Raw genomic sequence first — 288,358 nt, 5'->3', positions numbered from 1 at the left:
CTAGGTGTCCTCTACGCTACATCCAGAGGAGCGGAACGGACCGGACCACCTTACTCCGTTTGTATCTGTCCCTTGTCCATTCGAAACTAGACTGTAAGTGGGTGGTTTATGTATCTGCATGTTCGTCCATCTTATGCTGCCTCAATACATTCTGTCACCGTGGCATTTGTTTGGCCACCACCGCTGTCCAAACCACCGCTGTCCAAACCACCGCTGTGGTTTTTCTCCTCAGCAGATATGCATACTGTTTGATATTCCTAGCCACCCATCCTATGCCTCCTTCTTCGATGACTCCTTTGATTACAAGTACTGGATGCATCCCTCTTCTCTGTTACCTCCTGGTGTTTGCTTTTGGCTATTGCTCCAGGACCTTAACTCCACACTGCCTGTCACTTTCCCAGTTGGTGTGAGCCCTTCACCACCATGGCTTCATGCAGTGACCCGTGTTCACCTTGGACTTCATTTGCTTCCTAAGAACACTGCCGCAGACTCGCTTTATCGCCGTAAGTTTCTTGACCTTCGCACGGAACTTCGCAATATTGCCTTTGTTTACATTGATCGGACCGACCGTTTTGTTCAGTGTGCCTTCGTCATTGGCACTGACGATATGCGGTATCGGCTTTCGAAACACTACTCAGTATTTACAGCAGAGCTCTTTGCCCCATGTTAAGCCATGCAGTATACGTCTGGCAACACGGAGCAAATGACACAATCGAAAAGCCTAACTGTCTTAGTGGCCTTCAAAGCCGATATGTGCTGTACACCATCCATCCCATAGTGGAACGGGTCCAGGAATGCTTTCACTCAGGCACTCTCGATGGGGCCACTGCGATGCTAGCGTGGGTTCCTGGTCACATCGGTCTGACGGGAAACGAGGCCTCCGACGCTGCTGTCCTCATGCCTCAACCCGCTGGTTCTTCCGTTCCCTCCAGTGAACTCTGTGTTGCCGTCGGTCAGCAGGTGGTGTCACGTTGGCGTCACCACTGGTCTTCCCCTTCGTGGGAACAGGCTCTTGGTATATAACACTCGTCCCTTTCGAGGCGGAATCATTCTAGCTGGGTTGCGTATTGGGCACTGTCTTTTTGACCATCGCCATTTGTTGGCGGTGAACCCCCGCTACTTTGAACCATTTTTGAACATTGAGCACAAATGACTCTGAGCACTATGGGACTTAACATCCGAGGTCTTCAGTCCCCTAGAACTTGAAACTACTTAAACCTAACTAACCTAAGGACATCACTCACATCTATGCCCAAGGCAGGATTCGAACCTGCGACCGTAGCGGTCGCGAGGTTCCAGACTGAAGCACCTAGAACCTCTTGGCCACACAGGCCGGTTGTGCTCGTTGTCCTTCACCTTTGACAGTTCGCCGTTTCCTGACGGAATGCCCTTTTCTCAACCACCTACATTCCAATTTATGTCTGCCGTCAGAGCTGTCGGCACTCTTAGCGAAAGACGCGCGAGCTGTCGACCGCGCTTTACTTATTATCGGTCGTAGCAATATGGCGAAGGACGCTTAATCTTTAGTTCACGACCTCCGTTGTCTCTATGACGTCTTTGATGGTCCTCTCTCTCTCTCTCTCTCTCTCTCTCTCTCCATGACGCTGCTTTTAGCTATCTTTCATTCCGTCTATTGGGTATAACGTGTAGTTGCTTTTTACTCCGTTTTCGTCTTCGTGTTCTTTGTTTTAGGGCACACAAACAGCTAGGATCAACCGAACTCATGTCAGAACCAAACACAAAGAAACTGTAGCTGTCATGGCTGCAGTTGAATTGAGTAACAAAAGCAGACAAATAGGCCTGGAAGGCGTTTAGGCAGTTAGCTTTAGTTTACATAATGCGACCTTTTCATGGAAAGGTGGATTATGTTTTAGTGGGCTCATGGTCGTATGCAGGTGGATTTATTCACCTTTACAGGGTTAAACATTGTCGGGTGTGTTCTTTTTCATCCCACTGAATTGGGAAGGTTGCATAAAACATTACAAATGTTTTATTTCTGTTGGGTTTTCGCATTACTCAAATCTGTAAGTGTGGATTACCTGAATTACCTGTCTTAGTGATTTTATTGTGATATATTCGGTACTTTATGTTTCAATGGGACTTTTAGTCGTTATATGTTTAGTGTCTGCATGGAGGCTTGAAGCAAGCAGCGTTCTTAGTATTGGTTAAGGCCGTTGACATTTTTATATGCATTTATGACAATTGGCTTTCTGATGACAAGCTGTACTTTTCGTTAGTTCAAGGTACGGGTACACGTTTCATTGTTAGCAGCAGCTTTGGGCAGCATTATCACTTTATATTGGAATATTATTTCACACATTTTTAGGACAAAGATAAAGCGACGACCAGCAGGAAATTTAAAAGTGGTGTAGCGTAACTCTCATGACAAGACATCACAGCTTGGTTTAGTGTTTAGGATATAAAGTACTGAAATAGCAAAACGTTTTAATTATTTTGCGTAGATTCTGAGACCGAGAGGTGTCACTCTTAAAGACCAACCTCACAGAAGAAGAATAATTGCATGTTCTTGCTTCGCCTTCCTATTCAGTCTAAATGTCGCTGTTACTAGATGGACTGTTATCCAATTGGGCTAAGAAATGGAAGTCTAGCACATAAAGGTCGCCTCTTCAGGCTTGCGGGAGAGACACGACATTGTCCACAAGAACGCATTATACCTACGTCATTAAGTACACTCTATGGTGTCGTCAGCTACGATGCCACAGCGTAGGTGCGCTCTGCTAGGTTGGCACTACGACAGACACCGACGACAGCGCACTCTAGCCGGAGCGGGAGAGATCTACGAGCTCCGCTCCAGATTCTGCCCATTTGATCAAGAGGAGACGGCCGGGACACTTCGCACCTCATTGAAAATATATGTATTCTTCTTGCTGAAGTGAAGGTGATTTAAATTCATACTGCAGTACCGACGGGTATTACCTTTTCACGCTCCTACCCACGCACCGCCTTCCAGGTGGGATACAAAAGTGGCGACGAGGCTACTTTTTTCCATCTCCTAGCATTTCCTATTTTTGCTCGGTACTGCTTTCTTATCGTGCTAGCCTCAGTACAGAACTTTCATTTGTGTAAACCAAGGCTTCGTCACAGGAACAGGCTTCGCTGTCCGATCTTGTACGTTTTTAGGCTCAGCAAATGACGCTGCTGCTTGCTGCCATAAATGGACTGGCCACACTACAAACTGCAGCTACTTCGGCGCCTCCGACGCCACCGCCTGTACCGACGGCGCCGCCATTTCGTGCCTTCGGTCGTGACGTTGAACGCTGGCCAGAATACATCGCCCAGCTCGAGGCACACTTCGCACCATACAACATACCACATACCAGGTACAGAGCGGCTTGCTTTTTCTCATTGCCAACGCGGGTGTTGTGTTGTACCGTGTGCTCGTGAAGCTGTTTCCCACCACCCGCCCAGAAACTTACGATGAAGTGATTGAAGCTTTGAGCTCCCACTTCCGTGACAGTGTAAGTTTTAATGTGGTAGCTGCACACTACAAATTCCTTCGCCTCTAGGTGGCCCTACTCAGTCCAGTAAATTTTGATTAGCGGACCTTCAGGGACTAACCTCTGTGACTAATTGCTCATGTGGACGCTCATATGCTGATATAATGATTAGAGACGCTAATGCGCAGAATCTGGCTGATCACCGCATCCGCGAACAAGTCCTCAGTTTTAAAAAGCCGTCTTTGCAGGAAGCAGTGGACTTGCTGACCAGATACATTAGACATGGCTACCTCCGCTTTCGACGTGACCCCGGGTGCCGGGTGTGTGTACTGTGAGCGCCAGCACTGCCAGCCACGCCGCGCTGCTCGCGCGCACCTAAACAGGTTTCACGCCTGGCACCTGCTCAGAAACTGAAATCATGTCCGAACTGCTTTCGTGCCCACCCAGGGGACAGTTGCCCATCCTGTCAAGCACAGTGTTATTTTTGTAGTAGGAAGGCCGTGTGCAAGTTGTGTGCAGTAAGAGAAAGACGAATTCACAACTTGTCTCCCGTTCGCGTGGGCGTCACCGCAACGGAAACCGCCACGATTCATGATTCACATCAACCTATGGACGTCAATGCCTCTTATTCAAAGCCTTCTGCTTCACGGTGCGTCAACGGCTCGTCGTGATGATCAAGTTTTGCCAGACACTTCCTCTCGCATTCAGCGCGATGCGAGGAAACACTGTTACTTTGCACATTTGTGGACCTTCTGTTCGCCTGCAGCTGGACACTGGTGCGTCTGTTTCTTTACTGAACAGATCGACGTATGACTTGCTTGGTTCGCCCCCCCCCCCCCCCTTCGTCGTTCACGTTCCACACTGACTGCACGGGTTGTTGCACCATACGTGGCTTGCAAACTACACACGCCGAGCACTGAGATTTCTTGTCCAGTAAATGCAGTGTCTTTCCATGTACTCCGCTCTAGTGATGCTATGAACATATTTGGCATGGACGCATTTGAACTTTTTGGCCTCGCAATTCGGGACAATGTACTTTGTCTGCATGGTCTCTAGCGTTGATGCAGTGTTGCGCCCTATGCGATGACTTTGCTGAACTCTTTTCTGATGGCCTTGGTTGTGCCACGGACTTTGCAGCCCATGTTGTAGTTACGGGCAATGCCGTGCCTGTTTTCCGGCGCGCACGCCCGGTACCGCGCGCACTGCGCGACGCCGTAGCTGCTGAACTTACGCATTTGCAAGACAGGCGAAGCAGAAACGGGTTCGATGACTCCACTATATTGTGTGTGAAGAAACCAAAGGTCGTCTTCGTATCTGTGCTGATTAAGTCTACAGTAAATCCCCAGACAGTGGTAGCTACGTTTCCCTTACCGCGTCCTGAAGACATTTTTTATAAGCTTGGTGCGGGAAAATTCTTTTCCACGCTTGATTTGCCGGACGCATACTTTGATTCCGCTCGACGAACAGTCGCAGCGCTATTTTGTGATCAACACCCACCTTGGATTGTTCAAGTTTCGCCGCCTTCCGCTCGGTCGTGCTCCGCCTCCTGCTATTTTTCAGTCTTTTTTGCAGCTGTTGTGTGCCGCTGTCCCTGGTTGTGCCAATTATCTGGACGATATGGTTGTATCAGGTCGCATCCCTGACGAACATTTGCAGAATTTGCGTGCCTTATTTACTGTACTACAGGCAGGGTTGAAGTGCAACAGAGACAAGTCCAAATTTTTTCAAACTGAGATTCAGTATTTAGGATATATGATCAATGTACAGGGTATCCACCCCTCGCCGTCACATCTCAGTGCGATTAGAGACTTGCCAACACCCAGGAACTTGAAAGAACTTCAGTCTGAGTTGGGCAAAATTACACGTTATATTCGGTTTATACTAAATGCAGTGCAGATTACAGCGCCTTCGGCGTAAGAACGTCCCTTTTGTTTGGTCTTCGGGATGTGGCGCTGCTTTCCACAAGCTCAAATCTGCTTTTTTGAGTGATCGCTGTTTGATTCCTTTCGATCCCTCCAAACCAGTTGTTTAGGCTGTCGATGCATCTTCGCACGGCATCGGAGCGGTTCTCTTGTATCGCATTAATTCTGTCGATTGCCCGATCGCTTTTGCGTATAAGTTGCTCAATTCTGCCCAGCAAAAATTCTCAAATCGAGAAAGAAGCTTTAGCTATTGTCTATGGAGTAACTAAGTTTCATGATTTTTTTTGTATGGTCGTAAGTTCTATTTGGTCACAGACCATAAGCCTCTGACGTTTCACCCGCCAAAGCCAGTTCAGGACTACACTGCCCAAAAGTTGCAACGTTGGTCCTTGCTTTTGTCTAACTACAATTACGAAATTTTGTTTCGGCCTGCCTATAGGTCCTGACGAAGTGTTTGATTCTTCCGAATTATGCTGCATGTTTACCGGAAAACCATCAACTAATTCCTTATCTTGTGAATTGGTAGATTTTCGTCGCATTGCTACCGTGACAGCCGCCGATGCTTCTTTGCTGATTCTTTTGCAGTATATTCGTACTCAATGGCCTCACCCTGTTACGCAGATTCGAGATCCCCTTGTTCGGCGTTACTTTGCGCAACGTGACAACTTTTCTATACACCACGGTGTTATCTTGTTACGAACTGAATGATCAGTCGCGTGTGGCTGTACCTCGTTCCTTACAGCCTGAAATCCTCCGATTGCTGCACTCTGGTCATTGGGGTACAGTGCAGACGAAGCAATTAGCGCGTCGTCACTGCACTTGGGGCGGCATTAATAAACACATTGAGAATTTCCAGAATGAGATTTTCACGCTGCAGCGGAGTGTGCGCTGATATGAAACTTCCTGGCGGATTAAAACTGTGTGCCCGACCGAGACTCGAACTCGGGACCTTTGCCTTCCGCGGGCAAGTGCTCTACCATCTGAGCTACCGAAGCACGACTCACGCCCGGTCCTCACAGCTTTACTTCTGCCAGGAGGGCAGGAGAGCTTCTGTAAAGTTTGGAAGGTAGGAGACGAGATACTGGCAGAAGTAAAGCTGTGAGGACCGGGCGTGAATCGTGCTTCGGTAGCTCAGATGGTAGAGCACTTGAACTCGGGACCTTTGCCTTTCGCGGGCGAGTCTCGGTCGGGCACACAGTTTTAATCTGCCAGGAAGTTTCACATTGAGAATTTGCTTGCTAATTGTAGCTCTTGCGTGGCGTACTCCTGCTGCACCTTGGCAGCGCGTTCATATTGATTTTGCGGGTCCTTTTTATTGATGCGTACAGCACCTTTCCTTTTGCTGTACCTATGTCTGCTTCTACATCCGCCAGTACTATTGGGGCTTTGACATGTATTTTTGCATTGGGGGCCTTCTTGAAGTTATCGTCTCCGACAATGGCCCCCAACTCGTGTCCTCAGAGTTCGAAGCTTTTTGTGCTGCTAATGGTATTCGCCATCTGACCTCAGCCCCGTTCTACCCCCAGTGGAACGGCGAGGCTGAACGCTTTGTGCGTTCGTTTAAGTCGCAGATGAGCAAGTTGCGTGCAACGCACTCTCGCGAGCGCGCGCACGCTCTGGACTTTCCTTGCTTCCTATCTCTCTCAGCCGCGCGGCACCCGTTCCCCAGCGGAATCGGTACATGGCCACGGCCATCGGTCGCTACTGCACCTGCCGCCACGCGCTCCCCCTGCTCCGCCCCGTTCTGGCTTGGCATCACACGATTTGGTGTTCTATCGCGTTTTCTCTGGCAGGCAGCGCTGGCGCATTCTTCGCCAGCGTGGCCATGCCTTATTTGTCATTTCTGGTCCCTCCGGCACTGTCAAGCGACACCGGAACCAGATCCGCTTGTGCCGTTCTCGGGTTTTCTGCTGCTGGAAACCAGCAGCAACGGGAGCAAAACTCAAAAAGTAGGGGAAACCAAAAACAGAAGGAAAGCTTAAAAACCACTATAGAAGGGGGTTGTTTGTCCCCAAAAAGAGCTTCAAATGACAGACGTCATCTCACTGGCACTAATAAACTCGAGAACGCGATAGGCTGAGCGCGTGTCATCTGCTAAAATTGACGACACATCAGGCGACAGCTAACTGAGTCAAATAGGGGCACTCTAGTAAAAGGTGTCTTACCGTCCACAGCTGAGAGCAGTGGGGACAGAGTGGGGGAGAATCGCCACTTAAAAGATCTCGATGGCTAAAAAGACAGTGCCCTATCCGGAGTCTAGTTAAAATTACCTCCTCCCGACGACGCGTTCGGGAGGAAGAGGTCCAAGCACAGGGAAGAGCTTTCACGTCCCGCAATTTATTATTGGGAACAGCAACACGACGACATAAAACACTCCGTAGATCGGTGAAGGGAATCATGCGAATACCAGGCTGAAGAAGAGAGGCTGCAGCCTTTGACCTATATCCGCCGCCTCATTTCCACTGACAATGTTGAGTGTTTATGGAAAAAGTTCAAGGTAATCGTAAAATGCGTTTTAGACAGGTACGTGCCGAGTAAAACTGTGAGGAACGGGAAAAACCCACCGTGGTACAACAACAAAGTTAGGAAACTACTGCGAAAGCAAAGAGAGCTCCACTCCAAGTTTAAACGCAGACCTCTCAGACAAACAGAAGCTAAACGATGTCAAAGTTAGCGTAAGGAGGGCTATGCGTGAAGCGTTCAGTGAATTCGAAAGTAAAATTCTATGTACCGACTTGACAGAAAATCCTAGGAAGTTCTGGTCTTACGTTAAATCAGTAAGTGGCTTCAAACAGCATATCCAGACACTCCGGGATGATGATGGCATTGAAACAGAGGATGACACGCTTAAAGCTGAAATACTAAACACCTTTTTCCAAAGCTGTTTCACAGAGGAAGACCGCACTGCAGTTCCTTCTCTAAATCCTCGCACAAACGAAAAAATGGCTGACATCGAAATAAGTGTCCAAGGAATAGAAAAGCAACTGGAATCACTCAACAGAGGAAAGTCCACTGGACCTGACGGGATACCAATTCGATTCTACACAGAGTACGCGAAAGAACTTGCCCCCCTTCTAACAGCCGTGTACCGCAAGTCTCTAGAGGAACGGAGGGTTCCAAATGATTGGAAAAGAGCACAGGTAGTCCCAGTATTCAAGAAGGGTCGTCGAGCAGATGCGCAAAACTATAGACCTATATCTCTGACGTCGATCTGTTGTAGAATTTTAGAACATGTTTTTTGCTCGAGTATCATGTCGTTTTTGGAAACCCAGAATCTACTATGTAGGAATCAACATGGATTCCGGAAACAGCGATCGTGTGAGACCCAACTCGCTTTATTTGTTCATGAGACCCAGAAAATATTAGATACAGGCTCCCAGGTAGATGCTGTTTTTCTTGACTTCCGGAAGGCGTTCGATACAGTTCCGCACTGTCGCCTGATAAACAAAGTAAGAGCCTACGGAATATCAGACCAGCTGTGTGGCTGGATTGAAGAGTTTTTAGCAAACAGAACACAGCATGTTGTTATCAATGGAGAGACGTCTACAGACGTTAAAGCAACCTCTGGCGCGCCACAGGGGAGTGTTATGGGACCATTGCTTTTCACAATATATATAAATGACCTAGTAGATAGTGTCTGAAGTTCCATGCGGCTTTTCGCGGATGATGCTGTAGTATACAGAGAAGTTGCAGCATTAGAAAATTGTAGCGAAATGCAGGAAGATCTGCAGCGGATAGGCACTTGGTGCAGGGAGTGGCAACTGACCCTTAACATAGGCAAATGTAATGTATTGCGAATACATAGAAAGAAGGATCCTTTATTGTATGATTATATGATAGCGGAACAAACACTGGTAGCAGTTACTTCTGTAAAATATCTGGGAGTATGCGTGCGGAACGATTTGAAGTGGAATGATCATATAAAATTAATTGTTGGTAAGGCGGGTACCAGGTGGAGATTCATTGGGAGAGTGCTTAGAAAATGTAGTCCATCAACAAAGGAGGTGGCTTACGAAACACTCGTTTGACCTATACTTGAGTATTGCTCACCAGTGTGGGATCCGTACCAGATCGGCTTGACGGAGGAGATAGAGGAGATCCAGAGAAGAGCGGCGCGTTTCGTCACAGGGTTATTTGGTAACCGTGATAGCGTTACGGAGATGTTTAATAAACTCAAGTGGCAGACTCTGCAAGAGGCGCTCTGCATCGCGGTGTAGCTTGCTCGCCAGGTTTCGAGAGGGTGCGTTTGTGGATGAGGTATCGAATATATTGCTTCCCCCTACTTATACCTCCCGAGGAGATCACGAATGTAAAATTAGAGAGATTAGAGCGCGCATGGAGGCTTTCAGACAGTCGTTCTTCCCGCGAACCATACGCGACTGGAACAGGAAAGGGAGGTAATGACAGTGGCACGTAAAGTGTCCTCCGCCACACACCATTGGGTGGCTTGCGGAGTATAAATGTAGATGTAGATACCAACATGTCCTGGCTTCCAGAGGAATGAAGTTTTCAAGAAAGTTTTAGGAAAGAGAATGTAGCAGTTGACGCACTGATTCCAGTCTTACTCCTCACTGCATTGGCTATCTCATGCTGCAAAGTTATTTACACATAAATGGGAAGACATTGCTGCATGTGGCCAAGCACTATTCTGGTTGACGTAATTCGTGTGTAATATTTTCTGCAACGCCTCATTTTCTTTTGTTAAATGAAGCGAACTCTGTATCTAAAGCATTTGTCTTCTTTTGTTCATTTTTGTCTCTGTGTGCTGTAAAGCAGAACTTCTTTTTACAGTCTAGATAAGATCTGAATGTCTATGATAATTATTGATACATCTTTATTTATAATTTCAGGAGTGCCTGATGAGATAAAAAGGAGATTTTTTTAAGGGAGTACCTCGACGTTGGAGACATTACTGTTCGGAGTGGACAAAGAATGAAGGTACTTAATTCCATTTGTTGTTCTTGCTGAAGCTAGTTTGTTTACAGTTCACAATGAACTTACCATTGGCAAAACATTCTGGATTAGTCCCTCATTTCAATCTACCCAAGGGAAGGTAACTATGAGACAAAGATGGAATAACCAATTTATTTAAGGGACATGTTAACAGATTTTCAATCAAATGATACATATACAAACTACTAAACTACTAACTTTCAACACAGCTTTCAAATGTAATATGACACAAATGACAGTAGGTGCAATTTCAGAGGGTTACTTTTTAAATGAAAAGATTTGACATGAGATGACTTATTACTTCTTTATTTATGCTTTACAGATTACTCACACCTGTAGCTCTGTTATGTAGCTCATCACATTCATCATCACTGTCAGAAATTCTTCGAAACGACCCTTGTAGGCGCTTGTGGGACATGTTTATAACACATGAGCTACTATCTGCCATCACAGACCACAGTCCCAAGATGGTAATGAAGATTTACCTCACTTGTGGAACATGTTTACACATCTTCCATGCACCATTCAAATCCACAAATTTCTCAGGGCTTGTCAAGTCCATGTATTTTCTTGTGGGTGCAAGACAGTTTCAGACATGTCAGAGAACACTTTTGTTGCTGACAGTATTTCTGTTTATTGGTGGCATTGAATTCATTTTCAGGAAGAAACCCGGCCATGATAAGAATTCTGATTGTGTGTGTAGTAGAGCACTTTTTCACCTTATGTAATGATGTGGAATATGACCTGAGATAGGTAACCAATGTGTGGAAATATATTGTACAGACCTACTGACAGTGGATGCAGATCAGTTAAGATGTACATATATCTTTTTCACATATGTACTATTCCACTAAATGGGCACACAGTTGATGTACTGTGCTATTGACTGAAGAGTGTTTTCTGACACTGCCCGACTAGACCACAGAGCTTGTTCAGAATGTTGTATGTGCTTTTGAGCTTTCCAGGTGTTCGTGTTAAGTGCTACTTACAAGGAAGTGTCTGTCCCAAGGTATTTTGGGTGCATGTTATGATACTCTGTCTCTCTCAAAATGGGCATCAAGGGCTTTGTGTGCCAGTCTGACAGGTGAAAACGTGCAACTTAAGTTTTGCTTACATTAGGTTGTAACCTTTTTTTGAAGTATTGGTTGAATATGGCTAGATCAGAAGATGTTGACCAGTCATCTGCATAGCCAAATTATATGGGCTGTATTGGAGAAATATCACATTCATTTAAATTAAACAAGAGAGAAGCGAGGACTGATCTGTGTGGTAAGCCATTATGCAAAACTTCTGTTCAGATGCTGTCATTCCTTGTAGTCATAGCAAATATCTTTCCAACTAATATGTTGGAAAATAGTTTCAGTGTCCATTTTCATGGAATAAGTTGTAATAATTCATGGCAGAAATCTAAAGCCAAGAAGCAGAAGCCATCAGATAATTCCAAAGATTCCTTGGCTAAAATCAAATGAGTGACAGTGTTCTCTTGTGGGATTAGAACATACACAATGTGGTGACAGACACAATGAACTTTATTACACCTAGACACAGCTTGTTATAATAGATACACTAGCAATGGAGAGGTGCACAATAACAGTGAGATAACACACACATCAAGGCAAACATGACTGAGTTAGAGCTGACCAGTCCTGTCTCCTTTTAACAGACGACTCCACTATGGCTGACTTAGTTTTACGTTTTATTCGGGCAGGGGGATTTTATCATTTAATCTGAGTGTTTCTGTTTTATTTTATTGTTTTGTGTTGATTCTGGCCTTTGGCCTATGATTTTCAACTGATTTTTTTTTAATGTGTTCCTAAGTGGTTGGCTTTTCCTTTTTTATTTCTATGGTCGGCCAACCACCGTCACACTCTGTGTGGTTTTAGTTCGTTTTGTCTTGTCTTTGTCTCAGTTTCTCTTGTTCTGTATCGTCTGCGATCTCTTCTGTTCCTCGTTTTTATTCTCTGTGGGTGTTCTTTGTCTTTGGAAAAAGGGACCGATGACCATAGCAGTCTGGTCCCTTTAATCCCCCAAACCAACCAACCAACCAGTCTCCAAAAGCTGTCAGCCGACCAATAGAGTGCACAGATGAGAGGCTCTGTGAGCATCCATGAGTGTCAGCCTCTGGCTGTTGTTGAATTTCTAGCTGTATCTGCTGACTTGTGTGATGCACATTACAACTGCTTACCCAGATTTTGGGTGTGGATCTGTGCGGGTAAATACAGTGGGCAGTTCAGTAGTAAGATTATGCTCATCAGAATTGACAGGGGGAAAAAACCACTATTGGTTCAGGTATATCTGCCAATGTCACAATCTGATAAAGAGAGAGTGAAAGTATATGACAAAATGTTTACGAAAGGAGTATGGAAATCTAATAACCGTGAGTGAGTGATTGGAATGTAAGGCGATGTAATAGAAGGCAGAATTGTAGAGCAGTATGAACTTGGCAATGGGAGTGACAAAGTAAAAAACACAGATTCAATAGTTCTATAAGTTTATTATTAATTATGAATATACTATTCAAAAATTAATAGAGGAGGTGGTACATTTCGAAAAGTTGTAGAGTCGTGAGAAGATTCTAGCTGGATTACATCATTTTGAGACCTTTTTCAAAATCTGATATTGGATTGCAAGGTGTACCCAGGAGCAGATACAGAGTCCTATCACAATTTAGTAATGATGTTAGTAATGATGAAGAATAGACTGAAGCTTATGAGAATTATCCAGAACTATTGGTGGTGAAGGAAGTGGGGTACTTGGAAGAATGTGTGTGTTTGAAGTTCTCTGAAGCAGTAAATACTGTTGTAATGAATACTGGAATAGGCAGGTCAGTTGAAGAGGAAGGGATTTATCTGAAAAGGATAATCACGGAAGTTGAACAGACAAGTGTAAGTATGCAAAGGTGACTAAAGAAACATTGTGTTACAGAGGAAATACTGAAATTGATTTGTTAAGTAAGGAAATACAAAAATGTGCAGTAAGAGATAGGAAGACATCATTATAAGACATTTAAGTGTAAAATAAATAGGAAAGCAGAGGAACCAAAGTGAAATGACTGCAGAAAAAATGTGAAGAAATCAATAGTGAAATAGTCATTGGTAGGACTATTGAGCATATAAAAAAGTCAAGGCAACCTTTGGTGAAAATAAAACCAAAGGAACAAACAGTAAGAGTGCAAAAGTAGTTCCACTGTTGAAGTCAGAGTATTGAGCTGATAGATGGAAAGTGTGCATTACGGCATCTATGTGGGGTACAATTTGTCTGATGACATGATAGAAGAGGAGTTAGAAGGCATTGGTTATCCAATGAAGATTAAGAGTTAAAGTATTGGGAGACGTGCAATCCAATACTGCTGGAGGCACAGTTAACATTTCTTCATAAGTCATAAAAGACTGGGAGGCGTGGGGGTCAGGGTGGGGGAGCATTGTAAATTTGGAAGGACCACAGAATTGTATAGAAGTCGATTAAGTATTGTGGGAAAATCAGAAAAGGACAGAATCAAAGTGTTAGAGATATGGTTCTACATAGAAATGTTGAAAATTCAGTGGCCCAAATTATTAGAAACGAAGAGTTTTGCCACAGAAACAGTGACAGTGACAAGAAGGGACAAAATGACAGGCCACATGTTAAGAGAGCAATGAGTATCTTCCATCATACCTGTGGGAGCTACAGAGAAAATAACTTTAGGAGAAGGGAGAGATTAGAGTAGTCCAGAAAATAATTGAGTGTGTTACACTGCGAGGTGAAGTAGTTGGGATAGGAGAGTAGTTCAGGATGGGCCACAACAAACCAGTCAGAAGACTGATGAACTCTTCTGGATCATGTACAACAAATTTGATAAGAGAAAACTTGTACTGTAAATCTTTAGATAAAATACCTAACCCCTTAGTCAGTTTAAACCAAGGGAGAATACCACATATTTTTATGGCATCCTGTTATACAATAATGTCTTGCTTCATGTGTAATTCCACAATCTAATTCACTCACTCAGAATCACTTGATTTAATTACACTACTTTCCATTACATTTGTTTCGCTTTTGTTGTTCATCTTATAATCTCTTTAAAGAGGTTTATTTAACTGCTCTCCCAAGTGATGTTCCATCTCTCACAGAATTAAAATTCATTCAAAAACCTCAATGTTTTCCTTTCATCTTTTTTGAACTTCTTGTTCAATGTACAGACTGAATAGCATTGTGGCTCTCTCTCTCTTCTCAAACACTGTTCCCCTTCTGTTCTTTTCAGCCTGCAGCCAGGCAACTAGCGCGAGTTTTGGTGTTCTCGTAAAGATAAGTCATTTTAGATTATAAAACATATATTGGTACTGATTACATGGTAAATAGATGTATTAGTGTGCTGTTTAAGTGTACCATTAAAGGTTTCATTTTTCTTTATGTAATATAGCAGAAAACGCGAAAAGACCGTACACTCATATTTTCTGTTTACGTTCTGCTGCAGCAAATCTATTGAATTTCATTTAGTTGTTCCTTGCTCTCTCCAGCAATTTAACTTAGCGTACCTCTTCATTATTTAACTAGCATTTCCGGAAAGTAGCGTAAAGTTTAAGTTGTTGTTTCAGAAACTTTGCACTTTTGTTTTTGTTTACACAGAGTTGCATATAGGCCAAATTTGTGTAACCATATTTTCGTGTTTATCTGTAATTTCACTGACTTATTCTTAATAAACTATTACGTTTATCATGAGTGAAAAGTGCTTGACTTGCCGTAGAATTGTCAGGTCGGGGCTTTGGTGTGATGGGTGCTGTAGTTTTTTCCATGTGGGTGACTGTAGTGGCGTGGGAATAGGTGAAGTAAAAGAGACTCATCAGTGGTTTTATAGGATTTGTAGTAGAGATAGGAAGATACTAGAACAGGAGGGGAAAATTGCCGCCCTTCAGGCTGAGTTAGACAAGGCCAGGGGAGATCTTGACAGGTTAAGGAGGGAGAAGGGTAAAGAGAGGTGGGAAGTGGCAACAGGCAACAGGAGGAACAGGCCTAGAAATTTGTCTGACAGCTTTATGGTGAATGTGGAAAATAGATTTGACCTGTTGCTTCAGTTAGAAGCTGATGAGCCTCGAGCAGTTGCAGGTGTAGACAGGGCACAACAAACTTTCAGCAGCAGATTGAAAAGTAAGAATGTAGGGAAATCAGTAAAGTGAAAGAAAGTGTTGTTGTTAGGTAGTTCCCATGGAACAGGTGTTGGCCAACTTTTGCAGGATGAACTAGGATCATAATACCAGGTCACCAATTTTTTTAAACCTAGTGCTGGTCTGGAGCAGGTGACAGAGGATTTAGGATCACTTTGCAAAGATTTCACTAAGGAAGACACTGTGGTTATAGTGGGTGGGGCAGGTAACAGTATTGACAGAGATCCTGGGTACAGTATAGAGTGTGACCTGGCGAAGATTGCATCAGCATCGAAGCATACTAGTGTTGAGTTTGTATCTGTTCTTGGGCGCCATGACCGACATCATTTGAACTCTTTTGTCAAGAGAGTTAATTTGGAGCTGGAACGGCTGCTCATGTCGGGTGCAGGGTCACACATTGGTGTGGTTCATGTCGATTCTCTCAGTAGGTGGGATTATACTAGGCATGGCCTTCACCTCAACAGGAAGGGGGAAGGGTAAATTGGCTGGGGAAATAGCAGGAAAGTTAAAGGGGGGGAGGCACTGTCATGAGTGGTAAAATACCAGTGGTTCTAGGATTCAGAAAAGACCCTTTTTTAGGGTAGGGAGGACAGAAAGAAAGCAAATTTTAAGAGAGGTTAGAACTGAGACAAACCTTCAGTCTGAGAAAGAAATCAAAAAACATAATTCCAGCTTATTACATCAGCATAAACACCCATTGGTTAAGAATTTTCAACTGTCAGCAGATATTTTACTTCACCCAATTTTAACTCAGTCAATGTGAAATGTCATCTATCTTTATTGCATCAAAATATTTGAGGACTGAGAAATAAAATTAATGAATTAACTATCTGCATAGATGAATTAGTCTTCAAACCCAGCTGACAATCTGCCTCTCTGATCATGATGTTACCACTGGTATAGAACTTTTAAGTGTTACAGGGTTTAGGTTAGCATCTCACTTTTGTAGATCAGAAATGGAGAAAGGAGGAGTTGCCACATTCATCAGGAACTGTCAAATTTAAGAACATAACATTCATAAATTTTGCCTAGAACAGCATATGGAAGCATGTGCAACAGAATTAGAATTTCACAAAAATCCTCCATAATATTAAGTGTATATCGAGCACCTGCAGGTAACTTTAATCTGTTTGTAAACCACCTTGAAGCTGTACTGGCCCATTTAACAAAAAAAAAAACAAATAGTGGTTGCTGGTGATTTCAATGTAGATTTCCTTAAAGACTCTCCCAATAAGAACTTATTTGAGTTAGTAACACTATCATTCAACTTAATTCCCACTGTAAAGTTCCCCACTAGGATAGCCATTTGCTCACAAACAGCCATTGTTAATATCTTTATAGAAAAGTCCAATGAACAAAATTATATTACAAAACCAATAGTCAATGGCCTCTCAGACCATGACATGCAGTTCCTTCTGTTAAATGTTAATACTGAACAGGATATAAAATCTGTTAAATCTGAGCTTAAGAGGGTAATCAGTAAGCCAAAAATTGATTATTTTAGGACACTCCTCAGAGACATTCACTGGACTGATGTTTACAGTGCTCATGGCATGAATGAAAAATATAACATTTTTGCTAATAAAGTGCTTACCTTATTCGAACACTGCTTTGCCCCAAAACTTACCAAGGTTAGAGCAAAGTCTACAAAGAAGCCATGGATTACTCGAGGAATAGGGGTATCTTGTAAAACAAAAAGAAAATTGTATCTGTCAATCCGAAACCTTTCCAATGTTGATGCTATAGCACATTATAAGAAATACTGCAAAATATTAAAGACTGTAATACGGATGTCAAAGCAAATATATTACAAGGAAAAGATAGTCATATCAGATGACAAAATAAAGACAATATGGGATATAGTGAAGGAAGAGACCAGTAGAACCAGACATGAAGAGGAACAAATAGCATTAAGAGTAAATGATACATTGGCGACAGATGTGTGTAGTGTTGCAGAACTTTTTAACAAACATTTTATATCTGTTACTGAAAATATGGGGTTGTCAGGTTCGGTAGATGCTGCTATGGATTACCTTAGACCATACATTTCAAGTAACTTCCATAATATGAATTTGACCCTCACTACCCCAACAGAAATAATGTCCATCATAAAATCTTTAAAATCAAAAACATCTAGTGGGTATGATGAAATATCAACAAAGTTAATTAAAGAATGTGATTCTGAGCTAAGTAACATATTAAGCTATCTGTGTAACCAGTCGTTTATCAGTGGAATATTTCCTGAGTGGCTGAAATATGCTGAAGTTAAGCCACTGTTTAAGAAGGGAGATAAAGAAATAGCATCAAATTTCCATCCAATTTCACTGTTGCCAGCATTCTCAAAAATTTTCGAAAAAGTAATGTACAGTCATCTTTATAACCATCTTATCTCAAACAACATACTGTCAAAGTCACAGTTCGGATTTCTAAAGGGTTCTGATATTGAGAAGGCTATCTACACTTACAGTGAAAATGTGCTTAATTCATTAGACAAAAATTGCAGGCAACTGGTATATTTTGTGATCTGTCAAAGGCATTTGACTGTGTAAATCACAATATCCTTTTAAGTAAATTAGAATATTATAGTGTAACAGGAAATGCTGCAAAATGGTTCAAATCTTATATCTCTGGCAGGAAACAAAGGGTGTTATTAGGAAAGAGACATGTATCAAGCTATCAGGCATCATCCAACTGGGAACTAATTACATGTGGGGTCCCACAAGGTTCCATTTTAGGGCCCTTACTTTTTCTTGTGTATATCAATGACCTTTCATCAGTAACATTACCAGATGCCAAGTTTGTTTTGTTTGCCGATGATACAAACATTGCAATAAATAGCAAATCAAGTGTAGTCTTAGAAAGGTCAGCTAATAAAATATTTGTGGACATTACTCACTGGCTCCTAGCCAATTCTTTGCCACTAAACTTCGAAAAAACACACTACATGCAGTTCAGAACTTGTAAGGGGTGTCCCAAGAGTACATGGCTAACATACAATGACAAGCAGATAGAAGTGGACAGTGTTAAATTCTTGGGATTACAGCTTGATAATAAATTCAACTGGGAGGAGCACACCACAGAACAGCTGAAGCGTCTTAACAAATCTCTATTTGCAATGCGAATTGTGTCAGACATAGGGAATATAAAAACGAAAAAGCTGGCATACTATGCTTACTTTCATTCCATAATGTCATATGGGATTATTTTTTGGGGTAATTCATCAAGCCAAGCTAAAGTTTTCCAGGCACAAAAACGTGCAGTAAGAGTTAAATGTGGGGTGAATTCAAGAACATCTTGCAGAAGCCTGTTTAGGGAACTAGGGATACTAACTACTGCTTCCCAATATATTTATACCTAATGAAATTTGTCATTAAAAATATATCACTTTTTCAAACCAACATCTCAAATCATGGAATCAATACTAGAAATAAAAATAATCTTCACAAGGATTTAAAGTCACTTAGTCTTGTACAAAATGGTGTGCATTATTCAGGAACACGCATCTTCAATAACTTGCCAGCAGCCATAAAAAGCTTAACAACCAATGAAATTCAATTTAAGAGAAGCCTAAAGGATTTATTAGTGGCCAACTCTTCCTACTCCATTGATGAATTTCTTAGTAAAATCAACTGATTTGTATATAAGTATAACATAACTTCTGCACAATTTCAGTGCAGTAATGTGTTCATTGTAAGTAAGTATTACAGTAGTTGTATTACATGTTTATTACCTTATAAATAAAAAACTATTTTAAATTCAGTGCATTAGTATTTGTAAAATGACTTAGTGTTCATTAAAAAAAAGACGATCATTCCACTTGGGACCTGTGGAATGGTACATTAGCTTACTTGTTTTAGTTGTAAATATTTGTCATGTATTGTTGTTTTTCTGACATGTTCCACATCCTGGAGGATCTCCTCACTACGGATCAATTGGAATGGAAGTAAATCTAATCTAATCTAATCTAATCTAAACTTGTGTCTGCAGTGTGGCATCTGTACAATTTTGAAATAACATTTTTCTCCGGGTACAGAGTGTCAAATTGAACACCTGTTAGCCATCTAAATTTCCGAATTGTTATTTTACCGAGAATACTGTTCTGGTGATATATTGTGCCATCTTCAGCCACCGTGCACAATGTGTTGGAAGATTCCACGTCTGATCCAGTCAGAACAAAGGCCAATATTCAATGACTGTATCAAATATCTACAGGTGCCAGTGATCACTTGAAACATCACCTCCTGGCTGTTCAATTGTACAGATTGGAGAGTCCGTACTAAAAAGCCAATGCCCACAACCATCTTTGAGAAGATGGATGTATAGAATCTTCCACTCCATGTGTTTTGTAGAGTTCAAATGCCCCATTTGTGTGTTTGTATGTGACATTCTGTATGTGGCTAATTTTTGGGTATTAAAACTGAAGGCCTACTCGTCGTTCTTCACTGCAGTATGTCCATTTGTCCTATTCTCTGAGTAGTGGGTCATGTTTATTTGTTAGTAAATATATCCATTTAAAATTGGACCTCTCCCTCCCACCCACCTGTAGCTCTGTACAATATTTTGCATGCCTCCATTATTGTGGTCAAGGCCTTAGAGATGAGCACCTTAAACTGGATTCACTCCAGTACTCCACATGTAGTACTTTTATCATATTCTGAAGCTGATGTAAGTCTGGCCAACATTTTGCAGTATATGCTTCTGTGTGTTAAAAGTACACACATCTTTTCCTCATTTCTGTATAATTAACCTAGTGTTTAATTAGTCTGATTTGGAAAATGGAACATTCACATGAATGTCACCAATCCTTGTTACTTTCACCTACCTTCACTTTGCAAATGGAGCCGTTTTTATTTTATTTTTTTGTTTCATGCAGTTTGTCTGATGTCTTGAACTTAATGTTGACTGTATCTGCTAGACACCTGAACCATAATTCATTTTATATTGTACACAAGGAGAGAATCAAATGGACCATGAAATAAGGTCATTTTGTATGGAAGACACCTGAGGAATGTACGACTTGTCAAAGAAAATTATTTGCGATAAGAATTTCACTGCTGAGTCCGATACTTTCGGAAGGTAGACTCGTCCTGTCTATTAATGTCTGGACATCAGGAATAACTTTTTTTTACTCAATTCTTCAATTCATCTGCCAGACCCAATGTCAGTTTGTGTCCTTCAAATAGATCTGGTAGCCCGAATCTCACTCCAGCTGGCTTACAACCAATGTTTAGCTTTCTGTGGGTGCATAATTACCACTAAACTTCACATTATAATGAGAGTCTGGTGCATCTATTGTTTGATTTGAATGTGTACAACATCTAAACCACAATAGTAAAACAACTTTCTCTGCAGCATGAGATTTGTCACCTAAATCTCTTCTTGGTTTCCTCCACTTCCATGAGATTCCCACTCCGTGACATCCTTCAACCCCCCTGCATCCCCTCTGCCACTTTATCACATGTGTTTCATGTTGGGCAAAGTCTCTTCTAATTCTATGTTGGTCCCAAATGGGGAACAAATAATTATATCTTTTTTCTGATGACTCTTTGCCCTTTTCTGTATATTGACAAGACACTCTTCTGGGGTGAAATTCCTGCAGGGCACATTTTACATGGTATATACACTAATACATTCATTAGTGAGGCATAGTGGACTACTCAGCATTTTTTTCTCTCTTTAGTTTTGTTTGATTGCAGGCTGCTTAATCAGAAAATATTTGAAGCTGGTGCTTTTGGTCTCTTCTTGAGCAACTAAGGAGGGATGACAGTTTAACATTCAGTTGGCATGTCTGTTGTGACAAACCTGATAGTTGCCTTTCCACCCCCCCCCCCCCCCCCCTCACCTCCACACCATCCTCATCCCCTTCACCACCCCATTAGCCAAACACAAGCACACACTAGAACAGAATGTCCTAGTAATTATAAATACATGCAACTTTATAAAATTAAAACAGTGAATACTAGCAAATAGTGTCACATAACATGTTCTTTATCTATAGTGTACTTTTAAGGTTTTATTATTTAAAATGTAATTACATTTGAATTACATTTCAGTTACCTATTTGGTTTTTTTTTACCCATCAGCTGTGTTACAGGTGCACTACTTTTATTTTTCAGAATTGTTATACATCTGAAATTTACATTTTTTATTTTTATCATAAATAAACCCATAACTAAGTAACAGTACACCACTAAAAAGTACCATTATGCAGAATGTGCCTTTGTCTTATAGCAAATGGCAGCAGTGTTTTGGACCAGGTGACACTGCAAGCTGCTGGCATTGGAACAAGCAAATGTGGCCGTCTGCAGATCCAGTGCATGAAACACTGGCTAGGTAGTAACATTATACTAATTTACACCTCGCTGTTGATTGTAAACAACTGATAGATACTCAGAATTATGTCATAATTTTTACAAAAATTACTCCTCAGATTAAATTTTTTTTTTTACTTGTGGTAAGTGTTCAATACCTGTGGCTTCGGAAGCTGTGATAAATGTCCTCATAGTGAATGTTTCACTCGCAGTAGTGTGTGCTGTGATATGAAAATTGCTGGCAGATTACAACTGTGTGGAGGTCTCCAACTTGCACTGTGAACCTTTGCCTTTCACTTGCATGTGTTCTGCTGACTGAGCTACCCAAGTAAAAGTCATTTCTGCCAATAAATTTCTTTCAGAAACGTTTTCATCTGTTTCTGTTCACATTTTAGCTATTCTACGAGGGTTATTCCAAAAGTAAGGTCCGGTTATAAAAAAAAAAAAGAAATCAAAACTAAAATGTTTTTTCAAAACAATTGTTTTATTTACATTCCTTACATCTTTATCTATTTTTCTACATAACTTCCATACTTATTTAAACATTTGTCACATCGTTCAACAAGCTTTTGAATGCCCATGTTATAGAAATCGGCCGCCTGTGACGATAACCAGTCCTTAACTGCTTCTTTCACTTCATCATCTGTGTCGAAGCGCTTGCCGCCGAGAAACTCCTTTAAGTAACGGAACAGGTGGAAATCACTTGGCGCCAGGTCCGGACTGTAAGGAGGATGGTCCATCTGTTCCCATCCAAATTTCTTGATCAGAGCTTGCGTTTCATTTGCAGTGTGGGGTCTGGCATTGTCATGCAACAACAAGATTCCAGACGACAAAAGACCATGTCGCTTATTCTGGATTGCACGTCGAAGTTTAGTCAGGGTAGTGCAGTAGGCGGCTTTATTAATCGTTGTTCCTCTCTCCATAAAGTCGACTAACAATACTCCACGTCTATCCCAGAACACAGTCGCCATAACCTTACGTGTTGAGATTGTCTGCTTTGCCTTGACCTTGACTGGCGATGACGTGTGACGCCATTGCATTGACTGATGTTTAGACTCTAGAGTGATGTGAGAAACCCATGTCTCATCCCCTGTGACAACATTGTCTAAAAGACTGTCACCTTCCTTATGATATCGCTCCAAAAAATCAAGAGCAAAAGCCATTCTTTTCATTCGTTGGGGCTCAGTAAGCAGCCTGGGAACCCAACGGGCACACAATTTGTGAAACTTCAAATGTTCAAACACAATTCTGTACAAAGTTGTTCTACTCACATTCGGAAAATGCATGTCTATGTCTGTAATAGTGAATCGGCGATCTTCACGAATTTTTTTTGTCAACCGCATTGACCAAATCGTCTGAAATCACTGATGGTCGGCCACACCGTGGTTCATCGTGCACATTATCCCGTCCTTCATTAAAAGCTCGCACCCACTTGCGCACTTTACTGTCGCTCATTATGTTAGGACCGTACACTTCAGTAATCTGCCGATGGATTTCCGCCGCTGAATTGTTTCTTGCAGACAAAAACCATACCACTGCCCTTACTTCACAATCGGCAGGCTGATCAGTTGTCTTAAACATTGTAAAGTGACACTGTGAACTACACTCAGCAACAGTAACAAAGCGAATGGCGGCGTTTGACACGCAAGGCTTGCCGGGAGTCGGCGCGCATGCGTGTTTTGTCATTGGCGCCAAATTTCAATAGTTACGGCGAATTGGACCTTACTTTTGGAATAACCCTCGTATCTACATCTGTTCTTATACATAATGTTCTTTGTGCAGGTGAGGATAGTGCCACATACATTGAGCAGAGGGTGAAGAGGAGAAGACGAGAAGAGGAAGAGAACATACTACAGAGGTATGAAGTAGATTATTAAAATATCCTTAAAATAATGGAAAGTAATTTGGCCATAAAATTTGTTGTTTAAAGCAGAAGTTCTCATTAATCTGTCCAACTCTCCAAGCTATCTTTCTCTGGGTTTACTTTCAGGATGGTAACTTGATTTTAGGATATGTTCAATATAATAAACATGCAGGAACTTTTTACATTTTACACTAGTAAATTTTTGTGCATTATCAGAAATGATTACTTCTGGATTGCCAACATGTGGAGTGTAATTTTTAATCACCTGTCATATTGTCACTGCACCAGTGGCACTTTTCAATATATGTAAGCTGATATATTTGGAAAATAGCTTTCATATTCCAACAATGTGTATAACACCTGCACAGCCCCAGGGAAGGGGACCAGCTTAAGTGAATGGCAAGGATTTTCAGGGGTTTCTTGGTAATGATTAGGTGTAGCTCACCTTTGGAGCCATGGTTCGAAGGTTTAACATTTTGACAGACTAGGAATTTCTGGATAATTCATTACATACTGCTTTGGAGGAAAGAAAAACAGCAATAGTCATTGATTTTCTCAGCACATTTAGCCACTCCAGGATCCCCAGTGCTCTATGGGTGCACAAGATTAGCTTCTCCAGACTGTCCTGTGGAATTCAATTGCACCAGTTATCATACCTCATGAGACCGCAATAACGTAATACTGTGCGTTTCACAATAATGTATCTAACTAGTGCCTCAGGTGGGTTAAGGGTAAATTGTATTCAGATTTCTCTCCACCTGGGGTCTCGGTCACGGAGATGAGACACGTAACTAAAGATATTTAATGCAGATGATAAATGTTATCTTGCATCAGTAAGACTTTATATTTAGTACTTTATCCCTCAGATCCCAAGTTACTACATCATTCTCTCCCATTATGTAAACTATTTCAAAACCGTATTCTAGAACTGAACCAGTGTTGCGTGCAGTAATTTGCAATTGAGAAGGAAGCTTAAAGGCTGGTTATCACAGTATACTTTGGTGTGATTACCAACAAAACAGTGACGGAATTTCCTAAAAGTGCATATAATAGTGAAAACTAACTCAATGGTCGTGTAGGCTCACTAGCAAAGAGTATTGTAGAGACAGTTCATGTACTGTAAATGCCTCTGATTTGGAAGGGAGAAGCTCCCAACCTGATACATATCCAGATGGTACAACAATTGTGAATTAGCTAGTGCATTTTTTATTTTACTGAAAGCAGATTCGCATACTTCTGACCAAATGTATGATATCTGTTTGTGTAGAAATTTCAGTAATGGTTCTGCATTAAATAATTGATCTGGAATGAAGTTACTCTGGAAGTTGGATAAATCTAAAGGTACTTTTGATTGCCTCTGTCTGGGATACTGGGAAGTAATGAACTGGTTGTATTTTGTTGTCAGTTAGGACACTGAGGCATAATAATGTGCCCCAAAAAATTCATTTTCTCACCACCAAATTTCATTTTTTGAAATTGCCTATTACATCATGTTGCTGAAATTAATATAAAACACTCTACCATCTCCTCCTGCTCTTCACAAGTTAGTGTGGCAGTCAACAAATCATCCACAAATAAAGTAATTCTTTTTAGTAATTCCAGGCCTAATAAATAATCCATTGGTGCTATAATCAAACCACCACTCAGATTGAGAGTAAATGACATTCTAAACTGGTAGGTATGACCTGTAAAGATAAAAGCATGGTCTTTCTAGATGTATGCGAGTATGACACACTCAAATTAATGGAAATGAAGTACTTGATCCTTGGATCCACTGGATTGTTGATTTAAGATTTTCTGGTCAGATATACAGGATTACCATTTTATTGATTTCCCTCACGGGCAATACCAGCCTAAGACTTCTCCCAGCCTTAGCTGCAGCTAACAAGAGGTTAGAGATTGGGCTGTTTTATGGCCCAATTGCTTCCCAATATACCATCATGTGTACCTCTCACTACAGCTGTCCGTTTCAAACAAGGAATGGGCAGAAAGGTAGAATGGTTAATGTGCTAGAATATTCAGGTAACACTAGCTTTTTCTTCAAGTATCTCAGCTCATTTCCCTGAAATATTAACTAAACCTTTTCTCTGAATTTTATTTAAACAGTGAGCTTCTCATAACTTCAATTTAATTTTCTGTTCAGTACTCAGTCAAGTGAGTATTTCGGTATGCTGGTGTCAAGATTTGTTATTTTCTATGTCGACGAACTGCAATTTGATCACCTGGCAATTTTCATCCCAAAGAGATGAGACTGTGCTTTACTCCATGTAGGCGTCTACTATAGCCTTCTTCTCACAAGACAAATGAACATCTATTAGGATGTCCGTGATTAATGCTTTTACTATGAGCAACATGCCTATCATTGCTACATTCCCATCACCAGCAGAACACAGGTCTGCCATTTAATTATCTGAGATTGTGTGCTATGCTATAGCTACTAAAATCCTGCCATAAATTAGGCACGTTAATCTGATGACACTGTTTCAAACAGGCCTTGGGAAATAACACTTGCTGCGTCACCTGTGTCTACTGTCACTATCTTAAGTATGCCTCCCACCACAGCATGTATGGCAGCCTGCAACACAGTTTGGATAGTCTGACACTTTATGTTTCCATTAGATAGATAAAAAAAAAATCTACTCAGCAGGGCAAGAGGGGACGCACACAAAAACACACTTTTGGAACCACTGGTTCTGTCCTCAGAGAAGGGTTGAGAGAGAAGGAAGAGGGATGAAGGGAAAGGAACTGGAGAAGTTTAGAAAAAGGGATAGAGTTTGGAAAAGTCACCTATAGCCTTGGGTTAGGGAAGACTTACCAGACCGGATGAGAAGGGAAGACTGACTGTTTGGGACTGTACCAGACAAGATTCAAAACCCTGAGAACTTTGAGGTGGAAGACAGAGTAATCTGCAAGAAAGAGATTAGTGCTAAAACATTGTGCATGAGTTAATAAGAGCAAAAAACTGAGTCCATTGTATATAATGATAACAGATGGGACAAGGATGGGGACAGTGGAAAATATACAGGTCAGAAAGTGAAAAATGTAGAAAACTGTAGAAAACTAAAACGGAGTGAAGAAAGTAGTAATTAGTGTGAAGAAATGCTGAGATGAGATGCTAAATTTGTGATCCCTTGATGCCTCAGAACATGTCCTACCAACTGGTCCCTCCTTGTCAAGTTGTGCCACAAACTCCTCTCCTCCCAATTCTATTCAATACCTCCTCATCAGTTATGTGATATACCCATCTAATCTTCAGCATTCTTCTGTAGCACCACATTTCAAAAGCTTTTATTCTCCTCTTGTCCAAACTATCATCCATGTTTCACTTCCATAAATAGCTACACTCCATACAAATACTTTCAGAAACGACTTCCTGACACTTAAATCTATACTCGATGTTAACAAATTTCTCTTCTTCAGAAACGCTTTCCTTGCCATTGCCAGTCTACATTTTATATCCTCTCTACTTCGACCATCATCAGTTATTTTGCTCCCCAAATAGCAAAACTCCTTTACTGCTGTAAGTGTCTCATTTCCTAATCTAATTCCCTCAGCATCGCCCAATTTAATTCGACGACATTCCATTATCCTCATTTTGCTTTTTTTATGTTCATGTTGTATCCTCCTTTCAAGACACTGTCCATTCTGTTCAACTGCTCTTCCAAGTTCTTTGCTGTCTGAGGTTCACCGATGACATTGTAATTCTGTCAGAGTTTTTATTTCTTCTCCATGGATTTTAATACCTACTCCGAATTTTTCTTTTTGTTTCCTTTACTGCTTGCTCAATATACAGATTGAATAACATCATCAGGGAGAGGTTACAACCTTGTCTCAATCCCTTCCCAACCACTGCTTCCCTTTTGTGCCCCTCAGCTCTTCTAACTGCCATCTGGTTTCTGTACAAATTGTAATTAGCCTTTCACTCCCTGTGTTTTACTGCTGCCCCCTTTAGAATTTGAAAGAGAGACATCTAACTCTTCATTAAACTGTGCCTGTTCAGTCATGTCTGCCATACATGACTAAGGTTTAAATTATTGAACCTTTTGGGACTTCTACTTGTGGGGTATAAGTTTCAGGTAACTATTTATTTTTCAATATGATTATAAACATGTCATCTATTGGATTTGACAGCTTTTTTTGGATTCTGTGATTTAGGAATAATTTCTACTGGTTTGTTCTTTTGTTGGTAAGGGATTTATTATGAACCCGAGTGCAGAATTGTGAGTTGTGATGAGGTGTGGCTCCAACCACACCAGGTACCCTGTCTTATTCCCCATTCTGCTGAGACGATATCTGTTATGTAGTTAGTTTGATTATCAGCACAGGAGAAGAAACGCACAGTGGCAGAGAAGGAGAACTTTGCTTCCTATGAGCCTTCTTGGAAGGTCATTTAGTCGAAGCACTGGTCGATGGCTGGGAGTTCGGGGGTATGTAAGAAGTCTTCACGGGATGGTTCCTTCTTGAAGGCCTGTGATTCTGACTTCTGGGGCAGAGTCTTGGCAGAAGCTGATGAAAGTGCTTGTGTCTTAGGGGTGACGGGAGGCAGAGGAGACGTTGACCGGGCGACCTTAGCACTGGCCGAACGGACGACCGTAGCGCTAAAGGTCAGATCGCATGTCTGCATCAACACTTCCCTGGTAGGCCAAGGAGAGGTGAGGACGGTACTGTATTTCCCCGCTGGGAGCAGCGTGGGCTTCCTACTAGCAAATAGCTTGCGAGCAGCTGAGGTGGACACCTTCTCTGTGACTTGAATTTCCTGTATACAGCGTTCATCTTTGCAGATGGGACAGTCGCGAGAGGACACTGCATGGTAACTGACTGTCCACCTCCGTCTCCTTGTTGCTTGAACTGTCACCCTCATGGGCGTCCCTGCCACAAGTGACACATTTAGCCGCATTAGAACAAGACTGGCGGGTGTGGTTAAAATGCTGACACTGGTAGCAGCACGTAGGTGTCGGGACATAGGGGGTGAACACAAATAACCTCACAGCCCGCTTTGATGCGCGAAAGCAGCTGAACACTATCAAAGGTCAAGAAAAGTGTCCGGGTCGGTACAAGGTCAATGTTGACCTTTTTAATGACCCTATGGACAGCCGTCACGCCCTGCTCAGTGGGGAAAGACTGAATCTCCTTGTCAGTCAATCCATCAAGTAATCTAGTAGATACCACACCACGCGATGAATTCAAAGTGCAGTGAGGCTCCACCTGGGCAGGGAACGTGGACAGGAGTGTGGCCCGAAGGAGATTGTGCCTGAAAGGCACTCTCAGTTTCCAACAACAAGGTACCGTTACGCATCCTGGTACAAGACTTGACAGGTCCGGCTATGGCATCTACGCCCTTCTGAATAACGGAAGGGTTGACAGATGAAAAATCCTTTCCATCCTCAGATCGAGAAACTACGAGGAACTTTGGGGCAGGCAGTAGTACGTTTGCCACTGGTGGCTGGTCAAGTTTGTTTTTGGGCAGAAGTCGAGAGAGAAGAGAAATCCATTGCGCATGAATCTTCCATTATTGCCAGTGTCTCCGATGGCATGCCCCTTCCTAGTGAGGACCCTCTCTGAGGATGCTCCCGCCCTAGGTGAATGTTTACACCTCAGGTCACACCTCCCGAGAAACGGACGGAGGGACCAATCGGCATGGTCAGAAGGTGTCAGCTCGGGCAATCACCCCTCCCCGGGCCTGGCCTTTACCAGGGGTACGCACGGGCCCTACTTGCCTACCCAGGGCAGGGAATTACGCTTTACCCCCATCATCGACAACACGTGGGTTGGACTTCAGGCACGCATAGGGAGGAGAGAATAATAGGAAAAAAGAAGGGAGAGAGCAAGGAAAGGTAAAAAGTAAGGAAGACAGAGAGGGAGAAGGGCAAAGAAAGGAAACAAACGAAGGAAGGAAGAAGCCAGAAGAAGCGAAAACCAAAATGACCACAAATGTAAGTCGTTAAACTGTCCGTCTCCGGACAAAGGCACAAACTACCCCTTTGAGGGGGAGGGATTCCTTTTAGTCACCTCTTACGACAGGCAGGAATATCTCTGGCCTATTCTTACCCCGGACCCGCAGGGGAGTTTAATTCATTGAGCATACTACTACTACATGCTACTGTGTTTTAATTATATTGTGGAAAGGAAAGTTGCTACTCACCATATAGCCGAGATGCTGAGTGGCAGAAAGGCACAACAAAAAGACTGTCTCAAATATAGCTGGTAATAGTACACTACTAGCCATTAAAATTTCTACACAAAGAAGAAATGTAGATGATAAACGGGGATTCATTGGACAAATATATTATACTAGAACTGACATATGATTACATTTTCATGCAGTTTGGGTGCATACATCCTGAGAAATCAGTACCCAGAACAACCACCTCTGGCCGTAATAACGGCCTTGATACGCCTGAGTCACAGATTTGTGTTTGCTTGTACTTCCAGTTCGAAGAACATCTGCCAGCCAGGGCAAGTAGCTGTTTTTTATGCTGCAAAGCGATGGGAACGACAGGGGCACCCATGACTGCCCTCACCAGCACCAACAGAATCAGCCTCAGCCAGAGGCTGGCCAAAATTATATACATGTGGAATGTGGAAATTGACAGGAAAGGAATGCTCTGTTAAGCATGCTGTTCACAAATTAATGAGGTAGACCAAAAGGAAATGTGGGTAAAGCAACTGAAGAAATTAATTATACTCTGTGTACTCCCCAGGGACCCTGATTATGGTAAGCATAGCAGACACTCCACAAATGAGTCACATCTGATTTTTAGTATTTATGACAATTTTGTCTAAACAAATTATTGTGATTTCAGCACAACATGGGAAAAAGGAGGGAGGGGGCGATGGTGTGATCATTCTAGTTGAGAGTGGTTTATGGCTGTTGTGGACCACTGAACCCTGCTATTTCAGTGGACCACCTTGCTTATTTTGAAGGTCACTAAATGTAAAAGACTGAGAATCCTGTTTTATTCAGTGAGTGGAATGTTTGGCAGCACTGCTCTACGAGTATAATCTAAGCTTTCATTGTTATTCAGGGCACTTACAAATTTTTTCATGGTTCTTCCAAATCAGAAAATGTTTGGCATGAAATTCAGTGTGCTTTAGAACAACCTGTTTTAAAAATACCCAAAGCTGTTGACATCCGATGGTTTAGTACCTATCGCACAGTTCATGCTATTTTCCGAACCTACAAGTCCATTATAATGGCACGTGAACATATACACAAGGATGGCACAGATTTAACGAGTTTAGCTGGAGGAATCTTGTTAGAAATGATTAATTCCAATTTCATTGTAGGTTTAGTGATTTTAGATGATACATTAAATGCAGTCTCAAACTTATGTAAGAGTTCGCAAATCCCTTTACTTGTTCCTAGAACTCAAGCATTTAAGACACATCGACTGTCTTTGTGACTGGGATGGACGTAGTGCAGAAAATGAAACTTAATGAAATTAAAAAACTGCAGGAGGCTGCAACAGAAGTTAAAGGTGTGCTATTCATGAATGTAGAGGAGCAGATTCAAGCTACAAAAAGTGCAAGGAAATTTGTTGAAAGTATGATTGATGAAATCGAGCAACGGCTCGATGAGAAGGCAATAAAAGTGATAGAACTAAGAGCATATTATGAAAGTTTTAAAGAATTTCTGGATTTTAGTGATAATGATTGTAAAGAACTGTGCTTCATTTTGGGGCTTACAAACATCGACACTTATTAGACGATACGTCTTCTGATGTTGCTTCTTTCATTCCGAGAGCCAACATCAGCTATGAAGCACTACGGACACTCACTGAATGTGTACTGTGCATTCCAGTTTCGACTTGCAGTGTGGAAAGGCCATTTAGTACAATGAACAGGGTGATGACAAAATTAAGGAATAGGATGGGTCAGGAAACTCTCCAAGCTTGTGTGAAGATTTTAACTTCAGGGGACGACAAGCCAACAAAGTTTTATTGTTGAAATCATCTAGAGATATGCTGTAAAAAATCATCTAGAGATATGCTGTAAAAAAGCCTCTACGTATTAGTTTGATGTAAATGTGAGTTTTTTGCATGCAATAAAATTATTTTATTATTTAATATAATAAACTTAGGCTTAGCCTAACAGCTTAGTACTTAAGCTACATATTATTTAATTATATATTAGCTATTCAAGAAAAATTGAAAATATTAATTAATTTCACGACCGGATGACATATCTTCTGGTGAACCTTCCGGGATGTAAGGTCGTGGTCCATGAAACTCTTCAGCTCCTAATGTTTCATCCAGAGCTGCGCTTGACATCTTCAGAGGGGTGTTTCTCCTCCGGTGAGTTAGGAGCTGAAGAGTTTCATGGACCACGACCATACATCCCGAAAGGTTTACCAGAAGATATGTTAATAGCACTGCTTTGTCTAAATTTTAAGCATATAACTTTGTCCTGTTTTTATTAACTTATTTCTGTCTCTCAAGAATGGAGGAACATATTTCCTGAAACAAATGTTTGTGTTGTCATAACACTTTGTATAAATTTGTTAAAGTCCATGCACTTCTGCATGGTCCAATTAACGGATATTAAAAATGGAAGATATGTTTTATAACTTGATGCAATAGAAACTAAAGAAAATCGGTGTCTAGTTCAGCATGCTAAAGTTTGCTAGAATAGAGATTCAGGAGCTTGAGTGAATGTCAGGAGTAATGATTGTCAATCACAAATTGTGTGGGATAGGTCATTTCATCATATTTTGTACTGCTCAAAACTGCTGGTAATAGTAGTTACTGGTACTCCTTTTAGGGTATGCAGAATTTTAGTCCACTGTAACAAACGAATATTGAGAAATACTTAACACAGACATGTATTTGCTTTTACTTCCAGTTACAAGGATGTCACCCAAGCAAGTGCTATGTGTGCGGAGGAGCAGTTGGTACAACAGGCTCATCCCTGACTGCCCATACTGGCACCACAAAAATGCGGCTATATCAGGGGCTGGCAAAAATAATCGACATGGTGGACGTCATCATAGAGTGAGCCGGAATGGTGTGTGAAGTGTGCTGTGCCATAATTAGTAAAATAGATGAACAGGTAACCCAGCTGAAGCAGCAAAAAGAAATAATAATCCTCCACATTTCCCCAGAACCCTGATTATGGTAATCGCAGCAAACACTCCCAAAATTAGTCACATTATCTTTGGCACTCATCGCAACACACATGTTATACTGTTGTTTATTACTTCCAGTATCCCTGAAAGGGCTGTGAGTGGGTTTTCTTACAAATGTGTTGCTTTAAATGAGTGATTCCTGACTGGAAACACAATAATGAAAAGTAGCGTATGTGCAATAGACCTGATGTTTCCATCCACAACCAATCAAAATTTATTCTATGCTTCAGTGATTAAACTTGCCACAGCGAGTTAAGCATGTAACGTAAGACTGTATGTTTTAATAAGCAGATTACTACAGCATTTTATATTTTAAATTTTGGTCACTAATTATCAGAAATGTTGACAATAAAGGTTTATTTGCCCTGGAAAGGCTTTAGATAGCCACCCTGGAGCTGGAATAAAGTTCTGGCTTTCTGGAACTCTACTCAGTGATGTACGAGAATCAACATTACTAGCAGGTTTTATGCTCAGTCACACACTGATCAGTAAGCACCCTAAAATATTCAAATAATTGATTGTCCTTTCTCATTTCATGCTGAAATTATATTAGTTTCTCATTTGGTTGTTTTACTTTTGAAAATAAATTATTTGTTATATTAAATCAAAATTTTTTTTTTTTTTGTCAATCAGGCCCCATTGAGGAGGAAGGTCCAGCTCCTGTCACTGAAATGTGAGAAAGGGGTGGAAGCACACCTGGTGCTGGCACATTGAGGGCGAGTTTCACAAGCAGTAAAAAGTTTGATTTTGTAACATAATTAACACCATCCTGTTTCCTGACCTCCTTCCAGGGTGCTCACAAATTTCATCAGCTCAGGGCTCAGCCAGTACAATACTTCCTCCTCTTGTGTGCTGCCCTGCACAGTACTGACTGACTTAATAAAATAAACTCCTTTCTACATATCCCATTCATCTCCATTTCATTCTCATTACATCTACCATGCCAGTCTGTTTCCTGGCCGCACAAACTTAGCATTTCAGTTGTTAATGCAAAAGAAGTTGCAATCTCAAGTCTAAGTTATCTGCTAAATGATCCAAAATATTTCTCAAAGACCAAGTACATACTGGCTTTTAATTTACAACAAGAAACACTTTAATTATCAATGCCATGTCATGTGTCAGTGAATAGTACACAGAATCTTAATGACAGGTCAATTTCATCCTCATCCTCCAGATGTAATGGCAGTTGTCATGGTTCTCACAGAACGTAAATTGCTGAACCAGAATGGGACAGCAGGGAATAAAAAGTGGTGAGACAGGATTGTGTAAAAATTGGGACCTTGTGCAGATGCTGATAACCATGCAGTTAAGTGCCCACCTAACTAGATGTTGTCGAATAAACCTCTCAGATCATCAGGTACTGTGAAGAACAATAGAAGTTCTGCATCAATCTGCACAATATTTCATGCACAAGAGGTAAAGCTCCTAAAGTGTATAAAAGTTTAAATGCACCATTTGAACTAAAAAAATGACTTTCTGGTGGCAACCATTGTTCATTGGTACTATAGAAATTACATTGTGAGAAGTACAATTTTACCAAAGCGATAGGTTACATCATAGTCAATACTCATTAAACATGACAACTGATATTATTCCAAAATGACAGTCACTACTTACTGTTGCTTAAAATTTTTATTTATTGCATTTTTGAGCAAATATCACGAACATGAATGTATGGAGGAGAACAAGTATATCATTCTAGAAGAGTACTTTGATGCATGTTTCCAATTTAGACTACCTGTCAATCATGGCCTGACAAAATACTTTCCGGGTTGCGAAGTAAGTACGAAGTACACTTCAAGAGGTCTTCTTGTCTTAGTGGTTCTTGTGTGTGACACGTGTTGATTACTAATTCAATGAAACTACCTCAGTGTACTTCAGCACGCGTGTCTCAAATTGTGCAATGTGATGTAGAAGTAACTGTTTAGTTAACTTCATCCTTTGGGATTTGCTACTGATAATATTAAGATAGGTCTCTGGTACACAAAATGGAATCAAATGATAATTCTACCAATGGTCTTTCATATTTTGCATTGACTTCTTTGCCAGCTGTCATCACCATGACCAACAGGCCACTATCTACTAAGTGGTTTCTTTTTTATACATCTTGTCCATAGAACCAATTTGAGGAGCAAAGCTTGGAGGTCATGGAATGTGTCAGAAAATGTACAATGTTTATGAAACCAAAAGAAAGCCATGTTGTTGTTGTGGTCTTCAGTCCTGAGACTGGTTTGGTGCAGCTCTCCAAGCTACTCTATCCTGTGCAAGCTTCTTCATCTCCCAGTACTTATTGCAACCCACATCCATCTGAATCTGCTTAGTGTATTCATCTCTTGGTCTCCCTCTACGATTTGTACCCTCCACGCTGCCCTCCAATACTAAATTGGTGATCCCTTGATGCCTCAGAACATGTCCTACCAACTGATCCCTCATTCTGGTCAAGTTGTGCCACAAACTTCTCTTCTCCCCAATCCTATTCAATACTTCCTACCCATCTAATCTACAGCATTCTTCTGTAACACTACATTTTGAAAGCTTCTATTCTCTTCTTGTCCAAACTATTTATCGTCGATGTTTCACTTCCATACATGGCTACACTCCATACAAATACTTTCAGAAATGACTTCCTGACACTTAAATCTATACTCAATGTTAACAAATTTCTCTTCTTCAGAAGCGCTTTCCTTGCCACTGCCAGTCTACATTTTATATCCTCTCTACTTTGACCATCATCAGTTATTTTGCTCCCCAAATAGCAAAACTCCTTTACTACTTTAAGTGTCTCGTTTCCTAATCTAATCCCTCAGCATCACCCGATTTTATTCGACTACATTCCATTATCCTCGTTTTGCTTTGTTGATTTTCATCTTATATCCTCCTTTCAAGACACTGTCCATTCCATTCAACTGCTCTTCCAAGTCCTTTGCTGTCTCTGACAGAATTACAATGTCATCGGCGAACCACAAAGTTTTTATTTCTTCTCCATGGATTTTAATACCTACTCCGAATTTTTCCTTTTGTTTCCTTCACTGCTTGCTCAATATAAAGTTTGAATAACATCGGGGAGAGGCTACAATCCTGTCTTACTCCCTTCCCAACCACGGCTCCCCTTTCATGCCCCTCGACTCTCATAACTGCCATCTGGTTTCTGTACAAATTGTAAATAGCCTTTCGCTCCCTGTATTTTACCCCTGCCACCTTTAGAATTTGAAAGAGTATTCCAGTCAACATTGTCAAAAGCTTTCTCTAAGTCTACAAATGCTAGAAACGTAGGTTTGCCTTTCCTTAATCTTTCTTCTAAGGTAAGTTGTAAGGTCAATATTGCCTCATGTGTTCCAGTGTTTCTACAGAATCCAAACTGATCTTCCCCGAGGTCGGCTTCTACTAGTTTTTCCATTTGTCTGTAAAGAATTCGTGTTAGTATTTTGCAGCTGTGACTTATTAAACTGATAGTTCGGTAATTTTCACATCTGTCCACACCTTCTTTCTTTGGGATTGGAATTATTATATTCTTCTTGAAGTCTGAGGGTATTTTGCCTGTCTCATACATCTTGCTCACCAGATGGTAGAGTTTTGTCAGGACTGGCTCTCCCAAGGCAGTCAGTAGTTCCAATGGAATGTTGTCTACTCCCGGGTCCTTGTTTCAACTCAGGTCTTTCAGTGCTCTGTCAAACTCCTCACGCAGTATCACATCTCCCATTTCATCTTCATCTACATCCTCTTCCATTTCCATAATATTGTCCTCAAGTACATCACCCTTGAATAGACCCTCTATATACTCCTTCCACCTTTCTGCTTTCCCTTCTTTGCTTAGAACTGGGTTTCCATCTGAGCTCTTGATATTCATACAAGTCGTTCTCTTATCTCCAAAGGTCTCTTTAATTTTCCTGTAGGCAGTATCTATCTTACCCGTAGTGAGATAGGCCCCTACATCCTTACATTTGTCCTCTAGCCATCCCTGCTTAGCCTTTTTGCACTTCCTGTCGATATCATTTTTGAGACGTTTGTATTCCTTGTTGCCTGCTTCATTTACTGCATTTTTATATTTTCTCCTTTCATCAATTAAATTCAATATTTCTGTTACCCAAGGATTTCTACTAGCCCTTGTCTTTTTACCTACTTGATCCTCTGCTGCCTTCACTTCTTCATCCCTCAAAGCTACCCATTCTTCTTCTACTGTATTTCTTTCCCCCATTCCTGTCAATTGTTCCCTTATGCTCTCCCTGGAACTCTGTACATCCTCTGGTTCTTTCAGTTTATCCAGGTCCCATCTCCTTAAATTCCCACCTTTTTGCAGTTTCTTCAGTTTTAATCTACAGGTCATAACCAATAGATTGTGGTCAGAGTCCACATCCGCCCCTGGAAATGTCTTACAATTTAAAACCTGGTTCCTGAATCTCTGTCTTACCATTATATAATCTATCTGATACCTTTTAGTATCTCCAGGGTTCTTCCGTGTATACAACCTTCTTTCATGATTCTTAAACCAAGTATTTGCTATGATTATGTTGTGCTCTGTGCAAAATTCTACCAGGCGGCTTCCTCTTTCATTTCTTAGCCCCAATCCATATTCACCTACTACGTTTCCTTCTCTACCTTTTCCTACACTCTAATTCCAGTCACCCACGACTATTTAATTTTCGTCTCCCTTCACTATCTGAATAATTTCTTTTGTCTCATCATACATTTCTTCAATTTCTATGTCATCTGCAGAGCTAGTTGGCATATAAACTTGTACTACTGTAGTAGGTGTGGGCTTCGTATCTATCTAGGCCACAACAATGCGTTCGCTGTGCTGTTTGTAGTAGAAATCCATAAGTTTATGTAAACACAATCAAAAATATAACAAGGGAATCAGCTTAATTTTTCAAGCAACTACTCGACAGGACAGGAGTAGTGACCTGTGAGAAAACACTTCAATTTTGATTTGAAACCACATGGATTACTGCTAAGTTTTTTGAAGTATTGTGGCAGCTTATTGGAAATAGATGCTGCGATATACTGTGCGCCTTTCTGCACAAAAGTCAAGAAAGTGCCATCCAAATGAACACTGGATCTTGCCTAGTGTTAACTGAGTGAATGCTGCCAATTCTTGCGAATAAGCTGATACTGTTCACAAGCATCAAGGAGTGATTGAACCAGTGACAGTATCATTCTAGGCTTCACAGATGCTCATCTTGATGAAACCATCGGGTAATTTGCGACTGTGTGTATTTTAAAGCCACCGGCAATCCTCAATCTCTTTTTGCAACATTTCCTTCGCCACATCCAGAAGACTTGTTAGAAAAATATTTGCCTGGACACAATTTGTAAAAGTTAAATCTACAAATGTATCCAACTTTTAATGATATTACATCGTTTAATAACGCTTCCCTCTATAATATAGATCTAAATGCAAATTCAGGAAGATAGAAACTGCAAGGGTCTGTGGGACCAGCTGCGTGTACTGCGGTCCTGTTTCCAGGTGTGTGCACCACCACGTTAAGTATTTAAAGCAGTGGTTAAAATTTCCCAATACATTCATGATGGAATACTTTAGCAAAGTGTGAACAAATAATGTACTTGTGTACCTATATGCAGCCATTAAAGCTCTAACGAATGAGCAACATTATTCAATTAGTTATGCAACATTACTGGTTCACCTACTTGTAATAGATTATAATCGACATTCTCTGACATTTATTATGAACCACTAGAAAAAAGAATGCCAACAAAAGCTTCCAGATGCATTTAAACTCAAATGTTCACATCTTTAAGCCCATTCTACATCTACATCAGTAAATGCACTTAACTCAGTACTGAAGTTTGATATAGCTTGTTGAATACAAACCAATCATCACAAAGAATAAAAACAGTAAAACTAAGGATTCACTGTACCATCCACTTGCTAGCATAGGTAATCAAAGTATTGCAACAAAATACTTGATCGTATCTCTAACAGATCTCATCTGTCACATGTGCGAAACTTCACTTTCCATTACTGTGCTTGTGTATGATCCACTACAATGTAGACATTGTGAAGTGCAGTTTCACAAACATTTGTGGCAAAAAATGTTGAAGTTCATAAAGAAATGAAAATAAGTAAAATGGGGTTTACAATATTATTCATGTTTTCGTCACATGTGGTTTGTATTGAACGTGAGACCTAGCACACTGTTGTTAATGTGCTTGTAAATAACTGCAGGTGCATCCACATGATGTGCAGACTACATGCTCCATAAAGGAAACAATGAGAAGGGGAAAATGAAGATGGTGAGGTGAGCTGCAGTCTTGTGATAGACCATCATAGCAATGATAATTGGGGCCACACAGGAGTGGAAGATGTCACAGGGAGCCTTTGAACACCAATGAGACTCCAATTACTAGTAATAAACACAACAAATAAACATATATAAATTAATACACCTTTGGTTGTCATTACCCATGCCCTAGGTCCCACTGAAACCCTTGATGTCTCCTTAACTGTGATATTCTTATGGGGTTCGTTGTGAATGGGTGTCAGTAACTGAGGTATTGTCAAAGGTGTTTATATCTTGTATGTCAGAAATGGCATATTAGTCCAATGTTGGTTTCTCTCTTGTTATGCTGTTAATGGTGAAAGTGTTTAAGGAAATTCTTTGACTACATGGCCTCTCCTCCAGTGTAAGCTGTTCAAGATTCAGCAACATCTGCAGTATGCAGATGATTTGACATTCCATCAACACATCATGTATGTGGCATATTTGTAAATTTCTAGCTATCCTGCATTCACATGACAACTATTAAGTAACAGTAACATGTATTGTTAAAGCTATACAAATTCACCTGAAGGACGACTATGGGAATGGAAGATGCCCGAGTCTTGAACATATCCACCTGTGTGATGGATGAATCTTTGGAACGTCAGAAGTCTATCCTTAAACTTGATGTCTGGACTCAATAACTGAAAGCTATTTAGGACAAACCAACAACAGCCTGACACACACTACTTAAGTGTCTGCTGTAGCTATTTACATTCTTCCTTTTGCTTCAGAATTCAACATAGGACACACATGCATATTAAAATGGTTCATCCCTGGACCAAATTCAAACTAACAACCTCTGTCTTTGCACCTTAGTTCCATTTGTAACAGGAGGTCAACCAGACAAACTTTTTCCCTTAATCTATGTATCTTTCAAAGACATCAGATTTGGACATGTCTGCTATAGCCACTGGCATTCAGCAACTTCACAGTAGTTAAACTGTCAAATTTGAACAAATAATTGATAAGAACTAGCTAACAAATTTTTATTTAGGGACAAAAACAGGTATGCTCAGATGAGCACAACCTCAAGGTAACGTCATCCATGCCATAGGTGGGATTCGAATCTATGACTCCTGGAAAAGCATCAGTCTCACCCTACACCTTCACAGGCTGGAGCCACATAGGTTTATGTCCAGACAAAGTGAGAAGTCTGTCGCCACTGCCTCTCCTGATGGCAACACGTTTACTTCCTCCCCCAGGCATCAGCGCAAGAGCAGCAAGTGGAAATAACATCGTGAGCAGTCAGTTGCAATAGCTCACCGGGAGCATTCGACATTCTGATTGAAAAAGACAAGTTTTTGATTAGAGATGCATATAGGATGTATGGCATGCCACTCACTACTCTAAAGAGATGTTGGAACAGTTATGTTGAAAGAGGCGTATCAGCAGAATTCCTGGTTCGAGAAAGAAGAGACTGAGCACACAGGAGGATGACACAGAGGTTGCATGTAAGAGTCAGCAACTCCTCCTAGATACGAAGCAGTTTTAGTGAGCGACCAACTTCCCAGTTCTGATGAGACAGTTCACTGAAGGCTGAGGAAAGCTGTACTGCATGCACAAATATTCACTATAAACCAGGAACTCTGTGAGGAAAATGTGTTGACTGGGTGGCAGTCGCAGAGCTCAACCTGAATGTGGTGTGGGAAAACGTACTTTTCACTGATAAGGTGTCTTACGATGGCCCGAGAGTAGTTTAATGGCCCTGAGGGTCGAGACATGGTGAAGAATAAGTGGTGACAACAAGTAGTACTAGCCGATTGTCAGTTTCCTGGAGGGGTTGGGTTTCTGTGAGAGGAGCAAGAATGCTTCCTCAATAGCAGGCAGTATGCCCACATTTTGAAGAAAGTGATGCCACCTGTAGTGTGAATTCTATATTGAGGAGAAGAATTCGTGCTACAGGAAGTACGCCCACTTGCATATAAGTCTACTTCATTAAACAGCAGCTGTCCAACACGGGCATTAATGTAATGAATGAAATGGTACATTAGCTTTTTTGTTTGAGTTGTAAATATTTATCATGTATTGTTGTTTTTCTGACATGTTCTACATCCTGGAGGACCTCCTCACTATGGATCAATTGGAATGAAAGGAAATCTAATCATCTAGTACCACAGGATGCCAATAGATTACAACTTCATCCACATTGTGGGTGTTGTTATGCTTGTTTGTCTTCCAGTGTCGTTCCATGAGATGTAGTGGCTTCGTCTTATCTGTAGCAGTTGTGTTAGTGCATGACACCGAAAAACTGCTGGGATTCAATTTTTATCTGGATATCCATAAGTACCTGTATATTACCAATTTTTTTTTTACATGGTTATTGCATCTTTGGTGCTTGAAAGTGTCTTCACCATCACATTCTTGAGACTTAGGCATGGCTGCATTCTTCATTTATTTAGGTTAGTTTTGCTCAACTACATTTCTTTTGCATCCTTGAATGCTAATTAGCGCAATATTATAATCTTGTATGGTAAAACTAAACTTGAATGTACTTTCAAATACAGTTAATTAAACACCACTGCCCCGTTCAAAATTTTTCATGTAATACAAGGCACACTGTCTGAGTATACCCAAGTTGACAAACATGATTTCTGTTTGATTTTGTCAGAGTTTGTAAAAAAATACGACAATGGTGTCCTTTGTGGAGATGGTACACATGGGACAAATAGCTACAGTTTTCAGCTACATATGAGGGAAATTCAAAAAGTAACGGAAAACTATTAGTATTAAATGCAATTAACATATCAGGCAGTGAAGATGCATGCTTTGAGAAAGTTCCAGCATATGCTGACAGATGGCATGATAAGCTACTTCGGAAAGGCAGTTGAAACAACATGGCCGCATCCCTAGCTTCATGTACCATATAAGAACACTGAACAACAATATTATTTTTATGGTCATAGGGCATAAAACCTTGACAAATTCATATAAGGATGTTGAAAAGGTATGGAGATAGCAGCATTAGTGACAGACGGTTGTATGAAAGGCATTTACCCACTCGAAGTGGACATATGTCAGTCACAGATAAGCAACACTTTGGTAGCCCCAGCACAGTTATTATTGATGAGAGTGTGGGATGCACTGATGCTATGATTCATGAGAACCAGTGTATTTCTGTAAAGCTTAAGCCAGGGAACAGAAGATCAGTTCAGTTCCATTTGTACTATTATTAGTGAGGTTCTCCAGTGCCTCTTTTTGGGCGCACAATGGTTGCCTAGGATGCTCACTGGTGAAAAAAAGATGGTGGGTGTTCAGGCTGCCACATCGTTTCTGGCATGGTATAACAGTGAAGAACACGACTTTCTGACATGTGTCATCACAGGAGACGAAACCAGGGTACATCACTGTGAATCAGAAAGCAAAAAACAGTCTTCAGAATGGCAATACACATGATCTTCAGCCAAGAAGAAATTCAAGTCTCAACCCTCTACCAGAAAGGTCCATTTCATCCTCTTCTGGGATATGAAAGGGTCAAATTTGAAGCACTATCAGCAAAGGGGTAAAAAGTGAACAGTGCTCGGTACAGCGCCATGTTGGAGAATGAGCTAAAGCCAGCAATACGGAGCCATCGCAGAGGACTTCTGTCTAGAGGTGTTTTTCTGCTTCATGACAACACGTGCCCCCACACTGCCACTGCAATAATTTGGAGATTGAGATTTCAGGTCTCATTGCATCTCCCATACAGCCCTGATCTTGCTCCTTCGATTTACCATGTGTTTGGAGCCCTGAAGGATGCTCTCAAAGGATGACGATTTGAAAGTGTTGAATGAGGTTAAAGAAGCGGTGCACTATTGGTTGCGGCACATCCAAAAAGCTATTATTCGAATAGAATAGAAAAGTTGGTGCAACCGTATGAGAAGTGTATTGAAAAGGATGATAGTAAACTATTTTTTGTGAAGCATATATTTCACTTACAGATACTAACAACATGATATTTTTCAATATAACTGTTACTTTTTGAGTCACCCTCGTACATCACCAGTGCTTGATTTAAGGGAAGGCTTCTCAAAAGCTGACAAGGGAGACACAAAATGGTAGGAAAATAAATCTGCACAATTACCATGTACTTTAGGTGGCAAAACAATAGGGCCACATATCAAACACATGACTGTTTTTTTGCGTGATTTGTTGTGTATAGTACTGCAACTAACCAGTTATACTGCTTCTGGCAGGAGGCAGCATACTAATAAAATTCAAGGCCAAGAAAAGCAAACTGAAACTTACCAAAAATCAAAGTTTTCTTGTTCAAAAGAGGCATTAAGATGTTTGAGACAATGGAGTATAACCCAAGAGAGGGCTTTTGCAGGTGAGAGAGAGAGAGAGAGAGAGAGAGAGAGAGAGAGAGAGAGAGAGAGAGAGAGAGAGAGAGAGAGAGGGGGGGGCAACTTTGCTGCATATTTCTTAAGGTTTTTCCTCTGCATGACTGGTGGGCATATTGTTGCTGGCAGAATTCAGGCATCAACACAAACACAACTTTGGAAGGTCTCCACAGAAATTTAAAACACACATATTTCAAAGGAAATAAAATATAGCACTTGGATAAAGGAATTAATACCCTTATGAGATTCTTTAATAATAGGATGGCTGATTGCCTTGTTGCAAACAACAACTAAGGTAAAGTGACACAAAAGTTTTTCTGCTTTGTAGTTACATCAAAGAGTGTCACCGCTGCTGTCAGATGAACATGTACTGACTGCTGAAACAGCACTAACTGCCATGTCATGCAGAAACAGAGATTTCATTCTGTGTCAAAAAACTTGACATTTTGTGATTGTGATTTGCGGATGTTACAATTCAAGTGGACTTTTCCCTGATATGTTTTTCCTTCCCCCAAAATGTTTATTTTTTGCAAATATTATCAGTAGTGTTATTGTGTGGCGTGTCCACACACAGTACCAAAAATCTTTATTAATAACTCAGGGAGGCAACCTGAGTTTATTATTCATCGCCTTCGTTTGGTTTAATTAGAAGGCATTGGTGTGATTAGCTTTACCTATAAACTGTGCTCATTACATATACCAGTAATCACAAACTTCAAAGTTCATTCTCGTCATTCCAGTGCAAACATGTACCCAATTACTAACTTTCAGATAAAGTAGATCAAAAAGCATGTGTACATAAGTGAAGTATTGCTACAGCTCATATTGGAAATGTGTTAATTAGCATTTTTATATGAAACATTGTCAATTAATTAGAATCCCACATTTTGGCAAACTCGACAGTGTAATTCAACAACCTAAAACTCCTTAGCCAAACATATCTCTACACTATTCAATTAATCAGGAATGTAAGTGTTTAATTGTAACATGCAAAGAGATAGTGGACAATAATATCTGAGAACAGTGTTAATCATTGTAAACTCATAAAAGCAACATTTTGGGGGCCATTTTAGTCAGTCTGTGGAACAGTATGATGTGAGCACGATCTGTGTCCACAAATGTACTGCAGACAAGTTAGCACAAATTACAACTTGAACAATGCACCGAGTTTTGTTTAAATTTATCTGAGAGATCTTTCTGTAATTCAATGACACTTTATAATGATTTACTGTGAACTGGGAATTAATCTCAAGAACTGTGTTCATCTTCAATAATGCTTACTGTGACAATAAGATCAGACTGTGACATGTGTTATTTCCAAATGATAGTTACTGTGCACATCATTTTCATTTTGATATGACTATCTATCTGAAAGGGCAGTGATATGAGCACTTTAATAAGCGACTCTGTTAATCGAATGTGTACCACACAAACTTCTGTCAATTCAATGAGAGAATGGTCCTGTGTGTGTGTGTGTGTGTGTGTGTGTGTGTGTGTGTGTGTGTGTGTGTGTGTGGTATATTTTTGACAAAGGCCTTGTTGGCCAAAAGCTAACTTTCCAAAAGTCTTTTTGTTGCGCTTTGCTGCGAATCAGCATCCGTGCTATATGGTGAGTAGCAACTACCCTTTAGATTACAATGCTGAGAAAACTGTTTCGGTATTAATAGTTAGTGATCCTGTCTTTGCAGTATGGTAATTTTTGAGACTGCATTTCTCTGGATAATAAGGTTAGAACTGAAAGGATATAGTGAATCAGGGTTGTCACAAGTTTCCCCAACTGAAATTCCCTGATTTACAGACAAATTTTGGCATTTTTCCCTGAGAAATTTTAAGATACCAAGGGTTAGTTAAAACACAAGTTGACAATATATATATATATATATATATATATATATAAAATGGAAGGAAACATTCCACGTGGGAAAAATTATATATAAAAACAAAGATGAGGTGACTTACCGAACAAAAGCGCTGGCAGGTCGATAGACACACAAACAAACACAAACATACACACAAAATTCAAGCTTTCGCAACAAACTGTTGCCTCATCAGGAAAGAGGGAAGGAGAGGGGAAGACGAAAGGAAGTGGGTTTTAAGGGAGAGGGTAAGGAGTCATTCCAATCCCGGGAGCGGAAAGACTTACCTTAGGGGGAAAAAAGGACAGGTATACACTCGCACACACGCACATATCCATCCACACATACAGACACAAGCTTGTGTGGATGGATATGTGCGTGTGTGCGAGTGTATACCTGTCCTTTTTTCCCCCCTAAGGTAAGTCTTTCCGCTCCCGGGATTGGAATGACTCCTTACCCTCTCCCTTAAAACCCACTTCCTTTCGTCTTCCCCTCTTTCCTGATGAGGCAACAGTTTGTTGCGAAAGCTTGAATTTTGTGTGTATGTTTGTGTGTCTATCGACCTGCCAGCGCTTTTGTTCGGTAAGTCACCTCATCTTTGTTTTTTTTAATATATATATATATATATATATATATATTCCAGCAGATGGCGTTTCCTGATGTGAGCAAAAATCTCAAGCATCAACATCAACATATTTTGTAATGAACTGTTTTTTGATAGAGAAAGCAAGCCAAATGGTATGCGTGTTTCATTAAGGCCACTGATGTTATTTCATTTCAATAAAACATAACATGTTTGGTGACAAAAAGATGCCTTTCCTTGGAGTCGCAACATAGATTAAAAATATCTTCACCGATTTCAGAAATAACCTCAGAAAAAAGTTGGCCTCTTGAAAGAAGTGTGTAAGGCAAGGAAGAAATGTGCAAACCAACACTAGGTAACTGCCAATAAAATGTTTCTACCATGTTCGTTATTGTCAGTTGTTGTCAGTTGTTTCCACTGTGTTATATCTACTATTTTACAGGTGTTATGTGATTTTTTCCTTCAAGACATATACGAGAACATAGCGAACAAACTGCTAGTGACAAACACAATTTTCTTCTTCTTATCGTCCATACTTTCTGACACAAACTACTTTTGAAATGTACTAGAATAAATAAAATGTCTATAAAACACCACACTGTATAACGTACTTGCCATGAGACAGTCAATTCCTGAAATCTATCACCCGTGGCTTCTGGCCTGCTAAGGAGCACCAGTCCTGGGTTCATGGAAATCTGTTGCATTACACCGCACACAGACAGACACGGCCTGCGGGAAAATTGGTGAGACTAGATCCAATGGGCTGGGATTGCACATACTGGGAACTGAATGGCTTCACATCAGCAGGCCCAATCCATTACAGATACCAGCAGTAACGGCCACCGGTTTTTGTCTATTGCAGAAAGCCACTCGTGTGGTCAGCTACAGATAACTCGTTCAACTACTCTGAGAATCAATAATAATTACAGGTAGCAACTCATCATAAAGATGATTGCTCAGCCACAGACAGGAATGTAGAAATGACAATCACGCTCTCACCACTAAATAGCCATAGCTTTTGCCAGAAAACGAGAGCACATACACACAATCATTCCGATACAATCATACATACATGACCAACGCCTCCGGCTGCTGCATCTACAGTCTCTGAGAAACAGATCTAAATAAACCACTCCTCATGCCTCCCGCTGGCAGCTGCTGAGGTTAGCAGCAAGAAGTGGTGGCAGCACTGGCTGCAAGCTGAGGGGAGTGATCAGAAATGGAGCAGTAGGAATGAGGGAGTAGGGAAGCCATGCATGTACTCAGCTGCACCCAGCCAGCAATGATGCACGACCTCTCAGTAAACAAACCATTTCATCTACTGCGACAAAAAATGAGATTTTTCCAATTCCAGTTCAAATTTCTGTGATGTGTTTGAAATTCCCTGATTTCCAGAACCCGTGGCAACCTTGTGAACTAACAGACATGAATGAGTAATATAACACTAACTGCCTACAGGTAAGCATTTTCTTGTTTCAATGAAAATCTGTTTGTGCTAGGCAGCATGTGGTGCTGTTTGTACGAGTAATTCACGACACAAACTGGAAAGTTGACTGAAAGAGTAATATTTTCATGAAGTATTAGTTACATACTGCAGCACAGTTGGTTTTACATACTACTGGAAGTTGCTATTTGTGTTCAGGGTAATGATTGGCTTAATGTAATAATGATACAATAAAGGAAAACTATTTTTGCTGGTTAACAGTAACTCAGAAATAATCTGAATATTCTGGCAAGAGTGGATAATTTTGTGACGTTTTGGGAATTTCACGAGGATTTCATTTTCTGCAAAGTAGCAATCCAGTTTGACTGAAGTAACATAATGATTTGAAACAGCTTCCATCTCCTTATTTGATTTAACTAGTAATTACGTAATGGTACTGCGATCACAGTTTTGTCCTCTTTGTGGGACACATTCCATTCTGTTTATATTGTCTTTGTAAGCGAACTATTGCGACATTTTGAGGAATATGTTGTATATGTATATAATATTATGTAATAAAAGGGTTCGTACTGAATTTACAAAACAAAAATTACCGACTTTTAAGCAGCTTTTCTTTACTGACAATTTTTAAATTTAAAGCCAATTGCCAAGATAAAAATTAGGTCTTATAAGGACCATAATTTTAAAGACGGACAAAATAAGCATTTATACATACTTTTATTTACAACATAAAAATTAAGTACTTTTAAGAAATGTACGAAACCTGAATGAATATGTCTTTGAAAAATGAAACATTTTCCTGTAGGTTTCGTTGCGCTAGTTATCTGTATACTAAAGTATGATATTTTGTTTGCTTTTCAAGTATGATGACGGAGGATAACTATGTCCCAGGACATGTGAAACTGGAGGATATAGGGCAACCATTTGGATCTGTAAAAGACGTGGACTCTGCTTCAGCTAAGTGGAACAGTGACAAATGTTAACTGTGTAAGATGATATCAGTGAAATGACTGGAAGATTATGAATTCCTTTCTTTTGTAAAATGAGAAGTGTTAAATTACTCTTTGTCCCTGAAAATCGTAAGTTGCATAACATGAAGAGAAAAACTGTTGGATATTAAAATATGTTTTTCTTTGTAGTACTCTATTTTGTATTTGAGTATGGTTTGAACAGTTTGTAATTCTCTGTGTTAGAAGTTTGTGGCCAATTTAGGTAAACAAAACAACTCTGAACCTGTATACGTTAACTATTTTGCACATTAAAAAAATAAAAAATAAAAAATGTGGGTGGTTGTTTGAACATTTGATCATATAGTCAGCTATCTGGCAAATATCTCTGCTATATAATCCAATATGGGAGTGTGTAACATTGCAGGTGGATAAATTAGAAAATAAATTTTCTAATTTATTTTGACTATGCCTAGTTAGTATCTTTTGCGATAGGGCAAAATCCGTAACTGTTTTGTAACTTAAAATTCAGTTGTCGACAGATAAATATAAATTCTGTACTAATTATAAACATTTGGAAGACAAAATACTAGTAATCTTAAAGTACGTGTTTGGCTCTATTCGAAAACATGTTGGCAAAACCAGCCCTTCATTAATTCCAAAGTAATTGTTTTGTCAAAAGTGTTGTTTGCGTAACTATAGCTGTTAATTTAATTATTTAAACAAATAATTCGGCTTAACTCTTGCATTAGAAAAACTGTTTAAAAGTACCAATTTTTCAATGAATTCAGTTAATGTAATGAGTTAAGTTGTAATTGTAATTTCTGTAAATTTAACTTTAAACAATGAGTAAGTTCAGTACCTACTATTGTGATGATAATTTTTGGTCACGAGACCATCGGTCCATGGCCGAGTTTCAGACGAGGAGATTGTGTTGGTTAGAACGACAACAATGCTTGAACTGTTAACTGTGGAATAATAGTTAAACAAATAGGCCGTGTTTTAAAGCAATGACAGTGTCTGTTACATACGTACCTGATTATTTTTCAATAACTGTGAACTTTGTGATTAGGTTTTACTGACCATAGATGTTCAACAGTAAACTATTGTACAGCATGTGGAGGTTCACCTGCTAACTATTAATGAGGGTTATGGAAAGTAAAAAACAGTGCACTGCCCATACACATATACATGTGTATATGGAGGGCTGTGTAAAAGTGAAATTAAAGTACTGTGAAACACAACTCTGCATCTATCAGCTACATTATTTACAGTAGTCACTGTCCAAATGACAACCCCTTATTTCAGAAAGTACGTCAACACCATGGACAACAAACGAAGAGATAAAAAGCAGGTGGAACTGCTACATGTGGTGCCCTTGCAAGTGAGGATTATTGCATGTAGCCACAATAAAACAAGGGCTCGCAAACTTTGGAAAGTGAAATGAACAGCGGTTTACATGGAAGAGGTGATACAGCCAACCAGCCTTTGGGTTTCATAATGAAGAAGGTGCAGCAGCCAATCAGCGAGCGGGTCTCTATGGAAGCAGCCATTGAGTACAGGAGCAGCCAAGCAGCACACAGGTGAACACAGCTGACTGGAGATAAAGACTGCAGCAGCCGTGCAGACGATGGGCCAAGAGGGCAACCACAGCAGCAGCAGAGCAGTAGAAGAAGGGTGAATGAGAATACAGTAATTTATAGCAAAAGCTGTTTTGTATTTAGTGATAAATAATGAGTGACCTTAACGAACAAGACAGTGTGACTGAGGAGAAAGCTGTAGAGGTTAAGTAGTTAAATGAACAGAAGGACGCAAGTGCAACTGGTTCTGTAGATGCTAGTAGTTATAAATCCGACATGAATGTAACTTTGAAGGATGGGGACAAAAGTCCAATTGTAGATGAAATGACAGAAGCATCATCTACAGTGTATATGGTGAGGTGAGCAGAATGGATGGAAACAGTACTGAAGTGCACGAGATTGTTAAGGTTAAGAAGAAGGAATCTAGTAGCGAAAATCATCAAGGGCAAAAGTTTACGACATATGGAGAAGTGGAAGCAATGTTAAGGCAAATTTTGAGTATTACCAAAAGGATGGAAAGTAGTGTGAAGAGGTAGGAAAATAGGCTAAAGAAAGATTGTGATAATACTAATAAGAAAGTAACATTGAGTAGCAAAGGTGTAGAAGAGAGAGAGAGAGAGAGAGAGAGAGAGAGAGAGAGAGAGAGAGAGAGAGAGAGAGAGAGAAAAAATCTGTGATGACAACAGTATGAAGGTGGAGGTTTTTGAGAAACAATGTGCTGAAAATAGGGTTAAACTTGAAAACCACATTGATCAGATTAAAAATGATTCAGAAACTGAGGTAGAAACCAAGTGTACAGTAGTGGTAGAGAAAAAACTGGAAAAAGTAAATGAAATCGTAGATTGAAATTTGTCTGAAATAGAGAAAAAAGTGGAAGAGGTACCCAATCTAGAGCACAGTGTAAGTGAAAGTGTGTCCAATTCTGACTAACAAGGGAACCTCCCCATCGCACCCCCCTCAGATTTAGTTATAAGTTGGCACAGTGGATAGGCCTTGAAAAACTGAACACAGATCAATTGAGAAAACAGGAAGAAGTTGTGTGGAACTGTGAAAAAATAAGCAAAATATACAAACTGAGTAGTTCAAGGGAAGACAGGCAACATTAAGAGCAATGGGAACGCCAGAGCGCCGTGTTCTCGTGAGCAGCTGCGGAACGAAAGGTCCTTGGTTCAATTCTTCCATCGAGTGAAAAGTTTAATTTTTATTTTCAGTTTATGTGACAAACTCTTATGTTTTCATCACTTTTTTGGGAGTGATTATCACATCCACAAGAAAACCTAAATCGGGCAAGGTAGAAGAATCTTTTTACCCATTCGCCAAGTGTACAAGTTAGGTGGGTCGACAACATGTTCCTGTCATGTGACGCACATGCCGTCACCAGTGTCATATAGAATATATCAGATGTGTTTTCCTGTGGAGGAATAAGTTGACCTATGACCTTGCGATCAACTGTTTTCGGTTCCCATTGGAGAGGCACGTCCTTTCGTCTACTGATCGCACGGTTTTGCGATGCGGTCGCAAAACACAGACACAAAACTTATTACAGTGAACAGAGATGTCAATGAACAAACGGACAGATAATAACTATGCAAAAATAAAGAAAGTAAAATTTTCAGTCGAGGGAAGACTTGAAGCAAGGACCTCTCGTTCTACAGCTGCTCACGCTACCACGGCGCTCCAACACTCACATTATCCATTATGTTGCTTATGTGGCCCATCGACTACTCAGTTTGTATATTTTGCTTATTTTTTCACAGTTCCACACAACTTCTTCCTGTTTTCTCAATTGATCTGTGTTCAGTTTATCAAGGCCTATCCACTGTGCCAACTTATAACTAAATCTGAGGGGGGTGCGATGGGGAGGTTCCCTTGTAAGTGTAATGATGATAGCAATGATGAATCCAGTAGTGATAAGGATGAGGTGTTTGAATTTATAATTGATAATGATGGCCAGAGAAAGAATAGAGGAGGATAATGTTAGGTTTAATGAAGAGTTGAGAGTGGTAATAAGGAAGAGGAACATGCTACTTGTCATTTGACTGTATCTGATAATCATTTTGGTAAGCAGGATGATAAGTTTTTCCAGGGAAAAGATTAAGGAAGATTTGTTGTATGGACAAGATAACATGGTAAGCAAAAATGAAGTGTGTCTCCCTGTAATAACAGCAAGTGTACAAGGTATTCATGTTAAGTGTTTACTAGACAATGGTAGTGACTTGAATCGCACAAGCATTTTTTTCATCTATTAACCCTTTCTTTACCAGCGTAGCTTATAAGAAACATCGACTTTCCATACATGTATTTTGCATCAAACCGATTTTAACTACTCTATGCCACTGTTTACTTGAAGCTCCATGCCAGTAGTGACTGTTCCTGACAACAAATGGCAGGAACTAACGCGCGGGAAGAAGGAAACAATTGTTGAGCGTGACTAGTTGTTGCAGTCTTCATTGTGAAGAATTGATGATAAAAAATGCATAAAATACATAAGTTTTGCACTTTCGTTTACAGTGAAATAATTATCATGTGTTGTGACAATCCTTCCTGCATAAGTACATCATACATTTGACTTGCATAATGATTTCCGGATAAGATAAACTGCGAAAAACCTTATGTTGATTCAAAGCAACAGTGGAATTGACTGGAAATTCTGTAATATAATGCCTCGCTTTACAAATCTATTGATGTAAGTGTTTGAAATTTTGCTTTGCAGGTATAAAATCACGATCCAGATACTTTTTAAATATTGCATCACTATGTCTGGCTTTTTGACTGATGCTGACCTAGAATGTATTACGAATTTACCCGATAATGAGTTCAATGAATACATTGATGTCCCTGATGGGGATATATCAGATGTTGGGAACGAAGATAAAGATGAAACTGTCGAAATTGATGAAAGTTCTCAAGCTATTTCCGAAGCAGCTGTCATGAATTTCATTCATGATGGTGGAAAAGGAGGACGGAGCTGAAATTTCAGCGATTAGAGAGGAGCAAGAGACAGAATATGAATTTCCAAAGGTAGGGATCACTAACAGAGGTAACAATATTGAGAAGGTACATAAGTATAATTACGTATTTTAGACGTCAATATCTTTAAATTTCAGGCTGATGCAGTCAGGAGTGGTAAAGTTATTGATTCTCAGCCAAAATCATATGTAAGTGACAATACAAGTGAAGGAGCACCATCTACACGTGAGCAGCAGCAAGTAAAACATAGACGTAAGCGTAGTGATTATAAATCTAGAAAAACTGATTTTTTGGTACAAGACACAGAATGGAAAGGATCACTTCCATCACCACCAGTAGAGGAAATGACACCTTTGCAATATAATAAAATATTTATGAATGATGACGCATTTGAACTCATTGCTGAGCAGTCCAATATCTATGCTTTGCAGAAAGATTCAGTTTCTTTGCAGAAGAGCAAAAATGAAATTGAGCAGTTTGTTGGTTATTTTACTGCACATGGGAATAATCAAAATGCCTTCCATTCATTTATACTGGTCGAATGAGTGTAGGTATTTACCAATAGCTGATGTCATGAGCAGAACTCGCTTCTTCCAGCTACTGCGGTATTTTCATGTTGTCAATAATCAAGACTTGCCTGACGCTAATAGTAATCGTGAGAAACTCTTCAAGATTTGCCCAGTTTTATCTGCACTGCAGTCATCATTGAAGACACTCCCTCCAGAAGAATACCAAGCTGTTGATGAACAGATAATACCATTCAAGGGTAGAAGCGGTTTGAAACAGTACGTAAGAAATAAGCCTCACAACTGGGGCTACAAATCTTTTATGAGAGCTGGTGCTTCAGGCACGATGCATGATTTTCAAATTTATGTTGGCAAAAACACCTGCAGTGATAGAGGATTAGGTTTGTCTGGGGATATTGTTTTGGCATTGACAGAAACATTGCCAGAGAAACAGCATTTCAAAGTGTTTGCTGATAGTTTGTGTTCGTCTATACCATTAGCAATTGCCCTGAAATAAAGGGGCATTGAATTCTGTGGCACTATCAGGTCAGACAGGATGGGAAAATGTCCCTTGAAAACTGAAGTGGAGCTCAAGAAAAATGGACGTGGCTTCTGTGACGGAAGAGTGGAGACAACAAACAATGTAGCTTTAGTACACTGGTTTGACAGAAAATGCATAAATTTCGTGTCAACAGATGCTTGTGTTGAGCCCATGGCAACATGTAGACGCTATTCTGCATCTGAAAAGAAATTTATTGATGTACCTAGACCTTACATAGGGGAAAAGTACAACAATCATATAGGGGGTGTGGACCTAGCTGACATGTTGATAGAACTCGTATCAACTTGAGGTCACGGAAGTGGTATATGCGCACTGTGTACTGATGTTTGTCTGTAGCAGTTGTCAATGGATGGCTACTCCACCGACGTCATATGGTTCAACATGGCAAAACCTCAAAGATGTCACTCCTGCAGTTCCAAGGTACATGAAAGTAAAACAGTAAAAATTTGAAATTTTTGTACTGCAAACATTTCATTAATACAAAGAGTTGAATTTGTTAATTACTCGAAGGAAAATTAGTCATCACCACATTGTCAATAATAAAAATGCTGTGCAGACTTCTAAGCAGTAAAATGTGATGTATAAACCAATATTTTGCTTAAATGAACCCATGTTTATAGAATTTTGTTTCTATGATGTCACTACCTGTTGCCACTAGTAAGCTATCACAGAGTGTGAAACAAGAAGTAGTTAACTGTGGAATTGGCAGAGCAGCTGTTGGAGTACAATTTGTTGGTGATTCAAAATCTCAGCATTGAAGTAATATTTGAGACTAATTCCTTGTGCAATTAGCAAGAAAGGGGTTCAACATTCTATGTGGGATTCTTTATGTGGCCATAATGCTTACTCCAGCTGTCTGTCTCATTTTTCATGTTTCCTGAGGCAATCAAACTCTTTTTCTATCCTATCTGTAGTTCAAAAGTGAATCAGAGTCCAAGCAGCACATCGATGCAACTGCTCAGTCGCGAGTTGTGCTGTAATAACGTGTGTGTCTCTCGTCACGGAAATGGAACCGCACGATAATGCGCAACTGTATGCCATTTCTTTTTGAGTTAAATTGGGTGAAAACATGACGACAACTTACGGTAAGCTTCAGAAGGCTTTTGGAGAGGAGGTTATGACATGAGCTCAAGTTTTTCGTTGGCATAAAATATTTAGTGAAGGCAGAACGAATGTTGAAGACTGCAGTGGACGACCATCAACCTCACGGACAGATGTCAACTTGGCCAGGGCGTGTGAACTCATACAATCTGACTGAAGATTATCCGTGAAAATGATTGCAGAAGAACTGAACATCAATCGAGAAACGGTTCATCTAATAATAACTGAAGATTCTGCATTACGATAATGCACCATCCCATACTGCTCCGTCAGTACAGCAATTTTTAACCTCAAAACAAATTTCAGTACTACCACAGCCACCTTATTGACCAGATATCGCTCCGTGCGACTTTTTTCTATTTCCAAGAGTCAAAATGGCGGTCAAGGGACACCATTTTTAAACAACACTAGGTGTCCAAAAAGCTGTGATGAGGGTCTGGGAGGATATTACAGAAGATCAGTTCCAGAAATGTTACCATCAATGGCAGAAGCACTGGAAAAAGTGTATGCAATGAGAAGAGAACTACTTTGAAGGAGACAACACTAAGCTTGACTAAAACACCTTTCATTCTCATATGCAGAGGATAAGTACCATCTGAAATAATCAGCTCATGGTTGCAACAGCAGAGGCAATACGCAGTAAAAACCATCTTGAATACTAGATCTTAATATTAATTGTGGTATAATAGAAGTGTTTGTGCTCAATGCAATCAGTATATGGAGATAACTATCTACACATAGAAGTGTGTCCTGGTACAGACTTTTCTAACATCAAGGAATTACAACTTTAAACATAGTTGCCTGGAGTAATATGTGTGGAATGTATCAGCAAGACTTGTATGTATACCGATCTTCAGGCTAGAATACAGTGAAACAATAGTTTTTCTGAGTGATAATGTTGTGTGATTAGTAATTAGAGTTAAGCTAGCCTTAGCATAAGGATCTGTTACTGTGGAGTGTTTTTCAGTAGAATCAATTGTGCATTAGATAAGCAGAGCAGATTAGTTGACGAAGCAATAAGGAAATAATAAAATAATGAATAATGTTAGGGTCTAATGGTTGGGGAGCCTGTCTCTGCAGTAGGTATATTTTTTGAGAATGCACTCCAATAGCTAATGAAGTGAGAAAGGTAAGTAAAATAATGGTGCTGACAGACATGATTGAGTAATGAAAAGCATTACTGTACACAATCAAATGTAGTGTAACTGTATTGATGGTCTAATTGTGAGCTAAGCAACACTGGGTACTGTTTATATTGTGCAATCATGACACTGCAGCTGGAATTGAGAACTTAACAGAAAGAGCAATGTTTTAGTGAGGTACAAGTAATATAATGCTGCAACATCAGACCTATATGTTATCTGAAAAACTTCTATTTGTATTTTGAGAAATTATGAGCTTGAGGTTGTAATACTGGGATAAAGAAAAGAAAGTTTGCTGATTAACTGATAACTGTGGTGCAAGAATTCTGACAGGTCAACTGTTTGGTAACATTTAGTGATTTTGTAAGGATTTATTTTTCTAGAAGAATGAGAGTAGGCCTACTGCTTAGAGCTGAGTAGGGGAGAGTTAGGTTAACTGGACAGGTCAGGTCAACTGGTCCTTGCTTGTTAATTGTATCAGAATCTGTTTTCCGTGTCTTCCAGCAGATGGCTCAAGTAACTACTCAGGTCAAAGATCTTCAGCTACTAGTAACAATTGAAAAGCAACAAACAACTGTTTTGTGTGGCTTTCTTTGTTTCCGAGGTCCCACATTTTTTTCCTGCTCATATTGTTTGTTGTTTATTTGTGACTTCAGGAAGAGTTTTGGAGAAGTCAAATAAACCATAGCAATTGTGTTTACCCTTTACAGCAGATGGTTCCGTTTTTGACTAACCTTAGTTTAGCAGTTGTTTTAGCAACATTAAAAGAAAAATGTGTGGTTAGGTTAACTGGACACCAAGGCGGTAAGGTTATGTGGACCGCTCCAGTTAACCCCAACATAACTATTTACTTTTGTAACTTACACAGCTTTTAATTTCAAAATATTTCACATAATATTTAGTTAGAACAGTGATGAACTGTATTTAAGGCCTGTTTTAGCTGAGGTATAAGTTTTTCTTTCAGATGCCACGAGTTTGTATTCGTACAAGTAACCACCAGACGTATTCAGCTGAAGATCTTAAACTAGCAGTGACAGCTACCAAAGCAGGAACTAGTATTCATGCAGCATCTAATCGGTTTCAGATTCCTCGAACAACGCTAAAACGTTATGTCTGCAAATCTGCTGATGACCGTCAAGTAATCTTCAGGTCATCAAATGAGCACCAAAGGGTGCTTACACCATCAGAGGAGCTTGCTTTGTGTTCCCACTTCAATGAAATTGCTGGTATGCATTACGGTTTATCATTCACAGATACGAGGAAGTTAGCATATGAATTTGCTGCAGCTTACAAGAAGGAACTTCTGGCAAACTGGCAACAACAAAATATGGCTGGAAGAGGCATCAGCTCTCTCTTAGACAACCTGAAGCTACTAGTCTGAGTCGTGCTACTAGTTTCAATATAAGTCAAATGTTGGTAAATTTTATACCAATTTGAAGGAAGCTTATAGAAACTTCAAATTTGGTCCAGAAGACGTCTACAACCTTGATGAGACTGGCCTCACAACAGTACAGAATCCTGGAAAGCTAGTGTCTCCATGTGGCCAGAAGCAAGTGGGGAAGATAACTTCTGCAGAGAGAGGCATGCTCGTAACCATGTGTGGCATAATTGGGAGCACTGGAAAAGCTGTTCCTCCTTGTGTGTGTTCCCATGTGTCCACTTTCATGATCACATGCTCCACAATGCACAACCTGGAAGTGCAGGGGTGGCTGACACCCCTGGATGGATGACCGGGGACATATTTATGGGTGTACTGGCACATTTTGTCAAACATGAACGACCAACCAAGGAAAAGCCAAAACTTCTTATCATTGACAATCATGAAAGTCACATGTCCATAAGGGCAATGACATTTGTCAAAGAAAATGGCATAGTTTTGTTAGCAATACCACCACACTGCAGTCATAAGCTGCAGCCTCTGGACGTTGCCGTTTTTGGGCCTTTCAAGTCCTTTCACAACAAAGCTTGTGACAGATGGCTACTAAATCATCCTGGTCAGACACTGCGTATCTATGATGTGGCAGGACTAGTAGGAATGTAGCAGGACTAGTAGGTGAAACATTTCCATCTGCTTTCACTCCGTCTAATATCAGGAAAGGTTTCAAAGCTACAGAAATAATGCCTTTCAATGACGAAACATTCAGTGACGCAAATTTTTTGTGTTCAGACAGACTGTGACAGACTGACCATTTGAGCCAATTGAGAATGAAGTTGTTTCAGAAAGTAGTGTTCCTAATACAGTTCCAGGTTCAGTTCCTCCACCTCCTCCTGCATCTGCTTCTCATCCAGTTCCTTCAACTTCTGCTGATAATCTCATTTCTCATTGTCCTCATGAACAAGAATTCAAAGCAGAACTGTTTGTGGCTTCAGAAGCCTTGCTTCCATTTCCAAAGTGTGGTCCCCAAAAAAGAGATCATCGTGGCCAAAAGAAAGGAGAATCTCTTAATCTTACAAGTTCTCCAGTTAAGGCTTGCCTGGAAGAAGCACCCTCTGCCAGAGATGAAAAGAAGAATAAAAAAGGAAACCTACTCCACAAGAACCAGAATCATCATCAGAAGACAGCACTCACTTGGTTTTTAGAAGAATCCGATTGTTCATAGGATGAAGACATTGAAGCAGATGAGGGTATTTCAGAAATTAAAGAGACTCAGGTAGCAATTACGTAGCTGTTGTGAAAAAATCTCTTAGTTCTGGGGCTGAAGTGATTTTCTATAAGCGGCACAAACTGTCTAACAAATTTTCCATAAAAGGTGAAAATGCATTTGTTGCCACTGCAGACATTATTATGAAACCACCCCAGCCCCTTAAAGACTTCCGTCCAAGATCTGAAGACATGATTTATTTCAATGTCGATTTATATGAATACAGCCTTTGGTAAGACTGCTTTTATTTAAAATTTCAGTCAGTACATTTGACATGTAATGTAATAAAAACTAAATGTTGGGGAAATATACTTTAAAACATTGTAAAACTCAAAATTAAATGTATTTACTGTATTTCTATTGATTTTACTACCTGGACCAGTTAACCATACCACCTCGGACCAGTTAACCATACCGGTTAGGTTAAGTGGTCATTTTGCGAAGAAGTTTATACCTCTGATTTCACACAAACTGGAAGTAATAGTGTCCTTTAACACTAAATTGCAAAGAAAACATGTATCCTAGGCTTCCCATAAAATTAAACACTGTTAAGTTGTACAGAAAATGATTCAGACCAATTTTTAAAAATGTGGCCCAGTTAACCTAACTCTACCCTATAGAAGTGGGGCTATGATTTGGTACAACTTCCATCCCCTTAATAGTGGTTGAATAGTAATTGAGCTATGTAATGGTGATTTTTTTTTATCATAATGATTTGTAAATCTATGCTTATGCACATCTTGAGTTTTTACTAGAGGTAATGCACATCTTGAGTTTTTGCTATTTTGCAAATGGAAAGAGAGACCCAAATCTTTCAAGTTCAACCAGTTTCAGGCAGTTACGACTTAGAGTAAGGTTGTGTAGTGTAATGTGCACTTGATTTGAAATTTTTACTAGTCCACATCTTTCATACTATAATTAATTTTAGTGCTGATTATTGCAATGTTATGAGAACTGTGTAATGCATATATTTATGATGTAATGACTATCATTTGCCATTAGTGTTGAACATTCTTTTTTTTAGACTTATTTAAATGAGAAGTATGAGTGTACTAAAGTAGGGTATTTTGTACGATTTTTTCATGTACTATGGCAGAGGAGACCCATCTCTAAGGGACTTGATCGCAGTGCATTTCCTTACTAACTGCCACCTGTTGAAGCCGTGGACAGGTTGGTGAGAAAGTTTGTTAAAGATCATTAAAAGTATGAAAGTGCTTGTGAAACATTTTACAGCCCATGAGGATTTATTTTGTTTAGCAAGACAGGACTTGTACAAAGTGATGTATCTTTAAATGTAATCTTCGATTACTCAAAAAGGACATCACTTATGATGAAGTTGTGCTTAATTTTTGTTGAAAGTATATCTTGTAGATATTTTGTGATATTGCACAACAATACACTGTACGTAATTATTTTGTATGGGGATTTTTGTATTGACAGTTCACATAAGTATAAACTTGAAAAAACATATGTCCTGTAGCCTTTGATAAGATTTATTACGTAATATTTTTGTGTGTGTAGATTTTAAACCCAGTTTCTGGTGTCACTTGTGGTCACTGAATTGCACAGTTACCTATTTGCAATACCTATCTGATCCATCCAATGAGGGGGTGATGTGACGAAGCAAGCTGGGATATTTCTTCCTCCCCTCTTGATTGGCCATCTGCCTCCTTAAATCAGTTTTTCTTTTCTTTCAATTTTAACTAATTACCATTAATATATGTGAATATAATCTGCATTTTCATAAAAGAGAAATATTGGCCCTCAAGTTTAAAGAATATAACACCAGATCAAATTTTGTGCTTAGATTTATGTATGTAATTGATTTTCTTATCTTAAAGTATCTGTTTGGCACTATTCGAAAACATGTTAGCAAAACCAGCCCTTCATTAATTCCAAAGTAATTAACAACTATAGTTATGCAAACAATAGTTTTGAGAAAACTTAATTTCATCATTTAAACAAATAATTCGGCTTAAGTCTTGCAGTAGAAGAAACTGTTTAAAAATGCCAATTTTTCGATGTATTCTGTTGATTTGATGAGTTAAGTTTTAACTGTAATTTCTGAAAATTTAACTTCAAATAATGTGCAATTTCAGGACCTACTATTGTAATGATATATAAGAGCCCAGTTCTTGGTCACGAGGCAGTCAGTCCACAGCCGAGTTTCAGACGAGGGACCTGTGTTGGTTATAACGACAACAATGCTTCAACTTTAACTGTGGAATTGGTGTTAAACAAGTAGGCCATGTGTTAAAGCAATGACAGTGTCTGTTCCATACATACCTGATTATTTTTCAAGAACTGCAAAATTTGTGATTAGGTTTTACTGCTTACAGACGTTCAACAGTAAACTACTGTAGCAGTATGTGGAGGTTCGCCTGCTAACTATTAATGAAGCATATGGAAAGTTTAAACATGCACTGGCCATACACATATAGGCCCCGGGAGTAGACAACATTCCATTAGAACTACTGATGGCCTTGGGAGAGCCAGTCATGACAAAACTCTACCATCTGGTGAGCGAGATGTATGAGACAGGCAAAATACCCTCAGACTTCAAGAAGAATATAATAATTCCAATCCCAAAGAAAGAAGGTGTTGACAGATGTGAAAATTACCGAACTATCAGTTTAATAAGTCACAGCTGCAAAATACTAACGCAAATTCCTTAGAGACGAATGGAAAAACTGGTAGAAGCCGACCTCGGGGAAGATCAGTTTGGATTCTGTAGAAATACTGGAACACGTGAGGCAATACTAACCTTAAGACTTATCTTAGAAGAAAGATTAAGGAAAGGCAAACCTATGCTTCTAGCATTTGTAGACTTAGAGAAAGCTTTTGACAATGTTGACTGGAATACTCTCTTTCAAATTCTAAAGGTGGCAGGGGTAAAATATAGGGAGCGAAAGGCTATTTACAACTTGTACAGAAACCAGATGGCAGTTATAAGAGTCGAGGGGCATGAAAGGGAAGCAGTGGTTGGGAAGGGAGTAAGACAGGGTTGTAGCCTCTCCCCAATGCTATTAAATCTGTACATTGAGCAAGCAGTAAAGGAAACAAAATAAAAGTTTGGAGTAGGTATTAAAATCCATGGAGAAGAAATAAAAACTTTGAGGTTCGCCGATGACATTGTAATTCTGTCAGAGACAGCAAAAGACTTGGAAGAGCAGTTGAATGGAATGGACAGTGTCTTGAAAGGAGGATATAAGATGAACATCAACAAAAGCAAAACGAGGATAATGGAATGTAGTCAAATTAAATCGGGTGATGCTGAGGGAATTAGATTAGGAAATGAGACACTTAAAGTAGTAAAGGAGTTTTGCTATTTGGGGGGCAAAATAACTGATGATGGTCGAAGTAGAGAGGATATAAAATGTAGACTGGCAATGGCAAAGAAATCGTTTCTGAAGAAGAGAAATTTGTTAACATCGAGTATAGATGTAAGTGTCAGGAAGTCGTTTCTGAAAGTATTTGTATGGAGTGTAGCCATGTATGGAAGTGAAACATGGACGATAACCAGTTTGGACAAGAAGAGAATAGAAGCTTTCGAAATGTGGTGCTACAGAAGAATGCTGAAGATAAGGTGGGTAGATCACGTAACTAATGAGGAGGTATTGAATAGGATTGGGGAGAAGAGAAGTTTGTGGCACAACTTGACTAGAAGAAGGGATCGGTTGGTAGGATATGTTTTGAGGCATCAGGGATCACAAATTTAACATTGGAGGGCAGCATGGAGGGTAAAAATCGTAGAGGGAGACCAAGAGATGAATACACTAAGCAGATTCAGAAGGATGTAGGTTGCAGTAGGTACTGGGAGATGAACAAGCTTGCACAGGATAGAGTAGCATGGAGAGCTGCATCAAACCAGTCTCAGGACTGAAGACCACAGCAACAACAATGGAGGGTATCGAAAAAGTGAAATTGAAGTACTGTGAAACACAACTTGTGCACCTGTTGGCCACGTTACTTACAGTAGTCACTGTCTAAATTGCAACCCCATATTTCAGCCAGTACGTTGACACCGAGGACACGTGAAGAGGTAAAAATCAGGTGGAACCGCTGCAAGATGGTTTAGGAATAGTATGTTTTCCTGCTCTTGTGTCACTCCTTTGCTTCAGGTTCTTAATGTGAGTTATTCGCCTTGATGTTACATCTAGGCCAGAGAGAAAAAGAAGGTGACAGATTTATTTCAAAATTTGTATAGCACTGTCAACAAGCATTATTGCTTAGAAGAATTTTCCACGCATCATAAATGCTTTTAGCCTTCAGAGGTTGATGCAGATTCAAAGCTTAAATGCCATCTAAGCCTGCAAAATATGGGATACAAGTGTTTTCATTAGCTGATGCCAAAACTTGCTACATGTGTAATCTGGAAAGATAATGTGGAAAGCAGCCAACAGGGCTGTTTGAAAACACCAATTTCAAACCTGATGATGCTGTTGAAAGGATGTACGAAGACATTTTTGGTTCAAACAGGAATAAAACAGTGGATAATTGGTTCATGTCACATCCTCTGAAAATGACTGAATGTAAGCTAAATATGGTTGGAACAGTTAGGAGAGGGGGGGGGGGGGGGGGGGGGGGAAGGGAGAACTTTTAACAGTTTACATTCCCAAAAAATTTGAAATGTCCATTCCAGTTTGTTCGTTTCCAAGAGGGCTTTAAACTCATGTTTCTTCTATCCACTTCAGTGGTAAGATTGATGTAGAGAGTGGAGACCAAAAGAAACACACTATCATAGCACGGAGGGTTGCCACATGTTTCCCCAAATGAAATTACCTGATTTTTGGAGTTTTAGCATTTTTCCCTCACAATTTTTGAGATCTCAAGGGTTAGTTAAGATGTAAGTTGACAACATGTCTTTGCAGCTACAATAGAAGAAACAATTATGCAAACGAGGAAATACCTGAAAAAACTTGCAAGCAGATGGCATTTCCTGACGTGAGCAAAAATCTTAAGTACTAACATCAACATCTTTTGTAATGATCTGTTTTCTGATGGATAAAGCAAGTCAAATGGGATGTGTGTTTCATTCAGACCACTGATGTTATTTTATTTCAATAAACTGAAACACATTTGGTGACAAAAATATTCATTTCCTTGGAGTCACAAGACGGATATAAAATACCTTCACTGATTTCAGAAATAACCTCAGAAAAAAGTAGGCCTCTTGAAAGAAGTGTGTAAGGTTGGGAAGAATTGTGTAAACCAACACTGTAGGTAGCTGCCAACAAAATGTTGGTTCTACTATGTTCGTTATTGTTGGTTATTACCCACTGTGTTATATCTCATTTTACAGGTGCTGTGTGATTTTTCTTTCACGACATATGTGAGTACATAGTGTACAAACTGCCAGCAACTAACACAATTTTCTTCTTTTTATCATCAAAAGTAGTTTCTATGTCAGAAAGTATCGAAGTGCAAAAATGTACTAGAACAAATAAAATGTCTATAAAACACCACACTGTACAATGTACTAGCGGTGAGACGATTGCCCATTGTCTTTGGCCTCCTGAGGAGCACCACAGTCCTGGGTAAAAAAAAAACCACCATGAACACGTGCTGCATTATGCCACACACAAACAGACCCAGTCTGCAGGCAGATCAGTGAGACTACATCCGATGGCCAGGGCCTGCACATTAGTGGGAATCGAATGGCTTCAGATCGACAGGCCCGATCCAATACAGATACATGCAGAAACTGCCTCTAATTTTGGCCCGTCATGGAAATCCAGTCATGTGGCCAGCTGTTCATGAGCCATAGACAGCATGTTGACGAAATGAGACCACGTGGTCAATCCATGCAACAGACAATTTGTTCAAATACTCCTATGAATCAATAATAAAGAGGATAGGTAGCAACTCATTATGAAGATGATTGCTGAACTGCAGACAGGCACGTACAAAAGACACTCACACTGTTACAATTAAATTTTCAGCCATAGCTTTTGTCAGAAAATGAAAGCACACACACACAATCACTCCGACACAATGCATGCACACATGACCACCATCTCCGGCCACTGTGCCTAGTCTCTGAGAATAAGTTGCAAACAAACCACTCCTCGTGCCTCCCAGACTTTCATCGGCAGGTGCTAGGCTAGCTGCAAGAAGTAGTGGCAGCACCGACTGGAAGCTGAGGGGAGTTGTAGGAAGGGGAGAAGAAGTAGGAGTGAGTGTGTAAGGAAGAGGCACACGTACTCAGCTGCATCCAGCCAGAGACAACGCATGACACCTCAGTAAGCACACAATTTCATCTTCTGAGACAAAAAAAGAGATTTTTCCAATTTTTTTCCTCGAAATTTCCCTGATATCCAGAACCTGTGGCAACCCTGACGCTACAATGTAACAAAATCTGGAGTAGACTGTGTTGACGAATTATCACCACTCTATAATGTGGCTAGTAATACCAGACAATGGCTTTTGGTAAAAACTACTCACTAATGAATGTTGCTGCCATTCATGCTTTCATCATTTTTATAATTTTTGCAGTGAAAGATAATGTTGTGTACATAGTTCCGCGTAGTCAGCGTGTACACAACTTTCCCACTAGAGCGCACCCCGCTAAGCACAACAGCGCAGGCGCAGCGCTCGTCTGTCTCCGCACTACGAGACGGACCAAATTCTGCTTCCGCCGATCCGCGTATTAATATGTAATGCAGCCAATGAGATTGCTGCTGATGAAGAACCTATTCTCCTTCAGATTGTCAATTGTAAACAGCATCTAGAATCAAGTTACGTAATGTCTATGCTTTTTATTATTTTAATAAATGTGAGTGAAAATTGATGAAGTTCTGTTTAAAGTTGGTCACCGTCAATCTGCTACTCTAAGCATGCAAGTGGCATTTCTATCGTCTGACCTAACGGCAGATGATAAACACATCACGATAAGACCACGAGACATATTACTGACACTCGCCTACTTCGTTAGAGCGACAAGTCAAATAATCTGATGGTGTGTGTACCGAAGGTCTTACAGTACACACACCACAGGTAAAAAGAGATGTAATTTCATAAAACAACTTGCATTCAAACTCACAAGAGAACTTCTTGAAGAAAGGGCATATTCTCAGTAGCTTTCAAGAGATACACGAACTCTCAAATTGAGGATGCTTGGGAAGGGAAAAGAACAACAACAAAGGACTTGCAGTGGAAGGAAAACCAGGAAGGTGCTCTAAGTGAAAAATACAGAGAGACTTGCTATTTCTGTGTTTCATGCAAAACATATCTTTGCCTCAAGCACTCTTATGGCATGTGAAGATTGTAAAACATTAACACTGATAAGCACTGAATATCTTCATTATATGTATTAATAATTTTTTTCATGTTTTTAATAATGTCGTATTATTTTGGAGAAAGTAATTTTGCACTTAGGTACATTATGTTGCTAAATAGTGTAAATAGTATACCCATTCATAGTATGTTTTATTTACCATGCTTAGATCAAGCAAGTATTCTAGTTATTAATTAAAGTGTTCACTTAAGTACTCTCTCAGGAGGCACCGCCTTATCGCAGCACTGTCCGTGTGGGCGGGAGAGTTTGTGTGCTCCGGGGAAGCTGAGAGCTATGCTGGCGTTAACATAGCTACCGGCAGGTCTAACCTAGCCAGGGGTCCCAGCAGAGGAGCCAGACGAAGTGTGCCTCACAACGACCCATCTTATATCCTACATATTCCCTACCCCACTCTTTCCTCAGTTACCACTCCTTTTCTCGTCTGATTATCTTACATACCACTGCCTTGCGTTTAGTCTTGGGAGGGATGAAGGCTAAGGGAGAAAAACCTGAAAAAAAAATCTGGAGTGGGGTCCCAAATATGGTTGGAAGGTGTACTACATACCCTCTCGGCAGCTCCTGCAACCGAAGTGATACCAGATGTATTCGCTTGCCTTTCCTCTGGACACTATCATTTAGCTCGAGAGGGAGACTGTGATGCATAGGTGACTTGTGTCTTCATATTTATTGCCCAGGCATGTAGCATCCTGGAGAGGACATTTCAGCGACATCTAGACATCGGAACAACACAGGAAGACTTGAGTGCCAGAGGCCACTTCTGACGGTGGGACAGATCGCATCTCGTGGGACATCTACCACCTGCCTCAAGTTGGGCAGCCCCCAGCCAATAAGGTGTTGTCCCGCCACTACCCGCTGTTTCATAGGGTGTGTGGAGCTTGGAAGAGATCTTCAACAAGCGGGTAGATAAAGTACATCTAAGAAAAACAAAAGGGAAATAAAGAAACTGCCATTTCATACTGCCACTTGGAATGTCAGGACCATGTGTCTAAGATACATTGTTTATACCCAAGAGGTTGATTTCATTTGTAAGACTGCAGTTATTGATATGGAGCTCCATCACTTGAATTTGGAGAGGGAACATATTTAATGTGTACACTCCCACGTTATCATCCAGTGTAGAAGAGAAGAATCTGTTTCATGATTTACTCAGCAACAGAATAGGCAAAGTACATGGCTCAGAGTCACTATACATCCTAGGCAACTTTAATGCTTGAGTTGGGTCAGATAATGACATGGCTGCCTTGCCTGGGTCATCATGGAGTGGGAAAAATATATGATAATGGCCAGAGACTGCTAGAAGAGTGCTGCTTTCATGGTCTGTGTATCACAAACACATATTTCCAATTCAAGATCAACACAATGTGACCTGGAGACACCCCTGCTCTCATCACTGGCACCAACTTGATTTTGTCATAGGTAGGTGTACAGATCTAAAAATGTCCTACTGACACAAAGCTGTGATAGTGCTAACTGTAACACTGACCACGCTTTGGTGGTGAGCAGACTGAGGCTCATCCCTAACAAATATCAACATGCTAAACAGAGGGGTCAACCACATATCAACACATGTTCATAGCTCACAATGAAAACAAGAATTTGCCAGTAGTTTGAAAGTACTTTATTAAGAAACACACAAACAGAAATGAATATTGATAACAAATGAGCACAACTTTCTGACACCACCTACAACTCAGCAGTATTTGCCTATGGAATGAAAGAGAATAGGAACAAGGACTGGTAACAGCAAAATTCGGAGGAGATGGAACCAGTCATTGAGGAAAAACAGAAAGCCCTGCTTGCTTATAAAAGAAACCCAAATGGAATAACTCAGGATGACTGGCGAGAAGCAAAGAACATGACATATCGAACATCCAGGAGATGCACAAATAACTACTGGTGAAATTTATGTGCAGATATACAGAAAGCTGCTGATTCTGGGGACATTAAGGCAATGTACGATAGTATTAAGAAAGAAGTTGGTCCAACTGTCAGAAAACAGCTCCTCTGAAGACAAAGACAGAAGAAGTTATTACTGATGAAGGCAAGCAAATGGAATGCTGGATTGAACACTACCTCGAGCTGCATGCATCTGAAAATGAAGTAAGCAAGGATGCACTTGATGCCATCAAACAAATGCGTTATGGAAGAGCTTGATGCAATGCCCACTATGGAAGAACTTGGCAGAGCGATAGATTGCCTAGCTAATGGAAAGGTTCCAGGTGAAGATGGGATCCCTGTAGAGATTATTGAGTATAGCAAGCCTGTTGTCCTACAGCACCCACATTCACTTCTCAGTCTGGGAGGAAGGCTACGTCCCACTAAGTATGTGTAATTCAAAGATTGTTGCAATCACTTCTATGTGCTTTCTGCTTATACAAAGTAACAATTACCGAGGCATTTCACTGCTTAGCTGGAAAGGCTTATGCAAGAGTTATCCTAATGTGATTGCAATTCCTAGCATCTAGAATCTACCCAGGCTCTCAATGCGGCTTCAGACCTGGCCAATCAACCATGGACATGATTTTTTCTCTACGACATCTGCAAGAGAAGTGCTGCGAGCAACAGAGACCACTGCTTTTGTTGGCCTCGTCAAAGCATTTGATTTAGTGAGCAGAATTAGGATCTTCAAGTTACTGTACAAGTTCAGACGCCCACCTGAACTACTACAAATAATTGTCTCTTTCCATGAGAAAATGCAAGCAACAGACTGTTTCAACGACAAAACATCTGAATCATTCCCTGTAAATAGCGGTGCAAAGCAGGGGTGTGTGTTAGCTCCTACTCTGTTTGGCATTTTCTTTTCCCTTCTGCTGAGATTTGCTTTTCAAGACTGTGAGGAGGGAGCGTATTTACCTACAAAGTCTGATGGAAACCTCTTCAACATTGCCCATCTCAAGGCCAAGACCAAAGCCAATACAATTGTTATTCGCAAGTTGTTATATGCAGACGATGCAACTCTGGTAGCAAAATCAGAGGATGAGCTGCAGTAGCTAATCAACAAGTCATCACATGCATGTGTAAAAATTTTGTCTTACCATCAGCCTCCTAAAGACTAAGATCACAGCACAGGGAACCACCCACCTTCCATCCCTCAGCACTGACGGCAATCTTCTCCAGGTAGTTGACTTTACCTACTTGGGATCTAGCAACTTGTCCGAGGACACAGATTACCAACAGAATTGCAAAAGCATCGGCTGTCATGGATACATTGAAAATCAGAGTATGGAAGAATGGACTACTCACATTAAAAACTAAATTGCAAGTATAAAATACTTGTGTTATCAGCACCCTTTTGTATAGCTGTGAGGCATGGACAACTCTTGCTAAACATGAATCCTCACTGAACAGCTTCCATCTCCGTTGTCTCCGGAGAATCCTTAAGATCTCTTGAAAGGATAGAGTACTCAACACCGAACTATTACAGCTCACAAGCACAACCAACATTCGTGCACTCCTGAGCCACCGACGTCTAAGGTGGCTAGGACACGTCAGTCACATGGACTCATGAGTGAATACCGAAAAAAGTGCTGTATGGAGAACTTTGAGAGAGTGTGAAGCCAGTAGGAAGACCACATCTTCACTCCAAGGAATCCGACATACCTGACCAAGGCCAGCATCGATCCAAGTCAGTGGGAAAATACAGCTGGTGACTGTGTCAAGTGGCAACAAGCTGTGCGCAATGGGGTTGAACTTGCAGAGAATGAGCGCATGCAAGACGTCATCAGGAAGAGGGCAAGACGGAAAGAGAGAGCAGCCTCTGGTGGAAGTACTTCACATTAAGTGCCAAAACTGCAGTAGAGACTGCCAATCTTGAGTGGGACTTTTCGGCCATAGCAGACGTTGCAGAGTCTGAACCAACTATGCTACATCAGCATCATCATCATCATCATCATCATCATCATCATCATCATCATCATCATCATCATCATCATCATCATCATCATCATCATCATCATCCAAGGATGGACGGATGCCATTTTATTTAAAGCTTTGGTAACTGAGCCCGAGCATAGGTCACACCACGGAACTGCTTCTAAATGACCGCACCTGAGTATAGGTTGGGCAGCTGTTGCACGCCGCTCACAGCCTACTAGCAGTCCGGAAGCAGGCCAGCTACTGTGGTAGTGCTGCATGGAACTCCTGCCTATATGTCCCTTGACTGCTGCTCCCCTCTGTGTTCTGGTTCTACAACTACGTCAAAAGAAATGGCAAGACATGCATAGCAGCTTCCGTGACACGCTGCGCAATTGTGCACGGGTGTGACCATGAGTTTCAAAAATTCTCGTTACTGTTTGCCATTTTTTTTTAATTTCTCTCTCAAATATGTCACGTTTTCTGAGTGAGAAAGAAATTTTAGAAGCCTTAGAAGAAGAATTGGACAGTTCTGGTTCTGAGTGGGAAATATCTGATGTGAAGAGAATGAAGAGGATTCAGATACAGGTAAGGAGCTGTCTAGTGCAGTTTTTCTTCGGTATTATTATTACGACTTATATTGCTAGAGTTGCTTCAGTTAGTAGAAAATTTATTTCTGTTCGTCTTGTCTATCTTGCAGAGGAATCTGTTCAGTAAATATCGGCTACACATATGCAGGCTCATCAAAGTTCATCCTCTGCAACACAGCTATCTGTACCTTCAACAAAGAGGCAACAAATTTCGTGGGAAAAACCCACTGTTGGAAATTTGCTGACGATCAGCCTACTGCACCACAATTTGTAGAGAAAAGTGGAGTAATGGCAGCTCCTCATGAGAATTCCACTTCACTAGATGTGTTTTTTATCTTTTTTCCCGATTTGATAATGAAACACACAAAATCCGAAACAAACATATGCAAAGTCTGTTTATGACAAACTTAAAGCATCTTCCAGTGTAAAGCCTCACAGTTTTTGCAATTCGTGGGTGGGAGTAAAGCTGCATGAAATGTATTTGGTTTTTTTCGCAAGACACTTATGTATAAATATGCCAAAAAACAAACTGACAGATTAGTGGTCTACCAGTAATTTTATTGAACCCCTTTTCCTGGTTCTGTTATGGCCAGAAACAGATTCAAGGCAATGTTATCAGACCTGCATTTGAATGACAATGCAACTTACGTTCCAAAAAGTCAACCTCAGCATGACCCCATGCATAAAATCAGGCCAATCCTGGATCATTTCTTATTAGAATTGCAAAAATCATTTTACCCATCATAAAACCTCACTATTGACGAAGGCATGTGTGGTTTTCGTGGAAGAGTGGTATTTCGGGTTTACATAAAAAATAAACCTGAGAAGTATGAAATCAAGAGGTTATGTTCTTAGATTGGAGGTATATGCTGGGAAAGGAACACAAGACAACCCCATAATACCATTATTTGAGAGGTTGCTAGCAGATTACCTGGGAAAAGGCCACACTGTTTACATGGACAGATTTTATAGTTCACCAGCAGTATTCGATTTTCTGTGGCAAACATAAAACGAAAGCAGTAGGTACATGCATGACAAACTGAAAAGAACTACCAAACAAAATTGTTTCTAAAAAACTGAAAGGGTATGAGTCTGTGTCCATTAGGAGGAATCATCCGCTTGCATTGAAGTGGACAGGCACAAGAGATGAACAATGCCTGTCCACTGTGCACAAAATGACCAGCTCTGACACATCTGTTCAAATAAAGGAAGGTATCAAAAGTAAGATCAAAACCAGATGCCATTCTTGACTATAGTATTTACAAAACAGGTGTCGATAGGAGTGATCAAATGATTTCTTACTATTTAGGAGGAAAGTGATGGAAGAAATTGTTCTTCCACATGCTTATAATGGCTGCAACAAATGCATTTGCCTTATACAGGGAAATCAGGAATCCTGCTCAAAAAAAGAGCTGCCACTTTTCCACTTTTCTACGACAAATTGGTGAAGGACTGATTCAGAAAGGTACAAATTTGGCACTAGACAATGTTCCTAGTGAAACTCGCAGCAACAGACGTCTAGGACAACACTTTGCAGAAAAAATTCCAGCCACTGAGAAGAAGGAGCATCCAACTAGTGTGTGTCAAGTTTTCTCTGAGAAAACAAAAAAAAAAAAAAAAACAAAAAAAAAACAAAAAAAAAATCTAGTGGTAATGCAGGTAGGAAGGATCCCAGCTGGTGCTGTCCAGACTGCAATGTACCACTCTGCATGCCAGAATGCTTCAAAATCTTCCACACTGAATTTACACAAAACTAAACAATACACTTTTTGTGAACCCAAAATCATACATTTTATGTTTGTTGTTATTGATTTTGTCATCAATCAATATAATTAAAGTAAACCTTAAAGACAGGTCTTTCATATGTTTTCTGTTTCAGTATATCTTAAATAGAAACATGCCAGTGACAAAAGACAGGCTAAGTATTACATGGTGGATGAACTGAAAGGCAACCTTAACTAAACAAACTTAAGTTTTTGGATATTTCTGACTATGCAGCAGATCCCATCAAAATCACTGCACAAGTTGGCACAAGAAAAAGATATTGGGCGTGCAATCACGCATAAAGCAGTTAGGCAAACACTGAAATTGTTCCTGTGTAAAGCAGCAGCAATGCAAGAATTGAAAAATGCAGATCATGAAAAGTAAATCAGTTACTGCAAACAGTATTTTATTGAGATAAATAAAAATGTTGTTCCTGATGTCACCTTCTATATAGAGGAGGCCTCGTTCCACCTATCTGGTCATGTTAAGACACAAAACACATCATTGCGATCAATGGAGAATTCTCATGCTGAGCTTAAAACACCACTGCACAGTTAGAAAATTTGAGCATGGGTAGCATGATTCAGACGGCACATTGTTGGACCTTCGTTCATGGTTTTGTCAAGAAATAGTGACTGTTATTGTTAATGATTTATGATTCTGCTCGCTTCCTAAAGGAAGATGAAATCAACTACCCATGGTTTCAACAAGATGCAAAAGCAGCTGCCGTGAGAAGCAAGACAAGTATGTATGTCTACACATGACCAACAGTAACGACTTCAACCCAGCAGGCAGGTTCTACTTCCAGTACCACATCTGCGAATTCAGCCAGACCAACAATAGTGACGCTGGCCGCTAGAATTGTTGCACCTCCGCAAAAGGACCTCAATGCAACATTAAAACCTGGGGATAAACTGAAAGGACTTGATCGGATGAAAATAAAAGATGAAGTAACAAAGACGGAAATACTGAGGTGTTCGGAGTGCATCATTTCACACAAGTCACTGCATAGTTCTGCGAATGGTGTATTACTTTTCCACGCAATGTTCCCCGACAATGAAGTGGCCAAGAGCAGACATTTACAAAAGAACAAAATTGGTTATATCATGCAATACAGAGTCAGGGGTTAAAGCTGCTGTCGTAAATGCATCACAGGTTGTTGTTTGTTTTGACAAATCCTTAGGTAAGGTGCGCAAAAAAATAAATAAATAAATAAATAAATAAATAAAAAAAAATAAAAATAAAAAATGAGATGGAAATTTTAGTGCATTATTGGGACATAAGAAAGGAAAAATCTAGTGTGCTCCCGATGCTATGCATTGGCTTTTCTCAGCCAGTGCTTCGCAAACTGTGGGTCATGACTGACTAGTGGGTGGTGAGGCCTATTCAATTGAGTTGCCAGACGATTTTTAAAATATGTAAAATATCTTACCGACAAATTATGAAATCTTACTTCAAGAGGACAGATTTATAATCTGAACAGTTATATACAAAATCATTCTAAGCAAGACACTATTGCATCTTAATAACAGACTCTGGGTGAAACGAGAAAGTGCAGGCGCAGGACTCATCGGTAATTGCAATAATGCAACACTGCTTTCCCTTCCACTTGCGACAATGTGACTTATGAAACTTCCTGGCAGATTAAAACTGTGTGCCCGACCGAGACTCGAACTCGGGACCTTTGCCATTCGCGGGCAAGTGCGCTACCAACTTAGCTACCCAAGCACGACTCCCACCCTGTCCTCACATCTTTACTTCTGCCAGTACCTCGTCTCCTACCCTCCAAACTTTACAGAAGCTCTCCTGCAGACCTTGCAGAACTAGCACTCCTGAAAGAAAGTATATTAAGTAATTTAAATGCTCTCGCAGCCTGTGTTACCCATGGTTATGTATGAAACGTAGCGTTATGCAGATACTGGCTGAAACTGCAGGCACACTATTGATTTCAAGGAGTGTCCTTAACTTTTAGCCCAATGCGCATCTCTTGCTCTGGAACTACATGCTGAACCTTGGTCTTCAGCTCTGGAAGTGATTGTGCTTTGTTGGGGTGAACATGGGATTTCAGGTACAGCCCAACAAAGAAACCGGATGGGTCTGTGCCCCGAGACATGGGTGGCCAGTTCAAGCCACCATGTTGGGACATCACCCAGCTAGGGAATTTATCTTTTAACATGTCCATTGATGAGTGACAGATTGCATCATCGTATTGAAACTAATCTTGTGCAGCATTCGCACAATCCAGTTTGGACTATAAACTCTGTGGATAGCAAATGCTACAATAATAATAATATGAGTTTCTGGTGCTATCTTCTTGGATGTATGGCCCAGTAACTCCATCAGCCCAAATGCCACACCATATTTTCACTGGTTGTAGATATAATGGCTGTCCCTTAATTACTGTAGATCAGGCTGTTCCAGCTCGTCGGCTCTGCCGTGAGCCGTGGAGCGCTCCCTGCTCCAGGGAGCCGTGTCGCTCGCTGTGACCAGTCAAGTGGGCCAGCACGCCGGCACGTGGCACGACTGGCTCAGGTAGGCAGCAAGGCGAGCGTTTTGATGTGCCAGTTGCGTCTTACAACCTCATTCTCTTAGCTGCTAAGACGTGGTGACATGCTACACCAGGAAATATGATGTTCAGGAAATAAATAAGAAACAACTATTGTACAAGAAATTGCATACTAAATTTATTGGGCCTCTGTAGCTTGAAATTTCCTTTTCATTACAAGATCGGAAATATCAGGTGTCAAAGTGTTCCACAGTTAATGTGGAGGATGGCCTTCATTGTTGCATCCTGAAGAAATGATCATTCCTTACTTTTTACTCTTTTCATTGCTGAGAAAAGCTGCTCACAACAACATCTAGATCCAAACATGCACATGATCTGAGTGGCATTGTTCTGAAGCTTGGGAAATGTTTTTTACTGTAATGAATGATACCATCATGTTGTAGTACCTCTCTTTCAACAAAGTTGAAATCAATAATGTCAAATGGAAGTGATGATGACAAGTCATCAGGGGAAACTGAAAAAGGAGCGCTGTACACCTTAAGTTCCATTTCCAAACTAGTGAGGTCTCGGAATCGTGATCAAACGACGCGATGAGCTGCTTTAACTTTGCTTGGTAATCGCTGAAAGTAGTACCCTCAGGTAATTTTAAAGAAGCAAAGACAATTGAACGTTAAATGTCCCTTACTCATCTGCCTCTCAAATAAACGTAACTTTCCCATGAACGCTTTGATCTGGTCGTGCATGTCAGCGATTAGCTGCCCTTTGCCCTGCAATGACAGATTTAATTATTCAGATGCATAGTTATGTCAGCTAGGGATGCCAGGTCTCATATCCATTTTATATCTTTCAGACAACGCATTTCTCCCCCTTTCATTTCGAGAAAAAGGGATATTTCCTCACGAATGGCAAAGAAAACATCAAGAACTTTTCCCCGACTCAGCCAACGAGCTGTACTGTGGTAAGGTATATCCCCATACTCCCCTTCCATATCTTTCAGGAATCCTTTGAATTGGCGATGATTCATACCGTGACGACGCAAAAAATTCACACACTTCACGACATCTTTCATTACGCCACCTAGCTCTACTGTTTCAGCACACAGTGCCTCTTGGTGAATAAAACAATGAAGAGTCAAAATGTCTCTCCCGAATTCGTCCCTGAGTTTATTTTTCAAATGAGAAGCAAAACCTTGGTGATGCCCGATCATTTGTGGTGCACCGTCTGTCGCTACAGAATGGAGCTTATCCCACTGCAAATTCATATTGTCCACTGATTCACAAACAGCTTAAAAAATCTCACATCCTGTTGCGGTGTAATCGAGTGGTACCACATCCAAGAGTTCTTCAGTTACTTCCAGCTCCATGTCGACACCACGCACAAAGACTGCAAGCTGAGCACAGTCCGATATGTCTGTGCTTTCATCAGGCACTAGTGAAAATGCAACAAAGCTCTCCACCTTTTTCATGAGCTGTGTCTCTAAATCCGCTGCAATGTCCAGAATTCGACGAGACATTGTTTGCTTCGACAGGCAAACCCCTTCAATTGCCAGCACCTCCCTTGGAAACAAACATTCTGCAGCTGCTGCCATGCACGATTTTATGAGTGATCCCACCGAAAACGGCTTGCCACTCGTTGCAATGATGTGAGCGACCCTGTAGCTTGCTCGAATTGCAGATTTAGTAGCATTTTCTCCACTCTCAATCACCTGAATATTATAAACGCATTACAGAACACGAACTATGTTGCATGTCTTGATACCCTCCGTATTACGAAACCGTTTTTAAACTTACATCTCCTCGTTTGTCGTTCTTAAGCCTGGCTACCAGTTCTCTGCGTGCAACGCCTTCTACCTGTGCTCTGCATGAAGACGCGTATAATGTCATCGTATACTGTAGCTCTTCCCAGAATTAAATACTTTGACATACAAGACACTGCGGATGACCATCCCTCTCAATGAATAGAAAAGTATCATCCTCCAATAGAGATACAGGGCTCCCGCCCCTAGTCATAGCCGTCATTGAACACAGATTATTGCGTCAGTTGCGGCTGCATGCAGCCAGGGGGCAATGAGTTCCCTTTCCCCCCTCCACGCGGGCTCCGAGCTGCCGCAGTGAGCACTCCGGACTGCTCCGGCTCCCTGGAGCTCGGTTGGAACAGCCTGCTGTAGATTTTCTTTTTGCCCCACATTTTCTAGTTTTGGTTCATCACGAAGTCATTAAATGGAAAAAGCAAGTCATCAGTGAACAATATTTACGAGATTAAGCTTTTTTTTGTTTTGGTTTTTTTTTAGGGTGCAAAACTTCTATGGTCATTAGCGCCCGGTCCGTGACTTAGGAAACAGTAAAAAGCCGAAATTGAAAACCAGCAGCAATGGGAACAAAGTCATAAAATTGGAGAAACTAAAAGCAGAAGGAAGGCTTAAAAATCCACTACAGAAAGGGGTTGGTTGTCCCCCAAAAAAGCGTCAAATGACTGACGTCATTTCACTGGCACTAATAAACTTGAGAACGCAGTCAGCTGAGCGCGTGTCATCTGCTAAAATCGACGATATATCAGGCGATAGTTGTAGACGGGAGCGTAACGGATTAAAATAGGGGCACTCAAATAAAAGGTGTCTTACCGTCCACAGCTGAGAGCAGTGGGGACAGAGTGGGGGAGGATCGCCGCTTAAAAGATGTCGATGGCTAAAGAGACAGTGCCCTATCCGGAGTCTAGTTAAAATTACCTCCTCCCGACGACGCGTTCGGGAGGAAGAGGTCCAAGCACAAGGAAGAGCTTTCATGTCCCGCAATTTATTATGGGTAAGTGTCGACCGATGCGCGTGCCATAAATGAACAACACGTCGACAAAGAACGCTCCATAGATCAGCGAAGGGAATCGATTGAATAGCTGGCTGAGGAAGCGAGACTGCAGCCTTGGCTGCAATATCGGCCGCCTCATTTCCACAGATACCAACGTGTCCCGGGAGCCAGAGGAACGCCACCAAGACGCCCCCCACGTGGAGCAAGCGCAGACAGTCCTGAATCCGGTGGACCAGAGGGTGCACAGGATAAAGAGCTTGGAGACTGAGGAGAGAGCTGAGAGAATCTGAGCAGATTACGTACTGTATCCGCTGATGGCGGCGGATTTTTTTTTTTTTTTTTTTTTTTTTTTTGGTTGGGTTTAAGGGCGCTCAACTGCTGAGGTCATTAGCGCCCAGTCACTGTTGTTAGAGCACATGGAATCTGTTAAAACTCAAGGGGATGGGGGGACACCAGAAGGACCTGACAAAGATGCAGATAAAATAAGTAAAAAGGTTAAATGTCTTTGGACAAGCCAGTTAAAGTTATAAAACGCAGAATACGAGCAGCTGCTCGAGCGTCATCAGCTAAAACATCCGGTAAAGTAGATGGCAGGGACAGGACAACACGAAATTGACTAAAACGGGGACACGACAATAAAACATGGCGCACTGTTAATTCCTGACCACAAGGGCACTGCGGGGCCGGGTCACTGGAGAGCAGGTAGCGGTGGCTAAACCGGCAATGCCCAATCCGCAACCTGGTCAGAAGAACCTCCTCGCGCCGAGATGGTCGGGAGGATGTTGTCCAAGCAGTTGGGAGCGGTTTTACTGCCCGGAGCTTGTTTCCTTTGAGGGATGACCAAGCATCCCACCACAACGACACAAGCCTCTTACATACATCCCCACGAACGTCAGATGACGGGACACAGTGGGAGGCTGGCTGAGGCAGGAGGACTGCAGTCTTGGCTGCAGCATCCGCAGCCTCATTCCTGGCACTCCTACATGTCCGGGAACCCACAGAAAGCTGACAGAACCACCATTATCAGCGAAAGAATGGAGGGACTGCTGTATCCGTTGAATCAAGGGATGGACCGGATAGGGAGCTCCAAGGCTCTGAAGAGCACTGAGTGAGTCAGAGCAGAGTACGTACGATGAATGGTGGTGGCGGCGGGCATACTGAACGGCCTGATGGAGAGCAAAAAGCTCGGCCGTAAAGCTGGAACATTGGTCGAGGAGCCGGTATTTAAAGGTGGCGGCCCCGATGACAAAGGCACAGCCGACACCATCGTCAGTTTTGGAGCCATCGGTGCAAATAAAGGTGTGACCGGCAAGGCGAGCACGAAGTTTGACAAACCGTGAGCAATACACTGCAGCCGGAGTACCCTCCTTCGGGAGTGAGCTGAGGTCGAGATAAATATGAACCAGAGCCTGGAGCCAAGGTGGTGTCGGGCTCTCACCCTCTCTCAAGGTGGTAGGGAGGGCGAAATCCAATTGTTGAAGCAGGCGACGGAAGCGGACTCCGGGGGGCAGCAGGGCAGACACATACAACCCGTACTGACGGTCGAGAGAATCGGCGAAGAAGGACTTGTAAGAGGGGTGTTCGGGCATAGACAACAGCCGGCAGGCATACCGACACAATAGTACGTCGCGCCGGTAGGTCAATGGTAATTCGGCAGCTTCAGCATAAAGACTCTCGACAGGACTAGTGTAGAAAGCTCCGGTTGCAAGACATATCCCCCGATGGTGGATGGAGTTGAGCCGGCGTAAGAGGGATGGCCGAGCGGACGAGTAGACGAAACTCCCATAATCCAGCTTCGATCGGACTATGGACCAATACAAGCGAAGCAGGACAGTGCGATCCGCTCCCCAAGATGAGCCGCTAAGAACTCCGAGGACATTAAGGGAACGTGTACAACGGGCCGGCAAATAAGAGACATGTGGAGACCAACACAGTTTCCTGTCCAACGTGAGCCCTAGAAACTTAGTTGTTTCCACGAAAGGGAGAACAACGGGACCGAGATGTAAGGATGGCGGAAGGAACGCTTTATATCGCCAAAAGTTGATACAAACCGTCTTCTCTTCAGAGAACCGGAAGCCATTTGCCACGCTCCATGAGTAGAGGCTGTCTAGACAACGCTGAAGGCAGCGCTCCAGGAGGCATGTTCTCTGGGCACTGCAGTAGATCGCGAAGTCATCGACAAAGAGAGAGCCTGAGACATTAGGTGGAATGCAATCCATAATTGGATTGATCGCGATGGCAAAAAGGGCTACCCTCAAGACGGAGCCCTGAGGCACTCCGTTCTCCTGGAGGAAGACGTCGGACAATACGGAACCCACACGTACCCTAAACTTTCGATCCGTTAAAAAGGAATCAATAAAAAGGGGCAGGCGACCGCGTAGGCCCCACCTGTGCATAGTGCGGAGGATACCTCCTCTCCAACAGGTATCATAAGCCTTCTCCAAGTCTAAGAATATGGCTACCGTTTGGCGCCTTTGCAAAAAGTTGTTCATGACGAATGTCGACAAGGTCACAAGGTGGTCAACAGCGGAGCGGCGGCGACGAAAGCCACATTGGACATTAGTAAGTAGTCGTCGAGATTCAAGAATCCAGACTAACCGAGCATTAACCATGTGCTCCATCACCTTACAGACACAGCTTGTAAGAGAAATGGGGCGGTAACTAAAGGAAGGTGTCTATCCTTCCCGGGTTTGGGTATAGGAACAACGGCGTCACGCCAACGCCTGGGGACTTGACCTTCGGTCCAGACGCGATTGTAGGTACGAAGAGGGAAGCTTTTGCCCGCCGGAGAAAGGTGTGCCAGCATCTGAACTTTTTTTTTTTTTTTTTTTTTTTTTTTTTTTTTGTGGTTTTAGGGCGCACAACTTCAATGGTCATTAGCGCCCTGACTACTCTAAGAATGCACCGCGAGGCACAAGTTGACCACAACAACTAAAAGGGAAAACACGATAAAAGACAGACTGACAGGCATAGGATTAAAAAACAGCATCATCAAATGTCCTTAGCGAGGTTTGTCAAATTGATAAAACGAAGAACACGAGCAGCTGCTCGTGGGTCATCCGCTAAAATGGCATCGAAAGTATTTGGCAAGTTAAGATCGAGGCGCAGTGTGTTAAGATCTGGACAGGACATTAAAATGTGTCTAACCGTCAGCAAGTGCCCACATGGGCAGAACGGCGCCGGCGCAGCCGTCAGCAGATGGCGATGGCTGAACCGGCAGTGTCCAATTCTTAACCGGGCTAAAACGACCTCCTCCCGCCGAGAAGGGCGTGAGGAGGACGTCCAAGCCACGGGAAGAGGTTTTAAGGCCCGAAGCTTGTTGTCGGTAAGTGCAGCCCAATCGGCATGCCACAGAGATAAGATGCGCCGACAAATCACCCTGCTAAAATCGGACGAAGGGACGCAACAAGAAGCTGTCCGAGGCTGGAGGACTGCAGCCTTGGCCGCGGCATCTGCAGCTTCGTTCCCAGGGATACCGACATGGCCAGGAACCCATATAAAGCTAACTGGAGAACCGACGTCCACCAGCTGCTGAAGAGAGCGTTGGATCCGGTGTACGAAGGGGTGAACCGGGTACGGATCACTGAGGCTCTGGATGGCGCTCAGGGAATCTGAGCAGATGACATAAGCAGAATGTCGGTGGCGGCAGATGTAAAGAACAGCCTGGTAGAGGGCAAAGAGCTCAGCTGTGAAGACCGAACAATGGCCATGGAGCCGGTATTTGAAACTTTGTGCCTCGACAATAAAGGAACACCCGACCCCGTCATTGGTCTTAGAGCCATCTGTATAAATGAAAGTCATGTCGATGAACTTCGAACGAAGTTCCAAAAAACGGGAGTGGTAGACCGAACCGGGGGTGACCTCTTTTGGGAGCGAGCTGAGGTCAAGGTGAACGCGGACCTGAGCCTGGAGCCAAGGTGGCGTGCGGCTCTCGCCCACTCAAAAGGTTGCAGGGAGTGAAAAATTAAGGTGTTGAAGGAGGCGACGAAAGCGAACTCCAGGGGGTAGCAGGGCAGAGACATACAACCCGTATTGATGGTCAAGAGAGTCGTCAAAAAAGGAACGATAAGACGGATGGTCGGGCATTGACAGTAGCCGACAGGCATACCGACAAAGCAGTATATCGCGCCGGTAGGTGAGTGGCAATTCGCCAGCGTCAGCATGAAGACTCTCTACGGGACTGGTATAAAATGCTCCGATCGCAAGTCGTAAACCCCGATGTTGTATGGAGTTGAGGCGGCGTAAGATGGATGGCCGTGCAGAGGAGTATACGAAGCTCCCATAATCCAGCTTGGAGCGGACGATCGACCGATATAGACGAAGTAGGACGGTTCGATCCGCTCCCCACGACAGACCACTGAGAACACGGAGGAAATTTAAAGAACGGGTACAACGGGCGGCCAAATATGACACATGTGGAGACCAGCTAAGTTTCCTGTCAAATGTAAGGCCTAAAAATTTGGTTGTCTCCACGATTGGGAGAGCAACAGGACCGAGCCGTAAGGACGGTGGGAGAAACTCTTTGTAGCGCCAGAAGTTAATACAGACCGTCTTCTCGGCAGAAAAACTGAAGCCATTGGCGACACTCCAGGAGTAAAGACGGTCAAGAGAACGCTGAAGACAGCGCTCCAGGACACGTGTACACTGCGCGCTGCAATAGATGGTAAAACCGTCCACGAAAAGGGAGCCTGATACATCAGCTGGGAGGCAATCCATTATTGGATTGATCGCGATGGCGAAGAGAGCGACGCTCAAAACTGAGCCCTGTGGCACCCCATTCTCCTGGCGAAAGGTGTCTGACAGGACAGAACCCATACGTACCCTGAACTGTCGATCCATTAAAAAGGAACGAATAAAATGAGGGAGGCGACCGCGAAGGCCCCATGTATGCATGGTGCGGAGAATGCCCGCCTTCCAACAGGTGTCGTAAGCCTTCTCCAAATCAAAGAACACAGCCGCGGTCGGGCGCTTCCGCAAGAAGTTATTCATAATGAAGGTCGACAAGGTAACCAGATGGTCAACAGCAGAGCGGCGCCTACGAAATCCACATTGTACATTGGTAAGTAGGCGTCGAGACTCGAGCAGCCAAACCAATCGAGAGTTAACCATTCGCTCCATCACTTTACAGACACAGCTGGTAAGCGAGATAGGTCGATAACTGGAAGGCAAGTGCTTGTCCTTCCCCGGCTTAGGAATCGGGACAACGATAGACTCGCGCCAGCATGCGGGAACATGTCCCTCAATCCAGATGCGATTGTATGTACGAAGAAGAAAACCTTTACCCGCAGGAGAAAGGTTCTTCAGCATCTGAATATGAATAGAATCTGGCCCTGGAGCAGAGGACCGTGATCGGCCAAGTGCGTTTTCGAGTTCCCGCATGGTGAATGGGGCATTATAACTTTCACAATTCGAGGAGCGGAAGTTAGGTGGCCTAGCCTCCTCTGCCTGTTTGCGGGGGAGGAAGGCAGGGTGGTAATGAGCGGAGCTCGAAACCTCTGCGAAAAAGCGGCCGAAGGCATTGGAGACAGCCTCAGGGGCCACAAGGACGTCATTCGCGACCTTCAAGCCAGAAACTGGTGAGTGGACCTTAGTGCCAGATAGCCGGCGCAGGCTACCCCAGACAACAGAAGGAGTAAAACTGTTGAAGGTGCTTGTGAAAGCAGCCCAGCTGGCTTTCTTGCTTTCTTTGATAATACGACGACACTGAGCACGTAATCGTTTATAATTGATACAATCCGCCACTGTAGGGTGGCGTTTAAATGTGCGTAAAGCACGTCGACGAGCACGTAAAGCGTCTCTACATGCTGCGGTCCACCAGGGGACTGGTACGCGACGTGGAGAAGAAGGAGGGTGAGGGATGGAATATTCAGCAGCAGCGAGAATGACTTCCGTGAGGTGTGCGACCTGACGATCACAGCTTGTAAAGGTTTGATCCTGAAAGGTCGCCCTGGAAGAGAAGAGCCCCCAGTCTGCCTTGGAGATGGTCCAATTAGAGAAGCACGGAGAGGGGGTATGCTGCAGGAGATGGATAACACACGGGAAGTGGTCGCTCGAATATGTATCAGAAAGTGCATACCACTCAAACCGGCGTGCAAGTTGGGGAGTACATATAGAGAGGTCTAAATGGGAATAGGTGTGAGATGTGTCCGAAAGAAAAGTAGGGGCGCCAGTATTGAGGCAGACAAGATCGAGCTGGTTGAAAAGGTCTGCTAACAAGGAGCCCCTCGGGCAGGATGCTGGAGAGCCCCAAAGGGGATGGTGGGCATTGAAGTCTCCAGTTAACAAAAATGGTGCAGGTAGCTGAGCAATAAGTTGCATCACGTCTGCCCTGGTAACGGCAGATGACGATGGAGTGTAAACGGTACAAAAGGAAAACGTAAAAGTGGGGAGAGTAATGCGGATGGCAACTGCCTGCAGGCCGGTGTGCAACGTGATGGGATCGTAGTAAATATCATCCCGGACCAGCAACATAACCCCTCCATGAGCTGGGATACCTACCACAGGGGGTAGGTCAAAACGCACAGAGGTGTAGTGTGCCAAGGCAATTTGATCGCATGGGCGTAGCTTCGTTTCCTGGAGGGCTACGACAAGCGGACGGTGCAAGCGGAGCAGCAACTTCAAGTCCTCTCGGTTGGAGCGAATGCTGCGAATATTCCAGTGAATAAGTGCCATCGTAAGAAAAGGAAGATGAGAGAAGTGGTCACCTCGACGGCCGCTTAGGGCCTGGCTTCGAGCGAGCACTGCCGCCGCTATCAGTAGGCGAACAGTCATCGTCCATTGGGTCTATAGGGTCATCGGCCATCTCGGGAGGATGGCCGGGAGGGGGAGCTTCCTCCGCCAGTGAACGGCCAGATGTACGGCGACCAGCGGTGCGGCCAGGCGAAACGGATGATGGCCTGGGGCGGCAACCGCTGGGTGGCGCAGGAGAAGAAAAGCGCCGTGGCGGAGAAGGAGAACTGTGCTTCCTATGCGCCTTTTTGGAAGGACGTGTAGTGGAAGTACCGGTCGAAGGCTGGGAGGTCGAGGTACGGAGGAAGTCTGCACGGGATGGTTCCTTCTTGAAGGCCCGTGCATCTGACTTCGATGTCTTCGTCTTAGCAGAAGCTGAGGAAGGTGCTCGTGTCTGTGGGGTGATGGGAGGAGGAGGAGACGTCGACCGCGCGATCTTAGCACTGGCCGAACGGACGACCGTGGTGCTGAAGGTCAGATCGCATGTCTGGGTTGCTACCTCCCGGGTAGTCCGAGGAGAGGCGAGGACAGTACTGTATTTCCCCGCTGGGAGCAGCGTGGGCTTCCTACTAGCCAATAGCTTGCGAGCAGCCGAGGTGGACACTTTCTCTTTGACCCGAATTTCCTGGATACAGCGTTCTTCCTTATAGACAGGACAGTCGCGGGAGGATGCGGCATGGTCACCCTGACAGTTCACACAACGAGGAGACGGAGGTGGACAGTCACCCTCATGGGTATCCCTGCCACAAGTGACACATTTAGCCGCATTGGAACAAGACTGTCGAGTGTGATTGAAACGCTGACACTGGTAGCAGCGCGTAGGGTCGGCACATAAGGGCGAACAGAAATAACCTCGTAGCCCGCCTTGATGCGCGATGGCAGCTTAACACTATCGAAGGTCAAGAAAATTGTCCGGGTCGGTACAAGGTCATTGTTGACCTTTTTCATGACCCTACGGACAGCCGTCACGCCCTGCTCAGCGAGGAATGATTGAAGCTCCTCGTCAGTCAATCCGTCGAGGGAGCTAGTATAGACTACACCACGAGACGAATTCAAAGTTCGGTGGGCTTCCACCCGGACAGGGAACGTGTACAGGAGGGTGGCCCGAAGCAGTTTTTGTGCTGAAAGGCACTCTCAGTTTCTAGTAATAAGGTGCCATTACGCAACCTGGTACAAGATTTGACAGATCCGGCTATGGCATCTACGCCCTTCTGAATAACGAAAGGGTTGACAGAGGAAAAATCCTTTCCGTCCTCAGATCGAGAAACTACGAGGAACTGTGTGGCAGGCGGTAGTACTTTTGTCACTGTTGGCTGGTCACGTTTCCGTTTTTGGGTCGAAGTCGAAAGAGATGGATTAGAATCCATTGCGGAGGAATCCCCCATGATTGCCAGCGTCTCCGATGGCGCGCTCCTTCCTTGTGGGGACCCTCTCAGAGGGCACTACCGCCTTAGGTGAATGTTTACACCTCAGGTCACACCTCCCGAGAAACAGATGGAGGGACCAATCGGCATGGTCAGAAGGTATCAGCTCAGGCAATCACCCCTCCCCGGGCCTGGCCTTTACCAGGGGGTACGCGCGTGCCTTGCATGTCTACCCAGGGCGGGGACTTACGCGTTACCCCGTCACCGGCTACGCGTGGGAACGCGTGGGTCGGCCTTCAGGCACGCACAGGGAGGAAGGAAGAAGAGGGAAAAGAAGAGAGAGAGGGAGAAAGAGGACAGACTGTCTCAAACGCCGAGGCGGAGACCAGAGAAGGCAATGAGAAGGCAAGGAGAAGGCAAGGAGAAGAAGGCAAGGAGAAGGCAAGGAGAAGAAGGCAATGAGAAGGCAAGGAGAAGTCAAGGGAAAGAGTAAGGAAGACAGTGAGGTGGAGAAGAGCAAGGAAAGGAACCAACAAAAGGAAGGAAGCAACGAGAAGTGAAAAACCAAAAAGACTACAATTATAGGTCGTGGAACCGTCCGTCTCCGGATGCAGGCGCTAACTACCCCCGTGAGGGGGATGGACTCCTTTTAGTCGCCTCTTACGACAGGCAGGAATACCTCGGGCCTATTCTAATCCCCGGACCCGCAGGGGGGGCATCTGAACGTGAATGGCATCTGGCCCCGGAGCAGAGGATCGGGACAGTGCAAGCGCACGTTCGAGTTCCCGCATAGTAAACGGGGCATTATAAGTTTCTAGATTCAGCGAGTGGAAGGAAGGTCGCCGAGCCTCTTCTGCCTCTTTCCTGGGAAGGAAGGCAGGGTGGTAATGGGCGGAGCTTGAAACCCCCGCGAAAAAGCGGCCAAAGGTGTTGGTGACAGCCACAGGATCAACAAGGACCTCATTACCTGAGGTCAGGCCAGGTACTGAGGAGTGGGCCGTAATGCCCGACAGCCGGCGCAGGCTACCCCAAACGACGGAAGATGGAGTAAAACTGTTAAAGGAGCTGGTGAAAGAGGCCCAACAAGCTTTTTTGCTGTCTTTGATGACTCTACGGCATTGCGCTCGGAGTCGTTTGTATTCAATACAATTCGCCAACGTAGGATGGCGGCGAAAGGTGCGTAAAGCAAGTCTGAGCACGGATAGCGTCCCTACAAGCCTCGTTCCACCAGGGGACGGAAACGCGACGTGAAGAAGAAGTAGTACGAGGAATGGAACGTTCGGCAGCATTGATAATAACAGCCGTGAGGTATTCGACCTGACTGTCAACTGGGAAAATCGTGGTCCGGAAAGGTCGCCAGGGAGGAGTAAAGTCCCCAGTCAGCTTTCAGTATGTTCCAGCTCGAAGGACATGGGGATGGGGTGTGGTGCAGGAGATGAACGACACAGGGGAAGTGGTCGCTCGAATAGGTGTCAGAAAGGACATACCACTCGAACCGACGGGCAAGAGTGGTAGAACAGATCGAGAGGTCCAAGTGGGAGTAGGTATGAGTAGGTATGAGTAGAGTCCGAGAGGAAAGTCGGGGAGCCGGTATTGAGGCAGACAAGATTGAGATGGTTGAAGACATCCGCCAAGAGTGAGCCTCTTGGACAGGATGCAGGAGAGCCCCAAAGGGGATGATGGGCATTGAAGTCGCCAAACAATAAGATCGGTGGGGGAAGCTGAACGATCAGGTGCATCATGTCAGCCCGACTAACAGCAGATGACGGTGGAGTGTAGATGGTACAAACTGAAAAAGTAAAAGCAGAAAGAGTAATGCGGACAGCTATTGCTTGGAGTGGGGTGGTCAATGGGATGGGATGGTAATAGACATCGTCCCGAACGAGCAACATGACCCCACCATGAGCTGAGATACCGTCCACAGGGGTGAGGTTATACTGCTCCGAGGTATAGTGGGTAAAGGCAATACGGTCAGTCGGGCGCAACGTGGTTTCCTGGAGACCAAGGACGAGCGGACAGTGCAGGCGGAGGAGCAGTTGTAATTCCTCCCGATTAGGTCGAATACCTCTTATGTTCCAATGAAACAACGCCATCGCTAGTCAAAAAGTTGTGGGAACGAGATGGCGGAAGAGCTGGTCACCTCGACTGCCGTGGAGGGGCAGGTTGCGAGGGAACAACGCTACAACCGATGGGAGGCGGATCCGGTTCCATTGACTCGTCGCCAGCTGCGGCCGCCAGCGGAGCGCCTGGCAGCAGAGCGTCCCGGCGAAACTGAGGACGGCCGGGAGCAGCGACTCACGGATGAAGCGTCAGACGAAACGCGCCGGGGTGGAGAGGGGGATAGAGACTTTTTCTTGGAGGCCTTCTTGGAAGGCCGAGGAGGCACAGGGATGGTGGGCTGGACCCGAAGAAGGTCCTCACGCGCAGGGTCCGTTTTGGAACGCCGGACCTCAGAAGCTGGGGTCCGGAACGTTTCCCCGATGGACGCCTGAGAAGAGGATCGCTTCTCAGGTGGGGTGGGAGGAGGAGGAGGAGGAGGAGGAGGAGGAGGAGGAGGAGGAGGAGGAGGAGGAGGAGGAAGGGTGGCCCCTGGGGCAGATGGGGTGGGGGGCATGGGGGAGGAGGATTTGGAAAGGAGGGATTTGGGAGGCGGAGGCAGAGCCCCCTGATGGGTGGAGGAGGCGGAGGGGGACAGGATAGGGGTGAGGATACCGCGGAAGGAGTGGACACAACTGAGGCAAACGAAGTGGTAAATGGTACGGGATGAAGGCGGTCATATTTCTTCCTGGCCTCAGAATAAGAGAGCCGATCCAAGGTTTTAATTTCTTGTATGTTCTTCTCCTTCTGATAGGCGGGGCAGTCTGAGGATCTAGGCGAGTGGACGCCAGGACAATTAATGCACCGAGGTGGTGGGGTGCATGTATGTTCCTCACGAAGAGGACGTCCACAATCGCCACAAAGGGGCTCAGCCTCACACCGTGACGACATGTGCCCAAAGCGCAAACACCGAAAACAGCGCATAGGAGGCGGGACTTAAGGTCGCACGTCGCACCGGTAGCACATCACCTTGACCTTCTCCGGGAGAACGTCCCCCTCAAAGGCGAGGATAAAGGCCCCGGTGTCGATGCGACGGTCTTTGGGGCCGCGCTGGACTTGCCGGACGAAATGCACGCCGCGGTGCTCCAGGTTGGCCCTGAGCTCCTCATCAGATTGTAGCAGGAGGTCACGATGAAAAATAACCCCCTGCGTCCTATTTAGTGCCAGATGTGGGACAATGGATACTGGGATGTCTCCTAGGCGGTCGCACGCCTGGAGCACTGCCGACTGTGTGGCGGAGGTGGTCTTGATAAGAACGGACCCTGAACGCATCTTGCTGAGAGCCTCGATTTCCCCGAAGATGTCCTCAATGTGCTGAACAAAGAACATGGGCTTGGAGGTGGCGAACGTCCACCCATCGGTTCGAGAACAGACCAAATAGCGGTGGGAGTACTTCGCCCCAAGCCGGCGGGCCTGTACCTCCTCCCATGGAGTGGCCAAGGGGGAAAGGGCAGGAGAACCAGAACTAGAAACGGTACCTTTTCTTTTGAAAGACTCTGCCGCAGAGCGACCTGATACGTGTTGACGTTTCATCTGCGAAACGTCCGCCCCGATACCACCCACTCCGACCAGGGGCTCTCCCCACGGGCGCCACCCAGCCGCAGCAAGGGCCACCTGGCAGGATGACCATTGCCGGGAGTCCTGATGCCCCAAGGAGACGGGCATCTACTCCTTGGCCGACGTGGGGAGGGTGCAGCTCAGGTATCGGCAGTACGATCCCTGTGTTGTCAGGGGGCTACAACCTAGAGGGTACATGACGACCCCACCACAACGGACTGGCTACCGTGCTGGATTTCTGGTGCCATGGAAAGTCCATCATGATCGCTGGTGCAGATGGAGATGCACTATGGGCGTAACTTGTACAACCCATCAGGCGTTTAGGCCCAATTTGAGGAATAATGGGTATGGTGACAACGCCGGTGCAATGCTGAGTGCCAAGGTCTTAGTGCACTTAGGACCAGTGGTACACCATGTAAGGTGTCCTTCCCCAAAAGGCTCGTACTTCTGTAGAATTTTGAAAAATGGAGGTCAAACCCCAAGGTGGACCATCACATAAAAGGCCGAAACGGTTGAAACTCCTTTTAGTCGCCTCTTACGACAGGCAGGAATACCTCGGGCCTATTCTTACCCCGGACCCGCAGGGGGAGCGGCGGATGTAGTGGACAGCCTGGAGAACAGCGTAAAGCTCCGCAGTATAAACCGAACACTGGTCGGGAAGCCGAAAGTGATTTGGGGTGTCGCCAACAATATAGGCACTCCCTACACCTAACGATGTTTTCGAGCCGTCGGTGTAAATAAATGTGGCGTCCGTCATTTGTGCACATAGAGCAGCAAATGCTCGACGATAAAGAAGTGAAGGGGTACCATCCTTGGGAAATCGACAAAGGCCATGGAGCAGGCAGATCCGGGGACGGAGCAAAGGCGGTGCTGTACCCCAAGTCGTCAAGAAGGTTTTAGGAAAGCGGAAGGAAAGAGAATGGAGCAGGTGACGGAAGCGGACTCCCGGTGGTAGTAGGGAGGAGGGGCGGCCTGCATACCCTACATCAAAGGAGGCGTCGAAAAAAATGTCATGGGTTGGATTAGCGGGCATGGAATACAGATGGCTAGCATAACGACTTAGAAGGACTGCTCACCTATTGGACAGCGGAGGTTCAGCAGTCTCAGCATAAAGACTTTCCACAGGGCTGGTGTAAAAAGCTCCAGACACTAAACGTAATCCACGGTGGTGGATAGAGTCGAGACGCCGAAGAATAGACGGCCGAGCAGAGGAGTAGACTACGCTTCCATAGTCCAATTTTGAGCGCACTAAGGCGCGATAGAGCGGAGAAGGACCACTCTGTCCGCTCCCCAGGAGGTACCATTCAGGACACGGAGGGTGTTGAGGGATCGCAGACAGCGAGCCGAAAGATAGGAAATGTGGGAGGACCAGCACAGTTTTCTGTCAAACAGAAGACCCAAGAATTTAGCGACGTCGGAAAACGGAAGGTTGACAAGACCTAGATGTAAGGAGGGCGGAAGAAACTACTTACATCGCCGAAAATTAACACAAACGGTCTTACTGGGTGAGAAACGGAAGCCGGTTTCGATGCTCCATGAGTGGAGGCAGTCGAGACATCCTTTAAGACGTCTTTCAAGAAGGCTGGTCCGTTGAGAGCTGTAGTAGATCGCAAAATCGTCCACAAAGAGGGAGCCCGAGACATCAGGAAGGAGACAATCCATAATTGGATTTATGGCGATGGCAAACAGTACAACACTCAGCACGGAGCCCTGGGGTACCCCGTTTTCTTGGGAGAGAGTACAGGAGAGAGTAGTTTTCACCCGCACCCTAAATGTGCGCTCTGCCATAAATTCGTGAAGAAAAAGGGGCAGCCGACCTCGAAGGCCCCAAGAGAACAGTGTGCGGAGGATGCCTGTCCTCCAACAGGTATCGTATGCTCTCTCCAGATCAAAAAATATTGCTACCGTTTGGCGTTTCCGGAGAAAATTGTTCATGATATAAGTGGAGAGAGCAACAAGATGGTCAACTGCAGAACGATGCTTTCGGAATCCGCATTGGGCAGGTGTTAAGAGACTGTGGGATTCCAGCCACCATGCTAAACGGTAATTCACCATACGCTTGTAACATCTCTTAGCAAAAGACATATTATGTGATAAAGAGAAAACATTGTGTATCATGTTGTGTTATTGCATGGAATTACGTATTTTTTTAAATTATTTATTTTAGATAATATCTGTGTCAGCGAGTACTGAAACCGCCACAGACGATAAATATCAAACAAAGATAAGAATATGCGACTAGTATAAATAATACAGAATGAACATTAATTTCTCTGTCTTCTTCTTGGAGTTACGCGAGTAGGATAGCCTGTGACGTTGTATTGTACGCTAGCGTAGCCTTCTTTTGTCCAGACAGAGATGTACACCATAACGTACTCATTTTAAAGGTGTGTAATAATTAACATATTTAAATGTTTTGAATAGAGTTATTTTATGAAACCTTGCATTATTATTTGTAATAGCTTGCTCGGCATATTATCCCATCCCTTTAAGACATTTTCAGTTATTTAAATATTATCTGTGGTGCAGAGCTGCGGTACGAACGAACGAGCCGCTGCCGCGGCGCATTCAAACTGCATTAAATGAAATCTATCATACCGCAAAGAAGCGGGGAGGTAATAGTGAAATAAAATTATTTCTTTCAGCTTTCGGACTTGCAGAGCAGAGCAGCAGATTTTATGATGTGTTTTGCAGGTTGATGCGGGCTGCTGATAATAGATTACTAACAGTTCAAAAAAGAATTTACCTTCGTAACATAACACGAATCTTGCTGTGCTTAGTTCTGGTCTGGCAAACCTTATAGTAAAACGTATTTTTCTCCGGTAATAGTCTCATGTTCTTGTGCTAGTCATGGTACTTATTGGTGTTTTACTGTTCACAAAAAATCCACTGCAAAATTTTGTTGTTGAACAATTATTACGAACTGTAACATCAGTATTCATCACAAAGTAATTTTCATTTTCAATAACTATAGAGTAGGGAGGATATGTTGAATTTTATAGTGAGTTACAGTCACAAAAAATGTTCCTTTAATAGAAACCCAGATACAGAACAATAAGAACACAATATATTCTGTTTTGTTGAAAATTAATGATTATACAGAACTTCACGGCACAGCATTACTAAAAGGTATTTCGCGGCTCTTTTCGTATACGAGCTGTTACGCGAGTAATAATAACAATAAAACAAAGCAAAGTAAATAGAAAAGAGACACGAAGTGAAACTGTCGCCCAAAAACGCGGGGCCCGAATTTGCAGTGGCCACGAAAATAATTGTATTATGTATTTTCTGTCAGTGTCTATTGTTATATATATGTATGTATTTAGTGATAAATGTACGTATGTGTATCATGATTAATGCAATGTATTAATGAATGTACAAACATTCTTTCATGAAAAAACGCACTACTGCAAGCGAGTCAGAGGAAACGATCCTGATAGTACTGAGAAACTGTAATGACTACATAATCCGGGGGCAGCCGAACCCCGAAATCAGATAAACTAAAGGTAAGACTACAGTGTAGTTGTCCTGTTTGTAGAAGCTTAACTCCAGTGAAGTGATCTCATATCGCTAGTGGTGTGCGTAGTTTGATGTTAGTGTTTATGACAGGGCAAAGTTGATTGTAGATAGTAATTTTTAGTGTGCAGTGTATTGTAGATAAATTAACATATATTGTGTGCAAGGAAAAACTGTCAGACCTTGTGTTCGAGTAGGTAATTTATGAATATGGTTAAATTGCGTAGTCAACGTGCGAGCAATATGGATACTGAGGAACAGCCATTAGTTAGTGCAGGAAATGTAGAAACGGGTGCATTAAGCAGTACAAGTACTCTCTTTGAGTATATACCATGTGAAAATGTGGGGGCAGGGGCACAGGAAGTGATGCCACCACCCACCAGTGCTCAAGGAGAGGTAGATAAAGAAATTGCACCACCTCCAGAAAAGCAGGAACCAGAGAGTGGTAATCTGCCTGGTGGGTATTCACTTCAGGCTATATTAGAGCGCGTGCTGGATTACCAGGCAAAATTTGCAGAACAGCAAGCTGAGCGAGATCGCGAGCAAGCTGAGCGAGATCGCGAGCAAGCTGAGCGAGATCGCGAGCAAGCTGAGCGAGATCGCGAGCAAGCTGAGCGAGATCGCGAGCAAGCTGAGCGAGATCGCGAGCAAGCTGAGCGAGATCGCGAGCAAGCTGAGCGAGATCGCGAGCAAGCTGAGCGAGATCGCGAGCAAGCTGAGCGAGATCGCGAGCAAGCTGAGCGAGATCGCGAGCAAGCTGAGCGAGATCGCGAGCAAGCTGAGCGAGATCGCGAGCAAGCTGAGCGAGATCGCGAGCAAGCTGAGCGAGATCGCGAGCAAGCTGAGCGAGATCGCGAGCAAGCTGAGCGAGATCGCGAGCAAGCTGAGCGAGATCGCGAGCAAGCTGAGCGAGATCGCGAGCAAGCTGAGCGAGATCGCGAGCAAGCTGAGCGAGATCGCGAGCAAGCTGAGCGAGATCGCGAGCAAGCTGAGCGAGATCGCGAGCAAGCTGAGCGAGATCGCGAGCAAGCTGAGTGAGATCGCGAGCAAGCTGAGCGAGATCGCGAGCAAGCTGAGCGAGATCGCGAGCAAGCTGAGCGAGATCGCCAGCAAGCTGAGCGAGATCGCCAGCAAGCTGAGCGAGATCGCCAGCAAGCTGAGCGGGACCAGCTACTTATGCAATCGTTAAAAAATATGAAAAAAGAGATTGCCTGTATGAAACAGAATTATGAGTCGATACCTAAGGCCGTGCAGGAGTTGACTGTACCGGTCAACAACCTGCAAGTAGCAAACACTAACAGGGTAGACGAGATAGGTGTATTAGCCAACCAATTAGAAAAGCTAGAAATAGATTCCACACAGCTTGTAGAGCAGAAGTGGAATGAACAAGCGACTAAAATTGAAACCGAATTCAACTCATGGTTAGAAGTGAAGGAGAGTGAGATTGACAAAAATATTAATTCTAAGGTACAAGCAGCCATGGCCGATAGAGATTCCGAATCGTTCAGTACCGCAGTAAATAGTCAGGTACAGAACGACGTGCAAACCATTAAACAAATACTCAGTGAGGATATTCTGCAGTGGCAAGTGAATATTAACAAACAGATATCCGACTTGGAAAAGGGTTTAGCACAAAGCAGCAAACATCTTGAACATGAAACTATGTCGCCAACAGCCAATGTTTTTGGCAACGCACAAACTTATACGCGACGCAACAATGGTGAATCTTTAGGCGATAATGTGAAGAGCTGTAGCTTCTGTTCAGAGCACACAGCCTATGTCCCAGGAGCAAACCAGTACAGTCCAAAAATATTGGTTGAAGAAAGTTTAATCAAAAATAGGCAGTTTCAAACGTTTACTACTGAACGGAAGTCCGTACACCCAGTAGTATTCATAAAAAGCTTTAAAAATATCTCGCCTAGTGTGTGGAACGAAGCACAGAAAATTCAATACGTAATGTCATGCATTCAGGGTGATGCAGCGTTGTGGGCTACGGAAGTAGCAGACAGCTGCATGACGTATGAACAGTTTGAAAGGGCGTTTTTGTTGAAATACTGGTCGCCTTGTATACAAGAGCGGTTAAGAAAAGAAGTATACAATCCCGAACCGTACTCACCCCGTCTTGGGAATCTGAGACGGTATTTCGAGAAATATATAAACAAAACGCGCTACTGGGACGAGCCTATCTCACCAAGAGACATAATAAGACTCCTAAAATCACATTTACCCATTCATATCAAAGAGAAATTAATACACGTACCAGAGAGCAACATGGAACATTTCCTGTCTGTTCTAGATTCGATAGACTTAATCCAGGAAGACGCAAAAGCAGCGTGTGATCACTTGCGGAATAATGGATCAGGGTGTAAACATGATAGAAATAATAGTGCACAAAACCACAACGATGGAAATGGTGGGGGTGGTAACAAGCGGCAAGAGCATTTGCAAAATGGTAATAATGGTAGAAGTCAGAACGGGTATAGTCAACCGTCCCATAATAAAAAGCATCGATTTGACGACCGGTATGATTTCGGACTGCCAGGGACCAACCGCTGGAAAAATGCGCGAGGTCAGTGGCATAGCAATTACAGCGACAGTAATCGCAATTGGAATCAGAATCAGTCACCAAGCCCAGAGCGGCAGGGTATTGACCGGTACGATAACAACAGACCACCACTGCAAAACGCGCCTATTGCGCAGTCGTGGCGGGCTACAAATCAAAACGTACACATAGTAGAGGTCGGGGACAATAGCCGTTCAAGTACCTCACAAGCAAGCCATCCAACAAACTAGAATCGGCCTCGATATGCTCTCCATCGCTGGCCGAGGGCTGGAGTGAGAGCAACACGAATGACAATAATGTCCCTGGAATCCATATGCTGTGATACAACGACGGTATCAGTATGGATAAAGATCTACTGACCGAACCGCATGAATGTAAGAAAGATAGCAACGAAAATGTGCAAGCCATAATAGAAGCGAAAATCAATGATATTGCAGTGAATATAATCATTGACACAGGTGCCTCCGTGAGTGTAATGAGTACAGAGTTGTTTAAAGTGCTGGGGAAAGGACGTAGCATACCGACTTTCCCGGTTAATAATTGCAAGGTGTCTGGAGCTATAAGTGCACAGAGCCAATTAGTTAAGTACCAGGTGCAGGTGGAGATTTATAAGGAGGGCGAAGCCATAGTGAGCTCGTTCCTCAATGTTAAGGGTTAAAGGTGGCCTGCATTCTGGGAGTAGATTTTCTCCGTGAGAGAGATGCAGTGATAGACCTCTCCTCGGGAAAACTAAGCATAGTTAATAAAGGTAGGAGGATGGAGTTGTCTATGATGAAATCGAAGGAGGTACTTGTGCCATGTTGCAACCGAATTAATATCAAATGTAGGAACCCCTAGGTACTACACCTCAATGATTATTCACCTGTGACGGATCTCTATTATCCGAGTATAGAAGACCGAAATTTTGAAACAAATGTTGATGCATTTCAAACCAAAGTACAGGAATCTGAAAGTTTAAGCAACATACAAAAGCAACAGTTGACGCAGCTGCTATCGGAATATATCATGGTATTTACCGACCGACCAGGAATAGTCGAAGGGTACCACTATCACATAGAGGTGATGCCCCACGAAACATACTGTCGCGCATCTTTTTTTTTTGTTTTTTTTTGTTTTTTTGTTTGTGGTTTTAGGGCGCAAAACTTCTATGGTCATTAGCTCCCAGCCCGTGACTTAGGAAACAGGATAAAACCGAAATTTAAAACCAGCAGCAATGGAAACAAAGTCATAAAATTTGAGAAACTAAAAGCAGAAGGAATGCTTAAAAATCCACTACAGAAAGGGGTTGGTTATCCCCAAAAAAAGCTTCAAATGACTGACGTCATTTCACTGTCACTAATAAACTGGAGAATGCGGTCGGCTGAGCGCGTATCATCTGCTAAAATCGACGATAGATCAGGCGATAGCTGTAGACGGGATCGTAACGGATTAAAATAGGGGCATTCAATTAAAAGGTGTCTGACCGTCCACAGCTGAGGGCAGTGGGGACAGAGTGGGGGAGGATCGCCGCTTAAAAGATGTCGATGGCTAAAAAGACAGTGCCCTATCCGGAGTCTAGTTAAAATTACCTCCTCCCGACGACGCGTTCGGGAGGAAGAGGTCCAAGTGCAAGGAAGGGCTTTCACTTCCCGCAATTTATTATGGGGAAGTGTTGACCAATGCGCATGCCATAAATGAGCAACTTGGCGACATAAACCGCTCCGTAGATCGATGAAGGGAAGCGACTGAATAGCTGGTCGAGGAAGAGAGACTGCAGCCTTGGTCGCTATATCGGCCGCCTCATTCCCACAGATACCAGCGTGTCCCGGGAGCCAGAGGAACGCCACCGAGACGCCCCCCCCAGGTGGAGCAAGCGCAGACAGTCCTGAATCCGGTGGACCAGAGGGTGCACAGGGTAAAGAGCTTGGAGACTGAGGAGAGAGCTGAGAGAATCTGAGCAGATTACGTACTGTATCCGCTGATGGCGACGGATGTAGTGGACAGCCTGGAGAACAGCGTAAAGTTCCGCAGTATAAACCGAACACTAGTCGGGAAGCCGAAAGTGATTTGGGGTGTCGCCAACAATATAGGCACTCCCTACACCTAACGATGTTTTCGAGCCGTCGGTGTAAATAAATGTGGCGTCCGTCATTTGTGCACATAGAGCAGCAAATGCCCGACGGTAAACAAGTGTAGGGGTACCATCCTTGGGAAATTGACATAGGTCACGGAGCAAGTAGATCCGGGGACGGAGCCAAGGCGGTGCTTTTTTTTTTTTTTTTTTTTTTTTTTGTTTGTGGTTTTAGGGCGCAAAACTTCTATGGTCATTAGCGCCCAGCCCGTGACGTAGAAAACAGGAAAAAACGAAATTTAAAATCAGCAGCAATGGAAACATAGTCAGAAAATTGGAGAAACTAAAGGCAGAAGGAATGCTTAAAAGTCCACTATAGAAAGGGGTTGGTTGTCCACAAAAAAAAAGCTTCAAATGACTGACGTCATTTCACTGTCACTAATAAACTGTAGAACGCGGTCAGCTGAGCGCGTGTCATCTGCTAAAATCGACGATAGATCAGGCGATAGCTGTAGACGGGAGCGTAACGGATTAAAATAGGGGCATTCAATTAAAAGGTGTCTGACCGTCCACAGCTGAGAGCAGTGGGGACAGAGTGGGGGAGGATCACCGCTTAAAAGATGTCGATGACTAAAAAGACAGTGCCCTATCCGGAGTCGAGCTAAAATTACCTCCTCCCGACGACGCGTTCGGGAGGAAGAGGGCCAAGCGCAAGGAACGGCTTTCACTTCCCGCAATTTATTGTGGGGAAGTGTTGACCAATGCGCATGCCATAAATGAGTAACTTGGCGACATAAACCGCTCCGTAGATCGGTAAACGGAAGAGACTGAAGAGCTGGCCGAGGAAGAGAGACTGCAGCCTTGGCCGCTATATCGGCCGCCTCATTTCCACAGATACCAGCGTGTCCCGGGAGCCAGAGGAACGCCACTGAGACGCCCCCCAGGTGGAGCAAGCGCAGACAGTCCTGAATCCGGTGGACCAGAGGGTGCACAGGGTAAAGAGCTTGGAGACTTAGGAGAGAGCTGAGAGAATCTGAGCAGATTACGTACTGTATCCGCTGATGGCGGCGGATGTAGTGGACAGCCTGGAGAACAGCGTAAAGCTCTGCAGTATAAACCGAACACTGGTCGGGAAGCCGAAAGTGATTTGGGGTGTCGCCAACAATATAGGCACTCCCTACACCTAACGATGTTTTCGAGCCATCGGTGTAAATAAATGTGGCTTCCGTCATTTGTGCACATAGAGCAGCAAATGCCCGACGGTAAACAAGTGTAGGGGTACCATCTTTGGGAAATTGACATAGGTCTCTGAGCAAGTCGATCCGGGGACGGTGCCAAGGCGGTGCTGTACCCCAAGTTGTCAAGAAGGTTTTAGGAAAGCGGAAGGAAAGAGAATGGAGCAGTTGACGGAAGCGGACTCCCGGGGGTAGTAGGGAGGAGGAGCGGCCTGCATACCCGACATCAAAGGAGGCGTCGAAAAAAAGGTTATGGGCTGGATTAGCAGGCATGGAAGACAGATGGCTAGCATAACGACTCAGAAGGACTGCCCGCCGATTGGACAGCGGAGGTTCAGCAGTCTCAGCATAAAGGCTTTCCACAGGGCTGGTGTAAAAAGCTCCAGACACTAAACGTAATCCACGGTGGTGGATAGAGTCGAGACGCCGAAGAATAGACGGCCGAGCAGAGGAGTAGACTATGCTTCCATAATCCAATTTCGAGCGCACTAAGGCGCGATAGAGGCGGTGAAGGACCACCCGGTCCGCTCCCCAGGAGGTACCATTCAGGACACGGAGGGTGTTAAGGGAACGCAGACAGCGAGCCGAAAGATAGGAAACGTGGGAGGACCAGCACAGTTTTCTGTCAAACATAAGACCCAAGAATTTAGCGACGTCGGAAAACGGAAGGTTGACAGGACCTAGATGTAAGGAGGGCGGAAGAAACTCCTTACGCCGCCAAAAATTAACACAAACGGTCTTACTGGGTGAGAAACGGAAGCCGGTTTCGATGCTCCACGAGTAGAGGCGATCGAGACATCCTTGAAGACGTCTTTCAAGAAGGCTGGTCCTTTGAGAACTGTAGTAGATCGCAAAATCGTCCACAAAGAGGGAGCCCGAGACATCAGGAAGGAGACAATCCATAATTGGATTAATGGCGATGGCAAACAGTACAACACTCAGCACGGAGCCCTGGGGTACCCCGGTTTCTTGGGAGAAAGTACGGGAGAGAGTAGTGTTCACCCGCACCCTAAATGTGCGCGCTGCCATAAATTCGCGAAGAAAAAGGGGCAGCCGGCCTCGAAAGCCCCAAGAGAACAGTGTGCGGAGGATGCCTATCCTCCAACAGGTATCGTACGCTCTCTCCAGATCAAAAAATATTGCTACCGTTTGGCGTTTCCGGAGAAAATTGTTCATGATATAAGTGGAGAGAGCAACAAGATGGTCAACTGCAGAACGATGCTTTCGGAATCCGGATTGGGCTGGTGTTAAAAGACTGCGGGACTCCAGCAACCAAGCTAAACGGTAATTCACCATACGCTCCAAAACCTTACAGACACTACTCGTGAGAGAAATGGGGCGATAGCTAGAGGGGAGATGTTTGTCCTTTCCAGGTTTCGGAACAGGAACGACAATAGCTTCCTGCCATCGTCTGGGAAAGGTACTGTCGGTCCAAATTCGATTATAAAGGTGAAGGAGGTAACGCAGACTATGGGTTGATAAATGCAGCAACATTTGGACATGGATACCATCCGGTCCTTGGGTGGAGGAGCGAGAAGAAGAGAGGGCATGTTGAAGTTCCCAGATGGAGGAAACAGTATTGTAGCTTTCGTGATTTTGAGAGGAGAAAGCAAGATGTCGCACTTCCGCTGCACATTTCTTTGGGAGGAACACTGGCGGGTAATTTGAAGAGCTCGAAATCTCAGCAAAGTGCTGACCCAATGAGTTAGAAATTGCGACAGGGTCCACGAAGGTATCATGTGCGACAGTGAGCCCAGAGACCGGGGAGAAACTAGGCGCGCCTGAGAACCGTCGAAGCCGATTCCAAACTTCCGAGGAGGGAGTGAAGGTGTTAAATGAGCTAATAAAGAATTTCCAGCTTGCCTTCTTGCTATCGCGGATGACGCGACGGCATCGCGCACGGATCTGCTTATATCGGATACAGTTGGCCAAAGTTGGATGGTGACGGAAAATGCGAAGAGCACGTCACCGCTCACGTATTGCGTCACGGCATGCCTCATTCCACCAAGGAACTGGGGGGCGCCGGGGCAATTCGGAGGTGCGTGGTATTGAACGTTCCGCAGCTGTAAGAATAACGTCGGTAATATGGGTGACCTCATCGTCGACGCTGGGAAAGCGACGGTCATCGAATGTCACTAGAGACGGAGAAAGTGTCCAATCGGCTTGGGCAAACTTCCAGCGTCGCGAGCACATATATGGCAGTGGAGGCTGCAGTCTAAGGACACATGGAAAGTGGTCACTCGAGTGTGTATCATCAAGGGCAAACCATTCGAAGCGCCGAGCTAGCGGAACAGTACCGACCGCAAGGTCCAAATGAGATAAATTTGTCGTGGAGGCTGACAAAAATGTAGGGACCCCAGTGTTGACGCAAACTAGATCTGCTTGGTGGAAGATGTCTAGCAATAGTGAGCCACGTGGAAAAGGATGTGGAGATCCCCAAAGCGGGTGGTGGGCATTTAAGTCCCCAACCAGCAAATAGGGCGGTGCAAGCTGACCAAGAAGATGAAGGAGATTAGCTCGTGCCATTGGTGTGGACGATGGAATGTATACCGTACAAAGAGAGAACGTGTATCCAGAAAGGGAAAGACGGACGGCGACAGCTTGGAAGGAACTGTTTAAGGGGATTGGGTGATAATGGAGAGTATCATGGAGAAGAATCATGAGTCCTCCATGGGCTGGAGTGCCTTCAACAGAGGGAAGGTCATATCGGACGGACTGAAAATGAGGGAGAACAGAGCGGTCATGGGGACGCAGCTTTGTTTCCTGAAGACAAAAGATGACCGGCGAGTAGGATCATAAGAGGATCGACAATTCATCCCGATTGGCTCGAATGCTGCGGATATTCCAGTGGATAATGGACATAGGGTGAACAGAAAATGGAGGAATGTGACCAAGGGTGCTGTCAACTCAACGACTGCTCAGAGCTTGCGACCAACAGCATGGAATGGTATTCAGTCGAAGGCAGAAGATCCTGATCCATAGGTTGGTCAGGAGCAGCTCCTGCCACCAGCGATCAGCCGGTTGACCGGCCACCAACAGTGCGCCTCGGCGACACACAAGACGGCCGAGGGCGATTTCCGCCAGGTGGTGCTGTAGATGGGACACGCCTTGGCGGAGAAGGAGAGGAACTGTGTTTCTTCGTAGCCTTCTTGGAAGTATGATGTTTAGATGAAGGAGGAACCGATGGTTGTGAAGTTGTGGTACGTAAAATCTCTTCACGAGTATGCTCTTTTTTCGAAATCTTGGTGTCTGACTTTTGGGCTCTAGATTTAGCAGAACCCGACGAAGGGTGAGCCATAGAGTGGGCAGGCGAAAGTGGTGAGGTGGAACGGGCGATCTTTGCGCTGGTCGATCTGACGACCGTGGTACTAAAGGTGAGGTCGCAAGTCTGCATGGCCGCCTCCTTTGTTGGCCGAGGAGAAGCAAGGACAGTGCTGTATTTTCCTGTCTGAGGCACGGTGGGCTGTTGACTGGCGAATAATTTTCGAGCAGCAAATGTCGACACCTTTTCCTTCACTCTTATTTCCTGGATGAGCTTTTCGTCCTTAAAAACAGGGTAATCTCGAGAGGAAGCAGCGTGGTCACCCATATAGTTGATGCAGCGAGGCGATGGAGGTGGAGAAGCACCCTCATGGGCATCCTTGCCACACGTAACACATTTGGCCGGATTGGAACAGGACTGGCTGGTGTGATTGAACCGCTGACATCGATAGCAACGCGTAGGGTTTGGGACGTAAGGGCAAACGGAAATTCTCATAGCCTGCTTTGATTTTCGATGGGAGTTGAACTTTGTCAAATGTCAAGAAGACAGTGTGGGTTGGAATGATGTTCGTGTCAACCCTTTTCATAACCCTATGAACAGCCGTTACGCCCTGGTCAGACAGGTAGTGCTGAATTTCTTCGTCAGACAATCCATCGAGGGAGCGTGTATAAACGACTCCACGCGAGGAATTTAAGGTACGGTGCAGTTCCACCCGGGCAGGGAAGGTGTGGAGCAGAGAAGTACGCAGCAATTTTTGAGCCTGGAGGGCACTGACTGTTTCTAACAACAGGGTGCCATTCCGTAATCTGGAACAAGACTTTACAGGACCTGCAATTGCGTCGACACCTTTCTGAATAATGAATGGGTTGACCGTGGAGAAGTCGTGACCTTCGTCAGACCGAGAAACAACAAGGAACTGTGGCAACGATAGAAGAACCGTCTGTGGTTGAGACTCAGTGAACTTACGTTTGTGAGCAGACATAGTGGAAGGTGAGGAAACCATTGCGGAAGAATCCTCCATGATTACCGGCGTCTCCGATGGCGCGCTCCTCCCTTGTGGGGGCCCTCACTGAGGGCACACCTGCCTTAGGTGATTGTTCACACCTCAGGTCACACCTCCCGACAAACGGACGGAGGGACCAATCGGCACTTTCTGAAGGTATCAGCTGGGGTAATCACCCCTCCCTGGGCCTGGCCGTTACCAGGGGGTACGTACGTGTCCTACCTGTCTACCCGGGGTGGGGAATTACGCGTTACCCTGTCACCGGCTACGCATGGAAGTGCGTGGGTCGGCCTTCAGACATGCACAGGGAGGAAAAAAGAGAAAGGGAAAGGAAAGAAGAGGGGTCTCAAACGCCGCAGCGGAGAAAAGGGCAAAGAGAAGAGGTAAGAAAAAGAGTAGGACAAAGGAGGGATGAAGACATACAAGCAAGAAAGGCGTGCTCGCTACTCACGTATCCACGAAAGAGTTGTGGATCCCCTGGGGGGATTGAGATTAAGCTGTTGTCCATTCAATTACATAAAACCCAGTCAGCAAATGGTAGGCACTTTTGGTGGTTATTTGGTTTCAGTTCTTTTGTCAATTTTGTTTTGTAGATAAAAAGATGCAGAAAATCTTCCAGAATTAATTGCATGCCAGTCCTGCAAACACCCAATGATTGTTAACATTGGCAACAAGATTTCATGGAATCAACAACATTATCCCTCACTATTGTGATGTTGATCACTGAGTGAATAACAACGATACATAAAGGATTTTTGTTTACAAATTATCTGGTTTTCTCAAATTTAGCCATCTTTCTTATCAATGTCAACCTATCCAGTGCACTACATTGAGCAGTAATTCCACTGAATTTGCTGCCAGTCAGTCTCTGCACAAGATTTACCACATGTTCAATACATTTACACTGTTTAACATTCTGTTCTGCAGTGAAATGCTTTATTGCTAACTACAATGAACCAATACGAAAATCATGCAGAATACAGTTAAACAGGAACAGTAGGCATCTCAAAAGTTGCGTTCTTTATGGGATACCCTTGACGTAGCTATGTTCAGTTTCTCCACGCTATGATACTTTGATTGAACCATCCCACCCGCTAATTCACTATGTTTTTCATTTCCTGTGTTTACCCTCTTGCTATACTTCACATTTTTAATTTGCTCCCTGTAGTAAACCGAAGTTCAGTGAACACTCTTCAAATATTTTCTTGCTTAACTGCCTTAATCCTTTCTAATCAAACTGTGAGAGTTACAGGTGAAACTCCAACATAGTTTGACCCACTCTTCCACTACCTCTCCCTTTTCTTCCTTCGTTGTTAACCCTTACTATGACATTTTACTTTTTTTACAATGTATGTCTCCTTTGACTTTCCCACCTAGCCATAAGCAATATTTAGTGAGCTGCCCCTTTTATGTAGATATGAAATGTTCTGAGGGACTTCAAACAATGATGTCTGTACATTAATGGCTAACTGTAGCCCCACTTTATCAAGCACGGATCTGAGGGGGTAATGTGAAAATAATTAACATGCAACAGTTTTTAATCCACAGCTTTCGGTGCAGCTAGGCTGATTTACAAGTTGTTACAACATTTGTTGTACAAGAACATAAATGGTGATCTGAAGCTAGCGATGTGTAACAGTAACAGGAGTGAGCAGGAATTTTTTTACTTTTTATTAGGTAACAAGCAACACTTCTTTGGCTTACTCAGTTAGCACTATGTATCTATGGCCTGGTAACACTTTGCGCTTAGTGTCAACTTGTCATTGATTAAAATACAGATAATGTTAGGTAACTAAACCTCATTGCACTCTTAACTCCAGTGATTTAAACAGCTGATGCCAGAGAATTCACCAGGAGACAAGAATGTAATCTGCACTATTTACCTGGCAATGGTAATGACGTCTCATGGCAACAGCTTGAGTTGCAAGCTGCTACATGAACCAGTGTGCAGCCCAGTGTGAACTGGAATGTGTGCAACTCTTTCCTGCATTTCTCTGGACACCAGCTAAAAATAAACTGTGTACCACCATATCTGTTCTTGCAACCTTAATGTCTGTATGTTCCACATTGTTAAGTCATGCAGGAAGTCAACAGCAGCTTGTCTCCCATTAGGGGTAGCTCGTGGCAACCTGGCAATGCAGTTGGGCAGCCTCACACCTGTCTCCTGTGCACTCGTGAACCTCTCCATTACTGAAAACCCTATCAAAACCCTTTCAGTAAATTTCAGTGATTAGCCTTCACATACAGACAAAAACCTCAGTGAGATGCTTTGAATGTTCAGACACGTGCTATGAATTAGTGCTCAAACTGACAGTGATGATAGAGGTGACAAGCCAATATATTTCATGAAGCAATTGTGTCAGTAACAGCCTATTCATCTGTAGTTAGGTCAATCTATTAGCATCTTGGGTACTGCATCCATACCTGGTCTAATTTTTTCTATTAATCATTACATAAAAATCATAAGCTGCTTTCAAAAAGCATAAAGAAATGTTGAGTGACATGCACAGCTCAGTGACCAACATAGCTAAAGTAACCATGAAGAGCCTCAGTTGGCTAGATGTGTGGAAAGGAACTCACCAATCCTCCTCAAGAGACAAAAGGCCATAAGAAAGTGGTTGCGGGAGACAGATCTTGTGCAGGATTAAGCACAATTTGAAGAGGCTCTAAGAGCTATCCAAGCAACTCTGAGAAGAACAAAGGAATAATGTCACGGACCTCACTGTTGAGGCAGAAGTAGACTGGAGCAAACGAGAGCACAGAATTGTTCCTAATGGTGCCACATTTTATTAAAAGGGTAACTCACTATAAAGAAATTTCTGAAAAACTCCGATTATAAAATCCTTATGGATGACCGAAATCACTAGAAGATGGAAGGAGTACTTCAACAATCTGCAACTGTGATGAACCCGAAGTATGGTTGTATTTTACCACAGCTGACCCACAGTGGCCCCCACTGACACTGGACAAGATCAAAACATATCAAATAGCTGAGGAAGAGCAGCCCAGATGGAGACAATACAAGCCAAGATGATCCAGACAGGAGGTGAAGAACTTGCAGGAGACTACACCAGCTGATACCAATCATTAGGACTGAAGAAGAAATACCAACAGTATGGGAAACACTGCTTATCTATCCAGTCCATAAAAAGGAGGGGTGGGGATTGGGGGGGGGGGGGGGTGAGGCAGGATTTTGTGTATTATCGTTGAGCGGCCCTGCTTAGCTTAAGATGCCTGATCCTGTCTAACTGCCTCATATATAGAACTCAACTCTTGACAATCTTTAATATCGGACTTTTCCAGCCAGGGCAGTCAATAATAGATCACATGTTCATTTTCTGACAGTTCACTGAAAAGCAGAGGACACAGAACTACACATTTTGTTTCTCTATTGCAAGACGTCCTGTGTCTGCATCCATCGTGGAACCCTGTCCAGTTGTCAGAGTTCAGGACACCACTGAAAAACACTCTAGTACACCTTTACCAGGCTGATGAAACCCATGGTTTTCAACTTCCCATCTTCACACCACCAAGTTACTTTGGAGTTGTTCAGTTTTGCCCTTGAGAAGACTCTGTTAGAATTTTAAGGACAATTTTGACAGGATCACAGTATGAGGGAAGAATGTGGAGTATGTGTAATGAGATATCTGATTATTTAGCAGCTCTGAAGAGGAATTTGAACATATGACCAGGGCAAATGAGACTGCTGCCAGCAAATTTTGGTTACCCATAAGTGAAGCCAGGCTGGATTATCTTGTTACCACTCTTCGACTAGGTCAAAATGTGGGTGAAGCAGTCAATAGTGGAAGACCATTCCTGCATGTGTGTTTTCAAATCTAAAGATCTGGGATTTTTTTCATGGAGAACTCATCATATTAAGTACAGATTGACTCCACATTCCATCCAGGAAACCAATGCTCCTACAGTTTAATTTAACTGCTTTGATCCAGGTGTCTCAAGGCAATTAAAGATAGCGATACAAAACATTGACCCTACATATAGTACTGTATTGCTGAGACATCTAGTATCGATTGGAGACAATGGACAAGGGAACTTTTAGCTGCGTATAGTCCATTGGGTCTGACTGCATGGAAGCAAATTAAGGAAAAACATTCACCTTTTTTCACTGATAGAGTGTTGTGTGCATGTGTGTGGGGTGGGGGGTATTGTCAGTTTTCCCCACATCTGCTATAGCCAGATTCACTTGAGTTTTCCATTCTAGGGGCATATGAATACTTAACTGTAAAGAGATGGGGTGAAAGGCTGTAGAATGTTCGATGTCTGAACAGCGCGAGTATGTTCGCATACCAAAATTTTGGTGAAGAAAGGGGAAGGGGAATGAGAATTGAGCAGTTAGTTCCTCACTTCACTTTTATTGTTTTACAGGGGAACACATTCACCTTTTTTCACTTAGACAGGAGCATTCTTACAGTGCTTGTGTAGTACTTTAACACTTATGTCGAGAGTACACCCTCTTATATGAATACATACATCTGAGGGGGAACAATCTTTAGCCAATAATTCGTGTCCTAAAAACATGGAAGAAAAACAGATGAAAATGCAGCAACAATAATAACTCAAGATTCAGTATGTTTAAGTCACTATGCAGACAATACTGTAATTTACATTCTTATGTGATGAAGTATTTGGCTACAATGATCACTATAGTAACTGTTCCAGTAATTGGTATTCAGTTTTATCTTCCATGTCCCTGTATGTGACTGTGCAAGGTCACTAAGTAACCAGCCCAGAGCCAATACCAGTCGCAGATTGCTTATGTCTTAATTTTCAAGAATGAAAATTTCGTTATTTCTCCAAATTATTGACAAAATTCAGAAATTTAGAATGCCATAATTTAATCTAAGATGTGTAATATAGTAGAAGTTCAAACGAATAAGACAAATAGTACAGTTAGGAACTGGAGAAAGTGAGTGCTTGTCATCTTAACATGGATTGCATGCATATACCTTGACTTTATCTATCCAGTACTCATGAGAGCACTTACCAACTTCCAACAAACTTTATACTTAACACCAAACTTTTCCTGAACATTTTCTTGGCTACGTGCACCAAGTAAATTACTAACACATGAACTAATATACAGAGCAATTAGTCTGCAGCTCTTTGAAGCATGGGTGATCAATTCCTTAGACAATACGGTTTTATCAGTACATTTGTAAACCTGTATAAGGCATAGAATTTTCAGATACAGTACATAAACATGATAATATCATTGCAGTAATATGTTTGAATTCAAAATAAATATGCAAGCACACTTCGTAGTAACTTCCAACAAACTTTTTGTTCCTCATGAGTGTCACTTACAAACCAATATGTACATAATACTTTACTTTGTTCATATACTAACATGAAAAATGGCAAATGTTTTGTTCACACTGATAAACAATGAAGTCATTAGTTTAATTCATATGGGGAACTTCGGTATACATTTTACAGACTTGAGGTTTCATTGCAGAAATCCATCAATCTGGTAACTAACGAAAACAGGGTATTTCACAATTCCTATCACAGGTTTGTAGAGCAAGTTTAATAGAGGTGGTTTTGGTAAGGAGACAATGTCGACAAATATACAAAGTCTCCTGTACAACCTGTGAAAGCCTGGAACAGGAATTGTGGAACACCCTGCACACTGAGGAGAACAGTGAGAGCGAACGACAGATTATGTCTTTTGCTTGCGGTGGTGAGGGGAGGATTCCTTCACATTACCTTCCCTGCATCCCAACAGTGAACAGTAAGACATCCTTAATGAACAGGTGCAACTCCCAAATTGTCTTTCTCGACTTTTCAGGAGAGTTCTCTGTATTCTTCAATTTAACTTTTGTATTAACACAAAATTACAACTGCTCTTCAGTTCTTTTACAACTAGGCAGTCTTATAGCTTTAACTGTAGTGCCACAACCAACAAGTGCATTGCAGCAGGTATGGTTCAAATTCTGGGACATAATTTTAGTAATTAAAAACGGAGTGGAAAACTGGACTTTACAATGTTTATACAAGTCTCTGAATTTTCACGTTGTAAGGAGGTATTACATAGAAGCTCTACATTCATATAGTTATGTTTCACAAATTATTATATTAAAGAAACTTATTATTCCACTGTATCATCTGTTGAGGCAATCACTTAACTCACAAATATGACAATGGAAAACATAGCATCCTATATAAAAATTCAGCAGCACAGCTTGCTTAGAACTCATTTTGGTGTGAAATGACCATACCAAGCTAGCTAGCTGCGGAGTAATAAAATTTAACAGCTTGGTGTGGTTTTTTTACTGCAAAATACACCTCTCTTTCACATATCTATCAGCACTGAACATGAGCTGAGAAATAAACTGGTACAGCGTTTTTGACTATATAAATAAATGGCAAATATAGTGACACTGATTTCTTTCAGTACATTTAACTTGATGATCAAAGTAATCTGTCATACCTGTAAAATATATGTAGGTTTTTGTTACTGTGTATTATAGATGCCAATTAACTTCATTTACCTGGTACATTCATTTAAATATGCTTATTACATACAGCAGAAGTTATGTTACTTGATACGTACATTAGATTAATTGCAGGCAGTAGTGTTAACATTTTATCACCTGTGTCAGCTGGGGCTTCCACAGCTTCTGTGCTGCAGTATTGGTGCAGAACAGAGGTAGATAATTCTCAAGTAACAAATATTTATATACACAATATTCTATGGTTGAATATAATTGATGAGAAAAACAGCAAAGCTGCAGGAAAGGAATATACATAAATAGCTTATTAGGAATATCTCAGGTGAAACTAAACCCAGATTTACTTTTTCCCAGTGACACTGCCTGTGCTAGTAAGATGTTTTTGTCCTCCTGGTCACAACTGATTTCATAGCACATGTCACACCAGTGGTAACTGTAGCTGATATTACACTGAAGACAGGGTAACAGCAGTGACCAGGACGCAATTTACTCCTCATGATAACAGCTTACTTTGTACCCTTTTACCTCTTATCGGGAATTATGGAGTCTTTTGAGAATAGTTCATTGCGAAGTCTACACAGATCTTGGAAGACAGGTGGTAGTTTCAAGTGCCACACAGCATGCTGCATTCTTCTGGTCATCCAGTCTCCCTCAAGAAGTATCGTGATATAAATCCTCAGCCGGGCCAACTTAGGAATGGCCACCCATAGAGCTACCACTGTTCTTTGAACTTCTTCTGGAACACACACAGTTTCACCACATCTCATTGATTGGCCCGTGAAATGTCAGGATGGGAGTTACACTAAGACTGGCATCTCACACTGTATTATAAGCTGTCCGTTTCCTCGCTAGGCAAAATTAGCAGTCCACTGGTATTTGAGACTGCATTCAATTGAATATTCTTTGAGATATGACAATGTGTTACATGCAACTGATACGCTTCTACATCAGAAAATCCACAGCATGTAGACACAGGCAGTCATTATTTACTGTTTGTTCCTTGGCTCTTATGATGGACATTTCAGCAAAGGTGAAGGAAGTGCATGACAGGAGGAAACTTGCTGTCTGGTTGGCAGGTAGAGCTTCTTTGTCAGAATTTTAACTCTTGTGGAACTATGTTGGCCTACAGGTAGTTTATGTCCCTCTCCCAAATGGAAGATTGCAGGTAAAGGTGCTTTAGGTCTCTTGTCAAGCTGACTGGACATCATGTCTTCCTGTTAAAGGTCCAGAAGCATCTTCTTCAGTAACAGTCATATTTCTCTTAGTGTGGTCACCAACATACAAATGGAGACCATTAGTGCAGATGTCCATGACGTATGGGATGACTGGCAACTCGGGACTCTCTTATCATCTGAGAGGCTGTGTACTGAAGTATGTTTTGGCATTAAGTATATTGGTTCCTCGTCATTTCAGCAACAGTCCCCCATAGTGTTTTGTCACTTTCACTTCAGTCTTCCCTTACATTTGGCACCAGTAACACTACTTTCATTCTGTCCCTCAGGTATATCCAACCGGTGCATAACATCACATGTATTTTGGAACACCAGCCTCCTATGTTGTACTTTTTCACTTGCCTCAGTGCCGCGGTGAAGTGCTGTGCTTCTATCCAGGATTGTCCTTGTAGTGACAGCACCAACGCGGGGTTACAAATTTCCATTATTCCTAATTACTTCTTATGACGGTAATGCTTCGAAGACCTGGAACAGTTCCCATTTTATGTGGTCACCTACTTCATTTTCCATGCAGAGAAATGTCTCCAACTGCAGGCCACATTGTTCCCAAATGAGTGTCATCATGGGTGAATGATGGTAGCAACACTCCTGTCTAAACACCCATTATGGTCTGTTCTGTTCTCACCATCTCTCTGCTCTTTGTCAGCCTTCATACCAGGGGCTTATTTGGAAGCTTGTGAGCACTAAGATTCTTGCAAGGATAGATTACCAGCCATCACATAACCCACAGTTAGGACCACCACATTTTTCTTACAGGTTCACACCCCTAGGAGGACTAGCTTCACTGCATCTATGGAGGCCCTCCTCCCCACAGAATGTAAGATTAGAGAAAGAAAATGAATGACACCCTCAGGCCTCGCAACCTAATACCATCGGGGTCGAAAAAAATCAAGAGTTGGCCAAGAGAGGCCGACAGGATAGAAAAACAGATGTCTGCAAGTAAGCAGAAGTAGTGTCAGAGCAGTCAGACATATGATTATGTTGTGAAAGATTGTCTAAGACAATCTGACACATAGAAGGAAGATTCTTGCATTAAGGGTTAGACTCCAACTATTACTTAGATCTTTCTTACATGAATTGTTGAGTAAGATCGTTTTTCCTGTTAGTGCATAAAAGAATTAATCTTAACTTTAAGAGTAACAGTGCTGCTATTCAATAGCAGTAATTTTTACAACATGCAGACACTTTACAGAGACTTGTTACATGTTACATCCAATTAACAATGAAAGCTTCATGTTTACCTGCTACAAGCAGGTTACTCCTTAGCTAAAAATAGAAACTACTTCACATGAAAGTATTTTCCTCATTTTAATAATAGTTGAAATAGCTACACTGTTTTATGTGATAATAATACCAAAGATGATATTCCTCATAACCAAATTGAAATAATTCCATAGAAATGTTACAATCTTTGTCTAAAATACTAAATTACATATTCAATGTGTATCTATAGAAAAGCATCTTACAGCAGTAACACACTGCATGTTTAGTACAAAGCTGGGAGACTTTACAGCTGATGAGTCACCATCAATTTAAATATTCTGTAACAAAATGTTTTGTCATGATTTAGCTCATGCATTTTGGATAATGACTGAATTCTACCAAGACAAAAGTGTAGATTTTTACATAACTAGGTTATAGAACACAGTAAACAACATTTTAGGAGTTCCTCTCACATTTCCATAATACTTACAGAGGCAGTGAAGGTTTCCCTAAATAAAGTTTAAATAATGACATTTAGAAGCACTAACACAGTCTACACCATCTTAGCTAACAATTTTTTCATCTACAGCTTACCACCTGTTTGTAACATTTGTTATATGTGGGACACAGTCTTCAAATATTCCACGAAAGGAAACTTTTTTAGCCTGTACATTAATCATATTACTGGCCAGTTTAGACTATCACACTACTGTCGAGCACCTATGAAAAGACATACCACCAGAGCAATATTTAACTACTTCTGTCAAGGGAAGTTAGAACTATATGAACAGTTTACACTATGTCCCACATGATGTGACATACAAATTATCAGTCTACATATGAAGCCATGTATGCATAATAGCACACTTGTTATGAAATACCTACTCAAGGGCATGAAGTAGCTGAAGATCTGTAGGCAACGTAACTTACGAAGATTCTGTCCTTCCACTTCAGAACAACATTGTATCATGCAAATCCCAACAAAACTACTAGTAACATCAACATACAGAGTCAAGAACTATTTAGCTGTTTTAACTTCTGCCAAAGATACAAAGACAACATACAGGTCTATCGATAATATATGAACCTGTGGCTGATGGTATAATATACATCCTTAATGCAAACAAAGAATGTCTTGCATCTAGCTGGGTAAGAGTTTCTAGCAACTGAGGAATATCATTTTAAATATTTTCATATTATGGAACATGCAACCTAAATACTGGATGTTACATTAAGAGTAGAATACATTTTCTACATCAGTGCTTTACAATTTCCTGTAGTTCATAAATCTCCAAATGCTGTGATGTCTATGTTGGAAGTACAAAATATGACATTGTGTCACTTAATTGAACTTCATGAAGCTCTGATTGTTGCATATATTTGAACTAGACATTTTACAATGCTTGCAAGAATTGACAGTAATGTAGGAGCTTCAGTAATGTGAATATGAAACACTTATGCTTCCTTTCAAAGGGACCAGATTTAAATGACTAATAGTTACAAATGTGAATTATGATACATTTGTGGAACACAAAATATTTTGAAGTGTGCTTCTGGATAGCAACGCTCCAAACACAGAAATTCTGATTTCCGTAGCTACTTTGACAAATGTAAATTTGTACTACTAATTCAAGTTATCAGAATGTATACTTACATGAAATTTATTGTATTTTACACAAACTTTTAAATACATATCATACGACTGTAATAGAGTGTGAACAAGTCATATCAAAACAGTGAAGATGTCAACAGAAATGTTTAACTGAGGAAACTATGGCTTCTTGAGCTAATAATTCTTTCCTCAGCCAGGTGAGAGTAGTGTGAGGTTACTTTATTATAACTGGTTTCAGTTATTTACTATCCTCACAGTACCAGTATTGTGTAAAAAACAAAACTGAAGAGAACTGAATAAAAAAGAGTGCACATATTCTTCACGTACATATGCCATAATGAAAAAAGCAGTGTACCAACCCTAACTTAAATAAACACACAAAACTGCCATGTCATAAGCAGCTCACTCGCTAAAGCTAATCAAGTCCAATATAATTATATCATGTCAAGGAACATAAATGTATTACTATGTCTTATTTATGAAGTCTAATATTATGAAGAAATGGCCATCCGTGTATCAAACAATCTTAAACAACTGGCCACCCCTAAGCTTATACATAATCACATTAAATTGCCAGACAACACATAATTAAGTGCTTTTTGATGTAACTATACATCAACCTTCTTATTAGTCTGCTTAGGACAAGAGGTGGGATGTCAACATTAACAGGCACTCAGTATTTCAGATCATATTATGAGTGCACCTAATATTCTATATTCACAGTTCACTTCAAAGGAAACAATTCTCAACTGAATCACAGTAGTGTACACAAATATATATTTACAGGAAAATGAATCATAAAAAGCCCACAAATTGGTGGTGTAAGCTCTTGTAGAGAGATTAAAAAGCACAGGAGTAACAATACATTCTTGTGTAGCTGCCCTTGAAGATCAGAGCATATTTTGTGGTAAGTATGTCTATGTCTACGAACTACCATGTCATGTACTTAATATAACCTATTTAACAGCATGACAGGAACAAAAGTCATATCACATTACGATTATTTCTATGTTCTTAAAGCTTTAACAGTATGCAATAAAAACCTTGGATAATGGGAAGGCTAAAGGACACAAAGGAGGAATGTAATACATTTGTTGCTGTAAGTCTTTATTTCAAAAGTATGTGACAGAATTCAAAGGAAAGTGAAGTGTGATAACTCTCACATTGGTAATATAGTTTTCATAGGCCTGGATTTATTGTAGCTCAAGCAAACCTTGAAAATGTTATGGAAGGCCACAAACAAAGGGAAAACGTTTGCTATTGGGTTTCTAATTGCTATTATTGCTTCTAATGAACAAACTTCAAATTATTTGGAACTGTTTTAAACACTGCACTTTCTTTGAACTTCTGTTACTTTGCAAATGACGTTTTAAATGTCTGCTATTAAGAATTTTGAAAAGGTTTGAATTTATAATCAATGTTTGTTGGAAGCAGCTAAGTGCTCTCATTATGAAACACTGGATGAAAATAGTGTGTGTTCTTTGTGCATCTTTATCTGCACTGGCTGAAGACATGCACACCCTTTCTTAATACTTTTCTTCCTATGTTTAACCTCTGATTCAAGATCATACCTCTTACTGACTAAATTCTGGCAACAGTTTAATTTCAGTATTTTGTAATTACTGACTACATTTTAAAAAGGAATTTTTCTGTTGACCCAGGACACTGTCAGATAAGCAATATGAAACTGGTACTCCATGTCATGAAGTTAGTCTTTTAGTAATATCAATGGAATAGGTTTTGTGGCGGGGGGGGGGGGGGGGGGGGGGGGGGGGTGCCTTCCGGCCTGTGTCTGTCCTCTGATTTCTGATAGTCATCTGCCTGCTATTGTGAATGGTGTTGAGCATAAATATACCATGTTTGCAGATGACAGCAGTATTCTAGTGGAGTATCTGTTTTGAGGATGAGTGGCACATCTGAATTATAGCCTCCTTGAGCTGTACTGCTGGCACCCTGGGACTCAAAGGAGAGCAACGTGGAATCAAGTGATGGAGTCCAGTTCAGCAGGACAATGTAAGGTCCCATGCGAAGGTCATGTAACTTAAGGCGATAGAGTTACACTGTAGTAGTGTCCTTAGGAAATGAATGAAGGCCGAGGTGAACATTGGCCAAAGCACGAAACCAAGGTGGTGAAGGGTTTACACACCCAGGAAAGTTGCATGTAGTGTGAAATTAAGTTGCTGGAGCAAGAGCTGAAAGCAAACCCCAGGAGGTAACAGAAGATGTACGAACCCTATACTGGCGATCAGACGATTCAAAGGAGGAGACACAGGATGGGTGGCCTTGCATGGCAGACAGACAGCATGCGTACCTGCTGAGGAGAAAGTCATGTGGGTGGGACAGTTTTAGTTCAGCAGCTTCAGCATGCAGACATTTGAACAGGCTACCTTTTAAGGTGCCAGTGGCCAAAGGGATGCTACAATGGTGGATAGTAATGAGCTGGTGTAAGAGGGATGGATGCACATATGCATAAACAAAACACCCATAGTCCAGCCTGCTTTGATCTTGGATGGAAGCACCTCTATGGAAGGTGAGAAAAATAGTGTGTGTGGGCACTAAGGAGTAATCTACCTTCTTAATCACCCAATGGATGGCAATGACATGCTGATCAGAAAGGTATGTTTGGGCTTTGGCCTTGGTCAGACCATCAAGCAGCCTAGTATAAGGACCACTACAGAGGAGTTCAGAGTGCTATGGTTGGTTGGTTTAAAAAGTGGAACAGGAGCAAACTCCAAGGTCATCGGTCCCTTGCTCCCAGTTGACAAATTATCGAAGGGAAAGAAAACAAAGAAGACATACAGCACAATAACAGGAGAAAGGAAGACCCAGAAGAATGACAGGAGGACAACAAACACTACAATGTACAGTACAGGACAAGAAAGCCACAGATACACACAACAAACAGGGAGAAAAGATTAAAAACAAGAAAGACTATCATGGCAGGCTGACCAAGAGAATAAGAGGAGAAGCTAGCCACTCTCCAACACATTAAAACCTCCACCTTACAAGCACTAGGGTGGAGGACACACGTGGACAAAGGACATGCACTAAAACTCAGATCAAATGATAAAACCCACCCTCATGAATAAAACGCAAAATTGAAGCTGCTGTTGAGACACTGTCACCAAACACCGAAGGTAAGGTGCTGGGAAAGTTAAAGGTCCGCCACAGAGCATCTAATGGTGAGCAGTCCAGCAAGAGGTGGACGACTGTCATTTGGGAGCCACAGCAACATTGACTTAGGTCCTTGCAATGGAGGAGGTAACCTTGTGAGAGCCACATATGGCCAATGTGGAGCTGACAAAGAAAAACTGATTCCCTGTGAGAAGCCTGCAGCAATGCCTTCCACACATTCACAGTCTCCTTAATGACACGTACCTTGTTATGGATACTTTGGTGCCACTCCATCTCCCGAAGCTGAAAAACCTTGTGGCACAAGACAGAACGCGGGTCAGTTTCAGAAATGCCAATCTCCAGGAGTGGTTTCTGCGTAGCCTGTTTGGCCAGTCTGCCAGCAGGTTTGTTGCTTGGGATTCCAAAGTGTCCTGGGGTCCACACAAACACCACTGAATGACTGGACCATTCCAGGGCAGAGATGGACTCCTGGATGTTCACTTCCAAAGGATGGCAAGGGTAGCACTGGTCCATAGTTCCTGAGCTGCTCAGGGAGTCAAAACAGAGGAATGATTCACCAGAACAGGAACGGATGTACTGAAGTGCACGAGATATGGCCAGAAGCTCTGCAGAGAATACACTGCAGCCAGCTGGAAAGAAATGCTGTTCAATATGACCTCTGTGGACGTAGGCGAAGCCAACATTACCATCAGCCATTGAGCCATCAGTGTGAACAACTTGAGAGCCCCAGAACATGTCAAGAATCTAGATGAATTGACAGTGGAGAGGGGCTGGGTAACAGAGTCCTATGGGCCATGCAAAAGGTCCAGACAAGGCTTCGGCCAAGGTGTACACCAGGGAGGTGTACATGAATGGACCTGAAGTAGAGGTGGTAAAGGGAAAGACTCCCGTTTGGAGAGAAGGGATCGCATGCGAACCACAATCATAAGCCATGACCTGAGCTGCCGGTGCGGGAGATGGATTGCCACGGGTGAGAAAAGGAGACTAATTCAGATGCTCAGGTGAACTATGAATATGTGCAACATAACTGGCAAGCAGCTGCGCACGTTGGATCCACAATGGAGGGACTCCGGCCTCCACCAGGACACTGGTCACCAGACACTTTCTAAAAGCTCCCATCACTAGGCCAATGCCACTGGTGCAATAGATCAAGTACACAATGCTGAGGGCGCACCAAACCATAAACTAGACTCCCTTAGTCAGGGCGGGATTGAACTAGGATTTCAGATGGACTTTAACATTTGTTGATGTGCTTTTAACTTCGCGAGCAACAATTGACATAACAATTTACATACACAGGTATGTCTTTATAATTGTACTATTGTTGTAAAATGTTTATCACAAAAGATGGAAACAAAGTAATACGGGTTACCCCTTCCAAACAGCAGGACTTCAGCTCAGCGAGTAAAAAAAATTACACACACACACACACACACACACACACACACACACACACACACACACTGACATCGTCAAATTGACATAAGAAAAATATATCTTGCCATAGAACAGATTCATTTGAGTCACTAACCCATGGTCATTATGCATTGTGAAACCTGATTGAAGTTCCTATCAACTAAATAAAAAATTTTTTTTAAAAGAAATCATTCATACTACAGCTAAATTCCCAGCATACTGAAAAGAAAACTTATCTTTACATTGGAAAACAAATACATAATGTCTGCCTATCTCTCTTACATTATGCCTGGAAAGAAAAACTAACTACTAAATTGCAAAAAGAAAACTATCTTAAGTATGATTCAGAGGTTTAATGAAAATTGTCTAATCAATATTATTTGATAACAGTATCTTCAATCTTCAGTTATCATGAAATTCCTTTAACAAATGATGATGATACATTCCTTTCACCTTTCCATTCTTCACATCCTTCAAAACTTAAGTTCCTGGCTGGGGTATTTTGGTAATCACGAATGGTCCTTGATACAATAATTGCCATTTTGTGTTCTTTCTCTGTGTAAGTGAAGCCTTAGGATGAGTTTTTACTAAAACTTGGTCTTTCACTTTATATGTTTTTATTTTTCCAAGTCGGTTGTCAAAATATATTTTCCTTTTCCTTGCCTTGTCCATTATATTGCATAAGGATTGTTGTACTTTATTTTGTAGGTCTATTTTGTTAATAGCTACTTTAGGAATTGGTCAAATCCAGTCACTCTGTTCCTGTTTTCCAAACATCAGTTTGTATGGGGTGTATTCTGTCATATGTGGCATGTTGTTTACAATTTCCTGAAAATCATCAAGATAATTGATCCATTTGGGTTGCTGGTTGTGGCAATATGTTCTCTTGAACTAGTTTAATTCACGAAAAATTCGTTCCATGGGATTCGCCGAAGGGTGGAATGCTGATGTTAGAATTTGTTTTATACCACAACTGGTTAATGTTTGCCTCCAACGAAATCCAGTGAACATTGACCCATTGTCAGAAAGAATAGCCTCTGGTTTGCCTACTTTGACTATATAATCCTTGATCAGCTTCTTGGCTATGGGTGCACCAGTAGCTGATTTTAATGGATAAAGTTTGACATACTTAGTGAATATATCAAGAAAAGCTAGAATATATTTGTATCCTCCACTTGATGATGGTAGAGGACCACAGACGTCGACCAAAATGACTGACAGCGGTTTAGTGGGTATAATAGGATGTAGGAAATCCTTCACACAAAAATTGGATGGATGGTTTGGGGGGGGGATTAAAGGGACCAGACTGCTATGGTCATCGGTCCCTTTTTCCAAGGACAAAGAACACCCACAGAGAATAAAAACGAGGAACAGAAGAGATCACAGACGATACAGAACAAGAGAAACTGAGACAGACGAGACAAAACGAACTAAAACCACACAGAGTGTGACGGTGGTTGGCTGACCATAGAAATAAAAAAGGAAAAGCTAACCACTTAGAAACACATTAAAAAATCAGGTTAAAATCATAGGCCAAAGGCCAGAATCAACACAAAACAATAAAATAAAACAGAAAAACTCAGATTAAATGATAAAATCCCCCTGCCCGAATAAAACATAAAACTAAGTCAGCCATAGTGGAGTCGTCTGTTAAAAGGGCAGGGAGCGTATCAGGCAGCGCAAATGTCTGCCTGACCACAGCTAAAAGGGGGTAGGCCAACAGAATGTGGGCCACTGTCAAAGCTGCCCCACAGCGACACAGAGGAGGGTCCTCCCGGCGCAGTAAATAACTGTGTGTTAGCCGGGAGTGGCCAATGCGGAGCCAACAAAGGACGACGGAGTCCCTGCGGTCGGCTCACATGGATGACCGCCACACAGTCGTCGTCTCCTTAATGGCACGGAGTTTATTGGGTATAATCCGATCGCGCCATTCAGCGTCCCAAAGCGCAAAAACTTTTCGGCGGAGGACTGCCCGCAAATCAGTCTCTGGGAGGCCAACATCCAGAGATGGTTTACACGTGGCCTCTTTCGCCAGGCGGTCAACATGTTCATTGCCCGGGATACCGACATGACCGGGGGTCCACACAAAGACCACAGAGCGGCCGCAACGCGCAAGAGTATGCAGGGACTCATGGATAGCCATCACCAGACGAGAACGAGGAAAACACTGGTCGAGAGCTCGTAAACCGCTCAGGGAATCGCTACAGATCACGAAGGACTCACCTGAGCAGGAGCGGATATACTCTAGGGCTCGAAAGATGGCGACTAGCTCAGCAGTGTAAACGCTGCAGCCAGCCGCCAAGGACCTTTGTTCGGAATGGTCCCCTAGAGTGAGCGCATACCCGACACGACCAGCAACCATCGAACCGTCGGTGTAAACAATTCCAGAGCCCTGATACGTGGCAAGGATGGAATAAAAGCGGCGGCGGAAGGCCTCTGGAGGGACCGAGTCCTTCGAGCCCTGTGCCAAGTCGAGCCGAAGGCAAGGGCGAGGAACACACCACGGGGGTGTACGCAGAGGCGCCCGGAAAGGGGATGGAACAGGAAAAAACCCAAGCCCGCAGAGAAGCTCCTTGACGCGTATGGCGAGCGGACAACCCGACCGGGGCCGACGGTCCAGCAGATGAATGACCGACTGCGGGAACAGGACACGGTAATTGGGATGCCCGGGCAAACTAAAAACATGGGCAGCATAAGCAGCCAGTAATTGTTGGCGTCGTACCCGCAGTGGAGGTACACCTGCCTCCACTAGTACGCTGTCCACAGGGCTGGTGCGGAAAGCACCAGTGGCAAGGCGTATCCCGCTGTGGAGAATTGGGTCCAGCACATGTAACGCAGATGGGGATGCTGAGCCATAAGCCAGGCTCCCATAATCCAGACGGGACTGGATTAACGCCTGGTAGAGCCGCAACAGGGTAGAGCGGTCGGCGCCCCAGCGGGTGTGGCTCAAGCATCTCAGAGCGTTTAGATGCCGCCAACACGTCTGTTTAAGCTGCCGGATATGAGGCAGCCAAGTCAACCGGGCATCGAAAACCACCCCCAAAAACCTGTGGGTCTGCACCACAGCAAGGAGTTCGTCGGCAAGATAAAGCCGCGGCTCAGGATGGACTGTTCGGCGCCAGCAGAAATGCATAACGCGGGTCTTGGCTGCCGAAAACTGAAACCCATGCGCTACAGCCCAAGACTGCGCCTTACAGATAGCGCCCTGTAGCTGACGTTCAACAGCTGCAATGCCAGTAGAGCTGTAATAAAGGCAGAAGTCGTCAGCATACAGGGAAGCGGAGACAGAATTTCCCACGGCCGCAGCAAGCCCGTTAATGGCTATTAAATACAGACAGACACTTAAAACAGAGCCCTGTGGCACACCGTTCTCCTGGGCGTGGGAGGAAATATACGAGGCCGCGACTCGCACGCGAAAGGTACGACACGACAGAAAATTGCGGATAAAAATCGGCAGAGGACCCCGAAGGCCCCATCCATGAAGCGTAGAAAGAATGTGATGACGCCATGTCGTATCGTACGCCTTCCGCATGTCGAAAAAGACAGCGACCAGGTGCTGACGGCGGGCAAAAGCAGTACGGATGGCCGACTCCAGGCTCACCAGATTGTCGGTGGCGGAGCGGCCTCTACGGAACCCACCCTGAGACGGAGCCAGAAGGCCCCAAGACTCCAGTACCCAATGCAAGCGCCGGCTCACCATCCGTTCAAGCAACTTGCAAAGAACGTTGGTGAGGCTAATGGGACGGTAGCTGTCCACCTCCAGAGGGGTCTTACCAGGTTTCAAAACGGGGATGACAATGCCTTCCCGCCATTGCGACGGAAACTCCCCCTCGACCCAAAGACGGTTGTAAATATCGAGAAGGCGCCGCTGGCAGGCCACTGAAAGGTGCTTCAGCATCTGACAGTGGATGCCATCTGGCCCAGGAGCGGTATCAGGGCAAGCAGCTAGGGCACTGCGAAATTCCCACTCACTGAATGGAGCATTGTAAGATTCCGGGTGGTTGGTGCGAAAAGAAAGGCCCCGACGTTCCATCCGCTCTTTAATGGAGCGGAAGGCCTGGGGGTAATTCGCAGAAGCGGAACTCATAGCAAAATGCTCTGCTAAGCGATTTGCAATGACGTCGGAGTCAGTACAAATGGCCCCATTCAGTGAGAGCGCAGGGACGCTGGCAGGGGTCCGATAGCCGTAGACGCGTCGAATCTTGGCCCAGACCTGCGAGGGAGTGACATGGAGGCCAATGGTGGACACATACCGCTCCCAGCACTCCTCCTTGCCTTGGCGGATGAGGAGGCGGGCCCGCGCACGCAGCCGTTTGAAGGCGATAAGGTGGGCTAAGGAGGGATGTCGCTTGTGACGCTGGAGCGCCCGCCGGCGATCTTTAATCGCTTCAGCGATCTCAGGGGACCACCAAGGCACAGCCTTCCGCCGAGGGGACCCAGAAGAACGGGGAATGGCAGACGCGGCGGCAGTAACGATGCCGGTGGTGACCGATTGAACCACCGCATCAATGTCATCAGTAGAGAGAGGCTCAAAAGCGGCAGTGGAGGAGAACAAATCCCAGTCAGCCTTATTCACAGTCCATCTGCTAGGGCGCCCAGAAGAGTGACGCTGTGGTAGTGACAAAAAGAGCGGAAAGTGGTCACTACCACACAGGTCGTCATGCACACTCCATTGGACAGACGGTAAGAGGCTATGGCTACAGATGGAAAGGTCAATGGCGGAGTAGGTGCCATGCGCCACACTGAAGTGTGTGAAGGCACCATCATTTAACAGCGAGAGATCGAGCTGCGACAAGAAATGCTCAACGATGGCGCCTCGACCTGTGGCCACTGACCCACCCCACAGAGGGTTATGGGCGTTGAAGTCGCCCAATAGCAAGAAAGGTGGCGGCAATTGGGCGACCAGTGCAGCCAGGACATGCTGCGAGACATCACCATCCGGTGGAAGGTAAAGACTGCAGACGGTAACTGCCTGTGGCGTCCACACGCGTACAGCGACAGCCTCTAAAGGCGTCTGGAGAGGGATAGACTCGCTGTGCAGAGTGTGAAGGACATATATGCAGACGCCACCAGACACCCTTTCATAAGCTGCCGGTTCTTATAATAACCCCTATAGCCACGGAGGGCGGGGGTTCGCATTGCTGGAAACCAAGTTTCCTGCAGAGCAATGCAAAGGAAAGGATGAAGGCTGATAAGCTGGCGGAGCTCAGCTAGATGGTGGAAGAAACCGCTGCAGTTCCACTGGAGGATGGAATTGTCCATGGCGGAGAAAGGCGTGACAGGACGGGGAAGGCAGATTACGCCGCTGGGTCACCTGCTGCCTCCAAGTGAGCACCTGTGACAGTGCTTTCCATGGCGTCGGAGGGACCGGCGAGATCAAGGTCCTCAGCGGACGCCAGGATCTCCACCTCGTCCTCAGACGCAGAGTTTTTAAGGCTGCGGTGGGACAGGTGCCACCGCAACGTCAGGATGCTTGGGAGCCTTTTTCTTCAACTGCTTCGCACTCTGTGCCTTGGGAGGGTCTGGCTGGGAGGGCCCCACTGGGTCAGTCTCAGGGACGGACGACGACCGTGAAGCCCTATGACCAGCGACCGGTTGTTGCTTCAAAACTTTGTGGGTATCCGCTTTGACACTGGGCAAAGCCTGGGAAGGGAGGGCCCCAAGGGACCCCTTCCTGGCTAGAGTAGCCGAAGAAGCCCTACGCTTCTCCGGCTGGGAAGGGGGGACGAATGTCCCCAATGGTTGGGGTGGTGTCACTCCTGGAGTAGATGGAGCAACAGAGGGCGAAGTGCCCCCCACAACCAAGGGGGCCGGGTCATTTTGACATGGCTGAGAGGCAACAGTACGTGACGACACGGGAGAGGATCGGACCGCTGTTGCAGCAGCGGCATAGGTGGATGTCATGGGCACAGGATGTAGCCGCTCATATTTCCGCCTTGCCTCGGTGTAGGTCAGGCGGTCTAGGGTCTTATATTCCATTATCTTCCTTTCCTTCTGGAAGATCCGACAGTCCGGTGAGCAGGGGGAATGGTGTTCTCCGCAGTTAACACAGATAGGAGGCGGGGCACATGGAGTATCAGGATGCGAAGGACGTCCGCAATCCCGACACGTAATGCTGGAAGTACAGCGAGATGACATGTGCCCGAACTTCCAGCATTTAAAACACCGCATCGGAGGAGGGATATATGGTTTCACATCACAACGGTAAACCATCACCTTAACCTTTTCGGGTAAGACATCACCCTCAAAGGCCAAGATGAAGGCACCGGTGGCTACCTGATTATCCCTCGGACCCCGATGGACGCACCGGACGAAGTGAACTCCTCGTCGTTCGAGGTTGGCGTGTAATTCATCGTCGGACTGCAGAAGAAGATCCCTGTGGAATATAATACCCTGTACCATGTTGAGACTCTTATGCGGCGTGATGGTAACTGAAACATCCCCCAACTTGTCACAATTGAGCAACCTCCGTGACTGGGCAGAGGATGCCGTTTTTATGAGCACAGAGCCAGAGCGCATCTTGGACAAGCCCTCCACCTCCCCGAACTTGTCCTCTAAATGCTCCACAAAAAACTGGGGCTTGGTCGACACGAACGATTCTCCATCAACCCGCGTACACACAAGGTACCGGGGTGAATATTCTCCACTGCCTTCTTTAGCAAGACGTTCCTCCCATGGAGTAGCTAGGGAGGGAAACGATCTCTGATCAAATTTCTTCCTGTTGAGGTTAGACCTCGATCGCTTAGAGACTGCTGGTGGAGGCCCACCAGCGATAGATGATGTACCACGCTTCATTGCGGGTCATCCGCCCTGATGCCACCTACTCCGACCAAGGGCCCTCCCCACGGGCGCCACCCAGCCACAGCAATAGCCACCTGGCAGGATGGCCATTGCCGGGAGTCCTGATGCCCCAGGGAGATGGGCATCTACTCCTTGGCATACGTGGGGAGTGAACGGCGCAGGCATCAGTAGAGCGATCCCTGTGTTGTCAGGGGGCTACAACCAAGAGGGTACATGGCGGCCCCACCACAACGGACTGGCTACCGTGCTGGATGTTAGGTGACATGTGGTCCATGGGCGTCGCCAGTGCAGAAAATGGCCCTGCACAGTGCTTGGCAGAAAGAGCACGCAGGAGCGCATCCATGTCCAAGCGATGGAGAGCGGGCAGGACTGCAATGCAACGACGAATAAGATGGCGAAAGTTCTCAACACAACATGGACACAATGCACCAAGTAAGGCGCCCTTCCCCAATCAGCTCGCTCTTCGGAAAAATTTGGAGATATGGAGGTCAAACCTGACAGGGGACCATCACATAAGGCCGAAACGTTTGAGACTCCTTTTAGTCACCTCTTACGACAGGCAGGAATACCGCGGGCCTATTCTTACCCCCGAACCCGCAGGGGGGTTCACACAAAAATTTCCTGGTTTGGCTAGCTGACAAATTTTACACTTCCTTCACCTCAAGACACAGAAGATTAACAGTGTTGTGTTTCTTTTGTGAACAGTGTTTAAATTCATTAAAAAAATATCGATGTTTTAAATTTTTTTTCCATTGTAATGCAATTTTCTTTGCAAATGAGAAATACAAGGATGGTAAATCTACCCTGAGGTTTTCCTTGGTTTTCCTTTGTGGGGCTTGGCCGAATGGCTAGATTACCCATTTGAGACATCCCAAGGCATGTGACAGAAGCTTTGAGTGAGGATGAAAAAGGTTTCTGATCACATCTCATGCCATCCTTGACAAATGAATAAAAGCAAGCAAGCTAGCTACGCATATAAGCTGCATCAGGAATTTTCAAGCAGCACAGGCTTTGTCAGCATTATATGCACCCAAATCTATAATTTCCATTTTGATAGTCATTCACTAATACCAAAATATCATAAGAAATATAGTAGACATTAATACAGCATCCTTAACAATCACCAATATAGTGTTGTGTGAAACCTCGTGTTTGTTTTTGCCCAAAAACGTTCGTCCACAAGAGGGGCATATATGATGTATCAAGCAGCGTAACTTGCTGTGACAGTGCGAGAGAGAAAATATATATATATATATATATATATATATATATATATATATATATATATATATATATTGTTTATTACTCTGTGGCGGTCAGCACTAACAATTATTCTTAGGATATAGAACTTTTGTTCTGGTTAAGAGTAATTTTACAAGAAGAGAGCCATTTTTGTGATGTAAAAATTGGTGCCATTGTGAGATTTTGATTCACATTGTAAAATATATGTGTATATGGAAGGAAATCAGTTAATAGAACAATAAAATATTGTTCATTTCAAGAAGGTACATGTTATTCTACAACCAGCATATACTTCTATTGTGATTTAATAATAAATATCAGCTTGATAACAGTTCCGACGGGAATGTTCAGTTCTAGTGAAATAGTTCGATGCTTTCTTCGGAAAAGATCTGATTGCTATGCAACAGAACCCCGAAGAATATTTCTCCGTACTTTGGTTACCACTTTCAGCTCAACACGGTATCTGCAGCACTGGAGCAGATTTCTACAACAGCGGAAGCATGTAATCAGTATCAGTTTCACACATCGCCCTGTTTACGCTGTCTGTATTTACCCACAACAGTGAACATACAGTTACACACATAGAAAGACAATACAAGGTGGTGTGGGAAACATTTCAGTATAAAGGTCCTGTAGAGCTAAACAGTAATTAGCCTAGTAGTAGTAGTAAACAAATTTTAATTTTTTTCAAAGGAGCCTTTATAGGCTACTCCAAGAGCATTGGAATTTCCTGAACCATACTAAAATGTGCACATTCATATGTGCATATTCCCAGTGAAGTTGGCCAAGACCTTATATTACACTTTACAATGTGGTTTTCGGGATGTAAATTTTCTTTGAGTACCCGTACTGTGTTATCTCATGTTTGGTTCCTTATTATGGCATAATGCCATATGTGCTAGAAGTTGAAAATGTGCACCTGAAATGCAGTGAACCGTGTGTGGAATTAAACACTTAGTTTCAAATATATTGTCTGTCTCAGTAGAAAATATTAATAAAAGAAAATTTCTTTAGCAAACTGACTAAAATAGCTTCATTGTTCTGCAAGGCAATTAATGCTTGACTGTCAAAGGTGAAAATAAAATCAAATCTGAAACTGGTAACATTTCAGCCTTCTGTAATTATGTGAATATTTTAATTCACTTGATAGCTCCCAGCCACAGAAATCTTTTGTTTTCATTTGATTTGAGAGCAGTAAACGAAGAGGAAACACCAAAATCACTAAATATAAACATGGGTCATGTGGAGACTACCCACTTCCTCACTATAACTCAGCAGTTCATGGAAAGCCCAGATCATATTCTCAAAATGTACATGACAGCTGCAGCTGTATGTGTAAAGTTTGATCTGCTCAGAAAGTGTGGGACCACAAGGGACAGGGACTGGATGGATAAGCAGCCCACCGAGTACAAGAAAGCAGATGATGTCTTGGAATCAGAAAAGCAAGCCTTGACGAACATGCAGTACATCGGGAAGTTCCTGACAATGATCGTTGCTACCAAGGCCAGTTGGTGGCTGACGAATCACCATACTGGTCAGCAAGGGGGTCACCACCTATGTGAAGAAAGTATATGAGGCATTGTCAACGAGCAGGGGGGAGCACACACAATCACAAATGACGAAATCCACTGCATACATACTATAGGCCACTGGGCGAGCACTATATACATATTGACAGTGGCAGGAGTACAGGGACCCAGGAGTACCACTGGTAATGGCAGGGGTGGGGGTTGCATCGTTCTGCTTATCTGTCGATGCAAGACAGGTTCAGCTCGCTTCCAGTGGGGACACACAGGTTAGGGGTTACAAGTGAGGCTTTTGTCAGGTTGGCAAGGTCTCCCCTCCTAGTTGCTTGCCCTGGACCATTTGACTTCTTCCCCTTGCCTGTCCAAAAGTAAGAAATCCTCAAGCACCCTGCCAAGTTTCACATTGGGCCACATAACTAGAAACTAGAGATCTGAGTATGAGGACACTAAGTGGAACAATGTTCTGGGAAGGCTAGGCACATTCGTGAGAGTTATGTACCCAAAATGCAAGCTAGCTTTGTCCCCTCACATGTCAGATAGAAGTGTGCAATCCTATGACGACTTTTAGACCCAGTGGGAGACATTCCTCAAGGCCTTCAAGGCCGAGTCAGTTAATGGTCTTGACCCAGAGCTTTCAAAGCAATTGAGCCTGATAAGCACAATATCCAAGGATGCAGTCACCTCCATCAGGGAATATGCAAGCAACCCCTCAGTAGAAGCTCTGCAGAAACTCAAAGATGAAATCTTCGCAAAGGCTCGTGGTGAGATTGCAATGGCAGAGAAACCAACTGCACCAGTCATACCTCCATTGCCAATTCCAGAGGATGAAGGGATGTCTACAGACAGCCATACCATAACACCGCGCACGCCCAAGAGGAGGGCAGACGACGAAGCCAAGGCTTCAACTTTTAACTTTCAGCTACTGCCCATGGACTGCAGTTACGTGGCCTTTGCGTGGTGGGTATTTAGACAAATTTTCATCAATGCTGTTTTGATGGATAATCCAGTATCTACCATCGCAGACTAAAGGGGGGGAGGAAACCTGAGGCCTATACAGGTAGGTGGACATTTCGTTCAAAGAACGAAAACGCACCACACCACTCATTCTTTGATTCCTGACGTGCTCTCTACCTCACCTAGGTAAACATTCCATGCAGAACCCTGCGGACAGCATTGGACACCCAATGGCGCAACGTATTCCACAGCACACTGCAATAAATTTTCGCACCCAGGGAAACACGGCATCACCGGCAAACAACAGTCGCCGTGCGCCCTGCTTGAACTCAACAGTGGAACCAAAAACTCCAAGGGCTGGACACCACATGACCTGGCATGTGGCAACTAGCCCAACACTTCACCAGGGAGAAAATGTACACCCCGACACTCCAAGTGCCTGATGGACCTGCATACTCAGTAGAAGAGAAAGCAGAACTGATGGCCCGCACACTCGCAGTGTCATTCACACTGAACCTGGTACCATAAGATCCAGTGTTCACACTTGCTACTGACCAAGAGGTTACATGCATTTTAGCCCAACCATTGCGCAATGACATTCGACATGCTAGTACAGCCGAAGTCTCCTGGGCTATAATGCATTCCGTTGCTAGGAAAGCCCATGGTCATGATGGCATTCAAAACCGTGTCGTCCAGGAGTTCACGGAAAAAGCCACTGAATACCTAACACACACAACGAATGCCATACTAAAACACCAACACTTCCTTGCCTTTTGGAAGATGGCCAAGGTCCTGATGTTCAGGAAGCCGGGGGAAGACCACAGCCTCCCACAAAATCACCGACCCATCAGCCTTATGAGCTCACTCAGCAAGATTGTTGAGAATGTGATTCTCAAACGCATCACTAGGCACTGCATAACAAATGACATTCTGAGACCGGAGCAATTCGGCTTCAGGAATCACCACTCAACAACAACAACAACAACAACAACAACAACCTCTTACGGGTCGATGAACATATAACACATGGCTTCAACACAAACAAAGCAACGGGGGCGGTGTACCTGGACATCAAAAAGGCATTCGACCGTCTATGGCACAACGGCCTCACCCGCAAACTCAGCAACGTGGTATTCCCTGACGGGCTGGTGTGTCTCACCCTCATACGTCACAGACACGGAAAACACAGCGCGGTATACACGTGGGAGTACCCCAGGGAAGCATCCTAGGGCCCCTATTTTTTAACCTCTACATAAACAATCTCCCAACCACACACAACACTACGATGGCAATCTACATGGATGACAGCCATCCTCGTGCAAAATTGGAAACCATCAAACATTATGTCACGCTTACGGACTGCACTCAGAGTGGCTGAGTCTTGGTTGGAGAAAAGGCATGTTAGAGTAAACGTCGACAAGTGCAAAGCCATTATGTTCACTAGAAGATCGAAGCAACTGCGCAAACACCAATACTGCAGACCAATAACTCTACATGCATGCCCAATACGTTTCCGTGAGAAAGTCAAATACCTCGGTGTCTGGCTGAACCAGAAATTACTCTGGGGAGGGAGGGAGGGGGGGGCACACCACATACAACACATACAACACATGACCAACCGAGCACCGAGCAAGCGCGAGGCTCAAACAGTTCTACCCTATGCTCAACGGGCATAGCACACTGAACAGAAGGGTTTCGAGGTCCATGTACATGACACTTATTTGACCCCTGATGACTTAAGCAGCTGCTGTTTGGGTATACACTGCACCCACATGCCTGTGCCGTCTGCAGCTCATACAAAATAAAGTACTCAAAATCATAAGCAATGCTCCACAATATATAAACATTGCGGACCTTCACCGGGAATACCGACTCGAGACTCTCGCGGAGGTAATACAGAAACTCACCACAAGACCATGCATACAGAAACTCACCACAAGACTATACAGAAATTCCAGACATTTCCAGAACCCATTTATTCTGAATCTGGAGAACTACGACCACAACCACAGATGGAAACATAAAACACCAAAAGACATACTTGTAAGGACCTAACATCTATGGTCAAGTACACGCAAACAACAGTACAGGTGAGCCCCTGTTAATCAGACACCATTACTGGATATCCAGCTGGAACACACTTGCCGAGTAAGTGGCACCATGCAGGGAAGCCGTACCGCCGTACACTGCATGCAAAAGGCATGTGGAAAAATGGCTAAAAAATCATTCAAAAATGGATGTTCAAAACAAAAAACTGGATATCCAGCTGGAACACACTTGCCGAGTAAGTGGCACCATGCAGGGAAGCCGTACCGCCGTACACTGCATGCAAAAGGCATGTGGAAAAATGGCTAAAAAATCATTCAAAAATGGATGTTCAAAACTAAAAATTAAATGGCCTCCACCATATTGTTTCAGTAGATAGAACGTAAAATACGGTCAACATTACACACGTCATTCACTAAAACAGCTGATAAATCAGACGGCCAACACAAGCTGGAACGTAACTTGTTAAGGCAGACCGACATGACCAGGGTCCCACAGAAATTTGACATTGGCTCCACCAAGAATGAGCATGTGAGCATTCCTCGACCCACTGCACTAAGGGATGATCAGTGCTTCAAATGACTGATCAGTGCACAGAGACATTGGAGGGCGTTGAGTGAGTGGTTGGTTTCAAAGAGGGGGAAGGGACCAAACTACGAAGTCATCGGTCCCTTGTTCCTAATAAAACAATGTCAAGTGTGAGAATAAAACAGACTAGACAACACAAAACAGAAAGACAGACCACAAGAACGAAGGAAAGGCAACAAACACAAAGGAAGAAAAGAGGACAAGAAAATAGATGCAAGAAACAGAAGAGAATAAAAGAAAGAAGCAGATTACAGTGGCTGGCCGACCACGAAAATAAAACGAATAGCTAGCCACCCTGTAACACATTGAAACTTCCACCCTAAAAGCACTTTAGTGGAAGACAGGAACAAAGGACATCCGCAAAAACTTAGATCAAATGCTAAAACCCACCTTCATGAATAATACATAGAACTATCAGCCAATGAGGTGTCAGATAAAATGAGCAGCAACGAGCCTGGTAACCCAAGATTTCGTCGCTGGGCAGTCAAAGTGGGACAGTGAACCAGAATATGGGCCACTGTCAACCGGGCACTGCACCAACACTGAAGTGGGTCTTCATAGTGCAGGAGTTTTTTTTTTTATGGTTTTAGGGCACAAAACTGATATGGCCATTAGCACCCGGTCTGTGACATAGGAAAAGGTAAAAAACTAAACTGGAAACCAGCAGAAATGGGAACAAAACTAAAAAAAAATTGGAGAAACTAAAAATAGAAGGAAAGCTTAAAAAACCACTATAGAACAGGGTTGGTTGTCCCCAAAAAGAGCTTCAAATGACTGACATCTCATTGGCACTAATAAACTCAAGAACGCGATCGGCTGAGCGTGTGTCATCTGCTAAAATGGAAGATATATCAGGCGACAGCTGTAGACGGATGCGTAACGGAGTAAAATAGGGGCACTCAAGTAAAAGGTGTCTACCGTCCACAGCTGAGAGCAGTGTTTTTTTTTTTTTTTGGTGGGGTTGAAGGGCGCTCAACTACTGAGGTCATTAGCGCCCAGTCACTGTTGTTAGAGCACATGGAATCTAGTAAAACTCAAGGGGATGGGGGGACACCAGAAGGACCTGACAAAGATGCAGATAAAATAAGTAAAAAAGGTTAGATGTCTTTGGACAAGCCAGTCAAAGTTATAAAACGCAGAATACGAGGAGCTGCTCGAGCGTCATCAGCTAAAACATCTGGTAAAGTAGATGGCAGGGACAGGACAACACAAAATTGACTAAAACGGGGAGACTACAATAAAACATGGCGCACTGTTAATGCCTGACCACAAGGGCACTGCGGGGCTGGGTCACCGGAGAGCAGGTAGCGGTGGCTAAACCGGCAATGCCCAATCCGCAACCTGGTCAGAAGGACCTCGTCTCGCCGAGATGGTCGGGAGGAGGTTGTCCAAGCAGTTGGGAGCAGTTTTACTGCCCGGAGCTTGTTTCCTTGGAGGGATGACCAAGCATCCCACCACAACAACACAAGCCTCTTACATACATCCCCACGAACATCAGATGACGGGACACAATGGGAGGCTGGCCGAGGCAGGAGGACTGCAGCCTTGGCTGCAACATCTGCAGCCTCATTCCCAGGCACTCCTACATGTCCAGGAACCCACAGAAAGCTGACAGGAGAACCATTATCAGCGAAAGAATGGAGGGCTGCTGTATCCGTTGAATCAAGGGATGGACCGGATAGGGAGCCCCAAGGCTCTGAAGAGCACTGAGTGAGTCAGAGCAGAGTACATATGATGAATGGCAGTGGCGGCGGGCATACTGAACGGCCTGATGGAGAGCAAAAAGCTCGGCCGTAAAGCTGGAACATTGGTCGAGGAGCCGGTATTTAAAGGTGGCGGCCCCGACGACAAAGGCACAGCCGACACCATCCTCAGTTTTGGAGCCATCGGTGTAAATATAGGTGTGACCGGCAAGTCGAGCACGAAGTTCGACAAACCGTGAGCAATACACTGCAGCCGGAGTACCCTCCTTCGGGAGTGAGTTGAGGTCGAGATAAATATGAACTGGAGCCTGGAGCCAAGGTGGTATCGGGCTCTCACCCTCTCTGAAGGTGGTAGGGAGGGCAAAATCCAATTGTCAAAGCAGGCGACGGAAGCGGACTCCAGGGGGCAGCAGGGCAGACACATACAACCCGTACTGACGGTCGAGAGAATCGGCGAAGGAGGACTGGTAAGAGGGGTGGTAAGAGGGGTGGTAAGAGGGGTGGTAAGAGGGGTGGTAAGAGGGGTGGTAAGAGGGGTGGTCGGGCATAGACAACAGCCGGCAGGCATACCGACCGCTGTACGTCGCGCCGGCAGGTCAATGGTAATTCGGCAGCTTCAGCATAAAGACTCTCGACAGGACTAGTGTAGAAAGCTCCGGTTGCAAGACATATCCCCCGATGGTGGATGGAGTTGAGCCGGCGTAAGAGGGATGGCCGAGCGGACGAGTAGACGAAATTCCCATAATCCAGCTTCGATCGGACTATGGACCGATACAAGCGAAGCAGGACAGTGCGATCCGCTCCCCAAGATGAACCGCTAAGAACTCCGAGGACATTAAGGGAACGTGTACAACGGGCCGCCAAATAAGAGACATGTGGAGACCAACACAGTTTCCTGTCCAACGTGAGCCCTAGAAACTTAGTTGTTTCCACGAAAGGGAAAACAACGGGACCGAGATGTAAGGATGGCGGAAGGAACGCTTTATATCGCCAAAAGTTGATACAAACCGTCTTCTCTTCAGAGAACCGGAAGCCATTTGCCACACTCCATGAGTAGAGGCTGTCTAGACAAAGCTGAAGGCAGCACTCCAGGAGGCATGTTCTCTGGGCACTGCAGTAGATCGCAAAGTCATCGACAAAGAGAGAGCCTGAGACATTAGGTGGAATATAATCCATAATTGGATTGATCGCGATGGCAAAAAGGGCTACGCTCAAGACGGAGCCCTGAGGCACTTCGTTCTCCTGGAGGAAGACGTCGGACAATACGGAACCCACACGTACCCTAAACTTTCGATCCGTTAAAAAGGAATCAATAAAAATGGGCAGGCGACCACGTAGTCCCCACCTGTGCATAGTGCGGAGGGTAACTCCTCTCCAACAGGTATCATAAGCCTTCTCCAAGTCGAAGAACACGGCTACCGTTTGGCGCCTTCGCAAAAAATTGTTCATGATGAATGTCGACAAGGTCACAAGGTGGTCAACAGCGGAGCGGCGGCGACGAAAGCCGCATTGGACATTAGTAAGTAGCCATCAAGATTCAAGAATCCAGACTAACTGAGCATTAACCATGCGCTCCATCACCTTACAGACACAGCTTGTAAGAGAAATGGGGCGGTAACAAGAAGGAAGGTGTCTATCCTTCCCGGGTTTGGGTATAGGAACAACGACGGCGTCACGCCAAGGCTTGGGGACCTGACCTTCGGTCCAGACGCAATTGTAGGTATGAAGAAGAAAGCTTTTGCCCTCCGGAGAAAGGTGTGCCAGCATCTGAATGTGAATGGCATCTGGCCCCGGAGCAGAGGACCGGGACAGTGCAAGCGCACGTTCGAGTTCCCGCATGATAAAGGGGGCATTATAAATTTCCAGATTCAGCGAGTGGAACGAAGGTCGCCGAGCCTCTTCTGCCTCTTTCCTGGGAAGGAAGGCAGGGTGGTAATGGGCGGAGCTTGAAACCCCCGCGAAAAAGCGGCCAAAGGTGTTGGTGACAGACACAGGATCAACAAGGACCTCATTACCTGAGGTCACGCCAGGTACCGAGGAGTGGGCCTTAATGCTCGACAGCCGGCGCAGGCCACCCCAAACGACGAAAGAGGGAGTAAAACTGTTAAAGGAGCTGGTGAAAGAGGCCCAACAAGCTTTTTTGCTGTCTTTGATGACTCTACGGCATTGCGCTCAGAGTCGTTTGTATTCAATACAATTCGCCAACGTAGGATGGCGGCGAAAGGTGCGTAAAGCAAGTCCGAGCACGGATAGCGTCCCTACAAGCCTCGTTCCACCAGGGGACGGAAACGCGACGTGAAGAAGAGGTAGTACGAGGAATGGAACGTTCGGCAGCATTGATGATAACAGCCGTGAGGTAGTCGACCTGACTGTCACAACTGAGAAAATCGTGGTCCGAAAAGGTCGCCAGGGAGGAGTAAAGTCCCCAGTCAGCTTTCGGTATGTTCCAGCGCGAAGGACGTGGGGATGGGGTGTGGTGCAGGAGACGAACGACACAGGGGAAGTGGTCGCTCGAATAGGTGTCAGAAAGGACATACCGCTCGAACCGACGGGCAAGAGTGGTAGAACAGATCTAGAGGTCCAAGTGGGAGTAGGTATGAGTAGAGTCCGAGAGGAAAGTCTGGGCGCCAGTATTGAGGCAGACAAGATTGAGATGGTTGAAGACATCCACCAAGAGTGAGCCTCTTTGACAGGATGCAGGAGAGCCCCAAAGGGGATGATGGGCATTGAAGTCACCAAACAATAAAAACGGCGGGGAAGCTGAACGATCAGGTGCATCATGTCAGCCCGACTAACAGCAGATGACGGTGGAGTGTAGATGGTACAAACTGAAAAAGTAAAAGCAGGAAGAGTAATACGGACAGCTATTGCTTGGAGTGGGGTGGTCAATGGGATGGGATGGTAATAGACATCGTCCCGAACGAGCAACATGACCCCACCATGAGCTGGGATACCGTCCACAGGGGTGAGGTCATACTGCTCCGAGGTATAGTGGGTAAAGGCGATACGGTCAGTCGGGCGCAACTTGGTTTCCTGGAGACCAAGGACGAGCGGACAGTGCAGGCGGAGGAGCAGTTGTAATTCCTTCCGATTAGATCGAATACCTCTTATGTTCCAATGTAACAAGGCCATCGCTAGTCAAGAAGTTGGGGGAACGAGACGGGGGAAGAGCTGGTCACCTCGACGGCCGCGGAGGGCCAGGTTGCGAGGGAACAACGCTACAACCGGCAGGAGGCGGATCCGGTTCCATCGAGACGTCGCCAGCTGCGGCCGCCGTCCCTGGTTGTGTAGGAGGGGCAGCATCATTTGCCGACGAGAGGCCAGCTGAGCGCCTGGCAGCAGAGCGTCCTAGCGAAACTGAGGACGGCCGGGAGCAGCGACTCACGGAGCGTCAGACAAAATGCGCCGGGGTGGAGAGGGGGAGAGAGACTACTTCTTGGAGGCCTTCTTGGAAGGCCGAGGAGGCACAGGGATGGTGGGCTGGACCTGAAGAAGGTCCTCACGCGCGGGGTCCGTTTTGGAACGCCGGACCTCGGAAACTCTGGTCCGGAACGTTTCCCCGATGGACGCCTGAGAAGAGGATCGCTTATCAGGTGGTGGGGGGAGAGGAGGAAGGGTGGCCCCTGGGGCAGAGGGGGCGGGGGCCACGGGGGAGGAGGATTTGGAAGGGAGGGATTTGGGAGGCTGAGGCAGAGCCCCCTGATGGGCGGAGGAGGCGGAGGGGGGACAGGATAGGGGTGAGGATACCGCGGAAGGAGTGGACACAACTGAGGCAAACGAAGTGGTCAACGGCACGGGATGGAGGTGGTCATACTTCTTCCTGGCCTCAGAATAAGAGAGCCGATCCAAAGTTTTGAGTTCTTGTATCTTCTTCTCCTTCTGATATGCGGGGCAGTCTGAGGATCTAGGCGAGTGGATGCCAGGACAATTAATGCACCGAGGTGGTGGGGTGCATGTATGTTCCTCACGAAGAGGACGTCCACAATCGCCACAAAGGGGCTCAGCCTCACACTGTGACGACATGTGCCCAAAGATCAAACACCGAAAACAGTGCATAGGAGGCGGGACGTAAGGTCGCACGTCGCACCGGTAGCACATCACCTTGACCTTCTCCGGGAGAACGTCCCCCTCAAAGGCGAGGATAAAGGCCCCGGTGTCGATGCGACGGTCTTTGGGGCCGCACTGGACTCGCCGGACGAAATGCACGCCGCGGCGCTCCAGGTTGGCCCTGAGCTCCTCATCAGATTGTAGCAGGAGGTCACGATGAAAAATAACCCCCTGCGTCCTATTTAGTGCCAGATGCGGGACAATGGACACTGGGATGTCCCCTAGGCGGTCGCACGCCTGGAGCACTGCCGACTGTGTGGCGGAGGTGGTCTTGATAAGAACGGCCCCTGAACGCATCTTGCTGAGAGCCTCGATTTCCCCGAAGATGTCCTCAATGTGCTGAACAAAGAACATGGGCTTGGAGGTGGCGAACGTCCCCCCATCTGTTCGAGAACAGACCAAATAGCGGGGGAAGTACTTCGCCCCAAGCCGGCGGGCCTGTCCCTCCTCCCATGGAGTGGCCAAGGGGGAAAGGGCAGGAGAACCAGAACTAGAAACGGTACCTTTTCTTTTGAAAGACTCGGCCGCAAAGCGACCTGATACGTGTTGACGTTTCATCTGCGAAACGTCCGCCCCGATACCACCCACTCCGACCAGGGGCTCTCCCCACGGGCACCACCCAGCCGCAGCAAGGGCCACCTGGCAGGATGACCATTGCCGGGAGTCCTGATGCCCCAAGGAGACGGGCATCTACTCCTTGGCCAACGTGGGGAGGGTGCAGCTCAGGTATCGGCAGTACGATCCCTGTGTTGTCAGGGGGCTACAACCTAGAGGGTACATGACGACCCCACCACAATGGGCTGGCTACCGTGCTGGATTTCTGGTGCCATGGAAAGTCCATCATGATCGCTGATGCAGATGGGGACGCACTATGGGCGTAACTTGTACAACCCATCAGGCGTTTAGGCCCAATTTGAGGAATAGTGGGTATGGTTACAACGCCGGTACAATGCTGAGTGCCAAGGTCTTAGTGCACTTACGACCAGTGGTACACCATGTAAGGTGTCCTTCCCCAAAAGGCTCGTACTTCTGTAGAATTTTGAAAAATGGAGGTCAAACCCCAAGGTGGACCATCACATGGAAGGCCGAAACGGTTGAAACTCCTTTTAGTTGCCTCGTACGACAGGCAGGAATACCTCGGGCCTATTCTTACCCCGGACCCGCAGGGGGAGCGGCGGATGTAGTGGACAGCCTGGAGAACAGCGTAAAGCTCCGCAGTATAAACCGAACACTGGTCGGGAAGCCGAAAGTGATTTGGGGTGTCGCCAACAATATAGGCACTCCCTACACCTAACGATGTTTTCGAGCCGTCGGTGTAAATAAATGTGGGGGGGGAGACAGAGTGGGGGGGGAGACAGAGTGGGGGGGGAGACAGAGTGGGGGGGGAGACAGAGTGGGGGGGGAGACAGAGTGGGGGGGGAGACAGAGTGGGGGGGGAGACAGAGTGGGGGGGGAGACAGAGTGGGGGGGGAGACAGAGTGGGGGGGGAGACAGAGTGGGGGGGGAGACAGAGTGGGGGGGGAGACAGAGTGGGGGGGGAGACAGAGTGGGGGGGGAGACAGAGTGGGGGGGGAGACAGAGTGGGGGGGGAGACAGAGTGGGGGGGGAGACAGAGTGGGGGGGGGAGACAGAGTGGGGGGGGGAGACAGAGTGGGGGGGGGAGACAGAGTGGGGGGGGGAGACAGAGTGGGGGGGGGAGACAGAGTGGGGGGGGGAGACAGAGTGGGGGGGGAGACAGAGTGGGGGGGGGAGACAGAGTGGGGGGGGGAGACAGAGTGGGGGGGGGGAGACAGAGTGGGGGGGGGAGAGACAGAGTGGGGGGGGGGGGAGACAGAGTGGGGGGGGGGAGAGACAGAGTGGGGGGGGGGAGACAGAGTGGGGGGGGGGAGAGACAGAGTGGGGGGGGGGAGAGACAGAGTGGGGGGGGGGGGGGAGAGACAGAGTGGGGGGGGGGGAGAGACAGAGTGGGGGGGGGGAGACAGAGTGGGGGGGGGGAGAGACAGAGTGGGGGGGGGGGGGAGAGACAGAGTGGGGGGGGGGGAGAGACAGAGTGGGGGGGGGGGAGACAGAGTGGGGGGGGGGGGAGACAGAGTGGGGGGGGGAGACAGAGTGGGGGGGGGAGACAGAGTGGGGGGGGGAGACAGAGTGGGGGGGGGAGACAGAGTGGGGGGGGGGGGGACAGAGTGGGGGGGGGAGACAGAGTGGGGGGGGGAGACAGAGTGGGGGGGGGGAGACAGAGTGGGGGGGGGAGACAGAGTGGGGGGGGAGACAGAGTGGGGGGGGGAGACAGAGTGGGGGGGGAGACAGAGTGGGGGGGGGAGGACAGAGTGGGGGGGGAGGACAGAGTGGGGGGGGAGGACAGAGTGGGGGGGGGGACAGAGTGGGGGGGGGGACAGAGTGGGGGGGGGACAGAGTGGTGGGGGGGGACAGAGTGGTGGGGGGGGACAGAGTGGTGGGGGGGGACAGAGTGGTGGGGGGGGACAGAGTGGTGGGGGGGGACAGAGTGGTGGGGGGGGGACAGAGTGGTGGGGGGGGACAGAGTGGTGGGGGGGGACAGAGTGGTGGGGGGGGACAGAGTGGTGGGGGGGGACAGAGTGGTGGGGGGGGACAGAGTGGTGGGGGGGGGACAGAGTGGTGGGGGGGGACAGAGTGGTGGGGGGGGACAGAGTGGTGGGGGGGGACAGAGTGGTGGGGGGGGACAGAGTGGTGGGGGGGGACAGAGTGGTGGGGGGGGACAGAGTGGTGGGGGGGGGACAGAGTGGTGGGGGGGGACAGAGTGGTGGGGGGGGACAGAGTGGTGGGGGGGGACAGAGTGGTGGGGGGGGACAGAGTGGTGGGGGGGGACAGAGTGGTGGGGGGGGACAGAGTGGTGGGGGGGGACAGAGTGGTGGGGGGGGACAGAGTGGTGGGGGGGGACAGAGTGGTGGGGGGGGACAGAGTGGTGGGGGGGGACAGAGTGGTGGGGGGGGGACAGAGTGGTGGGGGGGGACAGAGTGGTGGGGGGGGACAGAGTGGTGGGGGGGGACAGAGTGGTGGGGGGGGACAGAGTGGTGGGGGGGGACAGAGTGGTGGGGGGGGACAGAGTGGTGGGGGGGGACAGAGTGGTGGGGGGGGACAGAGTGGTGGGGGGGGACAGAGTGGTGGGGGGGGACAGAGTGGTGGGGGGGGACAGAGTGGTGGGGGGGGACAGAGTGGTGGGGGGGGACAGAGTGGTGGGGGGGGACAGAGTGGTGGGGGGGGACAGAGTGGTGGGGGGGGACAGAGTGGTGGGGGGGGACAGAGTGGTGGGGGGGGACAGAGTGGTGGGGGGGGACAGAGTGGTGGGGGGGACAGAGTGGTGGGGGGGGACAGAGTGGTGGGGGGGGGACAGAGTGGTGGGGGGGGGGACAGAGTGGGGGGGGGGACAGAGTGGGGGGGGGGACAGAGTGGGGGGGGGGGACAGAGTGGGGGGGGGGGGGGACAGAGTGGGGGGGGGACAGAGTGGGGGGGGGACAGAGTGGGGGGGGGGGCAGAGTGGTGGGGGGGGACAGAGTGGGGGGGGGGGGACAGAGTGGGGGGGGGGGACAGAGTGGGGGGGGGACAGAGTGGGGGGGGGACAGAGTGGGGGGGGGACAGAGTGGGGGGGGGGACAGAGTGGGGGGGGGACAGAGTGGGGGGGGGACAGAGTGGGGGGGGGACAGAGTGGGGGGGGGGACAGAGTGGGGGGGGGGACAGAGTGGGGGGGGGACAGAGTGGGGGGGGGGGACAGAGTGGGGGGGGGGACAGAGTGGGGGGGGGGACAGAGTGGTGGGGGGGACAGAGTGGGGGGGACAGAGTGGGGGGGACAGAGTGGGGGGGACAGAGTGGGGGGGACAGAGTGGGGGGGACAGAGTGGGGGGGACAGAGTGGGGGGGACAGAGTGGGGGGGACAGAGTGGGGGGGACAGAGTGGGGGGGACAGAGTGGGGGGGACAGAGTGGGGGGGACAGAGTGGGGGGGACAGAGTGGGGGGGACAGAGTGGGGGGGACAGAGTGGGGGGGACAGAGTGGGGGGGACAGAGTGGGGGGGACAGAGTGGGGGGGACAGAGTGGGGGAGAATCGCCGCTTAAAAGATGTCGATGGCTAAAAAGACAATGCCCTATCCGGAGTCTAGTTAAAATTATCTCCTCCCGACAACGCGTTCGAGAGGAAGGGGTCCAAGCACAGGAAAGAGCTTTCATGTCCCGCAATTTATTATTGGGAAGTGTCAACCAATGTGCGTGCCATATAAGAGTAACACGATGACATAAAACACTCCGTAGATCAGCGAAGGGAATCGTGCGAGTAGCTGGCCGAAGAAGAGAGAGTGCTGCCTTGGCCGCTATATCGGCCGCCTCATTTCTACAGATACCAACGTGTCCTGGGATCCAGAGGAACGCCACAGAGACGCCCCCAAGTGGAGCAAGTACAGGCAGTCCTGAATCCGGTGGACCAGAGGGTGGACAGAGTACAGAGCTTGGAGACTGAGGAGAGAGGTGAGAGAACCTGAACAGATAACACACTGTATCCGCTGATGGCGACTGATGTATTGGACAGCCTGGAGAACAGTGTAAAGCTCCGCAGTATAAACCGAACACTAGTTGGGAAGCCAAAATCGATTTGGGGTGTCGCCAACAATATAGGCACACAACACCTAATGATGTTTTCGAACCATCAATGTAAATAAATGTGGCCTCCATTTGTGCACATAGAGCAGCAAACGCCCAACGATAAACAAATGAAGGGGTAACATCCTTGGGAAATTGACAAAGGTCACGGAGCAGGCAGGTCCGGGGACAGACCCAAGGCGGTGCTGTACCCCAAGTTTTCAAGAAGGTTTTAGGAGAGCGGAAAGAAAGAGATTGTAGCTGTTGACTGAAGCAGACTCCCAGTGGTAGTAGGGAGGAAGGGCGGCCTGCATACCCTAAATCCAAGAAGGCGTCGAAAAAATTGTCAAGGGCCGGATTAGCAGTCATGGAAGACAGATGGCTAGCATAATGATACAGAAGGACAGCTCGGCAATTGGACAACGGAGGTTCAGCAGTCTCAGCATAAACGCTTCGCAGAGGGCTGGTGTAAAAAGCTCAAGACACTAAACGGTGGTGGAGAGAGTCGAGACGCCGAAGAATAGATGGCCGAACAGAGTAGTAAACTATGCTTCCATAGTCCAAATTTCGAGCGCACTAAGGCGCGATAGAGGCGGAGAAGGACCACTCGGTCTGCTTCTCAGGAGGTGCCATTCAGGACACTTAGGGTGTTGAGGGATCCCAGACAGCAAGCCGAAAGATAGGAAATGTGGGAGGACAGCACAGTTTTCTGTCAAACACAAGACCCAAGAATTAAGTGACATCCACGAACGGAAGGTTGACAGGGCCTAGATGTAAGGAAGGTGGGAGAAACTCCATACGACGCCAAAAATTAACACAAATGGTCTTGCCGGGAGGAAAGCGGAAGCCTGTTGCGATGCTCCAAGAGTGGAGGTGATTGAGACGTCGATGAAGACGTCATTCAAGAAGGCTGGTCCTTGAGAGCTGTAGTAGATGACAAAATCGTCCACAAAGAGGGAGCTCAAGACATCAGGAAGGAGACAATCCATAATTGGATTGATGGCAATGGCAAACAGTAGAATACTTAGCACGGAGCCATGGAGGACCCCGTTTTCTTGGGAGAAGGTACAGGGGAGAGTAGCGTTCACCCGCTCTGCCCTAAATTCACGAAGAAAAAGGGGCAGCCAACCTCGAAAGCCCCAAGAGAACAGTGTGCGGAGGATGCCTGTCCTCCAACAGGTATTGTATGCTCTCTCCAGATCAAAAAATATCGCTACTGTTTGGCATTTCTGGAGAAAATTGTTCATGATATAAGTGGAGAGAGCAACAAGATGGCCAACTGCAGAACGATGCTTTCGGAAACCGCATTGGACAGGTGCCAAAAGATTGCAGGACTCCAGCCACCAAGCTAAACGGCAATTCACCATATGCTCCAAAACCTTACATACACTAATCGTGAGAGAAATGGGGCAATAGCTAGAGGGGCGATGTTAGTCCTTTCCAGGTTTTGGAACAGGAACGATGATAGCTTCCCGCCATCATCTGGGAAAAGTACTGTCAGTCCAAATTTGATTATAAATGAGAAGGAGGTAACGCAGACTATGGTATGATAAATGCAGCAACATTTGGATGTGGATAGCTTCCAGTCCCGGGGTGGAAGAGCGAGAAGAGGAGTGCATGTTGGAGTTCCCACATGGAGAAAACAGTATTGTACCTATCGCGATTTTTAGAGGAGAAAGCTTCAGGTTGCACTAACGCTGCACGTTTCTTCGGGAGAAATGCTGGAGGGTAATTTGAAGCGCTCGAAATCTCAGCAAAGTGTTGACCCAACGAGTTAGAAATTGCGACAGGGTCCACTAATTTATCATGCGTGACAGTGAGCCCAGAGACTGGGGAGAAAGTAGGTGCGCCAGATAAACGTCGAATCCGATTCCCAACTTCCGAGGAGGGAGGGAAGGTGTTAAATGAGCCAGTAAAGAAGCCCCAGCTATCGCGGATGACGTGACGGCATCGCGCACGGAACTGCTTATAGCGGATACAGTTGGCCAAAGTAGGATGGTGTCTGAAAACGCGAAGAGCACGTCGCCGCTCACGTATTGCGTTTCGACACGTCTCGTTCCACCAAGGAACTGGGGGGCGCCAGGGCAATTCGGAGGTGCGAGGTATTGAATGTTCCACAGCTGTAAGAATAACTTCTGTAATATGTGTGGCCTCATCGTCGACACTAGGAATGTGACAGTCATCAAATGTCGTTAGAGACGAAAAAAGTGTCGATCCGCTTGGTGGAAGACATCTATCAATAGTGAGCCACGCGGACAAGGACGCAGAGATCCCCAAAGCGGGTGGTGGGCATTGAAGTCCCCAACCCGCAAATAGGGAGGCAGAAGCTGACCAAGAAGATGGAGATCAACTCGTGCAATTGGTGTGAACGATGGAATGTAGACGGTACAGAGAGAGAAGGTGTATCCAGAAAGGGAAAGACGGACAGCGACAGCTTGGAAGGAAGTGTTTAAGGGGATTGGGTGATAATGGAGGGAACGTGAAGAAGAATCATGAGTCCTCCTTGTGCTGGAGTGCCTTCAACAGAGGGGAGATCAAATCAGACGGGGGAAAAAACAAAATGGAAGAATGTGACCAGGGTTGCCCTCAATGACTGCTCAGAGCTTGCAACCGATATCGTGTAACAGCATTCAGCCAAAGGCAGAAGATCCTGATCCATAGGTTGTTTGGGAGCAGCTCCTGCCACCAGCGATCAGCCAGTTGATCAGCCACCAGCAGTGCACCTCGGTGACACAGGTCGGCCGAGGGCGGTTACCACTAGGTGGTGCTGTAGATGAGACATGCTGTGGCGGAGGAGGAGAGGAACTGGGTTTCTTATTAGCCTTTTTGGAAACAGAACATTGACATGAAGGAGGAACCAATGGTTGTGAAATTGGGGTACGTAAAAAATCTTCACGAGTAGGCTCTTTTTTGGAACTCCAGGTGTCTGATTTTGGGGCTCGAGATTTAGCAGTACCCGATGAAGGGTGAGCCATGGAGTGAGCAGATGAGAGTGGGGAAGTTGTACAGGTGATCTTTGTGCTGGCCGATCTGACGACCGTGGCACTAAAGGTGAGATCACAAGTCTGCGTGGCGGCCTTCTTTGTTGGCCAAGGAGAGGCAAGGACAGTGCTATATTTACCTGCGTGAGGCACAGTGGCCTTTCGACTGGCTAATAACTTTCGAGCAGCAAAGGTTGACACCTTTTCCTTCACTGATTTCCTGAATGAGCCGTTCATCTTTAAAAATGGGGCAATCTCGAGACGAAGCAGCGTGGTCACCCATACAGTTAATGAAATGAGGGGATGGAGGTGGACAAGCACCCTCATGGGCCTCCTTGCCACACGTAACGCATATGGCCGGATTGGAACAGGACTGGCTGGTGTGGTTGAACCGATGAACCGATGGGATGTAAGGGCGAATGGAAATTCTCATAGCCCGCTTTTATGTTCGACGAAAATTTAACTCTGTCAAATGTCAAGAAGACAGTTCGGATTGGAACGATGTTCATGTTAACCCTTTTCATGACTAACAGCCGTGATGCCCTGGTCAGACAGATAGTTTTGCATTTCCTCGTCAGACAATCCGTCGAGGGAGTGTGTATAAACGACCTCACGTGACGAATTTAAAGTGTGGTGTGCTTCCACCCGGACACAGAAGGTGTGTAGCAGTGAAGTAAGCAGCAATTTTTGTGCCTGAAGGGCACTGACTGTTTCTAACAACAAGGTGCATTTCGTAAACGGGAACAAGACTTTACAGGACCTGCAATTGTGTCGACACTTTTCTGAATAATGAAAGGGTTGACTATGGAGAAGTCGTGACCTTCGTCAGACCGAGAAACAACAAGGAACTGTGGCAACGATGGAAGGACTGTCTGTGGCTTAGACTCCTTGAACTTACGCTTGTGAGCAGACATAGTAGATGATGAGGAAACCATTGCACAAGTATCCCCTTGATTACCAGCATCTCCAATGGCGCGCTCCTACCTTGTGGGGGGCCCTCTCTGAGGGCACTCCCGCCTTAGGTGATTGTTCACACCTCAGGTCACACCTCCCGAGAAACGGACGGAAGGACCAATCGGCACTTTCGGAAGGTATCAGCTCGGGTAATCACCCCTCCCTGGGCCTGGCCGTTACCAAGGGGTACGTACGTGTCCTACCTGTCTACCCGGGGCATGGAATTATGCGTTACCCCATCACGAGCTACGCATGGGAATGCGTGAGTTGGCCTTCAGACACGCACAGGGAGGAAAAAAGAGAAAGGGAGGAACAAAGAAAAGGAAATGAAAGAAGAGAGGTCTCAAACACCACAGCAGATAAAAGGGTGAAGGGAAGAGGTAAGGAAAAGAGAAGGACAAAGGACAAAGACTTACCAGCATAGAAAGCATAGAAAAGAGACCGATTTACAGTTTCGAGCGTCCATCTCCTGACGTAGGCACAAAACATACTTCCTGATGGAGAGAAAGGGAAGGGATGAGGCGGAGGTGAGGAGGGGCGGGGGGGAGATAGAGGATGGGGAAGGATGCAGAAAAGGAAGGTATGGAACCCGGAAAGGAAGGAGGGACACACTAGCTCAGGGTCCCGTGCTCGCTATGCACGTATCAACAAAGGAGTTGTGGACCCCCTGGTGGGGGTGCAGGAGGTAACTGTGGGTCGCCCAAGAGTGGCCAATGTGGAGCTGGCAGAGAACCACTGAGTCCCTATGGGAGGCCCCCATTAAGGTCTACCACACATTCGTGGTCCCCTTAACGGCTCACAGTTTGTTGTGCATATTAAGATTTTGCCATTCCGTCTCCAAAAGCCGAAAAACCTTGTGGCATAATAACATACACAGGTCAGTCGCAGGGATGCCCATCTCCAGAAGCAGTTTCCGTGTAGCGTGTGTGACCAGCCTGTCAGTAACTTCATTTTCTGCGATTCTGATGTGCCCAGGGGTCCATGCCAACACCACTGAATGACTGGACCGTTCCAGGACATAGATGGACTCCTGGATGGACACTACCAAAGGATGACAAGGGTAGCACTGGTCGATAGTTTACAAATCTGCTCAAGGAGTCAGTACATAAATGAAAAAACTTCTCAGGACGTGAACGGAGATACTGAAGTGCACGACAAACGGCCACCAGCTCTACAGTGAATACACTACAGCCATCAGGTAAGGAATGCTGTTCAATGTGGCCACTGAACGTAGGCAAAGCCAACGCAACCATCAGCCATTGATCTGTCAGTGTAAACAGCCATCAGAGCGACGGAACACGTCAGGAATCAAAAGGCAGTGACAGTGGAGAGCAACTGGGTTAACGGAGTCCTTAGGGCCACGTGAAAGGTCCAGACAAATCTGTGGCTGAGGTGTACATGATGGAAGCGTACGTGAACGGACCGCAAGTAGTTGTGTTAAAGGGAAGGACTCCAGTTCGCAGAGAAGGGATCCATGCGAACTTCCATCATTAGCCCTGAACTGGACCGCCGATGCCAGAGATGGACTGCCGCAGGCGGGAGAAGGAGACTAATTCAGATGTTCAGGGGAACTACGAATGTTTACTCTGTAACTGGCGAGCAGATGTGCACATCGGCAATGGAGGGACTTCAGCTGTCACCAGTATGCTGGTCACTAGACTCACCCTAAAAGCTGTCACTAGTCTAACCCTGCAGTGGTGCACAGGGTCAAGTAAATGCAACGCTGAGGGTGCTACCCAACCATAAACCATAAACCACATTCCCATATTCAATTCAGGATTGGACAAGCTGCAGCAGCTTAGAGCTATCTGCACCCCAATTGGTGTTGCTCAGGCAATGCAGGGCTTTGAGGTGCTGCCAGCACTTCTGCTTAAGCTGACGACAACAAGGGAGCCAAGTCAATAGAGCGTCGAAAACCAGACCTAAGAAGCGATATGTCTCCACTACAGGGAGTGGATCGTCATTAAGGTGCTAGAGCCCATGACTGCAACTTGTGGATGGCTCCCTGTAGGCGACTCTCAATAACACCAGTACTGATGGAACAGTACGAAATGCAGAAGTCTTCCGCATACAGAGAGGGTGAGATGGACGACCCTACAGCTGCTGCTGGACTGTTAATGGCCACTAAAAACAGAAAATACAGAGCCCTGTGGGACTCCACTCTCCTGGATATGGATCGAACTATGGGAGGCACCAACTTGTACACAGAGAGTATGGAGTGACAGGAAGTTTTGAATGAGAATCAGGAGCAGGCCCCGGATACCCCACTCATACAATGTGGCTAGGATTTGATGTCACCAGGTAGTCATGTGCTTTACCAAAGTGAAAAAAGATGGCAACCAGGTGTTGGCATCTGTAAAAGGCTGTTGGGATGGCAAACTCAAGGGACACAAGATGATCAGTGGTAGAGTGACCCTGGCAGAAGCCGCGCTGAGATGGATCCAGTAGGCACGTGACTGTAGGACAACTTCCGGCACCATATGTTCCAGCAGCTTACAAAGATCATTGGTGAGGCTGATGGGCCAACAGCTATCCACAAAGCCGATTTTTACCGGGTTTGAGCAACAGAATGAGGTGCTCTCCCGCCATTCCTATGGAAGGATGCCATCGCACCAGATCCAGTTGATGACGAGGAGATGTCACTTTTAGTTATATGAGAGATGTTTAATCATCTAACTGTGGATCCGATCTGTTGCAGGAGCTGTCTCCGGAAAATGTGCAAGGGCACTGACGAGCTCCCACTGTTAATGGAGCTTCACAGGGTTCACTGCGGCATGTAATGAATGAGAGGACATTCCCTTCCAGACACCGTTTGACAGTGCAAAAGGCTAGGGGGTCATTCTCCGACAGAGGCTCAGGCAAAGTGCTCAGAATCGCATATGCGTCAGTAGATGATATGCCATGTATGGTAAGACCGGGAACACTGGTTGGGCTCAGTACCTTGCCCAGACTTGGCAAGGTGACATGACACCCACTGGTCGACACGTATTGCTACTAACACTCCTGCTTCCATCGTTTGGTAAGTTTCACCAACTGTGACATATTAGCGTATACAAACAGTGATCCAATACTGTAAACTGTTTTTTTATTCCAGTCTCTGATCACAAATGAATTCTTTTCTGTGGGAGACATGTCACGATGTATGGAAAGTCCCCTATTGGTCGAGTTCTTACGATCGGCGCGCGCCTACGTAAGATCCTAGCGGCCGACCCAACAGAGGGTGCTGTTCATTGATCTGTGTCTTTCAGCTGTCATATAGACATTTTATCTTTCATAAGCAATTTATAGGTTGCCACAGGCAATGTATTACACTATATTAATTGTTGACCATAAATTCACCATAAAAAAAAATGTCGGGCCTATACTCTTCATATGTATTTCCTTTTGATAATTCTACATAGGTAACTGCATCCATCTTTTAATGTATCACAATTGGTTTCTATGACAGTCATCAATTTTAATAAGTCTGTATTGTGCTTTTGTGTCATTCCACGTCAATTCAACAAATGAAACCATCGTTTTCAACCTTACCCTTTTTGATTTAAATGAAATTAAGGATGCCTATAGTACTCATAAATAGTACCGCAAATTATTTTTTCACATTTTCTCATAAAAAGCTACTGAATAATGGACTTTCAAAAACTGAAAAGGTGACAAATTTTTGACTCGCAAAACAATGTTTTCTTTATAACTCTTGTTCCAATTAAGCTAGAACTATATATATATATATATATATATATATATATATATAAATAATAGAGGGAAACATTCCACGTGGAAAAAATACATCTAAAAAGAAAGATGATGTGACTTACCAAACGAAAGCGCTGGCACATCGATAGACACACAAACATACACACAAAATTCTAGCTTTCGCAACCAACGGTTGCCTCATCAGGAAAGAGGGAAGGAGAGGGAAAGACGAAAGGATGTGGGTTTTAAGGGAGAGGGTAAGGAGTCATTCCAATCCCAGGAGCGAAAAGACTTACCTTGGGGGAAAAAAAGGACAGGTATACACTCGCGCACTCACACACACACACACACACACACACACACACACACACACACACACACACACACACACACACACACAAGCTGACATATTTAAAGACAAAGAGTTTTGGCAGAGATGTCAGTCGAGGCGGAAGTGTAGAGGCAAAGAAGTTGTTGAAAGACAGGTGAGGTATGAGTGGCGGCAACTTGAAATTAGCGGAGATTGAGGCCTGACGGATAACGAGAAGAGAGGATATACTGAAGGGCAAGTTCCCATCTCCAGAGTTTGGATAGGTTGGTGTTGGTGGGAAGTATCCAGATAACCCGGACGGTGTAACACTGTGCCAAGATGTTCTGGCCGTGCACCAAGGCATGTTTAGCCACAGGGTGATCCTCATTACCAACAAACACTGTCTGTCTGTGTCCATTCATGCAAATGGACAGTTTGTTGCTAGTCATTCCCACATAGAATGCATCACAGTGTAAGCAGGTCAGTTGGTAAATCACGTGGGTGCTTTCACATGTGGCTCTGCCTTTGATCGTGTACACCTTCCGGGTTACAGGACTGGAGTAGATGGTGGTGGGAGGGTGCATGGGACATGTTTTGCACCGGGGGCGGTTACAAGGATAGGAGCCAGAGGGTAGGGAAGGTCGATTGGGGATTTCATAGGGATGAACTACCAGGTTACGAAGGTTAGGTGGACAGCGGAAAGACACTCTTGGTGGAGTGGGGAGGATTTCATGAAGGATGGATCTTATTTCAGGGCAGGATTTGAGGAAGTCGTATCCCTGCTGGAGAGCCACATTCAGAGTCTGGTCCAGTCCCGGAAAGTATCCTGTCACAAGTGGGGCACTTTTGTGGTTCTTCTGTGGGGGATTCTGGGTTTGAGGGGATGAGGAAGTGGCTCTGGTTATTTGCTTCTGTACCAGGTCAGGAGGGTAGTTGCGAGATGCGAAAGCTGTTGTCAGGTTGTTGGTGTAATGGTTCAGGGATTCCGGACTGGAGCAGATTCGTTTGCCACGAAGACCTAGGCTGTAGGGAAGGGACCGTTTGATGTGGAATGCGTGGCAGCTGTCATAATGGAGGTACTGTTGCTTGTTGGTGGGTTTGATGTGGACGGATGTGTGAAGTTGGCCATTGGACAGGCAGAGGTCAATGTCAAGGAAAGTGGCATGGGATTTGGAGTAGGACCAGCTGAATCTCATGGAAGCAAAGGAGTTGAGGTTGGAGAGGAAATTCTGGAGTTCTTCGTCACTGTGAGTCCAGATCATGGAATCCCCCCCCCACTCCACCAAGAGTGTCTTTCCGCCATCCACCTAACCTTCGTAACCTCTTAGTTCAACCCTATGAAATCCCCAAACCACCTTCCCTACCCTCTGGCTCCTATCCTTGTAACCGCCCCCGGTGCAAAACATGTCCCATGCACCCTCCCACCACCACCTACTCCAGTCCTGTAACCCGGAAGGTGTACACGATCAAAGGCAGAGCCACATGTGAAAGCACCCACGTGATTTACCAACTGACCCGCCTACACTGTGATGCATTCTATGTGGGAATGACTAGCAACAAACTGTCCATTTGCATGAATGGACACAGGCAGACGGTGTTTGTTGGTAATGAGGATCACCCTGTGGCTAAACATGCCTTGGTGCACAGCCAGCACATCTTGGCACAGTGTTACACCGTCCGGGTTATCTAGATACTTCCCACCAACACCAATCTACCCAAACTCCGGAGATAGGAACTTGCCCTTCAGTATATCCTCTCTTCTCATTATCCGCCAGGCCTCAATCTCCGCTAATTTCAAGTTGCCGCCACTCATACCTCACCTGTCTTTCGACAACTTCTTTGCCTCTACACTTCCGCCTCGACTGACATCTCTGCCCAAACTCTTTGTCTTTAAATATGTCTGCTTGTGTCTGTATGTGTGGATGGATATGTGTGTGTGTGTGTGTGTGTGTGTGTGTGTGTGTGTGTGTGTGTGTGTGTGTGTGTGTGTGTGTGTGTGTGTGTGTGTGTGTGTACCTGTCCTTTTTTACCCCTAAGGTAAGTCTTTCCGCTCCAGGGATTGGAATGACTCCTTACCCTCTCCCTTAAAACCCACATTCTTTTGTTGTGAGGCAGCTGTAGTGAAATTATGTGATTAACTCTGAAATATGTTTTGAATCTAGCTTGAATGTTCTTTTGTTCAAACCTCACAAGAGTCAGTTTGTATGCTTACAATCAGTTAATGTTTGCATACTTTTAACATAATGAATTTTTTTTACAGGAAGTGAAAGAATAGAGAAGTAATACTGTGTAGTATTGAATATAGAAAGCTGGGGCATTCAACTTCACAAACTTTTAAAATTAGTTTGTTCACTTGAGAAATATAAAATGCCTAAAATTTCAGCTTTGTGCTGTAATCCATTTAATGAAAATGGCCACAATAACCACAAGAAAAACTTATGGCCTGTTTCACAATGGTTGAGAGCAAGAAAACCTCTTAACTTTAAATCAAAAAGTGTGTGACAACTGCCGCAAAAAAAATTGTACAAGTAGAAATTTGTGATACGTCTAGCACAGAAAAAAATGATGATCTACTGTATTCTGTGGTGAAACAAGAAAGTGAAAAGGTTTTATGTGATAGTGATGTACAAGACATTGCAGCAAGTGAGGGCTTAGAAAGGTTGAATACTTCTTGGCAGTCTGTTGGTGAATCGCCAAGTAAGAAGAAACGACTGTGTGAAGCTAAATATTCTAAGGAAAAAACTAATTAAATTAACTTCAACAATTCAAACAAAGGTATTATTGCTTCCTTCCAAAAAAGAAGAAGATGTACATGATCATGCAGAATCTGAGATGATCAGTCAGCTAAAAGATAAATTTCGTACATGTACATCTCTAAGTAAGCAGATGAAAATTCTTATTTTACCTAGAAGCTGGAATGTTAAGAAGCATCAAGATGAAGCTAACTTTACAAATTACATGGCTTGAAGAGTAAAAGATTTGGTGAAGGCCAATGGAATTTTGTCTTCACCAAACCCAAAACCTGGCAAGACTCTTGATCAAACAACTGATTTTGATAAAAACTTTCATCATTCTGATGAGATAAGCAGGGCAATGCTGGGGAAAAAAGATTTTGTGCTTGTGAGAGATAACAGAGAAAAACTGCAAGTACAAAAACAGCTAGTTTTAAGTAATTTGAAAGAAATTTACACGAACTTAAATGACCATCCAGAGCTTCACATTGGATTTTCGAATCATGCAGACCTACACCCCAAAAATTGTGTTTGAGCTGGAAGTAGTGGTACACATAGTGTGTGTATGTACTACCCACCAACACTTCAAACTGATGCTGACTGGATGTAACATTCCTCAGCTGACAAAGGATGAAGATAATCCAATAAAAACTTACAAAGACTGCATTGTAAGAGTTTTATGTAATCCGTCATTACCTGCTTGTCATTTTGGTGAATGTAAATTCTGTCCTGGCCCAGAAACATTTAAGACATTTACAAGATTTGTTGAATACTAATGATATTGGTAATATAACTTATCAGTAATGGGTTTCTGTTGATCACACATCGCCTAGAAACAATCATAAAATCATCTGACAACTTTGATTGTTTTTTTGATAAATTAAAATCGCTTACACAACATTCATTTTTTGCTAGTCAACAATCAACCTTTCAAAAAGAGACTGAGAAATGAACTTAAAGAAGGTGAGGTGTTGGCAATCTGTGACTTTTCTGAGAATTACTCCTTTGTCATCCAGGATGAAGTTTGAGGCTATCACTGGACAAATATGCAAGCAACGATTCATCCCATTGTTGCTTATTAGAAGGATGTGAACAAACTTGAGCACACAAGTCTTTTAATCAAATCAGAATGCCTAACAGGACACTGTTGCTGTGCATTTGTTCCAATCGTACTTGATGGACTTCCTGACTTAAATTCGGTAGAAAACCAAGAAAAATATATTATTTCTCTGATGGAGCAGCAGCTCATTATAAAAATAGGAACAACTTTATCAACCTGTGCCATCATGAAGATTTCAAAACTGAAGCTGAATGGAATTTTTCAGCCACTTTGCATGGGAAGGGAGCTAGTGATGGTGTTGGTGGAACAGTTGAACGACTTGCAGCTCGAGCATATCTGCAAAGGCCATACAGTGATCAAATAATGACACCAAAACATCTTTATATGTTTGCCAAAAATAACATTGAAGGAATGAACATCAAGTATGCTACTAAAGAAGATCACAAAAAATGAAGAAATGAAACTTATGGAGAGATTTGAGAAATACTGCAAAATTGTAGGGACACAAAAACTTCGTACTTTTATTCCTTTTAGCAAGGACAAAATAATAACAAAAGTTTGTTTGTTTGTTTTTGGTTTTAGGGCGCAAAACTTCTATGGTCATTAGCGCCCAGCCCGTGACTTAGGAAACAGTAAAAAACCGAAATTTAAAACCAGCAGCAATGGGAACAAAGTCATAAAATTGGAGAAACTAAAAGCAGAAGAAATGCTTAAAAATCCACTACAGAAAGGGGTTGGTTGTCCCCAAAAAAGCTTCAAATGACTGACGTCATTTCACTGGCACTAATAAACTGGAGAACGCGGTCTGCTGAGCGCGTGTCATCTGCTAAAATCGACGATAGATCAGGCGATAGCTGTAGACGGGATCGTAACGGATTAAAATAGGGGCATTCAATTAAAAGGTGTCTTACCGTCCACAGCTGAGAGCTGTGGGGACAGAGTGGGGGAGGATCGCCGCTTAAAAGATGTCGATGGCTAAAAAGACAGTGCCCTATCCGGAGTCTAGCTAAAATTACCTCCTCCCGACGACGCGTTCGGGAGGCAGACGTCCAAGTGCAAGGAAGGGCTTTCACTTCCCGCAATTTATTATGGGGAAGTGTTGACCAATGTGCATGCCATAAATGAGCAACTTGGCGACATAAACCGCTCCGTAGATTGGTGAAGGGAAGCGACTGAATAGCTGGCCGAGGAAGAGAGACTGCAGCCTTGGCCGCTATATCGGCCGCCTCATTCCCACAGATACCAGCGTGTCCCAGGAGCCAGAGGAACGCCACCGAGACGCCCCCCCAGGTGGAGCAAGCGCAGACAGTCCTGAATCCGGTGGATCAGAGGGTGCACAGGGTAAAGAGCTTGGAGACTGAGGAGAGAGCTGAGAGAATCTGAGCAGATTACGTACTGTATCCGCTGATGGCGGCAGATGTAGTGGACAGCCTGGAGAACAGCGTAAAGCTCCGCAGTATAAACCGAACACTGGTCGGGAAGCTGAAAGTGATTTGGGGTGCCGCCAACAATATAGGCACTCCCTACACCTAACGATGTTTTCGAGCCGTCGATGTAAATAAATGTGGCATCCGTCATTTGTGCACATAGAGCAGCAAATGCCCGACGGTAAACAAGCGTAGGGGTACCATCCTTGGGAAATTGACAAAGGTCACAGAGCAAGTAGATCCGGGGACGGAGCCAAGGCGGTGCTGTACCCCAAGTTGTCAAGAAGGTTTTAGGAAAGCAGAAGGAAAGAGAATGGAGCAGTTGACGGAAGCGGACTCCCGGGGGTAGTAGGGAGGAGGAGCGGCCTGCATACCCTACATCAAAGGAGGCGTCGAAAAAAATGTCATGGGCTGGATTAGCGGGCATGGAAGACAGATGGCTAGCATAACGACTCTGAAGGACTGCCCGCCGATTGGACAGCAGTCTCAGCATAAAGGCATTCCACAGGGCTGGTGTAAAAAACTTCAGACTCTAAACGTAATCCACGGTGGTGGATAGAGTCGAGACGCCGAAGAATAGACGGCCGAGCAGAGGAGTAGACTATGCTTCCATAATCCAATTTCGAGCGCACTAAGGCGCGATAGAGGCGGTGAAGGACCACTCGGTCCGCTCCCCAGGAGGTACCATTCAGGACACGGAGGGTGTTCAGGGAACGCAGACAGCGAGCCGAAAGTTAGGAAACGTGGGAGGACCAGCACAGTTTTCTGTCAAACAGAAGACCCAAGAATTTAGCGACGTCAGAAAACGGAAGGTTGACAGGACCTAGATGTAAGGAGGGCGGAAGAAACTCCCTACGTCACCAAAAATTAACACAAACCGTCTTACTGGGTGAGAAACGGAAGCCGGTTTCGATGCTCCACGAGTGGAGGCGATCGCGACATCCTTGAAGACGTCTTTCAAGAAGGCTGGTCCGTTGAGAGCTGTAGTAGATCGCAAAATCGTCCACAAAGAGGGAGCCCGAGACATCAGGAAGGAGACAATCCATAATTGGATTTATGTCGATGGCAAACAGTACAACACTCAGCACGGACCCCTGGGGTACCCCGTTTTCTTGGGAGAGAGTACAGGAGAGAGTAGTGTTCACCCGCACCCTAAATGTGCGCTCTGCCATGAATTCGCGAAGAAAAAGGGGCAGCCGGCCTCGAAAGCCCCAAGAGAACAGTGTGCGGAGGATGCCTGTCCTCCAACAGGTATCGTATGCTCTCTCCAGATCAAAAAATATTGCTACCGTTTGGCGTTTCCGGAGAAAATTGTTCATGATATAAGTGGAGAGAGCAACAAGATGGTCAACTGCAGAACGATGCTTTCGGAATCCGCATTGGGCTGGTGTTAGAAGACTGCAGGATTCCAGCCACCAAGCTAAACGGTAATTCACCATACACTCCAAAACCTTACAGACACTACTCGTGAGAAATGGGGCGATAGCTAGAGGGGAGATGTTTGTCCTTACCAGGTTTCGGAATGGGAACGACAATAGCTTCCCGCCATCGTCTGGGAAAGGTACTGTCGGTCCAAATTCGATTATAAAGGCGAAGGAGGTAACGCAGACTATGGGTTGATAAATGCAGCAACATTTGGACATGGATACCATCCGGTCCTGCGGCGGAGGAGCGAGAAGAAGAGAGTGCATGTTGGAGTTCCTGCATGGAGAAAACAGTATTGTAGCTTTCGTGATTTTGAGAGGAGAAAGCAAGATGTGGCACTTCCGCTGCACGTTTCTTCGGGAGAAACGCTGGCGTTAATTTGAAGAGCTCGAAATCTCAGCAAAGTGCTGACCCAACGAGTTAGAAATTGCGACGGGGTCCACGAACGTATCATGCGGACAGTGAGCCCAGAGACCGGGGAGAAACTAGGCGCGCCTGAGAACCGTCGAAGCCGACTCCAAACTTCCGAGGAGGGAGTGAAGGTGTTAAATGAGCTAATAAAGAATTTCCAGCTTGCCTTCTTGCTATCGCGGATGACACGACGGCATCGCGCACGGAGCTGCTTATATCGGATACAGTTGGCCAAAGTTGGATGGTGACGGAAAATGCGAAAAGCACGTCGCCGCTCACGTATTGCGTCACGGCATGCCTCGTTCCACCAAGGAACTGGGGGACGCCGGGGCAATTCGGAGGTGCGTGGTATTGAACGTTCCGCAGCTGTAAGAATAACGTCGGTAATATGGGTGACCTCATCGTCGACGCTGGGAAAGCGACTGTCATCGAATGTCGCTAGAGACGAAAAAAGTGTCCAATCGGCTAGGGCAAACTTCCAGCGTCGCGAGCGCATAAATGGCAGTTGAGGCTGCAGTCTAAGAACACATGGAAAGTGGTCACTCGAGTGTGTATCATCAAGGGCGAACCATTCGAAGCGCCGAACTAGCGGAACAGTACCGACCGCAAGATCCATATGAGATAAATTTGTCGTGGAGGCAGACAAAAATGTGGGGACCCCAGTGTTGAGGCAAACTAGATCCGCTTGGTGGAAGACGTCTAGCAATAGTGAACCACGTGGACAAGGATGTGGAGATCCCCAAAGCAGGTGGTGGGCATTTAAGTCCCCAACCAGCAAATAGGGGGGTGGAAGCTGACCAAGAAGATGAAGGAGATCAGCTCGTGCCATTGGTTGGTTGGTTGGTTGGTTGTTTGAGGCGTAAGGGACCAAACAGCGAGGTCATCAGTCCCTTGTTTCAAATATACTCCATTCTGCTAACGAGACATCTCAGAAAAGTCAGAACAATAGAACGGAAAAAGGGAAAAACGTAAAAGGGCAGTCACGTTGTCATTGGTAAAAACAAATGAGGGAAGTTGGCAAGAGAAACGAACCCAACACTATGCTGAAGCAGCATAGGCAAGACCACCTGTGACTTAAAAGGTACAACTGCTATAATGCAGTAAGTACGTATGGGAATAGAAAAACTAACCAAGCCTTAAAAAGAAGGGGTAAAAACAGAGTAAAAGGGAAAGAAAAGAGGATTCCGGTCAGGGAGGTGAATCGGGAATCTCTGAACACTGCCTACAGTGGGAGACACCCAAACACTCACCGCCCTGCCCCAACACCAGAGGGAGATTAAAAACTTTAAAATTGAGAATAAAAACCACTCTCCCGGAGGAAACCTAGAACCAGAGAGACCATCCGGGAATCGTCAGCCAACATCAAAGGTAAAGTGTGGGGGAGTCTGTACTTAGCACGCAGAGCCAAACGAAGGGGGCATTCAACCAAAATGTGGGCCACTGACTGGAAGGCTCCACAACCACATAGCGGGGGTGGCTCATCACGCAAAAGGAAACCATGGGTCAGCCTGGTATGGCCAATGCGGAGACGACACAGTGTGGTCGAGTCCTTGCGGGAGAGGCTAAAGGAAGAACGCCATGGGCCTGGATTCACCTTAATGGCACGAAGTTTATTAGACAGTGGAGTAGCCTCCCAAGAATTGGCCCATGACTGTGCAAAGTGAGATTTGATGTGAAGCCGTAAATCCGCTGCAGGAGGGGTTACAGAAAACGGGGGGTAAGTAATTGCTCCCCCAGCCAAACGATCAGCGAGCTCATTACCCGGGATACCCACATGGCCCGGGACCCATAGGAAGTCAATGGAACAAGCAGCACGGTGAAGATCAGCGAGATGGTCATGGATGGCAGAGACCAAGGGATGGCGCGAAAAACACCGGTCAATAGCAAGAAGGCCACTCATCGAGTCCGTACATAACAAAACGCGGTTGTGTTGGGATTGTTTAATAAAGGTAAGGGCCCGGGAAATTGCCATCAATTCCGCAGTAAACACCCCACATGAGGGTGGCAGTAGATGATTTTCCCTTCCAACAAAGGACGTGAAGGCATACCCAACATGATCAGCAGATTTAGAGCCATCAGTGTAAAAAACAACAGCATCCCGAAACTCCCATAAAATTTGGCGGAAAAAGGAACGGAACACCACCGGGGGGATGGAATCTTTCGGACCGCGGCGGAGATCCATCCGAATTCGAGGCCGAGGAACTAACCAAGGAGGGGTGGAGGGGAGGGAGCGAGGAAGACAGGACAAAGAAGGAAGCCGAAAATCACGGTTAAGAGACGCAAGGCGCAGCCCAACCGGTAAACCCGCCCGAGGGCGGGAGTCGGGTGGGCGACGTCCATGGTCTGGGAACAGGATAGAATAGGAAGGATGAGCGGGAGAAGAACGGATAGTAAGGGCATAAGACACCAGAAGCTGGGACCGCCGAGCAGAAAGGGGGGGGATCCCAGCTTCAACCAGGAGACTATCAACAGGGCTAGTAGGGAAGGCACCGGTGGCCAAACGGATACCACGATGGTGGACTGGATACAGCACGTGCAGTGTGGAAGGAGCAGCTGAACCATAAACTTGACAACCATAGTCCAAACGAGACAGAACGAGAGCACGATAAAGACGGAGGAGGAGGGAACGGCCCGCACCCCAAGAGGAGTGGGCAAGAAAGCGAAGGACATTGAGTTTACGGAAACATCCTACCTTCAGGAGTCTGATATGGGGCAGCCAAGTGAGCTTGTTGTCGAAAAGAAGACCCAGGAAACGAAACTGTGGGACCACAGGCAATCGTTGTGCGTCGAGATAGAGCTCTGGATCAGGGTGGACCGTAGTACGGCGACAGAAGTGGACCACCCGCGATTTTAAAGGAGAGAATTGAAACCCGTGTGAGTGGGTCCATGCAGAGGCACGCCGTATAGCCACCTGGAGCTGCCGTTCTGCAGATGCCATCGAGGAGGAACTAACCCAAATGCAGAAATCATCCACATACAGGGCAGGAGCGACCAAGGGACCGACAGAGGCCACAAGTCCATCGATAGCAATGAGGAAAAGAAGGACACTCAAGACAGAACCCTGTGGGATGCCCGTCTCCTGGGTCTGTGGAGAACTAAACGCAGTACCAACTCGAACTCTGAATGACCGATGGAGCAGGAACTGGCGGATAAAAATCGGGAGTGGGCCCCGAAGACCCCACTGATGAAGGGTTAGTAAGATGTGATGGCGCCAGGCCGTGTCATAGGCCTTGCGAAGGTCAAAAAACACTGCAACCAAATGGCGGCGCTGGGAAAAAGCCTGCCGAACTGCGGATTCCAAGCGAAGCAAATGATCGATTGGAGATCGTCCCTCTCGAAAGCCACACTGGTAAGGGGACAATAGATCCCGAGATTCGAGGACCCAAGTGAGCCGACGGGCTACCAGCCGTTCAAGTAACTTACAACCAACATTGGTCAAACTAATTGGCCGATAGCTGTCAACAGATAGGGGGTTCTGACCAGGCTTCAGGACAGGAACCACAATGCTATCCCTCCACTGAGAAGGGAAGTCACCCTGGAGCCAGATATGGTTAAACACCCGAAGAAGATGTTGCCGTTGTGGAGCACTGAGATGTTGAAGCAGCTGGTTATGAATGGAATCTGGGCCAGGGGCCGTATCATGAGAAGAAGATAGAGCAGAAAGAAATTCCCATTCAGTGAAAGGTTCGTTGTAAGATTCTGACTCACAAGTGGTGAAACATAAGGTGACAGCTTCAGCCTGCTGTTTTTGATGAAGGAAAGCAGCTGGATAGGAGGCCGACGCTGATGCCACTGCAAAATGGGTCGCAAGATGTTCTGCGAGAACTAATGGGTCCGTACAAATGCCATCTGGGAGATGAAGGCCTGGGAGGGTGGACTGCCGATGGCAACCTTGGAGAGAGCGAAGTGTAGCCCATACCCGTGACAGAGGGACAGTGGAACCAAGGGAAGAAACGAATCGTTCCCAACATATCCGCTTGCTCTGCTTGACTAAATAACGGGCTTTAGCGCGAAGGCGCTTAAAGGTAGAAAGGCTGGCTACAGATGGGTGCCTCTTAAAGTGTTGCAAAGCTCGACGGCGATCACGGATGGCAATAGCAATGGCCGTACTCCACCACGGGACTTGCCGACGACGAAATTGTCCAGATGAGCGCGGGACAGCAAGGTTAGCAGCGCGAACAATCGCGTCAGACACGTCACGTAGGACGTCATCAATACAACCCGACAAAGAGGGAGAAAACTCGACCTGTGCAGTATATAGAGGCCAATCGGCGCGGTGGAAAGACCAACGAGGTAACCTGTCCATCGGGGAGCGGGAAGGGAGCGTGATAATCAACGGGAAATGGTCACTATCACAAAGGTCGTCGTGTGGCGACCAGTGTAATGAAGGGAGGAGAGAGGGAGAAGAAAGAGAAAGATCAATGGCAGAAAAGGTACCATGACCAGCACTGAAATGAGTAGGGGAGCCATCATTAAGAAGGCACAGGTCGTGGTCTGCAATAAATTGGTCTATAAGAAGACCGCGTCTAGATGGAAAGGCACTGCCCCACAAAGGATGATGAGCATTAAAATCCCCAAGGAGGAGGAAGGGAGGAGGAAGTTGCTGAAGAAGGGTGGTTAAGGCAGCAGGTGTAAGAGTCCTGTCAGGAGGGAGATAAAGATTGCATACTGTGACTGCAGAGTCTAAGTGGACCCTAACAGCAACCGCTTCCAATGTAGTTTGGAGAAGAATCCACGTGCTAGCAATGTCTGTACGGACCAACGTACAAACGCCACCAGAAGCCCGCAAGGGTCCGACCCGATTTCGACAGAAAACACGGAACCCACGGAGGGTCGGTGAGTGAGCATCAGTAAAATGAGATTCCTGGAGAACCACACAAGCTGCAGAGTAGGACGAAAGAAGGGATTTCAATTCCGGAAGGTGACGATAGTATCCATTACAATTCCATTGGAGAACCACAGAACGATGGTTTAAATGAGGGCTGAACACGCTAAATCCAGTCATACCGCCGGGTCCCCACCCGTCACGGACAAGGAGGGGGCGACATCCATAAACGACAGGTCAGAATCCGGTTGTGAAGCCGGGGAAGGGACCTCCGGTGACACCAGAGGCTCTTTGTCCCGGGACTTATGTTTCTTCTTCTTTTCAGGCTGAGATCGAGGAGGGCTGTGTGGCATAATGGAGCCAGCTGCAGCAAGATCAGGAACAGAAAGAGACCGGGCGACCTGGGGGCCGATAGACCGCGGCTCTCGCGGTCGCCGCGCTGCAGCAGACCTTTGACCTGGAAGGTGCCGGGAAGGGGCATCCCGGGAGAGGCGCCCTTGACCGGCAGACGCCGAAGGAGTGGGACACTTCTCCGGCTGGGGAGGGGGAGCAGCGCCCAGAGGAGAAGGTGTGGGAGCCGCAGGGGAGGGGGGAAGGAGATTGGTCCGGGATGGGGGTAAGGAAGGGGGAGGAAGCGATGAAGATGTAACCAAGGCGTAACTAGATGTCATGGACACAGGGTGCAATCGTGCATATTTCTTACGGGCCTCTGTGTAGCTTAAACGATCAAGAGACTTATACTCCTGTATCTTTTTTTCTTTCTTATAGACTGGGCAATCTGCTGAACGTGGAGAATGACTACCATGACAATTTACACATACAGGAGGGGGAACACAGGGACTCCCCTCATGGAGTGGACGTCCACAGTCACCACAGAGAGGGTCCTGGGTACAGCGAGAAGACATGTGGCCAAAACGCAAGCACTTAAAACACCGCATAGGAGGTGGGATGTACAGCTTCACATCACAGCGATAGACCATAATCTTAACTTTCTCAGGAAGGGTATCCCCTTCAAAGGCCAGGATGAAGGCACCAGTATCAATACGATTATCTTTAGGACCCTTCTTAACACGCCGAACAAAGTGAACACCCCGCCGTCCGAGATTGTCCCGAAGTTCCTTATCAGTTTGAAGGATGAGGTCTCTGTGAAAAATCACACCTTGTACCATATTTAGAGACTGGTGAGGGGTAATGGACACGGGAATTGTGCCAAGATGGGTACAGGCACGAAGGGCCGCAGATTGGGCAGCCGAAGCAGTTTTTATCAGTAACGAACCCGACCGCATCTTGCTCAGGGAGTCCACTTCGCCGAACTTGTCTTCAATGTGTTCCACAAAGAATAAAGGTTTGACACTGGTGAAAGTATCTCCATCAGTCCAGGTGCAAACTAGATAACGGGGGAAAGGTTTTGCCCCTAGACGACGGGCCTGACCCTCCTCCCAGGGGGTAGCCACGGAAGGGAAGGCCGAAGGGGCAAGAGAAGCAGCACTTGAGGAATCAGTACCACGCAGAGTGACGGCCGCAGAAGAGCGGCCAGAGTTTTGGACCCGTATGCGTTTCATCTGCATAGCGTCCGCCCTGATACCACCCACTCCGATCAGGGGCTCTCCTCACGGGTGCCACCCAGCCACAGCAAGGGCCGTCTGGCACGGCGGCCATTGCCGGGAGTTCCGATGCTCCAGGATGACGAGCAACCACTCCAAGGCATGCATGAGGAGGTCACAGCTCAGGTATCAGAAGTGTGATCCCTGTGTGTTCAGGGGGCTCAACCAAAAGGGTACATAGCGACCCCACCACACGGGCTGGCTACCGTGCTGGCTATGCACCCTAGCATCAGACAACGACGTAAAAGAAAAGGTGGAATGTACTAGTAGGGCACACGTCGGAGACACTAGGTAAGGTGCTCTTCCCCAAATGGCTCACACTACGGAAGAGAAATTTTGTAATGGAGGTCAAACCCCAGAGGGGGACCAAGGAATGCCAAAAGGAGGAGATGATTACGCAACAAAGCCGGAGTGTAAAACCAACAGAACCAGGAGGATAGCGGGGGCCAACATAAGCAAGGACACCAATAGAGGGAGAGGAGAGGGCGAGGGGAAAGGGGTATGGAGGGGAAAGGAGGGGAAGGGAAAGGAAATGCAGCCCGGGAGATAAAGAAGGCTGCAATGGCTCGGGGCCCCGTGCTCGCCACGCACGTATCCACGAAAGAGTTGTGGACCCCCTGGGGGGAAGTTGGCAAGAGAACGAACCCAACACTATGCTGAAGCAGCATAGGCAAGACCACCTGTGACTTAAAAGGTACAACTGCTATAATGCAGAAAGTACGTATGGGAATAGAAAAACTAACCAAGCCTTAAAAAGAAGGGGTAAAAACAGAGTAAAAGGGAAAGAAAAGAGGATTCCGGTCAGGGAGGTGAATCGGGAATCTCTGAACACTGCCTACAGTGGGAGACACCCAAACACTCACCGCCCTGCCCCAACACCAGAGGGAGATTAAAAACTTTAAAACTGAGAATAAAAACCACTCTCCCGGAGGAAACCTAGAACCAGAGAGACCATCCGGGAATCGTCAGCCAACATCAAAGGTAAACTGTGGGGGAGTCTATACTTAGCACGCAGAGCCAAAAGAAGGGGGCATTCAACCAAAATGTGGGCCACTGACTGGAAGGCTCCACAACCACATAGCGGGGGTGGCTCATCACGCAAAAGGAAACCATGGGTCAGCCTGGTATGGCCAATGCGGAGACGACACAGTGTGGTCGAGTCCTTGCGGGAGAGGCTAAAGGAAGGACGCCATGGGCCTGGATTCACCTTAATGGCACGAAGTTTATTAGACAGTGGAGTAGCCTCCCAAGAATTGGCCCATGACTGTGCAAAGTGGGATTTGATGTGAAGCCGTAAATCCGCTGCAGGAGGGGTTACAGAAAATGGGGGGGTAAGTAACTGCTCCCCCAGCCAAACAATCAGCGAGCTCATTACCCGGGATACCCACATGGCCCGGGACCCAAAGGAAGTCAATGGAACAAGCAGCACGGTGAAGATCAGCGAGATGGTCATGGATGGCAGAGACCAAGGGATGGCGCGAAAAACACCGGTCAATAGCAAGAAGGCCACTCATCGAGTCCGTACATAACAAAACGCGGTTGAGTTGGGATTGTTTAATAAAGGTAAGGGCCTGGGAAATTGCCATCAATTCCGCAGTAAACACCCCACATGTAGGTGGCAGCAGATGACTTTCCGTTCCAACAGAGGACGTGAAGGCATACCCAACACGATCAGCAGATTTAGAGCCATCAGTGTAAAAAACAACAGCATCCCGAAACTCCCATAAAATTTGGCGGAAAAAGGAACGGAACACCACCGGGGGGATGGAATCTTTCGGACCGCGGCGGAGATCCATCCGAATTCGAGGCCGAGGAACTAACCAAGGACGGGTGGAGGGGAGGGAGCGAGGAAGACAGGACAAAGAAGGAAGCTGAAAATGACTGTAAAGAGACGCAAGGCGCAGTCCAACCGGTAAACCCGCCCGAGGGCGGGAGTCGGGTGGGCGACGTCCATGGTCTGGGAACAGGATAGAATAGGAAGGGTGAGTGGAAGAAGAACGGATAGTGAGGGCATAAGACACCAGAAGCTGGGACCGCCGAACAGAAAGGAGGGGGGATCCCAGCTTCAACCAGGAGACTATCAACAGGGCTAGTAGGGAAGGCACCGGTGGCCAAACGGATACCACGATGGTGGACTGGATACAGCACGTGCAGTGTGGAAGGAGCAGCTGAACCATAAACTTGACAACCATAGTCCAAACGAGACAGAACGAGAGCACGATAAAGACGGAGGAGGAGGGAACGGCCCGCACCCCAAGAGGAGTGGGCAAGAAAGCGAAGGACATTGAGTTTACGGAAACATCCTACCTTCAGGAGTCTGATATGGGGCAGCCAAGTGAGCTTGTTGTCGAAAAGAAGACCCAGGAAACGAAACTGTGGGACCACAGGCAATCGTTGTGCGTCGAGATAGAGCTCTGGATCAGGGTGGACCGTAGTACGGCGACAGAAGTGGACCACCCGCGATTTTAAAGGAGAGAATTGAAACCCGTGTGAGTGGGTCCATGCAGAGGCACGCCGTATAGCCACCTGGAGCTGCCGTTCTGCAGATGCCATCGAGGAGGAACTAACCCAAATGCAGAAATCATCCACATACAGGGCAGGAGCGACCAAGGGACCGACAGAGGCCACAAGTCCATCGATAGCAATGAGGAAAAGAAGGACACTCAAGACAGAACCCTGTGGGATGCCCGTCTCCTGGGTCTGTGGAGAACTAAACGCAGTACCAACTCGAACTCTGAATGACCGATGGAGCAGGAACTGGCGGATAAAAATCGGGAGTGGGCCCCGAAGACCCCACTGATGAAGGGTTAGTAAGATGTGATGGCGCCAGGCCGTGTCATAGGCCTTGCGAAGGTCAAAAAACACTGCAACCAAATGGCGGCGCTGGGAAAAAGCCTGCCGAACTGCGGATTCCAAGCGAAGCAAATGATCGATTGGAGATCGTCCCTCTCGAAAGCCACACTGGTAAGGGGACAATAGATCCCGAGATTCGAGGACCCAAGTGAGCCGACGGGCTACCATCCGTTCAAGTAACTTACAAACAACATTGGTCAAACTAATTGGCCGATAGCTGTCAACAGATAGGGGGTTCTTACCAGGCTTAAGGACAGGAACCACAATGCTATCCCTCCACTGAGAAGGGAAGTCACCCTGGAGCCAGATATGGTTAAACACCCGAAGAAGATGTTGCCGTTGTGGAGCACTGAGATGTTGAAGCAGTTGGTTATGAATGGAATCTGGGCCAGGGGCCGTATCATGAGAAGAAGATAGAGCAGAAAGAAATTCCCATTCAGTAAAAGGTTCGTTGTAAGATTCTGGCTCACAAGTGGTGAAACATAAGGTGAGAGCTTCAGCCTGCTGTTTTTGATGAAGGAAAGCAGCTGGATAGGAGGCTGACGATGATGCCACTGCAAAATGGGTCGCAAGATGTTCTGCGAGAACTAATGGGTCCGTACAAATGCCATCTGGAAGGTGAAGGCCTGGGAGGGTGGACTGCCGATGGCAACCTTGGAGAGAGCGAAGTGTAGCCCATACCCGTGACAGAGGGACAGTGGAACCAAGGGAAGAAACGAATCGTTCCCAACATATCCGCTTGCTCTGTTTGATTAAATAACGGGCTTTAGCGCGAAGGCGTTTAAAGGTAGTAAGGCTGGCTACGGATGGGTGCCTCTTTAAGTGTTGCAAAGCTCGACGGCGATCACGGATGGCAATGGCAATGGCCGTACTCCACCATGGGACTTGCCGGCGACGAAATCGTCCAGATGAGCGCGGAACAACAAGGTTAGCAGCGCGAACAATCGCGTCAGACACGTCACGTAGGACGTCATCAATACAACCCGACAAAGAGGGAGAAAACTCGACCTGTGCAGTATATAGAGGCCAATCGGCGCGGTGGAAAGACCAACGAGGTAACCTGTCCATCGGGGAGCGGGAAGGGAGCGTGATAATCAACGGGAAATGGTCACTATCACAAAGGTCGTCGTGTGGCGACCAGTGTAATGAAGGGAGGAGAGAGGGAGAAGAAAGAGAAAGATCAATGGCAGAAAAGGTACCATGACCAGCACTAAAATGAGTAGGGGAGCCATCATTAAGAAGGCACAGGTCGTGGTCTGCAATAAATTGGTCTATAAGAAGACCTCGTCGAGATGGAAGAGCACTGCCCCACAAAGGATGATGAGCATTAAAATCCCCAAGGAGGAGGAAGTTGCTGAAGAAGGGTGGTTAAGGCAGCAGGTGTAAGTGTCCTGTCAGGAGGGAGATAAAGATTGCAAACTGTGACTGCAGGGTCTAAGTGGACCCTAACAGCAACCGCTTCCAATGTAGTTTGGAGAGGAATCCACGTGCTAGCAATGTCTGTACAGACCAACGTACAAACGCCACCAGAAGCCCGCAAGGGTCCGACCCGATTTCGACAGAAAACACGGAACCCACGGAGGGTCGGTGAGTGAGCATCAGTAAAATGAGATTCCTGGAGAACCACACAAGCTGCTGAGTAGGACGAAAGAAGGGATTTCAATTCCGGAAGGTGACGATAGTAGCCATTACAATTCCATTGGAGAACCACAGAACGATGGTTTAAATGAGGGCTGAACACGCTAAAACCAGTCATACCGCCGGGTCCCCACCCGTCACCGACAAGGAGGGGGCGACATCCATGAACGACAGGTCAGAATCCGGTTGTGAAGTCGGGGAAGGGACCTCCGGTGACACCAGAGGCTCTTTGTCCCGGGACTTATGTTTCTTCTTCTTTTCAGGCTGAGATCGAGGAGGGCTGTGTGGCATAATGGAGCCAGCTGCAGCAAGATCAGGAACAGAAAGAGACCGGGCGACCTGGGGGCCGATAGACCGCGGCTCTCGCGGTCGCCGCGCTGCAGCAGACCTTTGACCTCGAAGGTGCCGGGAAGGGGCATCCCGGGAGAGGCGCCCTTGACCGGCAGACGCCGAAGGAGTGGGACACTTCTCCGGCTGGAGAGGGGGAGCGGCGCCCAGAGGAGAAGGTGTGGGAGCCGCAGGGGAGGGGGGAAGGAGAGGGGTCCGGGATGGGGGTAAGGAAGGGAGAGGAAGGGATGAAGAGGTAACCAAGGCGTAACTAGATGTCATGGACACAGGGTGCAATCGTGCATATTTCTTACGGGCCTCTGTGTAGCTTAAACGATCAAGAGACTTATACTCCTGTATCTTTTTTTCTTTCTTATAGACTGGGCAATCTGCTGAACGTGGAGAATGACTACCATGACAATTTACACATACAGGAGGGGGAACACAGGGACTCCCCTCATGGAGTGGACGTCCACAGTCACCACAGAGAGGGTCCTGGGTACAGCGAGAAGACATGTGGCCAAAACGCAAGCACTTAAAACACCGCATAGGAGGTGGGATGTACGGCTTCACATCACAGCGATAGACCATAATCTTAACTTTCTCAGGAAGGGTATCCCCTTCAAAGGCCAGGATAAAGGCACCAGTATCAATACGATTATCTTTAGGAACCTTCTGAACACGCCGAACAAAGTGAACACCCCGCCGTCCGAGATTGTCCCGAAGTTCCTCATCAGTTTGAAGGATGAGGTCTCTGTGAAAAATCACACCTTGTACCATATTTAGAGACTGGTGAGGGGTAATGGACACGGGAATTGTGCCAAGATGGGTACAGGCACGAAGGGCCGCAGATTGGGCAGCCGAAGCAGTTTTTATCAGTAACGAACCCGACCGCATCTTGCTCAGGGAGTCCACTTCGCCGAACTTGTCTTCAATGTGTTCCACAAAGAATAAAGGTTTGACACTGGTGAAAGTATCTCCATCAGTCCTGGTGCAAACTAGATAATGGGGGAAAGGTTTGGTCCCTAGACGACGGGCCTGACCCTCCTCCCAGGGGGTAGCCACGGAAGGTAAGGCCGAAGGGGCAAGAGAAGCAGCACTTGAGGAATCAGTACCACGCAGAGAGACGGCCGCAGAAGAGCGGCCACAGTTTTGGACCCGTATGCGTTTCATCTGCATAGCGTCCGCCCTGATACCACCCACTCTGATCAGGGGCTCTCCTCACGGGCGCCACCCAGCCACAGCAAGGGCCGTCTGGCACGGCGGCCATTGCCGGGAGTTCCGATGCTCCAGGATGACGAGCAACCACTCCAAGGCATGCATGAGGAGGTCACAGCTCAGGTATCAGAAGTGTGATCCCTGTGTATTCAGGGGGCTCAACCAAAAGGGTACATAGCGGCCCCACCACACGGGCTGGCTACCGTGCTGGCTATGCACCCTAGCATCAGACAACGACGTAAAAGAAAAGGTGGAATGTACTAGTAGGGCACACGTCGGAGACACTAGGTAAGGTGCTCTTCCCCAAATGGCTCACACTACGGAAGAGAAATTTTGGAATGGAGGTCAAACCCCAGAGGGGGACCAAGGAATGCCAAAAGGAGGAGATGATTACGCAACAAAGCCAGAGTGTAAAACCAACAGAACCAGGAGGATAGCGGGGGCCAACATAAGCAAGGACACCAATAGAGGGAGAGGAGAGGGCGAGGGGAAAGGGGTATGGAGGGGAAAGGAGGGGAAGGGAAAGGAAATGCAGCCCGGGAGAGAAAGAAGGCTGCAATGGCTCGGGGCCCCGTGCTCGCCACGCACGTATCCACGAAAGAGTTGTGGACCCCCTGGGGGCACTTTCGGAAGGTATCAGCTCGTGTAATCACCCCTCCCTGGGCCTGGCCGTTACCAGGGGGTACGTACGTGTCCTACCTGTCTACCCGGGGCAGGGAATTACGCGTTACCCCGTCACCGGCTATGCATGGAAGTGTGTGGGTCGGCCTTCAGACATGCACAGGGAGGAAAAAAGAGAAAGGGAAAGGAAAGAAGAGGGGTCTCAAACGCCACAGCGGAGAAAAGGGCAAAGAGAAGAGGGAAGGAAAAGAGAAGGACAGAGGAAGGACGAGGACTTGCAGTTGTAGAAAGCAAGGAATTTGGAACAGTTTCGAGCGTCCGTCTCTGGACGTAGGCACAAACCATACTCCCAGAGGGGGAGAAAGGGAAGGAAAGAGCCAGAGGTGAGGGGGGGGGGGGGGCGCGAAGATGGGGGACGGTGAAGGATGCGGAAAGGGAAGGGAAGGTATGCAGCCCGGAAAGGAAGGAGGGCCACATTAACTCGGGGTCCCGTGCTCGCTACGCACATGCCCACAAAAGAGTTGTGGACCCCCTGGGAGGAATATCAAAAGTGTATTCAAACTGATGATAGTAAAATTGAACTGATGACAGTTTCTGACAGTGATACAATACTGTTCAAAGACATAAAAGGATATGTTGCTTGTGATTATAATGGACACTGGTGGTTAACCTGTGTGCTTGAAAAGAATCAGGAGAAGGGTTAAATCAGTTAGTTTCTTACATCCACATGGACCATCACCACCTTTTACATTTCCGAATCATCCAGACATTCTTTCCGTAAGCCGTAGGGAAGTAGTGGCAATTGTGAACCCTGAAACTGCTACAGGGCGAACACGTAAGTTATCCAGTGCAGAAATGTTTATGTGCAGCAGACTGATTAGTTCAAAGTATGAAGAAGTGCACTAACAGGATGCCTATTTGTAAATAATAGCAATTACTAACTGAATTTAGGTCTGATCTCAGGTATTCATTTTTTTTCTTTTTTTTATAAGTTTTCATTTTGTATTTATTAATTACAGAAGCATAAAACTTATGTTCTTTTGTCAATTATAAGTTATTTTTAATTTCCACATTTTACAACAACATGCAGCTGGTGAGAAGTAGGCCTAATATCTAAAATTAGTTTTTAGGAATTTTTAAAGCACCACTCTTAATGTGAAATTGCTTTTGATAGTGAATTGAAACTTTCAGGATATGTAGATGTAAAGTATATCTTTCACATATTTTTTAGAGAATTTTAAAAATACAGTTTTTCAAAATTCGGTAAATTCAACAAGTTTTTAAACAATTTGTGTATATATATTAAACTAATGATGTTTGGTATCATAAATAAAAGCTCTTTAAAAGAGCTTTCCAATGAAGTAAATTTTATTGTTTTAGCCTAATTCGAACATGAGTTCGAAAGAAAACAACATTGTTCCGCGAGTCAAAAATTTGTTATCTTTTCAATTTTTGAAGGTCCATTACTTGGTAACTTTTTGCCAGAAAAATGTGAAAAATTAATTTGTGTCATGATTTATGAATAATATATGCATACTTAATTTCAAAGAATCAGAGGGTCAGGCTGTAGCACTTGTTGATTTGACATGGAATTGCCCTGTTATCAGATTATGTTTTTGCGTAAGTGATGACTACATATAAGCAAGCCCACAGTAGCGACACATAGGGAGGGTGTAGGCAAACAAGTTTCTGGATGCTACTGTACTTCAGTAGCTAGTTGGCAATGATCACTATGGGGACGATGTGACCTATTCTACACCGTATTTTAAATCTATGCAACGATGCTATGCTGATTATATTTAGATGTTTTGACAATGCCATTATGGCCATATCACTTTAGGACATGGTGTAAAAAAGGTACGTTATACCATATTTTATCTGTAAATGTCCCTGGTTGTATGACACTATTGTGATACATATTGCTGTTTTATGTTAAAAGACACTGCTCACTAGATGTATATATTTATATATTTTAGATCCGAGGATGGTCATTACAGACAGAAACTGGTCATCGTCTAAAGAATTCATTTGTGATCAGAGACTGGAACAAAAAAGCAGTTTGGTAAGTTGGCGAACGAGGGCACAGAGCCGTTTAAAGGCTATGAGGTGCTCCAGTAAAGAGTGCTGCTTATGCCACTGTAGAGCTCGCCAACTCTCTTCAATTGCTTCAGTGACTTCCAACACCCACCAAGGGACTGCCTTACACCTCTGGCACCCTGAACAGCGAGGAATCACGTTTTATGCCGCAGAGAGAATTGTTGTAGTCACCTGTTGTACCATCACATCAATGGTACTGTGTGGGGGAGATTCAGCAGTAACAGCAGAGGTGAATGTTTCCCAATCTGCCTTGTTCAAAGCCAATCTGGGCAGGCATCTGTGGGCCTCGTGCTGGGGCAGTGACAGGAAGACGGGGCTGTGGTCACTACCACACAGGTTGTAATGTGCTCTCCAGTGGACAGATGGGGAAGTCCTGGACTGAAAATTGATAAATCAATGGCCGACTCACTACCTCAATCCATGCTGAAATGTGTGGCGGTTCCAGTATTTAAAGAGTTAGAGGTCTAATAGACAGTAATGTTTCGGCATCTCTGCCTCTGTCAGTAAGCACAGTGCCACCCCACAAGGGGTTATGGGCATCAAAATCTCCCGAAAATATGGGAGGTTTAGGGAGTTGATCAGTCAGTACAGCTAACACATTCAGGGGTACTGCACCATCTGGAGGAAGATATACATTTTATTCAGTTATTTCCTGAGTCGTCATTCTGACAGCCACAGCATCAAGAGGGGTTTGAAGGTGCACAGGTTCACTACTGGCTGAGTTTAGAACATAAATGCAAACCCCACCTGACACTATTATAGTCGCTACAGTTCCTGTAATATCCCTTATTGCCACAGAGGGCAGGTGTCTGCATTGCTGGGAACCAGGTTTCCTGGAGGGCAATGCAGATAGCAGGAGTAAAGCTTAACAGTTGTTGTAGCTCAGTCTGTGGTGGAAAAAACTGCCGCAATTCCACTGGAGGATGACATCGTGAGACTGGGGAGGCATGGAACATTCAATGAGGCAGTTTACGCCTCTGAGTCACCTGCTGCCACCAACTTATTGCCTGAGCAGTCTATATCCATTGTGTCTGAGGGTCTGGCAAGATCTAGGTCCTCAGCAGACGCCAAAATTTCCACTCCATCCTCAGAAACAGATCTTGTAGGTAGCAGTGGTGTGGGTGCCACCACAGTTTCCTTGGTCTTAGGGGGGTTTTCTTTTCGGATTTCTCTCGCTGGTCCTTTGGTTTCCCTGACGGAGGACTTCACTGGCTCAGTCTCCAGGACTGGGGATGAGTGTGAAGCCCTATGACCAGCTGCTTTTGGGTTCTTCAGCCACTGGTTTTTTTTAATGGTTTTAGGGCGCAAAACTGCTACAGTCATTAGCGCCCAGTCTGTGACTTAAAAAAGGCAGAAATGGGGACGAAACTCAAAAAAATTGGAGAAACTAAAAATAGAAGGAAAGCTTAAAAAACCACTGTAGAACGGGGTTGGTTGTCCCCAAAAAGAGCTGCAAATGACTGACGTCATCTCACTGGCACTAATAAACTCGAGAACGCCATCGGCTGAGCGCGTGTCATCTGCTAAAATGGAAGATATATCAGGCGACAGAGTGCGGGAGGATCACCACTTAAAAGATGTCGATGGCTAAAAAGACAATGCCCTATCCGGAGTCTAGTTAAAATTACCTCCTCCCGACAATGCGTTCGAGAGGAAGGGATCCAAGCACAGGGAAGAGCTTTCACGTCCCGCAATTTATTATTGGGAAGTGTTGACCAATGTGCGTGAAATAAAAGAGTAACACGACGACATAAAACACTCCGTAGATCAGTGAAGGGAATCGTGCGAATAGCTGGCTGAGGAAGAAAGACTGCAGCCTTGGCCACTATATCGGCCGCTTCATTTCTACAGATACCAACGTGTCCTGGGATCCAGAGGAACGCCACAGAGACGACCCCCAAGTGGACTAAGTACAGGCAGTCCTCAATCCGGTGGACCAGAGGGTGGACAGGGTACAGAGCTTGGAGACTGAGGAGAGAGCTGAGAGAATCTGAGCAGATAACATACTGTATCCGTTGATGGCGACGGATGTAGTGGACAGCCTGGAGAACAGCGTAAAGCTCCGCAGTATAAACCGAAGACTGGTCGGGAAGCCAAAATCGAATTTGGGGTGTCGCCAACAATACAGGCACACTCTACACCTAACAATGTTTTCGAGCGATCAGTGTAAATAAATGTGGCCTCCTTCATATGAGCACAGAGCAGCAAATGCCCAACAATAAACAAGTGAAGGGGTACCATCCTTGGGAAATTGACAAAGGTCACGGAGCAGACAGGTCCGGGGACGGACCCAAGGTGGTGCTGTACCCTAAGTTGTCAAGAAGTTTTTAGGAGAGTGGAAGGAAAGAGATTGGAGCTGTTGACTGAAACAGACTCCCGGTGGTGGTAGGGAGGAAGGGCAGCTTGCATACCCTAAATCCAAGGAGGCGTCAAAAAAAATGTCATGGGCCGGATTAGCAGGCATGGAAGACAGATGGCTAGCATAACGACTCAGAAGGACTGCTCGCCGATTGGACAGCGGAGGTTCAACAGTCTCAGCATAAAGGCTTTCCACAGGGCTAGTGTAAAAAGCTATGCTTCCACAGTCCAAATTTCGAGCGCTCTAAAGCGTGATAGAGGCGGAGAACGACCACTCAGTCTGCTCCCCAGGAGGTGCCATTCAGGACACTTAGGGTGTTGAGGGACCGCAGACAGCGAGCTGAAAGATAGGAAACGTGGGAGGACCAGCACAGTTTTCTGTCAAACATAAGACCCAAGAATTAAGCGACGTCCACGAATGGAAGGTTGACAGGGCCCAGATGTAAGGAAGATGGGAGAAACTCCGTACGACGCCAAAAATTAACACAAACGGTCTTGCTGGGAGGAAAGCGGAAGCCTGTTGCGATGCTCCAAGAGTGGAGGTGATTGAGACGTCCTTGAAGACGTCATTCAAGAAGGCTGGTCCTTGAGAGCTGTAGAAGATCACAAAATCGTCCACAAAGAGGGAGCCCAAGACATCAGGAAGGAGACAATCCATAATTGGATTTATGCAATGGCAAACAGTACAACACTTAGCACAGAGCCCTGGGGTACCACGTTTTCTTGGGAGAAGGTACAGGGGCGAGTTGTGTTCACCCGCTCTGCCATAAATTCACGAAGAAAAAGGAGCAGCCGACCTCGAAAGCCCCAAGAGAACAGTGTGTGGAGGATGCCTGTCCTCCAAAAGGTATCGTATGCTTTCTCCAGATCAAAAAATATCGCCACTGTTTGGCATTTCTGGAGAAAATTGTTCATGATGTAAGTGGCGAGAGCAACAAGGTGGCCAACTGCAGAACGATGCTTTCGGAAACCGCATTGGACAGGTGTTAAAAGACTGCGGGACTCCAGCCACCAAGCTAAATGGCAATTCACCGTATGCTCCAAAATCTTACATACACTACTCGTGAGAGAAATGGGGCAATAGCTAGGTGGGCGATGTTAGTCCTTTCCAGGTTTTGGAACAGGAACCATGATAGCTTCCCGCCATCTTCTGGGAAAAGTACTGTCAGTCCAAATTTGATTATAAATGAGAAGGAGGTAACGCAGACTATGGTGTGATAAATGCAGCAACATTTGGATGTGGATACCTTCCAGTCCTGGGGTGGAAGAGCAAGAAGAAGGGAGTGCATGTTGGAGCTCCCGCATGGAGAAAACAGTATTGTACCTTTCGCGATTTTGAGAGGAGAAAGCTAGAGGTTGACCTTCCGCTGCACGTTTCTTCGAGAGAAATGCTGGTGGGTAATTTGAAGCGCTCGAAATCTCAGCAAAGTGTTGACCCAATGAGTTAGAAATTGCGACAGGGTCCACTAATTTATCATGCGTGAGTGAGCCCAGAGACCAGGGAGAAACTAGGTGCGCCAGATAACCGTCGAATCCGACTCCTAACTTCCGAGGAGGGAGTGAAGGTGTTAAATGAGCTAGTAAACAAGTCCCAGCTTGCCTACTTGCTATCGCGGATGACGTGACGGCATCGCGCACGGAACTGCTTATAGCGGATACAGTTGGCCAAAGTAGGATGGTGGCAGAAAATGTGAAGAGCACATGACCGCCCACGTATCGCGTCACGGCATGCCTCGTCCCACCTAGGAACTGGGGGACACCGGGGCAATTCGGAGGTGCGTGGTATTGAGCGTTCCGCAGCTGTAAGAATAACGTCCGTAATATGTGTGACCTCATCGTCGACACTAGGAATGTGACGGTCATCAAATGTCGTTAGAGACGAAAAGTGTCCAATCGGCTTGGACAATCTTCCAGCATTGCGGGCGCATATATGGCAGTTGAGGCTGAAGTCGGAGGACACATGGAAAGTGGTCACTCGAGTGTGTATCATCAAGGGCGAACCATTCGAAGCGCCGAGCTAGTGGAACAGTACCGACCGAAAAGGTCCAAATTAGAGAAATTTGTCATGGAGGCAGGCAAAAATGTAGGGTCCCCAGTGTTGAGGCAAACAAGATCCGCTTGGTGGAAGGCGTCTATCAATAGTGAGCCACGTGGCCAAGGATGTGGAGATCCTCAAAGCGGGTGGTGGGCATTGAAGTCCCCAACCAGCAAATAGGGAGGTGGAAGCTGACCAAGAAGATGTAAGAGATCTGCTCGTGCGATTGGTGTGGACGATGGAATGTAGACAGTACAGAGAGAAGGTGTATCGAGAAAGGGAAAGACGGACAGCGACAGCTTGGAAGGAACTGTTTAAGGGGAATGGGTGATAATGGAGTGTATCATGGAGAAGAATTATGGTGTCACCGCCAGACACTACACTTGCTAGGTGGTAGCCTTTAAATCGGCCGCAGTCCGTTAGTGGCGACACGCGGGTATGACGTATACTATCAGTGATTGCAGACCGAGCGCCGCCACACGGCAAGTCTAGAGACACTTCCTAGCACTCGGCCCCAGTTGTACAGCTGACTTTGCTAGAGAGAGTTCACTGACAAATTACGCTCTCATTTGCCTAGACGATAGTTAGCATAGCCTTCAGCTACATCATTTGCTACGACCTAGCAAGGTGCCATTATCATTTGCTATTTATCTTGTGATGCATGTACCGTCAGACCGATGTTCACCAATTATGGATTAAAGTAAAGTATTCCAGCAGCTATGTATTATTTTTACTAGACTCAACTCCTTTAACTGTTCCAGACCTCATGCCAGCCTGCGTGAGCTTAAACACGTGCCTTTCGGCTACCGGTCATAGTGGTTTGGCTGTCTTGCCAAGTCACAACAAATTGGCGACGAGTATGTTGCGTTTTTCTTGAGTTTGCCCTAATTTACTTGTGTCATGGCTTCGCCACAATCTCCAGATGTACTGTCCGAATTTTATCGCTTGCAGAATCAGCAGACGCAGGCCTTACTGGATGCCCTTGGACAGCTCATCCAGGGTCACCATGCACTGCAAAACGAAGCGGCAGCCGCCGCTTCACCGCTACTGCAGCCACAACACGCAGTTGCACCACCTTTTTTCCTTTTGATGCGGCACTGGAAAGCTGGACAGAGTGTTCACGACAATTTGGATTTCATCTCGCCACCTACAGAATTCAAGGTAACGAGCGGCAGCCTTTCTTATTATCATGTGTAGGGGTGCAAACGTACCATGTGATAGTGAAATTGTTTCCCCGACACGACGTAGCAACTCTGTCCTACGACAAAATTTTGTCTGCATTAGATGCAAATTTCAAAGAATCAGTCAATGTAGTTGCAAAAAGGTATACCTTCTTTCGTACAAAACGTACGGCAGGTCAGACTAATAGGGAGTGGGTTGCAACTTTGCAAGGCCTTACTAGGGATTGTGCTTTTGAGTGTGAATGGACTCCCTTATTCAGATACTATGGTGCGTGATGCAATTGCACAGAACGTTTCTGATGTTCGTATAAGGGAACACATTTTGAAACTAGTCAATCCCTCCCTTCAACAAGTGATGGACATATTGGATCGGCAGGGCACACTTGACATTGCTTAGGAATCATTTGAAACTTCGCCACCCGTGTGTCAGGTTAACCGGCCCGCCGGGCGAGCTGCACGGAACAGTAAATAGTCCTCGCGCCCGGCTGCGCCAATGCCGCCTGGCTCTCAGCCACGTGTCCCGCGCCAGCATGCAAATGCAGTTGAATCATGCCCGCGGTGTGCTACTAGACATTCGCGTGAGAACTGCCCGTCACACCAGGCTATTTGCTTTTTCTGTAATAAAAAAGGACATGTTCAAAGGGTTTGCCAGAAAAAGCTCCAATTGGACACTCAACCATTCCAGGCCCTTTGCTCTACACTGGAATCGGAATCGAACCAAAAATACTCAGGCTCGCGACACTTTGCCTATGGAAATTCATGTAGTTTATTCCACTCTGCCCAGTGCTACTCTCTCTAAAGGAGACTGTTCGTCCCACAAAAAGTGTGCGTCGACATCGACAGAAAACACGTCACGTCACACGTGATTCTGTACCAGTGTCAGTTCACGTTGCACGAGACAGCCGCTCTTGTCAGCAGGACAATAAACTTTTTGTGGACTTGGACATTCACGGCAAAGTGATCTCGTTCCAGCTCGATACCGGAGCTGCGGTTTCCCTAATCAATCACGACACGTACAAACAGCTGGACAAACCTCCGTTGCATGCCGCCAATGTTAAGCTAACTAGTTATTTAGGTCACGAGCTCCCTGTGTTAGGACAGTGCAGCCTTCTTGCAACATACAAGGGACAAACAAAACTTGTGTCATTTTACATCCTCTGTTCTTCTTCTGCAGTGAACTTGTTTGGTTTCGATTTATTTCAGTTGTCTACAGTCAATCAGGTCCTATCAGTGAACCAGACTGTGCCTTCAGCCAGTGTTTCTCGTCTATGTGAAGTATTTGCAGACATTTTTGCACCGGGCCTTGGCTGCGCTAAGAACTATAACACACATTTGGAACTGAAAGTAAACGCGCAACCGAAATTATTCAGAACGCGCAATGTTCCCCAAGCATTGCGTGATGAGGTCGCAAAAAGAATTACACGATTTGGAAACTCAAGGTGTAATTGAAAGTGTGCAGGCTTCCATCTGGGCATCACCCTTAGTCATTTTGCAAAAACCTTCCGGAAAATTGAGACTGTGTGGACTTCAAGGCAACAGTGAATCCACAACTAGTGACAGCAACTTTTCCTTTACCCCGCCCAGAAGATCTTTTTGACAAACTGTGCCTGGGTAAATATTTTTCGAAGTTGGACCTAGCAGATGCATACTTGCAAATACCGGTGGACGAAGAATCCCAGCGCGTATTGGTGGTTAACACGCATCTTGGTTTGTACCGTTTCAAACGACTGTCATTCGGGTGTGCATCCGCCCCTGCATTGTTTGAGCAATATCTACAAACTGTTTGTGCGTCGGTCCCTACTGCAGCAAACTATCTGGACGATATTGTGATCTCCGGAAAGACGGAAGAAGAACATTTAGCCAATCTCAGAACATTATTTCAGGTCTTGCGACAAAATGGTCTTCGCTTGCGGAAGGACAAATGCGTGTTTTTTGCTCGTGATTTGCCATATCTGGGACATGTACTCAATGCCCAAGGCATACATCCCAGTCCAGAGCACCGTGCCATACAAGACTTGCCTCCGCCGCAGAATTTGAAGTAGCTACGGAGTGTGCTGGGAAAAATCAATTACTATCATAAATATGTGCGCCACGCCTCTCCCAATTCAGCTCCGCTTCATCGCTTACGCCGTAAGCGTTTTCCGTTCGTCTGGACGACGGAATGCGAACGCGCCTTTCGCCAGTTGAAATCGGCGTTGCTTTCCAATACTTGCCTTACGCCATTCGATCCCCGGAAGCCCCTTTTGTTGATGGTGGATGCATCGGATTTCAGGATCGGTGCTGTGCTTGTGCACAAAGATGGTTCGCACGATCGCCCTATTGCCTTTGCATCCAAATTGCTCTCATCTGCGCAAAGAAATTATTCACAGATCGAGAAAGAAGCATTGGCTCTCGTATTTGGTGTTACAAAGTTTCATGATTTCTTGTATGGTCGTCACTTTACGATCATCACAGACCACAAACCTTTGACATCGGTTTTTCATCCGAACAAGCCTGTACCTCCACCTACAGCGCAGAAATTCATTCGTTGGTCTATTTTCCTCTCGCAGTACCGCTACGATATCTTGTATCGGTCCACTGCTAAGCACGGAAACGCCGATGCGTTGCCCCGTTTGCCTGTTGCTGAGGATAGAGCATTCGATTCCTCCGAACTTGCTTGCATGTTCCTTTATTCAGAAACCGATGACGTGGTCGAATCGTTTCCAATTGATTTTCGTCGTGTAGCTACAGCCACAGCTGCCGACCCTGTCCTTGCTACCGTTTTGCGTTTTGTTGCTACGCAATGGCCATTGTCAAAGTCACGGATCATGGATGCGTTGGTTTGCAGATTTTTTGCTCACAAGGAGATACTTTTTGTACGACATGGTGTTTTGCTGCTGCGTTCTGATAATGATCAGTCCAGGGTCGTGGTCCCACGTTCGTTACAGTCCTCTGTCTTAAAGCTTCTCCACGAAGGACATTGGGGTGTAGTGAGAACGAAACAACTTGCTCGTCAGCACTGTACTTGGTTCGGAATCGATGCTGCGATTACGAATATGTGCTCTTCTTGCATGGCGTGTGCCGAACAACAATCCGCACCACCGCGGAAATTCTTTGCATGGCCAAAAGCCACTTCCCCTTGGCAACGCTTACACATCGATTTTGCTGGTCCATTCTGGAATGCTCGATGGTTGGTTCTGGTCGATTCATTCAGTAATTTTCCTTTTGTTGCCCGGATGTCTTCCACGACGTCTTCTGCCACCATCCAAGCGTTATCTGCTGTCTTTTGCATTGAAGGTCTTCCACAGACCATTGTTTCCGACAATGGCCCACAATTCACATTCGTAGAATTTCAGTCTTTCTGCAAGGCCAAGGGTATTCAACATCTGACGTCCGCGCCATTTTCGCCACAGTAAACGGTGCCGCTGAACGTTTGGTCAGGACTTTCAAGTCACAGATGTTGAAGTTGAAAAAGTCGCATTCTCGGGAGGACGCGTTGTTGCACTTTTTGTCCTCGTATCGCTCTCTGCCACAAGATGGTCGCTAGCCGGCTGAGCTGCTTCACGGTCGCCCTCATCGAACCTTGATGTCTTTGCTACATCCGCCGCATCAGGTTCATGTGCAGCGGCAGACACCTGCTTTTGCTCCAGGCGACGTTGTATACTATCGCAACTATCGAGGTTCACGGCGTTGGCTCGAAGGGCGCATTCTTCGCTGCCTCGGCCGCGCGACGTATTTGGTTTTGGAGGCCTCTGGTGAGGTGCGTCGGCATCTCAATCAGCTGCGCCTCTGTCGTCGCACAGGATCTGCTGCTCCCCGTCTGCTTTCAGCAACGGTGCCGTCCGGTCAGCACCCTGGGGACCCATCTACTGGCTCGCCTCCGCCCCAGGTGTTACCGATGATGCCTTCCATTTTGCCCCATGGCGATGCGCCGCCGCCGCCGCCGCCGCCGCCGCCGCCTGTTCTTCCGCCGGCGCCGCCCGCAGTGGACGCTTCGCTGCAACCGTCGGGCGCCTCCCTGGGTCACGCGCCGCCGATCACTTCCCGTTACCCGTTGTCCTCCGCCATGGACTTCTTGCCCGCTCCGGACCATAGGACGTCTTCACCCATCGGGTGCCCTGCCCCGATGGAGATCGACCCTTCGGCCCCTCCTGTCTCTACTGGCGCGTACACCGCATGTTGGCGTGCATCCTGGACTAGGTTTTCAGGCGTTTCCTAGCTGCCCTCGGACCGAATGGCAGGGTGCGGGTGGCACAGTCTCGCCTGTTGTTCGGCTCCCCACCTCGTCGCATACGTCAACGTGTAGTCCTCCCCACGGCGGGCGGAAGCCTTATAACACAACCGTTCGCCGATTTGCGGGGGAGGAATGTGGTGTCACTGCCAGACACCACACTTGCTAGGTGGTAGCCTTTAAATCGGCCGCGGTCCGTTAGTATACGTCGGACCCGCGTGTCGCCACTATCAGTGATTGCAGACCGAGCGCCGCCACACGGCAGGTCTAGAGACAATTCCTAGCACTCGGCCCAACTTGTACAGCCAACTTTGCTAGAGAGTTCACTGACAAATTACGTCTCATTTGCCGAGACGATAGTTAGCATAGCCTTCAGCTACGTCATTTGCTACGACCTAGCAAGGCGCCATTATCATGTGCTACTTATCTTGTGATGCATGTACCGTCAGACCGATGTTCACCAATTATGGATTAAATTAATTCCAGCAGCTACGTATTATTTTTACTAGACTCAACTCCTTTAACTGTTCCAGACCTCACGCCAGCCTGCGTGAGCTTAAACGCGTGCCTTTCGGCTACCGGTCATAGTGGCTTGGCTATCTTGCCAAGTCACAACAAGAATCATGAGTCCATGTGCTGGAGTGCCTTCAACAGAGGGGAGATCATATCGGACGGACTGAAAATGAGGGAGAACAAAGCGGTCATGGGGACGCAGCTTTGTTTCCTGAAGACAGAAGATGACCAGCGAGTAGGATCGTAAGAGGATTGACAATTCATCCCGATTGGCTCGAATGCCGTGGATATTACAATGGATAATTGACATAGGGTGGACAGAAAATGGAAGAATGTGACCAGGGTTGCCCTCAACGACTGCTCAGAGCTTGCGACCGATATCATGGAACGGCATTCACCCAAAGGCAGAAGATCCTGATCCATAGGTTGGTCAGGAGCAGCTCCTGCCACCAGCGATCAGCCGGTTGACCGGCCACCAGCAGTGCGCCTCGGCGACAAGTTGGCCAAGGGCAGTTACCGCTAGGTGGTGCTGTAGATGGGACACGCCGTGGCGGAGAAGGAGAGGAACTGGGTTTCTTATTAGCCTTTTTGGAAACAGAACGTTGACATGAAGGAGGAACCAATGGTTGTGAAATTGGGGTACGTAAAAAATCTTCACGACTAGGCTCTTTTTTGGAACTCCGGGTGTCTGATTTTGGGACTCGAGATTTAGCAGAACCCAATGAAGGGTGAGCCGTAGAGTAAGCAGGTGAGAGTGGGGAGGTTGAACGGGCAATCTTTGCACTGGCTGATTTGATGACCGTGGCACTAAAGGTTAGATCACAAGTCTGAGAGGCTGCCTCCTCTGTTGGCCGAGGAGAGGCAAGAACAGTGCTGTATTTACCTGTGTGAGGTACAGTGGGCTTTTGGCTAGCGAACAACTTTCGAGCAGCAAAGGTCGACACCTTTTCCTTCACTCTGATTTCCTGAATGAGCCGTTCGTCTTTAAAAATGGGGCAATCTCTAGAGGAAGCAGCGTGGTCACCCATACAGTTGATGCAGCGAGGGGATGGAGGTGGACAAGCACCCTCATGAGCATCCTCGCCACACGTAACACATTTGGCCTGATTGGAACAGGATTGGCTGGTACAATTGAACCACTGACACCGATAGCAACGCGTAGGCTTTGGGATGCAAGGGCGAATGGAAATTACTCATAACCCGCTTTCATGTTCGATGGGACCTGAACTCTGTCAAATGTCAAGAAGACAGTATGAGTTTGAACGATGTTCTTGTCAACCCTTTTCATGACTAACAGCCGTGACGCCCTGGTCAGACAGGTAGTTTTGAATTTCCTCGTCGGACGAGCCATCGAGGGAGTGTGTATGAACGACCTCATGTGATGAATTTAAAGTGCAGTGCACTTCCACCCGGACACCGAAGGTGTGTAGCAGTGAAGTAAGCAGCAATTTTAGTGCCTGAAGGGCACTGACTGTTTCTAACAACAAGTTGCATTTCGTAAACGGAAACAAGACTTTACAGGACCTGCAATTGCGTCGACACCTTTCTGAATAATGAAAGGGTTGACCGTGGAGAAGTCGTGACCTTAGTCAGACCGAGAAACAACAAGGAACTGTGGCAACGATGGAAGGACTGTCTGTGGCTTAGACTCATTGAACTTACACTTGTGAGGAGACATAGTAGATGATGAGGAAACCATTGCGAAAGTATCCCCCATGATTACCGGTGTCTCCGATTGCGCGCTCCTTCCATGTGGGGGCCCTCTCTGAGGGCACTCCCGCCTTAGTGACTGTTCACACCTCAGGTCACACCTCCTGAGAAACGGACGGAGGGACCAATTGGCACTTTCGGAAGGTATCAGCTCGGGTAATCACCCCTCCCTGGGCCTGGCTGTTACCAGGGGGTACGTACGTATCCTACCTGTCTACCCGGGGCGGGGAGTTACGCGTTACCCCATCACCAGCTACACATGGAAATGCGTGGGTCGGCCTTCAGACACGCACATGGAGGGAAAAAGAGAAAGGGAAAAACAAAGAAAGGGAAAACTAAAGAAGAACAATCGCAAACGCCACAGCGGAGAAAAGGGTAAAGAGAAGAGGCAAGGAAAAGGGAAGGGCAAAGGAAGCATGAAGACTTGCAAGCAGAGAAAGCAAAGAATGTGTTACATTTTTGAGTGTCCGTCTCTGGACGTAGGCACAAAACATACTCCCAGAGGGGGAGAAAGGGAAGGAAAGAGGCTGAGGTGGGGGGGGGGGGGGCGAAGATGGGTGATGGTGAAGGATGCAGAAAACGAAGGTATGCAGCCCAGAAAGGAAGGGTGGCCACATTACCTCGGTGTCCCATGCTCACTATGCACATATCCACAAAAGAGTTGTGGACCCCCTGGGGGGTGATTTGCATTCTCATTTAATCTCTATGTATAATGCACTTATGCAAATCCTTGTTACTGCTGAGAGTGAAATAAAATTATATCTTAGTTTATCGAAATTCAACATCAGAACCAGTACTGTCAACTAAAAAACTTCAGACAGCAGACGGAAGCCAGTGCCTCCATCCTATCTAAATCATTTTTTATTGCAAACCAGACAGAGGAGGAAGCTCACAAGAGAAACAGAGATATCACCTTATTTAAGCCGGTAAAGCAGTAAATACACAACAAGGTGTTTACAGCCTTAAAATAATGCACCAGAATGTACAGGGCTTGAGCAAGAAATATGAACAGTTAGATGTGTTGGTAAATGTAACTATGCCTGATGTGCTTGGTATTAGTGAACACTGGCTATCTGATGCCAAATTAGAACTTTCTAAACCTCTGAACATGGTACTAGCTAAGACTTTTGCAGATATACTATCATAGGTGTGGTGTGGTGGGGAGGGGGGGGGGGGTGTAAATGTATGTAAAAAGCACATTTGATTTTAATTCTGTAAATATTCATTAGAAGCAGCAATTTAATTATGTGCAGCATGTATAAAGATACCAAATTATGAAATTTATGTTATGTGTTTATACAGACCACCAGGTGGAAACTTCGAAGTTTTCTTAACAAAGTTTTGTGACATGATTAAGAATGTTTTTATATCACACCTGAACAAGTTAGTAATTATAGGTGACTTCAACATAAATTTATTAGCAGGTACGTTACACACTAGACAATTCAAGGATACTCTGCTTGAATATAATGTAAGGTACCTGATAAACACTGCAACCAGGGAGACAAACATGCCAGTCTGCAATAGATAATCACTGGTATTCGACTTTACGATCTTACATCTTCTGTTATTGTAAGTGCTTTGTCAGACCAGACTACCATGCAGTAGAACCAAGTGCGCACATAAAAAAGGTGCCGACACACTGTTGCTATAGATATATTAGGATGAATACAGACCAAAATATAACTCATTCGAATAATATGCTAAGGAATGTGGATCCGAACAGTGTTCTAACGACACTTCATAGTTATGGCAAATTCTCAAGTGAACTATTCTGCATTCTTAACCAAGCCTGCCCATTAATAAAGAAGAGTTCAGTCACATGTTGTAACCGAAAACTGGATATTAAGTTCAGTCACTGAGGCTAGAGAAAAACTAAGATGGTATGAGTATGCTATGTTAAATGACTTGAGCAATAAAAAATTAAAAGAAGAGTTCAAAAAGTATCAGAAATACTATGTAGACCTCCTAATTTCTGAAAAACATTTTGAAAGTGTCATTCAGAGCTCAAATAATATCTCCAAAACATCATGGTCACTAGTAAATAGAGAAATAGGTAAATCTGAGAAACATACAACTGAAAATCACTTGCTGATAAACGGCACAATAGAAACTGATCAGAATAAGATAGCAGATTTATTTAACAATTACTTTGCCTCTGTTGGCTCTAGCATAAACAATCAGCTTAAAAATCAAATACAAATTCAGAGGAACACCAATGTAAGTAAGTATATTTTTTATGCCAACAAGCAAAGAAGAAATATAGTAGTGAGTAGCTTAAAGAATTCCCATGCAGCAGGACACAATGGTCCTAGTCTGAACACACTTAAGAAATGTATACATAAAATTGCATCACCTTTATCAACAGTTATCAACTCTCATATGGAAGATGGTCTATTTCCAGACTAGTTGAAAATTGCTCGAGTTGTGCCTATTTTTAAAAAAGGAAACAGGAATCTAGCAGAAAACTTTTGACCCATTTGTGTTCTTCCAATAATATCCAAAATCTTTGAGAAAGTAATATACCTAAGAATCTGGAACTTCTTGGTATGCAAAAAAGTGATTTCTAAGGGGCAGTATGGGTTTGTCAAGGGGTCGTCCACCATTACAGCAGCATCCAACTTAATCGAAGCTGTCACTCAAGCAGTAGATAATAAAGAACATGTATGTGGCATCTTTCTGGACTTACAAAAACATTTGTGTTGATACAACCATATTGCTGGACAAACTGTGGAACTATGGAATTCAAGGCACAGCCCATAATCTGATGAGGTCCTATACTGTGCGTCATTTATGTTGGCGGCTGAGTTTAGGTGCGTTCTGCGCATCTGACGTCACAAAAACAGTCAGCCAATGAACAGAGAATGATGTTGCCAGATCTCGACTGCAGCGCAGAGCACGGACGAGTGTCTTCAGTTTTAGAAACGTTCAGTCATAAATAAAGTAATAGAACAAAAGCAGTGTCTTGATAGCAGCCTTTCTTTTATAGAAAGTTTGGAAAAAGCATTCTTTATACCAATTGCTTCATATTCTATTAATTAAACCAAACAACCAATAAGCCTCCTAATTCAGGCGATAGCAAGGAAAGGTGTTTGTATCAATCTCACAAACCTTTTTTCGCAATAAAGAACAGCAGTAATTGTTTCCTATTGTACTTCAACGAAGCATGAGTAATTCATAGTCATGCCAACAGTGTTTGTCAGTATTTTGCGTGACGTGTTAGAGTCCTCATGGAGTTATTTTGCCAGACGAGTTGCGTTAGCGTAACTGTTAAGGTGTTGGGCTATTAAGTGAAAGGTTATGAGTTAAAACCTTGTGTGGTGCTTAATATTTTCTTTATTTAAAAACAATATCGGAGTGTCTTACATCACGAATTTTATTCGTTTGATTGCAATTTTTTGAAATTTCTAGTGCTTTGCCTCTTCATTAACCCTTTCGCTGCTGCAGACACGTGCTCCCCACATTCCGTGCTGTGCGGGATTTTGTCATCACTGCACTGCTCGCCTGTGCAGACACTGAGTTCCCACTGCTTTGACACACTCATCATTCGATTTCACAAAAACTATTTGGCCAGAAAATTTGATTTTTACACATCTTGACTGATACCTTCCCCCCATAAATGACAATTTTGTTTCGATGTTCAACACAGTTATTGTGCAGCATTAAATATAGTAAACCATTGCAGGAAATTTTGAAGAGTTTGCAGAGGTAAAAGTCCATAGCGTATACTTTCCGTATGGTCGATTTTTAATTGTCACAATGTTGAGAATGAAATGTGGACAAGATACCTAAATTTTATATAAAATTTACTCTATAACAATATCATTTAATTTAATTACCACATAGGTGTCTTATGTAATATTGAGAAATATTACGTCTTTCGCGACTGTAATAAAAGTTTTATTTACACCGGGCACGAATGATAAGTATCAAAGCAGTTGGAACACCATGTATCTGCACAGGCGAGCAGTGCAGTCACAAAATCGCGCACAGTGCGGAATGCAGGAGCACGTCTTTGTAGCAGCGAAAGGGTTAACGCGACTGTGGTGGCTTTACTTCATGAACTGTGCACTCCCCCTAAACGTAAGCTCGCGAACTATGCTATATTATGGCACTGCTGCTCTTGGTGCGTGCGTAGTGTGCAACTGGCAACGCAGCAATCTCCTGCGTCTGAGCGTGCATGCGCGAGCCGCCAAGATAAAAGAATTTAACTATACTTGGCAAATAGGAAGCAGTTTGTGCCTATTAGCACTACAGAGGGAGCATACAAATCAAACACCACTGACTAATTTTGGTATTCCACAGGGGTCAATATTAGGACCACTATTATTTATGTTACTGATATTCAGTCCTTAACAAACCATGCAACAGCTATCTTACATGCAGATGATACCACATTAATATGCTGCAATCCAAGCTATTCACAGCTCGAAGTGGAATCCAATACTGCAGCAGGCTTAATTCATCAGTATTTTAATGAAAACAAACTAAAATTAAACACAAATAAATCTGTCTATATTGAATTTGATCTTGGGAGGCAAAGACTCATGAAAACCAAATCTTAATGGGCAACGAATACATTAAGACACAATACTCGACCAAATTTCTTGGCCTGACACTTGATGTGGAGTTAAACTGGTCTGATCATGTGAACGATATTGGCAAGAAGCTAAGTACGACCATATTTGTCCTAAGAAAAATGACACCTTTTTGTAACATCACCACTCTGAGGCAAATATATTTTGCACTATTTGAATCCCATCTACACTATGGGATAGAGGTATGGGGATCCAGCAGTAAAGGTAATACGAAAAGTGTACTTATCTTACAAAAGAAGGCACTTAGAATTATGGGAAAGATATGTGTCAGGGAGTCCTGCAGAAAGTTGTTCAAAGAATTTAAAATACTAACTGTTCATAACCTGTATGTGCTGAAGATAATCATTATGGCAGTAAACAGTAACAAAACACTTAATAAAGAAATACACAATCACAACACTAGAGGTAGACAGAGACCCACATCATCTCTCATAGAACACTTCGTGAGAAAAGCCCTCACTATGCAGGCATAGAACTACTGAATCGCTTCCATCCTGGTATCTCCAAATCGCCCATTACAAAACTAAAAACGAAATTAAAATTATGTGTCCTAAACAATCCTGTATATTCAATAGACGAGTTTCTAGATTCAGTAAACTCGTATGATGGAAGACCATCTATCTAAAAATATATGTAAACACTGATCTTAGACTGTGTCACAAACTGTAAATATTTGAATGTCAGATATGAATACTATGTCACCAACTGTAGAATCCTTAATCTAAGTATGGCAATAATTTTTTATGTATAGTCCATATATGTAACTCTGTCCTCTCTCAACTAAATTTAGAAAAAGTTGTGTAGATAAAAGTGCCAGCCAATAATATGTAACCCTAGTAAGGCTCTGACTTATCCAGAAGAATGGAACAAAAAAAAGCCTTTTTGTAATCAGTTGATGTTAGGTCAAAATAAATAAATTTAGCGTTCACACATTCCATCAATTCATCTCACCACCTCTAACCCTCCTACGCCCCCACCCAGGCACTAACAGCCGAGACGAGTAATGCGTCCAGAATTTGGGTCTAGAAAATATGGTCACTAATATTTTATTTAATTCAAAATTTTTAAATTAACAAGTGCCTGCTAAATTGACCCGCATTCATATGGCTTATTTTTGGATTTGTAACACTTTAAATGGTTAATAAATGTACGAGGTTTGAAATCCAAAGTACGAGACTAAGTAGTTCACGTACGAGAAATGAAGTTCTATGTTTGGCAACCCTGGTAACAAGGCCAAAAAAAGCCAAGAGAAATCTGGGCAAAGAAGTGCCTAATGTAAGGAGAGATTCACCTACTTTGTTACATAAACGGATGGGAACCTTTGATTTTCATAATCAAGCCATAACTGTCTAACATCAAACTATTTTTGGCGAAAAATACATTCGCAGTAGGTTGTTAGCTGCGAGGAGAGGCTGCTCACTACATTATGGTTTCTAGCCACTGGCGAAGTTAACCCAACCTCAAATGCGGTGCTGTTGTATCCCAATTACTGACGGGTCGACATAAGCGTCCGATCTCATGCGCCGGCTTTGACCCGTGACGTAAGGGTGTTGTGTGTGAAGTTATTACGGCGTGGAGTTTGATTTGTGAGTGTGGTGTGTTTTAGATGTTGTGTTGTGGTTTGTTGTGCCCTCTGGTGGTATGTTCAGGGTTTTCGTTTATTTGGTGTATTAGGCTCAGTTTGCTGTAGCTCAGTGCCGAGTGCTGCTTGCGTATTTTTGAAGTGGAATTTGTATCAGTGAGTAAACAGCTTTGTGGTTTTGTTTGAAGGTTAATGTAGTGATGATTGATGTACGTCGGGTGGTTTTGTTATTAAGTTTAATCGGTTGTGGTGTTTTGTTCAGGAATGGATATGAAAGACAAGATCAATAGTTCTCGGTTGAGGGCTATGATGGGGGACACAGCTTTAGAGCTAATTAAGTTCCTACAGCTTTTTGGCTTAATTGCCGAGATGGTGAAGTGCAGTGTGTGCCGTGAACCAATGAAATTGGTTAAAGTTCCGGCCTCTCGGACCAGGGACGGTTATATGTGGCGCTGTCGCAAAGATGATGTATGGCGTTCCATACGCCACGGTACCTGGTTCGAGAAGCCTAGGTTGGGCATGCGTGAGATTGTGCTTGTTACATATTTTTGTTATAGATCCCCACAGAGTTTTTGCGCGCACGAGACTGGTGTGAGTGAGAGGAGCGTTTTAGATTGGTATTCCTTTTGTCGTGAAGTGTGTTCGGAATTTGTTAAGTACAGGGGTAGGTTGGGGGGGGGGCATGGGATTGTTGTGGAGGTGGACGAGTCACAGTTTGGGAAAAGGAAGTTTGGGAGGGGGAAGTCTGTGGCTGATCTTTGGGTGTGGGAGGGCTGTTGTTCTGGGGGGTGGGGGTTCCGAATGTGTTTTTAGGGTTGTGGAAGGGAGGTCCAAGGCTGAATTAGTGGGGTTAGTTGAGGAATATATAGAGCCGGGGTCCACAATAGTTTGATGCTTTTTCTTCTTATAGGGGGTTGGGTGAGAGGAGATTTAATCATTTAGTAGTGAACCATAGTTTAGAGTTTAAGAATTACGAGACAGGGGCTTGTACTAATACAATAGAGGGGATGTGGGGGGCGGTTAAGTCAGTTCTTGGGAGGGGAAAGAGGCGCTCTTCCAACCTTCAGTCTCATTTAGATGAGTACTGTTGGCGGAAGAGTGTCCCAGAGGGCTATTGTATTGTTTGGGTTTTCTTAAGGGCTGTGGGTAAAATGTATAGGCTGAAAGTGGTTAGTTAGTGTGGTCTGGGTAGGTGGGTGGGTGGCTGTGGCTCAGGGTGGGGTGGGTGGTTTATTTTGTTGTATAGTATTTGTTAAGGTTGGGGGGGGGGGGGAGAAGGGGAGTGTGTGTTTTTTGTTTGAGTTGTGGAGGATCTATTTTGTTGAAGTTTTTGTTGAGTTGTTGTGTGTGATTGAGATGTTTTTTATGTTGCATTTGGTTTTTGTTTGTGGGTTTTTTATTTTTGGATTGGGGGGGGGTTGAGGTGTGAGTGGGTTGGGTTTTTCTTTTGGTTTAGTATTTTTTCGTGTGTGTGCATTTGTGTGTGATTGTGGTGGCCAATCTAGTTTGTGGGGCTGGAACTTTCTTGTGGTAAGTTCATTTTTTTGTTTTTGGCGTACGTGTTGTGTATTGGGGTATAGGGAAGTGTTTAATTGAAACTTGTGGCTGTGAAGGTTGGTATTGGTATTGGAAGATGTTTTTGAGTTACATAGGTCAAGGGTAGTGGTCGATCCTAATTTATGCGATTGGGAGCTGCTGTTGAGCTATATAGTTGGAGGGAAGTGTTCAATCTCAATGTTTGGTGGAGTATGTTAGTTTTTGTAATGGGAGATGGGATCGGGAGGTGCTGTTAAGATATATAGGTCAAGGGAAGTGTTCGATCCCAATTTATGGGATCGGGAACTGCTGTAGATCTATATAGGTCAAGGGAAGTGTCCGATTCCAGATAATATTGTGTTTTGTGGTATTTGATGACTTTTGTGATGTCGATTTTTTCGTCGTTTTGCGTAGCTTTGAATGGGGGTGGGTGGCTAAATTTGTTTACATTTAGTTTCTCCCCACCCAAAAACCCCCAATTTTCCACACTTGTCCCGTTAGAGTCATTAGGCTTTTTGTGAATCTTGTGTGTTTTTTTTCGATGTATTTTCGTCTTTATGATACGTATGCAACGATTTTATATCCGCCATATTGGAATTGTCGTTTATGGTTGTTTCCGCCATATTTGTGACATGGATAAAACGCGACTGGTGGGATCGGACGCTTCCGTATTTCCCAACACCCTTATGTCACGGGTCAAAGCCGACGCGTGGGATCGGACGCTTCTGTCGGCCCCAACTTAATGATCTTTACGCATTGTTATATTTCGATTACATGAGAATGTTTTATTGTTTCAATCACATTGTTATGTTGTATTGTTACATTTTGATTAAATGACAATATGTTGCTTTACTGTTTCAAAACTGGTGACATATGTCCTATTCGTGATCAGCATAGTCTAATTGACGATAATCCATAAAAAATCCAAGATTTCATGGGTGTCCCTCGATAAGGGTCGAAAAACGTTCTGGGAATGGCTTAAAATGGGAAAAAGATTTATCCTCGAAACTCCCAGTATACATAAATGGTAGAAACGGTGAAAAAATTCTCTTCAGTTCTGCACCTCTAGGGGTACCGCACCAGTGTCAAGTGACATGGTGATGAAATACATAGCGTGGAAACTTCAAAATTCTTAAGCGTCCATATTATTGAGAATTTAAAATTGAAAACAGTTTGGGTCTCTTAAAAAAAACTTCGTTCAGCCACATTTGCACTTAGAATCGTAGCTGATTTTGGGGACAAATCAGTAAGTTGACATTTTGCTTATTTTCATTCAGTAATATCATATAGAACAACGTTCTGGGGTAACTCATCTTTAAGGAAGGTTTTCATTTCCCAAAAACGTGCTGTAAGAATAGTATGTGGCGCTCACCCGCAATCATCTTTTAGACATAGTTTAAGGAGCTGGGCACTGACTACTACAGAGTCTACTAATTCCTCATGAAGTTAATTACAATACCAAAAGAAAAAATGGCGTCCATTAATCAGCATTAAGGTTGTCTTTAGCACAGAAAGAGGGTACACAACGCTGCAACAAATTTTTGACCACTTACCCAGTGATGTAGAATGTCCGACAGCAAGGTAAACTTCGAAATAAATTTAAAAAGTTTCTCCTTGACAACTATTTCGTAGAAGAATTTGTGTTTGTGATGTGTAAAAGCTGGTGGGTTGGAATTGCTAATTCAATCTGTATACCTTCATTTGGGGAAGGGGGGGGGGGGGGGGGGGGGAGGAGAATTATATGGTGATGTTTGTTGTACAAATTTGCAATATGAATGTAAAATGACTCATTCCACATGATTTATCGAGCAAAATGATCCATGGACATTTAAAGTACTAACTCTCCGAAAGTAAATAATTTTCTTAAAACCTGATTACACAACTTTCTTCGAATGGTATATGAAACTTAATAACTTCGTTAATGCTGCTTGGTCTTCACAGTGGAAGAGGCACACGGATGCGAAAATTTATCCCCATACTTCGTCCTCTTATGGCAGTTCCTTAAAATACAACATAAGAACATACAGTCCACATTGTCCGTAGACGAACCGGAGAATTCTATTATTTCGTTGCGCTTCCACTTTTATGTTGTGAGTGGAATACATTCCCATCTTAATCTCTTCATGAAAGATGCGAAAACACTCCATTTTTGGTAATTAAGAGTGATACTTTCTTTTTAAAAAAATGGTTCAAATGGCTCTGAGCACTATGGGACTCAACATCTTAGGTCATAAGTCCCTTAGAACTTAGAACTACTTAAACCTAACTAACACATCCATGCCCGAGGCAGCATTCGAACCTGCGACCGTAGCAGTCCCGCAGTTCCGGACTGCAGCGCCAGAACCGCTAGACCACCGCGGCCGGCACTTTTTTACCTTTGTACTTTCTATAGTTGTGGAAACTCACGACACGGTGGGATAAATTATAATAAAACTATTTTCACTGAACATGAGCGGCGAAAATTCGATAACTGCTGGCATCTTGTTAAACTTTTTGTCGAAAATCTCTCGCAAACAGGATATATACTTGACAAGTTACACAGCACGGTAAAAATAGTTGCGTTTATTGATTTTAGTGAAATCCGTTTTATATCGTACGGGGGTGGGCGATCTTCACGCTACCCTAGCCCACTACTCCGCCATAAACAAACGTTCTAGCCGCCACGCAATAGCTATTTGTAGAAGCTATGACCGGCTCAACGCGTTACGCACCATTATTTACTTGTAATTACGGGACACCCTTTGCTCTCGTCTTCCAACACCATTGCCAACTGTGGTTAATCTTTCCAGTAAGTATTCTATGCAGTGAAAATTCTGCGACATTTGACTACAGAGCGCAACAACGAAGCTAACTGTCCCTACGCAATTATTGCACAAACCGTCAAAAATCCCGAATTAACACTTGCTCCAACAAGTTTCACTACTAAGAGAATGCTGAAGCAACTAACTTTTCACCATTTTAAGTGAAAGTGAAAATTCTCTAAGGAGTTAAAGTAAACCAAATTTCGCTAAACACAGCAAGCACTGACGTCACGCATTAGCTTCTTCGTTGCCCGCCGATAAACAGGGAATACTCTTTAACAGCTGCGCTGTGAGGCGCATCAGCAAAGAATGATCCGTACTTACCGTGAACTACGCAGTCAGACAGCAAACAGCAAAGAGATACAGACCCAGGACACACTGCTCGTGGAATACGGACAACCGCCTTCGTAGCTAAAGTCCTCGTCTCCGTCGCCGAACTGGGGTCAAATAAAAAGATTCGCGGCAGGCGGCCGAACACCCATAAACGGAACTCCCGTCCAGAATACGCACATTTTACCATAAACTCTTGGTACAACTGCTCACACTCTCCACGAAAGCCTCGCACCGAAAGGTCGAACTGCGGCACTCAACACCGTGAGAGTTAATGGGGTACCGCCGCTTGCACAGACACCACGTGAATCGACCGTAGCGCCTTCCGTACCAGCAATCGACATGGATCACATCTCCAAATCAGACAGATGTAGCAATCTACAAGTTGGTGGAGAACACAGTCTAACATAATATTAGACTGTGGTAGAGAACTCTTAGGGCAGACTTTCCAGTCATGATTGTCGATACCGGATGTATATTTTAATATGAAGAGTCTTGGTTTCTGGCACTGTGCAGCGTATTAAGTTATGGATGAGGTGTTAGCTGTAATAATTCGCTAGGCTATGGAAAATGGTTTCAGTTAACCTATGAATGAAATTTAATCAACGCGATTTTCGCCTTTTGTAAGGAAGATGGCAGACTAGCGTCTACCGTAACGTTTCTTTCCTTATTGGGAGGTAAAACTGAGAGAAATATTCAGATCAATAAAAAATATTCTGCGCATGGTTATGAGTTTGCCACGGGAAAGATACTTTACAAATGCGATGCCACGATGTGGTTAGTAACCGTACGCACATCTACGCATATATAATTAAACCTTTTAGCATACTGAACCGTTTCAATTTTTTTAACCTTTAGGCCATCGCTGTTACTTTCTTTCGGCGTATTAGATCCTGGTTGTTACTGAGCACGATCGACCATCGCTGTTTGAAGCCTCGTTGACCGTAAAACACTACTGTGTATTCCACGTAAAAAGTTAGTATTCGATCGGACTTCGTAAAAATAGATCTTCAGGTCCGACATGTGGAGAAGAACATACTTAAACGGCACAACGCGATAAGCAGTCGTTCGTTTTGCTTTGAAGTAACGCGACCACAATGTCGTGACACATCTACCTGAAAAATATAAAATCATTAAACAAATTCAATATGGTAATACTAAAAGGTTCACTATAATAACTGCAACACCGATATTTATGAATGATACTCTTATTATTCCATAAAAATATGTAATATAGGGATTTGGGCAATCGAGGCTTACTACAGCGGATGCCAAAACAGAAGTGAATCATAAGAAGAGAAAGTCTCCGTTTCTTTCCAAAAATTAAGGTAGTTTTTCGTACAGAGGTTTCCTTTTTACGTTTCGTACATATAGTCTTTGAATTTTTCATTGACTCACCCTGTATATATAATTAAACCTTTTAGCACACTGAACCATTGCTATTTTTTTAACCTTCAGGCCATCGATGTTACATACTTTCGGTGTATTAGACCTTGGTTGTTACTGAACACCAGCGACCATCGCTGTTTGAAGGCTCGTTGACCGTAAAACACTACTGTGTATTCCACATAAAAACTAAATATTCGATCGGACTTCGTAAAAATAGATCTTCAGGTCCGACCGGTGGAGAATAATATGCTTAAACGACACGTCGCGATAAGCAATCGTTCGTTTCGCATTCAAATAACGTGACCACAATTACGTGATACATATATCTGGAAAATATAAAATCATTAAAGAAATTCAGTATGATAGTGCTAAAAGGTTCACTGCAGACACAGACAGTTATGATTGATCACCTTATGTTCCACGAAAAATATATAACATACAGATTTCGGCAACCTACCTTTTAGTACATCGAATGTCAAAACAGAGGTGAATCATAGAAAGAGAAAGGCTCCGTTTCTTTCTAAAATCACTTGTTTCTTTCAAAAAATTAACTTAGTTTTTGCTACAGAGATTTCCTTTTTACGTTTCATACATACAGTTCTTGAATTTTTCATTAAAATCTGTTAGTTAATCATTGACATGGAGGTTTAACGATTTGAAAGTTTCTGCGTAAAGGAGGAGGGACTGAAACGTCTTTTTTTAATTTACGCTTCACTAACCTCCTGAATTCTGAATTCTGCATGTTACCGTATAAGAGCACTTCACATCTAGCATTCGGCTGAAATTATTGAAATGGAAGTTTGGGGTGGTTACTTGACTAGAGTACACGCAGATTCCTTCGTTCACACAATCTTAAAAGTTAACAAAACCTACTATTCTGCGCAAAACATTTGAGCGTTTAATGACTCATTCAGGAAGTCTGGAAACATTTTGTCCTTAGTCTGGACATATATTTTGGTTTTTTAACCAGTTTGGGTGCGTATTGAGGAAACCGGACTAAAGAGACAATCTGAATCCTCAGACTTCCTTATTTTCAATATTTTTGATTACACGACCCTCCCCCCATGAACCATGGACCTTGCCGTTGGTGGGGAGGCTTGCGTGCCTCAGCGATACAGATGGCCGTACCATAGGTGCAACCACAACGGAGGGGTATCTGTTGAGAGGCCAGACAAACATGTTGTTCCTGAAGAGGGGCAGCAGCCTTTTCAGTAGTTGCAGGGGCAACAGTCTGGATGATTGACTGATCTGGCCTTGTAACATTAACCAAAACGGCCTTGCTGTGCTGGTACTGCGAACGGCTGAAGGCAAGGGGAAACTACAGCCATAATTCTTCCCGAGGACATGCAGCTATACTGTATGGTTAAATGATGATGGCGTCCTCTTGGGTAAAATATTCCGGAGGTAAAATAGTCCCCCATTCGGATCTCCGGGCGGGGACTACTCAAGAGGATGTTGTTATCAGGGGAAAGAAAACTGGCGTTCTACGGATCGGAGCGTGGAATGTCAGATCCCTTAATCGGGCAGGTAGGTTAGAAAATTTAAAAAGGGAAATGGATAGGTTAAAGTTAGACATAGTGGGAATTAGTGAAGTTCGGTGGCAGGAGGAACAAGACTTTTGGTCAGGTGATTACAGGGTTATAAATACAAAATCAAATAGAGGTAATGCAGGAGTAGGTTTAATAATGAATAAAAAAATAGGAGTGCGGGTTAGCTACTACAAACAGCATAGTGAACGCATTATTGTGGCCAAGATAGACACAAAGCCCATGCCTACTACAGTAGTACAAGTTTATATGCCAACTAGCTCTGCAGATGATGAAGAAATTGATGAAATGTATGACGAGATAAAAGAAATTATTCAGGTAGTGAAGGGAGACGAAAATTTAATAGTCATGGGTGACTGGAATTCGTCAGCAGGAAAAGGAAGAGAAGGAAACATAGTAGGTGAATATGGATTGGGGGGAAGAAATGAAAGAGGAAGCCGCCTTCTTGAATTTTGCACAGAGCATAACTTAATCATAGCTAACACTTGGTTCAAGAATCATAAAAGAAGGTTGTATACCTGGAAGAATCCTGGAGATACTAAAAGGTATCAGATAGATTATATAATGGTAAGACAGAGATTTAGGAACCAGGTTTTAAATTGTAAGACATTTCCAGGGGCAGATATGGATTCTGACCACAATCTCTTGGTTATGAACTGCAAATTGAAACTGAAGAAACTGCAAAAAGGTGGGAATTTAAGGAGATGGGACCTGGATAAACTGACTAAACCAGAGGTTGTACAGAGTTTCAGGGAGAGCATAAGGGAACAATTGACAGGAATGGGGGAAAGAAATACAGTAGAAGAAGAATGGATAGCTCTGAGGGATGAAGTAGTGAAAGCAGCAGGTAAGTAGATAAAAAGACGAGAGCTAATAGAAATCCTTGGGTAACAGAAGAAATATTGAATTTAATTGATGAAAGGAGAAAATATAAAAATGCAGTAAATGAAGCAGGCAAAAAGGAATACAAACTTCTCAAAAATTAGACCGACAGGAAGTGCAAAATGGCTAAGCAGGGATGGCTAGAGGACAAATGTAAGGATGTGGAGGCTTGTCTCACTAGGGGTAAGATAGATACTGCCTACAGGAAAATTAAAGAGACCTTTGGAGAGAAGAGAACCACTTGTATGAATATCAAGAGCTCAGATGGCAACCCAGTTCTAAGCAAAGAAGGGAAGGCAGAAAGGTGGAAGGAGTATATAGAGGGTTTATACAAGGGCGATGTACTTGAGGACAATATTATGGAAATGGAAGAGGATGTAGATGAAGATGAAATGGGAGATACGATACTGTGTGAAGAGTTTGACAGAGCACTGAAAGACCTGAGTCGAAACAAGAACCCGGGAGTAGACAACATTCCATTAGAAATACTGACGGCCTTAGGAGAGCCAGTCCTGACAAAACTCTACCATCTAGTGAGCAAGATGTATGAGACAGGTGAAATACCCTCAGACTTCAAGAAGAATATAATAACTCCAATCCCAAAGAAAGCAGGTGTTGACAGATGTGAAAATTACCGAACTATCAGTTTAATAAGTCACAGCTGCAAAATACTAACGCGAATTCTTTACAGACGAATGGAAAAACTGGTAGAAGCGGACCTCGGGGAAGATCAGTTTGGATTCCGTAGAAATGTTGGAACACGTGAGGCAATAATAACCTTACGACTTATCTTAGAAGAAAGATTAAGAAAAGGCAAACCTACGTTTCTAGCATTTGTAGACTTAGAGAAAGCTTTTGACAATGTTGAGTGGAATACTCTCTTTCACATTCTAAAGGTGGCAGGGGTAAAATACAGGGAGCGAAAGGCTATTTACAATTTGTACAGAAACCAGATACAGTTATAAGAGTCGAGGGGCACGAAAGGGAAGCAGTGGTTGGGAAAGGAGTGAGACAGGGTTGTAGCCTCTCCCCGATGTTATTCAATCTGTATATTGAGCAAGCAGTAAAGGAAACAAAAGAAAAATTCGGGGTAGGTATTAAAATTCATGGAGAAGAAGTTAAAACTTTGAGGTTCACCGATGACATTGTAATTCTGTCAGAGACTGCAAAGGACTTGGAAGAGTAGTTGAACGGAATGGACAGTGTCTTAAAAGGAGGATATAAGATGAACATCAACAAAAGCAAAACGAGGATAATGGAATGTAGTCAAATTAAATCGGGTGATGCTGAGGGAATTAGATTAGGAAATGAGACACTTAAAGTAGTAAAGGAGTTTTGCTATTTAGGGAGTAAAATAACTGATGATGGTCGAAGTAGAGAGGACATAAAATGTAGACTGGCAATGGCAAGGAAATCGTTTCTGAAGAAGAGAAATTTGTTAACAGCGAGTATAGATTTAAGTGTCAGGAAGTCGTTTCTGAAAGTATTTGTATGAAGTGTAGCCATGTATGGAAGTGAAACATGGACGTTAACTATTATGGACAAGAAGAGAATAGAAGCTTTCGAAATGTGGTGCTACAGAAGAATGCTGCAGATAAGGTGGGTAGATCACATAACTAATGAGGAGGTATTGAATAGGATTGGGGAGAAGAGAAGTTTGTGGCACAACTTGACTAGAAGAAGGGATCGGTTGGTAGGACATGTTTTGAGGCATCAAGGGATCACAAATTTAGCATTGGAGGGCAGCGTGGAGGGTAAAAATCGTAGAGGGAGACCAAGAGATGAATACACTAAGCAGATTCAGAAGGATGTAGGTTGCAGTAGGTACTGGGAGATGAAGAAGCTTGCACAGGATAGAGTAGCATGGAGAGCTGCATCAATCCAGTCTCAGGACTGAAGACCACAACAACAACAACAGATTACACGACTTTCAGTAACTGCTACATTTATTTAACTTGGAAAACGCCACGGAATAAGCGCTGAGTTTGTGAAAAGGCAAAGAATATTTTTAGTATTTTTAGTTGCAAGATAAGAAGAATTAATTTTTGAGTAGATTTCCTTGACGTTTTGTAATAGTACCTTGAAAGTTAGAGTTCATTTGCGTTAAGGTGATGAATTTAAAGGTATTTTCTAGAACGACTTTTCTTTATGTTTCATAGTGATCGCATTATACAGTTTTGATTTCAGTTAGCACATTAGATAAGTATGTTTTACAGAAGTGGCTTTAATAGTGAATAAGAAAATAGGAATGCAGGTAAGCTACTGTGAACATCACAGTGGCCGTTTTACCGTAGCCAAAACAGACACGAAGCCCAGACTTACTACCGTAGTACAAGTTTACATGCCAACTAGCTCCGGAGATGATGATGGTGATGAGATTGAGGAAATGTATGATGAGATGAAAGAAATTATTCAGGTAGCTAAAGAAGACGAAAATTTAATTGTGACGGGGACTAGTTTTTGACAGTAGGTAAAGGAAGCGAAGAAAGAATAGATGGTGAATATGGACTTGGAGAAAGGAATGAAAGAGGAAGCTGGCTGGAAGAATTTTGCGCAGAGCGTAACTTAATCATCGTTGACACTTGGTTTAAGAATCATAAAAGAAGGGCATATACGTGGAGACACCAGAAGGTTTCATGTTAATTACATAATCGTAAGACAGAGATCTAGGGACCAAATATTAAATTGGAAGATTTTTCCAGGGGCAGGTGTGGACTCTGGCATTTTATTGGTTATGAAATGTCGATTAAAACTGAAGAAATTGGAAGAAGATAAGAAATTAAGGTGATGGGACGTGTATAACGTAAAGAAACAATAAATTTTTTTTCTTGCTGATGTACAGATAATTATTCGACACTCATACCAAGATTAATTTGAAAAGGATTTAACACTGACGGACGAAAGAGGATTTACACTCTTCGTTTATTAGTTTTAGTAACAGTTACCATTCGTTGTTCTCATGTCCTGGTAATTAGACATATAAACGAAGTGCTCGGTATTGTCAAGTAAAATTATGCCAAATAATGAAAGCAACTTCTGAAACAATATGAGTTTCTCATTTACCATACCATGGATCCCAGCTCCTGTGATTATTATTATTATTTTAATTTTGGATGGAGAATTTAGGTGGAGGCGACGATCTTCACGACGGCGCTGCTCAACTATAGAGGTACGTGAATGTGTTTATCTCTTTCCCTTCGTGCCCAATTTCAGTATTTATGTCATATTTGCCACGACATTCAGAACCTGCAATCTTTCTTTTCATTTAATTACGAAGTCCGATCATTTTCTTACTCAGGTGGATAAATGCATTTTAATTAAAAATACTTGCAAAACTATAGTTCTGTGTGGCGATTTTAATATTGACCTCTTAACACACAGCCACCAGAGAGAAAAATTCCTTAATATTAATCAAGAATATAACCTGTGCACTAAAATAAACTCCCCTACACACGTAACAAAACTAGTGCTACACTTATTGATCCGATCTTTGTAAGCACTGACATGCACACCTCAAAAAACTTTAATACTGGGTACAGTGACCACAATGCACAGCGACTTGCCGTATGCGGAAGTGTTGATTTGTCTAGGAATGGAAGTGTTATCTACAAGAGAAAATTCAGCATGCAAAATATTGAGCACTTCAAACATATGCTAAGTACCCACTCGTGGAATAAAATCTACAACAGTTACAACACAGATGAAAAGCTGGATGATTTCATGGAAATTTACAGACATTGTTTCGAAATTGCATTTCCAAAAAAGAAAATAATTTGTAAAGGCCTCAGCAAACCCAAAACTTGGATTACATCAGGGATCAAAGAATCATGTAGAAGAAAAAGAGAACTTTTTGCACTATCAAAAACAGGTAGCAGCCCTGAATTTGCTCACTACTTAAAAAAATACAAGTTAGCTCTGAGTCGTGTAATAAGGGAAGCAAAATTAAGAGAAAATGACAAACTTATTATGGAATCATCAAACAAAGCTAAGACAATGTGGAATACGGTACAGAGACTTACTGGAAAGGTGGAAACACACAAAAATATTGTATTGTCACAGGCGGGCAGCAAGATCACTGATCCAAAATTAATTGCTAACCACTTCAATTCTTATTACACCAATATTGCTCGTGAGTTAGCGAAGGAACAAATGGGAAAAACATCAAACAAAATATTGCAGGAAATTTCTGGAAATAGTGTAACAAATACATCCATGTTCCTCAGACCAATAAGTAGGGAAGAACTGTTAAACAGCATAAAGTCATTAAAAAATAAATATTCAGTCGGAGTCGACGATGTGCCAAACTATATTAAAAAGTATCAGCTGAACAGATACTCGCACCACTGCTAGATATATGCAATTCTTCACTATCAAGTGGTATTTTCCCACAACAGTTAAAAACTGCAAAAGTTGTACCCCCTTACAAAAAGGTCGATCGGCAGCAGATGGTCAACTATAGACCTGTGTCACTCCTATCAGGTTTTTCAAAAATCATTGAAAAACTAGTTCTGCTACAACTAACTGATTTCTTTAACAAAAAAATATTATTTCACGATGTCAGCATGGCTTCAGGCCTCAGTGCAGTACTGAAACGGCCACTTTTAGCCTTATAAATCGTATTTTAAATTCAGTGGATAATCACAAAAATGTTTCGGGGATTTTCCTGGATTTATCAAAAGCATTTGATCTAATAGACCATTAAATTCTCTAAGAAAGTTAGAGTGGTATGGTGTAAGAGGCCTGCCACACGAGTGGCTGAAATCCTACCTAGAAAATCGCTCTCAGATAACAGAGGTAAAACACATGGGAAAAAACGAACTCGAAGCTTATCAATCGAAACATTCCACATTAACCCACGGTGTACCACAAGGCTCAATTTTAGGAACCCTTTCTCTTCCTAATTTTCATAAACGACTTCCCCCTACACGTTCAACACTCCGAACCAGTGCTATTTGCAGATGACACAAGCATATTAATTGAAGGTGAAAATGAAATGGCTCTAAGTTTAAATGCTAAAGTCACAAGTGAAAATGTCTCAGAGTGGTTTATGAGGAATAAATTACTGATAAACCCTCAAAAAACAGTCGTCTTACACTTCCATACACAACAAAATAAAAACCCATTAAAACCAAACATGTCAATGGAAAACCAAAGAATTAACAGTGTCACTGAAACAAAATTTCTTGGCTTCTACTTACAAGACAGTCTTAAATGCAGTTCCCACATCACTTCATTAAATTCTAAACTATCCAAAATGACTTATGTGATGAGGATTATATGGAACAATACAAGTCCTGAAACAGTTAGAGCAGTGTATTACACTTGCATACACTCCCTATTGAGATATGGCATCATATTCTGGGGAAATTCTCCTCATAGCATAACCACATTCTGGAAACAAAAAAAGATTGTGAGGATAATGACAAATGCCAACAGCGGAAAATCATGCAAACCATTCTTTAAAGAACTGGGGATTCTACCTCTACCATGTATCTATATACTAGAAGTTGTAATGTTCCTAAAAAAAAGGATGCTAAAAAATGGAAATGTATTTATTCAAAATAAATCTGTACATGAACACCATACAAGGGCAAATAGTGACATACACAGACATCATTGTTATACCACACTGTGCAAGAAAGGTGTATATCACTCAGGCTCACATTTGTTTGATAATCTGCCAAGTAACCTAAAGGCCATAAACAAAATCCATAGCTTTAAAAAATCCGTAACATCATATCTCTTGGAAAACTGTTTTTACTCAGTAACACAGTATCTTGAAAAATAAGTTAATTTTGGTTGTAACAATATAAAAATGTAATGTAACAATATAGCAATATAAAAATGTAACAATTTATAAATGTAATGTATACAATCAATGTAACAGTATATTAATGTAATGTCATTTTGTCCAACATCTAAGGTATGGTATATGTACCACAAAGATTCAGGACGTAAATAAATAAAATAAAATAAATTAAAACCACAATTCTTTATACTCAGGCCACGGGAAATGATGGTACAGTACTCAGAATGTACGTGCCTCTATCCCGATCTTGCGTTCGCGTACAACTGAGTACGTAACAACGTAACTATACTTATAACCTATTTCCCTTACAGTATTAATTCTTATTTTGAAGCACTCACTCGCGCATGTACGTGTCCTTTTATTTTGTGTAGTCACTCGGGTGTATTCATTAATAACATTACTTTTAACATTCAGTGGCTTAGTTTCCACAACTGGCCTTTGCCTATGTCGCAACGGCGCTTCACGCGAAACATTTATTACGCGATATTCGTACTAACCCTTATTTCAAAATTACGACACCGGCTGACTACCTTTCTTACAATTTAACAGGGCGGTTACAATATGTTGTTAGGACCAGAGGTTGCTGAAAGCCTCAGAGGGAGCATCAGGCAACAGTTGACTAGAACAGGAGGAAGAACACAGTAGAAGACGAATGCGTAGCTTTAAGAGATGAAATAGTGAAAACAACAGAGGATCAAATAGTTAAAGACATAATGCCTAGTAGAAATCCTTGGATAACACGAGATTCAGTTTAACTGATGAAAGAGGAAATTTAAAAATGCAGCGAATGAAGCAGGCGAAAGGGAATGCAAACAGGAAGTGCGAAATGGCGAAGTAAGACTGGCTAGAGGACAAATGTGAGTTTCAAGGGAACTAGAGCCAATCAGATAGGCCATTCCGGCGTGCTGCTACTGGCTAACGCGATTGACGTCCGCAGGTATACTGTACTACCGCTGAACTGATGCACATTATTAAGCATCGCTTAAATCTAAAATTATAATAAATGAACACCTCCATATCACAATAACAGCCATGTTGAAAGATTTAAAATTAAGAGCTAGAGTTCACTGTAACACACTGTAATTCAGGAAGATCACGAAGCAACTCACTCAAGATTTTGCTTCATGGGGAATTTTATAAGTTCCCTGTTTCAGTTTGTGTGCACTTATGCCTTTTTCTAACGAAGGTTCTTGGTCTTACGTAGAGAGAAACCATTTTGCGATGAATTTCGGGAAACTTTGAAGATATTGTGGAAATTATCTTTTGCATCAGTCCGTCACATATAGCAATATGTCGCCAATGAAAACTGCAAAATATCACTTGAAACTCCATTAATTTATTGAACCGATCAATTGAAGGAGAAGAGAGCCTATACCAGTCATTAATGGTGATGTAGTCTGAATCCGGAAGAAGTTTCTCTCAGAGTGAACCCAAGAAACCGACAAATGTAAGATCGAATCTGGTCTGGTCTGAAAAACTGTCTAATTTGTTGTTTTATTGCAGAAAAAAACTGAGGATGGACTGTAAATAGCGGAAAGTATGAAGTCATCCAGATGAGTACTAAATGAAATCCTTTAAATTCCCGTTACACGATGTTGTTGTTGTCTTCAGTCCTGAGACTGGTTTGATGCAACTCTCCATGCTACTCTATCCTGTGCAAGTTTCTTAATCTCCCAGTACTTACTGCAACCTACATCCTTCTGAATCTGCTTAGTGTATTCATCTCTTGGTCTCCCTCTACGATTTTTACCCTCCATGCTGCCCTCCAATGCTAAATTTGTGATCCCTTGATGCCTCAGAACATGTCCTACCAACCGGTCCCTTCTTCTAGTCAAGTTGTGCCACAAACTTCTCTTCTCCCCAATCCTATTCAATACCTCCTCATTAGTCATGTGATCTACCCACCTTATCTGCAGCACTCTTCTGTAGCACCACATTTCGAAAGCTTCTATTCTCTTCTTGTCCATACTAGTTAACGTCCATGTTTCACTTCCATACATGGCTACACTCCATACAAATACTTTCAGAAACGACTTCCTGACACTTAAATCTATACTCGCTGTTAACAAATTTCTCTTCTTCAGAAACGATTTCCTTGCCATTGCCAGTCTACATTTTATATCCTCTCTACTTCGACCATCATCAGTTATTTTACTCCCTAAATAGCAAAACTCCTTTACTACTTTAAGTGTCTCATTTCCTAATCTAATTCCCTCAGCATCACCCGATTTAATTTGACTACATTCCATTATCCTCGTTTTGCTTTTGTTGATGTTCATCTTATATCCTCCTTTCAAGACACTGTCCATTCCGTTCAACTACTCTTCCAAGTCCTTTGCTGTCTCTGACAGAATTACAATGTCATCGGTGAACCTCAAAGTTTTAACTTCTTCTCCATGAATTTTAATACCTACTCCGAATTTTTCTTTTGTTTCCTTTACTGCTTGCTCAATACAAAGATTGAATAACATCGGGGAGAGGCTACAATCCTGTCTCACTCCCTTCCCAACCACGGCTCCCCTTTCATGCCCCTCGACTCTCATAACTGCCATCTGGTTTCTGTACAAATTGTAAATAGCCTTTCGCTCCCTGTATTTTACCCCTGGCACCTTTAGAATTTGAAAGAGAGTATTCCAGTCAACATTGTCAAAAGCTTTCTTTAAGTCCACAAATGCTAGAAATGTAGGTTTGCCTTTCCTTAATCTATTTTCTAAGATAAGTCGTAGGGTCAGTATTGCCTCATGTGTTCCAACATTTCTGCTGAATCCAAACTGATCTTCGCCGAGGTCGGCTTCTGCCAGTTTTTCCATTCGTCTGTAAAGAATTCGCGTTAGTATTTTGCAGCTGTGGCTTATTAAACTGATAGTTCGGTAATTTTCACATCTGTTAACACCTGCTTTCTTTGGGATTGGAATTATTATATTCTTCTTGAATTCTGAGGGTATTTCGCCTGTCTCATACATTTTGCTCACCAGATGGTAGAGTTTTGTCAGGACTGGCTCTCCCAAGGCCGTCAGTAGTTCCAATGGAATGTTGTCTACTCCTGGGGCCTTGTTTTGACTCATGTCTTTCAGTGCTCTGTCAAACTCTTCACGCAGTATCGTATCTCCCATTTCATCTTCATCTACATCCTCTTCCATTTCCATAATATTGTCCTCAAGTACATCGCCCTAGTATAGACCCTCTGTATACTCCTTCCACCTTTCTGCTTTCCCTTCTTTGCTTAGAACTGGGTTTCCATCTGAGCTCTTGATATTCATGCAAGTTGTTCTCTTTTCTCCAAAGGTCTCTTTAATTTTCCTGTAGGCAGTATCTCACAATCACTGCATTTTTATATTTTCTCCTTTCATCAATTAAATTCAATATATCTTCTGTTACCCAAGAATTTCTACTAGCCCTCGTCTTTTTACCTACTTGATCCTCTGCTGCCTTCACTACTTCATCCCTCAGAGCTACTTATTCTTCTTCTACTGTATTTCTTTCCCCCATTCCTGTCAATTGTTCCCTTATGCTCTCCCTGAAACTCTGTACAACCTCTGGTTTAGTCAGTGTATCCAGGTCCCATCTCCTTAAATTCCCACCTTTTTACAATTTCTTCAGTTTTAACCTACAGGTCATAACCAATAGATTGTGGTCAGAGTCCACATCTGCCCCTGAAAATGCCTTACAGTTTAAAACCTGGTTCCTAAATCTCTGTCTTACCATTATATAATCTATCTGATACCTTCTAGTATCTCTAGGATTCTTCCATGTTTACAACCTTCTTTTATGATTCTTAAACCAAGTGTTAGCTATGATTAAGCTCTGTGCAAAATTCTACCAGACGGCTTCCTCTTTCATTTCTTAGCTCCAGTCCATATTTACCTACTATTTTTCCTTCTCTCCCTTTTCCTACTCTCGAATTGCAGTCACCCATGACTATTAAATTTTCGTCTCCCTTCACTACCTGAATAATTTCTTTTACCTCATCATACATTTCATCAATTTCTTCATCATCTGCAGAGCTAGTTGGCATATAAACTTGTACTACTGTAGTAGGCATGGGCCTTGTGTGTATCTTGGCCACAGTAATGCGTTCACTACGCTGCTGGTAGTAGCTTACCTGCACTCCTATTTTATTATTCGTTATTAGACCTATTCCTGCATTACCCCTATTTGATTTTGTATTTATAACCCTGTATTCACCTGACCAAAAGTCTTGTTCCTCCTGCCACCGAACTTCACTAATTCCCACTATATCTAACTTCAACCTATCCATTTTCCTTTTTAAATTATCCAACCTACCTGCCCGATTAAGGGATCTGACATTCCACGCTCTGATCCGTAGAACGCCAGTTTTCTTTCTCCTGATAACGACGTCCTCTTGAGTAGTCCCCGCCCGGAGATCCGAATGGGGGACTATTTTACCTCCGGAATATTTTACCCAAGAGGACGCCATCATCATTTAATCATACAGTAAAGCTGCATGTCCTCGGAAAAAATTACGGCTGTAGTTTCCCCTTGCTTTCAGCCGTTCGCAGTACCAGCACAGCAAGGCCGTTTTGGTTAGTGTTGCTAGGCCAGATCAGTCAATCATCCAGACTGTTGCCCCTGCAACTACTGAAAAGGCTGCTGCCCCTCTTCAGGAACCACATGTTTGTCTGGCCTCTCAACAGATACCCCTCCGTTGTGGTTGCACCTGCGGTATGGCCATCTGTAACGCCGAGGCACGCAAGCCTCCCCACCAACGGCAAGACCCATGGTTCATGGGGGTAGGCGTTACACGATGAATCACGCAAATCTAAAGGCTGTGAATTCAAGTAAATACTTAGGGACTACAATTACGAATAACTTAAATTGGGACGATCACATAGACAATGTTGTTGGGAAAGCAAACCAAAGACTGCAATGTATTGATAGAACTCTTAGAAAACGCAACTGGTCTATTAAAGAGACTGCTTACACTACGCCTATCCGTCCTCTTCTGGAGTATTGCTGTGTAGCGTGCGATCCGCTTCAGACAGGATTGACGGAGGACTTCGAAAAAGTTTGAAGAAAGGCAGTTCGTTTTGTGTTATCGCAAAATAGGGGAGAGAGTGCCATGCATATGACATGTGAACTGGGATGGCTATCACTAAAAAAAAAGGATTTCTTCGTTGCAGTAGAATCTTCTCGTTAAATTTCCAACACTAACTTTTTCCACCGAATTGAAAAATATTTTTCTTGGCGCCCATCTACATAGTGAAAAATGAGAAGCGTAATAAAATAAGAGAAATCAGAGTTCGCACGGAAGTATTTACTCGCTCGTTTCTCCCGTGCTTTGTTTGAGAGTGGAATAATAGAGGAATAGCTTGAAGGTGATTGGATGAACTGTCAGCCACTTAACTGAGAAATCCAGTGTAGTCACGTAGATGTAAAATAAGTACGTCTCTTTACTTCCACAACATACTTCGAATACTTTGTTTGCAGGCCCTTCTTACTTCGTTCAAAAAATGGCTCTAAGCACTATGCGACTTAACATCTGAGGTTCTCAGTCCCATAGACTTAGAACTACTTAAACCTAACTAACCTAAGGACATCGCACACATCCATGCCCGAAGCAGGATTCGAACCTGCGACCGTAGCAGCATCGCGGTTCCGACTGAAGCATCTAGAACCGTTTGGCCACAGCGGCCGGCCCTTAACTCTTGTGTAGAAATGTGTGCAGTATGCTGCTGCATCCATTTTCAATAAGCTACCACAAGACTTCAAAAATCTTAGCAGTAAACCACGCGCTTTCAAATCGAAACTGAAGAGTTTTCTCATGGGTCACTCCTCTTATTCTGTCGAGGAGTTCTTACAAAAATTAAGCTGCTTCTTATGTTATATTGCTCATTGTGTTTACTAAACTTATGGTTTGCTCTTTATTCGATTCAAAAACATTTTATTTTGTCTGTATTATTTTTGTGTTGTAGTTTCGTGCATTGACGCGTTCCGTTACCTTGGAGATTTGCTCGTCAATTTGGTCCTACGGAACTATTCGTGTAAATAAAAATAAATAAAATAAGGGTCGAGCGACACGAAGAAGATGCAGTGGTTGGGAAGGGAGTGAGATAGGGCTGCAACCTATCCCCGATGTTATAAAATCTGTACATTGAACAAGCACTAAATGAAATCAAATAAAAATTTGGAGTAGGAATTAAAGGTCAGGGAGAAGCAATAACAACTTTGAGATTTGCCAATGACATTGTAATTGTATCAGAGACAGCAAAGGACTTGGAAGAGCAGCTGAACGAAAGAACAGTGTCTTGAAAGGGGGTTATAAAACGAACATCAACAAAAACAAAACATGGATGATGGGATGTAGTCGAATTAAATCAGGTGATGATAAGGGAATTAGATTAGAAAACGAGACATTCGAAGTCATAGATAAGTTTTGCTTTTTGGGCAGCAAGAAACTGATGATGGTGGAAGTAGGGAGGATATACACTGATCAGCCAGGACATTATCACCACCTACCTAACCACCGGTCTGTCCACTTTTGGCATGGATAACAGTGGTGATCCATCATGGCATGGAAGCAGTGAGGCCTAGGTAAGTCGCTGGAGGGAGATGGTACCACATCTGCACACACAGGTCACCCAATTCCCGTAAATATTGGTGAGTGGGGCAATGAGCTCTGACGACACATTCAATGACATCTCAGATGTTTTCGATCTGGTTTAGATCTGGCGAGTTGAGGCGCCACCACATCAAATGGAACTCGCCGCTGTGTTCCTCGAAGCACTCCATCACACTCCTGGTTTTCTGACATGGCACATTACCTTGTTGAAAAGTGCCACTGCCATCAGGAAACATGATCGTCATGAATGGGTGTACGTGGTCTGCAACCAGTGTGTCATACTCCTTGGCCGTTATGGTGCCTTGCATGTGCTCCACTGGATCCATGGATGCCCACGTGAATGATCCTCAGAGCGTAATGGGGCCGCCGACAGCTTGTATCCGTCCTGCTGTCAGGTGTCAAGGAGCCGTGCTCGTGGAAGACGATGGACTAGCACCTTCCCATTGGCCCAATGAAGAAGGCGTTGGAATCCACGAGAGCATGCAACTCTCTCCACTGCGGAAATGTCCAATGCCGATGGTCACGAGCCCATTTCAGTCGTAGTTGCCAATGTCGTGGCATTAATATTGGCACATGCGTGGGTCGTCAGTGTAGAGGCACACTGTTAGGAGTGTTCGATGCTCTGTGTGTTCAGACACACACTTGTACTCTGCCCAGCATTACAGACATGTTAGATTAGCCACAGTTCGTCGCCTGTCCTGGTTTACCAGTCTGCCCAGCCTGCAATGTCCGAAATCTGTAATGAGGGGTAGCCGCCCAATCCCAGAACGTCTGGACGAGGTTTCACCTCGGTTTTGCCTTGTGCTGAAGGCACTCACCACAGCACTCCTCGAACACCCGACAAGTCGTGCAGTTTCCGAAATGCTCGTGTCAAATCTATGGGCCATCACAACCTTCCCTCGATCAAACTCAGATAGATCGCGCGCCTTCCCCATTCTACACAAGTGATGCTGCTATAGCCTGGAAGGGTTTATGCCGATAGTATGCCGGTATTCGTAGTGTTGTGGCAGATCAGTGTAAAATGTAGATTGGCAATGGGAAGAAAAGCATATCTGAAGAGAAATTTGTTAACATCTAATACAGATTTAAGTTTTAGGTAGTCATTTTTGAAGGCATTTGTCTGGAGTGTAGCCATGTATGGAAGCGAAACATGGACGATGAGCAGTTTATACAAGAAGAGAATAGAAGCTTTTGAAATGTGATTTTACAGAAGAACGTTGAAGATTCAATGGACAGATCACGTAACTAATCAAGAGGTGCCGAATGGAAATGGGCAGACAAGGAATTAGAGACACAGCTTGACCAAAAGAGTGGATCCGTTGATAGGGTACATTCTGAGACACGAAGGTATCGCCAGTATAGTACTGCAGGGATGTGTGGAAGGTAAGTAAGCAGGTTCAGAAGGATGTAGGTTGCAGTTGTTATTAGGAGATGAAGAGGCTCGCACAGGATAGAGTAGCATTGAGGGCTGCATCAAACCAGTCTTCGGACTGAAGACCACAACAACAACAATATCTTACAAAACAAGATTTTGTTGTATTTCTATGTCGGAAGGTTGCAATCGTTATTATGCGATAGATGGCACGTGTGCGTGGAATTCTGTGACATCAGCCAGGCTGGAATCGCGGCGTTTAGACGACCGCTGTTGCTACTATGCCGCCTCTGTTGCGGGGTCGCCATCCGTTGAAGCCATCATTGCTCAGCTGCTCCTCATTGGTTAGAACAGTCGCTCATCCGGCTTTGTATGCAGTTCACTTGTAGGCCTCTGGTCGTGCATCCGTACATTTCAGTTTAGAATGTGTAGTACTAAAGGACTCACTGCCCTCCCCTTATTTTCACTCCCCAGTGATTTCAACAACCTTTACGTGGAAGTACTTTATTTCGTACTACCTCACAAGTGCACAAAGTGAAAAATGGATACATTACAAATTGTGTCTCTTGGTGGTCGAGACATACGTCTGCTGGCTGCGGTGTCTCCAGGCTACCTGAGGCATTCGCTCTCAATGGCTGTCTGGCAGTACCTGAGGGGAGAAAAGACCTGGAAAGTCCTGTTCCACACACATGATGTTACAATATTTCCTGACTGGGAGAGGATTTACTGGGCAGACTGACTGTCCAGTTCCCAAAATGCGGCTAGATGGCACTTAGAGTGGCAAGTGAGTTATGGAACACCATATTCCGACTCTAAATTGAGTTTTCTCATTTCACAAGATAAACACGAATTTAACACATAACAAAGTGAGAACGTAAATTCCAAACAAGAAAAAAATAAAAAATTTAACTAGAAACAATATCAAGGCATATAAAAATGAAATACTCTAAATGGTTCAAATGGCTCTGAGCACTATGGGACTTAACTTCTGAGGTCATCAGTCCCCTAGAACTTAGAACTACTTAAACATAGCTAACCTAAGGACATCACACACATCCATGCCCGAGGCAGGATTCGAACCTGCGACCGTAGCAGTCGCGCGGTTCCAGAATGCAGCGCCTAGAACCGCTCGGCCACTGCGGCCGGCGAAATACTCTAAGAATTAGAATACACACACCAACGAAGTATTACTATCACACTTCATATGAAACATGAAGGGTACTAACGTGTAAGACATAAAAAACTATTAATATTAATGTCATATTGCATAAGAGACAGCAAAGGTACTAACATTTAAGACATAAAAGCAACAAAAGTATTACTTTCACACAGCACGTGAAACTTAAGAAATCAATATTGACAACAGATTTTGCTATACGCCTCTTGATCTCCCCGTTAGCAGTTTTCACCACAACTACACGGACACACTTGTCAGGTCCAGGGAACAGCTGCTCGACGATACCCAACCCGGCCTCCATACCATGGGAGCACATGATCGCCGATCTGGGGCTACCATGCTTCTTCCTATGTCGATCTACATCTACATCTACATCTACATTTATACTCCGCAAGCCACCCAACGGTGTGTGGCGGAGGGTACTTTACGTGCCACTGTCATTACCTCCCTTTCCTGTTCCAGTCGCGTATGGTTCGCGGGAAGAACGACTGTCTGAAAGCCTCCGTGCGCGCTCTAATCTCTCTGATTTTACATTCGTGATCTCCTCGGGAGGTATAAGTAGGGGGAAGCAATATATTCGATACCTCATCCAGAAACGCACCCTCTCGAAACCTGGCGAGCAAGCTACACCGCGATGCAGAGCGCCTCTCTTGCAGAGTCTGCCACTTGAGTTTGTTAAACATCTCCGTAACGCTATCACGGTTACCAAATAACCCTGTGGCGAAACGCGCCGCTCTTCTTTGGATCTTTTCTATCTCCTCCGTCAACCCGATCTGGTACGGATCCCACACTGATGAGCAATACTCAAGTATAGGTCGAACGAGTGTTTTGTAAGCCACCTCCTTTGTTGATGGACTACATTTTCTAAGGACTCTCCCAATGAATCTCAACCTGGTACCCGCCTTACCAACAATTAATTTTATATGATCATTCCACTTCAAATCGTTCCGCACGCATACTCCCAGATATTTTACAGAAGTAACTGCTACCAGTGTTTGCTCCGTTATCATATAATCATACAATAAAGGATCCTTCTTTCTATGTATTCGCAATACATTACATTTGTCTATGTTAAGGGTCAGTTGCCACTCCCTGCACCAAGTGCCTATCCGCTGCAGATCTTCCTGCATTTCGCTACAATTTTCTAATGCTGCAACTTCTCTGTATACTACAGCATCATCCGCGAAAAGCCGCATGGAACTTCCGACACTATCTACTAGGTCATTTATATATATTGTGAAAAGCAATGGTCCCATAACACTCCCCTGTGGCACGCCAGACGCTACTTTAACGTCTGTAGACGTCTCTCCATTGATAACAACATGCTGTGTTCTGTTTGCTAAAAACTCTTCAATCCAGCCACACAGCTGGTCTGATATTCCGTAGGCTCTTACTTTGTTTATCAGGCGACAGTGTGGAACTGTATCGAACGCCTTCCGGAAGTCAAGAAAAATAGCATCTACCTGGGAGCCTGTATCTAATATTTTCTGGGTCTCATGAACAAATAAAGCGAGTTGGGTCTCACACGATCGCTGTTTCCGGAATCCACGTTGATTCCTACATAGTAGATTCTGGGTTTCCAAAAACGACATGATACTCGAGCAAAAAACATGTTCTAAAATTCTACAACAGATCGACGTCAGAGATATAGGTGTATAGTTTTGCGCATCTGCTCGACGCCCCTTCTTGAATACTGGGACTACCTGTGCTCTTTTCCAATCATTTGGAACCTTCCATTCCTCCAGAGACTTGCGGTACACGGCTGTTAGAAGGGGGCAAGTTCGTTCGAATACTCTGTGTAGAATCGAATTGGTATCCCGTCAGGTCCAGGGGACTTTCCTCTGTTGAGTGATTCCAGTTGCTTTTCTATTCCTTGGACACTCATTTCAATGTCAGCCATTTTTTCGTTTGTGCGAGGATTTAGAGAAGGAACTGCAGTGCGGTCTTCCTCTGTGAAACAGCTTTGGAAAAAGGTGTTTAGTATTTCAGCTTTACGCGTGTCATCCTCTGTTTCAATGCCATCATCATCCCGGAGTGTCTGGATATGCTGTTTCAAGCCACTTACTGATTTAACGTTAAGACCAGAACTTCCTAGGATTTTCTGTCAAGTCGGTACACAGAATTTTACTTTCGAATTCACTGAACGCTTCACGCATAGCCCTCCTTACGCTAACTTTGACATCGTTTAGATTCTGTTTGTCTGAGAGGTTTTGGCTGTGTTTAAACTTAGAGTGAAGCTCCCTTTGCTTTCGCAGTAGTTTCCTAACTTTGTTATTGTACCACGGTGGGTTTTTCCCGTCCCTCACAGTTTTACTCGGCACGTACCTGTCTAAAACGCATTTTACGATTGCCTTGAACTTTTTCCATAAACACTCAACATTGTCAGTGTCGGAACAGAAATTTTCGTTTTGATCTGTTAGGTAGTCGGAAATATGCCTTCTATTACTCTTGCTAAACTGATAAACCTTCCTCCCTTTTTTTATATTCCTATTAATTTCCATATTCAGGGATGCTGCAACGGCCTTATGATCACTGATTCCCTGTTCTGCACATACAGAGTCGAAAAGTTCGGGTCTGTTTGTGATCAGTAGGTGCGTGTTGCTGCAGCTGATGTAGGTACTCAGCGGCCCGGCTGATGCAGCTGCTGTACAAGTTGTCACCTGTGCAACCTGTTGACAGAAATCTCAAGGATACGTCATGAGAGAGAGAGAGAGAGCCCACAACGCCATTGAATTTAGGCATGCTTCTACCTGTCAGTTCTTCAGATGTCTGTACTGTATTGCCAATGACACGTTTGAGATATGACTATACATTTGACTACTGCTTCCCACAATCGACCAACGTGGGGCGCACGAGGTGGAGTAAAATATTAAATGATACTGTCTGAGGTCGAAAAGCTCATTACACTTTCAACTGTAGCATTATCACAGAGGAAGCACCTATGAATGTGGTACCATTATCACTATACATGTGAGGTTTTCCTCTTCTCGCAATGAATCACGTGAGAGCAGCCAGAAATGATCTGTTTACCAAGTCGCTAACTTTAGTTGTGTGGCTTTGGCTCCCAAGTAAATAAATAAAGCAATATAGGCTTTGGTAGTAATGTTACTCCGCCTTCCACCATGCTTCACTGTAACACGGCCTGCATAATCCACTCCACTGGAATGGACGAGACTGGTTTACTATAGATGCTGGTGGGTGGCCCATAAGTTGAACTGTAGTCTGGGACTTCAAGGGTTTCAAGCATTTCCCGATAACTCCTTTCATTGTGTTGCGAACGAGGGAATTCAAAACCTCCTACGCAACATAGAAAGCGAAAACTATGACACAGCATACAACAAATGTTCATATACATACACGATGATAATTTATGATGGCGTGATGTCGCTCATCATACGGTGCGTTGGCACTCATCAGCCTCCCTCCCGCTCATAAAATAGCTTCTGGATCAATTGATGGATGCAAATCTCTTAATTCGCTATTATGAGGAATAGAAGAACTGGCCTTCAACAATTCGATCTCACTAGCATAATCATCGTGTTGAACTGTGCCAAAGGCTCTTTTGATAGCGTTTTGGCATTATTGTGGGGTGAGTGGCCCAGTTATCCTCTCTGTTTGTTGCAGCCATGTATTGTTAACAAACCTTAGTGCATAAGCCAAAACCCTGTAGGTTTCCTTGAAAGAGGAATATTTACACGACAATTTAGCATCAAGCTTAATAACAGACATCAAAGACAACTACACACACCTTTCTATCGCATCTTCTATCACGCGTGAAGGACAAGTGCTGTAGTCCAGGTCACAGCAGAATAGCCATGATGGGACAGCCCACCACTGCAAAAGTAAATCCGTATGTGCAGCGCTGATGCCACGTGATAAGCAGTCAGCGGGATTGTCCTCTGATTTGACGTGTCTCCAGTTGGAAATAACTCAGTTCCTGAATTTCAGAGACTCTGGTAACAATGATGGTTTTCCAGTGACTGAGACGACGTTGCAGCCAGCTTCGAACTATTGCGGAGTCCGTCCAATGGATATCGCTACTGTTTACAATGTCTAAGGCACTGGCCAACTTATGAATGAGTCGAGCAAGAAGAGGAGCATCTCATAATTCCAGTCACGGAAGAGATTGTTGTTTGACAGGGGCTAAACGAGATTCGACCACAGCCAATGAAACTACAATCTTGTTGTTGGGAAGAACACATATGATGTATACACATGCATCATATGACAACTGTGAAACATCACAGAAACATGAAATTTCGAATTTAACGTATTGAGGACAGGGCATGACCTGCTTCCTAATAAAAATATCAGTTCGAGAAGGCAGTTACATATAAAGGACATTCCATTCATCAGCTAGGTTGGATAGAAGAACTTCATCCAAATCAAGGCTTAGTTGACACAAGCGCTGCAAGACAGCTTCATCTTGCGACTAATGGGCCCAAAAGGCCTAGTGAGTCAAAAATCAATGCTATTGTAGACACGCGATCTTTGAGCACCGATGATTCTTCAGCTGCGAGTGGAACTGAAACGGATCAGAGCTGTGGTACCATAAGATTCCCGATGTTTTTATTGCTTCTCCATCAATGAGATTACAAAGCAAAGACATTTCTGTGTGCTGCACTGGAATTTGTTCCACAACCTTGTGGCTACTGGAGCTCCATTTACTCAGTGGGAACCATCCAGAAGCAGACAGCTGAGTCATCTGGGTTTGAAGTTCCTGAGTTTCAGCTTCCATTGCTGACTCGCCTAGGAAGTCGTCCACATAGAAACTAGACAATAAAGTTTACGCTGCCACTGGAAACCTGTTTTGATTTTCGAAGCCCAACTGTTTGAGACATCTAGTCGCAATGAAGGCAGCAGGAGCGGTTCTATAAGTGGCTGTGGACAATCCATATTCTTGTATCAGCTCAGACGGTGATTCTCACCACAGAATTCTCTGAAAGTTACTACTATAAGGATGGAAAGACACTTGGTAATATATGGCCTCGTTAAATGAGCGAAATTTTATAATAATGGAAAATAAATCTGGTTAGATAGAGGGAACAACCATCAAGATATCATTGAGACATCTCCATTAGAACTGGGAGCAGAGCCATCAAATACTAGCATCGATTTGGTAATGGCGCTGTATTCCTTGACGACAACATGGCGTGGAAGGTAAAACCTTGATCCAACAATATCCTGAGAAATAGAGACCTCCATGTGTCCTAGTCAATATAGTCACGCGTGAATGCAGCATATTCCGCATTTAGACTCGGTTGCGTTTTAAATGTCCTCTCAGGATGCTTCAGTCCTCGAGAGATCTGTTGCCGTGATTCGCCTAAGGGTTCACAGTCAGGTTTCACTGGCTCCGAACCACAAACCTCCCACTTTCATCTTGAGTTCTGTGTCACTGAAAGTGAGCCTCACACATTTTGTCCTGTTCCAAAAACCTTTGCAGTTTGGCGCCTAAACTCTCACTTCTAACAAATCACAGTAGAAACAGGCGTGTTGCATGAAGCTGAAGGCATCGTACCAGACCAAATCCAGCTGTATTTAGTTTCAATCAGCGATGGATGATTTACTTTCTCCGGGCTTACCCTGCACACAACATCAAAGTAAACTTCAGCACCAAGAATTAATTCTAATGTGGCAAGTTTTTTGAACTCAGTATCAGAAAGTGGTTTATGCAGGGTGGTCCATTGATCGTGAGCAGGCGAAATATCTCACGAAATAAGCGTCAAACGAAAAAACTACAAAGAACGAAACTTGTCTAGCCTGAATGGGGAAACCAGATGGCGCTATGGTTGGGCCGCTAGATGGCGCTGCCATAGGTCAAACGGGTATCAGTAGCTTTTTTAAAAAATAGGAACCCCCATTTTTTATTACATATTCGTGTAGTACGTAAAGAAATATGAATGTTTTAGTTGGATCACTTTTTTCGCTTTGTGACAGATGACGCTGTAATAGTCATAAACATATGGCTAACGTTTTTAGACGAACAGTTGCTAACAGGTAGGTTTTTTAAATTAAAATACATAACGTAGGTACGTTTGAACATTTTATTTCGGTTGTTCCAATGTGAACTTATCATTTCTGAGAACACATGCTATTATAGCGTGATTACCTGTAAATACCACATTAATGCAATATATTCTCAAAATGATGTCCGTCAATCTCAATGCATTTGGAAATACATGTAACGACATTCCTCTCAACAGCGAGTAGTTCTCCTTCCGTAATGTTCGCACATACATTGACAATGCGCTGACGCATGTTGTCATCCGTGATGTGAAAGGGAGAGCAATAGGACGCCTTCGCGCCCTGTATCCGCTGCTAAACCCGCAGTCGTCATTGCCACCGCAACACGGCATCACGCTTTAGCTAACATTGGTTCGCCCACTGTTACGAACCGCAGGAATGACAAATTTTGTCTAAACTGCACCACCTCGAGCCAAGGATAGGCTCGTCTTTCCAGCGTCAGCGTCAGCGTGTAACGACATAGCTCTCAACAACGAGTGGTTGGCCTTCCGTAATGTTTGCACATGCATTGACAATGCGCTGACGCATGTTGTCAGGCGTTGTCGGTGGATCACGATAGCAAACATCGTTCAACTTTCCCCACAGAAAGAAATCCGGGGACGTGAGATCCAGTGAACGTGCTAGCCATGGTATGATGCTTCGACGACCAACCCACCTGTCATGAAATACGTTCGTTATTCGGTACCGCTTCAACCGCACGCGAGCTATGTTTCGGACATCCATCATGTTGGAAGTACATCGCCATTCCGTTATGCAGTTCAAATGGCTCTGAGCACTATGGGACTTAACTTCTTAGGTCATCAGTCCCCTAGAACTTAGAACTACTTAAACCTAACTTACCTAAGGACATCACACACATCCATGCCAGAGGCAGGATTCGAATCTGCGACCGTAGCGGTCGCGCGGTTTCAGACTGTAGCGCCTAGAACCGCTCGGCCACTCCGGCCGGCTGTTATGCAGTGAAACATCTTGTAGTAACATCGGTAGAACATTACGTAGGAAATCAGCATACATCGCACCATTTAGATTGCCATCGATAAAATGGGGGCCACTTATCCTTCCTCCCATAATGCCGCACCATACATTAACCCGCCAGGGTTGCTGATATTCCACTTGTCGCAGCCATCGTGAATTTTTCGTTGCCCAATAGTGCATATTATGCTGGTTTACGTTACCGCTGTTGGTGAATGACGCTTCGTCGCTAAATAGAACGTGTGGAAAAAATCTGTCATTGTCCCGTATTTTCTCTTGTGCCCAGTGGCAGAAGTGTACACGGCGTTCAAAGTCGTTGCGATGCAGTTCCTGGTGCATAGAAATGTGGTACGGGTGCAATCGATATTGATGTAGCATTCTCAACACCGACGTTTTTGAGATTCCCGATTCTCGCGCAATTTGTCTTCCACTGAACTGATGTGCGGATTGCCACGACAGCAGTTAAAACACCTACTTGGGCATCATCATTTGTTGCAGGTCGTGGCTGACGTTTCACATGTGAGTGAACACTTCCTGTTTCCTTGACGTAACTATCCGGCGAACGGTTCGGACACTTGGATGATGTCCAGGATACCGAGCAGCATACATAGCACACACCCGTTGGGCATTTAGGTCACAATAGCCATACATCAACACGATATCGACCTTTTCCGCAATTGGTAAACGGTCCATATCAACACGGGTAATGTATCACGAAGCAAATACCGTCCGCACTGGCGGAATGTTACGTGACACCACGTACAGGGTTATTACAAATGATTGAAGCGATTTCACAGCTCTACAATAACTTTATTATTTGAGATATTTTCGCAATGCTTTGCACACACATACAAAAACTCAAAAAGTTTTTTTAGGCATTCACAAATGTTCGATATGTGCCCCTTTAGTGATTCGGCAGACATCAAGTCGATAATCAAGTTCCTCCCACACTCGGCGCAGCATGTCCCCATCAATGAGTTCGAAAGCATCGTTGATGCGAGCTCGCAGTTCTGGCACGTTTCTTGGTAGAGGAGGTTTAAACACTGAATCTTTCACATAACCCCACAGAAAGAAATTGCATGGGGTTAAGTCGAGAGAGCGTGGAGGCCATGACATGAATTGCTGATCATGATCTCCACCACGACCGATCCATCGGTTTTCCAATCTCCTGTTTAAGAAATGCCGAACATCATGATGGAAGTGCGGTGGAGCACCATCCTGTGGTACGTTTAGCTCCCTGCTTGCTTTATTCGTCTACTTCCACGGGCTACGCATGAAACTTGCCCGCACGCATTCAACCGTTTCTTCGCTCACTGCAGGCCGACCCGTTGATTTGCCCTTACAGAGGCATCCAGAAGCTTTAAACTGCACATACCATCGCCGAATGGAGTTAGCAGTTGGTGGATCTTTGTTGAACTTCGTCCTGAAGTTTCGTTGCACTGTTATGACTGACTGATGTGAGTGCATTTCAAGCACGACATACGCTTTCTCGGCTCCTGTCGCCCTTTTGTCTCACTGCCCTCTCGAGCGCTCTGGCGGCAGAAACGTGAAGTGCGGCTTCAGCCGAACAAAACTTTATGCGTTTTTCTACGTATCTGTAGTGTGTCGTGACCATATGTCAATGAATGGAGCTACAGTGAATTTATGAAATCGCTTCAATCATTTGTAATAGCCCTGTACTTATACGTTTGTGACTATTACAGCGCCATCTATCACAAAGCGAAAAAGTGATCCAACTAAAACATTCATATTTCTTTACGTACTACACGAATATGTAATATAAAAATGGGGGTTCCTATTTAAAAAAACGCAGTTGATATCCGTTTGACCTATGGCAGCGCCATCTAGCGGGCCAACCATAGCGCCATCTGGTTTCCCCCTTCAAGCTAGACGAGTTTCGTTCTTTGTAGTTTTTTCGTTTGATGCTTATTTCGTGAGATATTTGGCCCGGTCACTACCAATGGACCACTCTGTACAGCTTGCCAGTAAGTCCCTGGTGAATCTGTCCACAATAGCACAAGTAGTTCTAATATAAAAATCGCTAATCCTAGTCGACAGTTCAACGTTACAGGTAAAACACACTGAGGCTGGAAAGGCTCTGTTTACTCCATTTAGAGAAAACGACTGTTTGTTTCGTTTTAATTTTAATTTATCTGCCATACCCTTAGATATAAAGGACAGTTGGCTCACACTATCTAGCAGCACCCTAGTGGGCTGCTGGTTACCCATGCTGTGCGTAATGTTGGCAACAGCGGTTGCCAACGAAGCATTACAATTTATGTTAGATATGATGGACCAAGAAGTGGCTTCCATACGCACCATTCTGTCTGTTCTATGAAGCAGCTGACTTTTGGGAAGTATGTTGTGCTTTCTCTTACAGTTCTTACGAGGAAAAATCTTGCACTTACTCGAGAAGTGACCAGTGCTAATTAACAAAAAACAAATCTTATCTCTTGTTACAAATGCCCGACGCTCGTCGATATTTCGCGCTTGAAACCCCTTGCACCTGCTGATAGCTTGTGGTTCATTACAAAACTGACTTGCCCCAACAGCATCAGCATTAGCCAGATGTGCCTTCCTCACGTGCCTCGTTTGATTTGAGTTACCGGCAGTTTCTTGCGGATCTTTGATATGATGTCCCTGAGTCTGATCAAGAACCTGACACCCTGTTTCCATAAAAATTATCGGTTGATTCGATGTGGTGGAACTGGACACAGAAATCTTTGTCTCCCGCTCATGACGATCTGTACGTCACAAACCGGTCAGAATTGCTTCCAAAAGTATGACTTCGTGTAGTGGGACATCAGCCTTAAGAGCCTCTAAGGCCTTCAAATGGCTACTCACATGGTTAATTAATTGCTTGTAACCGGTTTCTGTGCCATGGTTTACTGTGGGTAAGGCGAACAAAGCATTTTCATGTCTGGCTGCAATTATGTTTGGGTAACTAGTTATCTGAAAACACTGTAGCTGTTCGTTGCACATTTTTGACATGGTTTTCACATCTTCAGAAATACCATTTTTGACCTTGTTATGATGATCTGAAAATAGCTCGCGGCCCGAAACGAGAATAAAAAAAGTAAACTTTGCAACTTTGGACTGGTGTTTTCGTTTTACTGATTAACAGTAGTTGCTGACACATAGCTATTTCAGCATGCTGGAAGTTTGTAAATTTTGTCTGTGTTTAGCATGTTTAATTAGGTGCACCTTAAAATTGGACACCTTTTCCACTATGTCTGCCAAGTCTGGCAAGCTTTCAGGTAATCTAGTCAGAGCATCAGCTTTAATGTTATCCTCGTCACTTATGTGTAGTGTTTCGAAGTTGTGTTCTTGCACTGATAACGTTCATTTGACCAAATGTGGGTGTAACAATTTACAACCGAGTAGAAAGCGTAAAGCTTTGTGATCACATTATATCTTTGCGTGTTTTCCATATATGTGATTATGAAATTTTTTGAAAGCCCAGACCATGTCCAGAGGCTCTAATTCTGTTGCTGAATATGACCTTTCACACTCTGTTAACATTCTGCAGGCAAAACCCATTGTCTGTACCTCAGATGTTCCATTTTCTTCTATAGTTTGAAGGAAACATGATCGAAGACCCGAACATGCAATGCAAGAGTCTGGTCATGTCTGGATGGTGTAATATTTTTGAATGGACTAAGGCATGGTTACTTTTATTGACTGCTGCTTGACATTCCTATGTCCAATATCATGGCACATTCTTCCTTAAAATCTTTAGTAAATTATCATTGTTCAGCAGTCTTCTAAGGAATTAGGTGAGGCCAAGAAAAGCTTTTAGTTGTTTCTGTGTTCTTGATGGCGGAAAACTCTTAATGGCTTTTTTCTTATTTGGGTCCAATACATGGTCGCTTGGTGGTATGATACGATCAAGAAATTTTAGCTGGTCTCTTCTGAACTCAGATTTCTCTAGTTTAACTGTGACTCCAGAGTGTACACATTGATGTAGTATCTTTTCTATTGACTCCAACTGCTTCTCATGTATAGATGTAGCTATTAAAAATCATCCACATAGAACATCAATTTGTCGAGCAATTCTGGTCCTAATACTGTGTCCGGTTGTGTAATACAATCTCCGGCACTGACATTTCGCGCAAAAGAAAGTACACTGAACCGATAACTCCTGCCCCCAAGAAGGAAAACTGTGTAGTTTCTGGAATTCTCTGATAATAGGATCTGTCAGTATGAAGCCCTCAGATCGATACTAGTTAAGTACCTGCACAATTATTTTATTTATTTCCGGTATGTCGATTACAAATCCTTGCTATTAGAGGACGACTTTCATTCATCAAAACACTGAGACTGTATATTGTTGATACACAGTAATTATTTCTGTAGTATGTGACACTGGCAGTATCTGCCATGCTGTGCTCTAGGTTTCAATAGATACACCACATGAAAGGTTATTAATACTGCTCCTATAATGCATGAAATCTAACCAGTGATGCAACTCACAGTTAAGCTTTTAATGATTAGGAATGTGCATTTCAGTGCACCCCCCCCCCCCCATGAACCATGGACCTTGCCGTTGGTGGGGAGGCTTGCGTGCCTCAGCGATACAGATAGCCGTACCGTAGGTGCAACCACAACGGAGGGGTATCTGTTGAGAGGCCAGACAAACGTGTGGTTCCTGAAGAGGGGCAGCAGCCTTTTCAGTAGTTGCAGGGGCAACAGTCTGGATGATTGACTGATCTGGCCTTGTAACAATAACCAAAACGGCCTTGCTGTGCTGGTACTGCGAACGGCTCAAAGCAAGGGGAAACTACAGCCGTAATTTTTCCCGAGGGCATGCAGCTTTACTGTATGGAAGTGAAACATGGACGATAAATAGTTTGGACAAGAAGAGAATAGAAGCTTTCTAAATGTGGTGCTACAGAAGAATGCTGAAGATTAGATGGGTAGATCACATAACTAATGAGGAAGTATTGAATAGGATTGGGGAGAAGAGAAGTTTGTGGCACAACTTGACCAGAAGAAGGGATCGGTTGGTAGGACATATTCTGAGGCATCAAGGGATCACCAATTTAGTATTGGAGGGCAGCGTGGAGGGTAAAAATCGTGGAGGGAGACCAAGAGATGAATACACTAAGCAGATTCAGAAGGATGTAGGCTGCAGTAGGTACTGGGAGATGAAAAAGCTTGCACAGGATAGAGTAGCGTGGAGAGCTGCATCAAACCAGTCTCAGGACTGAAGACCACAACAACAACAACAACATTTCAGTGCAACATTACCTATATTCAATTTAAGGTGCGCCTGCCACTTCGCACTTCATGATTTCACACGAATAGTTCCCAAAATCTTGCGGTTCTCACTGGCGAAGTGGGTATACGTTGGGTCTCGCTGATCTTATCAAAAAATTTCTTACCATAATGTTTACATGGCACTTGCGTTTAATAGGGAGGCTCCTTCCATTATTGCACTAATAGCCGCGTGGACTAAATCCTGCACAGCCAGGTGTCCGGATACTTTTGATCACATATTGTATCAAATTAATTTACTAATTAATTAAATTGATTGAAAAAATGGCGATAAATGGCTCAGTTGTGTCACTTTCGGTATTCACGAGTTGCTTCAGGTTATTCAAATAGCTCCCCGTATCACTGTACCAATTTGATTGTCTAATTAATTTATTAATTACATAGATATCACTCAGCTTTCCTTGCCTACCTTCCCCTTCTGTAAATATTGTTTGAGCTATTGTAGTATATGGAATATTGTTTAAACGCTTTAGACAATATGTGGAATATTACTTATCTAAAGAAATTAATGGGATACAAGGTGGTGTATGGAATACAGTTTATTTAAAAAATTTGTCAGCAACTCGATCGCAGTGTGAGGATATTTAAACAATTCCGGTGCCTTTTGCATTCCGATCACGAAAGGAAACGCGTAATTACACCGCCACAGATCGCTGAAACATACGTCAAGAACTTTCTCGCGTCTCGCCACCCCCGCAGACCGCCCCAGCCGCGCACCCCGGGGACCGCGCCACACCGGCGACAGCTTGAGAAGCGGCGGCGGCGCCCGGCCGTGCTCTGGTGCTGAGCGCCGGCCACAGACACCTCAGGTGGTCTGCACGCGTGACGCAACCTGCCGGTACCTGCGCACACGATAGACGCCTCCCTTCCAGGGCGAATACCTGACAGGGAAATACTGCTCAATAAATATTCAATGCTCGATGATCGTGATGTAAGGGATACAAGGCAGATGCGGTAGCTGCTTCACATACACACAAACTGACGGTGTCACAAAGCTAGTAGCAGGCTGATTCGAAATACGGTGTAAAAAAATATCGTAGCGAGAGACAGAGCTGCAGTTTGCTTCGCGCATGACAAAGGAACTAGCACGTGATGTTTCATTCCGCCATGGGATCTAAGCTGCCCTGCCTTCATGGCGCACTTTCACGAACTGCTTCAGGAGTTATTTAGTGGAGAATATCACATGTTAAAGATTCCGCAAATGTTGCTTCAGAAGACGTGCGACAGAAACTATAGGTTAAATTGTTAGTATATGTCTTTAAACAATTTGCTTCATGCACTTTAAAACCATTTGAAGTAAAAAAAGACCGACACAGCACAGTAGTTTGCGTGCATAAACAACTATGTTATGTTTTTGACGATAAATTTCATTAAATAATCCACACCTATTATTATTGGACGTCACAATTGGAAGCAATGATGTGTGAAATGATCGTTGGAATGTCAAATGTCGGCGTGAATTTATACCGTCGCGGGTATAGAGTTGCGGACTGGGAATACATAAAATTAGAGACAAATACCACGAAAAGAGTACTGAGTAAAATCAATAAAATTGCGTGTTCTGAAGGAGGAGAGTAAACTGGTGCTACGTACACACACCTTGATAGTGAAGAGAGGAGGCAGTCTACGTCAAATTGTCTTTGGCGAAAAATGTGCTTAATGATTCCATCGCTGACTAGAACCACTGAAAGAATTAAATACAATGTGTTGTGTGGATACCACTGTTTTCATGCAAGTTGGAGCAACACGTCACGTCACTCCCCCGCTGAAGGATCTGCTTAATGCAGCATTTTACAAACGTGCTGTTTTCACAGGTTTTCCAGATGCCTGGCCAGCAAGATCACCTGATCTGAATCCAGACGACATTCGGCTCTGGGATTATCTAAGAAAACGCGCGCTTACCAGTGAAAAATTCGGTTTCTACCTAATATGAAGGCCTTTACACGGGGACACGTGGCTTAGACTCGACCAGAACTGCTGTGAGCCGGCCGGAGTGGCCGTGCGGTTCTGGGCGCTGGTTCGAATCCTGCCTCAGGCATGGATGTGTGTGATGTCCTTTGGTTAGTTAGGTTTAAGTAGTTCTAGGCGACTGATGATCTCAGCAGTTAAGTCGCATAGTGCTCAGAGCCATTTGAACCATTTTTTTGAACTGCTGCGAGCAGTTGTTGTTCAAGTTATATTATGGATGCAGCCTCTCTTCGACGCCTCCAGTGCTCATATTGAACAAATTGTGTAAGCATCACTTAATAATAAAATCAGCGTTATGCCTTCCTTACTTATTTGACCTTGTTTGCCCACATTCTGTTCCTAATCCACGACATTCCTATACGTATTTCTTGCAGATTTGCACCTATGGGCAAAACTGGAATTAATTCCTTTCCGGTGTAAACCGTTTCCGCATTGATGCATTAGATTATCTTCCAAATTCCACTGCCATATGATAATTACAGCCCACACTAGACTTCTGTGAGCAGCTGCACTTTAATTATACCCATCCTACACGTGTCATGTTATGTGTATTGTCCTCTACAGTTCCTTATGTCCAATTCGTATCTGTCAAGAAAGTGGAGTACCGCATCAGCCAGATCCTCGCCACCGCGTCGTGAATCGGGTGTAAATTCAACACTACGCTCTTCTGCTAATCACAGTTTTTTGCCACGACACCACAGACAGCTTAAGTAATCATTGTATGCAGTATCAGGACTGGGGTCAACAATAGCAGTATAATATTTAGCTGCAATAATTTCTGTCACTATTTCGTCAACTACCTTCTTCCCAACGATTCTGATTCATTCCTCGTATGTAGCAAAAGTCAAGTATGGCGTTTCCACAATCCTTCTTTTGTGACAGATGACCGGCAAGAAATGGTCCAAATTCAGCAATAAGGTCCACACGCATTAACAAGCTGCCATTATGAACACTTCTGTGTTCTTCATCATGACGACAGAAAGACAGAATTCGAGTAGAAAGATTCTTAACAACAGTAGTAACTCCTTGTAACACATAATGCCAGCACTGCACTTTATTTCCAGGTTGTGGGAACAATTTTCCATCTATCCTGGTCAGAGGTGAGCTTCTGTTCTTAAGACTAAGGACTCAGCCTCGGTGTCCTGAACTGTTTTCATGAGTTGCAGCTACCTCCGGATGCTTCCTGTCCTAGCAATCACACAGGCCTGCCAAGTCTCTCGTACATGGTGCACACAATACTGTTCCCTGAATTTCTGAATACCCTAAAGAATCTCCATCAATAATTCCATTGACTGCAAGTGTTCTCTGAATAAATTCACTAGTACAGCGTCTTGTGGTACCATCATTAAACTTACGTTTTTATTCTAACAAATCATTTTATTTATTTTGTTTTATCCCTTTCATTGCAATGCAGTTCCTGATTTTTCGGGTTTTTCCAAAAAGAAAAAAAAAGTTATCAGTAAAGCGAAATGTTCCTCGAGAATGATGGGCAGCCCATTTTCAATTCCTTATGGTGAAAGTGTTTTGTCTTCATCTTTGGGGTAAGTGTTTCTTCCTGGTCTTCTACAATTTCAGTTGGAGAGAGCGCTTATTGTCTATCCGAATTCTTTGAGGATTTTATAAAAAGTCAAGGCGAGAAAGTATCTTCGATTTTTATTTTCTTTTCCTTTTGCCGCAGATCGATACTGAGCCCCACTTAGTCGCTTTCTTCCGGTCATTTCTTCAGTGATTAACAAAATACTGCAAAGCAGCATCCAGTAAACCTGCCGCACTGGCCAGTTGCCCAGTTTGCCCCATCCGCCTCATCCCCTAAACACGAACGTGACTATGCGCACTCGCAAGTCGACGGTTGCCGGGTGGCTTAGAAGAAAGGAAGAGGATAGTAACCTGAACAAGCGGCCTCATTCTGCTGCAGCAGCCCACGATCGCCGGGTATTCTGTTTCACTGGTAGCCATCTATTTTTCAACGCACGACAAATTCGGCAAGTTTCAAGTTTCGCTATTAGCAGCTGGACTGTCATTCGTCATATATATATATATATATATATATATATATATATATATATATATATATATATATATATATAGGATGTGGAGGACGCATAAATTGGCCAGCCCGTTCTCCTGATCTTACACCTCTGGACTTCTTTCTGTGGAGTACGTTGAAGGAGAATGTGTACCGTGATGTGCCTACAACCCCAGAGGATATGAAACAACGTATTGTGGCAGCCTGTGGCGACATTACACCAGATGTACTGCGGCGTGTACGACATTCATTACGCCAGAGATTGCAATTGTGTGCAGCAAATGATGGCCACCATATTGAACATCTATTGGCCTGACATGTCGGGATACACTCTATTCCACTCCGTAATTGAAAACGGAAACCACGTGTGTACGTGTATCTCACCCCTCATGGTAATGTACATGTGCGTCAGTGAAAAAGACCAATAAAAAGGCGTTAGCATGTGGACGTAAAGTGCTGTTCCAGTCTCTTCTGTACCTAAGGTCCATCACCGTTCCCTTTGGATCCCTACGTAATTTGGTGCTCTCCGATACACACGATCGAACAGCGGAGGAATGGTACTCAAGCGTCAACTTTAGGTTACAATATCTCCGGATGTAATTAACATTTTACAATGCAACAAACGGCACTGATTACGTATTTGTTTATATGTTCAGATGTACTAACAAAACTAACGCGGTTCCATTTAAAAAAACGTAGGTTTGTGTTAAAAAACATACTTCCGTGCATTTTTTTATGGTTTGTATTAACCAATTACACTAGCCCCTCTCCTCACGTTCGGTCTGTGGAATCGGTTCGTCAGTATTTGATGTGGTTTACGAAATATATCCAGCGGTAACGTTAGGTGACTCACCCTGTATATATATATATATATTGCAAGAGAAAATACGCATCATGAAGCAGCTATCGGATTGGGAAGGAAATCGGCAGATGTGACTTTTTCTTTTTTTTTTGGTCATCAGTCTACTGGACTGGTTTGATGCGGCCCGCCACGAATTCCTTTCCTGTGCTAACCTCTTCATCTCAGAGTAGCACTTGCAACCTACGTCCTCAATTATTTTCTTGACGTACAAGTACAGAAAGCTTGGATGATTTAATCAAGAGCTTCACGAACTGACAAAGTCAGTAATGCGTTGATCTACATCTGACCCTTATGCAATCAGTTGTTCGGCCTGACATTGATTGACAGAGTTTTTGGAAGTCCTCCTGGGGGATATCGTATCAAATTCTGTCAAACTGGCACGTTAGACCGTCAAAATCTCGAACTGGTTGTAGGGCACATCCTCTAATGCTCCAAACGTTCTCAATCAACGAGACATATGGCGGCCTTGCTGGCCAATGCAAGGTTCGGAAAGCAGGAAGGCAGGCGGTGGAAACTGTCGTCGTGTGCGGGCGGGCATTATCTTCCTGAAATGTCAACCCATGGTGGCATCCCGTGAAGGGCAACAAAACATGGGGTACAATATTGTCGACGTACTGCGGATGACAGCCAAAGGGCTTCTGCTATGAAATGAAATGGCACCCAGACCTTCACTTCTGGTTGTTGGGCCGTACGGCGGGCGACAGTCAAGTCGGTAACCCACCACTGTCCAGGGCGTCGCCAGACACGTCTTCGCTGTTCATTCGGGCCTGGAATCTCATTGACTGGAGTAGAATTGTCTTCAGTGAGAAGTCCCACTTCGAAGTAAGTCCCGATGGCCAGCGAAGACACGTCTGGAGACGTGCTGGAGAGAGGTGGGATACCGACCTGTCTGCCACACTCCGTACAGTCCGACAAAGTGATGGCCTGGGATGACATTTCATTTCATAGCAGGACCCCTTTCGCTGTCACCTGCGACACCCTTACAGCACAATGGCACATCGACTATAGTTTATGCCCCGTTCTTGTGCCCTTCGAGGGAAGCTATTCCGACCTTACATTTCAGCAATATGATGGCCGCCTGCATGCAGATGGAGTTTCTGTTGCATGTATCGTGCTTGCCAAACCCTACCTGGGCCAGCATGGTCGCCAGATCTCTCCCAAGGTCAGAAAGTTTGGAGTATTATGGGCAGGACCTTCCTACCAGCTAGGGATTTTGACGATCTGAAGCGCCAGTGGGAAAGAATTTGGCTCGACATTCCTCAGGAGGAGATCCAACAACTCTGTCGTTCCAAGCCGAATAACTGTTTGCATAACGGCCAGAGGTATACTAACGCGTTACTTACTTGCTCTTTCTCTCGAATAAATCACCCACTTTCTCTGAATTTGTAATAATTTGTTTGTCTGTACATGTTGTAGCTCTATATTCATCACGTGAACTAAAAATGGCAGGGGCTCTCTCTCAGCCAATGGAAGCGCAATAAAATGGCGGGAGCCCCAATAGACCAATGTGGATCAAGCACCTTTCCTCCTTATCATCTCTCATATCTAGCTCACCTGCCCATAGGCCTCTTCATTTGAGGTCTGAGCATCACGTGATAGAGGTGCAGGTTTGTTATAAGCAACAGCAGATTATCAATAATAATTTTCTCTCTGTATGTACAGCTGAAATGCATGAGCCGAGTCAGTTGTGCTCTGTAGTGAACGGGTTCCTAAATGATAACATCATTCCGCAATTTTTCTTAACTTTCCCTATTTTTGGTATCTTCCCCTATGTTTGCTTATTTTTCACCCATTTTCGTAATTTTATCGGGTTTCCCATAATTATACACATTGTGTCCAACCACACAACATCCACCCCACTGTTCCGATGTCGCGTCAACGTTTTGATGCCCTCAAGCACTCACAATGCTGCATGGGTCTGATTTATTTATCATTGCTAAGCAAGGACTCCATCACTAGTGTGTGTGTATACATGTGTGTCAGACGTCATATTGTATGTGTTAGAAACGAATGCATTGCAGAAATTATGTAATAGCAAATTCTATAAGCACTATCGATTTCTAACAAAAGATATATTATAAGGAATACTACACTGCGATAGGTGAAACCCTACCAAACCACTATTACGTTACTAGATTGTGTGAAGTGATAATAAAATTCCGATGCGTCGAATGGGAGATACTGTTTCAGATGCTGTACAGCGGTACAAAATACGCAACTAGAGATACGCCACAGCGAATATCAGTTCGCCTAGGGTAGACTACTCCTCGGACTCCAAACTGTGGATGCATAGCCGCAGAAACTGCTGCCTGGAATATGATCGCGACACGCCGAGCAGTTGCTGAGAACGTTGCGGCGCAGTCATTTCCAACCTGGTGGCTCACACCGATTTTGTGTCAGTTCTGGCCGAGAAATCACACGCCCGCTGTAGTAACAGTAAACAGATCCCAGCATGTCGGTGGAAATTCGAAGAATGCTACAAATACACACCTGGATTAGGAGGATCTCCTCCGCTGTTCTCCCTGGATAATGGCGGTAGGGTATGGAACTCCGACTCGCGAATGGGAGAGCGCTACATGTCTGCCTAACACTACACCAGACCAACTCCCCAGGTGTGGCGGAGAAAATTGCATTGTTTAAACAATACGTATGTGTATTCACCTCCGACGCAAGTGCCCTAGTGGCTGGCACAAATAGCACTCAATCATATGGGGAGGGGACAGTCCGCCACAGCAAACATGTCGTAATGCACCGACGCCCTTGGACATAAATGCTGCTAACAAATTTAGCGCCAAGCACTCCCTTTCCCACCCCCTTTTCTCTAGACCAATCAGAATTTCCTCTCTCGTGCCTTTACCTTTCCTAAAGCCAAAATGATCGTCATCTAGCACATCCTCAGTTTTCTTTTCCATTCTTCTGTATATTATTGTTGTAAGCAACTTGGATGCATGAGCTGTTAAGCTGATTATGTGGTAATTCTCGCACTTGTCAGCTCTTGCTGTCTTCGGAATTGTGTAGATAATGCTTTCCGAATGTCAGATGGTATGTTGCCAGACTGATACATTATACACACCAACGTGAATAGTTGTTTTGTCGCCACTTTCCCAATGATTTTAGAAATTCCGGTGGAATTTAATCTATCCCTTCTGCCTTATTTGATATTAAGTCCTCCAAAGCTCAGTTAAATTCTGATTCCCATACTTGATCCTCTATCTATTCTAAATCGACTCCTGTTTCTTCTTCTGTCACATCAGACAAATCTTCCCCCTCATAGAGGCTTTCGATGTATTCTTTCCACTTATCCGTTGTCTCCTCTGCATTTAACAGTGGAATTCCCGTTGCACTCTTAATGTTATCACCCTTGCTTTTAATGTCACCGAAGGTTGTTTTGACTTTCCTGTATGCTGAGTCTGTCCTTCCAACTATCTTTTGCCGGCCGGGGTGGCCGAGCGGTTCTAGGCGCTACAGTCTGGAACCGCGCGACCGCTACGGTCGCAAGTTCGAATCCTGCCTCGGGCATGGATGTGGGTGATGTCCTTAGGTTAGTTAGGTTTAAGTAGTTCTAAGTTCTAGGGGACTGATGACCTCAGAAGTTAAGTCCAAAAGTGCTCAGAGCCATTTGAACCATTTTGAACTATCATTTCTTTTTTTCTTTTTCGAGCTCTTCGCATTTTTCCTGCAGCCATTTCGTTTTAGTTTCCCTACAATTCCTATTTGTTTCATTCCTCAGCGACTTGTATTTCTCTATTCCTGAGTTTCCTGGAACATTTTTGCACTGCCTCCTTTCATCGATCAATTGGAATATTTCTTCTGTTACCCATGGTTTCTTCGCGGTTACCTTCTTTGTACCTATGTTTACCTTCCCAACTTCTATGATGGCCCTTTTTAGAGATGTCCATTTCTCTTCAACTGTGCTGCCTACTGCGCTATTCCTTATTGCTGTATCTATAGCCTTAGAGAACTTCAAACGTATCTCGTCATTCCTTACTACTTCCGTATTCCACTTCTTTGTGCATTGATTCTTCCTGGCTATTGTCTTAAACTTCAGCCTACTCTTCATCACTACTATATTGTGATCTCAGTCTACGTCTGCTCCTAGGTACGCCTTACAATCCGGTATCTGATTTCGGAATCTCTGTCTGACCAAGATGTAATCTAATGAAATTTTCCCGTACCACCAGACTTCTCCAAGCATGCCTCCTCCTCTAGTGATTCTTGAAGAGAGTACTCGCCATTACTAGCTGAAACTTGTTACAGAACTCGATTAGTCTTTCTCCTCTCTCATTCCTTGTCCCAAGCCCATATTCTCCTGTAACCTTTTCTTCTACCCCTCCCCTACAACTGCATTCCAGTCTCCCGTGACTGTTAGATTTTCATATCCCTTTACATACTGTATTACCCTTTCAATATCCTCATACACTTTCACTTTCTCTTCATTTTCAGCTTGCGACGTCGGCATCTATGCCTGAACTGTCGTTTTCGGTGGTGGTTTGCTGTCGATTCTGATAAAAACAACCCTATCACTGAACTGTTCACAGTAAGACACTCTCTGCCCTACCTTCCTATTCTACTCCTTTAATACCATTCTCTGCTGCTGTTGATATTACCCTATACTCATCCGATCAGAAATCCTTGTCTTCTTTCCACTTCACTTCACTGAACTCTACAATATCTAGATTGAGCCTTTGCATTTCCATTTTCAGATTTTCAAGTTTCCATACCACGTTCAAGCTTCTGACATCCCCCTTGGCAGTCCCACCACGAAGATCCGAATGGGGGACTATTCCGGAATCTTTTGCAAATGGAGAGATCATCATGACACTTCTTCAATTACAGGCCACATGTCTTGTGGATACACGTGACGTGTCTTTACTGCAGTGGCTTCTATTGTCTTCTGCATCCTCATGCCGTTGATCATTGCTGATTCTTCCGGCTTTAGGGGCAGTTTCCCACCCCTAGGATAAGAGAGTGCCCTGAACTTCTGTCCGCTCCTCCGCCCTCTTTGACGAGGCTATTGGCAGAATGAGGGGTGACTTCTTCTGCCGGAAGTCTTAGGCCGCGAATGCTGATCACTAATCAAGATTTAAGCGGCGGTGGGATTCGAACCTAGGACCGAAGACATTTTGATTATGATTCAAAAACGGTACCCCTTTTTTTGTTCTCATTTTGTTCCATATTGTTCGTTGCATTTTTTCGGTGCTGATGTACTATGACACCCGTTCAAATTCAGTGTTGAGCCGTTGACTCAGTTTTTAATACAGACGGCAGCTAACCCTCTAACCGAACACGCTGAGCTACCGTGCTGGCCCCTAGACTAAGGGGTTTACCATGTCATGTAATTCGCGTAAATAACGGGCCAGTGGTTTGCGTGCGAGGTGGTGGCGCCCGATAGCTACCCAGATGCGTTCCATAGGAATGCATCAGGCGAATTTGGTCACCGGGACATCAACGTAAGTTCATTAAAGTGCTCCTCAGACCACTGTAGCGCGGTTCTTCCTCCGACACGGACAGTTACAGAAATATGACATCGCCGACGGGGAAGACATTAAGCATGAAGGGATGAAAGTGGTCCGCAGCTATCAGCGTGTCTTCGGTTATTACCACAGGTCCCATGCAAGCACTGGAGAGTGTCTTCCATAACATACTGCTCCCACCGGCCTGTGTCCGCGGCGCGCCGCACATTTCGCGTTGCCGTACACCTCGATGACGGTGTTTGTGGAAATAACCATCGATCTAGTGTAGCACAAATATGATTCACCTGAAGGACCGACACGTTCCATTGCTCGACGGTCGAATCCCGATCTGTCCTACTTTACAAAGCAGACAAGCCTCCAAAACCCACCTTCTGTGAAGCGTTGTGGAAGTTCTATCATTTAGTGCCTAGTGGTAGTTTCACTATCCTACCTCGTTCCGCAGATGCTCGCTACAGTAGCACCTGGACATTCGACCAGCTTCGCTATTTTCCAGACACTCGTCCACAGCCTGTGTAAAATGATAGTCTGACCTTTGCCAAAGGCCCTTATTTCGATGGATTTCCCCATTTGCTGCCCATATCTTCGCTAGGGTGTTCTCCCGTCCGTGTCTGCTCCACTTAGGTACTTTTGTTACCATATCACATACCCACAAGGGCATTAGGCTGCATCCAAAGTCGCGGTGGTCATTGGTCGTAATGTTTTGGCTCTTCCTTGTATACTGAGAGGCCAGTGTCAGAATATCTGGAATAACGAACAGGAGCCGAGAAGAAGATCGAGAAGTTACACCACTTATTGCCAGAACCGCCGGTTTCTGAGCCAAAAATACCCTTTGAGAATGGGAAGAGTTACCGCAAAATATAATATACACATCAAAAAAAGTTTTGCATCGCCTTGGTTCCAAGAGTTCCGGAACCTGTACAGGAAATTGGAATAGAGATCAATATAAACGTGATTTCCGCCCTTTTTATTGCTCACGAAGACCACACACTGGGCGTTATACCACCACACAGCGAGACCTTCAGAGGTGGTGGTCCAGTCTGCTATACACACCGGTAGCTCTAATACCCAGTAGCACGTCCTCTTGCATTGATGCATGCCTGTATTCGTCGTGGCATACTATGCACAAGTTCATCAAGGCACTGTTGGTACAGATTGTCCCACTCCTCAATGGCGATTTGGCGCAGATCCCTCAGAGCGGTTGGTGGGTCACGTTGTCCATAAACAGCTCTTTTCAATCTATCCCAGGCATGTTAGATAGTATTCATATCTGTAGAACATGCTGGACACTCTAGTCGAGCGGTGTCGTTATCCTGAAGGAAGTCATTCACAAGATGTGCACGATGGGGGCGCGAATTGTCGTCCATGAAGACGAATGCCTCGCCAGTACGCTACCGATATGGTTGCACTGTCGGTCAGAGATTGGCATTCACGTATCATACAGCCATTATGGCGTCTTCCATGACCACCAGTGGCATACGTCGGCCCCACATAATGCCACCCCAAAAGAGCAGGGAACCTCCACTTTGCTGCACTCGCTGGACAGTGTGTCTAAGGCGTTCAGCCTGACCTGATTGCCTCCAAACACGTCTCCGACGATTGTCTGGTTGAAAGCATATGTGACACACATCAGTGAGGAGAACGTGATATCAATCCTGGGCGGTCCATTAAGCATGTTGTTGGGTCCATCTGTACTGCACTGCATGGTGTTGTGATTGCAAAGATGGACCTCGCCATGGACGTCGAGAGTGAAGTTGCGCATCATGCAACCTATTGTGCACAGTTTGAGTCGCAACACTACGTCCTGTGGGTGCATGAAGGGCATCATTCAACATGGTGGCGTTGCTGTCAGGGTTCCTCCGAGCCATAATCCGTAGCCAGCGGTCATCCACTGCAGTAGTATACCTTTGGCGGCCTGAGGGAGGCATGTCATCGACAGTTCCTGTCTCTCTGTATCTCCTCCATGTCCGAACAACATCGCTTTGGTTCACTCCATGACGCCTGGACGCTTCGCTTGTTGAGAGCCCTTCCTGGCACAAAGGAACAATGCGGACCCGATAGAACCGCGGTATTGGCCGTCTAGGCATGGTTGACTACAGACGACACGAGCCGTATACCTCCTTCCTGGTGGAATGACTGGAACTGATCGGCTGTCGGACCCCCTCCGTCTAATAGGCGCTGCTCATGCATGGTTGTTTACATCTTTGGGCGTTTTTATTGACATCTCTGAACAGTCAAAGGGTTCAAAAAAATGGCTCTGAGCACTATGGGACTCAACTGCTGAGGTCATTAGTCCCCTAGAACTTAGAACTAGGTAAACCTAACTAACCTAAGGACATCACAAATATCCATGCCCGAGGCAGGATTCGAACCTGCGACCGTAGCGGTCTTGCGGTTCCAGACTGCAGCGCCTTTAACCGCACGGCCACTTCGGCCGGCAACAGTCAAAGGGACTGTGTCTGTGATACAGTACAGAGTTCTGGGAACGGGGGTGATGCAAAACTGTTTTGTGTGTGTGTGTGTGTGTGTGTGTGTGTGTGAAATCTTATGCGACTTAACTGCTAAGGTCATCAGTCCCTAAGCTTACATACTACTTAACCTAAATTATCCTAAGGACAAACACACACACACCCATGCTCGAGGGAGGACTCGAACCTCCGCCGGAACCAGCCGCACAGTCCATGACTACAGCGCAAGACCGCTCGGCTAATCCCTCGCGGCAAACTTTTTTTGATGTTTCCACCATACGTCATAAGTGAATGAAAGTAATCAAGGTAGACTTTTCGTGTCGAACTAGCACTTACTTCAGATACTGTTCTGATATTAAAAACGCCAGCATTAAGTCTTTCAACAAGATCCACAACAGTTTACTACCTATCTGAACATTTCAGTCTCACTGCCCATTCTGTGTAATTAGAACGTCAAGATGTGTTGAATTGTACGTTAAAAACTGTAAGAATCGAGTCTTATTGTGATTTAGTGTTAGTTTATTTTCTACAAGCCATGAACTTATGTCTTTAACTGCGCTATCTGAAACAGAGGCAGTGCTGCACGCATCCTTTATTAGTGTCATCAACAAAGAGAAATATTTTAGTAGGCATATCGTTTATATAAATGACGAACAGGGGTGGCCCGAGCACTGATCTCTGGGGCACCCCCCTCCCCCCAACCCCAGTTTAACCTGCCCCACTTGGACCCCACATCACAGTCGTTCTCAGTACTGTGGAGAATGACCTGTCACTGCCTGTTCTTAAAGTAAGAGGTCAGGCTACTGTGAGCTACTCCACATATTCCGTAATGGCCAAACTTTTGGAGCAATATTTTGTGATCAACACAATCAAATGCTTTAGTTAAATCAAAAAATGTGCGCCGCGTTCGAAACCTTTTGTTTAATCCACCCATTACCTCACAGAGAAAAGAGAAGTGGTTCGACAATTGTGAATGCTATATTCTAACAGCAAAGTGAACATTTAGCAGCAAATTATGTGAAATGAAATGATCAGTTATCTTTACACACACAGCCTTTGTAATACTTTAGCAAGCGCAGATGGCATAGAAACAGGTCTAAGATTGAAACTTCCTGGCAGATTAAAACTGTGTGCCGGACCGAGACTCGAACTTGAGACCTTTGCCTTTCGTGGGCAAGTTCTCTACCATCTGAGCTACCCAAGCATGAATCACGCCCCGTCCTCACAGCTTCACTTCTGCCAGTACCTCGTCTCCTACCTTCCAAACTTTACAGAAGCTCACCTGCGAACCTTGCAGAACTAGCACTCCTGAAAGAAAGACAGGACATGAGTCATGCTTGGGTAGCTCAGATGGTAGAGCACTTGCCCGCGAAAGGCAAAGGTCCCAAGTTCGAGTCTCGGTCCGGCGCACAGTTTTAATCTGCCAGGAAGTTTCATATCAGTGCGCACTCTGCTGCAGAGTGAAAATCTCATTCCAGGTCTAAGATTCTCTACATTATCTCTTTCTCCGTTTCTCCCTTTTTATAAATCAGCTTTGCTACTTAGTACCTTAATCGCTCAGGAAACTTACCATTCCTCAATGAAAAGTTACAAACATGGCTAAGTACAGGGTTAACGTATGCAGCACAGTACTTTAGTATTCTGCTAAATACTTTGTCGTATCCATGTCCTAAGTCTTCAGTGATTTAATTATTGACTCAGTCTCCCCATCGTCAGTATCATGGAGGAGTATTTCAAATATCAGTGTCGGAAAGCCATTTTCCAAAAGAGTTATATGATTCCCTGTGGAAATTAAGTTTTTATTTAATTCACCAGATATCTTCAGAAACTGATTGTTAAATACTGTATCTATATCTGTCTTATCAATAACAGAAACATTTTTTCTACGTACTGACTTCATATCTTCGACATTATGCTGCTGGCCACACGCTTCCTTCACGATTGACCATTTTGTTTTAATTTTTCCCTGTGAATTAGCAATTCTTTTTGCTTACCACATTCTGTTTGCCTTCCAAACAACATTTTTAAGTACCATTCAGTACTGCTTGTAATGGGCTACTTAGCTCGTTTCTGATTACTTACAACATTTTGGTATAATTTCCACTTTATTTTACATGATATTCTTATCCTTATCCTTATCTATTCATGATATTCTTATCCTACTCGTCAGCCATCCAGGCTGCCTTTTACTCCTAGTGACCTGTTTTCAACGCTCTAATGGAAAGCAACATTCAAAGAGCATGATAAATGTGTTAAGGAAAGCATTGTATCTGTCCTGCAACTCTTGTTCCTTAATGACATTTAATATACACTCTACTGCCGTTGGATTAGTTTTTCTGTATAGTTTGGAATTACATACAACATTTGTCTGAGTACAAAAATTTGTGCATGATGCCCTGAAAGGTCGTTCACCCTGACAGAATGCCTATCTAGTAACGATGAATGAATAAAAATATTATCTATGATTGTGCTACTGTTCACCCGCACCCTGGTTGGAAGAAATACAGTTTGCATGAGATCATATGAATGTAAGAGATCTTGCAACAACCTTTTTCTTGCACAATTACGTGCAAAATGAATACAGAAGTCACAACATAAACTAATTTTTGGTACTTCCTATAAAGTGGACCATGAAACCTCTCTAGCTTGACCAGAAATATTACGAAGTCAGAGTTGGGGACCTATAAATAACTATAATTAAAAGTTAAGTTTCATTAAATTCAACTACTCCTCCACAACATCCAAATACCTGTTCAAGGCTCTGAGCACTATGGGACTTAACATCTGTGGTCATCAGTCCCCTAGAACTTAGAACTACTTAAACCTAACCAACCTAAGGACATCACACACATCCATGCCCGAGGCAGGATTCGAACCTGCGACCGTAGCGGTCAACCTGTTCAATGTAGTGTTTCGATACATCTATGGACTCAAATGTTATACTACTTTTAAGGTACATGACCACGCGCCTACTCAACAAAGAAATCCTTGAAAAACAGCCAGCTAATCTGTATCCTGGCAAAGGAAGCCTCTGAGTTGTCACACTATTTCAAAAATGGCTCTGAACACTATGGGACTTAACATCTGAGGTCATCAGTCTCCTAGAACTTAGAACTACTTAAACCTAACTAACCTAAGGACATCACGCACATCCATGCCCGAGGTAGGATTCGAACCTGCGACCGTAGCAGTCGCGCGGTTCCGGGCTGAAGCGCCTAGAACCGCTCGGCCACCAGTGGCCGGCGTCACACTATTTAAGTGGTGCTCTGATATACAATAATTTCAGAGTCGACATCTATAAGCACTTCACTAACTTTATCTCTAATACCTCATATATTTTCATAAAATATGCTAATTGCTTCACTACTTGGATAACTGACTTCCTTCGAAGGGGTAGTTTCTTCGTTAGAGAGAATTTCCTTAAGCAGGGATACCTATCGTTTAATTATAAAACAGGTGCAGCTTTAACACCAACTACTGCAGGAGTTTTCTCACTAGTGATCCCACCACCACCCACTACACTGTTACCTATAAGCTTTGCCAACCTCCCCTTCAAAAAAATGGTTCAAATGGCTCCAAGCAGTATGGGACTTAACATCTGAGATCATCAGTCCCCTAGACTTAGAACTACTTAAACCTAACTAACCTAAGGACATCACACACATCCATGCCCGAGGTAGGATTCGAACCTGCGACCGTAGCAGTCGCGCGGTTCCGGGCTGAAGTGCCTAGAACTGCTCGGCCACCAGTGCCCGGCGTCACACTATTTAAGTGGTGCTCTGATATACAATAATTTCAGAGTCGACATCTATAAGCATTTCACTAACTTTATCTCTAATACCTCATATATTTTCATAAAATATGCTAATTGCTTCACTACTTGGATAGACTTCCTTCGAAGAGGTAGTTTCTTTGTTAGAGAGACTTTCCTTAAGCAGGGATACCTATCATTTAACTATAAAACAGGTGCAGCTTTAACACCAACTACTGCAGGAGTTTTCTCACTAGTGATCCCACCACCGCCCACTACACTGTTACCTATAAGCTTTGCCAACTTCCCCTTCAAAAAAATGGTTCAAATGGCTCCAAGCAGTATGGGACTTAACATCTGAGATCATCAGTCCCCTAGACTTAGAACTACTTAAACCTAACTAACCTAAGGACATCACACACATCCATGCCCGAGGTAGGATTCGAACCTGCGACCGTAGCAGCAGCGCGGTACCGGACTGAAGCGCCTAGAACCGCTCGGCCACAACGGCCGGCAACCTCCCGCTCCCATACCTATTGACGTGCAGTACATGCCTAGTAAAACCCGATCCATCGATAGGTTCTACAGGCACCGCTAGAACCTGAACGGTGCTCTCAACCACCAATGCCTCCTCGAGCCCCATGTTAACACGCCTAACAGCAACATTCTTTTCTAGCTCACCACCTGAATCATACTCCCTCTCCATATCAAGACTATCCCCAGCTCCACCCACGACTCACTACCCGATCTTCTTTCACAAAACTCTTCGTAACTCCCCTAAGCTGACAGTCAGTTGAGCCAACCCTGCACTAGGTTTCGCAATGCTGGTGATCTGGTACTCACTCCCCAACACTTTCTGCTGGTCTACACCTCCGCCATGTGAACTCCCTAGTAGCAGAACCTCCTTCTATTTGAAACTGTGGCTGTCTTAGGGTTTTTAGCTACTGAGGTGTGCTGCATGTTTCCTACACCTATGGCTACAAGAGGTTCCTTCCCATTAAACTCCGACAGTTGGTCAACTCTATTGGTGATACGCAAAATACAGCTGCCTGAATATCTCTTCCTCCTAGCAGTCTTCTTACCAACTGCGTTCCCACACCCCAGCACCCTTTCCCCTCCTCAACCTACCTCGTTTGCGATTTGTAACTGCACCTCAAGAACACAGACCTTTCGCTACAGCTCCTCTATTAACTTACTCCTTCTAAAAATTCTGCGTTTCCAGGGGAGGATCTCGCTAGAATGCCCACTGGTTTCCCCAGTGTATCCCCCCCCCCCCCCAATGAAAATACTTTAATTAGATCTCACACCGTAACCCAATACTTTCAAACCTACGACAAAGCCCACACTTTTCACTCGTAGTAAAAGATTTACAAATACTGAAAAATCTATATGTCTACGTTACCTAAGTTCAGTTACTACAGTAGAACGATTTAAAGAACAACAGTGATCTCGAATTTTGCTCTGTACTAAGAAAGAAAGTCAGTATATTACTAATACTAAACCACAATTAATACCACAATCAAGAAAACTTGACACAATTTCTTGTGTAAAACAAAAAATTGAAGCCTATACCGGAACACTCAACGAAACTAAACACAATGAGCGAAAGTTTTTACATGAAGTATTTCACTAGAAAAATCAAGAAACACCGCATGAAAACTACCGTACTAAATTTAATAAATGACTACAACGCACAAACAACTTTATGAAACACAGGGAGCGGAAGATTCCGAAAGTTTATTCATCCGTTATTTCTCCAGAAACAGCAATAGAAACCGCTGAAAAGTATTAAATTTAGTAACAGAATATAGTACACAGATAGGTTTGTCAGTACTTTAGAACCACTACAGCTGCAACTGCACGTCGCGAAGTGTAAACACACTCTTTGCTCTGCAACGCCCCCACAAAGCGATATCGCAGCTCAGAAACAGGACAGTAAGGGTGCAGTATCCGTGGTCTCGGGGGTAGCGTCTTTGATTTGTAATCAAAACGTCTTCGGTCCCGGGTTCGATCCCCACAACTGCCTAAATTTTGATAAATAATTAGCATTGGCGGCCGAAGACTTCCGGCATAAGAAGACAGCCTCATTCTGCCAACGGCCTTGTCAAAGAGGGCGGAGGAGCGGATAGAGGTTCAGGGCACTCTCTTGTCCTAGGGGTGGGAAATTGCCCCTAAAGGCGGAAGAATCAGCAATGATCAACGACATGAGGATGCAGAAGGCAATGGAAACCACTGCATTAAAGACACGTAACGTGTATCCACAGGACATGTGGCCTGTAATTGAAGAAATGTCATGATGATCTCTCCATTGGCAAAAGATTCCGGAATAGCCCCCATTCGGATCTCCGGGAGGGGACTGTCAAGGGGGAGGTTACCATGAGAAAAAGATTGAATAATCAACGAAAGGATAACGTTCTACGAGTCGGGGCGTGGAATGTCAGAAGCTTGAACGTGGTAGGGAAACTAGAAAATCTGAAAAGGGAAATGCAAAGGCTCAATCTAGATATAGTAGGGGTCAGTGAAGTGAAGTGGAAGGAAGACAAGGATTTCTGGTCAGCTGAGTATCGGGTAATATCAACAGCAGCAGAAAATGGTATAACAGGTGTAGGATTCGTTATGAATAGGAAGGTAGGGCAGAGGGTGTGTCACTGTGAACAGTTCAGTGACTGGGTTGTTCTAATCTGACTCGACTGCAGACCAACACCGACAACGATAGTTCAGGTATACATGCCGACGTCGCAAGCTGAAGATGAACAAATAGAGAAAGTGTATGAGGATATTGAAAGGGGAATGCAGCATGTAAAGGGGGACGAAAATCTAATAGTCAAAAAATGGTTCAAATGGCTCTGAGCACTATGGGACTTAACATCTATGGTCATCAGTCCCCTAGAACTTAGAACTACTTAAACCTAACTAACCTAAGGACAGCACACAACACCCAGTCATCACGAGGCAGAGAAAATTCTTGACCCCGCAGGGAATCGAACCCGGGAACCCGGGCGTGGGAAGCGAGAACGCTACCGCACGACCACGAGCTGCGGACTCTAATAGTCATGGGCGACTGGAATGCAGTTGTAGGGGAAGGAGTAGAAGAAAAGGTTACAGGAGAATATGGGCTTGGGACAAGGAATGAAAGAGGAGAAAGACTAATTGAGTTCTGTAACAAGTTTCAGCTAGTAATTGCGAATACCCTGTTCAAGAATGACAAGAGGAGGAGGTATACTTGGAAAAGGCCGGGAGATACGGGAAGATTTCAATTAGATTACATCATGGTCAGACAGAGATTCCGAAATCAGATACGGGTTTGTAAGGCATACCCAGGAGCAGATATAGACTCAGATCACAATATAGTAGTGATGAAGAGTAGGCTGAAGTTCAAGACATTAGTCAGCAAGAATCAATACGCAAAGAAGTGGGATACGGAAATACTAAGGAATGACGAGATACGTTTGAAGTTCTCTAACGCTATAGAAACAGCAATAAGGAATAGCGCAGTAGGCAGTACAGTAGAAGAGGAATGGACATCTCTAAAAAGGGCCATCACAGAAGTTGGGAAGGAAAACATAGGTACAAAGAAGGTAGCTGCGAAGAAACCATGGGAAACAGAAGAAATACTTCAGTTGATTGATGAAAGGATGAAGTACAAACATGTTCCAGGAAAATCATGAATACAGAAATACAAGTCGCTGAGGAATGAAATAAATAGGAAGTGCAGGAAGCTAAGACGAAATGGCTGCAGGAAAAATGTGAAGACATCGAAAAAGATATGATTGTCGGAAGGACAGACTCAGCATACAGGAAAGTCAAAACAACCTTTGGTGACATTAAAAGCAACGGTGGTAACATTAAGAGTGCAATGGGAATTCCACTGTTAAATGCAGAGGAGAGAGCAGATAGGTGGAAAGAATACATTGAAAGCCTCTATGAGGGTGAAGATTTGTCTGATGTGATAGAAGAAGGAACAGGAGTCTATTTAGAAGAGATAGGGGATCCAGTATTAGAATCGGAATTTAAAAGAACTTTGGAGGACTTACGGTCAAATAAGGCAGAAGGGATAGATAATATTCCATCAGAATTTCTAAAATCATTGGGGGAAGTGGCAACAAAACGACTATTCACGTTGGTGTGTAGAATATATGAGTCTGGGGATATACCATCTGACTTTCGGAAAAGCATCATCCACACAATTCCGAAGACGGCAAGAGCTGACAAGTGCGAGAATTATCGCACAATCAGCTTAACAGCTCATGCATCGAAGCTGCTTACAAGAATAGTATACAGAAGAATGGAAAATTGAGAATGCGCTAGGTGACAATCAGTTTGGCTTTAGGAAAAGTAAAGGGACGAGAGAGGCAATTCTGACGTTACGGCTAATAATGGAAGCAAGGCTAAAGAAAAATCAACACACTTTCATAGGATTTGTCGACCTGGAAAAAGCGTTCGACAATATAAAATGGTGCAAGCTGTTCGAGATTATGAAAAAAGTAGGGGTAAGCTATAGGGAGAGACGGGTCATATACAATATGTACAACAACCAAGAGGGAATAATAAGAGTGGACGATCAAGAACGAAGTGCTCGTATTAAGAAGGGTGTAAGACTAGGCTGTAGCCTTTCGCCCCTACTCTTCAAACTGTACATCGAGGAAGCAATGATGGAAATAAAAGAAAGGTTCAGGAGTGGAATTAAAATACAAGGTGAAAGGATATCAATGATACAATTCACTGATGACATTGCTATCCTGAGTGAAAGTGAAGAAGAATTAAATGATCTGCTGAACAGAATGAACAGTCTAATGAGTACACAGTATAGTTTGAGAGTAAATCGGAGAAAGACGAAGGTAATCAGAAGTGGTAGAAATGAGAACAGCGAGAAACTTAACATCAGGATTGATGGTCACGAAGTCAATGAAGTTAAGGAATTCCGCTACCTAGGCAGTAAAATAACCAATGACGGACGGAGCAAGGAGGACGTCAAAAGCAGACTCGCTATGGCAAAAAAGGCATTTCTTGCCACGAGAAGTCTACTAATATCAAATTCCGGCCCTAATTGGAGGAAGAAATTTCTGAGGATGTACGTCTGGAGTACAGCATTGTATGGTAGTGAAACATGGACTATGGGGAAACTGGAACAGAAGAGAATCGAAGCATTTGAGATGTGGTGCTATAGACGAATGTTCAAAATTAGGTGGGCTGATAAGGTAAGGAATGAGGAGGTTCTACGCAGAATCGGAGAGGAAAGGAATATGTGGAAAACTCTGATAAGGAGAAGGGACAGGATGATAGGACTTCTGCTAAGACATGAGGGAATGACTTCCATGGTACTAGAGGGAGCTGTAGAGGGCAGAAACTGTAGAGGAAGACAGAGATTGGAATACGTCAAGCAAATAATTGAGGACGTAGGTTGCAAGTGATACTCTGAGATGAAGAAGTTAGCACAGGAAAGGAATTCGTGGTGGGCCGCATCAAACCAGTCAGTAGACTGATGAACAAAAAAAAAAAAAAAAAATCCTCTGAATTACACACATTACTGGCAGTAATAATATTCAAACATTAAAGAAATTTCAAACCCTTTCCTAAAATACGTCGACACTGAAATTATTTACAATAAAACGAAAAGTATCTTAAAGAAATTCTATCCTCCGGGACTACCTCGATACAACAAAATCAGTTTCAGTCAGACTAAACTACAGGGCTATTACAAATGATTGAAGCGATTTCATAAATTCACTGTAGTCTATTCATTGACATATGGTCACGACACACTGCAGATATGTAGAAAACCTCATAAAGTTCTGTTCGGCTGAAGCCGCACTTCCGGTTTCTGCCGCCAGAGCGCTCGAGAGCGCAGTGAGACAAAATGGCGACAGCAGCCGAGACAGCGTATGTCGTGATTGAAATGCACTCACATCAGTCAGTCATAACAGTGCAACGACACTTCAGGACGAAGTTCAACAAAGATCCACCAACTGCTAACTCCATTCGGCGACGGTATGCGCAGTTTAAAGCTTCTGGATGCCTCTGTAAGGGGAAATCAACGGGTCGGCCTGCAGTGAGCGAAGAAACAGTTGAACGCGTGCGGGCAAGTTTCACGCGTAGCCCGCGGAAGTCGACGAATAAAGCAAGCAGGGAGCTAAACGTACCACAGCCGACGGTTTGGAAAATCTTACGGAAAAGGCTAAAGCAGAAGCCTTACCGTTTACAATTGTTACAAGCCCTGACCTCCGATGACAAAGTCAAACGCTTTGAATTTTCGGCGCGGTTGCAACAGCTCATGGAAGAGGATGCGTTCAGTGCGAAACTTGTTTTCAGTGATGAAGCAACATTTTTTCTTAATGGTGAAGTGAACAGACACAATGTGCGAATCTGGGCGGTAGAGAATCCTCACGCATTCGTGCAGCAAATTCGCAATTCACCAAAAGTTAATGTGTTTTGTGCAATCTCACGGTTTAATGTTTACGGCCCCTTTTTCTTCAACGAAAAAAACGTTACAGGACACGTGTATCTGGACATGCTGGAAAATTGACTCATGTCACAACTGGAGACCGACAGCGCCGACTTCATCTTTCAACAGGATGGTGCTCCACCGCACTTCCATCATGATGTTCGGCATTTCTTAAACAGGAGATTGGAAAACCGATGGATCGGTCGTGGTGGAGATCGTGATCAGCAATTCATGTCATGGCCTCCACGCTCTCCCGACTTAACCCCATGCGATTTCTTTCTGTGGGGTTATGTGAAAGATTCAGTGTTTAAACCTCCTCTACCAAGAAACGTGCCAGAACTGCGAGCTCGCATCAACGATGCTTTCGAACTCATTGATGGGGACGTGCTGCGTCGAGTGTGGGAGGAACTTGATTATCGGCTTGATGTCTGCCGAATCACTAAAGGGGCACATATCGAACATTTGTGAATGTCTAAAAAAACTTTTTGAGTTTTTGTATGTGTGTGCAAAGCATTGTGAAAATATCTCAAATAATAAAGTTATTGTAGAGCTGTGAAATCACTTCAGTCATTTGTAATAACCCTGTATTTACATCGAAACTGAGCTCCTCTATAGTACACATTTTACCGTAATTTCCATCCTCGAGACGACTGTCCCATCTCGAAGAACTCTTTACAAAATTTTATCTCATTCAATTGCCTTGCTTTGCACTTGACTTGGAGACTTCTCTCCTTTCACTTTGCTAACCATTGAGTCACAAAGCCCTTTTATGACTGTCTCTGACACTGGTCCTACCCGGCAATTGTCCCATTTAGTGCCCTTTCTCCTCCACTTTCGCTTGCGGTCGGTGAGGTTGCGAGTTATGTCTGGCGATAGCGCTGTTCTCGTGCGGTGTACTGGGGCAAGCGCCGTGGCGTCAGCAGCATCGTTGGCATCCCCTTACAGGGGGGCAGACCGCACCCTGACTCAAGTTCCAAGTGTCTGGGCTAGGCCCAGTGGCGGATACGTTACGCCGGTGGGTGAGGGGGTGGGTTGGGAGGAGGAGGGCGGGGGCGCCCCACAACCCCCCTTGGTGGGCCGACCACATTGCCACCTGTGCCGCCCCCGCGTGTCAGCCCGCACGGTATTCGTTCGTGTCTTTTGCCAGTCGACTCGACGGGTAGCTGTATTTTCCTATGTAGCACGCGCGTTTCTGTCTGGCACATAGATAGCTAACATATACCTACGAGAAAAGTAGCGGCCACTCTAGTGATCTCGATACGTTATTCCCTCTGGCATTTGTTCGAGAAAAGTCGCGAATATTCATGTGGTGTGCGTACTGTAAGGCCTTCGGTACACACACCATCAGATATTTTGACTTGTCGCTCTAACGAAGTAGGCGAGTGTCAGCAATATGGCTCGTGGTCTTATCGTGGCGTGTTTATCTCCTGCCGTTAGGTCAGACGATAGAAATGCCACTTGCACGCTTAGAGTAGCAGATTGACGGTGACCAACTTTAAACAGAACTTGATTAATTTTCACACACATTTATTAAAGTAATAAAAAGCATAGACATTACGTAACTTGATTCTGGATGCTGTTTACAATTGACAATCTGAAGTTCCTTTGGTCTTGGTACGTTAATCTTATTCTCACATATCTCTGATACTTGACAAAGTGTCTATTCAGTTATCTTCATGGCTATGCACAGGAATATGGTAATCTTCTTAGGTGCAGACTGAAACTTGACTATAGACTGGTACAGACAAATGTAGGCTGGTACAGACTGGTGCAGATAAATGCAGACTAATGCAGACTGACTAATCAGAGGTCTGTACACTCGTTATAACACCTCGCAAATTCAGGTCTCACTGCGCGAGTGTGATCCACGAGCAGAAAAGGTTCTACGTTAGCACCAATCTCATTGGCTGCGTTACATATTAATACGCGGGTCGGCGGAAGCAGAATTTGGTCCGTCTCTAAGGCAGCGCCATCTCGTAGTGCGGAGATGGACAAGCGCTGCGCCTGCACTGTTGTGCTTAGCGGGGCGCGCTGTAGCAGGAAAGTTGTGTACACGCTGACTACGCGGAACTATGTACACAACAATTCACTGTTTTCTTGTACAGAGATCCTTCGATATGTAGCGTTATAAATACGAACTATTCATCGAATAGGAAGCTAGTTTACATTCAGAAGCAGATATATTAAGACTAAAGATAGAATAAGTAAAAAGTCCTAGTTGTAGCAAGTGTGAAAATTAGTCAAGAGTGAGTGTTATCAATTGATTGTGAAGTATTAATAACAGTAATTCATAATAATTTCTCAGTAAAAATATTGTTACAACACTCTTAACAATATTTTTATTAATAATGTAAAAATAGTATCCATTACCAAATTCGTAATACCAGTTAGATATGGCAAACTATTGATGTGTATATGTACAGTAATAGTGAATTTCGAGAAGATTGCAAAAAAACGCACTGTTTCTATATAGGCTCTCTATCGAATGCACTAGAAAGGAATGGAATCGACAATAAAGGTTCCACAGGCATAAATTGCCAGCTGATGTCATCACTGGAACCTCGCCCTTATATTATATGTAGTTAGGTACGTATTGCCTTGTTGATTTCGCAGTAGGTATTTGTATGTGTGTGTAATCAGTTGAAATAAAACTTTCTTATACTTTGCATGTGACTTGATTATTTTTTATTATGGTAAAAGTAAAAGTAGCTCAAGACATCTTTAGTGCCCCCTCCATGAGGTTTTTCTGTATCTGGCACTGGTTAGGACAATTGGCATTTTTGAAAGTATCGGGAATCTGATGTATTTAAAAAAGTATTGTTGTCGACCTTCAGCACATCTAAAAAGTATCGCCTTATCGACGAAAAGAATACTGACGTACGAGGCTATAAATATATCAACTGCACATTGCCTGCCGGTCTAGAGCTGTATCGGGGATGTGCACTAGCAGAATGACTCTGACAATGTCCTCGAAGCTTATGCAATAGCCAGCACCTGCCTAATGACGAGACAAATCCTGAGGGTGGCATTCGCCTCTTGGAGGGAAGTAGGAAGGGAGCCTGTAGTAAGCAGTCACAAAGAAATTTCTGTGTCGCATCATCAATGTGAGGGTGCAAGGGTTACAGTAAACAGGCAGCGGTGCATCTGTTACAAACTACTGGACTCCCAGGAGAGGTTCCTTGCGGTGACCTTAGCTGCGAAATATGATAGATGTACATTAGCAGAATGACTTTGACAATGGTCTCAAGACTTATGCAATAGCCCTGCTCCCACCCAAATAGCGAGACAACTACTGAAGTCGGCACTACTCAGCAGGGAGCATGTTGTATGCAATAGTATTGGGTCTAGGCGAGTTCTATTCCAAACTACCATTATCCAAGACGGTGGCGATGTCGTCATCCAAGATGGCGGCGTTGACGTCAATCAAGATGGCGGATTTTGGCAGGAAATTTGAATTTTGGCGGGAAAGTGCCATGCCTCCCTCGCCCAGAAAAATGGTGCTAAGTTCAAATTCCAACATGATAATGCATCACACCAAACTTGTCTCCACTAAGCAAAGAAGATGGCGGGAAAAAAGGACTTGTCTCTATTATTTAACCAATTTCAGACAGGTGTGTTCTCCACTAGGTCTGGACTCCACTTGGCTTAGTTCATATCGTCGCCACCAGAGGACGCCACCGTGAAATCAGATCATGATGCAAGTAGCATTATTCAAGATGGCTGTACCCAGTGTGTTCACCATGACCTCCAGAGGCCAACTGGTTTAGTTCATATCAGTTTGACCAGAGAGTGCTCTCCTGATGTCAGATCATGATGCAAGTAGCGTTATTCAAGATGGCTGTACCCAGTGACATCACCACGAGCTCCAGAGCCCAATTGACTTAGTGCATACCATGGCCACCAGAGGGAGCTACCGTGAAGTTGGGTGTTGACACAAGACTGGCTGCTCTCTCTCTCTCTCTCTCGTGCACGTTATAACCGTAGACGTGCGTGTCAGCAGCCCGCAAGTCATCGCTCACATCACAACCTCAAGCCTGCACCTTTATACTCCCACAGGAGTCTTCTGTAAATATGCTAACTAAAGTAACAACCACATCACACATCTAACCTATCAGTTACGTAAGTACTTAATTCCATTTCAATTTTAATCATATTCAGTAAGTCAATTTACAAGTTCAATATTTAATGATCAATTGAGAAGTTCCACATTTTCCAACCATCAGTGCAGTGTTCATTCATGACCTAGCACCCCCCACCCCTAGAATGCTGCACTCCTATTGGCTACTACATTAGTCACATGATTCGACTTCACAGAACCTAGGACTTGGAATCAATTTTCACCAATGACACACCCACCTGGGCTTGGAATCAAATAGTTAAAGTCTCCACCACGATCCTCAACCAATCACCATGTCCCCTTACTGACCCATGTTGGTGGGCTAACGTGTGCTAACATGCACTGTACTAACATGCATAGCACATGACGTCATCCAAGATGGTGGGGCAAAATGGTGGGAAAACAGATCTGAACACGAGTCTTTATTTTACATGCAGTGTCTCCACCATGAGATTTACTGTCCAACTCACATAATACACATTACTGTCATCAGATCGTACTGTCATCCCTCCTATAATCTAATCCCAGATTTTGGTCTGTAGGGGCGACAATTATGCTAAAACTGCTCAGGCTGCGTTATGTTGCTGGGGGTAGTAAGGAAGAAGTCCACTCTATTTACTTTCGAACATTTTATTTAGAGATCGAATATATTTATCACACTGAGGCAAAACACTCTCCATCTTATCCTTGCGCTCACAATACACACTCTGCAGACACACAGACAACTCCTAATTTACACAGATAATTTAATTACAGACATTCACATTCATCCAAAATAATTCAGCACAGATATGTCTAGACACGCTCAGTACTCGCAAACTGTCCAAATAACTCATAGCACAGCCTACACACATGTTCGCAAAGTAATTCAATCAATGCCCAGAAGCACCCTCTGCCAACCCCTATCCAGTAGAGTGCACAGACAGTCCCAACGATGTGGCGCAGCCGTCAACTGTCAAACCAAGCAAAGGCCCCCGCCCGCGTCTCGCAAGCGGCGACATCTCATTCATACTTCATTTCTGAGAAATTCCTATCCAAATACATGTTCGCCTAGACACACATGCTGACGTGATAGGGCGGGAATGCAGCTGCGAGCTGACCCCGAACGCAGGTGAAAGTTGCGTCTATCCAGTTTACCTTATACCCACGTCACAGAACTCCAAGGTGCAGCCCCATACTCCAGACACCTCAAGCCAGCATTGTCTTTACCGCAGATGGCAGAATAGCGCAGCGTGCTTCCATCTAACGGAACATACATGTCGCGTTCAGCTGTGTTTGCTTGCCACAGCAAGGCTCACACCGCGTCTGCCGGCGAAACGTCGCCGTTGCTGCTCGCCGTGTAGCAACACTCCCAATCTTATTCTTACGTCACATTGCTTTGTAATGAAAAATAATAGCCAGCTCGTCCTCTCCGGAACTGTATATTCTCTGAGAAATAGTTAATGCTAGCTTTCTATATGTTCCAGCTTGTATACACATACAGGGTGTTTCAAAAATGACCGGTATATTTGAAACGGCAATAAAAACTAAACGAGCAGCGATAGAAATACACCGTTTGTTGCAATATGCTTGGGACAACAGTACATTTTCAGGCGGACAAACTTTCGAAATTACAGTAGTTACAATTTTCAACAACAGATGGCGCTGCAAGTGATGTGAAAGATATAGAAGACAACGCAGTCTGTGGGTGCGCCATTCTGTACGTCGTCTTTCTGCTGTAAGCGTGTGCTGTTCACAACGTGCAAGTGTGCTGTAGACAACATGGTTTATTCCTTAGGACAGAGGATTTTTCTGGTGTTGGAATTCCACCGCCTAGAACACAGTGTTGTTGCAACAAGACGAAGTTTTCAACGGAGGTTTAATGTAACCAAAGGACCGAAAAGCGATACAATAAAGGATCTGTTTGAAAAATTTCAACGGACTGGGAACGTGACAGATGAACGTGCTGGAAAGGTAGGGCGACCGCGTATGGCAACCACAGAGGGCAACGCGCAGCTAGTGCAGCAGGTGATCCAACAGCGGCCTCGGGTTTCCGTTCGCCGTGTTGCAGCTGCGGTCCAAATGACGCCAACGTCCACGTATCGTCTCATGTGCCAGAGTTTACACCTCTATCCATACAAAATTCAAACGCGGCAACCCCTCAGCGCCGCTTCCATTGCTGCACGAGAGACATTCGCTAACGATATAGTGCACAGGATTGATGACGGCGATATGCATGTGGGCAGCATTTGGTTTACTGACGAAGCTTATGTTTACCTGGATGGCTTCGTCAATAAACAGAACTGGCGCATATGGGGAACCAAAAAGCCCCATGTTGCAGTCCCATCGTCCCTGCATCCTCAAAAAGTACTGGTCTGAGCCGCCATTTCTTCCAAAGGAATCATTGGCCCATTTTTCAGATCCGAAACGATTACTGCATCACGCTATCTGGACATTCTTCGTGAATTTGTGGCGGTACAAACTGCCTTAGACGACACTGCGAACACCTCGTGGTTTATGCAAGATGGTGCCCGGCCACATCGCACGGCCGACGTCTTTAATTTCCTGAATGAATATTTCGATGATCGTGTATTGCTTTGGGCTATCCGAAACATACAGCAGGCGGCGTGGATTGGCCTCCCTATTCGCCAGACATGAACCCCTGTGACTTCTTTCTGTGGGGACACTTGAAAGACCACGTGTACCGCCAGAATCCAGAAACAATTGAACAGCTGAAGCAGTACATCTGATCTGCATGTGAAGCCATTCCGCCAGACACGTTGTCAAAGGTTTCGGGTAATTTCATTCAGAGACTACGCCATATTATTGCTACGCATGGTGGATATGTGGAAAATATCGTACTATAGAGTTTCCCAGACCGCAGCGCCATCTGTTGTTGAAAATTGTAACTACTGTAATTTCGAAAGTTTGTCTGCCTGAAAATGTACTGTTGTCCCAAGCATATTGCAACAAACGGTGTATTTCTATCGCTGCTCGTTTAGTTTTTATTGCCGTTTCAAATATACCGGTCATTTTTTAAACACCCTGTAAATTCCTACTCTAACAGAACCTCCTTACGAAAATAACATCGAATGCACTCATCCCACCTCTCCTAACGTCTTTCCCCTCCAGATTTCAACATATGCAAACGTTCCCTCCGATATGTTCAGCACAAACAATGGAGCATTCTGATTTGCTCTTATCCAATTAACCGCCAAATTACTTATGCAGCCGGTATCAAAGCACCATCCACCTATTCTTTCTGATGCTTTCAGCTGTTATATTACACAGATAACCAAACTGCATTCACAGTTGAACCTGCAAAATTGTCTTCCCATTATCAAATACATACCAGACTCACAACAATATTGCAAGCCAGGAACATATTTACCACTGTAACTAAAATTAAATATTATTCTTCCTGCTACACTCTGACACCAATCAATGTACACTCTTTGACATAAAACTCGACCGGCGGCCGGCCGCTTCAGAGGCTAAGTCCGCGCCGATCGAGACATGGGACAATAAAACTGGCCAACTCGCTAATTCTCTAAGTCCGGTTATCTTCACAATCTGGCAACACTGCAGACTGCGGCACTTCCTGGAGGAAAACTTGTCCCATGATAGAGAAACACTACGCTGATTGCGCCTGTGGTATAGCGGTAGCGTGCGTTGTTTCTGTTCGTAATGTCAGTGGATCGAGAGCAGCTAGCATAAAATATTTTTATAGCCTCTTCTGTCTGAATGCTGAAGACGTGAATGTAATGGTAGCGCAAATTCAATCTATTTCGCTTTCTGACACACCGATATCAAAATTTTATCCAGTAACGATTTTGCGGCAGATTTCCTGCAGACTGTCCTCCTCTGGACGCCGTATGCGGCAAAGCTCCGGGATCCATTTGCTGGCTACCGGCAGCCGCCGTGGCGACAGCAGCGGCGCTGCACTCCACCGTTCTTTATCGAAAGCGCCTGCTCCCGCTCATCGCTTTTGATGATTTAAAACGCTTTATTATTAAATGTTGCTCCACAGAAAATTTCTACGATTTCCATTCACGCTCAAAAGCAACGGAGACAGACGCCCTGATTAGTAGGCGGGTATTATATTACATTAATCGGCGAGAGCTGAGTATGGCCCGAAGTTAATTTTATAGACTGGGACGAAATTAAACCACCTCGCTACATTCGATGAATTTATAAATGCTTCATACCTCGTTTCTTTTCCTTTCAAACTCAATTATTTGTGCAACTTTTGGTCAATGTTCGGATGTTTTCGTCAAGCTGGGGTGAGCGTCTGTGGTGTAAAGTGTATTACAGTTCTTCTTTCATTCCTTATGGTAACTCTATGCGATAAACTGTGTGAATACCTTGCAATGCATGCTCTGTAGTAGTGCAGGAACACTGCACATTTGGAGTTCCATAAATGGGTTCATGAAGTATTTAATGTTGATCGGAAGTGATAGTTAAGGTCATTAGATTTAGACCAGAAAAAATTTGTCGTTTTGGAGGTTTCAGAGAACGGAAAGGAATTGCTAACGCCGGTGTTAGAAAACGTCTACAGTTAAATGCTATTGCAAAAATTTAGAAGAGGGGAACTATATTAATCATACATGTGCACTTCATAAACAACCTTCTGACATGTTAGACCTATATGACGAACAAAACTCAAATTTATATCGTTGACAGTCGCTTTGAATCTTTTCAGGATCTATTTTACAGTGAAGCACCTTGGCATTTGCAAAGCAGACATCAATGATATTAACTTAATTTACTAAGTCGAATCGGACGAAGATTGATGTTTAAAGGCATTCTTCAGATTTCGTATAAAGAATTTTTACTAGCCGTTTGCAACTCCATTAATTAAAATGGAAAATAAAAGGTTGTAGTCAGCGGCTTCCACCGAGATTGGAACTGCTATGTCATACAGTAAGACCACCGCAACGCACAAGGGAACCTCTTTTTTTTTTTAATTTTGCTTTTTTTGACGATTACCCCTTTTTTTCTCTCTTATTTTAAAACCCCTTAGGAAAATGGCAATAAAAAAAGAAACTAAGTGCCACCGCCACTTTTCATCCTATAACAAAAAAAAAAAAAAAAAGTCTGGGCCACTTCAGGCGTTGGCTCCTGACTAAACCTACCCCAAGAGCTGCCTATATACCAGGGGAAATATGGGAATTCAAGGTTAGGGCTATCATTACAAACAAAACAAAATCTTCCTTTTTCTGAATTTTATTTTGATTTTGATTTTTGTTTTGTTTATTTTTGTTGTGTAATTGATCAGACGCCTTCTGCGCCCCGCTGGTAATATGTTGAGTCACGTCTTCTCGAAATTGGTGTGTTCCGTTCAGTAGTTCAGAAATGTTCATTGGTTCAAACTGGAAACCTTCTTCACTCTTGGCGTAACACATTCCAGCTGCGAGGCGGGTCGTGGAAAGCACTCCCAAGGAAGTTCGAGAAAAATTGTCTGTATTTTGGGTGGCGGACAACGACATAATGACGGTCGTTGAGGTATGTCCAAAAATCGAGTACAGAGTCTACAGTTTGTCCAACTAGGTAGTGAATGGCATGTCCGCGAATCCAATTCACAGCATTGGTCTTTGTCCAAGGAAAATAGTCACGTCCCGGAACTAATAATGAAAGGGGAGTATTCCGATTCAGAATGTCCCGCGTTAGAAAAGCCACAATATGACGAATAACCTCTGAGCTAACGACACACTGGCGACCACAGACGGACTATAGTCACTGCGATGTTGCCTGAGCCTCAAAACGCAACCTTAAAACACACAGACAGGTGTTACTTACGTGAAGAACGCCGTTCTTGGAGCCCAGAAATTAATTATACTTTCTAAGTGTCTCATCTTACAGTGGATTCTATCGTACGAGTCTTAAATGTGGAAAACGAATGTCAAGTGACTTTAGCGAGGTAACGCCGGCCTACACCCGGAAGTAAATGCACTATCAGTGTGTTGACAAATTCTTGCTACGACGCTTGCTACGGTTCTCTTACGAGGCAGCTCTTCAGCGAAATGCTTGCCGTGATTCTCCGATACGGTCCTTCAGAGTGGAGACGCGCGCGCACGTTTGGTTTTTATGCGGCGTTCTCCCCTGATGGTTTCTGACGTCGCCTTGTGGGCTATGTCTACATTTGAGACATTCAATTATCATTAATCCAGAATGATACAAGTTTCAGCTTCCGGCGTGGAAGAAGGCTGTTGACGCCGACATCATATCATTTCAACGTAGGGAAAGCAAAACGGGTCATTCAATGTTTCTCATTCAACATAAAGCATGTGAGATAATTTTCCGTAACGTTCAAGTAAGTAAAACTACATCTGAAGCTTATTCGAATTGAATATAATGTAAGATACCAAACGCTTTGCACCTCGATGTCGAATTTGTTCACGTGCAATCTTTTGCAGCATACAAAAAGAATGTCATGATTACCACGAGAATGAAGAAATATGTTGGTACGGATGGAAGCAAGGAGAGACGCAGTCAACAAATATTCGATTCCTCATGGCATTCATTTCGTTTGAGACGTAAGAAGAGTTAAAGCGGGATATTACTTTCGTTAACACGAAAGATATGCCACACATATTGATAACGAGGAAGTCTGCGTCTTCATACGTTTCCTCCTTGAAATCTGTATGCTCTCTTATATACTAAGTAGCCTGATCATTGTTTCAGTAATGTTACCCTCTTGTTTGACCCCGTAACGATGAACAGATTCCAAATGCATGTCTCTGCATGAAAGTAGCTGTTCGAACCCTTCCTGGGTTGCTTTTTGTGTTTTATTGCTTGGAATTCCTGAAGCAGACCACTGTGCCTTCTCCCCTTGTGGGTTAGGTCTCAAAACTAAACCGCTTTTTATCCAATGCCATAATTTATTCAGACAGCATCAGCACAAGACTGTCAAACAAAGCCTTTCATTTACAGTTGCAACACTCTAACCAGCACTGACCGAAGTGTAATCCACGGTCATGGTTCGAAATTAGCAGCTGTCTGCTACTGTGGCAAAGTCCGTACTACACTTTCGATTCCGCAGCACCATTTTATCTGGTAACACTGTGTAGTTGCAGAGTTGTGCCAGCATGTCTGTCCTCACACTGTCAACTTTATGTATCTCACTTCTCCTGCAGCGTTGATCACGAGGAGCAGAAGTAAATGAGTGTATTCTGCATGACGTAACATTCAGTATTCCCTTCTTTCATAGCCACTCTTCATGTGCATCGATACCAAATAGGAATGTGAAAACTCTAGCGAGTGAGAGAATGACAATAACAATCGTAACAAGAACAATCAAATAATGAATGATGTTTATTTCAACGCAGAACGAGAATGGCTTTAAATATAAAAATCTATATCTATATCCATGTCTATTGATCTTTGAGTTGGCAGAATGCAAATACGAGGGCGGTTCAGAAAGTAACCTCCGATTGGTCACAGTGCGGGTTGTGGGGGGAGTAGCGACGCCATCTGTGCGTTCACGCACTCAACAGGTCAGTCGGCATCAAGCCGTGGTCGAGCGAACGTCGTACCTGCGCTATTTTAGTTTTTGTGGCAGTTTGAAATGTGTGCTGCAATAGAAAACCCCTCCAAATGTGAAGCGCGTGCTGTCATAAGGTTTTTTTACAGCCAAAGGATATTCTGCAGCAGCTATTCATCGTGAGCTTTGTGCCGTGTACGGACCAAGAGTTATGAGTGAAGGAGTTGTCCGTGAATGGGTACGTTTATTTAAAAGTGGACGAGAAAACGTCATTGGTGACTGACGAACTCGTTCAGACAGTTGATGCAAAAGTTCGTGAAAATCGACGTTTCTCAATGTCGGAGTTGTCTACTGGTTTTCCACAGATTTCTAAGACTCTCTTGTACGAGATAGTGACAGCAAGATTGGGTTACCGTAAGTTCTGTGCACGATGGGTGCCCAAAATTCTTACCGACCACCACAAAACTCAAAGAATGGCCTCTGCATTAGACTTTCTGTCACGTTATGAGGACGAAGGAGAACCATTGTTAAACAGAATCGTGGCCGGTGACGAAACCTGGATTAAGTACGTGAACCCTGAGACAAAAGAACAATCAAAGATGTGGGCACATTCAAATTCGCCTACCAAACCAAGAAAAGCCTCGCAAGATTTTTCTGCCAGAAAACTGATGGCAACGGTGTTTTGGGATGCCAAAGGGGTGTTGTTGGTTGAATTCATGGAACGTGGTACGACCATTAATCAAGACGTGTACTGTGAAACAATAAAAAAGTTACGACGGGCTATACAGAACAAACGCCGTGGTATGCTGACTTCCGGTATCGTTTTTTTGCACGATAACGCCCGTACTCACTCTGCTCGCAGAACAACGGCCCTTCTTGAGTCCTTCAAGTGGGACGTTATCAACCGTCCACCTTACAGCCCAGACCTGGCGCCAAGTGATTATCACCTCTTCATGCATTTGAAGAAATGGCTCGGGTCACAGCGGTTTGATGACGACGAGGAGCTCAAAGATGCGGTCACAGGCTGGCTCCAGGCACAAGCGGGTGATTTTTATGCAGAAGGAATTTCAAAGCTTGTGAAGAGATACGATAAGTGCCTCAATCGCTATGGAGACTATGTAGAAAAATAGTGCAAAAATGTAGTTGTAACATGTATATATTAAAATATTTTTATTTAACTTGGTGTATTTTTTTAAATCAACCGGAGGTTACTTTCTGAACGGCCCTCGTATATTCTTAGCATTTAGTTACTGAATTTAGTTCAGGATGTTTGCAGAGAAAAGGAAAAGTCGGTACTTCTCGCTAGTGTAATATAATGTGAACCAGCAACTACCCTTTCCTTAGAACACGACTCAAGCAGGTCCCCAAGTAGGTACCAAGGCACTGCTGCATTCTGTTCCCTGACATTGCTCTGATGACGGTTAATGCAGATAGTTCCGATTATGAAATACAAAACGTATTGCAGGTTAGTTCCTAGGATAGTAACATTAAATTTGCGTTGTAGACGGCACATGAACGTGACGACTATCCATATTACTCATCAATATAAAAAGACAATATTATGGGAATTTAGCAGGATTACCCAACATGAATTCTGAAATTGGTTGACTGACCGCACAGGTGCTAACCTTCGTCAAGAGTATACGATGTCCTAATCGCATTAGGAATATGAAGATCGTCTTCGACAGCTCGCAACTTTCACATTGCTATCTGCACCCTACTCCAGACAGCCCTCGGTGGAGTTGCACTAAGTTGCCGTTGCAATGTAAGGCCTTCAAACCGACAACAGACCACATATTGAAAAATACAAGCGAGTTCTCTTGCAGCGTAAGCTTATTGTAACTAATCTAAAAATTATTGGACAGGAACATTGTCCTATTCAAAAAAAGCTGTCTAGCAGGTCCTCTAATCGCTCCTTGGTACAGTCGTTTGACTATTGAAAATGGTTCCAACAAGTCACCACTAGAAAACACTGCTCTGTACCGCAATAACTCAAGATGTAAAGTAATACCACGGTACTACAAATATCAGGGAACACCTTATCACAGATAAGACTGTCCTTAAGGCTTGTAAGCTCACATTTATTACAATAAATGACATACTTGAAATGTTACCACTCTCATTATTACGTCAGATTGGTAATGCACGTAGTAAGTTCGTCGTATTCATGATTTCCTCTTCAAAGTAACATACCGTACTTATTATTTAACACAAAATGACATTAAAAATTTAAGTTATTCACGAGCAGCTAGTTGAGAATATGTATGAACTTCAAATGACACGACGAACCGTCTTGTTCCGCATATGGATTCAAACCCAGCTCATGCAGACTAAGCAAAGATTTCGTCACTGACGGAAACTAACAGTCATTCCTGATTAAGCATACAGAGAGTGATATACCTCGATTTTAGACAGTTTCAGTTAGCAAACATCAACTTTAAATTGCATAACGCAAACATGTTTAACAGACTCGAATTCCTACCCATCATCTATTGTCCCTGTTAGCGAACTACGAGAGATGTTAAATATTGCTTCTTCACAAGTAACTTACTTGAAATGCCGTGAGGTAAAGCTTTGTGTTGGACACGGATTCGAACCCAGAACCTAATCGGATTGCTATCGAAGAACAGTCAAATGTGACATATCGGATTTTCGCGGCAGTAGCTAGATGTTTTAACTGAAATGACGAGACGAAACATTAATTTTTTCCTTCCCAGGACTCCTACCCGGCATCTATTCTAGAGAAAACGAACGTTAAATATGGGTTTGTTGCGCCAGCAGTGATATGTGAGCATGTTTGAACTAGAAATAGTATGACGAAGAGTTCAGTGCTCACTGGGAATAGAGCCCCACACATATCGTTGTTGACTACACACAAAGAGACGTCAGCTACCGAATTTTTCTCCACCAGCTGCTCAGAATAACATCTTGAACTTACAGTCATCTCGCAAATAGTTCTGTGTCTCACTGGGAGTTAAAAACGTCAGATATCGTTAGTGTTGACAACGAATGAAAATACATTAAAATTCAAAATCTTATCCACCAGCAGATAGGTGTTCTCATGCTAGAGCTTGATAATACATAATTAAATCTTTAGTGCCGGGCCAGGATTCGATCCCATTCACGCGTAATATGTGGAGATGTTGAGGAATCTGCAGTTTTGAACAAACAACAAATTGTAGCCGAGCTGTATTGTCACGAAGGGCGGTCTGAGTTGCATTCCCAGCTCAGAACCAATCTTATCGACATACAGAAGCTCAGATAAAAGATGGAATAAGTGTCCTGTGACCATACATAGCGTTTGTTTCGTCACTTGAAATAAATAACTAGTATAAGAAAGGTTACTGGTGATAGAGTTTCTACATGTCGCCACTCCAGACTTTATTGTGGTTCAACCTACCGTCTACTTGGTAGAGAAGGAAAATCATCTTTAATGTGAGTTTTCAGACCACACTGCCATTACATCTTCTTCACTTGGTGTAGCCAGGAGAGAATGGACTCTGTCTCTCCCTATCCAAAATCATTGACAGAAGTGGGAATCCAACCCAGACCATAGGTATAACAACCTACCATCCGTCCAACAGACCACGAAATCCTCTTCTCTCATTTTTCTATCGTAACGCCGTTGCGCCACACTGGATGAGAATTCTGACACACAGGCGTCCTGTAGTAATTTGCACCATGTTCAGTAAATTCATTTACTTGGTTGACCGAATCACCATGAACTAGCTGCCTCGGCTACCCAGTGCATACATTCCACTCTATATTTTGTAATCACCGAAATAAAATCACGTAACTGCCACCTACACAGAACTGCCAACAGTGTAGGATGCAGAAGTTTAAATAGGAAGTGTTCCTTTCCACTTGAGCTATTCTATTGCGATATCTGTTTGTAGAAAACGTCGTTCAGTAAAAAAAAAAAAAAAAAAAAAAGCTGTAACTGTTTGTCTCTCAGAAGTCAAGACCTGGCCATATGCATAATCTCACAGTGCTGTGGAATCAAAAAGTTTTGGAGGAATAGTTGTCGAGCTCTGGAGCTGTTGTAGCTACGTGTCAGCTAGTAGCGTAGATAAGATGTCGCGAGTTCGAATACATTCAGTGCTACATTTTTTAAAACGCAAATAACAGTAATAATCGAATTATCCGGCAACTTCACACTTCACAGTGGATTTTCTCGAACTAAGAAATTTGCTGAATTTGTGAAAAATCAAAATGGCTTCACATCCAGCCTATGATGCCTAGAAGAGTCTTTACATCCTGCTGACATGAGAATAGCATAATCTCTGCGTCAGAAGCTTGCTTCTACTTAACCATTTAATAGACTCGCATTTTTTCCACCGTGATTAATTTTGTAAGCTAAGCACATCATCCGTTACAGCACACTCCAGGGGCTGGGAAATGTGGCCACAATGGTCTGGTGGAACGAACTATCACAGGTCCAATGCGTGAGTTCAGGCATTTGCTTTTAAGAGGCACAAACAGATTTATTTTACCTCTGGTAACCTCAAGAGAAAGACGTTATAATCAAGAATCAGCATTAAGCATCACGTTCCTTCATTACCAACTGGGCAGAGCCAGTTTACGTTGGGAAATGACATAGCGAAAGTCATTGTAAACAGAAATACAGTCGCCAGTAAGCTTACTTACATTAGCAAATTTTATTTTATTTGATGAACCGATAGCCATTTAAAGGGACAGGGCTCTTAGTTTACTTGCACTTGATTGAACTAGAGACGTTGAAAAATTTGGTGCTGGACTGTGATTTGCATTCGTATCTCCTCTTTCGAGGATCTGAATCTCTCGGAACAGTATAGTTCAATCATTTCGTTCCTTTTCCCAAGACTGCAGTCTTCTCTAGGTCTCCTCCAAAGGTAAATATGTGGGTCCGAATCCTGGTCCAGTACAAAAATATTCATAATTTCATTTCCAGCTCTATCAAGTGCACACCCACCTGCTAGTGAAAATTAACGCGCATTTTTAATGTCTGTTCACGTGTTGCCAACAATCGCAATAGGTGTCGTTATTTATGGTCAAACACGCACACATCTTACTGTTCGTGAGTAAGAAACTGATACTTAAGCTACATTCGTGGATGCACGGTAGGTGTGCAGTTCGATTGTCTCTTAGGCACAAAAGTTTGTATCCTTATTTTAGATTCAGACACCTAGCGGCTCGTAAGAAAAACCGATACGTAACATTTGATTTTTCTTAGTTAACAATCCGATTACGTGTTGGGTTTGTATCTCCGTCACAGAACTTCACATCATGCACTTCATCTTTAAATGCATGCACACTTTGTTACTTCAGAATGGAGGTATATCAGACATCTTTCGTGGTTAGATAACAGGGACGAAAGGGTCTTGATAGGAGTCACGGTTTATTACAAAACTTGTCGTCTTTTATTTTCAAGTTTAGATTTGGTTACTGGTATTGGCAAAAATTTCGGTAATTCATGACTCTTTATGGCTAGTCATCAATATGATGTGATTAGATTAGATTACATTACATTAGATTACTTCTTGTTCCATAGATCATGAATACGACATTTCGTAATGATGTGGAACGTGTCATTACAATGAAAGATTTCTTTAAATACCATGATTCAATTTCGTTACAACAATTTTTTACACTCTCATTCTTTTTTATCTCTCTCTCTCTCTCTCTCTCTCTCTCTCACACACACACACACACACACACACACACACACACACACATATAAACATTCTTTTTTATTTTTATTTGTTTGTTGTGTTCGACTATCGGCGAGGCACGAAAACGCCTGTGAATGAGTTTCTTAGTTTTGAGTACACTTACTAAAGAAATATAAAAACAACAGTGAGAGTTACTGATTTATGATGCTTAGTTTGCAGTCAGTTCTGAGTATTATTAGTAACTACGCTCCAGTCCCTAAACCTAGTTACAGTAAGTGAGTCAGACGCATTATGTATTCCAGGCCGTAGCAGCCGCAACTTGGAGACACCAGCTATGGTCACTTCCCAGCCCGCTGTAGGATCACATCGGTTCGTCTTCTTCCTGCTGGTACTGTAACTGAGATTTGGCAACAAGGCAATTTGAAAGAGAGTATTCCAGTCAACATTGTCAAAAGCTTTCTCTAAGTCCACAAATGCTAGAAATGTAGGTTTGCCTTTCCTTAATCTATTTTCTAAGATAAGTCGTAGGGTCAGTATTGCCTCATGTGTTCCAACATTTCTGCTGAATCCAAACTGATCTTCGCCGAGGTCGGCTTCTGCCAGTTTTTCCATTCGTCTGTAAAGAATTCGAGTTAGTATTTTGCAGCTGTGGCTTATTAAACTGATAGTTCGGTAATTTTCACATCTGTCAACACCTGCTTTCTTTGGGATTGGAATTATTATATTCTTCTTGAATTCTGAGGGTATTTCGCCTGTCTCATACATTTTGCTCACCAGATGGTAGAGTTTTGTCAGGACTGGCTCTCCCAAGGCCGTCAGTAGTTCCAATGGAATGTTGTCTACTCCTGGGGCCTTGTTTCGACTCAGGTCTTTCAGTGCTCTTCACGCAGTATCGTATCTCCCATTTCATCTTCATCTACATCCTCTTCCAGTTCCATAATATTGTCCTCAAGTACATCGCCCTAGTATAGACCCTCTGTATACTCCTTCCACCTTTCTGCTTTCCCTTCTTTGCTTAGAACTGGGTTTCCATCTGAGCTCTTGATATTCATGCAAGTGGTTCCCTTTTCTCCAAAGGTCTCTTTAATTTTCCTGTAGGCAGTATCTCACAATCACTGCATTTTTATATTCTCTCGTTTCATCAATTAAATTCGGGTATATATTCTGTTACCCAAGAATTTCTACTAGCCCTCGTCTTTTTAGCTACTTGATCCTCTGCTGCCTTCACTACTTCATCCCTCAAAGCTACTTATTCTTCTTCTACTGTATTTCTTTCCCCCATTCCTGTCAATTGTTCCCTTATGCTCTCCCTGAAACTCTGTACAACCTCTGGTTTAGTCAGTTTATCCAGGTCCCATCTCCTTAAATTCCCACCTTTTTACAATTTCTTCAGTTTTAATCTACAGGTCATAACCAATAGATTGTGGTCAGAGTGCACATCTGCCCCTGGAAATGCCTTACAGTTTAAAACCTGGTTCCTAAATCTCTGTCTTACCATTATATAATCTATCTGATACCTTCTAGTATCTCTAGGATTCTTCCATGTTTACAACCTTCTTTTATGATTCTTGAACCAAGTGTTAGCTATGATTAAGCTCTGTGCAAAATTCTACCAGACGGCTTCCTCTTTCATTTCTTAGCTCCAGTCCATATTTACCTACTATGTTTCCTTCTCTCCCTTTTCCTACTCTCGAATTGCAGTCACCCATGACTATTAAATTTTCGTCTCCCTTCACTACCTGAATAATTTCTTTTACCTCATCATACATTTCATCAATTTCTTCATCATCTGCAGAGCTAGTTGGCATATAAACTTGTACTACTGTAGTAGGCATGGGCTTTGTGTGTATCTTGGCCACAGTAATGCGTTCACTACGCTGCTGGTAGTAGCTTACCCGCACTCCTATTTTTTTATTCGTTATTAAACCTATTCCTGCATTACCCCTATTTGATTTTGTATTTATAACCCTGTATTCACCTGACCAAAAGTCTTGTTCCTCCTGCCACCGAACTTCACTAATTCCCACTATATCTAACTTCAACCTATCCATTTTCCTTTTTAAATTATCTAACCTACCTGCCCGATTAAGGGATCTGACATTCCACGCTCCGATCCGTAGAACGCCAGTTTTCTTTCTCCTGATAACGACGTCCTCTTGAGTAGTCCCCGCCCGGAGATCCGAATGGGGGACTATTTTACCTCCGGAATATTTTACCCAAGAGGACGCCATCATCATTTAACCATACAGTAAAGCTGCATACCCTCAGGAAATTAACGGCTGTAGTTTCCCCTTGCTTTCAGCCGTTCGCAGTACCAGCACAGCAAGGCCGTTTTGGTTAGTGTTGCTAGGCCAGATCAGTCAATCATCCAGACTGTTGTCCCTGCAACTACTGAAAAGGCTGCTGCCCCTCTTCAGGAACCACACGTTTGTCTGGTCACTCAACAGATAACGCTCCATTGTGGTTGCACCTGCGGTATGGCCATCTGTAACGCCGAGGCACGCAAGCCTCCCCACCAACGGCAAGACCCATGGTTCATGGGGGTAGGCGTTACACGATAAATCACGCAAATCTAAAGGCTGTGAATTCAAGTAAATACTTAGGGACTACAATTACGAATAACTTAAATTGGGACGATCACATAGATAATGTTGTTGGGAAAGCAAACCAAAGACTGCAATGTATTGATAGAACTCTTAGAAAACGCAACTGGTCTATTAAAGAGACTGCTTACACTACGCCTATCCGTCCTCTTCTGGAGTATTGCTGTGTAGCGTGCGATCCGCTTCAGACAGGATTGACGGAGGACTTCGAAAAAGTTTGAAGAAAGGCAGTTCGTTTTGTGTTATCGCAAAATAGGGGAGAGAGTGCCATGCATATGACATGTGAACTGGGATGGCTATCACTAAAAAAAAAGGATTTCTTCGTTGCAGTAGAATCTTCTCGTGAAATTTCCAACACAAACTTTTTCCACCGAATTGAAAAATATTTTTCTTGGCGCCCATCTACATAGTGAGAAATGAGAAGCGTAATAAAATAAGAGAAATCAGAGTTCGCACGGAAGTATTTACGCGCTCGTTTCTCCCGTGCTTTGTTTGAGAGTGGAATAATAGAGGAATAGCTTGAAGGTGATTGGATGAACTGTCAGCCACTTAACTGAGAAATCCAGTGTAGTCACGTAGATGTAAAATAAGTACGTCTCTTTACTTCCACAACATACTTCGAATACTTTGTTTGCAGGCCCTTCTTACTTCGTTCAAAAAATGGCTCTAAGCACTATGCGACTTAACATCTGAGGTCATCAGTCCCATAGACTTAGAACTACTTAAACCTAACTAACCTAAGGACATCGCACACATCCATGCCCGAAGCAGGATTCGAACCTGCGACAGTAACAGCATCGCGGTTCCGACTGAAGCATCTAGAACCGTTTGGCCACAGCGGCCGGCCCTTAACTCTTGTGTAGAAATGTGTGCAGTATGCTGCTGCATCCATTTTCAATAAGCTACCACAAGACTTCAAAAATCTTAGCAGTAAACCACGCGGTTTCAAATCGAAACTGAAGAGTTTTCTCATGGGTCACTCCTCTTATTCTGTCGAGGAGTTCTTACAAAAATTAAGCTGCTTCTTATGTTATATTGCTCATTGTGTTTACTAAACTTATGGTTTGCTCTTTATTCGATTCAAAAACATTTTATTTTGTCTGTGTTATTTTTGTGTTGTAGTTTCATGCACTGACGCGTTCCGTTACCTTGGAGATTTGCTCGTCAATTTGGTCCTACGGAACTATTCGTGTAAATAAAAATAAATAAAATAAGGGTCGAGCGACACGAAGAAGATGCAGTGGTTGGGAAGGGAGTGAGATAGAGCTGCAACCTATCCCCGATGTTATAAAATCTGTACATTGAACAAGCACTAAATGAAATCAAAGAAAAATTTGGAGTAGGAATTAAAGGTCAGGGAGAAGCAATAACAACTTTGAGATTTGCCAATGACATTGTAATTGTATCAGAGACAGCAAAGGACTTGGAAGAGCAGCTGAACGAAAGAACAGTGTCTTGAAAGGGGGTTATAAAACGAACATCAACAAAAACAAAACATGGATGATGGGATGTAGTCGAATTAAATCAGGTGATGATAAGGGAATTAGATTAGAAAACGAGACATTCGAAGTCATAGATAAGTTTTGCTTTTTGGGCAGCAAGAAACTGATGATGGTGGAAGTAGGGAGGATATACACTGATCAGCCAGGACATTATCACCACCTACCTAACCACCGGTCTGTCCACTTTTGGCATGGATAACAGTGGTGATCCATCATGGCATGGAAGCAGTGAGGCCTAGGTAAGTCGCTGGAGGGAGATGGTACCACATCTGCACACACAGGTCACCCAATTCCCGTAAATATTGGTGAGTGGGGCAATGAGCTCTGACGACACATTCAATGACATCTCAGATGTTTTCGATCTGGTTTAGATCTGGCGAGTTGAGGCGCCACCACATCAAATGGAACTCGCCGCTGTGTTCCTCGAAGCACTCCATCACACTCCTGGTTTTCTGACATGGCGCATTACCTTGTTGAAAAGTGCCACTGCCATCAGGAAACATGATCGTCATGAATGGGTGTACGTGGTCTGCAACCAGTGTGTCATACTCCTTGGCCGTTATGGTGCCTTGCATGTGCTCCACTGGATCCATGGATGCCCACGTGAATGATCCTCAGAGCGTAATGGGGCCGCCGACAGCTTGTATCCGTCCTGCTGTCAGGTGTCAAGGAGCCGTGCTCGTGGAAGACGACGGACTTGCACCTTCCCATTGGCCCAATGAAGAAGGCGTTGGAATCCACGAGAGCATGCAACTCTCTCCACTGCGGAAATGTCCAATGCCGATGGTCACGAGCCCATTTCAGTCGTAGTTGCCAATGTCGTGGCATTAAAATTGGCACATGCGTGGGTCGTCAGTGTAGAGGCACACTGTTAGGAGTGTTCGATGCTCTGTGTGTTCAGACACACACTTGTACTCTGCCCAGCATTACAGACATGTTAGTTTAGCCACAGTTCGTCGCCTGTCCTGGTTTACCAGTCTGCCCAGCCTGCAATGTCCGAAATCTGTAATGAGGGGTAGCCGCCCAATCCCAGAACGTCTGGACGAGGTTTCACCTCGGTTTTGCCTTGTGCTGAAGGCACTCACCACAGCACTCCTCGAACACCCGACAAGTCGTGCAGTTTCCGAAATGCTCGTGTCAAATCTATGGGCCATCACAACCTTCCCTCGATCAAACTCAGATAGATCGCGCGCCTTCCCCATTCTACACAAGTGATGCTGCTATAGCCTGGAAGGGTTTATACCGATAGCAGGCCGGTATTCATGATGTTGTGGCTCATCAGTGTAAAATGTAGATTGGCAATGGGAAGAAAAGCATATCTGAAGAGAAATTTGTTGACATCTAATACAGATTTAAGTTTTAGGTAGTCATTTTTGAAGGCATTTGTCTGGAGTGTAGCCATGTATGGAAGCGAAACATGGACGATGAGCAGTTTATACAAGAAGAGAATAGAAGCTTTTGAAATGTGATTTTACAGAAGAACGTTGAAGATTCAATGGACAGATCACGTAACTAATCAAGAGGTGCCGAATGGAAATGGGCAGACAAGAAATTAGAGACACAGCTTGACCAAAAGAGTGGATCCGTTGATAGGGTGCATTCTGAGACACGAAGGTATCGCCAGTATAGTACTGCAGGGATGCGTGGAAGGTAAGTAAGCAGGTTCAGAAGGATGTAGGTTGCAGTTGTTATTAGGAGATGAAGAGACTCGCACAGGATAGAGTAGCATGGAGGGCTGCATCAAACCAGTCTTCGGACTGAAGACCACAACAACAACAATATCTTACGAAACAAGATTTTGTTGTATTTCTATGTCGGAAGGTTGCAATCGTTATTATGCGACAGATGGCACGTGTGCGTGGAATTCTGTGACATCAGCCAGGCTGGAATCGCGGCGTTTAGGCGACCGCTGTTGCTACTATGCCGCCTCTGTTGCGGGGTCGCCATCCGTTGAAGCCATCATTGCTCAGCTGCTCCTCATTGGTTAGAACAGTCGCTCATCCGGCTTTGTATGCAGTTCACTTGTAGGCCTCTGGTCGTGCATCCGTACATTTCAGTTTAGAATGTGTAGTACTAAAGGACTCACTGCCCTCCCCTTATTTTCACTCCCCAGTGATTTCAACAACCTTTACGTGGAAGTACTTTATTTCGTACTACCTCACAAGTGCACAAAGTGAAAAATGGATACATTACAAATTGTGTCTCTTGCTGGTCGAGACATACGTCTGCTGGCTGCGGTGTCTCCAGGCTACCTGAGGCATTCGCTCTCAATGGCTGTCTGGCAGTACCTGAGGGGAGAAAAGACCTGGAAAGTCCTGTTCCACACACATGATGTTACAATATTTCCTGACTGGGAGAGGATTATACTGGGCAGACTGACTGTCCAGTTCCCAAAATGCGGCTAGATGGCACTTAGAGTGGCAAGTGAGTTATGGAACACCATATTCCGACTCTAAATTGAGTTTTCTCATTTCACAAGATAAACACGAATTTAACACATAACAAAGTGAGAACGTAAATTCCAAACAAGAAAAAAATAAAAAATTTAACTAGAAACAATATCAAGGCATATAAAAATGAAATACTCTAAATGGTTCAAATGGCTCTGAGCACTATGGGACTTAACTTCTGAGGTCATCAGTCCCCTAGAACTTAGAACTACTTAAACATAGCTAACCTAAGGACATCACACACATCCATGCCCGAGGCAGGATTCGAACCTGCGACCGTAGCAGTCGCGCGGTTCCAGAATGCAGCGCCTAGAACCGCTCGGCCACTGCGGCCGGCGAAATACTCTAAGAATTAGAATACACACACCAACAAAGTATTACTATCACACTTCATATGAAACATGAAGGGTACTAACGTGTAAGACATAAAAAACTATTAATATTAATGTCATATTGCATAAGAGACAGTAAAGGTACTAACATTTAAGACATAAAAGCAACAAAAGTATTACTTTCACACAGCACGTGAAACTTAAGAAATCAATATTGACAACAGATTTTGCTATACGCCTCTTGATCTCCCCGTTAGCAGTTTTCACCACAACTACACGGACACACTTGTCAGGTCCAGGGAACAGCTGCTCGACGATACCCAACCCGGCCTCCATACCATGGGAGCACATGATCGCCGATCTGGGGCTACCATGCTTCTTCCTATGTCGATCTACATCTACATCTACATCTACATTTATACTCCGCAAGCCACCCAACGGTGTGTGGCGGAGGGTACTTTACGTGCCACTGTCATTACCTCCCTTTCCTGTTCCAGTCGCGTATGGTTCGCGGGAAGAACGACTGTCTGAAAGCCTCCGTGCGCGCTCTAATCTCTCTAATTTTACATTCGTGATCTCCTCGGGAGGTATAAGTAGGGGGAAGCAATATATTCGATACCTCATCCAGAAACGCACCCTCTCGAAACCTGGCGAGCAAGCTACACCGCGATGCAGAGCGCCTCTCTTGCAGAGTCTGCCACTTGAGTTTGTTAAACATCTCCGTAACGCTATCACGGTTACCAAATAACCCTGTGGCGAAACGCGCCGCTCTTCTTTGGATCTTCTCTATCTCCTCCGTCAACCCGATCTGGTACGGATCCCACACTGATGAGCAATACTCAAGTATAGGTCGAACGAGTGTTTTGTAAGCCACCTCCTTTGTTGATGGACTACATTTTCTAAGGACTCTCCCAATGAATCTCAACCTGGTACCCGCCTTACCAACAATTAATTTTATATGATCATTCCACTTCAAATCGTTCCGCACGCATACTCCCAGATATTTTACAGAAGTAACTGCTACCAGTGTTTGTTCCGTTATCATATAATCATACAATAAAGGATCCTTCTTTCTATGTATTCGCAATACATTACATTTGTCTATGTTAAGGGTCAGTTGCCACTCCCTGCACCAAGTGCCTATCCGCTGCAGATCTTCCTGCATTTCGCTACAATTTTCTAATGCTGCAACTTCTCTGTATACTACAGCATCATCCGCGAAAAGCCGCATGGAACTTCCGACACTATCTACTAGGTCATTTATATATATTGTGAAAAGCAATGGTCCCATAACACTCCCCTGTGGCACGCCAGACGCTAATTTAACGTCTGTAGACGTCTCTCCATTGATAACAACATGCTGTGTTCTGTTTGCTAAAAACTCTTCAATCCAGCCACACAGCTGGTCTGATATTCCGTAGGCTCTTACTTTGTTTATCAGGCGACAGTGTGGAACTGTATCGAACGCCTTCCGGAAGTCAAGAAAAATAGCATCTACCTGGGAGCCTGTATCTAATATTTTCTGGGTCTCATGAACAAATAAAGCGAGTTGGGTCTCACACGATCGCTGTTTCCGGAATCCACGTTGATTCCTACATAGTAGATTCTGGGTTTCCAAAAACGACATGATACTCGAGCAAAAAACATGTTCTAAAATTCTACAACAGATCGACGTCAGAGATATAGGTGTATAGTTTTGCGCATCTGCTCGACGCCCCTTCTTGAATACTGGGACTACCTGTGCTCTTTTCCAATCATTTGGAACCTTCCATTCCTCCAGAGACTTGCGGTACACGGCTGTTAGAAGGGGGCAAGTTCGTTCGAATACTCTGCGTAGAATCGAATTGGTATCCCGTCAGGTCCAGAGGACTTTCCTCTGTTGAGTAATTCCAGTTGCTTTTCTATTCCTTGGACACTCATTTCAATGTCAGCCATTTTTTCGTTTGTGCGAGGATTTAGAGAAGGAACTGCAGTGCGGTCTTCCTCTGTGAAACAGCTTTGGAAAAAGGTGTTTAGTATTTCAGCTTTACGCGTGTCATCCTCTGTTTCAATGCCATCATCATCCCGGAGTGTCTGGATATGCTGTTTCAAGCCACTTACTGATTTAACGTAAGACCAGAACTTCCTAGGATTTTCTGTCAAGTCGGTACACAGAATTTTACTTTCGAATTCACTGAACGCTTCACGCATAGCCCTCCTTACGCTAACTTTGACATCGTTTAGATTCTGTTTGTCTGAGAGGTTTTGGCTGTGTTTAAACTTAAGAGTGAAGCTCCCTTTGCTTTCGCAGTAGTTTCCTAACTTTGTTATTGTACCACGGTGGGTTTTTCCCGTCCCTCACAGTTTTACTCGGCACGTACCTGTCTAAAACGCATTTTACGATTGCCTTGAACTTTTTCCATAAACACTCAACATTGTCAGTGTCGGAACAGAAATTTTCGTTTTGATCTGTTAGGTAGTCGGAAATATGCCTTCTATTACTCTTGCTAAACGGATAAACCTTCCTCCCTTTTTTTATATTCCTATTAATTTCCATATTCAGGGATGCTGCAACGGCCTTATGATCACTGATTCCCTGTTCTGCACATACAGAGTCGAAAAGTTCGGGTCTGTTTGTTATCAGTAGGTGCGTGTTGCTGCAGCTGATGTAGGTACTCAGCGGCCCGGCTGATGCAGCTGCTGTACAAGTTGTCACCTGTGCAACCTGTTGACAGAAATCTCAAGGATACGTCATGAGAGAGAGAGAGAGCCCACAACGCCATTGAATTTAGGCATGCTTCTACCTGTCAGTTCTTCAGATGTCTGTACTGTATTGCCAATGACACGCTTGAGATATGACTATACATTTGACTACTGCTTCCCACAATCGACCAACGTGGGGCGCACGAGGTGGAGTAAAATATTAAATGATACTGTCTGAGGTCGAAAAGCTCATTACACTTTCAACTGTAGCATTATCACAGAGGAAGCACCTATGAATGTGGTACCATTATCACTATACATGTGAGGTTTTCCTCTTCTCGCAATGAATCACGTGAGAGCAGCCAGAAATGATCTGTTTACCAAGTCGCTAACTTTAGTTGTGTGGCTTTGGCTCCCAAGTAAATAAATAAAGCAATATAGGCTTTGGTAGTAATGTTACTCCGCCTTCCACCATGCTTCACTGTAACACGGCCTGCATAATCCACTCCACTGGAATGGACGAGACTGGTTTACTATAGATGCTGGTGGGTGGCCCATAAGTTGAACTGTAGTCTGGGACTTCAAGGGTTTCAAGCATTTCCCGATAACTCCTTTCATTGTGTTGCGAACGAGGGAATTCAAAACCTCCTACGCAACATAGAAAGCGAAAACTATGACACAGCATACAACAAATGTTCATATACATACACGATGATAATTTATGATGGCGTGATGTCGCTCATCATACGGTGCGTTGGCACTCATCAGCCTCCCTCCCGCTCATAAAATAGCTTCTGGATCAATTGATGGATGCAAATCTCTTAATTCGCTATTATGAGGAATAGAAGAACTGGCCTTCAACAATTCGATCTCACTAGCATAATCATCGTGTTGAACTGTGCCAAAGGCTCTTTTGATAGCGTTTTGGCATTATTGTGGGGTGAGTGGCCCAGTTATCCTCTCTGTTTGTTGCAGCCATGTACTGTTAACAAACCTTAGTGCATAAGCCAAAACCCTGTAGGTTTCCTTGAAAGAGGAATATTTACACGACAATTTAGCATCAAGCTTAATAACAGACATCAAAGACAACTACACACACCTTTCTGTCGCATCTTCTATCACGCGTGAAGGACAAGTGCTGTAGTCCAGGTCACAGCAGAATAGCCATGATGGGACAGACCACCACTGCAAAAGTAAATCCATATGTGCAGCGCTGATGCCACGTGATAAGCAGTCAGCGGGATTGTCCTCTGATTTGACGTGTCTCCAGTTGGAAATAACTCAGTTCCTGAATTTCAGAGACTCTGGCAACAATGATGGTTTTCCAGTGACTGAGACGACGTTGCAGCCAGCTTCGAACTATTGCGGAGTCCGTCCAATGGATATCGCTACTGTTTACAATGTCTAAGGCACTGGCCAACTTATGAATGAGTCGAGCAAGAAGAGGAGCATCTCATAATTCCAGTCACGGAAGAGATTGTTGTTTGACAGGGGCTAAACGAGATTCGACCACAGCCAATGAAACTACAATCTTGTTGTTGGGAAGAACACATATGATGTATACACATGCATCATATGACAACTGTGAAACATCACAGAAACATGAAATTTCGAATTTAACGTATTGAGGACAGGGAATGACCTGCTTCCTAATAAAAATATCAGTTCGAGAAGGCAGTTACATATAAAGGACATTCCATTCATCAGCTAGGTTGGATAGAAGAACTTCATCCAAATCAAGGCTTAGTTGACACAAGCGCTGCAAGACAGCTTCATCTTGCGACTAATGGGCCCAAAAGGCCTAGTGAGTCAAAAATCAATGCTATTGTAGACACGCGATCTTTGAGCACCGATGATTCTTCAGCTGCGAGTGGAACTGAAACGGATCAGAGCTGTGGTACCATAAGATTCCCGATGTTTTTATTGCTTCTCCATCAATGAGATTACAAAGCAAAGACATTTCTGTGTGCTGCACTGGAATTTGTTCCACAACCTTGTGGCTACTGGAGCTCCATTTACTCAGTGGGAACCATCCAGAAGCAGACAGCTGAGTCATCTGGGTTTGAAGTTCCTGAGTTTCAGCTTCCATTGCTGACTCGCCTAGGAAGTCGTCCACATAGAAACTAGACAATAAAGTTTACGCTGCCACTGGAAACCTGTTTCGATTTTCGAAGCCCAACTGTTTGAGACATCTAGTCGCAATGAAGGCAGCAGGAGCGGTTCTATAAGTGGCTGTGGACAATCCATATTCTTGTATCAGCTCAGACGGTGATTCTCACCACAGAATTCTCTGAAAGTTACTACTATAAGGATGGAAAGACACTTGGTAATACATGGCCTCGTTAAATGAGCGAAATTTTATAATAATGGAAAATAAATCTGGTTAGATAGTGGGAACAACCATCAAGATATCATTGAGACATCTCCATTAGAACTGGGAGCAGAGCCATCAAATACTAGCATCGATTTGGTAATGGCGCTGTATTCCTTGACGACAACATGGCGTGGAAGGTAAAACCTTGATCCAACAATATCCTGAGAAATAGAGACCTCCATGTGTCCTAGTCAATATAGTCACGCGTGAATGCAGCATATTCCGCATTTAGACTCGGTTGCGTTTTAAATGTCCTCTCAGGATGCTTCAGTCCTCGAGAGACCTGTTGCCGTGATTCGCCTAAGGGTTCACAGTCAGGTTTCACTGGCTCCGAACCACAAACCTCCCACTTTCATCTTGAGTTGTGTGTCACTGAAAGTGAGCCTCACACATTTTGTCCTGTTCCAAAAACCTTTGCAGTTTGGCGCCTAAACTCTCACTTCTAACAAATCACAGTAGAAACAGGCGTGTTGCATGAAGCTGAAGGCATCGTACCAGACCAAATCCAGCTGTATTTAGTTTCAATCAGCGATGGATGATTTACTTTCTCCGGGCTTACCCTGCACACAACATCAAAGTAAACTTCAGCACCAAGAATTAATTCTAATGTGGCAAGTTTTTTGAACTCAGTATCAGAAAGTGGTTTATGCAGGGTGGTCCATTGATCGTGAGCAGGCGAAATATGTCACGAAATAAGCGTCAAACGAAAAAACTACAAAGAACGAAACTTGTCTAGCCTGAATGGGGAAACCAGATGGCGCTATGGTTGGGCCGCTAGATGGCGCTGCCATAGGTCAAACGGGTATCAGTAGCTTTTTTAAAAAATAGGAACCCCCATTTTTTATTACATATTCGTGTAGTACGTAAAGAAATATGAATGTTTTAGTTGGACCACTTTTTTCGCTTTGTGATAGATGACGCTGTAATAGTCATAAACATATGGCTAACGTTTTTAGACGAACAGTTGCTAACAGGTAGGTTTTTTAAATTAAAATACAGAACGTAGATACGTTTGAACATTTTATTTCGGTTGTTCCAATGTGAACTTATCATTTCTGAGAACACATGCTATTATAGCGTGATTACTTGTAAATACCACATTAATGCAATATATTCTCAAAATGATGTCCGTCAATCTCAATGCATTTGGAAATACATGTAACGACATTCCTCTCAACAGCGAGTAGTTCTCCTTCCGTAATGTTCGCACATACATTGACAATGCGCTGACGCATGTTGTCATCCGTGATGTGAAAGGGAGAGCAATAGGACGCCTTCGCGCCCTGTATCCGCTGCTAAACCCGCAGTCGTCATTGCCACCGCAACACGGCATCACGCTTTAGCTAACATTGGTTCGCCCACTGTTACGAACCGCAGGAATGACAAATTTTGTCTAAACTGCACCACCTCGAGCCAAGGATAGGCTCGTCTTTCCAGCGTCAGCGTCAACGTGTAACGACATTGCTCTCAACAACAAGTGGTTGGCCTTCCGTAATGTTTGCACATGCATTGACAATGCGCTGACGCATGTTGTCAGGCGTTGTCGGTGGATCACGATAGCAAACATCGTTCAACTTTCCCCACAGAAAGAAATCCGGGGGCGTGAGATCCAGTGAACGTGCTAGCCATGATATGGTGCTTCGACGACCAACCCACCTGTCATGAAATACGTTCGTTATTCGGTACCGCTTCAACCGCACGCGAGCTATGTTTCGGACATCCATCATGTTGGAAGTACATCGCCATTCCGTTATGCAGTTCAAATGGCTCTGAGCACTATGGGACTTAACTTCTTAGGTCATCAGTCCCCTAGAACTTAGAACTACTTAAACCTAACTTACCTAAGGACATCACACACATCCATGCCAGAGGCAGGATTCGAATCTGCGACCGTAGCGGTCGCGCGGTTTCAGACTGTAGCGCCTAGAACCGCTCGGCCACTCCGGCCGGCTGTTATGCAGTGAAACATCTTGTAGTAACATCGGTAGAACATTACGTAGGAAATCAGCATACATCGCACCATTTAGATTGCCATCGATAAAATGAGGGCCACTTATCCTTCCTCCCATAATGCCGCACCATACATTAACCCGCCAGGGTTGCTGATATTCCACTTGTCGCAGCCATCGTGGATTTTTCGTTGCCCAATAGTGCATATTATGCTGGTTTACGTTACCGCTGTTGGTGAATGACGCTTCGTCGCTAAATAGAACGCGTGGAAAAAATCTGTCATCGTCCCGTATTTTCTCTTGTGCCCAGTGGCAGAAGTGTACACGGCGTTCAAAGTCGTTGCGATGCAGTTCCTGGTGTATAGAAATGTGGCACGGGTGCAATCGATGTTGATGTAGCATTCTCAACACCGACGTTTTTGAGATTCCCGATTCTCGCGCAATTTGTCTTCCACTGAACTGATGTGCGGATTGCCACGACAGCAATTAAAACACCTACTTGGGCATCATCATTTGTTGCAGGTCGTGGCTGACGTTTCACATGTAAGTGAACACTTCCTGTTTCCTTAACGTAACTATCCGGCGAACGGTTCGGACACTTGGATGATGTCCAGGATACCGAGCAGCATACATAGCACACACCCGTTGGGCATTTAGGTCACAATAGCCATACATCAACACGATATCGACCTTTTCCGCAATTGGTAAACGGTCCATATCAACACGGGTAATGTATCACGAAGCAAATACCGTCCGCACTGGCGGAATGTTATGTGACACCACGTACAGGGTTATTACAAATGATTGAAGCGATTTCACAGCTCTACAATAACTTTATTATTTGAGATATTTTCGCAATGCTTTGCACACACATACAAAAACTCAAAAAGTTTTTTTAGGCATTCACAAATGTTCGATATGTGCCCCTTTAGTGATTCGGCAGACATCAAGTCGATAATCAAGTTCCTCCCACACTCGGCGCAGCATGTCCCCATCAATGAGTTCGAAAGCATCATTAATGCGAGCTCGCAGTTCTGGCACGATTCTTGGTGGAGGAGGTTTAAACACTGAATCTTTCACATAACCCCACAGAAAGAAATTGCATGGGGTTAAGTCGAGAGAGCGTGGAGGCCATGACATGAATTGCTGATCATGATCTCCACCACGACCGATCCATCGGTTTTCCAATCTCCTGTTTAAGAAATGCCGAACATCATGATGGAAGTGCGGTGGAGCACCATCCTGTGGTACGTTTAGCTCCCTGCTTGCTTTATTCGTCTACTTCCACGGGCTACGCATGAAACTTGCCCGCACGCATTCAACCGTTTCTTCGCTCACTGCAGGCCGACCCGTTGATTTCCCCTTCAGAGGCATCCAGAAGCTCTAAACTGCGCATACCATCGCCGAATGGAGTTAGCAGTTGGTGGATCTTTGTTGAACTTCGTCCTGAAGTTTCGTTGCACTGTTACGACTGACTGATGTGAGTGCATTTCAAGCACGACATACGCTTTCTCGGCTCCTGTCGCCCTTTTGTCTCACTGCGCTCTCGAGCGCTCTGGCGGCAGAAACCTGAAGTGCGGCTTCAGCCGAACAAAACTTTATGAGTTTTTCTACGTATCTGTAGTGTGTCGTGACCATATGTCAATGAATGGAGCTACAGTGAATTTATGAAATCGCTTCAATCATTTGTAATAGCCCTGTACTTATACGTTTGTGACTATTACAGCGCCATCTATCACAAAGCGAAAAAAGTGATCCAACTAAAACATTCATATTTCTTTACGTACTACACGAATATGTAATATAAAAATGGGGGTTCCTATTTAAAAAAACGCAGTTGATATCCGTTTGACCTATGGCAGCACCATCCAGCGGGCCAACCATAGCGCCATCTGGTTTCCCCCTTCAAGCTAGACGAGTTTCGTTCTTTGTAGTTTTTTCATTTGATGCTTATTTCGTGAGATATTTGGCCCGGTCACTACCAATGGACCACTCTGTACAGCTTGCCAGCAAGTCACTGGTGAATCTGTCCACAATAGCACAAGTAGTTCTAATATAAAAATCGCTAATCCTAGTCGACAGTTCAACGTTACAGGTAAAACACACTGAGGCTGGAAAGGCTCTGTTTACTCCATTTAGAGAAAACGACTGTTTGTTTCGTTTTAATTTTAATTTATCTGCCATACCCTTAGATATAAAGGACAGTTGGCTCACACTATCTAGCAGCACCCTAGTGGGCTGCTGGTTACCCATGCTGTGCGTAATGTTGGCAACAGCGGTTGCCAACGAAGCATTACAATTTATGTTAGATATGATTGACCAAGGAGTGGCTTCCATACGCACCATTCTGTCTGTTCTATGAAGCAGCTGACTTTTGGGAAGTATGTTGTGTCTTCTCTTACAGTTCTTACGAGGAAAAATCTTGCACTTACTCGAGAAGTGACCAGTGCTAATTAACAAAAAACAAATCTTATCTCTTGTTACAAATGCCCGACGCTCGTCGATATTTCGCGCTTGAAACCCCTTGCACCTGCTGATAGCTTGTGGTTCATTACAAAACTGACTTGCCCCAACAGCATCAGCATTAGCCAGATGTGCCTTCCTCACGTGCCTCGTTTGATTTGAGTTACCGGCAGTTTCTTGCGAGTCTTTGATATGATGTCCCTGAATCTGATCAAGAACCTGACACCTTGTTTCCATAAAAATTATCGGTTGATTCGATGTGGTGAAACTGGACACAGAAATCTTTGTCTCCCGCTCATGACGATCTGTATGTCACAAACCGGTCAGAATTGCTTCCAAAAGTATGACTTCGTGTAGTGGGACATCAGCTTTAAGAGCCTCTAAGGCCTTCAAGTGGCTACTCACATGGTTAATTAATTGCTTATAACCGGTTTCTGTGCCATGGTTTACTGTGGGTAAGGCGAACAAAGCATTTTCATGTCTGGCTGCAATTATGTTTGGGTAACTAGTTATCTGAAAACACTGTAGCTGTTCGTTGCACATTTTTGACATGGTTTTCACATCTTCAGAAATACCATTTTTGACCTTGTTATGATGATCTGAAAATAGCTCGCGGCCCGAAACGAGAATAAAAAAAGTAAACTTTGCAACTTTGGACTGGTGTTTTCGTTTTACTGATTAACAGTAGTTGCTGACACATAGCTATTTCAGCATGCTGGAAGTTTGTAAATTTTGTCTGTGTTTAGCATGTTTAATTAGGTGCACCTTAAAATTGGACACCTTTTCCACTATGTCTGCCAAGTCTGGCAAGCTTTCAGGTAATCTAGTCAGAGCATCAGCTTTAATGTTATCCTCGTCACTTATGTGTAATGTTTCGAAGTTGTGTTCTTGCACTGATAACGTTCATTTGACCAAATGTGGGTGTAACAATTTACAACCGAGTAGAAAGCGTAAAGCTTTGTGATCACATTATATCTTTGCGTGTTTTCCATATATGTGATTATGAAATTTTTTGAAAGCCCAGACCATGTCCAGAGGCTCTAATTCTGTTGCTGAATATGACCTTTCACACTCTGTTAACATTCTGCAGGCAAAACCCATTGTCTGTACCTCAGATGTTCCATTTTCTTCTATAGTTTGAAGGAAACATGATCGAAGACCCGAACATGCAATGCAAGAGTCTGGTCATGTCTGGATGGTGTAATATTTTTGAATGGACTAAGGCATGGTTACTTTTATTGACTGCTGCTTGACATTCCTATGTCCAATATCATGGCACATTCTTCCTTAAAATCTTTAGTAAATTATCATTGTTCAGCAGTCTTCTAAGGAATTAGGTGAGGCCAAGAAAAGCTTTTAGTTGTTTCTGTGTTCTTGATGGCGGAAAACTCTTAATGGCTTTTTTCTTATTTGGGTCCAATACATGGTCGCTTGGTGGTATGATACGATCAAGAAATTTTAGCTGGTCTCTTCTGAACTCAGATTTCCCTAGTTTAACTGTGACTCCAGAGTGTACACATTGATGTAGTATCTTTTCTATTGACTCCAACTGCTTCTCATGTATAGATGTAGCTATTAAAAATCATCCACATAGAACATCAATTTGTCGAGCAATTCTGGTCCTAATACTGTGTCCGGTTCTGTAATAAAATCTCCGGCACTGACATTTCGCGCAAAAGAAAGTACACTGAACCGATAACTCCTGCCCCCAAGAAGGAAAACTGTGTAGTTTCTGGAATTCTCTGATAATAGGATCTGTCAGTATGAAGCCCTCAGATCGATACTAGTTAAGTACCGGCACAATTATTTTATTTATTTCCGATATGTCGATTACAAATCCTTGCTATTAGAGGACGACTTTCATTCATCAAAACACTGAGACTGTATATTGTTGATACACAGTAATTATTTCTGTAGTATGTGACACTGGCAGTATCTGCCATGCTGTGCTCTAGGTTTCAATAGATACACCACATGAAAGGTTATTAATACTGCTCCTATAATGCATGAAATCTAACCAGTTATGCAACTCACAGTTAAGCTTTTAATGATTAGGAATGTGCATTTCAGTGCACCCCCCCCCCCCCCCCCCCCATGAACCATGGACCTTGCCGTTGGTGGGGAGGCTTGCGTGCCTCAGCGATACAGATAGCCGTACCGTAGGTGCAACCACAACGGAGGGGTATCTGTTGAGAGGCCAGACAAACGTGTGGTTCCTGAAGAGGGGCAGCAGCCTTTTCAGTAGTTGCAGGGGCAACAGTCTGGATGATTGACTGATCTGGCCTTGTAACAATAACCAAAACGGCCTTGCTGTGCTGGTACTGCGAACGGCTCAAAGCAAGGGGAAACTACAGCCGTAATTTTTCCCGAGGGCATGCAGCTTTACTCTATGGAAGTGAAACATGGACGATAAATAGTTTGGACAAGAAGAGAATAGAAGCTTTCTAAATGTGGTGCTACAGAAGAATGCTGAAGATTAGATGGGTAGATCACATAACTAATGAGGAAGTATTGAATAGGATTGGGGAGAAGAGAAGTTTGTGGCACAACTTGACCAGGAGAAGGGATCGGTTGGTAGGACATGTTCTGAGGCATCAAGGGATCACCAATTTAGTATTGGAGGGCAGCGTGGAGGGTAAAAATCGTAGAGGGAGACCAAGAGATGAATACACTAAGCAGATTCAGAAGGCTGTAGGTTGCAGTAGGTACTGGGAGATGAAAAAGCATGCACAGGATAGAGTAGCGTGGAGAGCTGCATCAAACCAGTCTCAGGACTGAAGACCACAACAACAACAACAACATTTCAGTGCAACATTACCTATATTCAATTTAAGGTGCGCCTGCCACTTCGCACTTCATGATTTCACACGAATAGTTCCCAAAATCTTGCGGTTCTCACTGGCGAAGTGGGTATACGTTGGGTCTCGCTGATCTTATCAAAAAATTTCTTACCATAATGTTTACATGGCACTTGCGTTTAATAGGGAGGCTCCTTCCATTATTGCACTAATAGCCGCGTGGACTAAATCCTGCACAGCCAGGTGTCCGGATACTTTTGATCACATATTGTATCAAATTAATTTACTAATTAATTAAATTGATTGAAAAAATGGCGATAAATGGCTCAGTTGTGTCACTTTCGGTATTCACGAGTTGCTTCAGGTTATTCAAATAGCTCCCCGTATCACTGTACCAATTTGATTGTTTAATTAATTTATTAATGACATAGATATCACTCAGCTTTCCTTGCCTACCTTCCCCTTCTGTAAATATTGATTGAGCTATTGTAGTATATGGAATATTGTTTAAACGCTTTAGACAATATGTGGAATATTGCTTATCTAAAGAAATTAATGGGATACAAGGTGGTGTATGGAATACAGTTTATTTAAAAAATTTGTCAGCAACTCGATCGCAGTGTGAGGATATTTAAACAATTCCGGTGCCTTTTGCATTCCGATCACGAAAGGAAACGCGTAATTACACCGCCACAGATCGCTGAAACATACGTCAAGAACTTTCTCGCGTCTCGCCACCCCCGCAGACCGCCCCAGCCGCGCACCCCGGGGACCGCGCCACACCGGCGACAGCTTGAGAAGCGGCGGCGGCGGCGGCGCCCGGCCGTGCTCTGGTGCTGAGCGCCGGCCACAGACACCTCACGTGGTCTGCACGCGTCACGCAACCTGCCGGTACCTGCGCACACGAGAGACGCCTCCCTTCCAGGGCGAATACCTGACAGGGAATCGATACAGAAATACTGCTCAATAAATATTCAATGCTCGATCACATGATCGTGATGTAAGGGATACAAGACAGATGCGGTAGCTGCTTCACACACACACAAACTGACGGTGTCACAAAGCTAGTAGCAGGCTGACTCGAAATACGGTGTAAAAAAATATCGTAGCGAGAGACAGAGCTGCAGTTTGCTTCGCGGATGACAAAGGAACTAGCACGTGATGTTTCATTCCGCCATGGGATCTAAGCTGCCCTGCCTTCATGGCGCACTTTCACGAACTGCTTCAGGAGTTATTTAGTGGAGAATATCACATGTTAAAGATTCCGCAAATGTTGCTTCAGAAGACGTGCGACAAGAACTATAGGTTAAATTGTTAGTATACGTCTTTAAACAATTTGCTTCATGCACTTTAAAACCATTTGAAGCAAAAAAAGACCGACACAGCACAGTAGTTTGCGTGCATAAACAACTATGTCATGTTTTTGACGATAAATTTCATTAAATAATCCAAACCTATTATTATTGGACGTCACAACTGGAAGCAATGATGTGTGAAATGATCGTTGGAATGTCAAATGTCGGCGTGAATTTATACCGTCGCGGGTATAGAGTTACGGACTGGGAATACATAAAATTAGAGACAAATACCACGAAAAGAGTACTGAGTAAAATCAATAATATTGCGTGTTCTGAAGGAGGAGAGTAAACTGGTGCTACGTACACACACCTTGATAGTGAAGAGAGGAGGCAGTCTACGTCAAATTGTCTTTGGCGAAAAATGTGCTTAATGATTCCATCGCTGACTAGAACCACTGAAAGAATTAAATACAAAGTGTTCATAAATGTTTACCCCAATTTCAAGATTAAGTATTTATTATATTTATGATGGTAACGTTTCCTTTTTTCTTTTTGTTACTAGTCTACTAGGGAACCCATTAAGTTTCTATAGCACTGTTTCTCATTCAATACTTTTGTGAGAAGGAGCGTCTTGTGAGCTACATTGTAGAAACTGGTTTCCCCCCTCCCCCACCAGAGAAAATAAACAGTGTGTTATGTGGCTGGTAGAAACTTAATCATCGAATACAGTGTAGTGAAAGTTTGTGTCCCGTTATAGAAACAAATCACCTCAAGCAGCGGCAGACCATTTGTTTCGGGGGAGTCTATGCAGGCAGTTCAAACCGCATTCACGAGGTCTCCACAGAAATCGATTAGACAAGCTACGCGGCATCTTCGAGTGGTTTGCAAGCGTCTTAATCTGTATGCATACGAGGGCCAAATTTTTCGCGCGTTACAAGCAGATGATGGCCCAATACATGAACGATTTGCAATGGACAGTCTGAACCGTTTGGATGACAGTGATTTCTTGAAGCGTGAGTGTTTTACCGATGAAGCTACATTTCATGTTTATGACAGAGCTAACCGACATAATGTCCGGATCTAGGGATCAGAAGATCCTCATATTGAACGAGAATACATTCGGGACACTCGAAATGTTAATTTTTGGTATGGGTTAATGCGTGATCGAGTGACTGGCCCATTTTTCTTCCTTGAAATCAACATAAGTGCATATATGTACCTAGACTCGATGGTGAGTTAAGCCGTCCTCCATCTACAGGATATACAAGACACTATCATCTATGGCGCTCCCCATCATTGGACTCTGGAAGTCCGGGGTTTTCTTAACAAAAGCTTTCCCAACAGGTGGACAGGCAGAGACAGCCCAGTTCCGTGGCCGCCGAGATCACCTGACATTACCCCCTTAGATTTCTTCCTTTGGAGATATGTGTAGAAAAACAAGCAGTTTCTAATACTGTTACAATGCAACACCGTATCAGAGAAGTCATTAGCACAATCACACCACACATATTGCAAAATGTGTGGCAAGAGATTGAATACTAGCTTGATATTTTGCTTGTTACCAGTAGTGCACATGGTGAAGTTATTTCAGTGTTTGAAGTCAATTGCCTGTATTAAAATGTTTATGTAATGTTCTAAACTGAATGAGCAAAGGTCTAAGTGGTATAACAAATGTTTGATTTGTTGTATTCGATAAATATTTACATTGCTTTGTTGTCAGGGTAAACGTTGATGGACATCCTGCATTTATTACAAGATCACTTGAGCCCACTAAACAGAATGTGTGTGCTGAATAAGGAATAAAGTAAGCGTAGAGAGAGGCAGCTTTAATTGTAGCTTGCAAGTCAGGGTAAATACTGGGTGGTTATAATTAAAATGCAATTACTTATGGGGGTCCAGTGCGGGCTGTAATTATCCTATGGCAACGAAACTTGGTAGATATGCTAGTGCGTTGAAGCGAAACTGATTTACATCGGAAAATAGTTGCAGTTTTGTCCACCAGGTGCAAACCTGGTGCTGTAAACGGTTTGTATGACGGTATGACATCCACGCTGTCATCTGGCAAGCCACAGCGTGAGTGAACAGTGTGGCTATGG

This window comes from Schistocerca serialis, chromosome 4 (genome assembly GCF_023864345.2).
Source record: "Schistocerca serialis cubense isolate TAMUIC-IGC-003099 chromosome 4, iqSchSeri2.2, whole genome shotgun sequence".
NCBI lineage: Eukaryota > Metazoa > Arthropoda > Insecta > Orthoptera > Acrididae > Schistocerca > Schistocerca serialis.
The sequence above is the reverse complement of the archived record's forward strand: the minus strand, read 5'-3'. Positions refer to the sequence as shown.